At 39.6% G+C, this 212,463-nt stretch overlaps 8 protein-coding genes across 8 annotated transcripts; 5 read left to right on the forward strand and 3 right to left on the reverse strand.

Moving 5' to 3' along the window:
• Positions 1–30,493: 30,493 nt before the first annotated feature.
• pitpnc1a (phosphatidylinositol transfer protein cytoplasmic 1a) lies at positions 30,494–124,949 on the forward strand. Its single transcript, XM_041816810.1, has 9 exons — positions 30,494–31,092; positions 91,706–91,854; positions 96,125–96,213; positions 99,386–99,393; positions 105,253–105,324; positions 106,589–106,684; positions 118,076–118,231; positions 118,794–118,857; positions 121,365–124,949. Exons 1-9 carry the CDS (start codon positions 31,045–31,047, stop codon positions 121,673–121,675), a joined length of 993 nt encoding a protein of 330 aa, XP_041672744.1. The 5' UTR covers positions 30,494–31,044; the 3' UTR covers positions 121,676–124,949.
• An 874-nt stretch (positions 124,950–125,823) lies between these two features.
• On the reverse strand, positions 125,824–131,529 carry slc25a19 (solute carrier family 25 member 19). The gene is made up of 7 exons (XM_041816979.1): positions 131,425–131,529; positions 130,330–130,490; positions 130,008–130,163; positions 129,731–129,901; positions 129,334–129,514; positions 126,707–126,837; positions 125,824–126,622 (listed from the first exon to the last, which is right to left on the reverse strand). The coding sequence occupies exons 2-7, from the start codon at positions 130,459–130,461 to the stop codon at positions 126,404–126,406; spliced, it is 990 nt and encodes a 329-aa protein (XP_041672913.1). The 5' UTR covers positions 130,462–130,490; positions 131,425–131,529; the 3' UTR covers positions 125,824–126,403.
• A 392-nt stretch (positions 131,530–131,921) lies between these two features.
• LOC121503543 (MIF4G domain-containing protein B-like) lies at positions 131,922–140,834 on the forward strand. Its single transcript, XM_041778005.1, has 6 exons — positions 131,922–132,040; positions 132,728–132,840; positions 135,218–135,327; positions 135,602–135,757; positions 137,310–137,402; positions 137,972–140,834. The coding sequence occupies exons 2-6, from the start codon at positions 132,762–132,764 to the stop codon at positions 138,197–138,199; spliced, it is 666 nt and encodes a 221-aa protein (XP_041633939.1). The 5' UTR covers positions 131,922–132,040; positions 132,728–132,761; the 3' UTR covers positions 138,200–140,834.
• Positions 140,827–142,794, reverse strand: mrps7 (mitochondrial ribosomal protein S7). Its single transcript, XM_041778004.1, has 5 exons — positions 142,727–142,794; positions 141,752–141,943; positions 141,607–141,670; positions 141,340–141,507; positions 140,827–141,257 (listed from the first exon to the last, which is right to left on the reverse strand). The coding sequence occupies exons 1-5, from the start codon at positions 142,768–142,770 to the stop codon at positions 141,036–141,038; spliced, it is 690 nt and encodes a 229-aa protein (XP_041633938.1). The 5' UTR covers positions 142,771–142,794; the 3' UTR covers positions 140,827–141,035.
• A 196-nt stretch (positions 142,795–142,990) lies between these two features.
• On the forward strand, positions 142,991–156,493 carry gga3b (golgi associated, gamma adaptin ear containing, ARF binding protein 3b). Its single transcript, XM_041778334.1, has 17 exons — positions 142,991–143,051; positions 146,559–146,643; positions 146,718–146,793; positions 146,865–146,963; positions 147,043–147,166; positions 147,250–147,353; positions 149,101–149,181; positions 150,749–150,886; positions 150,998–151,079; positions 151,165–151,290; positions 151,371–151,616; positions 151,944–152,026; positions 152,110–152,249; positions 152,341–152,627; positions 154,149–154,318; positions 154,534–154,644; positions 154,863–156,493. Exons 1-17 carry the CDS (start codon positions 143,012–143,014, stop codon positions 154,971–154,973), a joined length of 2,103 nt encoding a protein of 700 aa, XP_041634268.1. The 5' UTR covers positions 142,991–143,011; the 3' UTR covers positions 154,974–156,493.
• Positions 156,494–156,578: 85 nt separating this feature from the next.
• Positions 156,579–167,421, reverse strand: nup85 (nucleoporin 85). The gene is made up of 19 exons (XM_041777661.1): positions 167,259–167,421; positions 166,786–166,876; positions 166,512–166,668; positions 165,390–165,460; positions 165,253–165,296; positions 164,549–164,618; positions 164,314–164,435; positions 163,997–164,131; positions 162,230–162,352; positions 161,301–161,432; positions 161,094–161,200; positions 160,905–160,988; positions 160,732–160,797; positions 160,339–160,490; positions 160,124–160,241; positions 159,921–160,021; positions 159,136–159,287; positions 158,363–158,464; positions 156,579–156,747 (listed from the first exon to the last, which is right to left on the reverse strand). The coding sequence occupies exons 1-19, from the start codon at positions 167,289–167,291 to the stop codon at positions 156,649–156,651; spliced, it is 1,959 nt and encodes a 652-aa protein (XP_041633595.1). The 5' UTR covers positions 167,292–167,421; the 3' UTR covers positions 156,579–156,648.
• Positions 167,422–168,106: 685 nt separating this feature from the next.
• Positions 168,107–181,803, forward strand: LOC121503328 (small ubiquitin-related modifier 2-like). Its single transcript, XM_041777662.1, has 4 exons — positions 168,107–168,203; positions 170,455–170,586; positions 176,572–176,643; positions 181,084–181,803. The coding sequence occupies exons 1-4, from the start codon at positions 168,183–168,185 to the stop codon at positions 181,144–181,146; spliced, it is 288 nt and encodes a 95-aa protein (XP_041633596.1). The 5' UTR covers positions 168,107–168,182; the 3' UTR covers positions 181,147–181,803.
• A 2,995-nt stretch (positions 181,804–184,798) lies between these two features.
• On the forward strand, positions 184,799–209,841 carry LOC121529150 (jupiter microtubule associated homolog 1-like). The gene is made up of 5 exons (XM_041816873.1): positions 184,799–184,987; positions 193,830–193,972; positions 204,001–204,149; positions 206,094–206,124; positions 209,271–209,841. Exons 1-5 carry the CDS (start codon positions 184,932–184,934, stop codon positions 209,411–209,413), a joined length of 522 nt encoding a protein of 173 aa, XP_041672807.1. The 5' UTR covers positions 184,799–184,931; the 3' UTR covers positions 209,414–209,841.
• Positions 209,842–212,463: the final 2,622 nt, after the last annotated feature.

Here is a 212,463-nt window from a genome sequence, read left to right on the forward strand (position 1 = left end):
CGGGCTTTTTAACAAAAAAAAAAAAATAAATCTTTTATGTCAAAGTGAAAACAAATTCTTAGAAATTAATGTCAATCAAATAAAAGATATAATATAAAATAATAGGTCTCAATCAAGCTTGCACACCTGTACACTAAAATCTTACTTCATTCTTCTTTGTGAAACTGCTCGAGCTCTGTCAGGTTGCAAAAGGATGAAGCATTAACAGCCCTTTTAAAGTCCAGCCACAAATTCTCTATTGGATTGAGGTCTGGGCACTCCAGAACATTCTCCTTGTCTTTAAACCATTTCTGTATAGCTTTCTCTGTATGCTTCAGGTCAGTGTCTTGAAAATAAATCTCCAAAGCCGTCGTTTTCTTGCAGACTGAATGAGATTGTCCTCCAGGATTTTCCTATTCTTTGCTGAATTTATTTTACCCTCTACATTTCCAAGACTTCCAAGGCCAGTTGCTGAGAAGCATCCCCCCAGCATGATGCTGCCACCACCATGCTTCACAGTGGGGATGTTGGGTTTGGTGTCTTGTCTGATGGCCGAAATGCACCATTTCAGTCCCATCACAACAAAGAACTTTCTTCCTCTTGACCTTGGAGTCTCCCGCATGCCTTTTGGTGAGTTCTAGTCCAGATTGAATCTGAGTTTTCTTCAACAGTGTCTTTCTCTTTGTCACTCTCCCATAAAGCTTTGACTGGTGAAGAACCCAGCCAACAGTTGTTGTCTGCAGAGTCTCTCCCATCTCAGCTGCTGAAGCTTGGAACTCCTTCAGAGTAGTCATAGGTGTTTGGTGGTTTCTCTCACTAGTCTCCTTCTTGCACACTCACTCAGTTTGTGAGGACGGCCTGATATAGGCAGATTTACACATGTGCCATATCCCTGCCATTTCCTGGTGATGGATTAAACTGAACTCCGGGGGATAATCAGTACCTTGGAAATATTTTTGTACCCATCCCCTAACTTAAACTTGTCAATAATCTCTGAGTTGCTTTGAGTGTTTTTTTGTCTTCATGGTGTAATGGTAGCCAGGAACACTGATTAACCAGTGACTGGACCTTCCAGACACAGGTGTTTCATAAAAATAACCTCTGACCTGTTACCACCACAACTTTTGTTGCACCAATCAGACACCTTCAAATGTATTTGCATCTTAAAGAACAGCTTTATTTCACCCTTAAAAAAAAATCTGGTGATAAACTGTATGCACAGTACACACCCACGGCTGTCTGGTTCTCCACAACAACCATTGTTGGTTCCTTAGTCTGACTGTCAGCAATAGTAGCAGAAAAGGAAGTTTAACTGGGAGTTTTCGTCTCCTGGTTGCACCAGAAGCCCAGAAGAGTTGGACAACACTCCCTGAGGCTCTATTAATATGAGATGATAATCAGTGGGTTTGAGTTGACCTTTGTTTGACCATTTGTGGAGAAAGTAAGAAAAAGTGTCTTTACTGTGGAGCCTTGAAAATGTCAAACCGTCTTATTGTAAGGTGCACAGCCACATATGAAGCTGTTTGATGAGAAGGAACATTTCTTCCCACCATGCAGGAGATTTTCCTTGTACATCAAACTCTCAACCATCAGGGATTACAGGAAGTTGTCTAGCAATCCGGGCATCAGCTGTTGTTGACAACACGGCCTCTGACCCATGATGCGCTGCTGTTTGTGCATTTCTTCTCACTGCATTTATGGAGAGAACCAAAGTTGTTTTATCTGCAGCCTGTGAGTTCAGAGGGTTTGAGTTGGTGTAAAATTTACATCTCTAACACAACAACACACTGAAACACACTAAAACACACACTGACAGGCTGGTAGACACACACCACCACACACAGACACAAATATGCTAACACATGCTTTGGTATTGCTGCCTATGGCAACAAGAGCAGTCAAAACTCCCACTGTTTTTTGTGAATTATTAATCCAAGTCTGTTTTCACAATCAATACGGAGGAGAGGAGGGAGAAAAGGTCAGGCTGTAATTGGCTAAAACACACGCAGACACACAACACATACACTCGCACCGGAAACAATTGTTAAAGAATGATGAGCACGGAGGCGTTGGATTCAGTCCGACCCTTGTGGAATAATAGATATGAGCACTGCAATAATGTTTTTTTTTGGATTATATAAGAGAGGAGCAGCGAAAGAAAGAGGGAATAAATAAACACACAGGCAGAGAGAAAACACGTAATCACCGAGATGACAAACTATTTTAGAAAAGTAAGAAAAGTTACAGAATTGGACAAACAGAAATAGAGAGACGGATGTTTCGTTCTTGTTCCTGGATTTTGATGAACTTACTGCCTTGCTGTACTTTTTAAATAAAGCATTTTCATTTTCTATTAGAAGATAAAAAATAAAATAACAGGAACTTAAATCTTCTGTTAAATCTGTGACTTTGATAGTGGGTTTGTGTGGAGGTGGCTTAGCAAGGCTAATCAAAAACAATGCACAGTTTTAAACTACAAAAGATAGCAAGTTTTTTTTAGACAACTTCGAATAAATGTAAAGATAACAATTCATCTAAAGCAGACATGTCTCCTACTAAACAAATGACCTATTTGCATGAGATTAATATCAGGACATTTGGTCATTTGCAAGCTGTTAGCAATGGCTTACACTAGTGTCGCAGTTAGCTCAGATGTAGCTATCAGGTAGCGGCAGTTTTGTCAGAACTGAACCACATTTCTTTGTTAAATAAAGAGCAAAAAAAGCACTCTTCTGACGACCTGCTCGGGCAGATGCCTGTTGCCTTGGAGCTGCGCATGCGTACAACCTCATTTTGTCTTGTCGCTCTGATTGGCCCGTCATGAATGAGACAGAATGAATGTGTGTCCAGTCACCTTCGGAGAATTTTTTTAAATTTCCTGCCCTTCCAAAACGCATTCTATGGGAGTTTAGTTTATGCAGGACATGGTGGTTATATGCCCAGCTGTGATCAGCTGATGGTCAGCTGATTCTAATTATCACCTCCCATCTCCTGCAGCCAATCACAGCTCTTTATCTCAACACAGTGGTGTATTTAAATATGACGTACTTCTCACTTATCCCTGCCTGCATTAATGCTGATGCACCATCCTGCTGCCAGGAAAGCTTAACCTCCTCCACCCCAGCCTCCTCCTTTATAGCATAAAGCTCATTGAACTCTCATTCAGATTCATGCTACTATGGATAAATTGCATTTGAACTGATTTTATTCTATTCTGTACACACTGTAATCAATGCGTCCATCCACATGACGGGTTCTAGCTTTGTGTCATGCATGCTGCTTGACTAACGCAAGAAGCATCTTTTGAGCTGAGCCCTCTCTGGCAAGTTAAACCGTACATCCTTTTTGCAATAAGATAGTTAAATGTATGAGTGTTCTTGACTGAAATGAATCCATGCAACATGTAAATGTAACACTATCTGGCATGTCATGTCAACAATCTAACTTTGAGAACTAAAAGTTACAGTGCTACTTTTCCCTGACTTTTCCTACAAGTGTCTGTATTTTGGTTTAAAATGTTATTTTAAGACATTGCACAAAGGTAAAAAAAAATATTATCACTTCTACTCAGAAAAGACTACAGGCCATCATTCTGCAGTTCCTAAACTGATTCATTTTTCTACAGTGGCAGATGGATTTTAGCCACTTGGCAGCATTTCACAGTAGAAATAAACCAGACTGGGGTTTTAGGCTGTTATTGAGCAGGTTAAATGTGCTGCACTGTGGTGCTGATCAAGGGCTGGTTTGATGACAGTTTCAGGGGGACCATAACAAACTAAATTAAGTTAAATTTTCAAATTAAAGCTAATTATTTTGTTATAGATAAGTCCAATGAAACATGCAAAGTTAGCAATGACAAAAAACAACAAATTGGTTCTGTATAAAAACAACAAAAGTAATCATCAAGACATCAAAATATTAAGAATAAATGGGAATATGCTAATGTTAAAAATAGATATTTAATATGCTATATGTGAACTAATAACATAAACATCTTATTCTAAAAAACTGAGTAAATGTGTCTGTGCTGTTAGAGTGAACATTTTGGTCAAACTGATGACAGAACGGTCACAGCACTGAAGTATTTATCAGAAAAGTCACGCACAAACTTTCTAGTGATCAGGACAATTCCACCCCTATAATAGTTTGTTTATGATACTCATTTAATTATATATGATGTACTGATGACTAATAATATTGAAAATGTCCATATAAATGATTCAAAATGTACTTTTTTATATTACTTTATTGTATTATTGTATATGATAGATGTATAAATAGATATCCAAACACAGAGATAACAGTTTTTGCATTGTAGAAGTCAGAATGACCTTTCATGGTCTTTCCAGTAGGCTCGGCGTTCAGCCCTTTCTGGTGTCAAGAGTTTGATGAAATGAAGTGAAGTTTTAAGTGATCACATAGGCCCAGCTTTTGTGCCTAAATCATTTGAACTCCGTAATCTGCCACCAAGTTGTGAATGAACCATAACCAACATATCCAAATCAGTAACACGCGTAATTTCGAAAAGCACAGTGTGTTAATTGTACCTTTGAGTGACGCCTGCAGAGCGACAGTTTTTCTCACTGGCTCAATAAAAACTCTGGTCTGCATCATGCAGGGCCAGTGACTCACTCATGAGCGACGTGGGAGGAGAAGCACATAAGTACGGCCAAAGTTTTCCAGTCTTAATTCTTATTTTTCTCATTATACAGTATACTCCTGGATTTCAGTCTGGGCTTCGTGGTCACCATGGAGACGGAGGATAAAAGTCAAAACGAGAGGGAGAGAGAGGAGACAGAGACACACAGGAGCAATAGAATGCACAATATTCAGAGCTTCACCCAGTAGAAGGATTGAAAGATGATGGATTTTAACAACTGCATGTCCACATACTAGTACATGAATCTAAGTATGAATTCAAATGTGAAGGTGGATGTTTGATTTTTCTCTGTTTACATCAAGATATTCATGTGCTTATGAATGCTTGTATAAAGGCACACATATACTGATTTAATGCATGTTTATGTAACTATATTGATATGTCTTTAAATGTACGTCTGAAATTTTTGCATATTAAAAAAAAAATCTTTAATCATGTTTACACACTGACTCTGGAACTTTCATTCATTTATCCCTCAATGATTGTCCACAACACTGACATGTTTTATTAGAAAGGACCTTACTGGCAATAGCAAGCATTTTGAAATTTCTCCAAGTACACAGGAAGTTGCCATAACTCTAATATGAAGCACCTGATTTTCCTAAAATTTCACATTTATGATCAAAGTTTGGCCCTCTGTAAATTCAACAGTTAATTTCATCATTTTGCTGTAGCTCCCCCTACTGGTGAAAGGAAGTGATACAATCGGGCCATTTCTTTATTCCTATTATTGATTTGAATATTAAGCTTAGATTTTGACAGAAAAAACTTCTATTTTTGTCCACAACACTAGCACGTCTTTTTAAAGGATTCCCTCCTAGTGATGATGAGCATTTCTCTATCTCGCCAATTTGACAGGAAGTTGGCTTTATTCTGATATGAACTGTCTGATTTGCTTAAAGTTTCACAGGCATGATCAAGGTCTGGTCCTCTACACGTGAATGTTAAATTCATGGTTTTGCTCTAGCGCCACCTACTGTAAGACACCATTAGCACCTCTTATATAATACGTCCCATTTTCTTTGTATTTTACATGAGAAATATTGGTCCTGCCCTGATCCCCTCAACATATCAGCATTTGCCTTAGCAACAATGCCACCTACTGTTGACAGGCAGTACTACCTCATATACAAAGTACACTGTGCTCATTATTTTGAATTTAATAAGTGGCCTGGGAATATCTACATGGTCTCTTTACCGTGCTGCAGCACCCTGCATAGTTTGCTAACGTTTAATTATTCCCATACATAACCTCAGTTGCCACATACCCCAACATGTGCTGGGGTACGAGGGCCCTTAAGTGCTGCTTCTAGCCTTAGTTATCGCCTTGATTTATGTTATGCCTAACACGGGAAACAAGGTTGCTTTATAAAAGTACAGAAAACAAGCAAAACTCAAAGACAAACCTCAAGTTGAGTCTAAGTTCAACATGAGTCAGGTTGGATGTTTGCTAAGTTTAAAGAAATTCCTTCAATGCACTCATGGTATGTCCAAGCAACAAGCAGGGAATAATCACAAATGTGGCCTTGAACTCGTGACCTCCAAAATCCAAACAGTTGATCACTGAGTCAGAGTGGACATTTGTGCAACAGTTGTAGAAAACCTCTAAATGCATTCTTATAATGTTAACAAGATAGGCCCAGGTCCTGAAAACATAATAGCTCTGGATTGCTGGCATGGTGGTGTAATGATCTTCAAAGCAGAGAAAGGTTTACTTCTCATGAAAGTTTACTGAAATCTGCAGAAGTTAAAGGGAAAACCATGGCTGCTATGTTTCCCAGGATTCATCTCAATTGCAAATCCATAAACATTATAAACCATACTTGCAAAAAGACTCATTTTGAGAGTAATTTTTTGCAAATCTCTGTGCACTGTGAACTGAATAAGTGATACTCTCCCCAAACACATGAGTGTTTATGTCAGTCCTCCCACCAAACTAACCTCTCCTTAGGTTCAAACACCTCTCAGCAGCTCATCAGTGCCTGCAGCTGATCAGAGCTGTGTGTTACTGTATCTGACACCGTTTGTCTCTTAATACTTCGCACTGATTCGGTCCGACACGCTCTGATCACGTCCATCAGCCTTCAAACTGCCTCCTCTGCTTCTCTGACCGCTCCACAGCGGCCATGGAGAAACGTTATTTCCTCTTTAACATGCGTATCTGTGTCGGAGCTGACAAAAGTAGTTAGTTGAATGTGATCCAATAAAGAAAAAGAGAATGAGATTAAGTGTGGCTCACTACTCCAGCTCGGTTGTCCGCCCACCTCTGATCAAACCGTTCTGGTTATTTCGTCTGCATCTGCATGGAGTTTGTGCGTCACAGTTGTGAGTACTTCATGTACCCAGCTCTTTTTGTTAAACATGTTTCTCTCCATCCATCTGCCATCTTTTTTTTTTCACTTTTAGTCGTTGCTCTTCAGACACTTCTGAAATATCAACTCTTTAACCTTGAAAACAGACAGCCGTGACATTTTGTGGTTTTAACTGTTGGCTGTGAAAGGAGAGGGAGTTATTTTAAACTGTGGTAATAAAACGGCTTTTTCTGTTTGCAGAGGCATGACATTTACGCACAATGTGCCAAGACGAAAAAACACTAGCTCTGTAGAACATCGACAAGAGACAGTGGTCAAAAATAACTTTGTACATTTCATCAAGTATCAAACTTTTCCACGAGTATGAGCGACTCCAGACACTTATTTCTGCTTTACCCTGTTCTCTTTAATCAGCTTCATTTCTCAGGTAAAACCTCTACTTTTTACTCTGCCAGTGTTCTGACAGCAGTGACTGTTTCTGACATTATCTTTTCTGGAAAACAGATAATTAGGTTATAATATATATAACATTAAATACCTACAAGAGTTTTTCAAGGTCATGAAATTCAACCATCTTTAGTAGAGATTCATGATCTTGGATTTTTGCCAATATTTACTAATTCATTTTGGCCAATTCCAATATCAGTGTTGATATATAAATGTAGTTCAGTCCTCAAACTTTAGTCATTTAAACACAGCAATATTTAAGAAATGAGAATGAACAAAGAAAATAGACTTCAGCTTATGTAGGCCTGTTAATCCTGCTTAAAACTCCAAAAACATATGGTAAATTTCAACAACTACTGTAGGCCAATATTTACAGCCAATATAGGCTAATATTTAAGGTCAATATAGGCTAATATTTACAGTAAATATTGACTAATATTTGAAGTCAACATTGGCCAATTTTCACTCAATATAGGCCAATATGTAAAGTCAATATAGCCCAATATTTACAGTAAATAAAGGCCAATGTCAACGGCCAATACAGGCCAGTATTTAAAGTCAATATAGGCTAATATCTACAGTAAAAAAGCCAATATTAGCAGCCAGTACAGGCCAATATTTAAAGTCAATATAAGCTAATATCTACAGTCAATATAGACTTTTATTTACAGTCAATTTAGACCAGTTTTTACAGTCAATATAGGCCAATATTCATAGTCAATACAGGCCAATATTTACAGTAAATAAAGGCCAATGTTAACAGCCAATATAGGCTAATAAAATAAAGGCTAATACTAAATTTGCAAAGCAGTTGGATACCCCCGTTTCCATTTTTTCACTGGAAAATCCATTTACAAAGCTCACATCTGAACCGTTTGGGTAAGAAAGTGACGGGACCAATCAGCGTCGAGGGGCAGTGCTTTTGGGGGCGGCGAAGTCGTGATGTAAGCAAGCAGCAACAAAAGGCCGGTGCAATTATGGCGGAATGCTGCTAAAGCGCCAGTTTTATCAGAACTTGACGTTTCTTTGTTAAAGAACAAAGAACAGCAGTGAGTTGTTTTCTTTTCAAAAACAACAGAAGTCATGTACTCACATGTCTACAGTCGCCATGGTTCACGTTATGCAGTTCTCTATGGAGTTTACTCGTTGGTAGCTGCTACATCACATGTTTTGTTGCTCTGATTGGCCTGTAAAGATGTGACAGACAGAACGTTCATCCAATCACCCTCCAAGTTTTTTCAAATGCTCTGCCCTTTCCCAAACCCTGTCTATGAGTGTTTTACCAGATGGATGTGTGAAACAAATCCATCTGGAGTGCCAGGTTAGGCTAATATTTAAACCTGATAAATGCCAATATTTACAGACAGTAAAGGAGATATTGAAAGTCAATAATAGCCAAAAAAAAACTGTTGATATTGGCTAAAATTTACACCTGGTAATGAGTTCTTACTTCTGATACACCAAACATTTGTGGCAGATGTTTACAGCCAATAAAGGCAGATATTGACAGCTGATATGAGCCAATATTTACAGCAGATAAAGGCAAATATTTATAGCAAATTATAGAGACATCAATAGCCAATAAAGGCCAATATTTACAGCCAATACAACAACATTTTACAGCCAATAAAGTCAAATATTTACAGCCAATACCAATGATACTCATAGCCAATAAAGGCCAATATTTTCAGCTGATTTAGGCAAAATTTTACAGCCAATATAGGCCAATATTTATGGCTGATAAAAGTCAATATATACAGCAGATAAAGGTTTTATAAATAACATATTTATAGCCAATATAGGGCAAAATCTAGAGTAACTGTTAAACAATATTTACAGATGATATTATTTTTCTATACTGCAGAAAGAGTGCTAGTACTGTTAATTCTTCAGATAAATTTTAACAGACAAAATAGCCATTTATTGGAAAGAAAGAAAGATTTATGGCCAGGACAGCCACAAACATGTCTTATTGATTGTTTCTCTGCTTGTTTTCTCTCTTTCTGCGTCTCGCTCTCTACTTTACAGCATTTTCCTCTTTTCTTTCCCTGCTTCTCTCCTCTTTCTCTTTCTAATCCCAGCAGGCAGATGGATGTTCAGCGTGAGCTTGGCTCTGCTTGACGTTTCTGCCTGGTAAAAAGAATTTTCCTCGCTGCTGTAACATTGCAAAATGTTAGGTGTTAAACTCATGGTGGACAGTTGCTGAATCTTTATAAATAATCTAACAAAGATTATTGTTCTGACCTGCCCTGAAGTCTCTTGGAATAACTGTGGTAATAACTTGTTCTATACAAATAAAGTTTAAATGACTGATTGAAAATTCATATTTTGCATTACAATTTTTTTCAAATGTGCTCTAATTTTGGGGAGAAAACATAGTTGAGCTTCAATACTATACTTTCAAACCCCACAACAGTTTCAATCCTTCAAACAAAGATCGTTTAATGGAAGGGGGTTTATATTTGTGAAGAATAGCTGGAGTATTTTCATGCCGTTTGTGACACTTAATTTTTTCAAATGGTTGAGATTAATTATAAAAAACTGCTGCATAGTAAAACAGACACCCTAAGTGTTAATTTCATTTTCCCTTAATTCAGTGCTGATAAGTATTTTTCAGCTGTTATCTCAAGGCGTTGGTTCATTTATTGTGATATCTTTAGATAACTAGCGTTGTTTTTCCATTATAGAAAACAAAGTGATTAAATGCATGGTTCAATGTCTGCTCCAGGCTTCCATACATTAACATTTTGCAATAGTTGGTTTTCTTTTTTAATATACAGTATCATTTGGACTTCAGGCAAAAGCAGAAATTGGAAATAAATTCTGTACTAAAGCAGACTTAGTTAAGCTCATTACTCTCACCTTTATGATTTGTTGCACTGAATAATTGTTCTCCAGAAAAAGACAGGTTCACGGTTCAAGGTACACTATATTGACAAAAGTATTCACTCACCCATCCAAATAATTGAAGTCAGGTGTTCCAATCACTTCCATGGTCTCAGGTGTATAAAATCAAGCACCTAGGCATGCAGACTGTTTCTACAAACATTTGTGAAAGAATGTGTCACTCTCAGGAGCTCAGTGAATTCCAGCGTGGTACTGTGATAGGATGCCACTTGTGCAACAAGTCCAGTCGTGAAATTTCCTCGCTCCTAAATGTTCCACAGGCAACTGTCAGTGGTATTATAACAAAGTGGAAGCCACTGGGAACAACAGCAACTCAGCCACCAAGTGGTAGGCCATGTAAAATGATGAAGCGGGGTCAGCAGATGCTGAGGCGCATAGTGCATAGAGGTCACCAACTTTCTGCAGAGTCAATCGCTACAGACCTCCAGACTTCATGTGGCCTTCAGATTAGCTCAAGAACAGTGTGTAGAGAGCTTCGTGGAATGGGTTTCCACAGCCAAGCAGCTGCATCAAAGCCATACATCACCAAGTGCAATGCAAAGCGTTGGATGCAGTGGTGTAAAGCACGCCGCCACTGGACTCTAGAGCGGTGGAGACGCGTTCTCTAGACTGACGAATTGCGCTTCTCCATCTGGCAATCTGATGGACGAGTCTGAGTTTGGCTGTTGCAAGGAGAACAGTACTTGTCTGACTGCATTGTGCCAAGTGTAAAGTTTGGTGGAGGGGGGATTATGGCGTAGGCTTGTTTGTCAGGAGCTGGGTTTGGTCCCTTAGTTCCAGTCAAAGGAACTCTGAATGCTCAAGAGATTTTGGACAATTCCATGCTCCCAACTTTGTGGGAACAGTTTGGGGATGGCCCCTTCCTGTTCCAACATGACTGTGCACCAGTGCACAAAGACATGGATGAGACAGTTTGGTGTGGATGAACTTGACTGGCCTGCACAGAGTCCTGACCTCAACCCAACAGAACACCTTTGGGATGAATTAGAGTGGAGAATGAGAGCCACACTCCTAAACTTTGTGGAAAGCCTTTCTTGTGGAATACTTTTGGCAATATAGCATATCACTAATGGCACTTAAAAGTTTTTTATATTTTTGTACAGGCAGGAGTTCTGGCATTTTAAAGATAAAAACAACAAATGACAGCAATACTAAGTCACATGGCACACATGCTCTAGATGCAGGATCAGAAATGTGGCAGCCAGAGCAAGAAAGCTGAAACTCTGGATTTAAAGACTGAGAACAGTCATGGAGAACAGAGTTTACTCATGCAGCAGCTGCAGAAAATGAAGCTCAGCCTAAGTTTAAGCAAGAATTCATTATTTCCATTCCTCCTTTCACTCATTAATAGTCACTTACATGTCTTCCTCTTCCCGCTCTGTTAATAAGCTGGGCGTCTACTCCACTTATATTCTGGGACAATCCCTTTCTGCCACAACTTCTCTCAATCCAATCATCCTGCATCTGTCATTTTCTAAAACAAAACCTACACAGTAAGTAGTTCCAATGCAACTGCTGCAACCTTCCTCCACCCCAGCTACCTCCAGATCGTCTCATCTGAGTCCAGGTCCAGCTCCTCAATCCTGCATCCCTAAATTGCTCCTTCCAAGTTGTACCATGAGTGTCCAGGTCAAGCTCCTCAGTAGTCACTCCTCATCTTATCCTCCTCCTTCCATCACTACCACCAGTGCCTGACTCCATATCATATCCTGCTGTCAACCTCACTACCCCTTGAAGTTCATAAAGAGATCACAGTGGAGTCTAATCTAAAATAATATTGCATTATATATCCTCATCTCTAAGATATGTCACAATGTTGCAGCAGATGAGATTTTTCCTCGCCTGTTCTGATAATTAGTGGAGGATATGTCAGTAGAAGCATGAAGCATGGGGACGCGTGAAAAGAAAACAATCACCTTAAATGATTGGATGCATTATTTCCACAGCACAGACTCATCAGCATGTTCATGAAGAAACAAACCCACAGTGACAGTCACATGTGTTCACTTCCTCGCCTCTGTATCTGCAGATGTGAGATGCATCCATAATCACCTGTATGTATAAATGTATGTGTGCTGTACATTTAATTAGACAGGCACAGAGGGGCGCTGAGACTGATTTCCATCCTTTTCCCAGTTTTCCTTGAAAGAGCGTGGCGCCTACATTATTAATTGGCTGAATTAGAGTCTGGCACAGGTGTGTCTGATTATCAAAGACAACAAACTGTTTATGACGAGGAGGTGGCTGCAGGGAAACATCAACAAAGGTAGAGAGCAGACATCTTTCCTGGAGTCTTCTAAAACGCTTTTTGGATGATGAAACTTGGACTACAAGTTAAAAATCAACATAAATGAAAAATCAGTCACTGATGAAAATTACGGCATGAAAAAAGCACGTTAAAGGCAAGTGATCTTGATCAACAAATTCTTTATATCACAGGTGTCAAACTTAAGGCCCGGGGGCCAAATGCGGCCCATGGTGCAGTTTCACCTGGCCCTCAAGATCATATCTTAATTAGAATTGGCCTGCTGCTATGAGGTCTGCAGATTTCCTCCAGTATAAAAATGTAAATTAAACCTTGAAGATAAAAAAAATCCTTGTTAAATTATAAAAATCTTAAAAAGTAGAGAGTAGAAATAACTAGATAAAAAGTCAGGGACGAGGGAAAGGAGTTAATTTGTGTTTTCATTTCGTATTTTCATTTTGCATCCAAGATTATGACCTAAATTTAGGATTTTGAATTTTTATTTCATATTTTGACCTTTTAAATTTGTAATTTTGACTTTTTTTTCTTATATTGTGACCTTTCAGATTCATAAATTTTCATTTTTAATTAAATCTCAACCTTTTAAACTCCTAACTTTGACTCTTAATCCCATGTTTTGACTTTTTAAACTCCTGATCGAGAATTTTATCACATATTTTGACCTTTAAGAGTCACAATTTTGAATTTTATCTTCTATTTTGACTTTTAAACTCTTGATTTTGTAATTTATTTCATATATTTACTGTTTAAAAACCTTATTTTGACTTTTAATTTTGTATTTTGACCTTTAGGACTTATAAAGTTGGCTTTTTATCTCAGATTTTGAGTTAGTTTTGACTTAGCATTTATTTGACACAGACACACAGTAACATTGATGCTTTGATATTTAATCATTTTGACTTTTTTGTTTTAGAAATCTTAATCATTTATCATCACCGTTTTATTTCCCCCAAAATTCATTACCTGTGAAAACACGGTTGACAGTTTTCAGTTAAATCTTGACCCTGTTAGGCCCTCAGGTTAGACCTAAATTCAGATTTCGGCCCCTGCTGCGATTGAGTTTGACACCCCTGCTTTATATGAAAACAAGACCTGAAGAGAAGAGCTCAGACTTTGGTGCCATAAATAGTTCAGTTTTTGATTCTTGCTGAACATCTTCCTCCATCTGTGTTTGGCAGACTTTCACTGTATCACAAAAACCAGCATTTTTAGAGCAAAAGAGGCCAAACCAAGAGGTTAGACACAAACCAGTAATCCATCATTTCTCCTACCAAAGCTTTACATTTCTAAGGTTGCAGTGGGACTGGGCCTGGAGCCAGGATGAAGTGACTGAAGGGGCTAGTCAGCTCTAATCCTACTCTTCCTGTTTCTGCATTTTTTCATTGTATGGGTGTCAACATGATGTGAGTTTAACCAGTTTTTAATGTCTTTAAAACTAACAAAAGTCAAATTTCTAGTTTGTTCTTGTATATTGGAGACTCAATAACCCAAAGCTTTGAGTTCTGTCTTATAAATACACAAATTAACAAAATCATGAATGTCAAGTTATAGTTGAAGAATTTTAAAACAATAAAACATTAAAAAATTCAAGGTTTTCTCTTTGTAATTTATGACATTTTAAATTCAAAACTTTCACGTTTGTTTCTTGTAAATTTGAAAATGTTCAAACTTGAAAGTTTTGATTATTTTCTCTCAAATTTTACAATTCAATAACCTCAAAAAATATAATTTTATTTTCTCATAAATTTAGGGCTATAATCTCTTCATTCAGGTTCTGGTTATTTTGTCACTTTCAAAAATAAAAAATTAAACCTTTTCTTGTACAGTTTCAGATTTTTTCTAATCAAAATTAAACATTTCTTAAAGGAAACAGAAATATGTCTGAGGCCTAATCTGGGACTGACTGTATGGACCTGTTTTAGAAGCAGTCACACAAAAAGTAGCTCACTTTAGCTTTGTTGACTTAGCCATGCTAGCTAGGTAATTAAAGTTACTTCATAAGCCAGTGTAGCTTGGTTAGCTTCAGCATCATGAGCTTTAGCCAACATAGCTAAAGCTAACATAGCTTAATAACCTTCATAGCTGCTTTGTGAGCCTAGCTTTAGCTGCCTACTTTTGTCTTTTGGTATCCTAACCACCACTCTGACCCTTATCTTAACCCCAAATGGAAACTTAATCTGATTTTATTTTGAAAGTTTTAACAAATGTTCCCGTTCTGAAATGGACGTCGTCAAATGTTTCTTTTCTGCTCAGTCTAAGTAACAAGTAGAATTTGGCTCTCAACTGTAGGACTTGTGAAAGGCAAAAAAAAAAAAAAAAACTTCTTCTGACAGGATTTCCATCAATGAAATAGGCTATTTTCAACTTTATAAACTCAAAAATGTCTTAGTTTTGGTTTTTAAAAAGTAAGAGCTTTTCAAACCCACTAGAATTCATTTTTCTCTTTTTTCTTATTTTGGTAAATTTACAACTTTATAATGCAAAAACTTTAATCTTCCTGTTGTTAATCCATGACTTTATCATGTTACTTCATAAGCCAATGTAGCTTGGTCAGCTTTAGCATCATGAGCTTTAGCCAACATAGCTAAAGCTAACGTTGCTACATAAGCTGCTTTGTGAGCATAGCTTCAACTGTTGACCGTTACTTTGACCCTAACCATAAATGGAAGTTTAGTCTGATTTTATTTTGAAAGTTTAGCGTGTGTTTTCGTTCTGAAATGGACTGCATCATTTCTGCAGCAGCTATACCACTTTCAAGTATAAAAGTATTTATGCTTTTCTTAACCTACGACCTGTGTCCATTGTTTTACAATGCAATACTCATTAATTAACTAGTCAGAGCATGATTTCATTGTTAACTCTGGGCCTTATCATGACCTGAGTTGGACTGAGGACGATGACCAGCGTGTGCTGAATGGCTTTGCAAATTGATTGCATATTAGAATGGACAACAGGTCCAGAAAAATAAGTGTACTTTAATGTTATAGTTTTTCCTCATGTCCCATCTGTTAACATGGAGAAGGCAGGGTTTATTACCAATATTCAGACATGTCAGCAGAGGGAGCTCTAAATCTTTTGACTTCACTCTTGGGTAGCTGCTGCCCTGTCCATTTTAATAGCAGTCTATAGCTACTGTATGCCCCCCAAAGTATTGTATCCCACTATTAACATCAGACACAGCTAACAGAGTACAACCCATGTTTAAACAGAGATTAATTTATTTTCCTTGGTTCCTGTTGAATAAATGAGAGAAGATGTCAAAGAAAGATATAAAGTGAGGGTTGAAGCATGTAATAAAGGGTTAAAGTCATATGTACTCACACTAACGACCACTGAAGGAGGATCTTCCTGTCACACCTGGGTTCAACCTCACCTTATCTCCTCATAGCCAGCAGTGGTTGTCTCTGCAGCTCCCTGAACAGCTGGAGACAAGCTGTTAACATCTGTAATACCCGAGGAAGGATCTCATCAATTCATGCTTTGTCTTTGTTCCCACTCCACAGGTGAGACGAGGGAGGAAGGGTGAGGGGAGGCGTGTGTCTCTGAGTTTCATCACGATGAAGACGGCAGCTTCCAGCTTCTCGGAGGAACTCATTAACCTCCATCTGAAGGATTTATCAACTCACCTCACTCCTGTCCTCTGGAGGTTGTTGCTGATTCACTGTAGATTTCCTTTCAGCTCCTGTCCTCAGGCATTGCCTTAACTGTCACCTAAAAAACAAACATAATCCTCTTAATGGTCAGAAAACTCTGGGTTTGTGTGCTCTTATTTTGGCCAGCTGCCTTTTTCATTGTCATTTAAAAAGTTTCCCGCTGAGTCCTGGGGACAGAAAAACATCACCACACAGCTGGTGTCCATTTTGAAACAGTGTGAGTAGTCAAACCCTCAGAAAAGTTGGTAAAAACTCCAATTAAGAGAGGAAAATATGACAAATGTCCAGCTTAGGCCCGTTGATAAATCCGTTTATGTTAGGCAATTAATCTCCATGAGAGTGTGAGAAAGGTGAGCTCTGTGAACAAGATGACTGGAATAAACTGGATTGGACCTCAACCCCCTATAACCATGGGCAGCTTTACTGTCAGGCAAAGGAAGGCAGTTGTCAGGGGCACCAAGGACCATCAAAGGAACATGGTGATACCTTCACTCCTGTCCTCTGGAGGTTGTTGCTGATGTCACTAACAGTAGATGGTGATACCTTCACTCCTGTCCTCTGGAGGTTGTTGCTGATGTCACTAACAGTAGATGGTGATACCTTCACTCCTGTCCTCTGGAGGTTGTTGCTGATGTCACTAACAGTAGATGGTGATACCTTCACTCCTGTCCTCTGGAGGTTGTTGCTGATGTCACTAACAGTAGATCAGGGATGTCAAACTCAATCACAGCAGGGGTTGGATTCTGGATTTAGGTCTAACCTGAGGGACGAACAGGGTCAACAGAACCTTAAACTGTCAACCTCATTTTCACCTGTGATAAAATATGAAAAAAACAACAGATGAAAAATCGTCTGGAAATTCAAATAGTAAAAAGGATAAATTAAAGGCTCAAATCTGAGATAAAAATTCCAATTTACTAGTTCAAAAAAACAGAACCTACTGTTAAAAATAACAAAATAAGGTTTTTAAAGAGCAAATATATAAGGAGAAAGTTGAAATTATCAGTTTGAAAGGTCAAAATATGAGATCAAATTTGAAATCATGAGTTTTAAAGTCAATTATGTCCTAAAATTTTAAACTGTGAGTTTGATACTTCAAAATGTGGGATTAAAAAGCCAAAATTAGGAGTTGGAAATGTTAAAGTGTGAGCTAGAATTTAAAATAATGACTGAAAAGTTAAACGATTTAAATTCAAATTTGGGAGTGTTAAAGGTCAAAATTTGATCAGAAAAGTAAAAATTGTGAATTTAAAATGTCAAAATATGAGAAAAAAAAATTGAAAACGTGTTTAAAAGTCTAAATTTGGGATTAAAAAGCCAAAGTATGGAGTTGAAAAGGTCAAAATATGACTTAAAATTTAAAATTGGGAATCTAAAAGATAAAAATGTGACATATAAAGTCCAAATTATGATTGAAAAAGGTCAAAGTATGAAATGAAAGGTCAAAATAATAAGTTTGAGTCGTTATCTTGAGATGCAAAATTGAAAATATGAAATAAAACACAAATTAACACCCTCATTCCCCCATTAACATGGGAATGGTCGCTTTTTAAATGAATATATACATATATTTTAGTGCTGAAATTTTTCACAATGTACCTTTAATTATTTTTCTGGAGATGAGTCAGGCAGACAGAAAAAGACCTACAAAAGGAGACAGATTAAATTCCTCAGCATACAAGGAACAACATCCATAATCTTTAGATGGGGAACTTTCTAACATTTTTCTTCTGCTGATGCTCACAGAGTCTCCATAGTGACATGAAAGCCTCCGCCTGGCTGTAAAAAGAGAGGATTAGAAACTCTCAGATGCTTCAGCACTGCTGTGACAAACCAAAACATGAGGAACAGGCACACAGACGGTTTTAGTATGTGCACATAGAAACACACTTGTCGGGCAGACTTAAGCACATATCTGAAAGCTCTCTCCACCCTCCACCAGCACCCTAATAGCTGTGATATTGAGCGGTTGTCGTTTAATCTTGGAGGAGAAATGCAAGCTGAGCCTGGAGATGAAAAAAGATGCCACATCCCTCACAGCAATATCTCTCCTCTGGCAATAAGTTCAGATTTCATTATACATTATGCAAGACACAATCTTCTGCTCTAAATGAAATGTGCTCGACACCTGAATGGTCGTCTGACCCGCCAGATTGGGAACTGGGAGAGCTGAAATTACCTGGATTACAGGGACATTTTGGACCCCTCTTTATGAGCTTTTTTCATGGTAATGGTGGTCCTGATGTTCCACCACTCCCTGTATGTTTGGGTTTTAGACCAGCAATAGGGAAAGCTGAGAAGTGGATTGGATGCCAGCGTATCCATGGAAACAGTCTTGACATGGAAACGTCAATCACGGCTCTAAAAGGTTGCATGTGCATGATTGATAAAGATGGGAGCAGATGTGGTAAAGAAGAGTGTTTGTGTTGGTTAAATGCACGGCTGCCTCTTATCTGTCACAGCTACAATAATTCATCAAAGCTGCCCTTGAGAAGACACTTTAGTTTTATGGAGAAAAACGCTTAATTGTCAGGGTGCACCAATCAAATAGCTGTTTAGATTGCCGCCTTTGATTTAAGACATCCTTTTATCTTTATTTTAATTAGTATTTATCTATTTCCCCATAAAAATGGAGATAAAAGTCTCATCAGACATCTCCAGTCAAGCCCAGAGGAGTTAGAACAAGTGCTCCTGCAGGAAAGAAAGTCACAGTGAAGAAACAGCAATTTATCAGCAGGAAAACTTCGTCATCTCACCTCACGAAATGAATCAGATGTGTGGATGTCACATCTCTCAACTCTCAGCCGACACCTCAAAGTGTGCTTTTGACAGCACACCTTTGGAAGAGAGTGGGGCGTGTTTCTTATTTACATTTTCAGACTGCAATGTTGGGCGCTGATGTCTTCTACGGCGACTTACAGAGTCATGAGCTGCATATGAAACATGACTTTTTGGGGATGCATTATTGCTGTGGGGTCCATGGAGGTCAGCAAAATCATGGTCTTTTGTAAAGTTAATCTGTGATAACCATATTTTTTTTTACCTGAATTATAACCACTCTTATAAAAGCAACAAAAATCTATTTTACCTTTTTTTTATTATGTTGTGATGTTCACAATGTGGATGGGCAAATTTAACTAAACCATTTGGAAGGTAATGTCAGACGTCATAGCCAAGACATAATGTGCAAACACAAGGATGCCAAAAAATCAAGAAGAAACTGGAAAACTCAATGGGAAAATAATTACAAAGAGATGCAAAAATGTAAGAAAAAGTCAAAAATAGAAAACAAAATGGTAAAATGGAGTAAAACAGTGGCAAAAAGTGGCAAAAAAGGGTTACAATTATTTATTAAATTAAGGCAAATACTGTTTCAAAGTGCCAAATTGGTTGAAGTTTGCAAAAAAAGGCAGACATTGGTGGTCAAATAGGTTTAAAATGACAAAAATGGATTTGGAAAGTGGTGAAAATGGATAAAAAGTGAAGAGATTTAGATGGAATGTTCCAAATAGTGATGAAAATGGATTAAAAGAGGCATAAACTGGTTAAATACTGATAAAAGTGAGAAAATGGGTTAAAAGCTGCAGAAAAGTGGCAAATGTTAGTTGACAAATGGCAAAATGGGTTGAAAAGGGCAAAAGTAGGCATAGAAAGAGATGAAAAAGGGGTTTGAGAGTTGCAAAAACTGGCAAAAATTGTTTTATAGTTACAAAAATTGCTAATATTGGTTAAAAGTGAGTTTAAAGTGGCAAAAAAGTGACAAAAAAGGATTGGAAGTGGCAAAAAGTGGTCAAATTTGTGAAACACTGTCAAAACATGGGCAAAAAGGTGAAAATGGGTTAAAAAGTAGCAAGAAAAATTGGTTAAAAGTTACAAAAAGTGTTGAAAATTGTTTGAAAGTGGCAAAAAATAGAGTGGTGAAAATTGGTTAAAGAGTTGCAACATAGAGGAAAAATTGATAAACAGTGGAAAATAAATGTTAAATATTGGTTGGAAGTGGTAAAAATGGTTAACAGTTGCAAATATGGGGCAGAAAAAGAAAAGAAAATAGTTAAAAGGCAAATATGACTAAAAAATGGTAAATATTGGCATAAATGGTTTTAAAAAGTTAACTGTTATGATTAAATGATATTAACATCAGAACTCATTAATGGCTTGACACACTTTCCAGCTCCAAAATGAGGTAACTGTTAGCCAGGATGCTAGCACCAATGCTACTGATCCAACACACATGTATTGATATCATCAGTAAACTGCTACAGGGGAGGGATTTCCTGGGATTGTCAGAGGCCCAGACAAATCTGTGGGCAGACCGCGGCAATGAGTGGAGTACATCTGACCTTTACCTTTACAAGCCTTCCAGGGCGGGCTGCTGAGAAGCATCCCCACAGCATGATGCTGCCACCACTGTGCTTCACAGTGGGGATGGTGTGTTTGTGTTGATGTGCATTGTTCTGTCTTGTCCGATGGCCAAAATGCTCAAACGTTCTTCCACTTGACCACGGAGTCTCCCACATGCCTTTTGGAGAACTCTAGTCCAGGTTGAATCTGAGTTTTCTTCAGCAGTGTCTTTCTCTTTGCCATTCTTCCACAAAGCTTTGACTGGTGAAGAACAGTTGCAGAGTCTCTCCCCTGAGTTGCTTGGAGTGTTCTTTTGTCTTCCTGCTGTAATGGTAGCCAGGAATACTGATTAACCAGTGACTGGACCTTCCAGACACAGGTGTCTTTAAACTACAATCACTTGAGAAACATCCACTGCACTCAGGTGGTCCTTATTTCAATAACTGTGAGACTGTTAGCACCAACTGGCTGGATGTTGAATTAGGTCAGTCACTTTAAATGAGGTGAATGTTTAAAGAGGTTTCTGTAATTTTCAGATAAAAGAGGAAGTGAGAACACAGGGAGGGAAGGAATAGAATAACTAAAAAATCTAAAAACTAAAGACTGCTAAAAGAAGGAAGCTGTCAGAAAGAACACAGGAGACATATCAAACTCAAGAACATGACTTGAGGAAAAACAAGATGATGACAACTCATATTTAAATTATCAAATGAGACGTATTCCAGTGGCTTTGAGTGTGTATTCACAGATTCTCAGGGTTAACAGAGCTCTCTAATGTTTTCTCTGTGAAGCAGAATCAGATGAAAACCAGAACATCCCACGGACTAATCTTCAACAAAGAAAAGAAGGAAGTTCAAAGATGTCTCAACCAAAAACCCTTCCTATTCAAAGCCTTGTTTTGAAAAGCAGCAGCTCCTTGTTGAACTTTTCATGGATTAAATCTTGCCCTACCAGAGTGGCGAGAAATTCAATGTTAACACAAACGAAGCGTAAAAAACACCCACCGCCATCTCCTCCTCCCCCTGGTCCATTCACCTGAGTGTAATACAATCATTAAGCCGGCCTGTGACGCCAATCTAACGCCGGTGTTTTCCTTCCCCAGACGGATGGCTCCAATAAGCTGCTTATTAATTTTGGCTCCAGCCCCCCCCACCCCCAGAGGAAGCGAGCTCCTCAGTACCAGAGGACTGGCCAAGCTGAGGGGTTAGAAATGTGACAGTAAAGGCCGACTAATGATGCTGGGCTCAAAGAGACGAGGAAGCCACGTCTCTTAGCAACAGTTTCTCCTCTGATAGCGGCTGGAATCAACAGAATTATGCTTGTGTGTCTGTGTGAGCAGATGTGTGTGTCTAGTGGCACGTTTCACTAGTTTGACACAACAAACAGCTCAGAAGAATGTCTTGTGGAAACTCTGACCAAATTAGCTTTTGTTTCCTCGTTTGTGCACGCATGTGGGTCGGTATTTTATCTGGGAACGCCATAAAAAAGCTGGAGAAAAATGTGTCTTTTGCTTGTGAGATGCATCAACCATCGATCTTAGTGAACAGTGTCTGCATGTGTGTGTAATGTTGGTAGAAAAGTAAATGTATGCTTGTATAATCACTTATTTCAAGGGCTGGTAAGGAATTTAAAGAAGCAAAAACTATTGTAATTTTACAACATCTTTATACTATTAACTGCTAGTATCCCTCCATTTGGAGGCGCCCAGGAGGCATCCTGATCCGATATCAGAACCACCTGAACTGACTCCTTTCGATGCGAAGCAGCAGCATCTCTACTCAGTTCCCTCCAGATGTCTGAACTCCTCCTCCTATCTCTAAGGCTGAGCCCAGACGCCCTCCAGTGAAAACTCATTTCAGTTGCGTGTATCTGTGATCTCATTCTTTTAGTCATTGCTCAGAGTTCATAACCATAGGTGAGGGGTGGGAGGTAGATCGGCCTTCCATCTCAACTCCTTCCTCACCACAATGGATCAGCTAAACACCCACACTACTACTAACACCGCACCAATCTGTCTGAAATACTTGAACTCCTTCACCTGAGGCAGAGACTCACTCCCCAAAGGAGCAATCCACTGTGGCCCTCTCATCCTGATCGCTTTGCACTCAGCTGCAAACCAACCCTCTGCCTACTGGAGGAAGCCAACAGAACCACATCATCTGCAAAAAGTAGAGCCAGAATTCTGAGGTCCCCGAACCAGAAACCCTCCTCCCTCCCTGACTGCACCTCGAAATTCTGTCCATTAAAATCACAAACAGAATCAAGGATGAGGAGCAGCCCTGACGGAGGCCAACATGCACCGGGAATGTGTCGGAACACAATTGTAAGCCTTTTCCAAGTCCATAAAGCACATGTAGACTGGATAGGCAAACTCCCATGCTTCCTCAAGAAGCCCTACAAGAGGAAGGAGCTAGTCCTCTGTCCCACAGCCGGGACAGAATCAGCATTGTTCCTCCAGCATCTGAGGTCTGACAATCAGCTGGAGTCTCCTTTCCAGCACTCTGCCAGGGAGGCTGTCAACAGATTTCCTTTTTCTGGATTAATTTATTCATCGTAGCTTTTTGTACTATTTTAAACTACAGTCAACTGACTTCCTGTTTGAATAGAGCCCTGCTTTTGTTGTGAAAGAAATAAAGGCCTTTAGGTAGACTGAAGATTATGGAATGAACTTAAAAACAGAAAAAAGAACTTGTTATGGCTATGAAAAATAAGTGAACAGTATAAAGGTAAATGTTTGGTATCGCAGGGTGTAGATGATGTTTGGCTTGTCCACTGAGCAGTCAGGAAGTTATTTAAAGTGAAATGAAACTTTAAGGAGCAGTGGTGGGCTTCTCTAATATAACTGTGACTGTGGAGAGATGCTGACATAAATAAAGCAAAAGGTACTGGAAGAGACAAAAACGCATGTAATTACTGCAATAAAACACAACTGGCACATTTATTATGGACCTTCACCAAACTGCGATAAGTGAATTAAAGCTGACAGCCATGATATGCTCATTATTGGTGCAATATTCAGGGTCTACCTAACTATCAAATGCTTTCAACAAAGACATTTCTTCAGGGGCTTTAAGCTCAGTGTTGGGGCCCTTGGAGCACAAGACCCCTGGAAATTACCTTCCTTTGACTTACAGTAGAAACGCCTGAGTGTAGGACCATTATTTCAGATACGTGTGTGAGTGTATAGCTCCCTCTAGAGGTTAGATGTTAGAACTCCCATTTCTTTTCTCACAACACCGGAAAGTTTTATTTTAACAGTTTAAAACCCTTAAAGGTCATATTCTGACAGAAGCAGCTCCACATAATCATAATTTAGGACCTAAAAGAAAAATTAACCCTTTTTCAAAGGATTAAAAAAACTCCTGAAGCTTTATTTAAAACCTCAAAGTAGTGAAATATCTCACTTTTGTCTTCATGTGTTAAATTTCTATGATAGTCAGCAGGCCTGCTGACAGAATGGACTGGGCTCCTGATAAACACAGAGGAAGACCCCCCTCATTCATGATTTACTGCTGATATTAATGCTTGTGTGTTAGATCAGTAGCACTGGTGCTACCATCCTGGCTAATCAGTACATTTTTGGTGCTGAAAAGTGTGTCAGACTATCAATTCTGCCACTTTTAACCACATTTTCATGCATTTTTGCCACAATTATTTGTCACTTTTCATCAATTTTGTACAATTTTTCGCCCATTATTGCCACTTTAAACCCCTTTTCCACCGTTTTTATCTGCAACTTTTGGATGCTTATCCAACTTTTGCATCTTTGAACCCATTTCCCACCTTTGTTCTGTCACTTTTTCTACTGGTTTAGACACTTTTTTGCCTCTGTTCAACTATTTTGCAACTTTAAACAGATTTTGCCAGTTTTAAACCATTTTATTTTGTTTAATAAATGGGGTTTTCCTTTGTAAAAAAAGGATATAAACTACTCCATGCATGTTTGAATTTTAAAAAACGTTGCTTTGATAAGATTGGTAATTATTCAGGGTAAAAGAATTCACTAAAACATGGTCATCACAGCCTAACTCGACCGTGATTTTGCTGACCTCCATGGGCCCCAGAAAGCTCCTGCCTTTATCCCCTCTAATGGGGGTGACTGACCAGGATTTCAAGTTTTTTGTCTGTCTGAGTCTTTTTTGATCTCAAGAATGCTTTTAGGGATTTTCTTCACAGTATAATCAGTTCATCTTTAGTCAAAGTGAGCATTTGTGCAAAGTTTGAAGGATTTAGGTCAAAGTCAAAGACATGGAGCCTCAAGTCCATCCTTTGCTACTGAACGTAATCTCAAGAATGCTGACTAAAGGATAAACTGAATCCTTTTAGGTGGTCGTCACCCCAGCCCTTCGTCTTGACCCTCCGCTTGACTTCTTTTTATTTTTCCACAGTTTTTAATCTTGTGGTGGAATATGACTGCCAGGCTTAAGTTCTGGTTTGAAACTGTGCAGAGATCTTGTTGGAGAAAGTAAAACCACACAGTCTGAGCACAGTCAGTACAAATTTGTTCCAAACTGGAAAGTTTTAGTAACAGTTTTGATCAAGACTTAGCAGGCCTTAATACATAAACTCAATGATTTTTAACATGTCAAATAAAACTTAAAAAACTGATGACCCATCCTGCAGTCCTGTGTGACTGAAATAACCTCTGACATTCTTGAATACAGTGAAAACAATCTCTCTTACTCTGCTGTATGCCTAAAAAAAATACAGAAAATTACTCCTTGGCCCATTTAAAGTCTGATCCTCTTAAAGTGAAGAAGTTGTAATCTCTCGTGCTCCCTTTCCTTTAAACTGAAATGAAGATCTCTGCTGACATCTGCTGTTTGAATGGAGTGCTACATTTTTAACTTTTCTGCCCCATTGATAAAAGTCTGACAAAATTCAATGTAAAATTTTACTCAGACTTGTAAAAGGGCAAATGATGTATGAAACTGGTTCCCAACCTGAGGTCCTGGTCCAGAAGAACACCAAAAATTTTAGAGGGTGCTACCAGGGAAATAAGGCCTGTTATATTTAACAGCTCCACTATTTTAACATGTCATTCAGACATTTATGTGTACGGTGAAATATAAAAGACATTTCTCTTTTAGAAATATTTTAAAGAGCATCACTTTCAATCTTATTTTACTGAGATTTAGTAACGTACAAAAGGTTGCAAACCATTTGGTATGACATGATTTGTTGATTTGATTACAATTATTAACAACATAACGTAAATCTTTTAAGGGACTACTCATAAAAACGTGAACAAGACTGATTAATACATTAAAAAACCTGAATGAAAACAGTCACAGAGCTGGTCCACCATGGGCCAAATGCTATGGGACAGACTTGGTCTGGATTACAGCAAGTGTTATTCAGTCCAGATGTAGAGGGAACGCCAAGAGCTTGACCTCGGTTGTAGGGTCAGATGTTTCCCGCATGCCATGAGCTCAGCCTGGAACTGAGCTGGAGCCAGATTGGCTTGGGTACCTGTAAGTGTTGTGGGCAAGATGTGGCCCAAATGCCAGGACCCGGAGCTCACAAGGGTTCTGTCCAGTATTGTGTGGACCAGATGCAGGTCGAATGGCAGGAGGCAGACCTCGCTTCTGTCACTGCAAGTGCTGTGGGGGCCAGATGTGGGACAAATACTGTAAGCCAGACCTCGCCCAAAGTTGGCCAAATGTTATAAGACTTTGTTTGGGTAACATAAGGTGTTATGTTGTCCAGATGTGGCCCAAATATCATGATATGGACCATATATAGGTCACAGCAAGTGCTGTGTGGTCCAGATGTAGGGGGAACGCCAGGCCTGGGTAAAGCAAGCATGTTGTGGGCCAGATGTGGCCCAAATGTCATAACTAGACCTGGCTTTTCTTACTGAAAGTGTTTTTGGGGACAGATGTGGCCATGGGTCACAGATGTGGTCCAGATGTGGCTCAAATATCATGGGCCAAACCTAGCTGGTATGACCAGTATGACTTACACAGGACAGATGTTACCCATATGCCATGAGCGGGACCTTTCTCTGGTTACGACAGGAGTTGTGCTGGCCAGAATTTGACAAATGTTTTGTTCCAGATCTGGCTTGAGTTATGGCGAATGTGTGAGTCAGATAGTGCCCAAATGTCATAAGAGAATCTGGCTGGGGCTACAACAAGTTGTGGGGGTCCAATGAAGCCAAAATATCTTAAGCCAGACCTGGCTTAGGTTACAGGAAGTGTTGTTTGGGCCTGATCTGGCCCAAACATTATGGCTGAAAAGTCATGAGCTGGGTCTTGCTTTGGCACCAGTTAGGAACGCAGGGTTGATGTGGCTCAAATGCTATGAGCTGGACCGGTCTTGGGTTATGGCAGGTGTTGCATAATCCAGATTTAGGCTGAATGCCAAGAGCCCGACCTGGCTCAGGGGGAAAGAAAGTGTTTTGCAGGCCAGATGTGGCCCTAATGTCATAATCGGGCCTGGCTTGCAAGCCTGAGCTGCAGGGCAGATATTGCTGAAAAGTCATGTGCCAGACCTGGCATGGGTCAAGGCACAATATGGACCACAGCTGGGATGAGGAGAAAGCTATAAGGTCCTGATGTAGGTGGAATGCCAAGAGCCACATCTGACTTGGGGTAAAGCAAGCATTTTGTGGGCCAGATGTGGTCTAAATGTCATATCAGGCCCTGACCTTTCTTACTGAAAGTGCTGTAAGGGACAGATGTGGCCCAAATGCCACGGGCCAAATCTTGCAGGTGTTATGGCAGGTGTTGTATAGTCCTGATGTGGGCAAAACAACAAGAGCCAGACCTGGCTTGGGGTAAATGTGGCCAAATGTCATTACCAGACCTGGCTTGTCTTACCTAAAGTGTTGTCTGGGACAAATGTGGCCCAGATGTTACAATATAGATCTAAGTTGGATTAAGGCAAGTTTTGTAAGTTCCAAAAGTATGTGGAAGGCTAAGAGCCAGACCTGGTTCAAGGGTGAAGCAAGTGTTTAGCCATAAACCAGGAAAAAAAAGTGATTTGCTTTGTTAACTTCTGCTGTGCATGTAGGAAAATGAATAGACTTATAGTTACTTTTTTGCCCCTTTATTGACACTTTTCATCCATTTAAGCTACCTTTTGTCATTAAATACCACTTTTTTCCCACTTTTTTCAAATTTTTGCCCTTCATCAACATTTCTTTGCCACTTTTAGCCCATTAAAGCATCTTTTTGTCCTTAAACATCATTTTCCCTACTTTTTGCCCATTTTTATCACTCTCGACTGCTTTTTACCCATTTTTTACTCACTATTTTTGCTACTTTGAGCTGTTTTTGCCACTTTTCACCACATAGATTGTGGCTCTTGCAAAGGCATTTTTCATCAGTTTGGCCCTTTGGCTGAGCAGGGTTGAGTAACACTGCTTTAAGGATTATCACGTAGTATTGGCAATAAATTCATTACTAACACCAAATAACTGTTTACCTGGTAGACAGATGTTTAAAAACATTTGCAGACCAAAATATCAAAGATATAAAAATTAGGGCTGTCAAAGTTAACGCATTAATATCGCGTTAACTCAAATTACTTTTAACGCCCCTAAATTTTTTGTCGCACGATAAACGCATGCACGTTCTGTATGACCCTCGACCCATCCCGTAGTTTGTCAGACCAGGAAGTGGCGCCGTCGTGATGCGGTACTAGCGAGCAGAAATGGATGAAGGACAGAGACTTTGAATGACAGGTTCAGCTTTCAGATCATGTCAGATAAGACTGAAGTTATTTTCTCCTACTGTCGACATGAACGGAGTTACAGGAAGTTCGTAGAGTCTTATATAGCCCTCACCACTCGTTAGCCATGCACACGGCTAACGCAGAGAGCCGCCCCCCTCGCCATGCTGGATTTGTTTACAATGGAGACGCTCAGACAACTGGGGATAGACTCGCTATCTGGCATACCGGGCATTTCCCGGTGTAGGGACGCACTTTTGGGCCAGTATGATTTATTTATTTATTTAGGCTTTTATATCTGCCATGAGCTGCACCACAGCTGCGCTATTGACTGCTGACTGGTCCGATCACGTCTCCTAAAGGTCTGCTCTCATCCACACGCAGCTCCTGCTTGAAAGTGAAAGTATTCGGAAAAAACGAAACTTACTTAAACGATCGACTGGAACTGTAAATAAACGCCAAATTTAAATAACAGTCAATCAAGATGCTGCAAAACTGTGAAAGACTCTGCAGTCCCTGTAGGAGATTGTCTGATGCTGGTGAATGTACAGCTGCATCCTGAGGAGGAGGAGGAGACAGAGCAGCAGAGGCTGGTGTGTGACAGGAGAGCAGAGGTTAGTGAATGAGCTCTGTAGAGTATCAGAATATAAGCTGAAAGCATTATTAGACTGTGGGTCTCCTTTATTTAGGAAGAAAAAATGGTTTTAGATTAAATCTGTAGCTCTTCTATGATCTGAAGAATGAAGAGATGGTTAAGTCCTCTTACTTTACCTTAAAAGTTCTCCTCTGAGACTTCTTTTACTTTGTGTGTTCATCAGTTTTGAAAAGAGGCTTCACATGTGTTTATTGACATCATTCCAGTAAATCTACTGGACTGATGTCATTTCTTACTGTCAGCATTTATTTTACATTTGGACTCCATTTTTTAGTTTGAAAGTAAAAATATGATAAATAATAGCAGACATTTTTTAAGTAATTACTTGCTTTTTCTCTTGAGCAGGGCAGACGTGTCCACCTTACTCACATCAGAACAGTGAAACACCATTAGATGTGTCTGTGCCTTACTGCTGAGCTCTCAGCAGAGACTTGACTTCTTTATGTCCATGTGTGATGAGGAGATCTGTTGTTCTGTGTTCAGCTGCTGAGAACAGAGGAGTTAACTTCTAGAAGTCTAAAGTTTGACTCTACATTGTGGTATTAGTCAGTAATGTTACATTAAGGTCAGTATCTCCATCTGTTGTGGCTTTAGTTTACCATGTTATGCTCTCAGCAGATTTGTGCAGCGTTCAGTATCTTTGAGCTCAGACTAGAGAATTTTCTGGACTTTATCTGTTGTTGTTTTGGGTTGTTGACATGAACAAACATTTGCATAAAGAAAGCATTTTTGTCCACTTGTGTTGATAAGGGTATTTAAATCTTGAGAAATAGTACTGTAAGGTACATTTAGAATAGAAAAAAAAGTGTGATTAATTTGCGGTTAATCGCGAGTTAATTATGGAATTTGTGAGATTAATCACGATTAAGATTTGTTATCTATTGACAGCCCTAATAAAAATGTTTTAAGTATTTAAAATTAGACATAAATGTTTGAAAATATGGTTAAGTTTTTTTTTTTTTCCAGTCTGAATCTTTATGTGGGTGTTAGGGGAGGCTCACTGTCACACACTTTGAAAACCCCTGGGGTAGAGCAAGTGTTACGTGGGCCAGATGTCATGGGCTTGACCTGGCAGGGGTTACACTGAGTGATACACAGGTCAGATATTGCTGAAAAGTCATTTGCTACACCAGACGCTAGGTATGGAGTGTTGTCTTGGCCAGATGGGGCCAAAATGTCCTGAGCTGGACATTTATTGGCTAATGTTAAAAGTTCCGTTATGTGCCACACCTGGCTAGGGCTAAGGTGAGTCCAGATGTGGCCCAAATGTCTGGAATTGGCTTTGGTTGAGCATTGTTGCTGCATATTGTTGCTGAATCTCCTCACCTTATTTGTGATATTTAAAGATTGAATTGCTCATTTTGATGCAAAATTGTTAAAGAACTTTTATCAAATCAATCGATCCCAGTCATGCAGACTAATGAGCTCCAACTGACAGCAAAACTAGAAATCATGTTCAATGTTTGGCTGGAAAGCTTTCAGCTGAGGTTTAAGTCCTTCCTGGTGCTCTCTCTCTCTTTCTCTCTCTCTCTTTCTCTCTCTCTCTCTCTCTCGCGCGCGCGCTCTCTCTTGACGCACTTCACTCCACACGGCTGCGCATCTCCGGCATCTCTGTCAGGATTACTCAGAAGAGAAGGAGACACGCTGATAGATTTTGGTGAACGGCACCAAGTGAGCAGTGATAAAGGGAGAGCAGAGGAGACAGAGGACCGCGGGAATCCTTTTGTCCAGGTCACACGTGGCTGAGAGACGCTGCGTAAAGCTGCGGTTGTTGTTGGAGCGACTTGTTTCGGAGTTTGGTGGCGATTTCTCCACACTTTCCACTTCGCTGACAGTGAATTAACGCTGTTGGAGTAGTTCCTCAAACTGGCTGCTGCTGTTTCTCACTGCAGGGCTTTAGTGGCCCGGGAGACCCTCGTGTACTTCGGATGTGGTTGTGTGTGAAGACTCACGTAGACAGACTTATAGCGGAGCCGTTGCAGGAGGTGCTGCTGATGCAGAAGCGTGCAGGGATTTAGTGCAGCTGTGCATCTCTCTGCCCTCATTTCATCGGACAGATCACCTTTTGTTTGAGCGGTTGAGATCGCCTCCAGGACTGAAGTCCGCCCGCCTGCACCTTTCTTTGTTGACACCATTGTGCAAGGACTATGTTGATGAAGGAGTACCGCATCTGCATGCCTCTCACAGTGGAGGAGGTAAGGGGAAGTTTCCCTGTTTTTCCTGTTTGCATCCCTTTTACGCGTCCTGATCGTCCACTCGTGCATCACAGAGCAGTGGCTCACTGCCATGTCGATGATCACCAGAAAGTCTTGTTTGCAGAATGGATTTTATAGATTGCAATCGATGACTGAGAAGTTATCAATGATGCGATTATGTTTTTGCAACAAAGGACACAGTGAGCTCCTCAAGGTGCAGTCAGGCAGTCACCACAGGGTGGAGCTGCTGCTGTCTCCCTGAAGCTCAGAGAGGCCATTTATGAGAGAATATGTATGAATATAGGAGGAGGGGATGCTGGTCAACGGAGGTCATAGGGCTGGGCAATGCTGAGTTTATGAATTAGTCTGTACATTTACAAAAGAGGTGTTTGTATTGCTCTAGTTCATGCTGATTTAGTTAGAAAGACAAATGAGAGGCCTGATGCTCAGTAAAAAGAAAAGACAAGTTATTCTATTTTAAAGGTTGAGTATAAATAGAGATTTTTTTGAATATAAATGAGGTTTAAGGTGCATTTTTATTATCAATAAAATCAAAGGATATCATCATACAGCGTTGATTTTTGTCACTGTGATGCCACACATGGGTGTAAGAGGAAAAACGGCACTGACTACCCAGGCCCACAGTAGGGAGGGGCCCTTGGGAAACCTGCAATGAAAAGCGTATTCTGATTTATTTTTTCTTAGTAATTAGTGACATTATTAAACCAAAGGTGGCTAAAGCAGTGATTCTCAACACCCATTGAAGCTGCCTTGTGCAGTTAAATGCCACTTATTTCCTATATTGCCACTCTGATGCTTTTTGCCCATTTAAGTCACTTTTCACTCATTTTATGCCTGTTTTTGTCACTTTTTTGGTCACTTCCCACCCATTTTTGCCACTTTCTGCCCTTTCATGCACATTTTTCTCCCAGTGTTTGCTGCTTTTAGCCCATTTTTGCCACTTCTTTTAGTCATTTCTAGCCCATTTTTGACACTTTTATCCTGCTTTTTTAAATTTTTTGCCCCTTTGTGCCTTTTTTGATACCTCTCCTATTTAAGCTGCCCTTTGCAATTAAATGCAACTTTTTGCCCATTTTTCTGAACTTTTCTTCTGATTTTTACCCAGTTTAGTCACTTTTCACTCAATTTTTGCTACGTTTTTGTCACTTTGGGACCATTTTTGCCACCATTAATTCATTTTTTGGTCACTTCACACCCATTTTTGCCACTTTTTCTGAGTGAGACCCAACTGCAGTCAAGATGGCTGATGCTATACATCCAATCCATGCCGGAAGTCCCAAGCAGAAGTTTCTTCTTCATTTTGGACTCAGCTGCCAGTGTTTGTTAGTCTTTTTTGCACCTAAGCCTAACGCTTGGTGCTGGATCTCAAATATATTACCTTCCCACTGCCTTACCCTGAACCTAACCACTCGGGTTTAAATGCCTAAGCCTGACCTTAGACGTATGGACTTCTGGTTGAGACTTCCAGTATGGATTGGATGTATGTCGGTCATCTTGTCTGCAGTAAGGTACTCTTGCTTTTTCTTCCCATTTTTGCCACTTTTTCTCTCAGTGTTTGCCTCTATTTTACCATTTTGGCTACCTATCTTAATTGCCACTTTTTACCTCTTAGATTGTGGCTCTTGCAAATGCATTTTTCAACAATTTGGCTCTTTGGTGGAGCAGGGTTTAGTAACTCTGGACTAAATGAATCAGTCAACAGACTGAAATTTGCATGAAATAGAGTAGAATACAACATTGCTCCTCTCTTAAAAATGTCCAAATGATGTAGTACAGCGCTGCGAAATATTGCAAGTAAGTTTAGTTTAACCATAGTAAAATTGTTGTTCATAAATGGGGAAATGTTTCAAAAATGCATTAAAATGCATAGATATTTGTAAAAAAGGCTCAACATATGTTGCTTGTCTCACCAGTTAAGGGGGACCCTGTGTAAATTCTTTCTGGGGCCCAAAATCCCTAGCTATGCCTCTGATGCCACAACAACAAAAATAGAAGCCTTAAACACCCGAGATTGGATAATCAATTGTTTTTAATTTAAAAAAATGCAAGAAAGGTTCTGCTTGTTGTCTAAGTTGTCCAAATTTGTTGGCAACATTCGAAAAAGTAGATAGAACTCAGGTGATTATTAACAGTCCCACACACTTTTCAAAAATGTTGACAGTTCTCTACTTCCTGTGGTTAAAATATGAGTGAAGATTGTTAGCGTCTGAACCTTTTTACCACTGATGATTATATCTACAGTTGGTAGAATTTTTGCACTCATATGTCATATTAGGGCTGTCAAGATTAATCACATTAATTGCAATTAACTAAGATCCATAAATAGCATATTTATCATTTTCAATTGCAGTTAGCCTCATACTTTCAACACACTTTGGTTAAGCCGTGTCAGTGCCACCACTGCTCCTTAATGCCTCGTTTCGCTTGAAAAACTCAGACAGCTCAGTAGACAAGTCAAAAGACATCTACCTTTTTACTAGGGTTGGGAAATTAACTGCGAATAAGATTAAATTGCAATATGGTTGCTGCAACTTTTAAATCACAGACAGTGCAATATTTCCTTAACCGGAAATGTGGAAGAATACTTATTTTTTTGCAGCATAGATTATTTTGCTCTACAGATTCAAGTTTTTTTTTGTTTGTGGTAAATAAGTTTAAAAAAATCCTACTTCTGGGTCTCTGATTCTTGGGGGGATTGTGGACAGGCCAGGGGCACATATTTTTGTTAGAAAAGCCTGAAAAATTGTATTTTACCTGATATTTGACCTTTAAAATTCTTACATCACCTCATATTTTTCCAATAGTTTTTAAATCTGTATAAATTCTTAAATCTTATAATAGTAACACCATGTCTTGTGATGCTTTTCTTCCTGTGACAGATGTGACTTGTTAATGTTGTGGAAATATTCCAATCCAATCCACTTTATTTATATAGCACATTTTACAAAACATTACGTTTACCAAAGTGCTGCACAGCGAGTAAAACAAGTAAAAAAAATAAATAAATAAATAAAAAAAACACAGTGAACATAAAAAACATCATAAAATGCATAAAAATGGAAATATTGTCCGTTACATCAAAGACTGATGCATAATGCAGGAGGAGTTGCTACTACAAGCTGCTGTTCTGTTGCTGTACCTCACTCATGTTTTGTGCTGCCTGTTTGTGGTGGACTAAGATTATTCTCTGCCATTGGTTTTGAGTTTAATCACCCTGAGTCAACCCCTGTAACACGGACCCCTGCTCATCCTCTAAAACTGTGGCCAGACTAGACAGTTCCACATGCCCTGACCAGCACGCTCACCTCTGCAGCTTATGTCTTGTTTTAAACTGAGGACTATGTTCACTGAAAATGAAACTCTGTATGGTGTATTTTCTAAACCAACGTTTTGATTCATGCACCAGCTTCATATAGTGAGGAGAAAAGCTGTTAAAAGTGCCCTTCCTCATTAAGGTGATTTTCACACCTGATAGTTGGTGTGATTAGGGGCTAAATTTACAACATTGCTGCACTTTCATTTGGTTTGGTTCACTTTCATACTGCACTCAGACAAACCAACCATCCATCTCCTTTTTATTATTTCTTTTTCCACAATGAAAAAGACCAAATTTATTCTGTTTTGGTGTAAAAGTGACCTAACAAACAGACTGCTTTGTGAAGAACTCACAGCATGAACCAGTAAAGCCACTTGTAACAGCTTTTCTCCCTCATTTTAAGAAATTAATCAATAAACTTAGCCACATAGTGAATACACTTAATGGAGAGTCATTTTCAGTGAACAGTGTCAGATTCCAAAGGAAGTGAACAGTGGAGATGAGCTGCGGCTCTAGTCTCATCTTTTGTTTACAAGCTGTGCATTTAACAGAATGGAGATTGTATCATGTTGAAACCCAGAGTATGTAAGAGTTTAGAAAACTTTGACAACCTTGAGAAATGAGCGGATGTTTTTGAACAGTGTAGTCGGTGTTTTAGGAGTTTAGGAGTGTCTGCATGTCTCCCTGTGTGTATGTGGAGCTCTCGCTGTGCCGTGCTCTCTCTCTCTTTCCCACAATGCCCAAACCCACAATGAAACTGAGAGATGGGTCTCATAATATCCCGCCGTGACGGTATCAGTATGAATGTCCCACGGCAGCAAAGCTTCATTACAGCGCTATCACAGAAATCTGCTGTGATAACACATTTTGTTGCCATGGTTACGACAACCATTTGTTGTCTATTTAAAAAAAGCTATACATTATATATCATCTTGTAAAAACACTATTCAGATGTGATTTTTACATCTGCATCGCCCAGCCCTACAAGGTCATGAAGGACAAATCTTGCATGTAATTTCCTCTGAGTGTTTAGTGATTGTAGTCTTTCTGAGTGGTTTATAATCATATGCAAATAGCTCAGTGCCTTTTTCTTTCTTCTGCACTTAACATCTCTTTGCAGTTTGTTTATTCTTTTGTCACAAGTCACCAGGATACAATAGCTCCTGCAAGAATTGATGCTTGTGCCACCTCTGCATGCCCTCCATCTCTCTCTCTCACCGAGCTAAACGTCCAAAAATGCAGATTTAACACTCACATTTGATCACATTCTATCTCTGGAGTCACAGTCACGCGCTGTATTTGTGTTTGGATGCGGTAGCGTGAGAGAGAAGAAGAAGATGGAGCAGCGTCTGCAGGCTGAAGTTCCCCTCAGGTCACAGTGACACAGAAACGGCTCCATGACACAGAAATGCTGCTGCGTTGTCAGATTTTAGGATGCAAATACAAATGTGAGATTTCATAATCGTTCAGTGATCATCTCAGTGGAGACGATGTTTCTTAGACATCCTGGTTTTCTTTAAATTCTTTGAAATCCTTCAATAATGCTGTAATCTAAAGGGTTATTGAGGAATCTTAAACGGTTGTTTCAGGCTTTTGAATGGTTGAATATTTTCAGGGCTTTACAGATTTTATGAGGTTATCTAAGAATTTATATAATTTCTGAAAGATTGAAGGATTTTAAAGAGTTGAGGGATTTTGAAGTGTGATTTAAATATTTTGAAAGGGGTACTGAGTGTTTCTGGTTAATTTTTAATGGTTATTTAAGGATTTCAAAAGGGTTATTAAGCAAATTTCAAAGGTAATTGGGATCTAATTGGATTATTTAGATATTTTGAATTGTTATTTCAAAACTTAAAGGGTTTTTGAGAGTCATTGTTGGATCATTTTAAGCATTATTAAGGTCATTTGAAGGATGATTAAGATTTTTGAGGGTTATTGAAGGACTTCAAGGGCTTTGATTTTAAGTGGTTATTGGAATTTAAATGTTTAGTGACGCTGTTTTGTTCTTAAAGGAGCACTTTAGCTTAAAACCACTCACCAAGGGGTCTTCCTGTTTTCACAGTGATGTAAAAACGGCACCAGAGGATATTCAGAGGTCATCTGCTCCTTCTTTTCTCAAACACTTTGCTGTTTTACTGTCTCTTTAGCCATTTTCATTCACTTTTCTACCTGTATTAAGTTATTTTTCTATGTTCAAGCTAATCTAACTAGTCATCGTACACCAGAAGTTCCATATTGCATTTCAAAATTAAAGCAGGGAAGTTTCTCTTAAAATTGTAATTGCCTGACTTGAACCTTAATTGTAGTACTTATGCAGAAAAAGCAACTAAACTTGAACTCCTGAAAAAGGAGTAAATGCTTTCATATTTACCAGGGATCATTGCATGTCAGTGAGTCATTTTGTACATGCACTCCTGATGGTGACATCACCAGCCTGCACATTTGCCCCGCCCAAATTAAACCCAGCCAGGAAAGAGGTGAAAAGCTTTCCAACAGTCTAAATCCAACACTCAGTCACATGTAGATCTCAGTGTTTCCACATGTTTACAGCAACCATATTCTGACATAGCTTGTATGTTAGGACACAAATTTTGGATTTTACTCTACAGGGTCTTTAAAAGTATTTGCAAATTCCTTGAAATTTAGCTCAGGTTTCTCTCATTTCTCTTGATCTTTGCTGAGATCTTTTGCACTTTAATTAGAGTCCAACTGTGGTAAATAAAACTGATTGGACATGATTTGGAAAGGCACACGCTCTTTAGAAGGTCTCACAGCTGACAGTGATATCAGAGCAGAAACCAAAGGAACTGCCTGCAGAACATGGCTTTGTTTTTGCTCTGATATGAATGAATATGGTCTGAATACTTATATTTGTCTGATATCCAAGTGTTTAATTTTTAATAAGTTTGTCAACTTTTTTAAATTCTGTTTTCACTTTGTAATGATGGGATATTGAGTGTAGATTCATGGGAATAAAAAGGCCTTTTTTGACTGCAGCATCAGGCTGCAACATAAGAAAACTGAAAAAACCAAAGGTGGACTGAATACTTTCTGAATGACCTGTATATTCTGCTTTAAAAGTTTATAGAATGAAAGGTCTGTTGCACAATGTTTCAGTACATTTAAAACATTTCTTAAACGGCTCAGTAATAAGCAGAAAAACAAAGATTTTAATCTTCCTCGCCACGCAAGCAGCAGCAAAATGGGGCGGCAATTCTGCTGAAGAAACTGCGAAGTCTCTTCAGCATTTTTTGTGCTCGCCCTGGCTTAACTGAAGCTGCAGGAGGGGAGGATGTCAATTGGACTTCTTCAGAAGTGCAGACATTTTCTTTATCAGAAGGTTCACCGCGGTCTGGGCGGTTGGGAGGTAGAGCTCCTTCTGAAGGCTGAGGAAAGGCGCCGTCATCTGGGAGGGCGTCCCAGTTAGGTGACCTGGGAGGTACCACTTCATTGCAGGAGTTTTCTGCGTTAGCTCCTACTGAAGGCAAATCAAAGTCACCGTCATCTTGGAGGGCGTCCCAGTCAGGTGACCTGGGAGGTACCACTTCATTGCAGGAGTCTTTTGTGTTTGCTCCTACTGAAGAAAGCGAAACATCAATGTCTTCTGGGAATACATCCCAATCAGGTGATGCAGGAGGCAGGTAGTCTTTGCTGTCAGCTAGTTGGGCCATGTCTGTAGGCCATGTAGAAGACGCGTCCTCATCAGGGGAGCCTGAAAGATGTCCTCTCTCTGACAGCCAGGACGAGGAAGACTGCACCCCTGTGCACATGTGAGGCCCTTCTCCTGTCTCATTAACAACAGAGACCAGGACTTTGTCTATGCTGGTAGGAGCCTCATTAGTGGAACCAGCAGGTGAAGTGTGGCATCCAGAGTCCTGCTCAGAGATGTTACCGATGCCAATCACACCCCTGATCAAACAGGAAAAGAAGAACAACAATCAGTCGATCCATCAGTAAACCAACGGTCAATAAGCGTTTATTAATGTTCATGTTACGTACTGCTGTATGCCGTCAGGCTGCTGATTAATTGAAGGCATTCCAAAAAAATGGTGCTGCAGAGCGTCACGGGGCCGGATTCTATCTTTGCCATTGAGATGCAGCAAATGTTTGAGTAAGTCCACGAATGCCAGCCGCTCCTGCCACTCGGCTTCATCCTCTTTTGGGTATACCTGGATTAGGAAACACATTCAGATGAGGTGATTTACCTTAAAACACTCAGAAACCTCAGGTATGTGTAAGACAACTTCAACCACAGACAAACAGGAAGTGCCTGTGCAACAGATCATACATATCCAGACATGCCGCAGATTTAAAGCACAAGCAAACTGAAACTTCAGCACAGCTGCTGTGAGGAGTGCTGGATGTTATTGAACACAGCAGAGAATACCTACATGGACTAGATCGTCCACAGAGTTGGGCAGCTCCCAGAACGTCTTCCTCTCTTTTGCCTCGATATTGTTGGCGGCTTTGAATTCTTGAGGCGTCTAAAAGATCAAAATGAATGGAAACATTTTAAAGGAGTTCAAATCAAATGATATGTCATCTCAGTTAAAGAGGAGAATGTTTACTCTACCATGAGCTTCCATGATGATCCTTTCTCGGTCACCTCCTCTATAAAAAAGTGCCGGGTATATATCCCATCCCGGAGCATCTGGTCACTAGGCTGACCCACCACCTTCACTATGGCGCTCATCTGCACACAAACACAACAATGTCAGCTAATGTTCCTCATCACATCTGATCTAAGTCTGAGGGAATCTACGTACCATCTGATGATCGCAGGAGATGGAAAAGAGGTTGTCAGCGAGGTACAGGAACGCCAGGACGCAGCCCAGCCCCCACACATCAATGCTCCCATTAAAGGGGAGGCCGAGGGCGACTTCTGGAGCCCTGAAGAGGAAGACACAAGTCAGTGGTTAAAAATCTGTGGGATAACTTAAAAGATAAAGACGTAAACAGTGATAAATGATAAATGATCAGCTCCTTCAGTGTAGGATGGACCTACCTGTACCCACGAGGCTGAACTTTCATCCCATGCCTGACGTATTTGGTTTTCATGGCCAAACCAAAGTCGATCAGCTTGACCTGGATGTTTTCGGCGTTTCTGTTGACCACCATGATGTTGTCGGTTTTAATGTCAGTATGCACAATACCGAGGCTCCCCAAGGCATCCAGAGCCACCAGCAGCTGCAGGGACCAAACAAGAGGACACATTTACTCTTACACGCACTCTTAGCTGAAAATATTTAAACTTTTGGGTTGCAAAAAAGAAAATCAATGCATGAAGTCTGTTGATAGACTCAGAGCCGTACTATCTGGCTCCATATATTTCAGTAAAACATACCTGCTGTGCAATGGGCCGGATTTCATGGCTATAAAGTGCTGTCCAGTTATTTTCCTTCATCATGCCGTACAGATGGATGTCCAGCATCTCAAAGGCCAGACACGTCTCTCCCATATAGTCAAACCTTTCGTAGAATTTGACCAGGTTGGTCTGATCGGGGTTCAGGACTGAGATGGCCTCCAGCATGGCCTCCTGGTGAGAAAGAAGAAGATATAACAGCAGGTTATTATCCTGAACATCCTCTGATGGAGGATAGTCACCTTCAGGACATAGAAATCACACAGAGCAGGCCGGCCCAGAAAAACCTGTGATTTATTGATGACATCAGTGTTGGATCAGAAGCGAAGGGGCTGGCATCCCTTTAAACAGTTGCCTCTTTGTTGAGCTGAAAAGCGTTTCAAGCAAATTCACCACTTTTTCTGGACAATTTTTTTACTGTTTTCCTTCGATGTCTCTTTTAACCCATTTCTGCCACTTTTAACCTTTTTGTTGACATATTTTACCCATTTTTGTGTCTTTCAACCACTTTTTCTTTTTGCCGTATTTAACCCATGTTTCCATTTTTTTAACCCATTTTCACCACTTTTTCTGGCAAATTTAGCCTTTTTCCTCTTGTAACCCATTTTAACACTTTTTGCCCTTTTTGCTACATATAACCTTTTTTCTGCTATTTTCCCCCATTTTTGCCCCTTTAACCAATTTTTACCTTTTGCCATTTTCTAACATCTTTTCATGTCTTTTTCCAACCATTTTTTCCTCTTCCCATTTTTGTCCCTTTAACCATTCTTTTTGGCACATTTTAACCCTTTTTCACCAACTTTTAATGTGTTTTCAGCACATTTTCTGCCCATTGTCTGTACCATTCTTGACTATTTTCAACCATTTTTGCCTCCTTGATCCATTTATAACATTTTTTTAAACCCCTTTTCACCACTTTTTTCAGCCAATTTTGTTACTTTTTTGCCAAGTTTTCCCTTTCTTTCCAATTTTTGGACACATTCCTCCCCTTTTCCATTTCTTACTATTTATTGACCATTTACCTTGGCCATTTTTAGCCCTTTTAACCCATTTTTTTCACTTTTTACCCTTGTTTTTGCTTCTTTTAGATCCATTTTCACCATCTTTTAATCTCTTTTCACTTCTATTTCTGCCCATTTTTGCCACTTCTCACAAGTATACATTTATAATTTTACTCTCATGGTTATGTCAGTTTCTTCTACTTTATTTTCTGGCGTCCAGATGTTTGTGGACCTTTAGGCTAAGCTATGAAGTCTGACATTAGACATTAGTAGTCCAAATGGTTTTGTCAATGAGCCCATCCACATTGTGAACATTACCAAAGAGGTAAGTCTGAGGTTTACATTTTGAAAAGTTTATATCGTTCTACAGCATGGAAAGATAATAAAAACAACCCTTTTTGTTGCTTTGGTAAGAGTGGTTATAATTCAGGTTAAAAAGATAAAATATGGATCTCACAGCTTAGCTCTACAATTGACCATGATTTTGCTGACCCCCTCCTTAACGGCGGCCTTGCACAGAGTCAGAACTGTAGCCTACCTCCACATCAGCGTCCTGGATCAGCCCCGGATCATTCTTAAGTATTTTCAGTGCCACCGTCTCTTTGGTGGGCACCTTGACGCACCTGGCCACTTTTCCAAAGCAGCCTTGGCCGATTATCTCCATCACGGAGTAGGCGGACCTTTTGCTGAAGTAAGTTTCAGCTTTGTGAAGCTCAGCTGTGCTGGCGTTGTCTGTGGAGAGACAGGGAGAGGAAATGTGTGAAGACAGTACGTTTACATGCATTACATTTTTTTTTATTTCAATAAATGTAAAAATTAAAATGAGCAACTATCTAACTGAGTGTACGTCAGACTACCAAAACATGAACAATTTTACATCTCTGTACATTTCATACATGTCTTAGATGTTTTTATACTTTGATATAAGTCAGCCAGAGGCTGTAGAGCATGCAGGAAGACTTCTGGTTTGAAATAGTTAAAATGTATACATGCAAATAGTGTGGCACAATTTGGTTATTATGTGGGATTATACTGCACAGTTCTGCGATTTGTAATTACATATTGTATCCTTTAATGTTGCACAGCCTGGCATCAGGATCAGATTAATTTTGCAGCACAAATGTGAGAGTGAAACGATCATCATCATCATCATTATCTCGTCTGTCTGACTGTGAAAATTTCTGTTCACTTTAATCTAAGTCAGACTAGCGTGTTTACTTGTAGATTTTAAAGTTCAGTTACAGTCAGACAAACATTTTCATTTTTTCAGACTCAGTAAAACCAGACTGACAGTGTTCAGTGTACGAGTCTTACCTGCTGACATTTTTACAATCAGCTGATTTCTGTTCAACGACGTAAACGTGGAAATCTGAACCTTTCAGTTTGAAAGTTTTGAAGTTCAGAAAAATCGAAAGTTGCCAACCAAAAAGGTCTCCTCTCTCAAATGCTTGTTCACTCTCTGAGTGGTAAAGGGGAACTGACAGAATCATCCAGAGGTCTTTAATCTCCTCTGTGGAACATTCTAGGATGGAACCGTGATGTCGCAGTCCCTGAAGGTTCCATTCTTTTTAGAAAATAAACGGAACATGAGTTAAAAACACAAACAAACACCTGATGAGACTTGTTTTGGTTTATTGATTTTGTTTTTATGTGAAAGTTAGAGTTAGTATTTTTTTTTGTGTCATGTTATCAAGATAAAAACATATTTTTTCAAATAACACCCCATCGATTAGAAAGAGAGAAAAATCTGCAGAATATGTTACCAAATAAGCAATAATCAGATTATAAATAAACTTTTTCACTGTGACACCTGATAACAAGCAAAGTTTTATTCACTTTTACTTTTACAATAACAGCACAGACAAAGCAAACCCCGGCTTCAAACAGAGCACTTCTATGTTTTCATCCTTGGTGGGTTTTCTGAAGGTCTGCATAGACTAAAAGCTGCATTTCTGCCCAGTGACATTACATCCAAAGTTACTGGTGAAATGGGCCCCAGTTTGGCTCAGTAGTTAAAGCAGGGGCCCATAAATGGAGGCTTTAGTCCTTGAAAGTGGATGAAATTGATTTAAAAAGGGACAGAATGGGAGAAACTAGTCTAAAAAGGCATAATTGGAAAACAGAGTCAAAAATTGGTAGAAGAAAGAGGTGAAAAGAGGTCAATAAAGTGTCAAATATGGGTTAGAAGTGGGAAAAAAAAGGGGAAAAGTGGCAAAAATTGGCCAGTGAAAGTGTCAAAGTGTTATAAATGGGTTGAAGAGGCCAATAGGCTGGAATAGGTTAGAAGAGAGAATAACTGGAAAAAAAAGGGTAAAATTGACCAGAAAAAGTGGTGAAAGGGTGTTAAAAAAGAGGCAAAAATTGGTTGAAAGTGGCAAAAGCGGGATGAAGTAGGATTAGAATTGGTTTAAAAGGGGCACAGTTTTGAGGGAAGTGGCAAAAATGTGATAAAATGTACAAAAAATAAAGTGATGACAATGGGTTTCAAGAGACAAGAATGGATTAAAGGTGGCAAAAATTGTGAGAAAAGGTGATAAAATATGATTATAAAGTGGCAAAAATGGGCTGAAAGAGTGTTTAAAAGAGGATAAAGGTGGTGAAAATGGGCCAGAAAAAGGGAAAAATTGGGTTGAAAGTGAATGAACTTGGTTATTAAGGAACAAAAGGCATAAACAAAGCGAACAGAATAAAGGAGAAAGTTTCAAAAATGGGTGAGAAGAGGAGAACTATCAGCAAAAAATGGAAAAATTGGCTAGTTAAAGTGTTGGACTGTGGCAAAAATGTGTTAAAGATGCCAAAAAGGGCCAAGAGTGTCAAAATAGATGAGAAGAGGAAAGCAGTGGCAAAAATATAGGATTTTTTTTGGGAGGTTGATGACAAATTTTAAGGGATAATGATTGATCCTAAAGTCTCATTGATGATATTGTAAAGGGTTTAAAGAATGTAAATGGTTATCAAAGATTTTAAAGGGTTACTGACACATTTTAAAGGGTTATAGAGGACTTTTAAAGGGTTAATGACACATTTTAAAGGGTTATTGAAGGATTTTAAAGGGTTAATGGCTAATTTTAAAGGTTATTGGAGGATTTCAAAGGGCTTAAATGATTCTAAAGGGTTATAGAGGGATTTCAAAGGTTTAATGACAAATTTTAAAGAGATATTGATTATAATGTATCATGGATGATATTGTCAAGGGTTTGAAGATTGCAAAATGGTTATCAAAGATTTTAAAGGGCTAATGTCACATTTTTAAGTGCTTCAGAGGGAATTTAATGTTAATTAAATATTTTAAAGGGCTTTTGAGTGATTTATTTTGTTAATGAACGATTAAAGCAGGTTTGAAGGATTTTAAAATGTTATTGATGGGATATATTTTTATATATTTTGCAGTACTGTTAGGGATTTAAAATTGTTAAATGCAGATTTTAAAGGTCAGTGGGCATTTTTATGGTCATAAAAACTTTCAGTGGGTTATTGGGAGATGTAAAAGGGTTAATGGCCTGTTTTAAATATTAATGCCAGATTTCCTAGGGTTAAATAATGTAGTGTTGATCTTTTCTGCATGGACGTTTATGTTTTTATGACGGTTTAATGGTGTAATAGTTTCATGTCGCATTGAATCCCTCGTGGAAAATCATACAGTCCTGAGTTTATCCATGCCAGTGTTACCTGAAAAGCAGCAGAGTTTTATTCAACTGTCACACAGCCTTTATGCTCCATTTAACCCGGTTTATGAGCTGCCACTTACAGACAGAAGGAGCTCTGTGTTACTATAGAGCTTCTTAGAATCTCTGCAGAAGAAACAATCCTCTGCAGTCAGGAAAAGCACACTCTGTTCTGAGCTTGGCTGAAACTGAAGTCATCTGTACGTCTAATCAGAGGGACCTTGACTAGACTCCCCTGATTCTTATCTCCCTCTTCTTTGGACCTTTTTCTCTCTGAGTTTTCATGTTTATAATTACCAGGATGGAGCTTCATCACGGCTTGTCCTGAGGCTGATTGGCTCCACTGGTGATAGAGGACGCTGTTTTCCCTCAGTGGCCAATTTAGAGCCATCACATCTGCTGTAGTGATGATAATGATGATGCCTTATCTAATCTATTGATCTGTCATTGACTGGGCAAATGAACATTTGTAATTTATTAATTTCTACAGCGTGAGCACACACATCCTGCACAGACCAGGATGCCATGATTAGCTCAGCTGTGTGAGTTTAAGAGTGGGTCTGATCAGAGAGCGGTTTAAATCAGAGAAATGCAGCTCTCAAGGACTGCTCTTATCATTTATCATTTATTTGGATCTCCATTAGCTGTGACCAAAGAACAGCCATTCAGACTGGAGTCCATTTTTCATCATTTCTACACTCTGCCTTAGATCTAACCGTGATAATGTGAGGAAGACATGAATGAGGAATTATGGGTCTTTGTAGTCTGAGGACAGCGTACTGTGCTGCACATGGATAACAGTAAAGAGACTCAGGGATTTTCACATTAGGATTGTTTTATATCATGGCTGGTCTACTTTCACAGTAGTGACACCGCTCTGTGCCCCGGCACACCTGCAGAGGTATTCTGTCTCACAGGTTGTTTGCAATCATGTGATCCGGAATGCTCTATGGGGGCAGGAAGTGGGGGAAAACTATTAGGAATGAATGGGAGCAGAGAAAAGTTAGTACTTTACAGCTCTAAATTGACCACTATGCTGTATAGCATAGATTTAATTGTTTCACTGATAAAACCCTAAAATAAAGGCCTATGCATACTTTATAATAAAAAGACCTTTGTATAAATAACTTAATAAGTGCTTTTTCATGATTTTAGTCAACATTTGCACATCTAATTTGTACATAAGGGGTTCAAAGATCCAGGTTGGGAACCACCTAGCTAGATGAAGGGAGACAAGAGTCAAGAGCAAGGCAGTGTTAATTTTGGCAGCTATTTTAAATTTAGTCTTAGTTTTAGTCTTTAAATGAAATCCATTTTAATTTTAGTCACATTTTAATCATTTCTATCCTTTTTAGTTTTAGTCCATTTTAGTCTGGTCTAGTTAGTCTAGTTTTAGTCCATAATAAGTCCTCACATTTTAGTCTTTACTTTTAGTCCAAGCATTTATTCTCTCGCCTAAATCTGGCTCCAAATCCCGGTAGTGTGCTCTCTGCATTCTGCTAAACCTGGAGTCCCTGCTTTCTACAGCTGAGAGGCAGATTAGATACAGATGCACTGTTTTTTGACAGATTTACCCACAGAGGAGAAATATCACAGATTTTGAATGTCAGACGAAAACTACATTACATTTTAGTCTGGTTTTAGTCATCTTCACAAAAACTAAACTTAGTTTTTGTCAGTTTTAGTCATCACAGATCTATTTTCTTTAGTTTTAGTCTAGTTTTTGTCATGGGAAAAAAAGGCTGTTAACGAATAGTTTTAGTCTACGAAATTAACACTGGAGTAAGGTTATGATAGTTTTGGATTTTTCATTAGTTTCCATTTTTGTTTCGGTCTCACTTTCTGTGTTCAATTTCAGTTTAGTTTTTATTAGTTTTGACTGCTGGTTTGTTAGTTTAGTTTAGTTTTTATTAGTTTTAGTGTTAGTTTTAGTTTTTATGGATAGATGTCTGGGCTGAGTGAGCATCATATATTTTTTAAAACATTAAAACAGGCTACTCTTCACTTATATTATTTACCTGATGATGTCTGAATCTGAGTTTCCATTAGCCCATTGGCCGATAAAAAGGGCGGAAGTCCGGCAGATAAAAATATAACCGATGCAGTGTCCAGTTAACAGAGCAATGGGGAGTTATGTTTGGATGCTGGTGGAGGATGGTATTTGGCTGTTATAAGATGCAAAGTTATGATGGTCAATGTGCTAACAGGCTAACGGTGCTAATGTGAAGCTACCTGTAGTTGTTGATGAGTTTAGCGTGGGCGTATGTGTAACTGACTGCGTGTGTAAGGAAAAGTGTGCAGCCTTTATTTTGATACTTTACACCACTTACAAACACACAAAAAAGAGAAAGTCTTTGTGTAGTCGGTTCTAGGGTCTAATCACATGTCTGTAATAACAGGGTAATAATTACGCAGGTTTACTGTTGGCTTGGTTTCTGTCTCGGTTTTGGGTCAGGTCTGGAAGTAAAAATGTGTCCTCAGTCCTGTTTAGCGCAGACTTGTGTGTATCGATGTACCACAGAATATCAGATTTATGCGTTTTGCTGCTGTTAATGCAGCAAAATAATGTTAAAGCAAATGTCCGGTAGTTATTCTAAATGGCCAGAATTCTTGAGAACTGCCGGTCATTTTGAGCGGCGACAAAAAAGTCTAGCGGAAACGCTGGTTTGAATACAACTCCAGACGTTAAACTACCACTGTGTCTTAACCAATCAGATTAGGCAATTTTACTCTCCCCAGACTCTGGTGTCAGTGCCAGCTGGTATGGTTGTGTGAAAGACTAAAAGTAAGGATATTTTATCTCCATTTTTATTTTATTTTAGTAAGTTTTGTAAGCGCATTATACAGGTTTAGTTAGTTTTCTTTTTTTTGTAAAGCTTAGTTTTTATTTAATTTCACTGTGACACCGCTCACCTAAGCATGAGAGGGAGAGTTTTTATAATCCATGCCAGCTGACAATTTTTTTGCCAGTTTTTTTTTCTTGCCTGAATATTTTTCTACTTTCAGGACACAAACATAGCTTAAGATTTAAGAATGTGGTAGTCAGCCTAAACATGGCCTCTTTGGTAGAGTCTCTAGTGCAGAAATCACTACTTGCCCCCCAAGGGGATTCGTAGCAGCAACATGACGTTATCTGCAAAGACCTGATATGAAAGCATGGTATGTGGTCGATGTGAGCACTATGTGCTCGAGTACGGGTTACTCTCCAGTGAGCGGTGCTGTAAAGCCAATTCCTAACGACTCCTGCCTTTTTCAAAACGCACACACGAAGCTAACCTTGCAAAGTAGGCAATGCCTCAAATGACAATGATTAGTCACGATGATTGGAAGCGCTTCAGCTTGACGCTTTGCACGATGCCTGATGACAGATGTAGAATCTGGCCAGGCCATCTGCTTTGCAGGGTTAATATCATGCATCTCTGTGGTGGAATGTTTTATCTTTTTGTCCTTTTTTTAGTTATACTCTTAGTGTCACTGAAAATAAGGGCTTTCCCCAATGACTGAGATTGAATAAAGGTTGAATTGAAAAACTATTGACGGCTTTGGTTCTCCAACTGAGTATTCACACTCATGCATTATGAAAATACAAACATGTTTTTAGATTCTTTAAAAAGTAGTTTGAATACTCCAGTATTTGAAAAGCAAACACTCCAGTGCTTTAGCTCAAGTATGAAATCCTATATGCAAATTTCTTTGGGCTGATATTTGATCAAGACTATCTAGACTTAGACTCAAGTCATGAAGTTTGGTTTCCTGTCTGGCTCTGCAGGCTGGATAAGAGTTGGCTGAAAGTCTGCCATTGTTGCCAGATTGTTGTGGTCCTTAATAACAGCATAAAGGGTTTTCTGGTTGTGTAAAGAATAAAGAGAAAATAGGAATATAAAAACATGAATTGTTGCATAAATTCTGGTTGGTTTGCATGGTTATAATTGATGATTTACAAGACTTTCTCTTGCAGTTATCTCTGTATTATTGCACAGAGCCCAATATTCTATAAAGACCCCTGTTCTGATTTATTACTGCATCAGTTAATAAAGGTTTCTGGGAGTTCCCATGTGTGTTAGAGTCCCTGACTGTGACAACCCACACCACTTACAGGTCCAGAATCAGACCCAAGATACTTGTTTATTCTCTGCAGACGTTGGACTCTGACTACCAAAGCTCCTGCTCCTTTGTCGTGTCCTGAAAAGCCTGTCGCTCAGGCGGGAGGTGACCTTGCTCACACGCAACAGATGGAAAGAAACATGCTTACTCAGATGACCTGCCACATGTCTGAGGATGAGCTGTAGAGAGGGGGTGCATGGGAAAGACATGATTGATTTAGTAACTGTGTTAAGATGACTTAACTGTGGAGACTTGAGAAGTTTATGGAGAAGTTATACCTCTGTGAACATTATTTCCTCCTTCCTCTGTTTTCTTACCAAGTTTATTAGACTAGGTGAGCACAGAGAGTTCAGTTACACATGTGCTACTATTTAAGCTGAACTTTTGTACCCTAAAACCTGCAAAGTCTGCCGGTAATGTAACATTTCTTGAACAAAGATGTCCACAGTGAGCAGTCAAGTACTCCTTGATCCAAAAAGAAGCGATGAAACGTCCCATTAGCTTCATAAGTCTGTCAGATTTCAGCAGTCATTTAGATACTTTAATTACAGAAGGCCCTGGGTGTGTTTACAGAGTTCATCTACATGCACAGCTCGTGTTGTTTTTTTTGTGTTTCACAGTCATGGACCCGGTCTCCTTCCCCCAGGATACGATCACTTCTCACCTGTTTGTAAGTCACCCCTCCGTTCCCACAACCTCCAGTCACCTGACCGACCATTTCTGCACGACTGCTCTTAATTTAGCCGTGGGTTCACGGCTAAAAATAGAAAACAGTTGACCCCGAGATGTTTACCACATCATTAAAGTTGCTATTGCAGTCAGGCAATTTGTGTCTGCTGACATGTTTCAGTTTGTGACCTTGAAAGGCTTTCTCACTCGATTTTCTCTACCCACTTTGTTTATAGGAGAAAAAGCTGGGATGGTGCTTTTTTATGTCATGCACTCCACAAAGCTCAGTTTAAACACACAAAGTTTGGTCATGTTCAGAGATGATTATTCTAGTCTTCTTTTTGTTTGCGGGTGTCTGTGGAGCTTCTGTGCGTCCTGTAGAGTCTCTCTGAGAAGACAGAAGGAGAAATTTACAGATGTAGGTTGATCTGGTGTCATCCTCCAGCTTTAAAGACAATTGAAATTCTATTTATTGTGTTTACATCCAACAATTTCTCAGATACACAATTCCATAATTTGGAATATTAGATTAGATTAGATTAAACTTTATTGTCATTGTGCATGTCACTGGTACAAAGCAACGAAATGCAGTTTGCATCCAACCAGAAGTGCATAAGCAGTAATAAATAACATAATACAGTATATATAGAGTGCTAAAGGTATGAATTATATATAATAACATGAATATAATATGTGTCTACATGAATATCTATTATGCCAATAAACCACTTAAATAGCATGAAATTTGAAATGATCAAGGTATGCAGTTTTGGATTACTGACATTTAGCCAGCTTTGACTGACATTATTCAATCGGACAACATTGTTGTGCGTTTTTTTTATCAGCATACAAACATTTTTTTATGAGATTTGATTTAAAAAGATTTGATTTTTATCCTCCTGAGACCTGAGCTTTGTTTTTGGATTTCATTTTTAGTTCCATTTATTTGAGATCAGTAGGACCTGAAAAGTTTAAAAGCTCAGCCTTGTCTCTGAACAGGAATAAGATTTTTACTAAAAATAATGCCCTGGGATGGACCACAAGGACTTGTTTTGCCAAATTTACATTAAATGTTCTACATTTTTTTGGACATTTTTCATTCCAAAATCAGCACATATTATCTGAAAATTTCAAAGAAGTTATTTAAAATTTCAGTGAAAATTCTTACCTATATTTTTAAGTTTACCATTTAAAGTACCCTAAAAAATCTTCAATTATTCCCCAAATAATTCAGTGAAACTTTTGTAGCCAAAACATTCTGATTAAAAAAAAAAAAAAAAAACATTTCGGGGGGATTTGCTTGAAAATCTTTCAAACAAATCCCCCATAATTTTTTTAATGATATCCTGAAAGTGTACACATACCTATTCCCCGAAAATTTCAAGAAAATTCTCCCAAAATGTCAAAGTCCCCCACCCCCCAATTCCCAGTCCATTCCAAAAGATGTACAAACACATTTCTCAACTTTCTATGAAAACAGCAAAAATAGCTGATTTAAAAGCAAATTCCCCAAAATTACATTTCCCAAATTTACATGAAGGTTCCTTGATGTTTTTTTTTTTAATTTCCTCCCAAAATCCAATTAAATTTCCAAAATCCAAGGAAAATGGAAATTAAAAAAGAGATGAAGCAAATTCAACCCCAAATTTCCGTGAAAAAGCTAAAATATAGGACAGGAGAAGGTGAGCTCAACTCAACAAAATGTGGTAATATCGATGCCTGTTCAAAAAACACAGAAAAGTAAAGAAAAAACAAACCGATCAGCACTCATCGTAAAGTTTTACACTGTTTTCATTTAAAGAAAATATAAACAGCAACTGAAAAAAAAAATCTTTAAAATACAGAAGTGTTAAACTTTATGACAAGAGCCAATCAGTTTGGTTTTTTTACTTTAAATTATAGGAAAATTTCCCCAAAATTTCCATGACAATATTTGATTATTTTTAAGCAAAGCCACTGCAAGATTGTAAACAATGACGTCCAGTGAAGATATGAGTGTTGAAGCAACAATAGTGTTGGTTTTATTAAAACATATCCTATAAAAGAACAATGCTGAAAGCTTTTTGGAATGAAACCCATCGTATCCTTGCTAACCATGCAAAGCTCATGATTTCATGTCTGCCATCAGACAGATCCATCTTGCAACGCTCCGATCTTAAACGTCTGATTCCAGTCAGAGAGCGATTGGACCAATCAGGATCATTTCAGGAGAATGAGATGGTAGCTACTGGAGCAGTTTATGCTGCTTTCCATAAACGTTGGGAGCTGGATGTCAGGGCCGGGGATTGCATCAAGCTTGAGCAGATTGCATTCCAGTTGCTAGTTTGCAACTCCTCACCCAGTTTTGGATAATTAGGTATCAAATATTGCAAGCATACTGTCTTAATTGTGCAAAAACAATGGAAAGCGTGCATAATGAAAAAGGGATAGTGAATGTGACTGACAATGTTTTGTGCACATTAGCAGGAGTTTGTCCAGAAGTTTTTAATGATCCACCCTTGTCCTGCACAGCTGTCTGATGAGATGGTGCTGTTTTTAAAGCTTCAGTTCAGACCGTTCCATAGCTCGTGGTCATGACAGTGCATTACACTCCTACACTTCCCATTCACAGAATAAAGCCGAGAGAAAATATTTTTCCTTGTGTCAAAACTTGTCAAGTGAGACGTCTGCAGGTGGAAGAAGAAAGAGAGTGAAGAGACTTATACATTGACCCATATTTCCTTTTTAAAGCGTGTACAGAATTAAGATTGAGACTCAGAGTATGCAGACATAAGAGGAGACGTCAGCCTCAGGATCTAAGTGGTAACTTTCCACTGCTTCACTAATATTGCACCAAAATCTAATCCCTCTCTCCCAAGTCCTCCTCCTATTCAGTGGGTCGATATAAATACAAACAGTGGTGTAGCGAATTAAAATAGTTAGTTAGCAGCCTGGAGAAAGCACGTTCTGCATTAACTGTTTTCAATTGCCCGTTGTCCCCCTCAAGATTAGCTCTGCCGACCGCCATTTAATGAATCGATGAATTAAATGCAAATGATGCAGCCAAACATAATGTGTCACTGAGAAGGCAGAAACAGCAGATTAAAAACCTCTCAGCTGGAGAAGAAAAGACGATTCTCTCTAGAAAAACATTAAAGATTCAGCAAATACAGTAGGATTTAATTTATAGTCATTTTAAAGGGACAAGTGGATTTATGCTAATGTTAGCTCTTATTACATACAGCCCCAATTCTGAAAAAGTTGGGGTGCTGGGCAAAATCTTAAACTTTAAAAAATGTGAATAATTATCACCAGATAACATCACAAAAGGGTTGTGTTGGAGAGTTTGGTGACCTGCACTGTGACACATTCTTCAGACTTATCAGCTTTTAAAATGATTATCATTACTATCATTAATAATAAGGATAAATGTTGTAGTACAAAAACTATGTGGGCCTAAAAATATCATAATAACATAATAAACTAAAACATAAACCATGTCTGACAGTCATGAAAGAACCACAACACAAACTTTACAGACTAAGAAACATTTTATAAATAAAACAAAAGGTCAAAGGTCTAATCTGGGGTTAAATTATGTTTAGACAGTTCTAGAAGTAGTTATATGAATGCTAGTACACTTTAGTTATGCTAGCATTAGCCTAAGCTAACAAAGCTTTGCTGGCTACATAGTTACAGTTGTTACATGAGACAAAGTAGCCAAGTTACATTTAGTAGCATAGCTGCTTTGTGAGCTTAGCTTTAGCTATGCTAGCTACATAGCTATGTTAGCTATAGCTGTGGCCGTCAGGCTGCTAGATAGCAGTCCAGGACACTGCTACGGTACAAATCAGTAGCTCTACTTCTTCACCTCTCTCCTCTAATGCTACTGATCACTGTTTACTGCTGTTATTGTATTTATTTATTTGTTTACATGGGCTGCTTTGCAATACTGCAAATGTGCAACACTCCCACCTTCATAAACACCCCACAGACAACAGTCAGGACATGTTTTTTTCACTTTTGTATATTTTTATAGGTTGAGTATTTTTATATATAATCTACAGTTATTTTCAAAGCCTATTTATTGCAGTTTAACATATCCAAGTTATTATTTTCTTTAATACTATTTTTTTGTTCTCATCATGTGTAACATGCTGTAAAATGACAATAAAGAATCTAGGTTAGCTTTAGCAATGTGAGCTTTAGCAGATGTAGCTAAAGCTAACTTAGCTACGCAGATAATGTAGATATTTAGCTTAAATAGCTGCTTTGTGAATTTAGCTTTGTAGTTCCATTAGCTACATAGCTATGTTAGCTACATTGATCCATTTACGCTGTAGCTCTGTTAGCTATGTAGTTCTGTTAGCTACATTGCTCCATTAGCTCTGTAGTTCCATTAGCTATGTAGTGCTGTTAGCTACATCACTACAGTAGCTCCAGTAGCTATGTAGCTCTGTTAGCTACATTGCTCCATTAGCTCTGTAGTTCCAATAGCTATGTAGCACTGTTAGCTACATTGCTACAGTAGCTCCATTAACTATGTGGTCCTGTTTGATACATCGCTTCATTAGCAATGTAGCTGTGTTAGCTAAATCATTCAGTTGGCTACATAGCTCTGTTAGATCTTCGCAGCTTACGCAGCCAATGTAGCTATGTAAGCTACTAGGTATTATAAAACATTCTGTAATCAGGTTTTGCAGGTCAGGTTTTAAACTTGTGCTATCCTAACCCTTACCCTAACCTTCAACGGATGTTTAAGCCGATATTTTTCTTCTTCTTCTTTTTTTTTTTCCTAAAAATGTGCATGTATTTTTTCCATTCTGAGCTAACGGCATCTTAGATGAACTGATGAAAGTTATGGTGTATGTTGTAATGTTTTGGTATTTCCATATTTCTGTTAGCTAAACTCGGGTGAGGGGTGGTTAAAAAAGGGGCATACTGGTGTTTTATAGATTTTTATCAGGATACAGAGCCTGAAACAGGACCGTCCTGGATAAATCAGGATGCATGGTCACCGTAGTCTAGAAGTTCTATGACTTTGACATGCATTTTGTGAAAATACTATCTTTACATTTAACTACATGAGCTTAAGAGTAGTCTTCAGGTAGGCAGGGTGAGGAGGCAGAAAGACTCGCTTCTACTGCAACACTCCCTGTAGGACAATAAAATTCTGAATCTGAACCCAGATTTGAAATTAGCCACCTTGAAACATCCCTAGTAAGGTTAAGATAAGACATTAATAAGGCGCCCCGTCCTCCTGCAGAACCCCCTTTTTTATGACTCATTCCTCTCATGTAATCCTTCACCTTGACTGACACAGCTAGACTCTTCCATTTCCCAGGAAAATATTATTTTTTCATTTATTTTATAAAATTAATTAGGCTCAGTCAGACTGAGAGGCCACTTTGGTGTCTCCAACATCTCTAATTTAAAAAGAGGAAAGTAGTGATAAAGTTTCAGCCTCAGCAGAGAGTTAAAATTGAATCCTCAGGTGCTCCTAAAGGAGATGGATGAACCAAACTTTATCTGGTTTAAGCTGCACTCAAAATCAAATAAAAGTGGCCTTAATTACCTCAGGCTTTCTCTGTTTCCAGCAGACAAAGAAGATTTTTGATGAAACCATGATGACGAAGCAGTGATACTGACAATGTTTCTCTAATTTAACAAATTATCATTTTAATACAAAACATGACCTTTACCTCATCACGATTGTGTTTTTGTCCCTGAATAAAACAAACCAATACTTCATCAAAGCATGCTCTGCAAGACTATTGAAAAGCATGGACCAATGATGCTGCCATGTTGATTATTTAACATTTATTTATTTATTTCACTCATGCCTTTTTAGCAGAACATGAGGGATGCATTAATAAAAGAAATGTCTGATGCAAGTACGAGTGAGTGGAGGTGATTTGAGTTAAAATCAGCTCGCTTTGCTTGTATGAAGGCATCAATCCGCTGCTGCACATTCATCTAAATTCTGCAAACTAAATAATAAATCAACGCGAGCCACTATTTCCTGGAATCAAAGCAAAATGCCATGTTCTTGGGAAGTGTCGGTATAATTTGTATGCTGGTCTGTGATGTGGATGTCGGCAAAAGGGACCATTAAAAATGTGTCACTGCCTCCTCTAACCCCACGGGGCCTTTCTGAAGCTCGCTGCTGCCATGTGTTGAGTTTTAAACACAGCGCTGGAGGCTGCAGCAACAGGCACGGCAGATGTCAGCCTCTGGTTTGACACGGGCTGGACCGTGTAGAGGAACTGTTGAAGTTTGATATTCACTGCTGAGTAAATAAATCATACATTCATTGGTAAATGATAGGAAAGAGGCTTAGGGATGGTCTTTGTACACTGTGGTGTTAAAGTCTGTGTTAGCACTAGGAAGGGGCATTTGCAGTCATTTCAGTGCTCCATAAACCGAGCCATGAGGTCAAAGGAACTGCCTGCAGAGATCAGAGACAGGAGTGTTGACAGGGACAGATCTGGGGAAAGCTAAGCTAGACCAGGACTATTCCAAGAGGGAGAAGGGCCTTAGTAAGAGAGGTTACCAAGAACCTGATAAGCTCCTGAGATCCTGTGTGGAGATGGGACAAAGTTCCAAAAGGACAACCATCACTGCAGCCCTCCACTGATCTGGGTTTATGACAGAGTGGCTAAATAGAAGCCTTTCAGTGCAAATCACATAAAACCTGCATGGTGTTTGCCAAAAAGCACCCGAAGGACTCTCATAGTGCTTTTAGATGGACACGGTTTCAGTTTTGGCTCCATTCTGGAAGAAAACACAACAGCAGCAATATGGTTAATTGCACTGATTATCTCTTATTGCTATGCTATTATTATATCTATTGTTTATTTATTATTATTATTATTAATAATTTGGTCTGGCTTTAGGGTGAACCCAGCATTCACCATCTTTTCCACAACTTCGGCATATAACTTGCTCTTCCTTGTTCTACTCTCCAGCTTCAGCTGGACTTCTGTTGATGCCCAGATCACAACCAAACATTTTGTCTCCTCAGCAGAACATCTTTTTCTCAATTATCATCTCCTCTTCACAACCTAGAATAGGACAAGTCCACAGATGATGGAAGAAGAACCAACAAGTTTTTTGGTTCCAGCTGAGAACCAACTTTTCAGGTTCCTTTTTTTTTTTTTTTTTTTTTTTTTTTTTTTTCCCTTCGGTTTGAACATGCTGGGTTTTGTAACCAGAACCAGCATGGAGCCCTGCTGGTTTGAAAGGCCTGATCTGATCATGAGAAACCAGATTCTCCGGTCTTATGATACCAAGATTGGACTGTTTGGCCTCAATTTTATCATTATGTCTGGAGAAAACCAGGCCTTGCTTATCACCTGCCTAGGACCATCCCAACAGTGAAGCATAGCGGTGGCAGCGTCATGCTGCTGGGAAGCTTTTTAGGAGCAGGGACAGGGAAACAAGTGATTGAAGGAAGGCTGAATGCAGCAAAGTGCAGTTACCCTCAATGAAAACCTGTTCTGCAGCGCTCAGGACCTCAGACTGGGTCAAATGTTCCCCTTCCAATATGACAATGATCCTAAACACACAGCTAAGACAACACAGGAGTGGCTTAGGGATGACTGCGAGAGTCTTGACTTGAAAGCTGTCGAACATCCCTGGTGAGGACTGAAAATGGCCGTCAATCGACGGTCACAATCCATCCTGAGCTTGAGAGGATCTGCAAAGAAGAATGGCAGAAAATTCACCAATCCAGCTTGTTAAAATATAAAAGAATTGAGGATTTAATTGATGTTAGGCACATCAGGCAGTATCCCTTACACTTTCATGAACACAGCCTTAATCATTGAACTGCATCTGAATAACCTGTGATTGAAGACATGTAAAACAGCCAGAGACAGATAATGAAAGTATATTTCATACACCTATACAGTCTCATCCAAACAAATGCATCTGCTTTTATTGGAACTGTAGTTAGCAGGGCCTTTAATTTGATATAATAAAGCACTGATTTCACTGATAGTCGTGTTGTTCTGCTAAATTTGATCATATTCAGAAAAATGATAGTATCATTAGACCGGTTCTTGGAATCTGAAACCGATAACGATTCAGATTCCATTGAAATGTGATTTAATTCTGGTGTTAGTGATTGCCTTTATGTGTTTGTGTGTCCAAGCAGCGCTTTAATGTGAAGCTAACATCATTCACCCTCTCAGAACAGGAAACACTTAATGACCTCTATTCCTCCATCTCTTCCTGTTCTCCTAAACCACGCTAACTGTCAACATCCTGTCCAAACACGGAGACACAATGGCTGCTGAGAATAGCCGCCGCGCTGACACTTCGTGAATGTGTCAGCAGAGTTATGGGGCAGGTGTTAGGAGAGATGCAGCGCGAGGAGGGGAGCAGCTGGGCGTGCAACACCATAATGTGATCACCGAGAATCAGGACGCATTGTGCACGCTGATTGATGAGTGATTGTAAGTGATCACACTCATTGTATGGTAATAGGAAGTGGCATGATTCTGTCTTCTTGTTTAAGGAAAGAGGCATCTTTTCTGGAGCAGTGGACCAAAAACTCAAAGAAAGAAATCATTCTGACAAATATGGTGCATTCACCTGAATTTAATAGGGAGCAAGGAACAAATCTGCCAAAGGACGGTGTTTTGGGTGACTGCAGGTTGCAGAGGCATCGAGAGAATCAGATACAGCTCTCAGAAACCCGCACTGTTAACTTGAACATCTCTCAAGCTGACTGGTTGACCCAACTCCATAATTGCATGTGTTCTTCTGCTTTTGAATTCTCAAGATTGCTTTTAAGAAGTTTAAAAGATTGTATTCTTTATCAGCTGAAGACTTGAAGGATGAAGTTTTTTAAGTTTTGTGAAATGTCATGGTTGAGGTCACAGGGAAAAAAGTCAGAATCACCTCAGAAATAATCTTTGTTCTTGAATGTTCAGGGATTGATGTAGGCTTTGAAAGAGTTTTCACAGCAGCTGAGTTTTTATAAAGATATGACCCAATAGCGATGCAATTGATGACTATTTTGTTACACCATATTACCAAAAGTATTCGTTCACCTGCCTTCACTCGCATATGAACTTAAGTGACATCCCATTCTTAATCCACAGGGTTTAATATGACGTCGGTCCACCTTTTGCAGCTATAACAGCTGGATGAGAAGGCCTGGCTCTCAGTCTCCGCTCTAATTCATTCCAAAGGTGTTCTATCAGGTTGAGGTCAGGACTCTGTGCAGGCCAGTCAAGTTCATCCACATTTAACTCTCTCATCCGTGTCTTTATGGACCTTGCTTTGTGCACTGGTGCACAGTCATGTTGGAACAGGAGGGGGCCATCCCCAAACCTTTCCCATAAAGTTGGGAGCATGGAGTTGTCCAAAATCTCTTGGTAGGCTGTAGCATTCAGAGTTCCTTTCACTGGAACTAAGGGGCCAAGCCCAGCTCCTGAAAAACAACCCCACACCATACCACCAAACTTTACACTTGGTACAATGCAATCAAACAAGTACCGTTCTCCTGGCAACCACCAAACCCATACTCATCCATCAGATTGCCAGATGGAGAAGCGTGATTCGTCACTCCAGAGAATGCATCTTTACTGCTTCAGAGTCCAGTGGCGGCGTGCTTTACACCACTACATCAGACGCTTTGCATTGCACTCGGTGATGTATGGCTTGGACGCAGCTGCTCGGCCATGGAAACCCATTCCATGAAGCTCTCTACCACTGTTCTTGAGCTAATCTGAAGGCCACATGAAGTTTGGAGGTCTGTAGCGATTGACTCTGCAGAAAGTTGGCGACCTCTGCACATTGTACGCCTCAGTATCTGCTGACCCCGCTTCATCATTTTACGTGGCTGAGTTGCTGTCGTTCCCAATCGCTTCCACTTTGTTATAAAACCACTGATAGTTGACTGGAGTGAGGAAATTTCACCACTGGACTTGTTGCACAGGTGGCATCCTATCACAATACCACACTGGAATTCACTGAGCTCCTGAGAGCGACCCATTCTTTCACAAATGTTTGTAGAAACAGTCTGCATGCCTAGGTGCTTAATTTAATAATTTTTATAAATTTTGGGGGATTTCAATTATTTGGATGGGTGAGTGAATACTGTTGGCAATATAGTGTTTATCTCTCAACAAAGACTGTAAAGAATTAGGATGTCTCACTCCTCATCAATCACTGCTCCAAAAAAACGATGCCTTGTGCATGTAGAGCATGAAAAATATGCACAATGCCAAGAATTGCAGGCAAACTTCTGCACACGACAACATTGCTCTAAACTTTCAAATATTTCAGTTTCAACACATTGCTAATATACAGTACTGTGCAGGGCTTTTAGGCATGTTTGAGCCAAAAATTGAGGTGGAGGTAAGGCGAATTTGTGGTGAGTAAGCTGCACCATCAGGCAGGAAGGAGGATTGACACAACCCTGGTTGCTCTGGATGGTTGCAATAGGATCCAATAAGAGATGGATGTTGTGAGTAAGCACGGCCTAGGGTACCGTCCAGGCAGATAGTAGCGTAACCACAAGCCCCTGGTCACGCTGTGGATGACCCAAGGGCCCAAAAACTGCCAGTGGTCTCAGGGCGTATCACCAGAGGTGAGGAGGCTCAGGAAAAAGAGATGCTGTTGAGTGTGCAGAGTGACAAACACATGTTTTGACTTGCATTGAGCTTGACTCTTGCCTCCCTCTCCCTACTCTCCAGGATGTGGCAGATCAGGCCTTTGGTGAATCCTTGGCACCTTATGCTTAAAATGTATGCTCATGACTGTAATACTGCTAGGTCGGATCAGACTGCACAGATTCAGTCAGATGGATTCATCTGACCACAGAACAGTTTTTCACAGTCCATTTTAAACAAGCTTTAGCCCATTGAAGATGGCTGTTTTTAAAATGTGTTCACATATGAATTCTTCTTTGCCTGAAAAATTCTTTAACTTGCATTTGGGGATGGCACGGCGAAGTGTGTTGGCAGTGGTTTCCAGTTCAGAATCATGTCCGTTTTAATGCACACAGAAATTGGTGAACCTCAGTCCATGTTTACTTCTGAGAGACTCTGCCTCTCTGGCAGGGGTTATGCCTCATGTGTGCATTAAAATAAACTTTTTCATACCCAGCCATGTTACTGACCTGTTGCCAAATAGTTGCAAAATGCTCTTCCAGCTGTCTTTCATTTACATCACTTACTTTTTAGCCTTTTGTCGCACCATAAATAACATTTTAGGTTATGTTGCTGCCATCAAACTTAAAATGAGCTATTCATTTTCATGAAATCGTAAAAATGTCTCAGCTTCAACATCTGATGTGTCTGAGAGTTTCAGATCATTAGATTCTGATTTTATTTATATTTCACACTGCCCAAACTTTAATGGAACTGGGGTTGCATTATGATGCAATTTCACCTGAGGCAGAGCGTTCCCTGCAGAACCCAGATCTCTCAGACCTTATGTATCAGAATGACACTGAAATACAGTCAAATATCAGAGTTTCAAGTATAAAAATGAAGCTACGGGTTACAGTGTTGGCTATTTTCTATCATGTGAAATCAGATGCAGAAACACTGGGGAGCTTTACTCTGATGGGGGTGGGGACCATGTGCATGAACCACCATTCAAAATGTTTGCTTCAGCAAATCAAAGCCAGAGAGTGGACCGATTCAGTCAATGAGCTGCATAATCATCATCTGATCCTCTGAAAGGGTTTGCTTTCAGAGGCTAATTAGACGACTCTCCACTGCTGTACACCCGATCAGCTGTGAACATCACAGAGATGACAACATGGACATAAAGCTCAGCGTGAACGTGCCGTTAACTTTCAGCATGTCAGAGAGCTCCTACAGAAAGAGATGATTATAAGGATTGCGGAGTTAATGAAGGATATCAGGAGGAGAATGTAGAGAAACGTACGTCCTCAGCCGTCAGTATGTGGGTGTTTTCTTCACAGATACTCCGTGTCCATACAGGAATAACAGATACATGTGTCCCTGGTTGCTACAGGAACATCAGCAGCTGATTAGAAAGTGGCCTTCAACGTGTTCACAGTGGGAACACATCTGTCTTGATTTTTATGTCTGTATGTCGTGACCTAACTGACCTCTGCAGCTCTATTATTTACCATGAAACAAAGGAAGCCAGTAGTCAGAATGGCTTAGGGGAGTCAAACCTGAGGCCCGGGGGCCAAATCTGGCCATGGTACAGTTACACCAGGCCCGCAAGATCATATCATATACTTATTATAACTGTCCCTAAAATATGAGGTCTGCAGATTTCCTCTTGTATAAAAAATGTAAACTAAACCTTGATTTTATCAAATATCCTTAAGTCATAAAAATGTGGAAAAAATAGAGTAAAAAGAATTAGAAAAAAAGAATTGTGGGAAAAGAAATTCATTTGTGTTTTCATTTCATACTTTCAATTTTGCATTATTTGTGCTTTTATCTCATATTTTGACCATTTTCAATTTATTATTTTGACTTTTTGTCTCATACTTGAACCTTTTCAATATATAATTTTACTTTATGTAATAATTTTGGCTGTTTCTATTTAAAAGTTTGACTTTTTATGTCATATTTGACTTTGTAAATTTTTTATTTGACTTTTTATCTAACATTTTTAACTTTTCAATTTATTATTTTGAGTTTTTGTGTCATATTTTGACCTTTTAAATTTTTATTTGACTTTTTATCTCATATTTTCAATTTTTCAATTTATCATTTCATCCTTCATTTCATATTTTGACATTTTAGGTGCACTATTTAACTTGTAAGTCATATTTATGCCTTAAAAACATGATTGTGACTTTCTTTTTTATATATTTGCCTTTTTAAAGCATTAATCTAACATCAAATTTTGTGTTTTGACCTTTTGAACTAATAGGTTTGACTTCTTCATCTCAGATTAGGAGCTTTTTAACTTATCATTTTGACTTTAAATCTCAGAACCTTTTTTTCATTGGTGCTAGTTTTTTCCCCCCATAGTTTATTATTGGGGAAAATGAGGTTAACAGTTTGGTTTAATGTGGACCTTGTTCGGCCCTCAGCTTAGACCTTGATTCAGAATCCGGCCCGCTCTGTGATTAAGTTTGGCACCCTTGGCTTAGACTCTATACCGGTAATTGTAATCTTTACTGAAGGTCTTTCAGTTAAAATGTTCATGCAGGTTCTTAAGTGTTTTAAAAACCTTGAAATCTGCTGAACAACCTTTGAAAATAGGGCTTTGTTCAGAAAGCTCTGTGCTGCAGTGAGATCCATCTTTCTCTCTGAGTGTAGTGTTTATCCTGTATAAAGCCCTGCACACACTAAAAGATAGCAGTCAGATTCCCTCTTAGGACCAAAGTCAACAAAGGCCCGAGTGAAGTAGTATCATTACCGCCACCTGTAAAATTCCTCCCACGGGATGGATTTTTGCAAAAGTTAGCATAGCGGAGTGATGCGTAGCAGACAACAGTTCAGTCTGAGACCAGTCAGTAGCATAGTTTGTTTTAGCATTACAAGCGACAGTTAAATAACTGAGCGTCACCTACTCCTGCCGTTGTGGCATAAGTAAACATGTTTCTTTACAGTTTGACGGCTGTAATAACAGCAACATGCAGTGAGTGGGCCCACTTTGCAAAGCGTCACTGTCAGCATGTTTAGATGGGATTATCTCGGTTTGTCTTGACCCCAGCACTGCAATGACTCATGCCAAGTTAAATCAATGATAGGCATGCTATTTCTGTTAAATTATTTACAGTAAAAGTCTGAAGTTGGTAGCAGCATAACTAGCCTGAGCAGGGTAGAGATGAAATGTAAAATAATCATAGTGAGGAAGAAGTGATCACAGGTGGACTAGGAAATCATTTTTACTGTGATCTTCTGCTCGGACTTGAATTCAGTATGTCATCACATGGTTATTTTATCTCTTTATAATGTGTTGATACTGTGATATAATACCGCTACCATAAAGGACAAGAAAAATACCAGGATATGATATTAAGGCCAGATCCCCCAGGACTTCTCAAGAGTGATATTACCCTTCACACCGATGAGATGTAATGGAGGTAGCTGCGGTGGAGGGGTTGCACAATTGCACTGAAAACAACTTAACACCTATTTTAACAATTCTTCATCACTTTTTTGCACCTTTAAACTAATTTTTGCCACATTTTCATCCCACTTTACCACTTTTTCCACCCATTTTAACAAATATGACAGCTGCAGAATGACTGGATCAAATGGGAATGGTTTAGTTGCACTGCAAGCAGGTAAAGAACCAGTTAACACCAACTGGCTCCACCATTGCCTGCCTGTAATGTTAAGTCATTTAATTGCCAGAGCTGCACATACCCACTACATCATTATGTTTTGTAGCTCCGATTGGCGCGTAATGAATGTGACAGACAGAGGCTTTCTTGTAGCCTCAGAGATTTTTTAAAGGTTCTGGCCTTCCTGAGGACTTTGTATGTACTGTTGCCTTAACAGATGTGAACTATATCCATGTGTCGTTTATTTGCACTCTTAAAGTGACTAATGAAGTTCTACAACCATGAATTATCTTCATAAACTAGTTCTGCGATGTTCAAGGATGTTTCTCCTACTGTTGAAATACTAGAGAGGAGAACATGCTGAAGTGACTGTTATCGATTTATCTTGTGCACAACCGTGCTCAGAGATTTTGTGTTGAGTGATTGAAAAAACTTGAGAAATTAATTTTTCAAACTGACCACTCAGAAGGAGTTTGAAAGCCCTTTCATGGTGTTGAACATGAGGTGATTCTTATTCTTCACACTGCCTGTCCTTCTCTTTGTAATCCCACAAACACTGTGTGTATTCCTCTCTCTGTTTTTGTTCGTGCTCCGTTTGTGTGACTCAGCGTTGGACAGACAGCGCGTGCCATGTGTGCAGGTGGCCAGCAGCATGAATCCTCCTCCCTCTCTCTCCGGGGCATCTGTTGCTTTTGTCAACAGACTCTGCTGATTTGTTATTTTATGTTCTCCAAATTGCATTTTAATTGCATTTCTGTGACGGTTTCACAGGCTGTTTTCAGGCTGGTCATAAAGTTCCCTTTTAAGTGACACTCTTATCCTGGACTGTCCCGTTGCACACGCCGACCTTGTGTCCAAAACCATTTTGTTCTTAGAAGGTGAAGGTTGCACACATTGGCACACAGTTTGTTTTCACACGTCACTTCTGGATGCCTCCCATTGACTCGCAGTCTTTGTGAGCGTACCCTTTTCATGTGTGTGACAGCTATTGTTGGTGTAGAGGTCGAGGACGCGGCTCACGCAGTAAAACATCGTTGGCTCACTGAAGATCATGTGAGCCGGTCTGGTCTCATAGCATGTATTTTTAAAGGCTAGTGTAAAATCTCTGCAGCTGTTGTGATGTAAGCCGAACTACTGTACATACAGTCCCTGAATTCTCCCACGTTTTACTGCACTGTTGACAGAGAGTGACCCTGTGGTAGCACACATGGTGGAGCCTTAGGTTTAAAAATGCTTCCTCTTAGTAGAAACTTCACTTTTGAGAGGGAACGAAAATAAAACAAGCACAGAGTGAGCTGTAAAGTCTGTATAACGCCTCTGCTTCACAAAGAAGTTCAGTGAAAACTTGTCTGTAGATTTACTACCAGTGCTGCAGTGCTGCAGCGGAGAGAGATGTTTTGTGATGCGTCTAATTTTCTCTCTCTGCAAATAAAAAAACAGCAACATGCTGCTCAGCCTATAATGCATGGATTAGGTAAGGGAAAGGAAAATATTCTGTTTATGATGGGGAAGTTTGCAGTTAGTCCACTTAATGGTCAAACATTATTACAACAGATATTTTGCACTGAAATGTCGATATTATTTAAAAGAAATGACTACTGCTGTATTATATTTTTTTAGTTCATAAGTAAGAAAATCTGTGTTTGGTAGATTATTTCTTTGTTGTAGCAATACTTCTTGTTTATTTCCTTTTAAACGGTGCCACATTTGTAAGGATCATGCATTTGTGGGATGAGCAGCAGAGCTGAATATGTGGCCTATGCCCATGAAAAATTTGCCAGATCTTCTTTGCCAAAGCCAAACAGCTTATTCTTAGACTGTTGTTTGGTGTTTTTAGGTGGATCGGATGATTGAAGTCTGAAGAAATAAGACACATTGGCGAATTTAACATACAGGAGCTTCAGTAGCGCGTGGAAGAACAGCCATAACAGCCTGGCTCCTTCTCCTCACACACTGCTGTGGGATGGCATCACATTCTTCAACCAGCATTTGTTGCAAATCAGCCAATGTGGCTGTGTTCGTCACTCCGACGTGAACAGTGCTCAATGGGGTTGACGTCAGGACTCTCCAGTCCCAAATTCTGGAGGTAGTCTTTGATACCTCTACCATAAGATGTTACTCTATCGGTGCAGCAATCAGCAAGCAGGCTTCTCCACACTTCGAGTCAATGATCCAACCACTGTAGGTAGAATGTGGACTCATCGCTGAGCATAACACCCTACATGTTCAGGTTCCTGTGTACGTGTTGGCCTGACAGTGAAGGACAATCATGGCAGGCCTCCTGGCAGCCTCATGGGACCAGAGATTGGCTGTGTGGCCTGTTCCAGAGAAAAAGCAGATGTATATGCCTGTTTCCATGTTTCTCACTGGTGAATCCATCTTGAAAAAGCTCCCATCTGAACCATTTTGGCCCAGTTAGAAAGTCACAGGACTAATCAGTGTTGAGGGGCAGTACTTTCAGGCGTGGCGTTGTCTTGACGTAAGCAAGCAGCAACAAGAGGCCAGTGCAATTATGGTGGAAGACATTAGCGTGGATGCCGCTAAAGCGCAGTTTTATTAGATCTTGACAACATTTCTTCATTAAAAGAAGAACAAAGAACAGCAGTGAGTTTGTTTTTTTTTTTTTTCAAAAATGACAAAAGTCGTGTACTGACATGTCTACAGTTGCCATGATTCACGTTATGCAGCTCTAATGGAGTTTACTCCTTCGGTAGGGGCGCAGCTCGCTGGTGACTACGTCACGTATTTTGTTGCTCTGATTGGCCCATAAAGATGTGACAGACAGACTGTCATCCAATCACCCTCCAATTTTTTTTTCAAAGGCCCTGCCCTTTCCCAAAGGCTGTGTATGAGCACACATCCATCTGACGTGCCAGGTTACCACTGTGCTGCTCATCCCACAAATGCATGACACTTACAAATGTGGCATCATCTTAAAGGGAAATAAACATGCTTTCCAGAAGTATGAGATTTATTGGCAAGAACCATTGTTACAAAAAATAATCCACCAAACACTGATTTCCTTGCTTTTTGTGCTGATTACATATATGCATATAAATATACCACATAATAGAATCAGAGTGGGCAAAAATGTGCAAACAGAAAGTGCAATAAAGTGCGCAAAAAGTGCAATCTGTAGGTAGAATTCAGATATGGTGTATTTAACAGTGTTTTCATCATAATATTATCTGTGAAAGTTGAAACTCTTTCTTGGACAAATACATCATGATAAAAGGGTGAAATACAAGACTGATTCACCATTATGACCCAAAAAAAGGAAATTTGAGTACTGTAATGCCTTGGGTGGGTGGTAAGTAAATAAGAGTCAAAGATGTGCTTTTATTTTGAAGGATATGTCTCCATCTATTCGTTATATTTTTGATCCATCTCGAGTCCAAACTGCCCAATTTTTTGAAATACGAAATGTAAGAAATCTGAGCCATGATTTTCATTAAGCAGGTGGTGAGTCCTGACTCCAGGTCAGTTAATAAGCTCTGCTCTAATGGATAACTTTGTAGTGCCTTACCCTAAAAACTAATATATTGCAGTGATGCATAGGTTCAGTCACAACCCAACTCTGAAGAAATCTGCAGCTCTGACTTTATTTTTGGGGGGTGGGGGTGGTCGGGTCAGCTTAGATGCTGCGAAAAGTTTACTTTCAGCTCTCTGAATACCTAACCCCCCCCCCCCCCAAAAACAAATCCTGTAAAAAAGCATTGTGTAAAATGAAGGTATAGTTACGTTTCTTTACATTCAGGCCTGAGACGCACTGACAGACTGGATGCATACTGGTTGCAGTCATTTCACATAAAGCACACAGTGGTTTCCAACTTCCTGAGCATGAACGGTCTTCTCATTCATGACTTTAATAATTAAATAGTTCAGTTCAACATTAACCTAAATGCATTTAGGTACAACAACACATAAGTGCCTGCTACTGAGAAATAGTCTTTTTCACATTTTCATCAAGAGTCTCCTTGTGGTAGAATTTGTTTAGCTTAAAATGCAGTTTTATTTTTTATTTAACTGATTCTTCCTCATGTTATAGCCCTTGAAATCCATGCGCTTCTTCTATTTTAAGATTTCTTAACTCATGTCTAAGACTCTTCTACACATGCAAAGAAAAAAATCCTAAAACTTTGAATTTCCCCGTCAGCTTTCTTTGTATTTCTTCCACGTTGATGCCCTACACCAGCCCTGAAATCTGCCCTTTGCTCAGCCTAAGCCTCCCTGCCCTTATTACTTCTGCTGCTGCTGCTATAATGGTGGACTCTGGGTTAGAACCAAAGCTGCTTCCTCACACAAGAGCTGCTGGAACAGATCTTTATTTATAGTTTTCATAAGGCCAACCTTCCAGGGTTTTTATAAGTCGGGTATGCAGCTTTCCCAGGTAACAAAAACTATAGTATGCTGTGAGGCTGATATTGCATGCAAGAATGAGATAACAGATGTGGTCAATGCTTTCTCTCTCTCATTCATTATCCCTTTCGTGCAAGCTTTTCCTATCTCGCTCTATCGCAGACGTACACTGTGCTCCCTCTATGCATAATAAATGACTCGATTTTCCTGAGAAACCTCAAATTTAAGTTGCACCAGAAGATTTCAGAGTGCAGCAGACAGACATTAAGGCTTATGTTACATGGAGGAAGTCGTGCATATCAAGCAACTGAACTGGAGAAAAATCACCTAGTTTTTCATCAAGGTTCTTTAAAAGAGCGAGAAATAACAGCAGGATGGCGTCACAGCCTCGTCCACTTATTTTACCCAATCTACGGCGCCCAAACATGCAAATTATGATTATGAAAGCCCTGACATCAATCCTAAATCTGCATCACTTCTGAAGTAAATCACACTTCAGTATCCTGCTGAGAGCTTTGCTTCCCCACAGGCTGACTGATTGATCTCTACATGCTCCGGCTTTTTACTGACTTTAAATCAAGCTTTTCTGGTGCGTGGACTCTCAGAACATTTGTACTTCATCAGACTAGACTGTTTGATGTGTGAGATGTCTACAGAATGTTTATCCTGAAGCTGTCGTCTGGACATCACAACTGTTGTTGATGAACGGTATAAATAATCCAGAATCAAGATTTGAGCAGGAACCAAACTCTTTGGCAGCGTTCAGTCAGTCCGTCATTGGAAACATGAATCTGTCTCTGATTGCCTCTTTGAGTCTGCTCTCTCTTCCCACAGTAGTTCCACTGTTAGTCGCCTGCAAATCTGTGATGTTTGAAATTCTTCACATGAAAAGAGATCCAATCTTTTAGGATCTGCTCATCAGAAGAAAACAAAGCAAAGCGGATATCCACGTTGTCCATCAGTGCAGTGTTCCATCTGCAGCATGCACTCCAGAGCAAACTGCTCTCTTTCCAGTCAGTCTTTCAAGTGCGGCCTCACTGAAGGCACCCGTGCCACACTATGACAGACTGGCTGATTCCTCGACTTCACCTGCTGCCATTGCTAATTGAATTGAGGAGTCCTTCATGCAAAGCATTTCCAGAGTGTGCAGAAGCAGCTACTCCCTTAATATTTGAAATAAGCAGAACTTGGTGGCCTGTGCCAGGGGCAATGGGGGATTTCAGGTCTTTCAACTTCATACCTCTATCTCCCTTGCAACCCAACTGGGATTGTTCAATCCCCTGCCTGTGTCCGATTGGCTTTAGACCATAGATTGTCCCTTCTGATCTACAGGAGCTTCCTCTTTGCCCCCTGAGGCCTTTCTCATGGCTCATCTTCTTCATCCCTAATGCCTTGGAGGCAAAGCCCCTAACCCCCACTTCAATGGGCTTTCACCGAGCACGCCATATTCTCCACCAGCTCTGCATACCTCCTCTTTTTCTGCTCCCTATCTTCCTCCAGTCGTTCCTCCCAGGGCACTGTGAGCTCCAGCAGGACTGCTTGTTTTGATGCTTCAAAGAGCAGCACAATAGTATGGACTTTGCAATGTTCCCTGGGAATCTGAGTTGTTCCACTAGATCTGCAAGTCGGTTGCTGTTCCCAGGAGGCCTGTCAAAAAGAAAGTAAGGAATGGAGGTCGGTGGAGCTGAGGGTCTATCATTACTTTGCTTGGATGCTTTCAGAGAAGCCATACTGTTTGGGGTTTCCACTGCAAAGGTTGTGGTCTTTTTCTGGATCGGTTTCCAAAGTGGTGCTTAAGGTGCAAGCTGGAGATGCACGGCAAGTCTGTTTGCCTGCTGCATGTCAATTCACACGGTGCAGGAAATACCAGTTTCAAAATAAAACACCAGGTACACTAGGCTTGGACTTCCAGAGGGACCTCAAAGTTGAGCTGCTGCTACTTCTCACTGAAAGAAGCCAGTAGAGGTATCTGGCATCTGATCAGGATGGAGGTCTCTCAGGCATGTCCAACTAGGAGGAGTCACGACAATCACGACTTTGATCCATTTTTTTTCCTCTTTCTTTTTTCCAAACAGGCTGTAAAGTAAGGACATAGGGATGGTTGGCTGCTCAGTGTGGCTAAAGCGGGAGAATTGTTAAATAAAGAAGGGGGCTCTTGGTCTTGGTCTTCTTAAGCCAACATGGCGTACAGGGTCAAATACATGTTGGCTTTTTCAAAGATTTGGCCATTCTCACTAAGGCTTTAGAAGTGTTTCCTTCCTCATTTTTTGGCTTACTGCTGGGGTCAGCCCTCCACATGGCTCTGTATGTGACCGCCTTCCTAACTGACGGAGTGACTTTACTAATAGAGCTGTAAAGGAGTAGTAGCAACATTTAATGGCAATTGGAGCATAGTGGACCTCCGCTGATGCCATGCTCTGTCATTTGAGGAGGCAGTCGCTCTGGGTGGGGTTTAGTTATTCTAGCTGATTGCAATGGCTGCCTCCTGTATGGTGATTAGCTGGGATGTAGCTACAACATAACGTCAGTTTTACTAGAACTGGACCACTGTTCTGTAGAAAATAAAGAATAAAACAACACTTAAAGCTTTTCATGTGGAAAAGAAGTGTTTCGCTCTTCTTGGTATGACTTTGTGAGAGTTACGGGGGGAAAGAGTTAGTTTTACTGTAAGTGGTCGTCTACAATGGCTGCTAGTGGAGTGATTAGCTCAGATGAAGCCACAGTTACAGTCTTGTCAGAACTGGACAGCATTATTTTGTTAAAACAAGAGAAAAGAGCCTCAGCAACACCGGGACCCCTCAAAAGGAGCAAGTTGAGGTGGTTCGGGCACCTGATCAGGATGCCTCCTTGGCGCCTCACAGGTATTCTCAGCACATCTGATTGGGAGGAGACCTTGGGGAAGACCCAGAAAGTGAGGGATTACATATCTTGTCTGGTCTGGGAGCACCTTGGAAGAAAGAGCTGGAAAGTGTCGCTGGGAAAAGGGACCTCTGGGTGGACTTGCTTAACCCGCTACCCCCACAACCTGGCCCTGGTAAAGCGGAAGTAGATGGATGGATGGATGGAAAAGAGCCACACTGAAAGCTTTTCATAATGGACAAGAGGTTTTCACTCTCCTTCAGCATGGGTTTTCGATCGTTACAGGTGGAGTCAGCCGGTGGGGTCAGCTGTTGTATCCAATGGCTGCTACAGTAGCTTTTAGCTCGGATGTAACTGTAGGAAAGCAGCGGTTTAATCGGGACTGGACCACATTTTCTTTTGAAACAAGAATTAAGAGTCACAGTGAAAGCTTGTCTTGGCAGAGAAGATGTTTTTTGCACATCTATCAACTGGCCTTGGCATGAATTTATTCACCGTAAAGCTCCACCATCCAACACTACGTCAGCGGTAGCCTGTCTGCTCAGGAGAACTGCATGTGTACAACCTTATTTTGTCTTGCCACTCTGATTGGCTGTCGCAAATGTGACAGAACATTCTTCCAATCATCTTCTGAAATTTTTTTTCAAGTCCTGCCCTTCCCAAATGCTTTCTATTGGAGCTTCCCCAGATGAATGTGAAATACATGCAGTAGGTATATGGAACAGTCTATCTGGCAGGGCGGGTTAAAGCCCCGTTTATCTACCTTATTCATATCCCCCATGATTCTCTGGATGAAACATGGGCGCAACTTCCACTCCGTTCTATCTAAACGGGACTTTACATAGAAACAAGACGCTGAACTTGGATACAAAAATATGTAAACTTCAACTGCTTCACCTCAAACAGTATAATGTTATTATTTCTCCGCCCTCTACTAGAGAGTACAAAGTGACAACATTACCTCAGATAGCCTAGACAAGCATATTTAGCTAGCTTTATTAGCTTCATATTAGTATAGAAAGAGACAATCACGTTTTGTTTAAAGGAGTTTGGACACCACCTTCAGATGAATTTCTAGTTTGTGTGCTAAAATGTTAATTTCACAAACTAATACCTCTTAAAATGTGGGAATTATATTCATAAAATCAAACAATCCAAATATTTAACCTTGTCACGTTATTGGTACCACGAACGAAGCAACAGGTACTGAGCATTACAGAAAATATTATTTAAAACCTTCAGTTCATATTGATTAAACAAAACTGAAGCAGTATTTATTGCAGCAAATATTTATTTATTTCAGAACAACCACTGTTGACGCTAAATCACTTTGGTAAGCCCTTGGAAGAATCGCGTTTTTCCTATTATTGTTACTGTACGGGAAGTTCCACCCACATTCATAGCTACAGTAGACTTCCCAGGAATAATGTGGTATCCATATTTACAGCTTACAATACAAACAATGTGAACATGTGATTACAAAAATAAATTTACAAATTCGAGGTCAGTTCCTATCGAAACAACTGTCGTTCTTTGTTAGCATCTATTGTTAGCTGCTGTATTAGAATAGATGTATTTAATGTACTTCGGCTTTAGCACCAGAAGTTTTGCCCATATTCAGATTTACAGTAGCGGCCCTAGAAATAAGGGCCCTAGGTTTTAACCGGTCATTTTCCATGCATCTTTGTTTTGCTGTGGTTTTACTGGATTGTTGTAGATTTTTTGAAAAATAAAATCAAATGAATAAATAAATCTTGCCAGGAAGTAAAGTAACCTTGGAAAAATGTCGACGATTGGGTCGGCTTGTCCTAGTTGCAGATTGTTGCATTTATTGACAATTAAAGGGATGAGATGTGATTGGTTTTCCTTCACCGTGATGAAGTGATTTCCACTAAATTTACTACTAAAAAAAAAAAAGAAAAAACTCTTTATCAAGGCAATTAGTGCAAAATCTGAAGCGATTATTAAGTTAGACACTTAACGTTAAAGACCAGCCTGGCTGCTCTGCCTCCTGCATCAGTTAGAATAGAAGTTATTTTACTATCAAAGCATCCACTCAGAGCTTATCTTTGTGTAACTGTGTATCCAAAGCACTCATCGCAGTAAAGAAGAATAAAACAAGGACACAGGTGTGGAAGTAATTCTGCAGAAAGGTCTTGCTTATAAAAACAGATACGAAAACATACTTCTGTTTGTGATTTCATGCAGGAATTTTGTCCTACAACAAGAAAGCAACATGGCTTTGGGCTGCTGCATCTGCAAGCCCTGATGTTGTCTTTTGTATTCTAAAGATATTTTTCAAGGTTTGACACAAGGAATTCTGTTCTTGTGAAAAATGGTGCAATGCTTTCAGTCAGTGTAGCATCAGAGGAATAGTTCACATAATGATGCTCTCAAAGAGGCAGAGGGAGGCAAAGAGACGTAGAGAGGTGAGGAGGGAAAGCAAGGACTGACGGCAGAGAAAAGGTTGAAGGAGAAAGTGACATATATCACATTAATGGTTAAAGGAAAAGAAGGCAGAAGTCTTCAATCAAGTCCTCTTATGTAATGGCTCAGCAGTCTGTCATTTTCCTGAACACCTTTCTCCTACAGCTCTGCCTTCTTTTCTCTGTTTTATCCCTGCTCATAAGCTCCTCTACAACCCAATCCTCCCTCCTTCCTCTCCTGTTTTATGCATGCATATAAACACGTCTCTTCAGCCGGCCGCCCAGCGTGCTGCCAGGCGGGGAGTAAAGATGATGCACAGTGTAGTGAGCCGTAGTGAGTGATCCTGATGTTACGTAATCCTTGGTTCAGTGACCTCGGACACTGCAGAGACCCACGATGAGGAGACAGCTGGAGAGGATGAGAGGGGGAGAAACGGGTGCAGAGGGATGCATAACGGGAGAGTGATCTCTCCCACCTGCAGCGAGCGGCATTAACGAGTTACACCGCTCCACACGGGGCTGACATACTTTATGTAACGGTGCTCTTTCACTCCCAGCAAGTGGTTTTAAAGAAATCTCTCTGTGTGCTAAAGCCCTCCTGTCATCTCTACTGCACATAATATTTAGACAGCACATTTTATTTATTACTTCAACTGGAGTGCAATTGAACTTTACCCAGCAGAGCAAATGAGATTCCTTTCAAAGTGATTTAACGGAGTCGTAGGCAAAGACCTTTACTCGAATCAAAGAGGGGATTCATGAAGCGGATTTCAGATGCAGGTGAAGGCAGGGGATGGTTTTAAGACACTTTGGAGCAAGTTTACACTAAAGTGGTCTTCTGACAACTAGAATTCTTTGTTTTAAAGAAGCTGAATTCAGTCAAAGAGGTTCGCGTTATTCCTTGGTAGCTGCACACGCACACCTCGGTCATGGCTACGTCACGTGTTTTGTTGCTCTGATTGGCCCATAAAGATGTGACAGACAGAACGTTCATCCAGTCACCCCGAGTTTTTTTCAAATCCTCTGCCCTTTCCTGAATGCTTAGTATTGAAAGTTTCCCAGATGGATGTGTTTCACACATCCATCTGGCGTGTCAGGTAAAGGGAGCTTATATTTCAAATTAAGAAACAAAAGAGCCACATGTGGCTCGAGCCACACGTTGAGTAAGGCTGGCCACAAGCTAGATGATTTTTTAATCTGAAATGATTTTAAAACCATGAGAGACCACAGACTTCAGGACAATTTACAAAGATTTTTCATCTTTAACCCTCTGAATGCACACACTAGACGACTCAGCCAGACTGTCAGATCACTGGAGACCACACACCTGCTGACCTGCCAATGACCTCACATGATCATGTGACTACAGATACCACCTTGCTGTCTCTCCACAACAAGCTGTCCTGGTGTGTGTTACAGGTCCAGCAACAATCATAAAACAGGGAAAAGACTCAGGACGAAATCCTGGCTGGAATTAAGGTACAGTTGTGTTTATGGTTGTGAGCGGTTAAAGTACGTGTGATTCGTCTGGTGACGCTACCTGGTGTGCTCGCTCTCATTTGTTGTTGTGGGTACTCTGTCAGCGGCAGTACGACCTAGAATTTTAAATATCAAACATGTTTGATATTTACGATTCAGGGTCTGGGAGGCTACGATGCGATTAGGAGCAGTAAATTAATCGTGTTGACACCACACACATGCAGACTACTCACACAAATAATGAAGCTCCAGTCGGTATGCACCCCCACGATCGTGGGGGGAGTCAAATCTTGACCAAAATCGGGCTTAAAATCCAGTAGTGTGTGGCCGGCCTAACACTGCTGTTAAGTCGTGCAAACTCATGCCAAAGCTTCTCTGCAGAAGAGCACCTTTTCCATCTTTAAAAGCTTTCAGTGCTCTTCTTTACTCTTTTGTCATAAAGAAATTTGGTGCCGGGATGCAGGAGGCCTAGTGGTTTGCAGAGCTCCCCACACACACAGTCAGCCCGAGTTCGAATCTGGCCTGTGGTACTTTCCCGCAAGTCTGTCCGCAGCTCTCTCATCCCTATTCCAATTCCGTCCACTGTCCTCCTTTGTCAATAAAGGCATAAAAAGCCCAAAAATAAATCTTTGAAAAAAAGAAAGAAGTGTTGTGCCGTTCTTCTAACCTGCTGCTATGCTATAGCTACATCCTGAGCTAACTGCTACAGTACTGTCAGCCATGGCCAACGGCTCAACAACTAAACCCCACCTGTGTCTACCTCATTCTCCTAAAAATGCTGCTGATTAGTCTGACTGTTTTGATTCGATTGGAGCTTTGCAGGATAGATTTGCCTGATGACAGACATGTGCAGAGTCTGGCAAATCCATCTGCTCTGCAATGATACCCTTCAGGAGAAAATCAACTGGGAGTGAGCAGCAAAAACAGATCTCAGGAGTCTATAATTGTTGCTGTTGCCCACATTTGCACAAAGCTACTGACTGGAACTTAAATGTGCATGCACGACAGGAGTTTTCAGAAATATGCACGCTTTCAAAACTGTCTGTCATCAGTATAGATCAAGCACTGGCTGCAGGCCTGCCTGGGGAAAAGGGATCTTTGACGTAACAACCAGCGTTGATGATGCAGAGAAAGACCGGTGCCTAAACATGTTCATTGTGGCCTATACACTGCCAGAGCCAAGTAATGAAATAAATATTTGTGATTAATTGGACATTTTACAGCGAAAAATTCCCCCTACTGAACCATTAAAGTTCAAGAGACAAGCTGTGATTCTGTGAAAGACTCTGACCCGTCTGTTCCTCCAGATAAAGCGCTCTAATGTTGGGTTATCTCACTCCAGACCGTCACACTCTCCTGCTCTTTGCCGCAGCGCTGACCGAGGCCGTTAAATGAGTAAAAGCTGTCGTCCGCCCGTGCGGCACGGCTCACTCTCGTGTTGTGCAACCTCGAGATACTGCTTCCACGAAACAGCTGCCAACCTCGGCGTCCTCCTACGACGCTTCTGCGACCGCTGCTGCTCCGGCGTGTGAATTTATCAAACCCATTACAGGGAGCGAACACCCACCTCCATTGTGCTGAATCAGCATGAATGCAGCAGGAGCAGTCAGTCATGTTCACTCGCTCTCAACAGCATGCTTACAGTTCTGCTGAAGCAGCACAGCATGGTGTGTGTCCTTGTGATGAAAAGTCGGTTTTAGAGGCAGAGCTGGAGGATTTCTGCAAACAGAGGCAAGTTAAGGTGAGAAGTATCAGTGCTGTGATTAAAGCTGTGATGGTTAGAGAGATGGAGGGACAGGAAGAACAACATTGTGGGCTTTTGTGTCCCTCTGGCTCACGGATTTGTCCTGGTTAAAATTCACCTTGTGGTTTTAATGATGTGTTGGTTCATAATTACAATAAGGATTCAGAGACTTCAAAGAAAACCTCTTAACATGCCTGAAAGCTTCTCCTCATCATTATTTTTGAATATCAATGATCTGAAGTGACCCGGCCATGAAGCAGACCGCTGCTGTTAAAAAGAACATTTTCTTTTATTTTGGCCTTTTGTGGATGTGCAAACAGAGTTAGATCACTAAAAACAGAAACGGTTTACAACATTCTCTATGGTCAATTTACTTCGCAAAAAAATACTACTCATCAGTTTTGGAAATATCGACAAAACTTTCAGTAATGCAGAATTTGTCTTTAAATATGTGGAGCACATTTGTGCAGAGAGCATCACCTGAATAAACCAACACTGTTTTTCATTTGCATGATCCATGGTTCCTGATTGGCTTGTTTAAATGTCACTCAAAGGTCTAATTAGAAGATTAGTACTTAATAAAGCCTTTCTGTGATGCATTTCTAGCTGTGTAAATTACTACAAATACATCATTAGTGTATTATTAATGGTTAATGGTTAGTGGTGGAGGTAGGCTCTTAATTTATCTCCCATATTTTTAAGCAGACACTCTTTGCCCCAAGTAAAGGAATTCAGGTACCTTGGGGTCTCGAAGTAGAGCCGCTGCTCCTTGGCGTTGAAAGGAGCCAGTTGAGGAGGCATCTGATTAGGATACCTCCTGGTTGCCTCCCTGTGTTTTTCCAGGCACGTCCAACTGGAAGGAGACCCCAGGGTAGACCTAGAACTCACTGGAGGGATTATATATCCCATCTGGCCTGGCAATGCCTTGGAATCCCCCAGGAGGAGCCGGAACATTTTGCTGGGTAGAGCGATGTCTGGGTTGACTTGCTTAGCCTGCTGCCACCGAGACCCAACCCGAAGAAAATGGATGGATGGATTTAATTTTAAGTGGTCCACACTGTGCTATAAACAGACACTGAGTATGCAGTTCAACTAAAAAGGCCTCCCGTAATGGTATATTTTCAAGGATCATTATGGAATTACCAGCAAAAGAAGAGTAGATTTTATGGCCACGACTGGCCCACCGACTACAGACTGACACTAACTTGCTTTGCTTTTTGAGCACATTTTCCATACTCCTCTGCAGTGTTAGGGGGAATGCATGACAAATCAATGCAGTAATGTACTCAGATTACTTTTTGTTGCCTTTGCAATTCTGGGAGAGGGGAGATTGATCCTTTCTATCCCTGCTCAGAAGAATTAACTGCATGGCAAATTCACTGTACGGAATTCAGCTTTTAACCCTCTGAGCCCTCAGCTTTTTTTTACACATTGTCTCTCACCTGGACTTTTTGTCTTAAAAAGCTTGTAAAACATCAACCCAGATGGTCAGTCAAGCTCCAAACATTCTTTTCTTCAGGACAACCTGGGCTTTGAGAATATATGTGCTGCAGTAATGTCACTTTCATTTAAAAAATATCTATATATAGCTATAAAGACAAAAGAAAAAACTAATCGGAAATAAAAATTCAACGATTTTTGTGCGTAAACCTGTTCTCCCATCTCTTTGAGACTTAAGAATGAAAATTATAATAATTCTGTGACAAAAAGACTTCAGAACATTCACATTTTTACAAATAAAAGTCCTTGGGGATTTGTGTCATTATTTAAAGTGCAGTGACACTGAGGGACACGTCACGGCTTCTCTGTGTGTTTTTCTCTGTGTTATAAGTCATTTAGGCTCTCTTCTACAGTTTCTAAATCTGTGCACATGTGCTGTTAGACTAAAGCATGACTTGACGACGGATCAGTGCCCAATCAGTTTACTTTAACACACGTGGACTCCAATCAAGATGAAGAAACATCTCGGCAATGATCCAGAGAAATGTGAGGAACCTGAGCTAAATTTACAGTGTTTCTTAAAAGGGTCTGAAAAGGTTTCCACAGCCACCTGTGCGCTTACTGGGTGGACGGGGGTGTAATCTTGATGGTGAAGCCACGTCAGCTTCATAATAGCCTGAGGTCACTGTTTTTTACTGCCACATGGATGCTTATCCATGTCTAGACAATAAAAGAGCCTTCTCTTCTCTGTCTTTAGCGTCCTCTACTTTCTCTGCTCTGCATACTAAACTAACAGCATCATTACATTGGCTCCCACTGCAACATTAACTAAATAACACTCTCAAGTCTTTGGATTCCCGCTGTTACCACATTTTCTTTACAGCGCCGGTTCTGTGTGAGACTCTACCCAGGAGCTCTATGGCGTTTACGGCTCCGTGTGACCTCCAGGCTCCTGGTTGTGTTTTTAATGGAGTTCAGTGATGTATGATGTTCAGCAGCCCTCTGTTTATCATGATGCAGGTCAGTTTCATCAAGTCTGAGAGATGAGGGAGTAAATGGAGGTTTCTCTCTCACTCTGCCTGGAGGCACGGTGCAGAGCTGCAGAACAGGGATCTGGTTTTGTTTTTTTGTTTCAGCTGGGAGATTTTCAGTCAGTCTGGTGCAGCTGAATTTGCAGCTGCAGATCCATATGGTACTTTTTAAAAGCCTAATCATTTCAGAGAGATCTAATTTTTTTCTGCTCTGTTATTCATTTATTTTTAGACACGTTTTGATGTATTAGCACCAAATGATGCCACAGAAAATAGATATTTCTCTGTTTCTTTGTTTGAATTTTCCTTTGACCTCTGTTAGCATGCCTCTGCTGGGAGGCAGAGTGGTTTTGTGTGTGTGTGTGTGTGCTCCTTCTATGTTGATATAATTCACCCAGCATATGGACAGATAAGATAAAAAATATGAATGGATCTCACCGTAGCTTAGAACAAACGGTGGTGGGTGGAGGAAAGGACCAGATGACTTGTGTTGTAAATGCTCCTGTCGATTCAAGGCATTTTTACTGTAAACCAAATTTCTGTGAAGAAATAAATAAATAGCTTTTTCTCTTATGCACTCCTTGACATCTTAGTAATGTTGTTACTAAATGTTAGTAATGCTCCTGAAATCTGTCTGCTTTGGTGACCGTTTCTGTAAAAGGATGCATTGAAACTGGCAATCGAAACAACAGAGTCTGCCGTTTTTGCGTTTATGTGAATGTCACTCACTTTATCCACAAGTAAGTTGAAAAGAGTTTTTCTTGATTTTTATATCTGCCATGTTCACACATAAATATACCTGCCAACACTCTCATTTTTCCTGGTTTCTCCTGTATCTCTAGGTCACCTCCTGCCCATCTCCTGATTTCTCATTTCTTCCAGGAAGCAGCCCTAATCTTCACAGCCCCACAATAGACAGGCTACACTGTATGAACACAGTTTCTTACCTTGTGTGTCTCTGTCTGGGGATACTCAAGTTTTCAGATTGTGTATGAATCTCATTACTCACACATAATGCAGAAGTACATAGAAATGCATTTCCCTGCATCCTGGTTCAAGTGGTGCAACTCTGCAGGAGTGAATTCTGATTCTGATTCTCTTTATCATCCCACAAAGGGACGCTAGTTTTGCAGCAGGAGCCAAGAGTACCTGAGGACTTTAACTTTATACCAGAAGTCAGATGATAGTTGCCATATCTTGTCTTCTAATACCTGCAGTCACTTGAATCGAAGGTCTTCTTCACTGTTTTCTTCATGCGTCACTGACATATAGAAAAAAGCGGGTCCACCACAAAAGGAAACACAAGTAGACGAAAATATGCAAGTTTCCAGACAGACAAGCGCAGTAATACCATTAGATTAATTTTAATGAATCAATTTATGATCCAAATCCACGTACCACTGAGCACAGACTTAATATTCAACGGGAGATTGGCTGGCTGGCCAGATGTCAACGTGGCCACCATGTTGCCAGGCAGGTTCGCTACGTAGTGCAATACAAGTAGACAAGGAATGTGAAAGATTTTGGAAAAAAAATCTCAAACGATGAGATTACATTGATTTTAATGAATTATTTTAAATCAATGTATGTATGTATGCTCAAAAGTATCTGGCACACTTCAAGATTTGATTGCACTACTGTAAATAGTTTATTTTTACGAACATGCTGCCTATTTGCAAATTGAGCACAATTTCATTTTATATTTATTTTTGCCTTTTATGGTAGGTCATAAAGGGTTAAAAACCACGACATACCAAATTATAAATCTTGTCAAAACGAAATTGCATTTGGCAGTCTCCTCTGTTGTAGCAAACACAGTCGTCCAGTGGTGGTTAGAAATCTGCATCCTCACGTCGTCCATACCGCTGGTGAGGTAGCGGGCACCCGGGAGAAAGAAGCTTGGTATGACAGGTTTGTGCGAGGTCGCTCTTAGCCTAGCCTGCAGCCTGGCTTGTTTGCCCCGCTTCCACCTTCTCGCACAACGCCTTCTCTTCCTCCTCCCCACTGGCTGTAAAATATATATATATATATATATATATATATATATATGTGTGTGTGTGTGTGTGTGTGTGTAATATTTAAAAAAGTGCACATATATGCAGTCTTGCAGGAAAATGCAAGATAATGCATCCCTACAGCATGATGCTGCCACCACCTTGCTTCACAGTGGGGATGGTGTGTTTGGCATCTTGTCTGAGGGCCAAAAAGCTCCATTTTGGTCTCATCAGACCAAAGAACTTTCTTCCACTTGACCATGGAGTCTCCCACATGCCTTTTGGTGAACTCTAGTCCAGATTTAATCTGAGCTGTTGTATGCAGAGTCTGTCCCATCTCAGCTGCTGAAGTTTGGAACTCTTCAGAGTAGTCATAGGTGTCATGGTGTCCTCTCTCACTAGTCTCCGTCTTGTATGGTTGCTCAGTTTATGAGGACAGATTTACACATGTGCCATATTCCTTCCACTTCTTGATGATAGATTTAACTGAACTCTTGGGGATGTCTAGAGCCTTGGAAATATTTTTGTATCCATCCCCTGACTTCTACTTTTCAATGACCTTTTCTCTGGGTTGCTTGGAGTGTTCTTTTGTCTTCATGGTGTAATGGTAGCCAGGAATACTAATGAACCAGTGACTGTATCTTCCAGACACAGGTGTCTTTATACTACAGCCACAGATGATCCCCTTTTCACCATTTGTGAGACTACTTGCAGCGGTTGGCTGGTTTGTGGTCTTACATTCTGGACATCCAGTGTCAGCGTATGAAAACCAATAAATCACATCTTTCTGTCTGTGGTTTTTAAAATGAGTCAAGGTTTAAGAACCATCTGTTTAGCAAGCCTTAAGCTACATATATGAATGGAGAGATTAGAGAAAAAGTAATCCAGGAAAAGATAAACAGGCCTACAACAGTAAATGAAATAAATAACTAAACAGGGATATTCTGTGGCAGTGGAGGCAGAATGAGGCAGGTTAATTCACTGCACTGATAATAGCAGACTTTATTGATCCTCATTGTTTACTGGGTTATATTAAGGATGATCTGCCAGCACAGATCGTACTCACATATGGACACACAAAGCCCAACAATGGACATGAAGACAGAGGAGGTATTTATCTGAACCGAAGCTAATGATTCATCCAAGAATACGGATCGCCCAGAGCAGTAATTACTCTGTCTGTGGTGGAATTTTAATTACACGTTAGCATTGTGACAGTGATTGTCTTATGTGCCGAAGTGTCGGTGTGCTCTGTGAGGGTTTCTTATCTTCCACTCACACTAACACACTCTGTGTCTGCAGCACAATGAGCTCAGCTCCTCACCACCTGCTGCTGTGAGAACAGAGACACAGTTTGATCAGAGAGCAGCCTCCATGCTTTCATCTTTAGTTAGAGTTTTGGTTCAATCAGAGGGGTTTTAAAAATGCCTGCTAACTTTGATCTTCCTGTTGATTCCTCTCCCTCTTTTCTTGTTGTGATTGTTCAATTTTTAATGATTTTTAAAAAAAATTTGTTCCCAAATGTCAGGATGTGCTTCATTTATATTTTTGTGAAGACAAAAACAGTTATGCTAGTTTTCTTTCTGGCAGTGTAAAGGATGGATCCAGCTCCTCTAGGTCACCTTTGATTGGAGCTGTTTGTTTTTACTGCTTGTGTAGGTACTGTAGGGGCGACTTTGGCTTTCGTAACCAGAGGGTCGTGGGTTTGAGTTGCTACAGTCACATGTTGATGTGTCTTTGGGCAAAACATTTAACCCTAAATTGTTTCCACTGGTGTGTGGTTGTGGTGTGAATGTGGCTTTAAAAGTGTAAAAGCACTATACAAGCTCAAGTCCATTTATCATACCCATACTCATTTTGAGTTTTAGACCCAGTCTTCTGCACATGCCATCAGCACTAATGCAACCCTGCACCATCAGAGATGCAGGCTTTTGGCTAACTGTGCTTTCATGGATTCCAAAAAGAATTTCAAATGTTGATTCCTCTGACCACAGAACAGTTTTCCATTTTGCCTCAGTCTATTTAGATGAGCTTTATCCAGGGTGCAGGTGGCCTAGTGGTTAAAGGCATGCTCCATGTATGCGGACAACCCAGGTTCGAATCCGGCCTGAGGCCCTTTACCGCATGTCTCTCCCCCGCTCTCGTCCCTGTTTCCGACTCTCACTGTTCTCCTCTATCAAATACAGTAAATGCCCAAAAATGAATCTTAAAAAAAATAAAAATAAAAAAAGAGCTTTATCCCAAAAAAGACAGCAGTGTTTCTAGATCCTGTCCACTAATGGCTTCTTCTCTCCATGATCCAGCTTTTACTGTCATTTGTGGATGGCACAGCCAACTGTGTTGACAGACAATGATTTCTGGAAGCTGTTCAGAATCATGCCTGTTTTTAATGCAGTGGTCCCTGAGGCCCCTAAGATCTCAGCATCCAATACTGACCTTTAGCCTTGTCCCTTGCTCATGAGGTTGTGTACTGTAGATCAGTGGTTCTAAACTGGTGGGTCAGGATGCAAAATTGGGTCACGAGAAGTTTTCAGTGGGTCGCAAATTCATCCAAGAGCCTTTTGAGTGCTTTTTTTTCCACTGTTAAAATGTAATTCCCAATAGGAAGTTAAATGAAACTTACTTTGCTGATTTTTCCCCTTGAACTGTTCAAGAAAGGATTTCCCTATGATTCCTTGAAAGGAACTTTAGGTAATTTTCGAAAAAAGGTTAGAGAATTTTTAAGAGCTTTCTTTTGGCATTTCCCCTGAGACTTTTGAAACTCTTCTCTGGGACTTTTCCTCTAAATCTAAAAAAATTTTTCAAGGAACAAGAGATTTTCAGGACTTTACCCAGAAACATGCAAAAATCTTTTCCAGTAAAACTTCTGCAATTTTCAACAGAAATGCCTGAGAATTTGTTCTGGAAAGAGTTTGGATTTTATCTGGGAACTTTCAGAAATCTTCTTTTCTGTAAATTGTATTCTTTATATATTTTTTTGTACTTGTCTAAGTATTTATTCTGCCCAATTTCTATCTGTGGTCCAAACAGCGCCATGTTTTATCTAATAAAATTGATTTATTGACAATAAATTGGGTTTACAGTTTGTCATTATGGAACCTGTTGTGGGTCCCAAGGCTAGACCAGTTGAGAACCGCTGCTAAAGATTGTGGATATTCAAAGTCTTCACAGTTTTCTTCAATTAAAATTTTCTGAAAATGTCCAGCAATTTTTTACTTAACTTTCTTTTAGTTTTAAAGATATATTTTTTAGAGAGGGGGGCAGTGGATGGAGTTTGAATCAGGGATGAGAGATTAGGCGATAGACATGCAGGAAAGGAGGTATGGGGTGCATCCTAACCTAAAGACCGATGCCCCTGTCCCATAATTTTTAGAAGCCATTTTTTTCAGATTGTTGAACATCTGCTTATCTTTATTTCTGAGAGACTCTGCCTCTCTAAAAAGCTTCTTTTATACCTAGTCATGCAACTGACATGTTGCCAGTTAACCTAACTAGCTGCAAAAAGCTCCTCCAGTCATTTGTATTAGTACCACTTAGTTTTCAAGCCTTTTGCTGCCCTGCCCCAATTTTTTTGAGATGTATTGCTACCATTAAATTAGAATGATCTAGTTTTATTCATGAAATGATAAAATCTCTCAGTTTCAACATCTGATATGTGTTTATGTTCTATTCTGAGTAAAATGTGAGTTTATAAGATCTCAGAGAATTGGGGTTCTATTTTTATCACAGGAATCTGACAAAAGGCATCAGTCCAAGTAGAGCAGATCAACCAAAATGGGGAAAAAAGTTGAAAGCATCTATAAATTTCAAGAAGCACCACACTGCAAAAACTCCTGATAGTGAATCTCATCACTACATCAACATTTGTCCCACCCTGGAGCACAAGGTAAAGGTCAGAGGTAACACAGTGCCACGGACAAAGAAGAGTTAACTTTTGAGATGGGAAACCTCACACTCTTTCTAGAAAACATAAGCCTTTATTACGGCAAAATCTATGGTAGAAGCAGAATAATCACAAAATGATACGGAAGTGAACAGCAAACAAACAGAATGGAGAAGTCAGCCTTTGCACAAACTCCTGCAGTCGTGTGATCTCTGGTCTGCAGCATCACTCCAGAAACCCATCCAGTGGACAAGGGTGTGCGCCGTCAGTCGGTACAAACTGATGCACACCTGGAACACAGTGCAGGCAGAGTATGTGGAATTAGAGGGTTGGACTCGTGTTTAATTCCTATGCTAAGGGGCTTTGATGCACGAGGCCCCAGGTGATTGCCCGCCCTTGCTAAAGGTAAAATTGAGATTTTCATCCCCATCATTGAGACCTATTCTCCAGACATGTATTTTAAGTTAAGCTAACCAACTGTTTGCGCTGAAGCTTCATGTTTACAGTGGGATAGTTGAGCATTTGCATGGGAATTATGTCTGAAAAGGAATCGTGCTTGTAGGAATTTTTGTGGAGATTAAGATTTGACCTTTGTTTTCTGCATGATTGTAAAGACTGCAAATCTCAGGTGGGTCTGTTCCACTCATCTCCTCTTCAGAGTGGTCTTAAATCTCCTAAACTCCTGTAAAAACACAGTATGAGAGCTTCATGGTTAGTGATCTATTTCAGGTTATTCATAGACTGCAAGTTAAGTTTTGTAGGGGAATGCCGGAGCATTGAAATTAGGGATTTGTGCATCAACATGTGCAGAATCCAAAAAAGTGAGAGCAGTTAACAAAAGTCTGAAACCAAGCAGAAGAGCACAGTGAAGGATAAACAAAATCAAACACAAAGGAAGAGGAGGGAAATTAAGTGATTAGGGGGGTAATTAAATCAGCTTTAAGTGGAAGGAAGAAGAGAAAGAAACGAAACATTAGCTGTACATTTCCTGCAGCTTTGTATCCTGCTAATGGAGCCACTTTCTATAGGGACTAAAACAAGTTACAAGATTTTCAAGGCTGCATTAACCCAACCAAGAGGCTCCTCTCTCTCTGTCATTAGAGCGAGGTTTACGCAGAAAACAGCCCATCATTCATCAAACAAAGCCCTCGGGTCGCCAGCACAGGCTGAGTACAAAGACAGGTAGGAAGACATCACAACAGCTGTCCTGTTTACACAATGAGTCCGAGCCCTGAACGAGCCGAGGGTCACGGAAAACACGGCGCTTTATGTTGGTACATTAATGCTGCTTGCCATCAGCGTGATCAGAGAGATGCTGAGAGGGCTGCTGGAGTGGGTACTCTACCATGATGCTTTTCATTCAGCAGTTTGTATTCGCCATTGAGTCTTTGTTTGACCAAACATGAGTGTCTTCATGCTGTATTAGTTACTGATACGTGCTGTAACCTCCAGGTTTGGTCTTTACATCTAATCTGCAGCTCTCAAATAACCATCCAAAACCATCTATGAAAGACAGAATCTACACAAGATTAAACAGCTGCTGTAGCCATTCTCCTCCAGCATTACTCTAAGGTTAGGAAGTAAAAGGCTGCTGTGATTCCAAACTGCTGTTACTTTTATTGTAGAACCTGAATTTTCAGCTTGAAAAGTGGCCCAGCTTTTTCAGCCGACTTTGGTGTATGCAGAAAGTTCATGTGGACTACAATAAACAGGTGGTGCATTATCCTCTCTTATGGCATGGGACAATGTTTTTAAAAGTGAACCCTAGAAGGAAGATGTGAGAAAATATTGGGGAAAAACAACTTAAGACATTGATATTGGCAATAATATGTGCACAACTGCAAAAATCTTCAAAATCTACATATCCTGTTTCTACTACCCTTACTCAGACTGTACATGTGAGATACACATCTTGGCTACTATGCATGCTGCATGGTAACAAGTCAGGGCTTTCAGACCACCTGCGTGAGCATCGTGACTCTCACACCTAATATGGACGTCACATGCTCAGAGAATCTGGAGAATAGAGGGCTCTTTTTTCTGAGTGCCGTGTTGAAAAACAACAGCTGCATTGCGATCTGGCCATGAATTACACTTTGGAGCAAATCACTCACTCTAGACAGCCGGAGCAGTCCCACTACATGCGCTTAAGTGCGGCTCTGGCGTGTCCCTGAAGCGCTGCTCCATTCTGCTTTATTGGAGATGCGCTGCAGTTCTCTTTTCGGTTCTTGCTGCTGCCAAGCCGCATCAATCCACGTAGAACAGATCGATCCAGATAGCCAGAAAATGTGCAAAGTATCCAGTCAACTTCAAAATACAACAATGCACAGACTCCTGACTGCAAACCATCACTACATCAACATCATGCCTCATCCTGCAGCACAAGCAAGAGGTCATCGGTAGGTCAGTGGGTCACAGAGCTACAACTGCAGCATTGATGACTAGGGATGAGTATCAAAAACTGGTACCAACTGGGGCACGCAGATGGTTGAGCGGTCTAAGACACGTCCCATGTATGTGGGTGGCCTGGGTTTGAATCTGGCTTGTGGCCCTTTGCCTCATGTCTCTCCCCACTCTTGTCCCTGTTTCCGAATCCCCCTCTTTCAAATAAATCACATCAAATCAAATCAAATTTTATTCATATAGCAATAAAGGCACAAATTAAGGCACAAATTGCCCAAAAATAAATCTTAAACAAAAAAAACTGGTACTGACATTAAAATGCATTATGGAATTTGTGTGATTTATGTCTTAAATTAAATCGCTTTCCACCAGTTTGACACCTCATAAAAAAATGATTACAAATCATTTATGATACCCAGACAGCTTGATTCTCCTGCCCTCATCACACATTTCAAAATTATCGACCCAGGCACTGTTTGGTACTGGTACCGATTTAGCACAGGTATCAGAAAAAACCCTAACAATACCCAACCCCATTGACGAGGAATAGTTAACATCTAAGGGGAAAAAAACACAGGTTCTTTGTAGCAAACGTTAATCCTTTAACTTCATAATGTACTCACACATGGCGGAGGCAATAAAATCAAGGAATCATGTTAAAATCAACAGCAAATCAACCCTAAAGAGGCGGAATAATCCACTGTTGATGTGCTATTACTGCTATTACTATTGCCTTTAGTTGGGCAAAATCACAGTGCTGCAGAGCACGGTGCAGCCGCTGTATGTGGAAATTTCAGGTTAGAGAGCCATATCTACCTTCTTGTAGCAAAAATGCATGTCCACATTGATAGATAAATATAGATAAGGCATCTTTAATTTGTACCATGTTAATTGTTTAATGCCCTTTTCTATGGTATGATTTCTGTAGTGATTGCTTTCATTGCAGCAGAAGAATAAAACCAACAGCTGCTCAGTCACAAACATCCACATTCCTGCTGGGAATACTCTGACTCAACACCTTTTTTTTTATTCCTGCAGATGGAAAACTGTGATATAAGAAGGTAGAGCCTGAGCTGGTTAACAGTGGCTCTGCTTCTCCCCATTGCACCGTCACATTTCTCCTCTCTTCATTCCTTCCTTTATGTGACGTGATGTGCAGTCACAGTCAAGTCCGTGCCTTTTTCCGTTAGCTTAACACGGCTATCCTTGGTGGACCTCTGTGAGTGGGTGGGAGAGGCTGAGTCCTTCATAAACCCTTTGCATTCTTGCACAGTGGCAGAAGTCTCCATCAGGGTCAGATTGATTTCCCCCGGCCCTGGAAATAGTCCTTCAAGCAGTCAGAAACCTCTGTGCTGGAGCTCCCTCGCTCCAAAGAATGTAGTTTTCCAAATGTATGGAAAATAGTTTCCATGTGCCGCTCCTGCCCGGCCTGTCAGAGCGACTGAGAGTGACGTTGTCGTTCAGCCAAGTGGGTCAGTCAGCGGTGAGTGAGTGATGTCTGCGTTGACGGACGTTGACACCAGGGGCCGTGGGATAGAGTCCCCTCTACGCCGCTGTTAATATTGTTGTACTGCCGGGACCCGCTCTGATGTGAGGCCTTTGTCACTCTGCTGCAGACAGATCCTAAGCCCCCCAGCTTTCCTCTGCCATGGGGACTTTCCCCCAGATGTCAGGACTGTGGAGTGAGAGCTGGTATTTTCCTCTCTGCGTCTATTTTTATTGCTGCTATAAAAATATACTGTTGAGTCAGTTGTTGGACCACAAACAGGAGCATAGTGAAGCAGCCTCTTCAAAGGGGTGTCTTATTTTAAAGCTCCTCAAAAATGACATGAAGGGCATTTTCATACCAGATCTGTTTGGTTCAGATAGAACAAACTGGAGTCTGTTTGCTGATGCAGTGTCTGTACAAGGCCGCCCTTGACTGGGGGCTCATGGAGGTCAGCAAAATCATGGCCCATTATAAAGTAAAGCTGTGATAATAATATTGTATTTTTAATGTGAACAATAACCACCCTAATCAAAGCAATAAAAATTGATTTTAGCTATTTATGCTTCGGTACAATAAAGCCTTCTACAAAATGTAAACCCCTTAAAATAGAATTAACCTTTTCATTGGTAATGTTAACTGTAGCTGGGTTTCCATTACAGTTTTTCGCAAAATAAAAGTGATATTCCTTACATTTTGATTAAGTACAATTGAACTTTGAATGCATTTCCATTGAAGGGAGTTTTGGGCATAGGCCTTGCAATTCTTGTAAAATCTCATCTCGCGCGAATCCGCTGCAGGGGAGCTTGACGCTCAAAACCTGTTGCATGTTGGTACGGTTTTGGTTACATCTACGGCGGTTGCCTTGATAATTTTGAACAAAAGATGAAGGCAACGGATGATAGTTCAGAGGTAAAGTCCGTATGTATGGCAAAAGCCACACATAAGGGTAGAAGCATGATGTGAAGAAAAGTCTCGTCTCTTCTTCTGTCTACGCTTACTGCGCCATGTTGTCTCGGAGTGACTGATCACGTGACACTGTACATCACGTCATGTGACTTGTAAATGCGGAAAAAGTGTTTCCATTGCACTTTTGCAATATATTTCTATATCGAAACACCTGAAAAACCTCCTCATGAAAGCGTAAAAACTTTTTAGCAATATTTTAGGGTTTTTTCGAAATTCAGTTTTTTATTGCGCTATTTCGATTTTGTGCATTTCTAAGTGTAATGGAAACCCAGCTACTGTGGGTGGGCACACTGAACTAAAGGACTTTATAGCTAGGACATAATGTGCACAAACATCAGGACGCAGGAAAATAAAGTAGAAGAAAGTGTGACAACTTTGATAGTAAAGAACTGAGAAATTGTGAAAGACAAAAAAAATGGTGAGAATTGGCTAAAATGGATTAAAGGGTAAAGATGTGGCAAAAATGGACAAGAAGCAACATAAATTTGTTTAAAATGGAAATAAAAGGGTTAGAAGATAGCTTTCTTTGGGCCACAATCGGCAAAAAATGGCTAAAATGAAAAAGGGCTGGAAAAATGTGTGGCAAGTGGAAAAAATAGAGTTAAAAAATTGGTTAAAAGTGGCAAAGAGAAGTGGCAAAAAAGTGGAAAAAATGGGGGAGAAAGTAGTAAAGTATGGGTTTGAACTGGCAAAAGAGGGTAAAAAAATTGGGTAGTTAAATTCTGCCACAATTGGTAGAAAAAGTGGCAAAAAAATGGGGAAAAAGAGGCCAAAATGGGTAGAAAATAATCAAATAGGTTAAAAGTGACAAAGAGAAGTGGCAAAATGGGATTCAAGGTGGTAAAAAAGTGGTAAAAAAAAAAAGTTGCAAAATGGGCTAAAGTAAAAGGGCTAAAAGAGGCAAAGTAGGCTATAAAATGGGTTAAACGTGGCAATATGGGTATCAATTTGGGAAAAAAGTGGCAAATATGGAGAAAAGACAGCAAAAACATTGGGTTAAGTGGTAAAATAGGGTTAAACATGGCTTGAAAATGGCAAAAGGAAGTTGCAAAATTGGGCCACAATTGCCAAAAATTGGTTAAAAGTCGTTAAAAAATGGCAAAAATGGGAAACAATCAACTAAAAGGATTTTGAGGGTATAAAATGGCTTAAATGTTGCAAATTTGTTCCACAATTTGAAAAAAAAGTGGCACGAAGGGGCAAAAAGCAGCAAAAAAATGGTAGAAGTGTCAAGAAGAAGTGGCAAAAATGGGTAGAAAATGTGGTAAAACAGAACTAAAAATAGCACTGACAAATAACTTCAACATTAGAACGCGTCAGAGATGCAGGCTTTTGAACTGTGCACTCATGAGCTGGATGGTCCCGCTCCTCTTTAGTCCACAGGACACAGTGTCTTTGGGTTCCCAAAGGAATTTCAAATTCTGATTCCTCTGGCCACAGAACAGTTTTCCATTTTGCTTCAGTCCATTTTAAACGAGCTTTAGCCCAGAGAAGACATCTGTGGTACGGGAATGTGTTCACATATAGCTTCGTCTTTGCATGATCCAGTGTTAGCTGTCATTTGTGGCACGGTAAACTATGACAGACAGTGATTTCTGGAAGCTTCCTGAGCCCATACAGTGATTTCCAGAACAGAATCATGCCTGTTTCTAATGCACTGGCCCCTGAGGAAAGGAAAATCACAGGCATCCATGACCGACTCTTCCTTTTCCTTTGCACAGAGATTTCTCCAGATTCTCTGAATCTTTGATTATATTATGGACTTTACAATGAGGAACATTTTCTTGAATTTGTTCCACAACTTTCAGACACAGTTTTTCACAGATTGGTGAACCTCTGCCCTTCTTTAACTCTGAGAGCCTCTACCTTTCTAAAATGCTCCCTTTATAACCAGTCATGTTTCTGACCTGTTGCCAATTAACCTAATTAGCTGCAAAATGCTCCTGCAGCAGATTTTCATTTGCACCACTTACTTTTTCAGTCTTTTGTCCAATTCAAAATGAGCTGTTTCTTAGTTTCAACAACACATACGTTAATGAGATTTGCAAACCATTTTTGTTTTCATTTTCACAGCGCCCCAACTTTCTGGGAATTTTGCTTGTGTCTGTTAAAAATCTGGACATTCATTTGTTTGATTGCATTGATATCTTCTCTGTTTGTCCCTCCTCTGTCCGTCAGTACCGGATTGGTCAGCTCTACATGATCAGCAAACACAGCCATGAGCAGAGCGAGCGTGGGGAGGGGGTGGAGGTGGTCCAGAACGAGCCCTATGAAGACCCCGAACACGGATCGGGACAGTTCACAGAGAAAAGGATCTACCTCAACAAGTGAGTGCCTTATCAGCCCAACAGTTAACGCTGTTTCTAATGAATTATTTACTGTGCACACAGAGGAGTGCTTATTCCCTGCTATCTGAATCAAAAACAGGATCCTGTCATTGATTGTCTGGCTGCAAAGAAAAATCAAAGCTCAACTTTTTCCTCTCTATTCCTTTATAGCTAATCCCTCGCTAGTAACCTGCAGCATCTCACTGTACACCTAAAGCCCAGTTCAGACTAACGATTCATTCAAAAACAGGAAAAATATAGCGTTGGTGTCTCTTTTCATCTCTTTTCTGGTCTGTTTTTCTGCTCAGAGACGCGCCACGCTTTCGATTCACTGCTGTGAGGAAAACAATAAGATTTATTTTGTGCGCACAGTTTAAAGCGCGGTCTTCTCACTGTCATATTTAAATTTCCTCTAAATAAGACCTATCATTACACAGCACTCGTGCGTTTTACTGGAAAATGACTCACTTAAGCAAAAACAGGACGCCACTTTGACCTTTCATTGATTATTCTGATGAGGTGTATCCAGCTAAAGCCGGGTTAAAGCCTGACTCAGCACTTCAGTGAACATCATGTAATCTGACATCTCTGCACCATGACCTTGGAGAAACATGACTTCAGCCTTTTTCTCACTGAAAATTTCTTAAAAGTTTCAGGACCGACACACAGTATATACTGTTAAGTATTTATTTTAGACTCTCAGAGGTTTTGTTTTTTCATGTGTTTTAATCTAAGAATGTTTTCACTGCATGTATGCATGATTTACTCCTGCAGCAGTAGATCATATTCTCCTGGCCTTTCACATACTGTAGGTCTATCGTCACTCAGTCAATGACTTCAATAAATCCACACCAAACACTCGCCCCTGGCACACATCCATAAATTCTGCCAACTCCTATCAAAGTAATGAAATCTAACTATTGATTTCCATACATATATCAGAGCAGAGGTCAGCCGCCATGCACTTGAGCCGGTATTGATTTACTGTCTCTCCTGAGCACATGTGTATGTATGTGGACTTTAAATGTAGCTCTGCTCACAGCTTTGTTTTCAGTCATTTTATAGACTAGAGCCCGGCTTCCTGTCAGTTAGATAGTGCTATGTTTATCAGGATACGTGTAAACATGCATGCTGTTGCCACAAATCAACAAGTTACTCCTCTTTTTCTGACGTCTTAACTTTACTCTTCGCATTCAATGTTGTACCCATGGCTGTGTTTGTTGTACTTCCTCCTTCAGTCAGCTCGCTTCCTGATTGGCTATTGTTCATGCCTGTCCTCGGTGATCCACCACACAACAGGATTATAAATACTGAACATGCAGCAAGAAGAAGGCACAGTAGGACAGCTCTGGCAACAGTTGCTCCAGTATATCATATGATTGCTTCAACAGTGTTGTACTGAGGTATTACAGAATTGTGAAGATAACTTAAATGCATTATCCCGTTAAACAGCTGTTGAATATGTTATAAAACAAATCACTGCAGCACAAGAATAAAGACAAACCATGCAGCACAGACATGTTAAAGCTGCAGACACCCTGCGGAATGAGCACTCGCTGTATGTTGCTGTTACTGCTGTTACTTTTTATCAATTTTGTGTAATTTTTGCCTCTTTAAAGTAATTTCTACCACATTTGAACCCTTGTTATCCCAATTCCTGCAAATTTATGACACTCTTAACCAATATATGATACTTTTTAATTGCATTTCATTCACCTTTACCGCCCATTTCTGCCACCTTAAAGCCATTTTTGCCACTTTTAAACACTTTCCACTGCTTTGTCTGCAGGTTTTGGCCACTTTTAACCCATTTTGACATTCTCTATCTATTGTTGACCCATTTTTGGTACTATTAACACCTTTCCACCATTTTTATGCCAATTTTTGCCCATTTTGCCTCTTTAAAGTAATTTCTACTGCATGTGTTCCCTTGTTATCCCTTTTTCCTGCAAATTTATGCCACTCTTAACCAATATATTGTATTTTTTAATTGCATTTCATTCACTTTTTTCCAACCATTTCTGCCTCTTTTAACCCATTTTTCCAATTTCCATTGATTGTTGTCTCTGTTGATTCATTATTGGCACCATAAACCCATTTTCACCACGTTTTATGCCCATTTTTTATTTATTCCACCACTTTCCCTGCTAATTTTTCCACTTTAACCCTTTGTTTGCCACCTTCCACCTGTTATCTCTTCTGTTGGCCAGTATTTGCCACTTCTTAACCCTTTCCAACACTTTTTGGCCCATTTTAACCTCTTTAAACCCATTTCTGCCACTTTTAGCCTTTTTTTGCCTCTGTTGACCCATTTTTTCCACAACAAAACTCTTTACACAACTTTTTATACCTATTTTTTCCAGATGTCAGCCATTTTTGCCACTTGCAACCCCTTTTCCACTATTTCTTTCCTGCTATTTTATGCCATTCTTACCCATTTTTACCACTTAACCCATACTATGTGCATCTGTTAACCCATTTTTTTCACTTTACACATTTTTTTGCAACTTTTGACCCATTTCTGCATCTATTAACCTCTTTTCTCAACATTTTATGCCAATTTGTTTCCCATTTCCAACCCACTTTTTTACTTTTAAGTCTTTCTGCTGGTGATGAAATCCAATTTCACCATATTGCTGTCCATTTTGCCACTTTCTGCCTATTTTTTGGCCTCTGTTAACCCATTTTTGCCCCTTTTGACTCATTCATTCATCTTACCCAGTCATTCCACATTCACACACCGATGGTGAAGGCTGCTAATGCTAAAAAAAGAACCATTAGATAGCCCAGGTTTAAAATGATAACTGGTGAGTTTTAGCTCAAATTAGCTGACACCAGGACACTCGCTAAAAGTAAGACGAGTGAAACCCTGCTCAGAGAATATCAAACTGAGAGAGAGGAGTCTGTGGTCAGTGACAGGGAAGAGGGCCTCTGGGAAATCTGAAGTGTCACTGACCGTCTAAGAAGAGAGGAGGGTTTGGACGGCTTTGTGTCTGGATGTGTTTGTCCTGGTGTGACAGTGAGAGTGGGCAGGCAGAGATGAGGTCTCTGTAAATGATGGATAATTTGAGCAGTCGCTGCTGGACGCCGCGCCTGCCTCTCTCCACCCACAAACCACCTGTTCCCATGTGAAATGTGCAGCCTGTGCATGTCTGCGTGTTTGTGTGGCTCTTGTTAAGGCAGTGTGAGGACATGTGACAAGCGTGGACGCTCCCCTGGTGGTTTGACGGCCCGTCGGAGAGAGACGAGAGCGAGCCGTCTGGTTCCTGTCTTGGCGCTTTGCTTTTATTTTTATTTAACCTTTATTTAACCAGGATTTATTCTTTAAAGTGAACATTCAATTCCAGCCGCTGAATCCCGAATCAGAAGAAAGTGTGATGACTTAAACATCAATGGCTGCTTTAAAGTAAAATTGTCATGAACGTGAAGACTGGTACAACTTAATCAGGGTTCTGGGCTCAATTATGGAGCTGGTGGGAGGTTTGTGATTGGCTGGTGTTCTGTTTACAACAAGCAGGACTGAAACCATTTAGATTAAAGTGAACGAAAGCATAGAAGTATTTCACCTTGTGTGTGTTGACTCCACAAAAATGATTTTTTTCATTGATGATTTCAAACAAAAGGTTCAAGGTTGCAAGCCAAACTCCCAGAGGTTTTAAAGTCTGATGCTTTATTGTTATTGCTGGTGTATTTGCTCATAAAGATCATAACAGTAAAAGTGTTCACCCTGAAATATAATCTGTTGAATACAGAGACATCAAAAACGTAAATGCAGTAATGAAGCATTTAGACTCACTAACTCCTCCTTTAGAAAAATCTGCTTCATTCATCCCTCAGATCTTTGGCTCTGCAATTTCCTCTTCGCTCACAAAGGTTTCCCTCTCCCAGGAATCATTTGCATTTTGATTTGAGACCCCAAAAGCTTCTCACCAACCCGTCTGCAACTTTTAAGAATGGGTTTGTGCTGAGTAATACCCTCATCTATGAACTCTGTCTGTATCCATGGGTGTGGAGGAACTCCATGGCTCTGATCATTGCTATCATCTTCCTCCGGAGCCGTCGTGACCGCCGTCAGGCCTCCATTATGGCTCCTCACAGCTAGATGTTTGTCATTATTTCTCCGGGGGCCGAAGAGGAGAGCCATGAAAAGACTATTTTAGCTGCACAGCACAAAAGCTTTTGTCCTGTCAGCGCCGAACTTTTTGTCCTTTTCTTGTTCCTCTATTTCTTCAGTTCTTAGTCCTTGAACTTTTCTTTCTCTGCGTTTCAGCAAACTGCCGAGCTGGGCGAGAGCAGTGGTGCCCAAGATTTTCTATGTCACAGAGAAGGCTTGGAACTATTACCCATACACCATCACAGGTAAAGCCTTAGATACACATCCATGTGCTTTTATGCAGTATTTAGATCAATGACATTCTACACCTGCATAGTATAACACCTTAAAACAAAATACTGTGTACTGGATTTTAGAATAAAGTAGACTTTGTCTTTACTGTGTTAGAAGAAGCCCCATATGTAACTTCAGCTGCTCGCTGCTTAAAGCAAACTACAACTTAGCTCAGACCTTGATCCTAGTCCACCAGATGATTCCTCAGCTGCTGGCAGCCATTGTTAGGCATCAATAGCAGGGTCAAAACACCTTTAAGATTTGCTTTTTCTTGGTAGTTTTGGCTACCACTTTTTCTGCTAAGAAATTCATCCCTGTTTCAGGCTGACATTTCAAAAGGTAACACTTTTTCTTCACCTGTTTTTGCCACTTTAAACACACTTTTGTACAAGCACACTTCTGCTGCTCCCAAAATCCCATTTCACCAACTTTTCAGCCAATTTTTGCTACTTTAAATCAAATTTTGCCACTTTTAAATAATGTTTCACCCCCTTTTCCACTTATTTGTGCATCTTTAAAGCCATTTTTGCCACTTTTGCTGCTCCTGAAATTCCATTTCACCATCTTTTCAGCCAATTTTTGTTACTTTAAAACCATTTATTGCCACCTTTGAATGAAATCACACCGACTTTTCCACCTATGTCTGCATTTTCAAAGCCATTTTTGCCACTTTTTAACCCCTTCCACCACTTTCATGCACATTTTTCCCACATTTAAACCTTTTCCACCACTTATTCTGCCAGTATAAACACACTGAAGTAATTTGAATTGTGCAATTTGAAAATACCCCTAAGTATTGTGTTTTGTTGGTAGTTTTGGCCATATTGCTACTTTATCTGCTAAGAAATTCATCCCTGTTTTACTCTGTTTCCAAAAATAAACCTTTTCTTCTTTGCCTTTTTTGCCATTTCAAACACACTTTTGTAGCTTTAAGCCCACTTTTGCTGCTCCTAGAATCCCATTTCATCATCTCTTCAACCAATTTTTGCTAACTTTAGATCACATTTCACCACCTTTTACACCTATTTTGGCATCTGAAAAGCCATTTTTTCTACTTTCTGACAAGTTTTTGCCATATTTAACCCTTTTTTCCTCTTGAAACCCTTTCCATTGTTTTTTCTGCCCATTTTTGCCACATTTAAACCCTTTTCAACACTTTCTCTGCCTGTAAAAAAAAAAATATATATAGCAATCTGAATTATGCAATTTGAAAAAAAAATCAAAGTTTTGCTGTTTTGGCAATATTTTCACTTTTTCTGTTCAGAAATCTATCCCTGTTTCACTCTGACATTTCCAAAGAAAACACTTTTTTTTTGCCCATTTTTGCCACTTTAAACACACTTTTGCAGCTTTAAACCCATGTTTGTTACTTCTAAAATCTCATTTCACCATTTTTTAGCCATTTTTTCCACTTTAAAATCACATTTCACCACCTTTTACACCTATTTTTCATCTTTAAATCCATTTTGCTACTCTTTAATCCTCTCCACCAATCTTCAGCTTATTTTTCCACATTTAAAGGTTTTTCACTACTTTCTCTAGCCGTAGAAAAACATTCAAGCAATTTGAATCATGCAGTTTCAAAATGTCCTTAAGTTTTGCATTTTGATGGTAGTTTTGGCAATGTTTTCACTTTTTCTGTAAAGAAATCTTTCCCTGTTTCACTTTGACATTCCCAAAGGAAACACCTTTGTTGCCCATTTTTGCCACTTTAAACACATTTTTGCAGCTTTAAACCCATGTTTGTTACTTCTAAAATCCTTTTTCACCATTTTCTTTAGCCAATTTTTGCCACTTTTAAATCACATTTCACCACCTTTTACACCCTGTTCTACATCTGTAAAGTCATTTTTGCCACTTTTAACCCCTTTTCACCAGTTTCTCTGGCTGTGACAACCCATTAAAGCAATTTAAATTATGTGATTTCAAAAAACCCTCAAGTTTTGTGCTTTGTCTGTGGTTTTGAGCATGTTTTTACTTTTTCTGTTAAGAAATTTTACCCTGTGTCACTCCGACATTTACAAAGGTAACACTTTCTGGAAAAATTCCAGAGTTTCTGGCCTGAAAATCTGCCAGACTGGGTTATTCACAGTATGAAGAGTACAACTTCCATGATTTTTAAAAGCTGCTGCAGAAATCCAAGACAGCAGACACAGCAACAGAATGAATGTGGTGATAAATGACAGGTTTCACCTTTATATCTTGTTAAATTGGACTTATGTTGACAGTATCAACAAACAAGTAGGAGATAACAAACAGCCGAGCTTAACAGCCATTTAAGGAAATTTCCCCTAAAATTTCCCCTGGACTGACCATGAAAACTTCCTGAGCTGGCCAGGAGCATGCATCACTACAGAACATGGAGCACTAATCCTGTCAGACAGGAGAACGTCCCAGAGGGCAAGACTTGACTTAAAAAAGTGGTGCAAAAAGCAGCAGACTCTGATGGTCATAGCTTTTCACTGGCATTCAAATCCCTCACCATACCCCCGACCCCCCTGGTGGGCAAGAGCCACTTCCTGCTGAACTGTTTTCAACTAAAGGTGCAACGGGCATGGAGACAAACTCAGCAGAAGCATTTAGGGCACTCTGATTTTAGTGATTAAAATCAAGTCCCCGGTGCTGTAAAAGGCCAAAAGTGACACAAACTTGCAGTTTGAACTAATATCTGTTTTTCTGCACGTCAGCTGATGTAAACTGTCCAGTCTTAGCTGTTTTTGCCCTCCAGGCCCCTGCACAGTCACATGACTGAAAACCACGAATACAGCACTATAATGACAGTTTGGTCTGCCATGTGTAGTTTAAATTATTCATGATGTAAACAAAATAACTGAGAAGAGTGATTATAGAACAGGAGCAACAACACTCAGACTGTTAGAGCTGAGGTTACCTGTGGGGCTACATTATGGAATGGGAATATCCACAGTAAGACTGTGCATAAACTAAAGTAAACCTCTGAGTCACACAACTGATCGCCTGAAGGGATTTTCCTGTGGTCTCACAGTCCTTTGTACATTTGAATTTGTTAAATTGTTAAATAATTTTTCCTTCTTTTGTCCTCATTTTCCTCTCCATGTCCTCCTCCATCAAACACCTCCTTCTTTTGCCCTCTACAATCATGATGTCTGCTGGAAATTCGGTCAGAATACACGGTGAGTACCTTTACAAACTCTGATATTAAAGAGTATAAATGTAAATTGTTGTAGCTGGGAAATCTTGAGTGGCTAATTCATGATTTCTGCTGGCAAATGATGGAGAGAGGAAAATTTCATGATAAAATCCACTCCAAAGAGGAACTCATGATTGCATGAGCATGCATACGCCTCATTTAGCCATCTGTCACATCTGTATGTGCACCAGCTGCAGCTATCAGCTCTCTTATATTAGAATGGTGCTCTTACGTTTGCATGCAGTTTGGTGTGGTACAACATGGGAGTCAGGATGCATTTATATAGACTATATCTAGTCTCTCTGCAGCCACAGGTGCTTTAAGCCACATATTAATGGCTGAGACTCACTGATCTGTCTAGATCCAAACTCACTGACTAGCTGCTCAACTTACTGATGCAGTGCAATGCAGTGCATCTGTTGCACAAATGCTGTGATTTTCTGCAAAGATGTCCCCGCATTTTTCACCAGAGATGATCTGCTCCAACTTTTTAAATCATGAGACAACGTGTGATTCACAGCCCTACTGTCTGAGGATGTGCGTTACATGGAGAGAGACAGAGAGGGTTTGTGTTTTCTGAGGTTCTGCTTTTGTTGTTCTGACCTTCATTGATCAGATTGTACCCAGAGTGAAATTAATTCAATCAAACAGGACTAACATCTTGTCTCAGATTTTTGCATTTTCCTCACGGTGACATTTTCCTGCAGCCATCTTTGAAACACGTCCAGTTTCACATCAGTCAGAGAGAGAGTGATCAGGGAGCGTGATTATACATTGACTCAATCTTTTACTATTTATTTCTCCTCCTCCTTTTGACTCTGTAATTATTTTGTCTAATATATAATTAGATTTAGCCAATCAGAAGAGAGTATTCATTGACTCCAAGTATTGTCTGAGTTATTCCCATGTACAGTGAATTTTCTCTGGATATGGATGTCACAGAATTATAAACTTTGATTTGATTGTAATAAAATTAAACCATATTGAAACCTGTTTGATACCACAGTGGCAAATATAGAAAGTCCTAGAGACAAATGAGACAGTTTTCTGTTTTCTGTGTTACTCTTTCCACTGTACTGTCTTACACGTGAATGTAGAAAATTCCCCAAATGAAAAAAATGCAGATAAACTCCTGCAAACTGTCCAGAACATACAACATCATTGGCAACATTTCTGTGCACTGAGGTTAACTAAATTACAATATCACAAAACACTGGTGCAAAGAAAGGAGTTCTTATACAGAATTGTCAGTCGTCTGTTAAATTGTGCTCATTTATTCCTTTGGTAGACTTCGGCACATTCTTTGCATTCTGTTTTGGAATTCTTGAACCAGTTTTCATTTCCTGTCTTTCATAATCAGTGGTATCAAAAAAGTAAAGACACTTAAAATCTTCAATCTCATCTTTAACCGAAAGAGTGAGTGTCTAAATTGAACATATGTTGGCAAAACTGGGACAAGTAGATGGAACTGGCATCACCAAAATGTTGCCAGCATAATTGTGCAATCTAGACAGCATGCAGGAGTGTGCTTGCTATTGTGAATGGTTAAAACGATAAACTGTCCAGTATTGGTTGGCCAGGATGTCTTTTTCCTGTTAAACAAGTAGCAATGTCATTTGGCTATTGCTATTGATATAAACACTCCTAAATTAAATTAATAAAAGATAAATCCCCAGTATCAACATGCTCATTTACATATAAACAACACTGCTTTAATCTAAATCTCATTGGAAATAAATAAATGTATTTCAAAAAGTCACCCTGGGTTGTCTATGCCAAATAAATCCTGATCTGAATCTTGACCAGGTGTCTCTTTTTTTATGCAAACTAGCACCTGTTCCTCTCTCCTCCTCCTCATCACGTCCCAGAGGGTGAACACAGACGCCCCGTGAAGAAATCTCATTTCTGCTTCTTTCATCTGAAATCAGATTTTCTTTTCATCCCGGAGCTCCTTAACATGCAGAGGGTTGAAGTGTAAAATCAACCTGTCACCTTCAGGCCCTGATTTCTCTCACCTATTGTCTGCCACTTCACCAATCCCTGCTGCATCAAACCAGCGATCAATATCTACTAATCAAGCAAATTTCCCTTTAAGTCATTAAGAAAGCCTGCAGCTCCTCCTGAATTGACTGTCGCTGAGAAAGAGCACTAATGATTAACTCAGGGAAATCAGAGGAACATCAGCCGGCCCTCCGTCTGTCTACTGCAGAGAGGAAACATCGATGGAGCAAAAATCAAATCAGCCGCGGGCCGATCCTCCTCCAGAGAGAGAGGAGAGTGAGGCAAACATCTGGATGTTGGACAGAGGTCATGATGACGCCTCATGTGAGAGGGATTGAGACATTTTTATGACTCAACACAAACAACATGAGATCCAGTCACTGTTTAAACACTAAAAAAACACCTGCTCCAGTCTCTTTATAAACACTGAAAAACATCAGCTCCAGTCTCTTTTAATAACTAAAAACATCTGCTCCAGTCTCTTTTAATAACTAAAAACATCTGCTCCAGTCTCTTTTAATAACTAAAAACATCAGCTCCAGTCTCTTTTAAAACTAAAAACATCTGCTCCAGTCTCTTTTAAAACTAAAAACATCAGCTCCAGTCTCTTTTAATAACTAAAAACATCTGCTCCAGTCTCTTTTAATAACTAAATACATCAGCTCCAGTCTCTTCTAATAACTAAAAACATCAGCTCCAGTCTCTTTTAATAACTAAATACATCAGCTCCAGTCTCTTTTAATAACTAAAAACATCAGCTCCAGTCTCTTTTAATAACTAAATACATCAGCTCCAGTCTCTTTTAATAACTAAAAACATCAGCTCCAGTCTCTTTTAATAACTAAAAACATCAGCTCCAGTCTCTTTTAATAACTAAAAACATCAGCTCCAGTCTCTTTTAATAACTAAAAACATCAGCTCCAGTCTCTTTTTAATAACTAAAAACAGCAGCACCAGTCTCTTCTAATAACTAAAAACATCAGCTCCAGTCTCTTTTTAATAATTTCTCCCAGAAATTGTTGCAATTACAAATGTTTTTGGTATACACGTTGATTGCCTCTATGTGCATTGGAACAACACAAAAAATCCAAAGAAAAAAGACAAAATTGACATAATTTTACACAAAACTCAAAAAATGAGCCGGACAAAATGATTGGCACTCTTTTAAAACTGTGGGTCAATCATTTTATTTCAAGCATGTGATGCTAAAGGAAATAAACACGTGTGTACCAAAAACATTTGTGATTGCAACAATCTCTGGGAGAAATGGTGTATTTTCTGGAAAATTCCAGGGGTGCCAATACTTTTGTCTATGACTGTAAGTCCACTGTTCAGTAAAGAAGAGGATTGTTTTTCTATTTTAATAGTGCTGTGTTTTCTCACTGCTTCATGGTGCTGATTCATACTGGGAATGCTGGGTTTGGTGGAGCAGTGTGGGTGGTGATGATGAACAGTGATTAGTAATAAAACACCCTGACTGTGTTATTTAAAGTAGGTTGTCAATTAAATCTTTGAAAATCACATTACAGGTTTTATTTTTGGTCCAGAAAGAAAATTAATGAGCCAGTAAAGTCAAATGTATGGAAGCCCATATCTGTCAATTAAAAAACAATGTGAACAATAAATCAAAATTGTATAAATTAAAAACTCAAGTCAAAATTAAAGGATAGTATTAAGAAAGTTGCACATAATAATTTTGACTCTCTGTAGTAGCTGTGACTTTTTCATTTCAACTAACCTCATCAGTTAGACTTATCTATTCTATTTTTTCATTGTAAGAATTGTGACTTTTAGCTAATTATTTTTTGTTTTCAACTCAGTAACCCTAACACAAGGTATTTGATGTTTTATATGATAAAGATGACATTTATCACAATTTTTAACTTTATATCATAATATGACTTTCTAAATTGACTTTAAATGCCATTATTTTAATTTTTAAGATCTTTATTCTGTCTTTTTAGTCCTTTATTTTAAATTTTCAGATCGTAATTCATTTTTTGCTTTTTATCTCATTATTTATTTATTTATTTTTAAAAGATTTTAAAGGACAGTGGATAGAGTCGGAAACAGGGAAGAGAGCGAGGAGAGACCTGCAGGAAATAGTGCCACGGGCCAGATTCGAACCTGGGTCGCCTATGTATATGGCACGCCTTGACCACTTGACTACCGGCGCGCCTTTATCTCATTATTTTGACTTTTTATCTTATTATTTTGACTTCAAGCTCATTATTTTGTCTTTTTAAATCATTATTTTTAACTTTTTAAGGTCATAATTATGATGTTTTATGTCATTAAGTTGACTTTTTGTCTTATAATTTCCACTTTATACCTCAATATTTTAAATAAATATTAATTTCACTTTAAGCAAAAACAAAATTCTCACAATTTTAACTTTTATCTCATTATGTTACATTTTCTCCTGCTATTTCAGCTTTGTATGTCTTATTTTTTTGTCTTTTTATCTCATTAATTTGTCTTTTCATTTCATAATTCCTTTTTATTGAATTATTTGAACCTCTTATTTCATTAATTTGACTTTTTATCTTTTAATTTGGACTTTTGTATTATCTTGACTTTTTAAATCATCATTTTTTTAAAACTTTTTAATCATTATTTGGATGTTTTATATCATTAAGTAGCCTTTTATCTTGCAATTTCAACTTTATTGCTACTGGCATTAAGAATGAATGGGTTTGAATTAACCACAAACTACAAACAACAGAGTCATGACAAACTGGTTCTAAGAATTGGATCCTTCCTGAGTGACGGCACTGGCTCTGTTTGAAAGACGGTTCCCTATTTTTTTATTTTAGTTGCTTTAAAAACTTAAAGAAGGACGAAATGAGGAGCCACTGGGGAGCCTTAAGATCAGTTCGTATTACTGAGCTGAGACAATCTCTAAAATGAGCAGCAATTCCCATCTGAGCGAGGCTGGATGAGCATGAATAAAGCCTTTTTTTGTTTACTAGCAGAATCCAGCAGATTAGGTCAGTTAATGAGGCAATCTTCAATGCATACCAGTACGTGTTGCATCTACATAACAAATCCAGTCAGGATGAAGGCGTCCCAGAGCACGTCTCTGTGCATGTTCATAAAGGTGCATCCACACAATGCATTAAAGGTTACCACTTGGTATCCAGATGCTTTAAACAGATGTTAATGCATGGTCTCCAACATTTTTAAATCTCTCCTCCACCTCCCTGAACGTATATATAAGAATGAATCTGCATCCTGGTAATAGATCACATCTGGTTTCAGGTAGTAACATCTGTAAAAGATGCACTATTACTCAAACAACCTCTGAAAGTTTGTAATTACAGCAAAAGTGACTAAATTAAGTTTAAGCTCAGACGTAGAAAGAAACCCTCGCCTTCCTTATGATCCCTCAGTTTGAAGCCTTTCAGCTCTTCTTCATCTGTGTGCAAATACACACAAAGACACACACACTTGTGCATCAATAGCTTATGTAACCCATATTCTGCTCTTTGGTTGTATAATAATTTTGAAAGTGTTAGGCTTTAATCTAATCAAACAGCGATGTTTAAGAGCTAATGCACGGCAGTCAACGCAGCCCGGGGCAGTAAAAGTGTCTCTGCTTGTGCACGAGTGTGTGTGTGAGCGTGAAAGGGAGCGTGTGCAGCTGTAAATTTACACAGCGAGAGAATAATCATTACTGCTCCTCTGGTTTGGTTCATAAAGCTCAGACACACACATCGTCTCCTCTCTCGTCCTGGGAATCTGCTGACAGAAATCTTCCTCACATTTTAAAAATCATCGAATGATGTTTTTATCATACATTTTTATATCTCACAGTTTGCTCTTTTTCTGCCTCTTTTAGTGCTCCTTCCTGCCCAAGTTTTCCATCCACATCGAGACCAAATACGAGGACAACAAAGGGTGCAACGATAATGTGAGTACAGTGGATAGAAATGACCACAAAAGGAGAACTAAGGTGTGCATTTTCTGTTAGTTTATTAAGTTTTTGCACCTTACTTTACCTCTACCATCCTCACCTTGCACACTTCCCTTTCTTATACCCTTAATTTTTTCCTCCTATGTATAATATCCTACATCTTCTTATGTTTAAAGTGTCCAAATCAGACAAGAGGAACCATCACGTTCAGAGCTATTGCATCATGGTTGCATCATTTAATGCTGTTATCATAAAGCCATGGGTATGAAGAGGATGTTCAATCATGCTGCTTAATCCTTAAGATTATTTAGTTGTGCATTCACAGTTGTTAAGACTTTCTATGAAGTTGCTATTATATTTCCACCCTAAATAATCCTGTTTCACCCTCATGCATCCTGTATTTTACAAGACTGCTTCATGTCTCTTTATTGAATAATTCCTGTGTCCTGAGCTGCAAAAAATTCTGAACATTTAAAGCAAAAACATGAAGAAATCATAAGCACTACACCTCCTGTTCTGGCTGCCTAAGTACACAATCACATCTAAGAACATTTTATTCATTTTCTTTAATTTTATGCATTTCAAACAGCCTGCAGGTGCAGCACAAATGCATTTTGATATTCCCATAATGACTGCATATACCTGCATTTTAAAAAGTTAAGCATAAGCATGCAGAAACATGAACGTCTCCTCTTGGTTTTGTTGTTTTTTTCATCAGTAGGAAACTTCTTCATCTCTCATTTTAAGCAAATCTTAATGTTACACAATCCCGCCTCAATCCATGCTGTTACTGGAAACAAAAGGCCGCAGCTCCACCTAGTGGCAGCTTGTGGGAGTTGCAAATCCATTGTCAAAGCTGCACAGACGTCATGGTTTCATTTTTAAGAATGGATGGTAACAAGTGGGGGTGTTTGAGGAGTTGAACAGGAGTGTTTGCTTCTTCTGCTCTGCAGTTTATTGTTTCCTCAGCTGCTTTCACCACAAATCAACAGCTCCCTCTTTTTTTTAGTAACTTTGTCCTTTTTTTTTCAGCACAAAGCAAATCTTGCAAAACTTCGCACATTCTCAAACAGGAGTCATGCAAAATTTTACCAGTTAAACAGAATGCATTGATAAGCATTGCAAGCTTATTAAATGCCTCAGTTTGGTGTAAAAAAACATAATCTCAAGGTATGCAGTAGAGTAAAAAAACAAAAAATATGAGTAGAAAGCTAATGCAAAGGTGAACAGTTCTGATACAGCTTCTCTCTCTGTTCCTCAGATCTTCGGCAGCGAGCCCAGAGAGGAGGAAACAGAGGTGTGTTTAGTGGACATCGCCTACGATGAAATCCCAGAACGCCATTACAAAGAGTCAGAGGTGAGGAGAGTCAAATGGCTGACCTGCAATGTTTGTGTTTAAAATTGCATTTGATCTGCAGAAAGATGCGTGCAAAGATTAAATACACACATGGCAGGGACTAAGGTTTGTTATTTCTTTAATACCACACCCTTAAAATGAAACAATCTCTTGTATTTATTCTTCAAAAAGCAATAAAAGTCCCTGTAAAGTGATTAAAAAACACACACATATATATGTATATATACATCTCTAAGTTAAAAAAATAAAGCTTCAAAATCATGAGGCATGGGGCAGTAATATTTGCCCTTGGATGGTGTGGGTGTGTCTGTTGCCTGGACTCATCTAAGTTATTCTGGTTTTTATTCTGTCTTTACCTTTGTTCTGGAATCTTACATATCTGGGTTTTTATGATGTCTTTCTAACATGTCATGTTTTTGGTGTTTTATAGGATGTCGGGGTTACAATGCTGGCTGAGTTTTTTATGGTTCTTCTGTGGGGTTTTGTCTTTCTTGTTGTGTTTTGCTGCTTGTGTTATGATGCTTTGTCATACTTGTGATTCTGCTTATTGTCAAAGCACTTTGTAAACTTCTGTTTTTAAAGGTGCTATACAAATGAAGTTTATTATATTATCATTACTATTTACTAAACTTTAGCATTGCGACACTAACAGACTGAAGATTAAACTGTGGCTGCTTCGAGAGAGACAAAGCCACACTCTGTGTCTTTGTAATCATCCAGGACTAAAGAATTGGAAATATAAGCTAGTAGTTTGTTCCTGCTGCATCTGGTTTAGATGAAAACTGACAAGCACTCCCGCTATTAGCCTGCCCTTTGACCTTACATTGATCTGATCAGCTGCCTGGCTCCATGCCAGAGCAGAGAGACAGAAGTTGGGGATTAAATTTACAGCTTTCTGACACAAATCTCTCTTTTATGATACTTTTAATGACCTGTGGGCCACCGTAGCTGATAGGTTTGGGAGATTTACCTCACAGTGAATAAAAACAGAGCATGTAGCTGGCTGTTAACTTTCAATGAAGGCAGTGACATCAGCTAACAGTAGAGTGTAATTCCCCATAGGGCCGGTGACGATAACCTTATTCACACATCTAGTGTAGCAGACACAAATTTTGGATTCCACTTTAGAGGGACTTTAAGTTATAGCTTAAGCTTGTGCTGGAACCATATCAGCTGGTGCAACACCTTAAATGTTAGTGGGGTATAAACTCTGTGTTAAAGGTCACATACAAGTTTATATCAGTCTCAGAGGTCCCAGAAACATGCCTGTGAGGTTTGTTGCTGAAAAAAACTCAGTATTTGATTTTTGCATGTCTAAAAACCCCTCTGTTTCAACCCTGCTCAGAACAAGCTGTTTCTTTATCTGTAGCTTTAAATGTTAATGAGCTGTCTGACTCCGCCCCTGATTCCACCCCTCTCAGGAAATGGATGTGGCTCTCCTGTTCCTCCTCTCAGCTGGCAGCTGAGAGGAGGAACAGGAGAGGAGGGCGGAACTTTTTTCCAAGAGGGGAGGGCCAGCTGAACCTGGGGACGGGGCTAACTCCCCACATGACATCATGAAGGGAAAATCTGAGAACAGCTTGTTTTGGCACACATTTTCTGAAAAGTGTAGAAAGAGTGGGGGAGAGAATGAATTTTTCTGATTCTTTGGGGGATTGTGAACAGGCCAGGGGCACATAATTTTGTTAGAAAAGCTAAAAAAGTGTATTTTGCATAATATGTGACCTTTAAGTAAGAACTTAGGCTCAGTTAAGGTCTGAACTTTTGCATAGCTGGTGTCAGATTTGTGCCCTCATCATTGATATTGTGATTTAATGACTAAGACTACTAATGTTTCAGACACTGTAGAAGAAAAAGAAGTGTAGAAGTTTGCCTGCATTTTTAGATCATATTGGATGCCTAGGACTTTTGTTTTTGTTGCTGTAGTATTGAAACAAATCGGCATTGTTGTACTTTTTTATGTGTCATATTGAAGTTTAAAATTCTGGTTTTCTGACAGCCTCAGCAGTGACAAAGAACAGTGTAAGAGAACAAATGATGCTTGGAGACAAAGGATGGTGTGAGCAGACAGAGAGAAAAGCGTGTTATCTTTCTCAGCTCATGTTTTGACCACCCGCTGCCCATCTGCCTCCTCACAGTGATGGAGACGTGTGTTTACGAGTGAGAGGACACGGAGACGGACAGTCGCTCCAGTGATAAGACATTTGTATGCCTGCGTACGTCCGTCTTTCAGGGTTCGATGGTAATCAAAAACTGGGCTATTTATAATCACGAGGGGTCATGATGTCGCTGCAGTGTGTTATTATTGACACCCTCCTCACATAGAAGCACACACCTCCCACAGGGGTTTATGCTTTCCTCTCAGAGCTAAAAATAGCACCGAGCTGCCGACCTGAGCTAAATTTGGATGTCACGTGTGGAGGTAAATACTGTCTGAATTCAAAGACAGATGGGTTTTGGAAAGTCACACCTGTCGATGCAGGGCTGACAGAGCCTGCTGCATAATTTAGGTTTCAACAGGGACTAAAGCAAACACATCAGAACACCTACAGCAGGTGTGTTTCAGCATGAGGAGAGATCGTCAGATTCTCTCTGTCAGCTCAACAAACATGCCTGCTTCATTTCTGACCTTGACTTTATGAAATAGGAAGAGACCGATAACGATAGTAGCATGTTTACTATGTAAGGATGCTCATTCCTATAACACTGTCTGACACCGATCCAGCAGTAAAAGGATTTAAAGGGACAATTCGGTGTTTTTGAGGTAATTCTAGTCAACTGTACATACCGTATGTTAGCCAAAGGAGATCAGGGATGTACTGGTACAACACTTTTTATGGGCTAAGTACAAGTAGTTACCATCCAAAATCCAAAAAAGTTGGGACAAATGGAAATAAAAACAGAATGCTTTGATTGTCAGATCTCATAAACCTTTATTTTATTCACAATAGCACATAAACAACATATCAAAGCTGAAGCTGAGACATTTTACCTTTTACTGAAATATATTAGCTCATTTAGAGGTAAAATGCAGCAACACATCTCAAAAAAGTAGGGACAGGGCAACAAAAGGCTGGAAAAGTAAGTGCAATCAAAAACCAATCAGGCTAAGTGGCAACAGGCCAATTGCATGAATGGGTGTAAAAGGAGCATTTGCTGCAAGATTTGCTGCCACTTTCATGCCCCAGATTTATTATGGTAATGTTTTACATAGATATGCATGCATCCTCTCAATGCACAAGATCTGTAGATACTGTGAACATGAGGCACTGAGGTTTATAACTGATCTTAAGTCATTGTATTCTGTATGATCGAGTCTGGTGGCCCTCATTATCAAAGCAGAGGCTATATCCTCATTTATAATACTGTATTTACTCCTCATACTTGTGTGATTTTATTCACATGAAAAGTGCTGGAAGCTACTAGGGGTGACCTGGAATAGTCAGCGATTCATTTTTAAGAATTCTTGAGGGCTGCCGGTCCTGGGACAAAAAAGTCTAGCAGAACGCTGTTCGACTATTAGTCGACTAAAGGCAAAATCTGAAGAATCAGATTTGACTATGAAAAACCTTAGTCGTTGACACCCCTAGAAGCTACAGTCATCGTTCTGTTACTCAGTCACAAATTTTACTTTTGCTATCTGTGCCTGAAGTCGGTCTTCAGATCGATAAAATGAGTTTCAGGTAAGCTGCTCCTGCCAGTGTTAATTTTGGCAGCTATTTTTAATTTTAGTTTTAGTCTTTAAATGAAATGCATTTTAGTTGTAGTCACATTTTTGTCATTTCTATCCTTTTTTAGTTTTAGTCTTGTTTTAGTCAATGAAAATGCCAAAACATTTTCAGTCTAGTTTTAGTCCATAAAAAGTCCTCACATTTTAGTCTTTACATTTAGTCCAAGCATTTATTCTCTTGCCTAAATCTGGCACAAAATCATGGTAGTGTGTTCCTGCACTCTGTCTAATCTGGGGTCCCTGCTTTCTACAGCTGAGAGGCAGAATAGATATAGATGCATTGTTTTTTGACAGATTTACCTACGGTGGAAGAATATCACAGGTTTTGAATGTCCAACGAAAACTACATTACATTTTAGCCTGGTTTCAGTCATCTTGACGAAAACTAAACTTACTTTTTATCAGTTTTAGTCATCACAGATCTATTTTTGTTAGTTTTAGTCATCACAGATCTATTTTTGTTAGCTTTAGTCTAGTTTTTGTCATGGGAAAAAATGTCTGTTGACGAATAGTTTTAGTCAACAAAATTAACACTGGCTCCTGCAGCCTGGAACCTGCTACAGGAGACTCTACGTCATGGGGAGCTGGTCTCAACAGGTTGGTAGCACCACTGGGTATAAAAGGAGCATTTTAGAGAGACAGAGTCTCCCAGAAGTCAAGATAGGCAGAGGTTCACCATTCGGCGAAAAACTGCATCTAAAAATTGTGAAACAATTTCAGAAAAACGTTCCTTAACGTAAAATTGCAAAGACTTTGAATCTCTCACCATCTACAGACCATAATATCATCAGAAGATTCGGAGAAGCTGGAGAAATCTCTGTGCTCAAGTGACAAGGCTGAAGGTTATTGATTCTGTATTGGGAATCACTGCATGGTTTCAGGAGTAGAGGTCACCAATAATCAGCCAGGCAGATTATTGGTATTGGCATTTTATTTTACCAATTGATTACCCAAAAAGTGCATTACTTTGGCTCCACTGCTAAGTGTGTCTTTATTTCCTCTCTCCACAGTCTCACCAAACGTCCAGTATACTATATGATCTGACTGGCTAGATGTCACATGAGTACTAGCCAATCAAATTTACTTCACAGCCAGCAATACCATACAAACCATTCCTCAAACCATAAGAATGAATAGAAAAACAGTCTAGATACATAAGGAACCATGACAGTAAATAAATAAATCATAGAACATTTTACACTGAGCTGTTCAAGCGCTAAAGGCATTCAGGATAGAGGAATTTTCAGTCTGTTTGTCTCCGACTAAAGAACTCCTTAAAAAGGGGATGGTCTAGTTTATCCAGGATAAACTGGGCTTTTTATAGTTCCAGGTGCCACTGACAAATCGAGCGTATGGCATTACTTTAAAAAGTTTCTTCTTCTTCTTTGTTTTTAATTGTGCAATTTTACTCTTGCCTTGATCCAGAACTTCCGCATCTCCTCTGGGCCAAAGCTCATGGAAAACTGTTCTGTGGTCAGGTGAATCAATATTTGAAATTCATTTTGGAAACCAAGTCCTGTGAAAGAGGAGAGGGACCAACCAGCTTGTGATCAGTTCTAATGCCTGCATCTCTGATGGGACGGGGTTGCATTAGTGCCAATGGCATGGGCAGCTTTATGTGGAAAGGAACTATCAATGCTGAAAAGTAGAAAGAGGTTTTAGAGCAACATAAGCTCTCTTTCTGGGAAGGCTGTGACTATTTCAGCAAGATGCTAATGCTAAACCAAATCCATCACAACAGCATGGCTTCACAATAGAGGAGAGCGGCGCTGTCCTGGGACAGCTGTTGAGCAGCTAGAATCCTACATCAGGCAAGAATGGGACAACATTCCTCATCCAAAACTCCACTAACTGGTCTGCTCACTTCCCAAAGGTTAAAATCTGGTACGCTAGCATTTACACCTGTCAAATAAACCACACCAGGAACCCAGATCAAAGCCTGGGACTTGATGTGGAACTCCCTGCCCTGCGGGAGTATACTTTACAGCCCAGCCCTCAGATCAAAACTATGTACAGGTGTGCTGGGGGGATTTCAAAATAAAAGCATAGCCTAAAGGTGACAGTTTAGATCAATGTTTTGACTTTCTATCAATCTAATTGGATGACTGGATAGTTACACCCCTAACCAGGAGGTCTGCAGGACAGAGGAAATTGTGATATTGATTGCCTCAATGCCAGGTGAATCTGTGATGCTTTAAAAAAATTATAGTTTTGTTGAGAAATCAAAACTAATGAAAAACCCAAAACTATTTTAACCTTGTAGACATTTTCTGATGGTAATTGTAGAGTAAGGTCCACTTTGAGCTTAGTGCTAACTTTCCTACATTCCCATTCATTCTTAAGGCTGTCTGTCACTTCCTGACCCCCAGTGGACATTCAGGGTTGCAAACAACCTATTGGAACATTTCTGCTATTTACTGCATTTTAATTTGAAAATCAACATGGATACTTCCTGTCTGGCGGAATGTTGGGCCCACTTTTTTTTTTTGGAATGTTAGCGACATTCCGTGTCCATTGATGACTGATCATGTGACATCACAGAACATTCCCAGAAACCCTAAGTAGGCTGCCAAACAGCCGTCCTCTTTTGTCCTGTTAGTGACGCCAGTCTGACAGCACGTGTTTTTATCCTGCTATCACAGCGAGATATTCAAACATTTCCACGGTTTTTTGGATCGAACCAGAAATGGAAAGAAAGGTGCCAACAACTGCACATTTTGGTAGAAACAAACAAACTTTTTCAGCAGAAAAGACGCCTGAAACCATGGCGTCTCAGACATCTGCAGAAACCCATGAGGAGTCATGGTCAGATGACGAGAACGAGTCATTTGTTTTGAATATTAAAAAGCCAGAGCCAGCAAAAAAGAAGAATAGAAAAAAGAAGAAGAAGAGCAACAGTGGGGAGGAAGAAGACAACCCCTGGAATCAGATCCAGTGTAGCTTTGGGTTTCCTTCAGGTCTGGAAGATGAAATCGATTGTGAAGACTATTCAGGATTCACGTTTTCGCTCAGACCTAGAGAGAAGCCGCAGCTCGGGGAGTCTGTGCTGGCTCAGCAGGTTACCAGAGAAGAACCTGTAGAGAAACCACCATCTGAGAAGACTCCTGTGGCTGCAGACGTCAGGTTTCAGGAGACCGACCAGGCCCCAGTTCAACAGCAGCCAGAGGGTCAGGCAGCTAACGTCTCCTCAGAGACACTTCTGCTCCCTGCTGAGGTCCCCAAAAAAATGGCCAAAGCATGGGCAGAAGTGGTGAAAATGGGGACAGAGGAGCGTGAGCAGCAGCCAGTGGGTCAGGCAGCCAAAGTCACCGCAGATCTGCGTCTGCTCCGTGCTGAGGTCCCGACAAAACAGGCCACAGCATCGGCAGAAGTAGTGAAGGAGGGGACAGAGGACTGCCTTGCAAAGCTCAGAAACGAGAACCTTAGACTGAAGGGTTCTCTGTCCCGGGCTAACATGGCCCTGCAGAGCCAAAGGCAGAGGTCTGAGCGCAATAAGACGAGGCTGGTGGGAAAAATAGATGCACTGACAGCTGCAAACCACCAGGCAAACGTCCAGCACGAGGACCTGAGGAGACAGTGGGCGGAGGAGAAGTCCCGCCTTCTGGCTGGGTCCATCGTGTCCCTACCAAACCAGGACCAGGAAAATGAAAAGTTGGGCAAAGAGAACTGTGCTCTAAAGAGTGAGCTGAAGCAGGCCCATGAAGACCTGGAGAAAATGAGGAGAGAACTAGAGATGGAGAGGTCCCGTCGGATGGAGGAGTCTGCAGAAAACTCCAAACTGAAGGTGGAGCTCAGCCATGCCAAAGAAGACTTGGCCCAAAAGGAGAAATTGCATGTCCTGGCAGGGATCAATACGGCTGCTCCAAATCAGGAACACCTGAGGAAGGACGAGGTCTCCAGGGAAGTCACCACCCTTAAGGCGGCCCTCAGCCAGGCCAAAGAAGACCTGGCGACGAAGGAGGAGGAGACGTCCCGGATTAAGGCCTCCATGGAGCAGGCCAAAGCAGACCAGAAGAAGCAACGTCTGGTTTGGAAGGAGGAGCGATCCTGCCTCATCAAAAGCCACCAGGAGGCCACCTGCAGGTTAGAGAGGGAACTCAAAGACGCCCAAAATGAGCTGACAAACAGCCAGAGCTCATGGGAGAAGCAACAATTTGAGTTCCTTCTCTCTCAGATGGACGAAAGGGCCAAAGCTAAAGCAGCCATGGTCCAGGTCCAAGACAGGCTAGAGATCCTCAGAAGCCAGTATGACAAGGAGCGATCCCGTCTCCTGGCAGAACACGAGGAGGACTCTTTAAGGATGAAGGCTGCTCTTTGTAAGGCCAGGGAGGACCAGGAAAGAATGGAACAACAGTGGGAGGAAGAATCGTCAAGGCTCCTTGGTGAACAAAGCAAGAAAACGATTAAATTGGAGGAGGACCTGGCAAAAGCCACAAAGGATCTGGTCAACCAGAAATCCAAGTGGGAGGAGGAAAGATCAGGACTCCTCAGAGAAAGAGCCAGCCTGAAAGACTCTCTGCAGCAGATGGAGACAGAGAAGCAGGACTGGCTGAGAGAAAAGGCCTCTCTTCTGGAGTCCGTGACCGTCCTCACGCAGACTCTGGAGGAGAAGGAAGACGAGAGAGCCAGGATGTCAGAAAGTCTGCTGCAGAGGATGGACCGACTGGAGCTCCAGCTGGAGGAGGAGAAGAAGAAAAAGGAGAAGAAGAGGTGGGGGTTTCTGAGTTGTTTTAGAAGACGTTCAGGAGCCTCAACCTCTGACTCCTGAGTCCAAACCCTCCTTCCTGTCCCCTGTAAACTGTCATTTTTACAAAAATAAAAAAAATAAACATTAGCTTCAATAGTATGATTCTTTAAGCACAGTGAGAAAAAACATACATTAAATTAAGTTACTGATGCAATGTAAACTCATTTTACTGATTTATTTTCACATGTTGATAGATTTGTTGTAGAAGTGCACACAGATGTCTGTGCCGTGTTAAGTTGCTCAATACAGACTCCTCTAAACATAAATCTGAGTTTAAATTTGCATAAAGATATTGAGAAGGGTGTGGTGTTTTCAGAAATGTTGGGATAAAGATGTCAGACATGCTTTACTAAGAATGGTTCATTTTAAAATGCAGTACTGTGCAGAACTTTTGGGCATGTTTGGGTCAAAAATTTAGGCTGAAGGAGGGCGTAGATGTGGCAGGTAAACCCACCTGAGTGCACCATCAGGCAAGACCAGCACATCAGGAGGGATAAAGGGGAGAGTTTCTGGGGCCCTGCTAAACGGGGGTCCATGGAGGTCAGCAAAATCATGATCCAAGTCAAGCTGTGTTAACCTTATTTTATTTTAACCTAAATAATAATCACTCAAAGCAATGTTTGTTTTAGCATCAGGATGCTAAAAACAAAGTAGACTGAACTGTGACATCTTTAGTAGAAAATAATCAAATATTTGCAAAATGATGCAAAAATGAGTGATAAGTAGTGCTAATGAGTTAAAGTGGTAAAAAAATAAAAAAGTGCCATTGGTGCATTAAAAGTTGCTTAAAAAGTAGCACAAAGAGGTTGAAAGTGACCAAAAAAGTGGTAAAAATGGGTTTAAAGTTTGTAAAAAGTAGAAAAGGGTGTTGAAAGGGGCAAAAAAAAAAAAAAAAAAACGCCAACAGTGGAAGAAAAAGTGGCTAAAATTGGTTAAAAGTGACATAAAAAGAGGTTGAGAGAGGAAAAATGTTTCAAAAAAGTGACATAAATAGGCTAATCATGGGAATAAAAAACAAGCAAACTGGACCAGAAGGGTTCAAAAAGTCAAAATTTGGTCTGTTGATAGAAAGTAGCAATAAGGTGTAAAAGGGGAAAAGGGGAGAAAATTTGCCAATAGTGGCAGAAAAAAAAGTGGCAGGAAGTGTTGAACATGGATTTAAAGTGACAGAAATGGATTTAAATTTGCTGAAAATAGTGACAAAAAAAGCTGCAAACTGGGTTGAAAATGGCAAAAAAATAGCTAAAGTGGCATAAAAAATGACATAACTAGTGGAAGAAAAAAGGAAAAACTGGCAAAAAAGTGGCATAACTTGGCTTATTATGTTGAAGGTGCCAAAGAGGGGAGAACAGTTGAATAAAAGTAGCAAAAATGTGTTAAAGGGGGCAAAAAGAGGAGAAAATGGGCAAATAGTGGCAGAGAAATGGCAAAAATTGGTTGAAAATGGCAGAAAAGCAACTAAAATGTGTTGAATATAGATGTAAAGTGGCTGAAACTGGTTATCAGTGGCTATAAAAAGTGGTTTAAATGGGTTGAACAAAGCATAAAGTGGTGAAGATGGGTTTAAAGTGGCAAAAAGATGTCACCAAAAAATGAAATCAATGGGCTTAGTGGCAAAAATGGTGAAACTGGATGAAAAGTGGCAAAAAAGGTTAAATGTTACAAAAAAACTTGGTCAAAATGTATTCAAAGTGGCAATAAAGCTGCAAAATGGGTTGAAAGGCCAAAAGCTGTGTTAATTGGTTAAAAATGGCTAAAAAAGTGCCAATTTTGAAAAAAGCAGAAATGTGTTAAAGTGGCAAAACAAAGTGGTGAAAACAGGTTAGATATATAGTTAAGTGATTAAAAAAAGATTTAAAGTGGCAGAGAGTGGCAGAATGGGTTGAATGTGGTGGAAAGGGTTCAAAGTTGCAAATGTATTATCAGTGGCAAAATGTGTTGAAAATGGGTTAAAAGTGGAAAAAAAAATTGTAAAAAAGGGAATAAGTGGCGAAAACGGGGTGAAAAGATGCTAAAATGTAGCATGATCAAACAATTTCAGAACTAATTAAAGCTCGATACACTTTTAAGCTCTAAAATGAGGAAAGTGTTAGCCAGGATGCTAACACTAATGCTACTAGTCTAACACACACATGCATGGACATTGTAAATACATAACAATCTGGGGGGCCCATTTTCTGGGTTTTTCAGGGGCCCAGCCAACTCCATGGGCAGGCCTACCATCGGGTAGGGCGGAGTATTCACACAACCCCGGCTCTGAAACTGCTCTTCATTTGTGACCACTTGTGTACCCACCCTGAGTTGACATGGTATTTTGAAGCCTAAATGTCATATTTAATTCTGGCTCTCATTAGCATTTCTCATCTGTCCTGCTACATTAAAACACGTTTAATGCAGCGCAAACACAGCCCACTTCTCCCTCCTACTCTGTGCTCTCTTCGCTCACACTCACAGCCACATGCATGACCCCAAGACAAATTAGTACCACAGCATAATGAGTCCATAGGGAGCTGTGATTAATGCCTATAAAGCCTGTGATTAGGGACTCACGCCGTGCAGCCTGGCTGCTCTCTGCAGGAGGCTCGTAATAAATGCAGGTGATCCTGTCCTATAGGCAGGGAGGAGGAAATGTGTGCAGAGATTAATGATGGGGAGCACGGTTAATAAGGTAAACAGTTAGCCATTTGTGTAAGAGGATTATGGCTGAAAGCAGGAGATATAGGTGATCACACAGAGGCAATTTACACCTGGAAATAGGGGTGCATCCTGGCACAAGTAGACAGCTGGAGGCACGGCCAGATGCATCACTGACACAGTCATATTTGGATGTTACTTAATATGCAAACTATCCGACTTTTGTGCCGCACAGAGGGGGGATTATTTTATGTTTCTGAACTGTTTTCTGTCCCTGTAGGACCTGCGGTATTTTCAGTCAAAGAAGACAAACCGAGGCCTCCTGCAGGAAGGCTGGATCGACAACCAAGACCCCATCATGTGCTCCTACAAGCTGGTCACCGTGAAGTTTGAAGTCTGGGGGCTGCAAACACGCGTGGAACAATTTGTCCACAAGGTCAGGGCTTTATAAAATGTAATGTGATATTTTTTTCTGTGAGTACATTCTGCAGATGCCTTTCAGAATTACTTTTATAAACTTTTCGACCCCTCGGTCTCAGCTGCAGAGGCATTTCATTTCCTGCTCTGATAGCATGTGACTCACAGCCACTTGGCCATGAACCAAATCTGATTTTCATTATTTCCTCCACAATATCTGCCCTCTTTAAATCCTAATACCTCCACCACCTCCGTTCACCTCTGCTGTACAGTTTGAACTTCATATCTCCCGTTTTCCAAATCCTTGTCCCCTCTCTTGTCGCAGCGTCCGTCCCTCCGGTGAACTGTCCCTGTGCTCTCCTTGCCACAGGCCCGCACTGTTGGAGCCATTACTCATCCAGTGACTCATATTAATCACACCCCTCTAGGGGTGAAACATTTACTACTTTAAAAGCTATACAGCAGTCACAGTTAGCATATCCTGATTCAAACCGTCTCCTTGAATTTCTCTTCCTCACTTTTGTGCCTCCATATCTCTCCACTTCCACCTCACCTTCATTTTTCTCTCTCTTTTTTATCAGGTGATTCGGGACATCCTGCTTTTAGGACACAGGCAGGCGTTTGCCTGGGTGGATGAATGGATTGGTGAGTAGCTGACTGGTGGATGGTCATGCATAGATAAATGCTGCCTGGGTAGCCTCTGTTCTCAGGAGCAATGCTTCAACATGGGTGCCGTTTTCAGATCCATAACTGTGGTTCAAAATTAGTGTAGGTCTTTTCCAGCGGGAGGTCCGGTCATTAATAAAATATTCATGTCGTTATGTGAATAAATTTCAAAACCTTTTGTTTTGTCACAAATTGTAGGCTTGTATCTATGGTTCTGGATACCTGGGTGAAATAAAATATAGTGGATTTGATACTGAAATGTTTTATCATATTTAAGAATACTACAGTATCATCTGTGTTTTAAATCAGTGGTTCTCAATGTGGGGGTCGAGACCCCTATGGGGGCACGAGGCACTGAGAGGGGGGTCTCTAAAAAAATATGAATACTTTTAAAATCATACATTTGCCATTTTACACCAATGTTGCCAAATTTTTATCCATTTTAAACCCTTTCCACCACTTTTTTCTGCCTGTTTTTTCCAATTTCTAAACCAATTCTAGCCACTTTTGGCCTATTTTTTCTTATTGTCTCTATAAACCACTACTTATGCCAATTTTTGCCCATTTTAACCACATTCCACCATTTACTATGCCTATTTATGCCAGTTTGATCCCTTTTGCCATTCTCAGCCCATTTTCTGCCTCAGTTTACCCATTTTTGCCACTTCAAACCAATTTTTCATTATGTTTCACCAAATTTTCCACCTGTTTATGCTACTTTAAACACATTTTTGCCACTTTTTAATCCCCTTTTACTGTTTTTTATGCCCATTTTGCCAATTTACCCCCTTTTTTCTTTTTTTTTTTACCACTTTTATCTAATTTTAAAAAATTTCCACCACTTTTCTGCCTGCATTTCCCACTTTCAACCAATTTTTGCCACTTCTCACCAATTTCTGCCTCTTTTACCCATTTTTGCATCCATCAACCTCTTTTCATGACATCTTATGCCCATTTTTACTAATACAAACCAATAATTCACTATTTGTCACCCTCATTTTGCCATTTAAAACTAATTTTTGGCACTTTTCACTGATTTTTTTTGGCACTTGACCCCCTTTTCTCCTGCTTTTGACACATCTTTGCCTCTGTTGACCCATTTTTGCCTTTTTTAAGCCTTTCTGCTACTTTTGAAATCCATTTCACCATCTGTTTTTGCCCATTTTGTCACTTTCTGCCTATTTTCTGCCTTTGTTAACCCCTTTTTGCCACTTTTGAACAATTTTTCTGCTACTAACCCATTTTCCACCACTATTTAAATGAATTGTTTAAACTTGTAACCTGTTTTCCATTCTCTATTTGTGTTTTCCAGTCATTGCCACTTTTTAACCAATTTTTTTGCCTCCGTTTTCAAATTTTTGCCACTTTGAACATATTTTTGTCAATTCTAATCCATTTCTGCTACTTTCAAAAACCAATTTCACCACCTTTTCCACAAATTTTTGCCATTTTTAACTAATTTTTGTCATTTTTGACCCATTTCATTTCAGTTTTTAGACAAAAGGGAATTGCATTTTTAAGAAGGCTGTAAACTACAGTACAAAAGAATAAACATATATTTTTTTATTGTAAATGGAGTGGTTATTATTCAAGTTAAATATAAATACGGATATCACAGCTTAACTTTACAATGGATCATGCCTTTGCTGACCTCCATGGGCCCCAGAAATCTTCCCCCTTTGTCTGCACATGACTGTTCTTGACTGTGCATGACTGTGTTAAACCACCTTCAGGTACAGTGGGGGTCCCCAGTCTCTAGGAACCTTTATTTTTTGGGTCGCGGGCTGAAAACATTGAGAACCACTGTTTTAAATGACACTATACAACCCACAATTCCAGAAAAATTGGGACACTGTGTTAAATGTGAATCAAAGGAAAATTTGCAAATATTTTTCAACTTTTATTCAAATAAATACAGCACAACGATGAAGTGATAAACTTGAATGTTTTCAGAAATGTACACACTCTGAATTTGCTGACTGTAACACATTCCAAAAAAGCTGGGACAGGATTAGTTTACTTCTGCATTGTCGCCTTGTCCTTTAACAACACTCTCTAAGAAATAGACGACATACTCTATATAAACTACAATGATACAATAACTGTTCAAGTATTTACAGGGGAAGTCTTTTCCATTCTTGCTTGATTTACAACTCAAGTTGCTGTTTTCATTGCTGTGTTTTGTGTTTCATAATGTGTCTTGTACACTCTTTTATTGTGAAGCCATGCTGTTGTAACTCGTTCAGAATGTGTCTTCAACAATCTAAGTCCTCTACAATATGACGCCCACATGGAAGTATATCTCCTGTGAACAGAAACGGCTCAGATGGCATGTATGTGTAAATATCTGTGTGCATTACTTTTTCTTTTTTAGATAACGGGCTTTTATGGAGTGAAAGTTTTGCCAGTGTCCAGTGGTTAACCAGCCTATTTATATGTATCTTAAAGCAAACTGGTGAAAGTGTAACTCTCCTTTTTCCTAACAGACATGACCATGGAGGAGGTCCGAGAATACGAGCGCGCCACACAAGAAGCCACCAACCTGAAGATCGGCACGTTCCCCCCGACCATCTCCATCACAGAGACCCCGCTACCGTCCTGCACTCGCAGCGGCCCCAACAGCGCCCCGTCCACTCCCCTCTCCACAGAGGCCCCCGAGTTTCTTACAGTGCCAAAGGAGCGTCCCAGGAAGAAGTCGGCCCCGGAGACCCTGACCCTCCCCGACCCGGGCCGCAGGGATTCGCTCTTCAAACTGCCGAGTTTTTTCTCCTGGAACTCCAGCCCGCAGCCTGAATGAGAGCGACGGTTCACACAGAGCTGAACCCCCCCCGCCTCCATCAGCAGAGGATGCCTGCCCAGCACATCCCACAATGCCCCTCAGCCAGCGGAAGTGAAGGAGACGTTTTCACGGTCCTGGTGATCCCAGCCTCTACAGACCCGCCTGTGTTACTGCAAAGCCCTCAGACTACCTGTACAGGTGTACATGGGCCGACTGAACTCAAAACTCTGAGAGGGAAAAGGTAAAAGTCCCACTGAGAGTCAAACTGAAGCAGACAGAGGCTCCAGCTTCTCTTTTACCAAAACCGCCAGGAACATGCGTCATATAAAGGCCTGTTTCCAAAAAAGTTGGGACTTAAGGTTGTGTAAAATGTAAATAGAAACATTTTGTTGCTAGTTTAGGTCAAGAGAAATGATTGTGGCACTTTTTTCCAAGCACAGACTTGACATCCTCTCACTTAAGTTTTCATTTTCTAGAAACAAAGTTTTAACTGAGGCAGGCCTTAAGCCTCAGGGCCCAAAGCTTCAACACACACACCTGTCAGACAACTCAGCCATGTCTATAATTATGCAAATGCGTGTACAAATCGTAGGCTCAATAAATCAAAACATATGAGTTATGAAAAAAATCAGTGCATGTAGAGTTTAAGAAATTTAAAAAATGAGCTAATCAGACCAAAAACATTTTTTGTACCAGGAGGTAAACTGGTTTATTTCTGCTGTAAAAATGTGAATTTAAGTTGAGAGTCCTTTGTTTTTGGAGCCAACCTTAAATGGACACAACTAGAGACATCTTTTTCATTTGTCGACACTCGGTGTTGCCTCTTGCTTCCACCAAATGTTTGTTATTTTGTCGCCACTGTCCCAACTTTTTTGGAAACATCTTACTAGTTAAAAATTAATTTTCCAGAAACATTGCATAGGTTTCTTTGTACTATTTTCAAAATGGGGATTCACTGTTTTGCAAGCCATCAAATTTGGTTTAGATTTACATGTTACACAGCGTCCCAACTTTTCTGAAACCTGGAGGGTGTACCAGGAAGCGAGATCAAAGGGTAAGCCTGTTCTGTTGAGTCAGAGTTTTCTGTGCCATGAAGCTGGATCTCTTTAACCCTGTTAGTCTAAATAGTTACACTCAGTGTGTCCGTGACCAAAATGGCCCCATACATAAATAACAATAAAAAATAATATACCTTCATATTTTCCAACTTCTTTTGTGTCAGGTTTTTAAACAATATCAGACAATATCAAATATAAATACATTTTGGGGAAATTTAACCTTTTAAATGCCAGTTTAAGTGCAAATCCCTGTTGTTTGAACTGTAAAAAACATTAAAAAAAGAAATATTTTTCATATTACATGCAAATCAGATTTTCCTTAAAGGGGAATATCAATGGCTTGAATATAATATTAATAGGAATCAACTTTGATTTTTATGCATTATTTTTTTCTCCAAAATTTAAGATTTTCATCGATTTTAGCGAGCTGGGTGTAAGTGGCAAAAAATTTATTAAAAGCAGAAAAAAAAAACTTTTTTTGCATTATTTTTTAACGAGGACACATGATCATAAATATGAAATATTTATTAATTTTTAGGAATTTAAACTTTCATGGCCAGTTAAAATTTTAAAAAATTTATTTTTGGGATGTAAAAAAGGACATATTTTTCATAAACCAAATGCAAACTGGATTTCCTTCAAGGGGATAATAACACCCTGGCATATGTTAATTATGAACAACATCTTTAATAGTTATGCTTTTTTTATTCTAAGATTTTAATTAGCTTTTACAGTCATGTCCTTATAGGAAACCAGGAGTAAAAGGTGTTTTAAATGGGTTTCAATGGGGCATTTTTGGTCACCAACAGCCTGAGTGTGTACAAAAAGTCTACAGCTCTTATTTCTAAACACAAACTCTTCAAAGATAAAGAAACCAAAAATTTACTTTGAGACTAAGATGATTGCAGTTGTTTTCTCCCAAATATTTCTCCTTCTTTGTCAAAGATTCCATTTGATTTTATGCATTGTATTGTGCAGGTACTTTTAAAATTTACTAAAAAAAAAAACTCCAAAATGTATGTTGTTAGCGCTTACACAGTCAAAACAATCAAAAAAAGAAAACAAAAAAATGACCTTAAAAGCTGCAAAATGGCCTCAACACCCTCTAAGGGTTAAACCTGGTTAGATTTCCATGACAACCAACTTTAAACTCATAATATGCTTAGCACCCGGTTATACTGAGATTCACAGCTTAAAATTGGCTGGAAAGAGTCGTCACTTTCATTGATTATTACTTAGAAATGTTTCCCCTTGGCCTTAAAATCCTAATGCTAATCATAATGCTAAAGTTTTAATACCTAAGGTGCTTCTTACCAGCAGGGACTCTTTCCAGGAACTGGTAACCTTTGGAGGAACTGTGCTTTTTCAACCAAAGGAACCAGGGTCTAGATTTAGTTCTGGGGTTAAAAATATCCATTTTCAAATGCCCAGACACCTGTAAGATTGATGAAGAAAGTCTAAGCTAACAGTGAAAGTTCATAACTGATAACCCTGACTGAGGCTTAAACCTTTATCAAGCCCACCTCCCCTGAGAAACTCTGAGTATGTTAAGCTCTCTTCATGGTACACCCTGTCTGGAGTTACAGTAACTTAGTCTGATAGATTGTACTGTAGCGTACATTCCTGTAAAATTTTAAACCCTACAAAGCATCACCTTAATTTACTCCAAACTCAGGGTGCGTCGACACGATCAACTCACTCACATGTACAGACTTTTATTTTTATTTCTGCTTTTCTGTCAAACAAAGGAGCCTCTCGCTTTGGAGCTTGTTGTATTTCTGTGGTTGGGACTTTTTCGACAGATCCTCGTGGGCCACCGTATCAGTTACGTATTAAGGTTTTCACAGTCATATGTAAGGTGATTGTGTATTCTTGTATATACTGTATGAACATGGTTAAATCAGAAAATATCAACTTTAAAAGATGACATATCCAGTGATGATGCTGCTATTATAAATGGCCTTTTGTGTATTGAAAAAGGAAAATGCTGTCCAGCTTTTTATGCTTTAATTGTAGTGATTTCTGTCTGCCACAGTGACTTCTGTACCTGCATGATTGAAATCAAGAGGCTGAATCTTTGTGACTTTAATGTTTGTTTCTCTGCCTCGCTCTCGATGTTGTGTTTCAGTTGAGTTTTTACAGACTGGTGAGTTTCTTCTGCTTTGTTGATTAACTGTGTTCATTTTGCAGTTATAATTGATGGTTTTTGTATTTATTAAATTAAAAGAAATAAAATCCTGTTGTAAATATAATTCAGAGTGAAGTCTTTGTTATAAATTTGAAAATAATTTAACCTTACATTTAAATTACAACTTTTTTGATGATTAACAAATTGGACAGGCCAAACTTAAGGGTGACAACTTTTCTGAAGGTATTTCTACCCAAGATAACAAAATACTTAAGTCAAGATCTGAAAAATCAACCAAAACCAACTTCCTGTCCAGCAAAACAGAGTAAAATAAAGTATAGGGACACATTTCAGCTGAACACTTCTAAATATTTTGACTTTCTTATTGCCAGGAACCATTTTGTGACCCACTGAAAACAGCCCCACGATCCACTTTTGGGTCCTGACCCACCAGTTGAGAACCACTGATTTAAACAATACATTAACCATGATTTATATGCTCTTTTATACACACTGTTTGAGATCTGATGACTATGAGGCTTAATTTTTTTTATGTTTTTTTCAAATGAAATTTGACCTGGGGGTTCATAACACAGTGACCCATCATACAAAAAAAACCTAAATGCAGATTCATTATCACTTTACAGGGTCTTTAACCATGGTCAACCTTGGCCCTGTGCTCCTTTAGCCACCTGATGGCCATCATCCAGACATGTGCCAGGCCCATGCCCCATCTCTTTAGGTATCCTCCCAGCTCCCTGAGACCTCGCCTAACCCACTGGGCCCAGGGCACCCAGTATGTGCTGAGCTAGATCAGGCCCGGGAAGCACACGAGGTGCTCTTAAAAGCACAGCTACTGCTCCTGTTTCTAGCAGCTAACCCTTCCCATTTCCACTCTCCTACCTAAATTGTTGACAACCTTATTACAAATGTGCATGCATCTTCTTGTTTAAGTATGAGACAGATATTATAGTCTTTATAAAACATTTTTATTAAAAAAAGATGACCTGAAGGTTAAAGTGTTGGACCGACATGTAGGCACGACCACAGCCTCCGTCTTTCAGCAGGATAAACATTAAACTCTTCTCAAGCAGTGCATTTGTAGACCAGACCCTTTCTGTCCAACATAATATAAAGTAGAATAAATAAAACACATTTATGTCTAGACACAAACAACTCTGCTTAACTTTCCCCTGTAATTTATTTTATGAAGTCAATAACTGCAACTCCAGCATAAGAAGTCTGAGCTTTCATTGGCAAAGTTCAGTTTGGACGTTTAGCATCTATGATATTTATCGCTCAAAAACCAGGCAAAGAAACCTCAGAAACCAAGAGTAAAATATTAAATATACTTTTAAAACATTCAATGCATAAATGGCACAACACACTGTAATGGCAGCACAAAAACAGTAAAAAAAAAAAGAGGTCATGTTTTCCCACCTTTGTGTGTAAACAAACAGGAACAACTACGGACGTTGACCATGTTGATATGTTTGAAAAATAAAGAGTGAGTCTGTTCAGATGTGCGTTGTCGAGTCAGTATAACTTTGTTTTCCTTCGTTATCTTTCCTGCGAGTCTTTGACGAGTCTTCCTTTCGTGTTCTGTTGCTCCTTGTAGTTACGCATGGCATTTAGAAAAAACTCATACCAGAAAAAGGTGAAGCCTGTGGACAGGGCGGCTTTAACGAGGCTCGGCGAGAGGCCTTTAAAGAAACCGCGGAGACCCTCCTCTTTGGCTATCTGAAGCACGCAGTCTACCAGACCTCTGTAAGTCCGCACCTACATGAGATAAGGGGAGGTAATTACTCATAAGATTCAGAGTAGCAGATCCCAATATATGAAGCTTGTTTGAGAAAATCTCACCTGCCCAAAGTGAACTCTGGCCGCCTCAAAGCCGCCAACCTGCAGCCGCTTCTTGAAGAGGTCGAAGGGATACGTGATGGTTTTGCTGATCATTCCGGCTCCACTGCCACAGATCAGACTTCTCAGGTTTCCTTGAAGCAGGGGATATTCAGGCACATTTTACTTCTTTTATTTTGTTAGTGGTGTCATGATTCAAAGAGCTAAACTGATACCCACCAAGGTAAATCTGATGGTGGTGTATGTGGTCAGCTTTGCAGCCACTGAATCTTGATGCAGAGTTGCAGATAAAAACATAAAGCAATGTTGTGCTTTAAGTATAATGGATGTTGTATGTGATATGTGCAGTTTGCTTTCTGAAGTTTTGAAGTTAAAACACAACATATTTCTTGTAAAGACAGACAACCTTGTTGTGGTTAATCCCAGAAACCCTGTGATACAGAGTGGTTCATGTTTGTCTGTAATTGTTTTTTTTTAAGCTTATTTATTGCTTTTTACATTTAAATAGGACGGCTTAAGAGAGACAGGAATTATTGGAAAAGAGAGTGGGAGTTGATCCTGCGACATTGCATTTAGGACTGAAGCCTCGTACATACAGTAGGCACCTGCTCTACCAACTTAAAAACATAAATATGGCAATATATCATCACATAATCCTTGCTGGAACATGTATGGATTCAAATGTTACAGAGCTGATATGGCTGTAAAATCTGTGACAGTCGTTTTACCCCTATGGTGCAATTCACAAAAAAAAAAGCCAGTAGATGGCAGCAGGCCCTAAACTGAATGATAAAGCCAATGCTTCACTTCAAAACAAGTTAGAGGTGTAATCACACCAGTAGCTAGAATCATATTTCTATCTACTGACTTCAAGCAAAGATACTGGATTATTTGGGTTTTTCAAACACTAGAAAGCCAGGAGGTAGACATGAGTAATGCAGGCTGTGCAATAAACAAGGTAAAACCCTGCAGCAGCACCAATCTTCATTGACACAACACCAGGGTGGTTAGCAGCTAAGCTCACCAGGCTAATCTGTGTCATCCCAACAAGCACCGAGTGATGCTGTGGAGTTAAAATTTCCCTCTACTTCTAAACTGGATCAGGAGATCATAAGCGGCTTTTTATGCTTTATTTGTAAAGACGTAAGCTGAACAGCCAAGCTGATAACAGAGGCTTCAGACAGCTGTTTAAGGAGTTTGAGAAAGACTCCCTTCTGGTTGCTCCATCACAGAGAAGCTTGTTCTGTTTTATGTAGAATTAAAGCAAAAAATCCTTTAAAATGCAAATGGGCTTTGTAAAAATACTGTGCAGTTCAATAATACTGCATTTTCATTTATCAACAGCTTTTTGACTTATAAACAGTCATTTTTTAAGTTCCTTGAGGATCTAAATTTAAGTGTTTTAAGGTCCACCATCCCTGAAACTACACCTTTTCTAGTGTCTTCCACAATAAAGGGCAGCAGCTGTAGTGAGTTCTGTCCTGTACATGATTTTTGAGACATGTTTATCAACCTAAATCAAATGTACCTCAAAATGATTCATACTGTGGTTTCAGTATAATGACACGTAACGTATCATAAGGCTGTAGGAAATACCCAGCTAAACAGCGCCTGTGTTTGTAATTCCTAAAGTGGACTGAGACAGAAAAATTACAGATGCTTTGACTACAATAATGCAGTTAATTCTATTATTCTTTGTAGTCAAAATTTTAAAAATGCAGTCAGTGTAAAGAAGAAGAGGCAGCAATGCACAGCAATGCAAAAAACTGAGGATGTGACAACACTTGGGCTTGTAATATGACAGTGTGTGCCGGTTTCTCCTCAGTTTAGAGTCACTGGTTTGTGACATCAGAAGTAGCCAACCTTATACTGGACTTTGAACATGTTTGAACATAAAAACACAGTTGCTCTCCCTCTATGTTGATTGACAGAGACGTCTAAATGAACCACAGAGGTCACTGCTGCTTCATGCAAATGAAATGCCATGCTCTTTAGAGCACAGCAGTGCATTTTTGTGTTTTTATTTGGATTAGGAGAGTTATAGAGACATAGTTTGAAACAGCTTGCAGGAGGGAAACCTCTATTTTCACAAATTCCCGCCTAATAGGGAATCAAGCCTTAGGGTAGTGACCCTGTTACATGCTGAAGGATGCTTGCCTCCCCTTCCCCCACTGGCCTGCACTCAGATTGCTCCAAGCCCAACCAGGCCCGAGCATGAGTACATCATCACGCCCAGTCTTAATGCAAGAAAACACAGACAACACCACAGTAACTTTACAGCTTATTTTGAGTCGTTTAGGTCAAATACAGCCCTCTAACACTCCCCTATTGTTTATAACTATTGTTGAAAGAAAAGGTTGCATCGGCTTGGGGCCACAAGCACATTGCCCACCAGAGCTTGTGTGCAATCATAACTGACCATATCCTGCCAAATCACACTTTTTCCATCTGTGCCAAGGCCAAGGAAGTGTACTCGGCCTGAGTGCAGTACAAAGCACTCACACTAGTAAAACATGAAGAATCCAGTACATGCATTAAAAGGTGAAAGTTTTTAAGTGGATATGATTCAATTGGTAATTTCAGTGCAGCTCTTTGCATGTGCATAATGTGGCATGAGTTTGATCACTGACCTCCAGACTTCCCAGCGTCAGATGATGGAGCTAAAAGTTTTTTAAAGATGTTGTAGGTGAAAAACTGCAGCCCTGCGTATGGAAACACAGCCATCAGAGTCGGAGACAGACCGCGGAAAAAAGTGAGTACACCTTCTGAGCGGCACATCGTAGACACAGCATGTCGCAGATTTCTGTATACCTATAAAGACAGGTTAGAAAACAAATGACATACCAGTGTTTTCAGTGCTTCTGTGCAGTACATAATGATAGTTTTTTATGATAGGATTCCGATATTTCTCTGTACTTTAAAGTTAAATGAGGAATGGAGAGGGAAACTGACTCTGAAAATCCTTGGCTGCTATTAAAGGGTATCTCGACATGACAGCTGCAGTACATCAGCAGAGACAGCTCTCACCTTGGGTTCCCCCTGAGCAGCAAAGCGTGTCCGCAGCGTGTCCAGAGGCTGGCAGACCACCGTGGCAGAGCAGGCAGCCAGACCGCCGCACACAAAGTGAACTCCAGCTGTCCGGCTGTCGTACTGCGTTGTTTTGTGCACGACCTCGGTCAGGAACTCAAAACTGGCAAACTGAAGAACACGAAATACACTTATTTCAATCTCTCTTTTACATTTAATCACAGAATCACTAAGATTTATCTTTTTATGTGCGGATGAAAGCTCACAGGCTCCATACCTGGACAGCTCCGAAGCTGATGGAGAGCAGCTGTGCTGGGATGTGGCCCTTCCAGAAAGCAGAGAGTCCCTCCTCTGAATAAATGCAGCGGGAAGCCTGAAATAAACTCCAATACTTCCCCTCAGGCTTCTGTCTGGACACTCGCTCAATCTGCAGCTGCAAGGACAAGAAATACTTATAAACATGTAAGAAGGAAGCCCATTTAGAAATTCTAAGAGTGAAAAAGTTGAAGAAGTGGCTGATAATGACTATAATTTAAATCTAAAAGATCAACCAAACATTTCCGTAAAAGTTCTGGTGCAGCATATCTCCTCATCTTTACCTGGAATCTGATTTTAATTACGTCAAAGGGGCTGATGAGAGCTCGGGTCACCATCCCTGCAGCTGACCCAGCCAGGGCGGCCTCTTCTGGGGTGAGGGCAGCACCCTGAGCTGAGGGGTCATAGCCCACCATGTCTCCACCACTTCAGAGTCTTATCAGTGCTGTAGGGAGAAGTTATAAAATAAAAATCAGCTCTGTAATACTAGTGCCAATGCAAGATTTTTGATAAGTGTAAAGTGAGAGGCTTTTTAAATGGCCCTGAATCATATTATATCCTGCTTTCCCACATGTTAGAAACCTTCAGGCTGTTTTTCTTTACAAGATTTTGTTCTGAGGTAAGGAGTTTCTAAAATAGTGGTTGAAATAAGTCTAGACACCCCTGTTAAATGACACAGTTTTGTGGTGTATAAATTAGACCAAGATATATCATTGCAGAACATTTTTTTCCATTAATGTAACCTAAAATATATTTAATTACATAGGAAAAAAAAACTAAAATGTTTCAAGAGAAACTGATAAATACATAGCAAAACCTCGGTTGCATAAATATGCAAACCATCTTCTGATTACATTACAGCATTCATTCTTTTTGCTTAAGACGCTAACGGATTAATCTGTCTTGACTTTGCAAAATTTGCCCATTATTCCTTACAAAACTCATCCCACGTATGATTTTTATCAGGACACTGGGTTCAAATAGTGCAATATCTTCCTATGGCATTAAGAACAACCGCAGCAGTAAATTTAAACTTTAGAATTGCGCAGTTGACACGAAGGTTTACATTTATGACGATCTAATGTGCTCAAAATATGCTTGATTATTTTTTCCACATTTATTTCTTAACTTCCTTTTTAAAATGAAGCATCATTAGTTCACAAAAGTCACATCTGTGATAATCTAGACAAAAAAAATCTTACGATTAACGACTAATTATGTTTTATTTTATTACGTGATAATAACCTGTCATCACAGAGCATGGGGAGCAGAAATAATTACAACATGTAAAGGGCAAACAGTGGGACCTTGGGACTAGCTAGGCTAAGCTAACAAATAAGAAGCGGATATGTACTCTATACCAATGTAAAGACACTTACCTTATTATGTAAATCCTTCATAAATACAACTACTGCAGCTGTTCTGAACACAATGTACATTACAACATGCACAGGGGAGCAACCGCTTACTAGAGCACGCCCGAAATACTGCTAGTTTTACTTCCGGGCCAGAAAGAGCCCGGTATTTTTGTGATGTTATGATAATCGGAAAAATAAGCTCTCCACTTGAAGAGAAACGCACCCTCATGTCGAAATAGTTTAAAACTCGTGATGAAATTGTATAACTTAGTTTATGTTGCACAGAAAGGATATTTAATGCATCTTTTTAGGAAGAAAAACTCGTTTATCAATCAGATATACTTTAAAAATTAGATTCTCCGAGCATGTGAAGAGTTCGTGAATGCAGCGTTCCTCTACGTTCCAAAGCTGAAAGATGTAGCAAGATTATTCCCTGCCTCACGGCAGCAAACCGGAAATTAGGTACAAACAGCCATACGTCGACGTTGACTTTACAGGGATATCTCTTTCCTAATTACTTCAGCTCTGATTATCTGTGCAGGGAAACGTCCGCTTACATTTACTCAAGTGTCTACCAGCGCCTGTTTAAACGAATTTTCTCACCTTTTAGACAATTTCGCCTCACTACTTTCGAAATGTAAGTTGTAAGCTTACTCTGGATTATCCTTTAACTTGTTATGGTTGTCATTTGCTTGTTTTATAAGGTAAAAGTAGGTTAGGTGTTAAACTTGGCGCTAACGTTAAGTCGTCTTATCATTAACGTTCACGTTTGGTTTCAGTGATTGAGACGAAGCACGCCAACCTGCGAACTCAGTGATACTTAAGGTTAATCATCAGTATGCATACTGTGTAACCTCTAATATTATATTTAGATGTGTTAGACCAGAGGTAAATGGAAAAGTGACCCTTTACATGAGTGCACGTTAAGCTAACGGTCGTTTAACAGTAACGCTTTTGTTTACGTCCGTTAAGGGACCTATAGAAGGTGTTTTCTTCATATTTTACCATTTTAATCGCATTTGTCGAAGTAATTTCGTGTCATTTTGTGGTAAATCTATTGATTTGCGAACATGGTTAACCTCCTGGTCGACCTGAGTGCTCACATGTAATCCCTCAATGAATGAGCAGCCAGTTTGATGACCGCACAGGATTTTCTGCTTATTGTTGTCACACAGATTGTCCTGAGCTCTCTGTCTGTGTATTTTGTGCCGAGGCTTGAAGCAGAACCATGACTTTGAAAAGCTTGCATTACTGTTAAAACCCCGTTGTATTGTAACTAAACCAATGTAAGATACAGTAATATGTATTTTCTTGTCTTTTACAGTGTGACTGCTCCTTGGAGTCATCTGTCATCTATAATGGAGAACTCCTCTGAAGACTACAGGATCCAGGCTTTTGACATGGACACGCAGATTTTGCTGAAAACAGCCTTGAAAGGTGTGCAGGTTTCTGAAAATGAGAGTACATATGATGATCTTGGAGAGGCATATGCCCAAATATGGGCAATTGTCGTTTAAATCAAACAATCATAGTTCAGTATTTGGAGTGTTAGGGCGATTTTAGGACAGCACTTTATGATAAAAAAGTTATGCACAATACTAAATGTTGATATTTTGATAATGATATGAAGTGTGATAAATGGACTTAAGATAAAGAACCTGTACAAGCTTTAACTTGAGCTGTGAGTGACTGTTGTAGGGCTGCAGCACATACATTTATTGAACCCTTATCAATTTAACAGTTTTCACACTGTGAAAAATAAGTGACTTATCAAAATATATCATAATTTACATATTTATATTTTGACTTATTTTGATTTTTCACTTGTTTTGCCCAGTGAAGGCAGTTAAATTCTAATGATCTACAAATAAATGAACTATTTTCAATTCAATTCAACTACTTTATTAAGCTCTCAAGGGGCAATTGGTTCAGAGCAGCTTGTACAAAAAAAACAGACAAAAGACATTCTGCTGTAAGAATTCAGATCTCTCTTTTTCACACCAAAATCTTTTAACAGATTTTAACATTACTGTTCAATTTCTGTCGTGAAAGGCTGTAAAACCAGCTGATTAAAGAAAAACAAAGTAGTGTTGATGTGAAGTGATCTTGCATCCTTGTAGCCAAAAAATAACTGTAACCCTAAAACATTTACCTCTATGGACAGAAGGCACATCATGCATCATAGTAATCGTTTAATGTTGATTTTCTTGAAAACAAAACAGGAAATGAAATTTAAATTTTACTTATTGTGTGGCACTATTTGCAACATGCATTATTTATGTTGCAAGGATGGATGAATGAAAAATTAATCAAGCACTTTTTATCACTGGACTTACCCTGCAGATAGGTGCTGGCTGACTAGCTTGAGTTTCAAATTACCGCGTGAAAATTGTGTGAGATGTGAAATGCACACAAACTGAATGAGAAAGCATCTTGTTTGCCTAAAATAATCAGATTTACTGCAGTTAATTCAATCTTTTGCAGTGTAATTATTGACAAAGCTCATTTTACAATAATGATAAAGATGTGATTTATTGTGCAGCCTCACTACTTATCAAATTAAAATATATACAGATGCACTTGTGAAAATAAGAGCAAATCCTGATGTTTGAATAGCATTAAACAGATTACCCTTGACCGCTTGGACTTTCTTTCATTACATCCCATTTTGCCAACATTTTCTCTCATGTTTGACCATGAATAAAGATCAGATTTTGTCCAAATGATGACTTTTTCCCAGTTAAAAACTTCCTCTTTGATTCAGCAGTTAGGTATACCAAATGCCATCATTAATCAGATCAATGACATCTGTTTATGCCACATTATTTGCCCGTGTTTGTCAGAGGAATCGATTTTGGCCAATGCTGTTGTTAAACCAATGCGTCAATGCATTTGTTTTATGTACAGTAGATGCCAGATTGCACTGCTCCTGTTTGGAAAGGCTGTCTGGGGTTGAACAAGAAAGTCATCCTGCAATCAGACAGTCCTTTCCTTTGGCATTATATTTTTGCGTTTGTATTTAAAATAAACTAGAAAAGCCTTCGGAGAGCGCAGACCTCCGCCATTAGCCCTATCTCACAATAGTACAGAATCCTTTTAAAAATTCCTGGATCCAGACGGTGATCCAGATCACTCCCAAAATCGAACTGGTTCTTCCTTATGCCATTCCTGACATGTCCTGAAAATTTCATCAAAATCCACCCATAACTTTTTAAGTTATGTTGCTAACAAAATAACAAACAAGCTAACAAACCCTGCCAAGCACATAACCTCCTTGGCGGAGGTAAGAAAATATACCTGTGCCCTAATGGGAGGATACACGCTTAATGAAGAGGCCTTTAAGCTCATCTGTGCCCTGTGTTTGCCCCTCACATCTCACCCATGTAGACTGAGGAGCAGCAAAACCAGCACATTATTAATTTGTTAAGTTCTATGTTCCTGTAGGTATGCAATGCATCATGTCACACTGTAGATCTGCTGTGAAAATGTGCAAAAATAAGCTTATACTTCAAGCGATATAAAGCTTTTATAGAAATAACTTTTCTCTTTTTTATGTTCGGCTCCAAGCATAGCTTATTTTTCGTGTGAATGCTGCTGCTAGCTTTTATGGACAGGGGCTGTGCTGATCACCATCTCTTGTTAGTGGTACTCTTTATATTAATAAGTACATCACACCTCGTGATTACCCCTGTATTGTTCTTGCTGTATGAATATCTTAGACATGTTGATGCTGCAAGCACCCCCTTTAAAACCTTAAGATGTTACACTTAAACATTAAATTATTAATCAAACATTACATTTGTTCTTCTCCCAGATCCAAGCTCAGTCAACCTGGAGAAGGTGTCCAACATCATCATGGATCAGTCTCTAAAGGACCAGGTGTTCAGCAAAGAGGCCGGGCGTATCTGCTACACCATCGTTCAGGTCTGTTCTGGTAACTTCTAGTGGAGCTTCCTGTTGGTTTGGTTCAGACTCTGAGCCCCACCAGGACAGAAGGATTTATCAAACCAGAACGGAACCTAAATATCTAATTTAAGGCTGTTTAACCAAATTCTTAATCCTCTTACCTTATCAAAGACCAATTGGAAGTTTACACTCGAGCCACAGGAGGCTCTTAAGCCAGCTTACTCGTGCCGCTTTGTTTCCTGACTTTTAGTCCATGCTTCACCTTCACCCTGACCTCTCTCTCTCTCTGCAGGCTGAGGCCAAGCAGAACAACGGGAATGTGTTCAGGAGAAACCTGCTGAACCGGCTCCAGCAGGAGTTCAAGGACCGTGAGGAGACAAGGGGGCGCTCGCTGCAGGAGTGGGTGTGCTACGTCACGTTTATCTGTAACATCTTCGACTACCTCAAAGTAAGTCACAAACTTCTGTGTGTTTTGATATTGAGTTAATATTATCAGTATTTTATCTACAGCAGGTACGTTTACATCCAGAGTTTGGTAGCACATCAGCTATGGTGCAATTACAGTCTTCAACCGGAAGACTGTTCTTTTCCCAGTATACAAACACTGGGGGAGAATTCTGACTCTGCTACACTAGGTGGCGATATGTCCCCTTTTAGTTTGGTACTAATGGATATAGTTACAGCTGATCTTGCTTGCAAGCAAGCATTTAAGAAGTTTTGTGTTAAATTGCAGAAACACAAACAACTTTGCAGCTCTGTAGATTTTGTACATATTCTGTTATTTACTTTTTCTTTAAATAGAATGAGCTTTTTCCCCTCTGTTGTAGTATACAAAAGCAGACGGCAATGAAATTTAGGAAAAATAAAACACTGAAATATAGAATTGACATAAATATTCAGGCCCTTTGCAAAAACCCTGAAATTTAGATCGGATCCCTCCCATTTCTCTTGATCATTGCTGAAATGTTTCTACTCCTTGATTGGAGTCCACCTGTGGTAAATTAAATTGATTGGGCACGATATATCAGAGCAAAAACAAAGCCATGAGGTCAAAGGATCTGCCTGCAGAACTCAGAGACAGGATTGTTGACAGGCACAGGTCCAGGGAAGGCTACAACAACATTTCTGCTAGACAGAAGGTTCCCAAGAGCATAGTGGCCTCCAGAATTCTCAGGTGACCAAGAACCTGGTGGTCACTCAGACTTAGCTCCAGAGATGGGCCAAAGTCCCAGAAGGACAACCATCACTGCAGCCCTCCACTGAACTTTATGCCAGAGTGGCTAGACCGAAGACTCTCCTCAGTGCAAAACACATATAATTTTTGCATAAAGTTTTGCATAAAAGCCCCCCGTAGGACTCTCAGACTGTGAGAAATAAGATTCAAAAAGTGACGTCTGTAGGAGGAAACCAGGAACCGCTCATCACTTTTCCAACAGTAAAGCATGGTGGTGGCAGCATCATGCTGTGGGGGTGTTTTTCAGCAGTAGGGCCTGGGAGACTGGTAGGGGTTGACGTAAAGGTGAATTGAGCAAAGTGCACTGAGGAGAGACCTCCACCTTCCCTCTCTGCCGTAAAGCCCAGATAAGTAGAGAGCTGCTGCCTTGCAAGAATGCTGTTCTGCAGAGCATGCACATGCACCCTCTCCTGTTGGGGTGCATCTGAGGTACACACATGCAAGAGAAAATCACTATCCAACTATAATATGTAGGCGTGTTATTTTAGTCGGACTAACTAAATGATTTAACTTTTCTAACTGCATGTAAACACACTGAATAATTTGCCTAAATTTCCACACGTCATTTGTAGAGTTTTTAGAGTTTGGTAAAATGAGTGTAAGATGTATCAGTGCTGAAGTCAGATATCTAGCTTAGAAATTTGAAATAGCAGCAGTGTAGTTTCAGCTTCATCCTTGGAAATGACAGGTTGACTTTCTTATGTTGACAGTCATTGTTGAAACTGTTAAACTTACAGTTTTGGTCTTCTCTCTGTGTTCCATTCAGGTGAACAACATGCCGATGGTGGCTCTGGTCCATCCTGTGTATGACTGTCTGATGAGACTAGCTCAACCAGATGCTTTAATGAATGAAGAGGAGGTGAGGAAGACTGCAATTTTTGTCTTTTTTTTCAGTTTGGTTGATTAGATTCATGTTTGCTAAAATACTTTCTCTTTAAGATTCTTATTTTGTCCTTTATTGTGTTAATAACAACATCAGTGTGATTGATCATGAATGCTGCACCACCAACAGCTGTGTTACTAAAGTTTCACCAAAAACGAAAATGTTGTTTTTCTTAAAGTTACATTTGACCGCATCATTATGATGTTTTGTTTACTTTTACCCAATAGTCACCAGCCACTCGATGATGAGCGATCAATCAGGGTCTCTCTAATCCATTGAGTATGTGCAATTTCCAGACTTATTTTTAAGTTTTGATTTTTTTTATACTATCAATGATTGAAATAAGCCATTGCGTCCTTTTTAAAGCAAGTGGTATCAAAACAATCAGGGTATCAAATATTTTGACCACTGTTGTCTCCATACCATATTTAGCATTCATCTCAGCTAAACTGTGCATGAGTATTTAAAAATGTACTTGTGTAAGACATGAAGATCACCAGACCAGACAATACTCAAGACTTATCTTAAGTCCTCCTTCTCTGTAGGTGGACTGTCTTGTCCTGCAGCTGCATCGTATCGGAGAGCAGCTGGAGAAGATGAACACCCAGCGCATGGACGAGCTGTTCTTCCTGCTGCGGGACGGCTTCCTGCTCCAGGAGGGCCTCACCTCCATGGCCCGTCTGCTGCTGCTGGAGATCCTGGAGTTCAGAGCCGGAGGCTGGATGCTCAGCAGCACTGCCCACAAATACTACTACAGCGAAATCGCAGACTAAGATGCCCTGAGTGGCTGATCTGCAGGTGCATTAGCCGACCTTGAAGCACCTTGGATACCTCCTCTTCTGATTGTAAAACCAGCAATTTAATGACAGAGCTCCTCCAGATAATCAGCGAGGGGTTTGGTGAAGATGGCGGTTGAGAAACTGAACAAAAAGACTGCTGGATGTTTCTGCGTTACATCAGTTCACTGAGATGGTGCCGTGGATGTGGAATGTGCAATAGTTCACAGTTATGTTTACAAGGTTTAGCCACGTTCAGGTATACTTTGTTTAAAAGTTTGAGAACAGTTATAGAAGCTGAGGATATTTTTATGTTTTATATTATCTTTTAGGCATTCCTGTTTAAGACAAAACATTTCAAAACTTATTTTTTAACCAAATCCAAAGAGATTGGAGCAAACATTCCGGTCAGAAAACACGCTGATTTGGGTTTTTGCTTTACTTTGTATTGTTGTGTGACCAACTTTTAATTTAATTCCAGATTTTACTTGTTTGATATACTAGACTAGATTTCGAGTTTTAGAGAAATATCTGCCAAGTTTCTCGAGTAGGATTCCTGTGTTACTGGGTTTAGACAGAAAAAGCATTTTGTCCTGATTCAGGGATCTTTTTATATTGTTTGAGTTTTGTTGCAGATCTTCTTATAAATAAAGCAGCAAGAGACTTGTCAAAGTTAAAATCAAAATTCTATTTCTCCTGATAAATAAGCCTGATTAACTGTTTTGTTTTTTTACTAGAGGTTCTAGATGGTGTTTCTCACAGAATGGCTCTATACTGGGTGGTAGGGATGGCCGTCCTGCCCTGCATCATTCTTCATGATTTGTGCTCTTTTGGCCATATTCATCAGCTGGACGTTGTATAGAAACACTTAAATAGCATCACTCACCTTTTTAAATGCTTTACTTATTCCTTAATCACAGCAGGCAAGGTGAGCTGAGTGCATGGAGGCTTATTGTTGATAAGGTAGAGCAGTGCTTTCCATAGTGTTGAGAGGGCTGTGAGACTGAATTTTGAGGTTGTAAAATACTTGATTAAATGACTAAATTCTTCTAAAGTGTCCCAGAACTAACAAAATACAACCAGAACATTTACCGTAGAGGTAACCTTGACAAACCAAATGTACTTAATGTGGCAAACGTGAAAGTGCATGCTTAAAAAAATAAGGAAAATAAACAATTTAGCACTAGCTCTGTCAACATGAGAAACGGCACAGTAGCAGCAGGAAACAGGAAGTGATGTCGTACATGTCCTGTGTCAGTGCCACCCAGGCGTCAGTGGTTATTGGTTGGTAGTTTTGTGACATCAAGCAAGCCAGACAGTGTTGTGAGCTGGACTTTGGATGAGAATGTAGAGTGAAAACAAAGCCAGAGACTACAAGCCTTGCAGTGGAGCCAAGTACATTTAAAGAGCTGAATATTAGAAAACTGGGTGACCATGCAGATGTTGGATCAAAACTACATAAATGGTCTTTACTTTGTGACTGCACAGATGCTTTCCTTGCAGCATTAATGTCTATGAAAACTCTATGTGCACGTTGAAATTCTCTGTTAGGAGGTAAAAATCTGGACTTTGTGGGCAACTGTGGCCCAGTAGGTAGAGACGGTATTTGATCCCCAGCTCCTACAGTCACATGTCAACACCCCAATTTGCTCCCACTGCTTTGTCGGTGGCATGTAAATGGGTATGGATGTGTATGACTCTGACTAGCTAATACTGAGGGCTATTCTCTCTGAGTAGCTGTGAGCTGTGGCGCTATACAAGCTACCATCTGACTTTGAGTCTCATGTCATGGTAGTCTGATGGGTTTGGTGGGCTCCAGATGATTTTCAGGTTTTAAAATGAGCCACGTCATTCTGAAGTCTTGGGAAAGGCTGAGGCAGAGCATGGTTGGAGGTTGCAAGAAGCTGCAGAGAAATGCTGAAATAACAGCGCAACTTTATGTGTCATCAGTTCAATATTGCATTTACAGGACGGATCTTCAAGTTGATATCTCTGAAATTTAAATAAAAGGCAGGCAAATATGCCTGGGTGGCCCACCCAAGTATAGTCTATATGTGGGAAACACTAATAAGAGCAGGACACGTGATCTTTGTGATTTACTTTCCACAGTCACTAGAGGACACAGACTTAAGATTACACCAGCACTGACATTTCCATGTAGCTGATGTCTGACTCTTTGAGTCAGCGTTTCCCTCTTTAGCCCGAGCAGAATCAGATGAAATACTCCCACAGAAATGTGTTTTTGAATGCTTGCATCTGCTGAAAGTAAATATGCTAGACTTCCATTGCAGTCGGACAAATCAACCTCTATTTCAAAAGAAAAACATCTAAAAGATGAGAATTGATTTTAAACCCAGCCATGTTCAGAAGTTATATTTTGTACTGCAACTCCAACAATCTGTTTATTTTTAACTTTTGTAATTGTCACCAAATTCAGTCCCAGTTTGGCTTATTGATTTGAATAACTTGGTTAGGATGCTGTAGATACTAATGCTTCCTAAAGAGAACTGACTACTACATATTTATGAAGCTGTTACAACATTTTTACATGATTCAGTTCCATTTTTTTATGGTTGGGTTGTACATTTGCTGCAAAAGTATCTGTTCTAATAAATTTTGGAAGGTTTCCTTATTTCAGTTTTCTGTTTTTATTGTGTGACTGAACAATGATTGTACATGATACAGTTTCTCGGTATAAAAAGTCCATTCTTGTTAGCCTCACTCTCTTTCTTGAGCTCTTACAGCGCAGTCCTTCCACCACAGGATATCACTGCTCTCTATTTACAAGCGTGCCACTGAATGACCGACACGATACCAGTCCAAACGAGTCTTTCTACCACCAGCGGTAGTGAGCGTACGCCCTGTTGGCTTCAGCCATCTTGTGCATCTCATGCTTCTTCTTCATAACGTTGCCCTCCTTCGTGTAAGCTGCCAAAAGCTCCTGGGAGAGTTTTTCATACATTTGCGTGCGTCTGTGCTTGTTCTCCCTGCACTCTGTGATCATCCACTTCATGGCGAGGAAGCGCCGCCTGTTTTCTGAAAGAGGGATGGGCACCTGGGACAACACAGGAGGGGGTTAGAGTTCTTCATTGGCACAAGATCTACATAAAAAAGCTCTGGTCTGCTTCTTCACTGACCTGGTAATACTTTCCACCCTTCTGAATACTCGCCAGACCAACGACTGGCTTACAGTTGTCGATAGCTTGGTGGAAAATGGCGTAGGGGCTACACTCGATCTCCTCCTTCTTCCCCTGTGGAGCCTTGTGGTATTTCTCCACCTGCTTTCTCTTTATGTCCTCCAGAGTCTAGAGAGATGAAGACAAATCCAGTGAGTTATTCTTACAATGAAGTGAAAATATCAACATCTGAGATGGTGCACAGTGTCTGCTTTCTTTCTTTCTTACTTCTCTCAAGATCTCTTGGGCCAAAACCTTGTCTCCGTGTTTCATCATCATGTTGGTGAATTTACTGCAAAGAGAAGAGGAAAATAAGATCATGCAGTGAATGCAAGAAAAAAAGCATGGATGCAACCTTGTGTCTGTCCTCTACCTGATGACCGGGTCGTCAAAAACAGAGCTGGTGACACTGTTAGTCGCAGCCTTGATGGGTCGGAGTGCTTTGAGCTGCCGCCCCTCTTTCTCTTCAGCTGTCAGCTCTGATTCTGGCCTGGTGTACACCTCTTTCCTGACCTCTGGCTCCAGATAGTAAGGGTCGTATCTGCTCCATCTCACCAGGATTACTCTGCAAACAAAATACAAACCAGAATGGAGTTTTCAGAAAACCAGAATTTTAATCTTTCATATGATTCAAGTTAATGTGATACAATAAAGATACCTATTTCAACCCCTAAGGCAAGAAAAAAGAAGACTTCAGCACCCAATATTCAATAGTCTTTTTAAAATTACTTTTCATGCTTTCCACACAAACAAATGAAGATGCTCTGATCTCCATGTTCTATTTTGTTGGAAGATTCCCCACACGCTTTGGCATTTATCAACAATTTCACAATAAAGCGTGATTTTCGTTGAAATCACAATGATTGTATTTAGAAATGTTTATTTTTAATCGTTTTAGTTCTTCCTTTTTACGTTTTTTTCTGATATTTAATGACATCAGAATTATTATTTTTCAAAATAATCACACAGATAAATTAATCAACAATAAAGTCAATAATGACAAAAAAACAATAAAATGTTTTAAATTAATGATAGTTGCAGTTTGCTCCGTTCTGTCAGCATGTGGCCGTAATACGTGTTTAATTCAGACATTTTTAAGACAAAACAACAAACCAGAATTGAAAGAAATCAACAGGATATAAAGAGTTTAACAACGGAAAATATAGAAACGACAGCCTCCTTCATCTAGATTCTTGTTAGCATATTTAGGCTTATTTACTTCCTGATGATGGTCATTATATTTCCCATTTTAGTTAGATTTCCGTTAATTGCACAGCTGAAAAGTAATATAATATACACAGAAAAAACACGGACACACAACCTGTAATCTAATAAAAATTAAAGTTACCTTGGTGTCCAAGGTTTTAATAATCCTGCGATGGTAGCAGCCATCTTGAAAATGTGAGTGTCAGTCAGGACCCCGGATTAGTACCTCCTGTAGATGCCTTAAGAGAAATACATTAATTCAAATTTGGTTCCTAATATTTTACCTGAAAACTACAGAGTAATTAGCCATATTTTTAGAAGTATAGATAATGTGTTTCTTTGTCATTTGTAATATTTTAATATTCTGATAAAAAAAAATCGGATTCTCGCGCATACGCTGGTGACATCACGCGATGTTTTCAGTGCTATGGCGTACCAGGAAGGGGAGTCGCTTGAATCCTGGCTCAGTGAGTGATTAATCCTGTTTTATGAATTAAATAGCACGGATAATTAGCTAGAGGTATTTCTCAGGACGGCGGGGCGGTGTATTAATGAGCACAGAGGCTGTCAATGCGTTTTTAAACTGATTTAGAGCTGACAGAGAGAACTGGTGACAGTTCAGTGTCTGCATCATTATAACAGGATGGGTGGAGAGGTGTAGTTAACACTGAGAGGTTTTATTTACATCTGACAGCTCTGTATGTGAGGGGATGGATGAAGATTTACTCACAGGGACCCTCTGTAGAGATGGGTTAATTCAGCTGGTTAACTAAACAGACTGAGTCATGATGGAAAAGCAATAAAATGTTCGATACTTTATACTATCATGTCTTTCTCAACGATTAGATCTTTGTTATTTAATTTTCCCACAAAGTCAAAGATTACCAAAGCTTCACAAACTCAGTTTATCTTCCCTCAGACATTCGCAGGAGAAGAATGAGTTCAAGAAATTGTAAGCCAACTCCTGCACCCTGTCTGGAAACATTGCTATACTGAAAGATTGCCAATGTTGTTGGTTGATTGCAATTTCTGCAATAAAACTAGAATTTGTGGAACAGGGGCAATTTCAGATTCAGAACTTTAGGATTGCTCAGCTCATAAAGACATTGAGGCATGTAAACCTCTTTATTACCAACAAAATAACCAAGAAGAACCAAGTTTACCCTACAATATAATGTGCTGTATTTCTATATTAAAATTTGACGACATCATCCTTATCATGTTTAGGGTTTTCACCAGTGTTTGCCAGTCTCCTGTCTTCACTAACTTATAAAATTATACAGTGCATTCAGAAAGTATTCAGACGTGCTCCATTGAAAGCCAGCTTGGATTTCTTTGCAAACTCCAAGCGAGCTGTCACGTGTTTCGCTCTGAGGAGAGGCCTCCGTCTAGACACTCTGCCACAAAGCCTTGATCAGTGTAGGGCCGCAGTGATGGCTGTCCTGGGATTCTGTCCCGTCTCCACACAGGATCTCTGGAGCTCAGTCAGAGTGATCATCAGGTCCTTGGTCACCCCTCTTACTAAGACCCTTCTCCCCTAATTGCTCAGTTTGGCCAGGCGACCAGCTCTTGGAAGAGTCCTGGTTGTGCAAAACCTCTTCATTTGAGAATTCTGGAGAATTCTTGGGAACCTTCTGTGCAGCCTTTCCCTGATCTGTGTCTTGTAACAATCCTGTCTCTGAGCTCTGCAGTTCCTTTGACTTCATGGCTGGGTTTTTGTTTAATTTAGTACAGGTAGGCTCCTATAAAGGTGTAGAAACATCTCAGCAAAGATCAGAGAACTGGAAGGAACCTGAGCTAAATTTACAGGGTTTTTACAAAGGGTCAGAAAACTAAGGTGAATATGATAATTCATTTTTTATTTTTACTAAATTTGCAACAAAATATCAACTGTTGCATCAGGCTGCAACATAGAGTGAAGTGAAAAAGTGAAGTACTTTCTGAGTGCACTGTAAGTCCAGTCTTTTACATCAGTAAGATCTTTGTTTTTCCTTTGACATAGAAGTCCTACTGATGATTACAGCTATCCTTTATTCTGAATAATAAAGGAGAAATTGTCAAATTTTTCAAATCTGGTTGGGTAACGTCCTTGTTATTTTTCAGAGGTGCTAAATGAGATTCAGGGATGCAGCAGCCTTTAAAATCCCCTGTGTTGTGCAATGTTGGGTGCCCAGGACTTCTGTTATTTTGTTGCTGTGGAATCAAAACAGTAATCAGTCCAGTTTTATTAATAGTGACATATCTAAGCTGAGCATCAGGGTATTGGGACAGCCCTACCGAAAGCACCTAGGTGGGCCTAAATTTATATATTTCAGTGTTTTTTCCTATAACATGCTTGTAATTGTTACAATCTGTATGTAAAAAATATTTTAAAATATGTTTAAAAACAGTATTAGTATATCTGTTACTAAAGGTGCATAGGAGAAAAATGTATAAGACAAAAATTGCAAGCAAACACTTGAATGCTGTTTAATTTGCACTTGAACACTGCTTCCACATCGTCATTGTTTTAGTGCAGTTTGGACAATTCAAATGAGTTTGGTAGCATTTTTTTTTTCTTTTTGCAACGTAAATTTAGAAATCTAAGTTTTGTCATCTTGTATTGGAAGAGCAGTGGTTCTCAACTGGTGGGTCGGGACACAAAAGTGGGCCATGGAGACATCTACTTTTGGCTACTTTTCCCATAATAATGAAGTAATTTCACAAGTTCTGTGGAAAATTGGCAAAAATTGACAACAACAGTGATGGGGAAAGAGGGTATAAAATTGGTCAGTTTTGTCCCCTTTCTTTTTTTTATCAGGTATTTTGGTCCAGTCATGTTCCAAACTGCAACATATTCAATTTACTTAACATGCATTGTTGAAATTTTTTCGGAAACTTGGGTCACATCCTGTCGTAAGACAGACTGATGGGTCCTGACGCCAGACCAATTAAGAACATTTAGAGGTATCCCTACTAGGGCTGAACAATTTGGGAAATCAATCTGATTGCCATTTTTTACCCCAATATTGGGATTGCGATTTAGTATGTGATTATTTTTTAACTTCCTTATCTTTTATATTTTTAAACAAACACAAGCAATAAATCCTTCTGCATTATAACCAACACAATAGATTGAACTAGGGTTAAGCAAGTTTGAAAAATATCTAATTGTGATTATGCTGACTCCTATTGCAAATTCAGTATGATTTGTTGTAAGGAAGAGACGGATGATTTTTATGTTATTCTCATTTTGATTAAGACAATCGTGCAAAAATGAGGAAAGCAGGATTTTTGTAAATTATTGCGAAAAATGACTCTTAATGATTGCATGATTTGTTGTGCAAAAGTGTTTTAAACTGGTATTTTGACACACATTTCATTGCACTTTAATCTATTATTATACTATAATCTATTATTCAATCTAAATTTCGATTAATTGCCCAGCCCTAATCCCTTCTGAGTATCTCTAAGGCCGTAAGTTTTGATGACTGAAAACTTGAAATTTCACAATAATGTTTTCCTAGATTTTCTTTGTTGTTGTTGCAGGGGCATAAAAAGTGTTAGTATGGTTAGAGTTTTCTAATAGCAAATTGAAATTTTGATTTGTGTTATCCCAAAGGCAGCACTGCCAAGGGAATGGACACGAGCGAGAGGAAGAATGCCACAATCGCTGCATTGTTTAGGCACAATGGGAGCCAAATTCCCAACAGGATGTGTTGAGCATTAACATATGGAGGGACAGAAGGCAATCAGAACAAAAGAGGACTGTAACATCTCAAATTTCACCAATCACAAAAAAGATTTGACCATGAAACTGCCAAATTCCTCTGCTAAAGTACAATCTATTTATCACTTTTATTGATTTAATTTCCACCCTTGAAGTCGAAGAGGTTTTTGCACAGTTAGATCAAAACCAGTTTTCACAGCTGCTCCAGCTCTCTGCATGTTACCACCATCCGTTTACATTTAATGTGAATGTTTGTCTACTGCAGATAAAGCCACCCATCCAACAAACCGACAGGAGGACTGGGAGTACATCATAGGCTTCTGTGATCAGATCAACAAGGAGTTAGAGGGGTACGTTCTCTAAATGTGTGCCGATATTCTCCACAAATGTTGACAGCTCTTCAATCAGGATTTTTCTCTTGCAGTCCTCAGATCGCTGTCACGCTACTCGTTCATAAAATCCACTCTCCTCAAGAATGGGAGGCTCTCCAGGCTCTGACGGTCGGTAAAACTCACACAAGCATGTCTGGTCTTATTAGCTGACGGTCTAATCTTAACGATGTTGTGTGCAGGTTTTGGAGGCATGTATGAAAAACTGCGGGAGAAGGTTTCATAATGAAGTGGGAAAATACAGATTTTTAAATGAGCTGATTAAAGTGGTGTCTCCAAAGGTGAGCAGTCTTTATTTTATGTGTCACACCCTGTTTACTGATCTGCACAGCCTTATATTGAACCACTTCCTGTTTACAGTACATGGGTGAGAGTGCACCTGAGAAGGTGAAGTTGAAGATCGTGGAGATGATGTACAGCTGGACTGTCGCTTTTCCAAATGAAGTGAAGATCGGTGAAGCCTACCAGACACTGAGGAGACAGGGTGTGTTTGGGTGGTTGAAATAACACATGATGAGTAAAATCTCCCCTTAAAAAGAGATCATTAATCTTCGTTTTCTTCTTTAGGCCTCATAACAAGTGATCCTGAGCTACCGCTGGACAGGACGCTGATTCCCTCTCCACCAACTCGACCCAAACACCCAGTGTTTGACAACGAGGACATGGGCAAGGTGAGGGTGAAAACGACTGTTGTGACCATTATTTTGGTTGTTAAATAATCTGCATACTGTTATTTAAATTATGAATCTTTAACATATGTGCAGTGTGAAATAGGCTTGCCAAATTGTCTCAATCTTGTGTCTATCTAACTGTCCAGAATCTAAAACCTCTTATTTACCTCAAAAATCGACCAAGGAAAGTAGTTTGTGGTGAAAAAAATGAGGAGTTTAATTTTTTTTTCATTAAAGTTATTTTTTATAATCTCTCAAATCCGTATTTGAAACTTATTGAAAAGCGAACCCAGGTTGCCTGAGTGACAGTCACCTGTGCTACCGCTGAGCTAATGAATTGACTGATGTTGTAAGTCCAGCTTTTGTGCAAACCAAAGAAAGTGGCTCAAAAAAAAAAAAACTACACATAAAATATCTTGTACTGCTCTGACCAATAAACATGTTTAATCAATAGTTAGATTAATGAAGCATAAACGATTCAGTCAAACTGATGCAAAAACGATAGTGTGCTGATTCCCTTTTCTAAAATTTCCCAGATGGGAGCTGAACAACTCCTGGAGCATCTGGAGTGACTGAGCTGTCACTCAAAAACTCATTGGCCAGTAGGGATACACTCCAGAAAAGCCCGCCCACACGCGACATTTGTGTCAGAACTGAAAGCAAAAACTGAAAAAATGAAAGAATCAGACAGCACATATGCAAAACTGAGGAGCAAGAGCAAAAGTCTGATCACTGAGAGAGAAAAAAATAGGAACTGTAAACAAAAAGATAGATGTCCAACACTTAAAGACTAACAAACTTTGCAAACATTTTTATGCTTGGATCACATTTTTTTGCACTCAAATTCTTATTTTAAAGTTCATTCCATAGTTGTTGGTTAAAAAATTTACCCAAAAACACTGAAAAATAAATAATAATGTAAGATATTTTTACAGCCTGATGTATGAAATGAGCCATTTTGTTCCAAAGGGACACAAACGGGTGTAAAATTAAAGGGTTGCATGAAGGTTAAAGGGGCATCCCTGAAATCTCTGGAGGCTGATGCCCCTGTTACTAGCAAGTACCGGACCTACCACTTCCCTATGTGGAATCAACACCCAAATTCTCCCAAATTTTCAAGGACTTAAATTAATTTAATGAAAAATGTAACAGAGAATAAATGGAACAAAAGACAGAACAAAAGATACATGTTTAAAAAAGCACATCATTGCAGAAATACATGTATATCTATGCATTTTTACTGATTTTTTTCCAAAGACAGTTTTTCCCAAGGAATTATGGAAATTTTTTGAGGAATTTCATAATTATCTTGGGAAAACCAGCATTGCTATCCAGGAAAAGGAGAAAAGTTGAAAATTTGAGGAAAAGACCAACATTTACTTTACGTCACATGAAAACCTGAAAAAAATGTAGATTGTCCACTCAGGGCTTTCACACATCATAAACTTTTGGCAGCGTTTTTTTTTCCTGGCACACATTTGTGACCCAATGGAAACAGTTTCACGCCCCACCAGTTGAGAACCACTGCCTTATTCAACCCAACCTAAAAAATAATGGAATATCCCTGCAGAAAGAGTCACAGAATTATTTGTTCCAAATAAAACATGGGATAGCATTTGCAATGAATTGGTCTAATTTAAATAAACTGTATGAATTGTTGATTAGTGATACCTTCTTTAATTACAAGGCAAACTGGTGTTTTAGAGTACATTTATATCCTTCTGTATGTTTTTTTGTGTGTTTTTAGCTGCTTGCTGAGCTTCTGAGGAGTAAAAATCCTGAGGATCTACAAGAAGCCAACAGACTAATCAAAAACATGGTGAAAGAGGTAATGCTGTGCTTTGTTTAGGACAAAGGGGGGCCAAATCCGGCCCGTGGAACAGTTAAATCCGGCCTGCAAGATGATCTCATATTTCTGTTATAACTGGCCCATCAGTCTGAGGTCTGCAGATTTCCTCAAGTATAAAAATGTGAACTTATCCTTGATGATTTTAGATATCATTGTTAAGTTACAAATTCTGAAAAAATAAGGAGTAAAAATATTTAGATAAGAAGTCAGGAATGTGGGAAAAGAAATTAATTTGTGTTTTAATTTCACATTTTCAATTTAGCATCTCACAATGAGGACTCAAACTTAAGATTTTGACTTTTAATTTTATACTTTAAGCATTTCAACTCGTAATTTTGACTTCTTTTATAATATTTTAGCTTTAAGATTCATAATTCTAATCTTTAAGTGATATTTTAACCTTTTTAACTAATTATTTTTTGTTTTACCTTATATTTTCAACTCCAAACTTTGAAGTCATAATCCTGTAGTTTGACCTTTTAGACTCATAATTTAAAGTTTTGAATCATATTTTGACTTTAAATTTCATGATTACAAAAAATATTTAATGTTTTGACTGTTTAAACCCATGATTTTGACTTCTTTCTAATATACACTGCCTGGCCAAAAGAAAAGTCGCCACCAAAAAAAGGTCACACACTCTAATATTTTGTCAGACCGCCTTTAGCTTTGATTACAGCACACATTCGCTGTGGCATTGTTTCGATAAGCTTCTGCAATGTCACAAGATTTATTTCCATCCAGTGTTGCATTAATTTTAATATTGATGATGGGAGAGTCTGACCACTGCGCAAAGCCTTCTCCAGCACATCCCAAAGATTCTCAATGGGGTTAAGGTCTGGACTCTGTGGTGGCCAATCCATGTGTGAAAATGATGTCTCATGCTCCCTGAACCACTCTTTCACAATTTGAGCCAGATGAATCCTGGCATTGTCATCTTGGAATATGCCTGTGCCATTAGGGTAGAAAAAACCTATTGTTTAAGAAATGAGAAGTTACTCATTGCATCAGCTGGGGTTAAATAACTTGTTGCCAGCTGAAAGATAATCGCCCATGCAGTAATTATCCAATAGGAGGCTCGTACCTATTTGCTTAGTTAAATCCAGGTGGCGACTTTTTTTTGTCCAGGCAGTGTATTTGCCATTAAAAAAACATTATTTTTCAATTTCAGTTTCATGTTTTGACCTTTTTGAAATAATAACTTTACTTTTCTCAGATTGTGAGACTTTAAACTTATCTTTTTAACTTTTAAAATGTCAAAATCGTTTATCATAAGTGCTCTTTTTTTTTTCATATTTTATTAATGGTGAAACAAGGCTGACAGTTTAGGGTTGAAAAGGTGGCCCTGTTAGGGCCTCAGGTTAGTCCTGAATTTGGAATCCGGCCCCTGCTGTGATTGAGTTTGACACCCCTGGTTTAGGACATTTCTCACAGATTCTTTAGGTTTTTTGGCTGAGATATTCTGTCATTGGGCAGCTGTTAGATTTCCATGTTAGATATGACCATTTTTATGTTTGGTATGAAGCACGTTGTTTCTCTTTTTTAGGACGAAGCTCGGGTGCAGAAGGCAACGAAACGAATAAACACTCTGGAGGAGGTGAACATCAACGTGAAGCTGCTGACGGAGATGCTGACACACTATAACAAAGACAGCTCCACAGACTCAGACAAGGAGATCATTAAGGTGTTGATTCACTCACACAACCACCAATTAGACGGTACACCTAAATCATGTCTTTAATTTAAAGGAACACACAGATTTGAATCTAACACCTCCATTTATTTCTCCTGGAAGGAGCTGTATGAGCGCTGTGACAAACTGAGGCGAGCTGCTTATAAAATGGCCACAGAGTCAGAGGATAACGACACCAGTCTAGGTTTGCTGGTTTTCTTTATCTAAAGAGGATCTGTGTCTGTGCTGGGTGTGTTTTATTGAGTAACCCAAGCCTGTTGAACCCTCAGGTGACATCCTGCAGGCCAGCGATGACCTCTCCAGGGTCATCAACTCTTATAAGAAGATAGTGGAAGGTCAGCTGATCAGTGGCGACAGTGAAGAGGCTCCGTCTACGGCGGGGCAGAGTGAGAGTGGTGAGAGATGTTTGAGCCTCTTGTTGTATTTTACTTTTAAAGGACGTGTCTTTAATTGATCTGATGTTGTCCCACCGCAGACACCACAGATACGCTCATTGACCTCGCTGGCCTTGACACTCCGAGCCCTCCTCAGCCTGTCCCCCCTCCCTCCTTCTCTAACCCCTTCCCCACCAATCCCACAGTGTCCCCCATCCCGGTCCTTCCTCCCCCTCCTAAACGTCTGCTGGGCTCTGTCGGCAGTCAGAACAGCAGTCCGAGTCATCCTCCGCTCGACAAGGCCTCCACCTCTCTGTCTCTGCTCGATGATGAGCTGCTGTCTCTGGGTACTACACTCTCTTTATACCTCATAACTAGGGATGCATAATATCATCATGATATTAGAAATGCCAGACATTAAAATCTCAATAATTAGTTTCAACATCTGATGTGTTGTTTATGTTCTATTGTGAGGAAAATATGGGTTTATGAGATTTAAATCATTGTATTCTGTGCCCCAACCTTTTTGGAATTTGGTTTGTAGAAGAGACAAACAAACACAAAAGAACAACAAATAAAATAAATTTATAGCTAAGATATTAGAGATAATGGTAAAAGTGTTTGCCATATTTTTTGTATTGGATAAAGATAAAAATGCATGTTCCTCTCTTCAGGACTGAACGACCCTCCTACCTCTACAAGCAGCCAATCAAAACCTAAGCTGAGTGAGCTGTCCAATCAGTGGACTTCATTACAGGTACAGTTTAAATACTTCTCAAACCAAACTACATCTAATCAGTCAGTCTGTATCTAAATGACCTCCCCATGCCTCCTCTGCAGGCTCCATCTTCAGGTGTGGACCTTTTTGGTGGAGTATCCTATTCAGGTCCAGCAGTGCCTGCAGCTGAACCAGCTGCTGCTACACACAGTCTGCAGAACCTGCAGGATCTCGCTATGATGGGCTTTTCAGACCACAAGAGGTACACAATCTCCTACTGTGGTTTTTTTGCTAGATCACATAAAACATAATGCATTTCAGTAGCATTTCATTGGATTTATTTTTTTTTTTAGTTTGCCTAGTCAGATGACAGCCAGAGGAAGCAGCTTTGGATCGCCTGTAGCAGTGCCTCCCCTTGTACCCGGGCATGGATCTCCCTCCTCCTCCTCTCTCCTCCAGGGCATGATGCCTGGCTCTCCCGCTTTGTCCCACACAAAGGCTCAGAGTCTAGGTTCAGCCCCGGGCAGCCCGCTGTTCCGCTCTCTGTCCCCCTGCCACCCTCCGCTACAGGGCAGCCCAGCCAGAGTCACCGAAGTCTCCCTGAGCGGCGTGCACGTCCCTCTGGAAGCAATCAGACCAAGTAAGACGAGAGAGGGTACAAGTTAGAAACAGGCTTGAGGGGTCATTGGATCAAAGATGGGCGCTAGTTTAACTCAGCTGATAAGGCAGGGGTCCATATAAAGAAGCTAAAGTCCTTAATGCACTGATAGCAGGATCAAGTCCTGATCCAGTGCTGTGTGGTTCATGTTCTCCCCCCCGGTTGCCTTCCCAGTATTTACTGTCTCTCTTCAGCAAGGCTGGCCATAAGGGGGTTTAAACAGGTGGAAAGTGGCAAATATTGGCAGAAAAAGAATGGGTAAAAGAGGTTTCAAGTGGCAAAAATGGGTGTATCAAATAGTGAATTGCATTTAAATTGACAAAATTGATGTGAAAAGCTGTGAAAAGTGGTTAATAGTGTTAAAAATGGGTCAACAGTAGTATCAATAGTTGGAAAGCAGCAAAAATCAGTAAATCGGGCAGAAAAAAGTGGTGGAAATGGTTCAAAGGGGGAAAAAGTGCTTAAGAGTGGCAGAAGTGGGAAGAAAAGGTGGTGGAATGGTATTAAAAGTGTCAAAAATGGGCTAGAAATGTCAAAAATAGGCCTATCAAGTAGTGAATGTGTTTAAAATTGGCAAAAATGGACATAAAAAGTTGTGAAAAAGGGTTACAAAATTACAAAAATGGCTTTAAAGTAGCAGAAATGGGCAGAAAAGGTGGTGAAATGTTATGAAAAGTAACTTAAATTAGTAATAGGAGGCAAAAGTTGACATTAAAAGTTGTGGAAAGGGTTATTAGTGGAAAGATTTTGATTTTATCTGGCAAAAAGAGCAGAAGAAGGGTTAGAAAGGTTCAAAGATGAAAAAATGGCTTTAAACCGGCAGAAATCGTCAGAAAAGGTGGTAAAACTGTCTGAAAATGTAGCAAAAAATGGTAGAAAATTGGCAAAAACATATGAAAACTGGCAGTGGCAAAATGGGCTGAAAAAGTGTTTAAAATGTGTTAAAAAGTGGCACAAAAAATAATTTCAATATCAGAACCCAGTAATAGCTTGACTCTTTTTTCAGCTCTAAAATGAAGTAACTGTTAGCCAGGATGCTAGCATCAATGCTACTGATCCAGCACACTTACACTGAAACTATCAATGAATCAAAACTCAGGAGGGCCCTTTCTGGGTTTGTCAGGCGCTGAACCAAATCTGTGGGCAGGCCTGCTCTCCAGCGGTTCATCAAAATCAAAAAGCCTCAAAATGGTTGAAAAATTGTTATAAACTCCCTTTTTAACACAATACATCTAGCCCAATTCATTGTCTTAACTGTATTTATAATCATCAAAGGTAAACACAGAGCTTAATGATAATATAAAGTAATGAAGATGAAAAAAAGAAGGGAGTCGAGAACTGAGCCCTGAGGTACCCCAAAGCGGGTTTTCACCGGAGTGAGTAAATTAATCAAACTCTTTAACAAAAAAAAAAAAAAAAAAAAGAAAACAAAGCTGATTTTTGGACTCTTTCTAAGGCTCATCTTTCCCTCTTCCTGATTGGCTGTTCCTCATTCTTCCTCAGGCAAAGTGCTTCCTGTGACGGCCTACGATAAGGATGGCGTTCGAATGCTCCTGAACTTTGCCTCCGACTGCCCCCCTGGCCGGCCTGACGTGTTGGTGATGGTGGTGTCCATGCTCAATACAGCGCCACAGACTGTCCATAACGTGGTACTGCAGGCAGCTGTCCCTAAGGTAAACATATTTAACGCTCTTTTGTTTTTATTACAGCAGTGGGAAGTCCTCCACCTGCAGAAGTTTCTATTTGGTAATTCTCCAGGTCTCACAATCATGCTTTTTAGTTTTCTTATTAATCATCGTAGAAGAATGAGACTTCAGCAAAATAAATTGTGACTCAGATTTTAATCAAAGCATAAACACGCCATGCTGTCTGTTTAATCCTCCTTCAGTCGATGAAGGTGAAGCTGCAGCCTCCATCAGGAACTGAACTGGCTCCTTTTAACCCCATCCTCCCTCCAGCCTCCATCACACAGATCATGCTGCTGGCAAATCCAACCAAGGTATGAGGCAAAAGCTCTTATCTTATTTTACATAAAAGATTCATTTCACTTTAACAGTTTGCAAAAAAATGCAAGTTGCATCAGTGTTCTGTTGCAGGATGTTTGATTGGCAACTAACCTGAAAACACTGCCTTGAATTTATTCTACCATTGTGTCTTCTTTCATTCAAAGAAAACCATATTTTGATTGGATGTTGATAAAGTTGTGCATTTTCACAGGACAAGGTGCGTCTACGCTACAAGCTAGCTTTCTCACTTGGAGATCGACAGTGCAACGAGGTCGGGGAGGTGGACCAGTTCCCCCCTCAGGACATGTGGGGTCGTCTATAGCAGCGTGCTGGCGTGCGATCGCTCAGCAAGGACGGAGACATTCATACTTCATGAAGGGGTGCGTTTGTTTACATTCACCCCTGAGAGAAACGAGGTGAAGGTCGGGGAATCAAGCTGCAGCTCCACATTCCTTATAGATGTTTGTTTTACCAGCCGTTCCTTTAACTGGAAGTGAGAAGCTTCTTTTATTTATTTATGCAGCGCTTGTATTATAATCTGCAGAGAGCTAACGCACTAAAGATAAACACTGAAGACTACGACAGAGGAGATGTTTACAGGGCAGTGCTACTGAGATAAATATTCCAAAGGATTTTACCCAAATAAAAGGAACAAATTTAAATATACTATAGATATTTAATGCTTTAGAGAAGCATTACAGAGATAAATCAACCTCTAATCAAAATCTGTTACTAACAGAGTAAAGAGAGAACAGCTGTGCTTTTATTTACCTTGTAGTTGGAATATCATGTAGAAAAATACTTGAATTTATCTAGAATTTTAAAAGGGATCTTAGACAGGAGCGTATGAGTCGAAGTTAAAGGTTATTTACAGATAAATGCCAGAGTCATTACTGCAGAACAATATTTGACTTTTCTTTGTTTGTTACTTTAATAATTCAGCTTTTTGACATTGTTCAAGCCTGTTTTCCGTGAGTTAACAAGTGTTAAATTGTGTTGTAATGTACGGAAGCCCGAAGTGGACACACATTTGTAAATTTTACTTATGTTTTCCTGTGTAATTTCTGCTTTTTTTCCTGATATCTTGGCTTATATCTGTCTACATATTAAGATAGGACAGCTGATTTTCCTTTGCCACTTTATTTTCCAGAGATCTTGAGAAATTGACCCAGTATCATGGGTAATCCAGTGTTATCCTGAAGAAATAAGATAAATAAGATCATGTTTACACATGAATTCCAGCTAAAAACAAACCTGTCAGAGAGGAGAACAAAGGCAGTAAAATCTACTTCATGTGTCCTCTTTGGGCTTCCATAGTAAAGGCAACCAACTGCACTTTAAAAATTCTTTTTTGAAGTTATCATATGCCATTCTAATCTCTACTTATATTATGTGATTATCTTCTCTTTATGAAGGCAGATTTTTCACCATAAAACAGTTGGTGTCCATGTTTTCGGTTCATATTTCAGATGTTAACTTGTCTACCGGTGTCAGTATTTGTATTTTATTTATTTCTGTTAGTATTTCAGTGCATCACTGAACCTTAAAAATGTGAACTAAAAGTTTAGATCAGTCGCTCTAAAGGGAAAACTGAGCAGATTTATAACTACAGAGCAGAAGAGCTGAGAGGAGTTTATCATGAAATCAGTCCTCCTGATCCTCCGTTAAACCCTCCTAGACTCGTCGTGATGTGGGACGTACACACGTCTGTGTTAAATGTACATAGTTTCAAATGTAATGTACCTTTTGTTTGTTGTATGATGAGTTATGTGAAGTTGTGACGTTCAGGTTCTGGGAGAGTGTACATACTGTATGATGTGCCACGTGTTCGCTGCATGACAATAAACGGTTCTGTAAAAAGGATGCCTGATGTTTGAATTATTCTAACTTTTAAAATGACCAGGAGGCAAAGTCAGAAAAAAACACATTAAGAAAAGAGATTTATTACTCAGGGTTTATATACAGTACAAAAATGCAAAAGAAGAGTTTGGTTTTCTTTAGGCTTCCACAGTTCCCTCTTTGACAATCGCCATCGCCAGATTCCTCGCCAGGGCGAGTCTCAGGAGCTCCACCTTCGTCACCTCAATGTCTTCATCCTGAAGTTCAGAAAGGGGAAAACTGGGTTTTCATGAAAAGTGACAGGTTTCAAGTCCCAGAAAGCACTTTAAAAGAGACTAAAAGAAGACAAGAGAGCTTTCTGTGTACAAAACTCAAAGGTCGTTGCCATGGCGGCCCTTCAAACTCGACGTACTTAAATAGCACAGAAACAGGTTTCGTCTCACATAATCAAAAGTAGTTCCTGAAAAGCTGAACAAATCTGCCACAAGATTAGTGTGAAACATCCCCTGTGTTCCCATGGTATAATATGTCCAAGCTCACAGGTATGACAGTGAAGCTGTTGTCATGGTAACCCATTAGTCGCCATGAAAGAGGAAGTAGTCTTGTGAAGGGATTTAAAGGGCTTGTGCTGCCATGAAAATTGGTTGGGACAGGCACAGTGAAAAATGTAAAAGATGCATATGGGTTTAGCTGGTGGGCGTGGCTTAATGGCTCAGTGGCGCCCCCTATAAAATTTCAAAAAAATCAGCCCTTGCACCACATGCAACCTAGAAATTTGCAATTTGGGACACATATTCAGCATAACAGGACCTACAAAAAAGCCTCTTGACTCTATGATTTTTTAAGTTTTACTTTAAAGTTTGAATGTAATTTCCGGGGAATCTTCTAGAATTAACTTTTCTAATGGAGTCTTCTGATCCTCTTGAAATTTGATCTGCAGCTATAAGATTTGCTGCTGCTGTGTTAGTGCAGAAAACAACCCCAGCCGTTACACAGGGCATGGCTGCAAACTGACTCAGTGCCGTCATTACTGGAAATACTGCATATTTCACTGGGCCACCTTTATCAACACAAAGCAATATTTTTATGGCACGCTTTAGTCAGCTACACTGTGTACTTTCATTTCATGCATGCAAATCAGCAGCTGTGCCACAAGCCTATGTTGCACCAAACCCCGATGTGTGAAGGTGCGAGGGCCCACTCACGCTGCCTGCAGCCCTAGTTTTAATTTAGTTATTACTAAAATTGTAAGTGCACTGTCTTTATTCCACAAGGAAGTCCAAACTGAGGGTCTGTTAGAAAAGTCTAAAATTACTCCCAGTCCTTTCCTATTCACTTTTCTTTAACCCTAATGACAAGGAAAGGAAAGGGTCAAGGAAAGGTGGAAGTGATGCCCGTTTTAAGCTTGACGCATCTGCAGTGTCCATGTCAAACGAAATGTAAAATCTTAAGACACGCCTCTTTGAGGAGGTCCTGTGCGGCGATTTTTCACCTGGCCACGCACATCTTCAAAACTGTAACAGACGCAGCAGACAATTTTGTAAGTATTAGATCAGTCTCTTTTTGTCCCTTTTTACATAGAAACTTCAGCCGATACACACTCCAGTTTCCTCCAACAGCTGTGCATGTAAGCAGGAACCACGTGAGCTTATAGATGAGATATTTAGGGCTGCAGGAGCTACATTTGTCTGTGGAAATCTAATAATTCTCAGCTGATGTCTTAGTTGTAACGCCACTGAGCTAGCAAAGTGTTTTTGTGTTTATATTTGCAGGGAAATTACTCTGCAACCCCATCATGGCGATGGAAAGAGGAATTCAGAGATGAATCTTTGGTGCAACCTTATATTATAGCTTTGTCAAAGGTTTGCATACCTGCATGGGTTTGTCTGTGCCGGCAGCCGTGGTGTTCAGAGACGAGGTGAGCTCCTCTAAACAAAACATCAGCTCATAGGTTTGGTCTGCAGAGAAGATCACCTAAAAAATATGACAAATCAAATGTAGTTCAAGCAGCTCATATGATCTAAGTCTGAAAAAGCTGAAAAAAATAATTTATTATGCATCTAAAATGCAGTCACAGTTAATGCAGCTTTTTCAAATTTATCCAAGTTTTGAAAATTTAAAATAAACTTCCAAGAATTAGGGCAAACTTTATTCTAAAGCTGCAAAATATATATTGATTGATCATCTGTAAATTAATCTTATGACAAAATATTCTCTGGTTGGTTTTCAAACTCTATAAATATGAACATTTACTTGTTTTCTTTATCTTAAATGACAGTAAACAAAATATCTTCAGATTTTTCATCTAAAGGACACTATCTGCAATTTGACAATTACATATGATGACAAAAATCTGTATGGAATTTGAGAGCAAGGGCAGACAAATTTACAAAGGATAAAAACTGTCAGTTGCAGCCAATGTTTTTGCAATAAAGTTTAAAATATGATCAATTGTTTAAACAAAACAAAAAAATACAAATTAAAAATAAAGCACAATGTATTAAAAAAGTCCCTTTTCCTCTGAAATCAGTGATATACATCTATGTAACTAGATAATGCCTGTTTACTGATCATTATGTCATGATAATACTGGTTTCCTTTTTGCTCATTCCCTCAGTAAACTGAACATTTTTACACTGATTAACCTCCTTCTGCTCCAGCAGCGGCAGAGCGTCGGTCAGCAGAGTCATCCAGAAGCTTCTCGGGGCGATCTTTGCCGTCATGAGGGAGAGGAGCAGCTTCGCCGCCTCACTGAAGCGCTTCTCCCCGTACAGCTTGTGAAACTCCCGGTACTTCCCTAGATATAAAAACAGAGCTCACATTTCATACTGGAACACTGACCTGTGCTGAAACGTTTTAACCTGGAGGGCACCGACTTTGAATTTTTTATAAAATATATCTCCTCCAGTTTAAAGATTGTACCACAGGTAGAACATGAATTTCTGTACAACACGTTTGTGAGACTGCATCTTTTTTCCACTGATATTCCAGCAGAAAACACACTGTCACATGCTGCCTGCATTAAGCAGAGCAGTACAAACCTTTATTTATATCTCAGCATGAACACACGTCTCTGTGTCTGAGTCTCATGTCTAACAGAGTCTTTAAGGGGAAGACGTGCAGAGGCGATTCGGTCTGACTGAATGCTCCTTTACTTGATGTGTGAATTTAATTTGTGAAACACGACAGCGGTCGAGTCACAAGTTTAGCAGAGCTGCTAATGAGAGCCGCATGATACTGGATAAAAATGAGGGCTGTCACTAAACCAGACTTTTAATCTTTGATATGACACCAGTAAAAATTATGTCATTATTTATTTATTTTTAGATTTTAGAGTATTTACAACCTTAGTATATGTCAATATTTATGAAACAAACAGAAAACTTCACTCAGATATGTATGCATGTTTGCCTGAGTTTGTTTTTCTTACCTAGGAATGTGAGCCTGTCACTGAGCAGCATTGCTGGACCCAAATTGTCAATCAGGTCCAAATCTGAGAAGGTTCCTTTGGAGCAGTAGTCCTGCAAGAACCTGAACCACAAATACAGATACATATGACTGGACAATTAGGAAAATGCTCAAGTCCATTTCACATTTAGAAACATCTTAAAGATCACTGTGAAGAGAACGTACCTCTCTGAAATGAGGGTGGCGAATGCTGCATCTTTGGCCCTGATGCTCCACGAGAGAGCTGAGCCCAGTCTGTTGTTCCTCAGAGCCCGCATAGCCATGATTTTGCAGATACTCCGCACTGAATCAGGACAAAAAACATTAGTTTAAAGTCTGTTTGTGCGTATACGAGGGCAGGTTTCTACTAAAGAAGTGGCATCGAGGAGAGAAAGTTGTACCTTGTTCTGACATTTGCCTCTGCTCACAGATTCGAAGCACTTTCAGGGCTTTGCGCTCTGTTTCTAAAGGAACCCGCTCGATCTGCAGCTCCAGGTAGACTCGACCAAACTCAGGGCAGTGATCAAAGTAATCCACGGCCAGCTGCCACAGACTTAGCACAAATAACACAGAAAACATGCTGCAAAATCAGGTATTATGCTCATAATATCAAAAATGACAGATAATTCTTCAAATAATTATAAATACATAATATTTAAGGCTCCACAGTGCTCCTCTAATGGTGCAAAAAACTTAAATACCTCATATGTGCCTTTAGATAACTCAAAATCTTACGAAGACTATTAATTTTCATCACAGTCATTTTTCTCATATCAAACTTAAGTGCATTATACCTGTGATGAGTGAAAAGACCAGAAGCGTACTCTAACAGGAGAAACTCCCTCAAGTTGGAGCCAAAACTGCAAACAAACACACCACAAATACGTGTTAAATCTTCTCTGAATTAGGGTTTTAATCTCGTTATCCACAGATTAGAAGTGCAAAAGCAGCCAAACTAAGTCCTTACTGTAGATTATGAGACTGGAGGAGTTTGCAATGATCCAACAGATCTGTCAAATGGGCCACAAACCACCAGTTGTTGAGAGCTATGCTGATAAGACGGAGAAGAAAAAAAAGGGTTGGAGGAGTTGCAGACTGTAGTCACAGGCATGTCTGTGGCTTGCAGAAACTGTAAACCTTAAATCTAAGGTGTTACCTGCAGTCCTTGATGACCTGATGGATATCAAACTCAAAGGCAGCCAGTAAGATGCTGTCAAGGGGCTCTGGGACGCTCCTCGGGTCCAGGAACATCGTCATACAGGACTGCAGCAAGAATGCAAAGCAAATAAACACTGAATAAGAGGAATCTTAGTGGCAATGACTATGATATCTAAGTTTTTCAGCAGTTTATATTGTAGTATACCTGTGCATAGAAGTGCAACTCTGTAGGTTTGACTGTTGGGTGGCAGAAGAGCAGTCTGGTGACCAGGAAGTGATACCAAGTGCTTAATAGGCCTTTATGCTCCAGCATAGTGTCTTCATCCCCCACTAGGATCTAAAATTATGGAAAAAAAGCCCAGTAGGTCATTAGTAGGAACCTTCTTTTTTAAGATATATTTTTGGCCTTTTTATGCCTTTATTTAGAGAGGAGGACAGTGGATAGAGCCAGAAACAGGGACAAAAGTGTAGGGGAGAGACATGCAGGAAAGAAGCTGCAGGCTGGACTTGAACCTGGGCCACCCACCTCATGTAGGACTTCAGAGGTGGGCCTTCCCTACCAGGAACCTTTTTGTTGTGAGGGCACAGGACTAACTTCAGAAGCACTGCAACCCAGAACTACTTCTGGATTGCACATTGACTCATCACTAAACAGAGTGACAGTGCAATTTCACAGCTCATATAAATACAAAAATGCTCTACAAGCTCATTCATGTTAAAACAAGGATCTCTGCTGAGAATACATAATCTAGCACAGATTAATTTAATTCCTACAGCCTTGAATTTCTCATGTATTGGCTCATATAGCGCAGTGTGTCCTGCTTACATGCATAGCTGCTGGAGGAGTTTATGTGCTGAGGTTAAAAAGGACAGATAAAATCATTCCCAAAATTCACAGCATTAATATGAATATTCAACAAGACTTCCATTTCACATTTATCTGCTTGCCACACTCTTAAACCAGCTGCCTGTGACTTGCCGAGCTGAATTGCAGGCAACATCATTAAACGGCCTGATTTGAGCTGCAACCACTAAGTTCAGACAGCTACCACTGTCGCCAGCAATGTTCGAGAACCGTCTTGTTGCACAGTGAATCTTTGGTCTGGACTGGGCTTGAAGCAAAACGTCACTGACCTTGCAGATAAGCTCCAGATGTTTATTACTAGCGAATGAATTGTCCTGCAGGCAGCGGTCCACCTCCTCGTGCCAGATCCTCCACTTCACATCAAACTCTGTCAGTGTCTGAGTGCCACCAGGCTGAAGGAACACAACAATTACAGTGATGAAGGGACTTTTCTGAAACTACATGTTATGTAGGCTCAGCAAACAAGGCTGAAGCACATGCTTCATAAGGGAATGCAGCTAAAAATGCTTTAAATGTCTACGTTTATAAAAGGTGTTGCACGTGGGCGATTTCTACACTAACTCTGCCCTCACTGTGTCAGAGAAATAAAGTTTTCTTTTAACTTGTAAACAGCTTACACTAATAAGCCAGGCACTCTTATACACATTTTTAAGCAGTAATATTCATAGCTAGCATCAATTCATGTGCAAAAAAACAGATGAAATAAAATAATCCCCAAGCAATTTTGTTTTATGTTGCATTTATGTGCAATGTTACTCTTTGGAGTTGCACAACATGCTACTTGATGTATCAAACGTGAATCTGGTGCATATATGCTGTTATGCAATTGTATGAAATATGTAATTCTGCTGATGGCCTAGAGCTTAGATTGCACAAGAGTTGTATGTGCAGGGCCTAATTTAAAGTCCACTCTTAATTAAGGCATAGATATGGAAACATTTCTGCCACTTCCAAAGAAAATGTGGAAGTAGGGCAATTATTTTAAAAAACGATACATAAGTCATAATTATGAGATAAAATGTCATCATTTTTATCTCTTCATTTTGGTTTTTATCTCGGAATTTTGACATTTTACTCATAATTATGACTTTTTCACTCTTAATTATGACTTTTTATCCAATCATTTCAACTTTTTATCTCTGCATTTCAACTTTTCACTCAGAATTTCAACTTTTTATCTCATAATGACTTTTTCCTCACAATTTCTACTTTGTATCTGATAATTTTTTTTTTCTCTAATTTTTTTTAAAATTTTATCCCATAATTTCTACTTGTTCTCATAATTATTACTTTTTATCCCATAATTTCAACTTTTTATCTCATAATTATTACTTTTTTATCTCATAATTATTACTTTTTATCTCATAATTTCAACTTTTTATTTCATAATTATGACTTAGGATTTTTTTTTTCAAGAATTACCTTGCCTTTACATTTTTTCTTTTTCATTTGGCAAAAATGGGCTTCTATAAATACATTTTTTTGTTTTGTTTTTTAAAGAAATATTTAACTTGTTTTTTAGATGTTTTAATTACTTTATTTAGACAATATCTAACAGGGGAAACAGACAAAATAGTTAATGGTCCTAATCTTGCAGCTTTATACTGTATAGTCCTACACTTGTATTGTTCATTAATATGGACTGTCCCTGCTTAAATAAACATTTCTATATTATTATCATTAGCTAAGGAGCAGCTAATATACTTCATTAATCCATGAGAGGAGAGTCATTATGCTGTTTAGACAAGCTTCAAACATACAGAAGTAAAAAATATATGCACATGCACAGAAAGGACTCTATAAGGACATCAGCTTATGAAGAGATGTGTCAGAGAGGGGGGCTGCAGATCCAAGCAGCTGGGGCCGTCTAGGGCAGTGGTTCTGAACCGTGGGGTCGCAGTGCATGGATGAAGGCGAAACAAAGCAGGGATGTAAATATTACAGCTTTAAAAAGCACTGTGAACTGGACTTGGGATACCGTCACCCTTTCAACTGACTAAAGCTACAGCAAGACAAACATTAAAGGATGATCTTACATTGTAGAACGGCATCTTGCTAAGCAAAGTGTCCATCAGCTTGTACATGTTCCTGGCAGCAGGCTGCAGGGTGGCCTGCTTCACCAGCATCTGTCTGGCCTCTTCCAACCTGCCCTGCAGCACATAACTCACCACCTGCAAGGACATTTGAGAACTAATATTTTAATCTGTATCAGACAAACACAAAGGAGGGGTTAAATGCAGGGGATCAGTCTGTGTTGTGGCTTTGTAAAAAAGAAAACTTCAGTTTTAAGTCGGGCTGTGCAGCTAAGATAGTTTCATTATATGAACATTTGTGTGTGCATGTGCTGCCTTACCACATCCCAGTAGTCATGGTGCTCAGCAGGACTCTCACTCTGCAGCACCTCTCTGGCCTTTTCATCCACATCTGCCTTGTGTAACCTCACCCAGTCCAGGAGATGGAGCAACAGGGACCCAGCTGAGGACACAACAACATAGACTCACTACTGGCTTCTTTTGTTTTAGCTCTTATCTAGGACTCACGGTCTAGTAATAAAATGTATAAAGAGAGTAAATATATGAGACTCTAACCTGGAGCAGCATCGATGAACAGCACTTCACACAGATTCCAGATCAGCTCAATGGCCAACAAAATTGAAACCTGTCAGATCAAAACAGAAGCAAAAGTTGGCACTATGTCTGTGAAGAAGTTGTATCTTCTACTAAAGCACTCTAGCTGAAATTCTATAACTGTGCAAGCATGCAAGTTTTCTTATTGTCATATGCATGTTCAAAGTGAGAGAACATTTTTTTACTTCCAGGACTGTCAGACATTAGACATTGGAGAACAAAAAGTTGACAAAATCATATGCTGCAAAGAAGCCGCTTAAGTGACTTAAAAGTGAAAGAATGTTTACATATAGAAACAAATCCAATAAAAAGAACTGTAAATTATATATATATATATTTAATGCAAACTGGACAGTGATTTTAAATTCTAAAAATATTCTTTATGAATTTTCAAGAATCTGCCAAAACTTTGGCTCCTGACTACAATACCACAGAAGAAGAAAAACCTAGAATTATTTTTAAGCTGCAGCACCAAACCTGTGTACCATCAAAATGACTGCATTACTGTGAACTCCAACATTTAATTTAATGCAAATTGTGCATTACTATGCAGCACTGAACCTTTTATAAGCTCTTCTTAAAAACTAATGGGGGGGGGGGTCATTTGTTAGTCTACATTTAAAGTAAAAACACTAAAGAAGAGATGCACAAGTAGTAGGACATACCTGGTTTCCATATTGTGTTGCCACATCTGCAACTTTTGTAGAAACTGCAGAAAAAATAGTCGGTCAATTTGATTAGACATCCAATGGAAAATGTTTAAAATCATTGAAATAATTATGAAAATTATAAATAGTCTTACCGGCAGCTTGCTGAAGCTCCTCCATGCAGGCTCGTATGACAGATCTGTAGTTTTTACTGATGCTGACAAATCTAAAAAGCAAGATAGAGATAATTTCTGATAAGAGGTCATTTTGCAAAGTTTGAACCAGTCTTTTAAATGTTTCTGCTTGGGATACATCATTTTATTTGGCTCTCTTTGCAAATATCATCCATCAACTATCTGTTATGTCCAATAAAGTTTATGTTGTCATCTGGTACAGAATCAAATTGGATTTTTTTTTACTTGGTAGAGGTAGACCAATTAGACAAACTCTGCCCTGTTTTTATGGTCAAACAGAGAAAATTTTGCATACAAGGACTTACAACAAAAGAAGTGGTGGAAAAACATCATTACAGGAATTGACTAAATTGTTATGTTAAACATGAGTATCAACAATTATCAAAGTCCAGTACTGGGGGGCAGATGGCCTAGTGGTTTAAGACGCGCCCCATGTAAGTGGGCAGCCCAGGCCCATCTGGCCTGTGCCCTATCTTGCATGTCTCTCCCTAACTCTCTCAACCCTGTTTCAGATTCTGCCCACTGTCCTCCTCTATCATTAAAGGCACTAAAAGCCCAAAAATAATTAAAAAAAAACATCTAGTACCAACACACACCAACGTCATAGAATTACAACGCTGATTTCAGTGCTTCATTTCAGCATCTCACCATCCTAATGTGATCCCCCACCACTCCAAAGGAAAAGCCCTAAACCTGTTATGAGATTTAAGTGGAATTGTTTTATTTCAGCAGAGCATGAGCATCTTTAAAATGATGTGTGGTCTCTGTTTTCCCTACTATAACTCCGGTGCCTGTATTTTGATTGACCCTCTTCCATGAAGAAGTTCTACCTGTTTCCTTTGCATATGGGTCTGATTGGCATCTTTTTAAACATATCTCTGAATCTTTAACACCCTTCTTACCTCTTAAAAGAACTGATTTAGGCACCAGTACAATTTAAAAAGTATAAATTTGATCTGTATTAGAAAAATAAAACAAATGAGATTCAACCCTAGGTTTTCACACTCAGCTCGTCACTGGTTTAAGTTACAGATAAGCATTACAAGCAAAGGAAAAGAGGACATATCCGTCATGCAGTCTTACTGGGGTTTTTTGTTCTTGCTGGGGAGGTCTTCTCGTATCGTCTGCAGGCCGACAAAGATGTGATGCGACTCGTTGAAGAGCTTGCGTAAAATAGGGGAATAAATGTCCTCATCTTTTCTGACTTCATGGATGAAGGAGCTCGCTGATCCAGTCCCACCTAAAATTATAACAAAAAGAGGAGATGACACTGTCAGTAAGTCAGAAGGTGTGGGAATTCAGAGGCATTAATATCTGCACCATGAAAGGTATACCCCACAATTTAATCTGCACATACCTGAAGATTTGTAGATGGTCTCATAGGTAAGGATGTCACCTGGACCCCATGCAAATCCCAAATGCTTTCCATCACTGGCTGCAGGGATGTTCTGCGTCAGAAGAGAAGAAGACAGCTCATTACACTAATATAGGAGATTAAATCCAGTTATATCTTATTTTTTTCTCATTTAAGATTTTCAGACTCCAGTTTTATCAATCAATGAGACTTCAGTGAAGTGAGTCCTGACTTTCATTGACAAGTTTTGACAAGTTGAAAGACACACATTTTCTTTGGTAGCCTTTATTGAGTGTAAACACAGTTTTTGAAACACACTATGGGACTTAACAGAACTTAATTAGCCGTTAATATAAGTAACAGTCACGACTATGTAGCTATTTTAATGTTAAACCGCATTTCTGTTGTAGTTAGCTTCAATGCTAAGCTTTCAGTGGTCGAAAATGCAATAAAGCTTGAATGCAGCGGTTACTTACGGTGACTGCCGGCTCAACGTCCACCTCCTCCATCAGGGAAAATTATTTCAAATACAATAAAATATTTATTTGATGGCTTTTCAGACAGAAACACCTAACGCCATATACTACAGGTGTGATACTACATACGCGCCTCAGTCATTCAAGCCCTCTCGACGCATGCGTGATGACGTCAAGGAAAGAGGTGCCTTTCTTGCTGCCTGTTTTTCCATTTAGTGTGTTCAGTTTTTTTCTTGACATTTTGTCCTTTAAAGCAGACACCAGCAGATTATTAAAAAAGCAGATTTTGCAAAACACATACACTCTGAAACTCTGAGGCTTTTAGGATATTCACATAGATTTAGACTTTTTTTTCTTGTTTTCAGCTGAATAGTAAGGTTTCACTTGTTTTCAGTGATATTTGTCAATAAGTAGTGTTTTATTTGACCTACTGCTGTGATAATACGCACTTTTAACGCGTACACGTTTTGTTTTGTTGTAATTTTTAAGTGCTTCTTTATCTAACTGAAAAAACAAGATGGCCGCTGGGATTTACAGGGTTAAAAAGAGAAAAACAGAGGGTGCTATTCTAACCACCGTTGTGTGATGTAGTAAGGATAACTGGACTATAAAATGTTAAGTTAGATTAACAAGGAGATGTAGTGGATGGTGTTTAATAATAGTACATCTATATTTATGTCAAAAAAGGAGAACATTGCTTTGCGCATGCATGTGAGCTCTGTCACGCGCATATGGCTCTCCCGCCCATGCCCAGCCCGCGCTTTCACCCACGTGCCGACGAGTAGCCATTCAACGCAAGTTGCTGTGGACGCGCACTGTCTCGTGGCCGCGCACGTTCGCTTCTGATATTTTAAACTTGAGCGCGTACGTGCGCGTCCTCGTATTCTTTGTGTGGTAGCGTAGAGAAGCGCCAAAAGATTGACCATGGCTGATGAGAAACCGAAGGTAAGTGTTTACTCCTGCTATCAATGAACCTGATTAATTTGACCAGCTTTCTAAGACAGGGGCTCAGTCAAAAACGGAAATTATCAGTGGTCTGGCCCATCTTATTAAAGTTGAGAGCTAAATTTTAACTACCAGCTGTACCTACTTTGATAGACCGGAAGGTTTGTGCACGCGCATCCATCGGCGCGCGGATTGCTTTCTGCTTGATCACACACAGCTGGAGACATCCTCAGTGGAGGCTTTGGTTTACCATCGTCAGAGAGCTAGTCATTGATTACTGCTCATAGATCTCTGTCTGTTTTCATTACTGTTAGCGGGATTAAAGTTCTGCCCTCAGCAGTGGTGTACCACTAATGTTGTTATGCCACGAGCCTTTATTTTACTTTTATCTTGGTTTATCTGTGTTTACATTACCTTATTGCCAATTTAATTAGCAATGAAAGAGAACGAGAACGAAGGGAAACCGTGCACGTGGAAAGGTTTTAAAGTTTAAGACATCTATTAAAGGAATTGAACCATTAAACTGCTAAAGATGATGGCAGCTACAGGTAGGAAAACGAGCTGTACGGTGTTACGGTTCAGCGTGTGACCGTGTTAACTGACGCCTTTCGACTGAATCCATAGAACAGAAGAAAACTCCATGAATTGTTCTTCTCTTTTAGCCTTTATTGTGATGTCAAGACATACATGACATGTATTCATTTCATGGATCATTTTGATTAAGAACTAAACAAGATCAAGTTTTCAACGTCTGTTGTGGCTGTGACAACAGAAAACACAACTTGGCATGGTCACTAGTTAAACCATAACACCAAGTTACCTGGTGAATCTTGCGATACGAGGATCCTACAATTTAGCCACATCTGGATTGCACAATTCAAATTTAAGTTAATTTGTAATGTTTTAGTAGTGCTGTCAGTAGATTTAAATATCTAATTTCATGCTATATAATGGCATAGGTCGATAATTTGAGAAATATTGCATTATTAGTAGATTTGATATTATTTCATAAAAAAGAAAGGACATGTTTCTGCATGGCATTGAGCTGAAATCAAGGGCAGGTCGTCCACTTACCAGTCAATCTGGGTAATCTGTGTATTATGGCTTTTATCCATAAAATTATTATTTTTTTAAAAGTCAAGAGCATAGACCTTTTACAAATGTCCCGGTAGAAATTACAAATTTACTTTGTCTGGTTGAATGAAGGTATCACAGTGTGATTAATCAGCATTAATTTAACCACATTTTCACCCCCTTTGATTGTATAATCAACATTACTCCAAAATTTTGACAGCACTATTTTTTACTCTCTTGCATGTTATCAGTTTGGCTATTAACTGCAATGCAAGAACTTCAACAGAATAATCCATTCACTCATCTTTGCTAAAATCCTGAAATAAAGTATCTCTGTGAAGTTTAAACCTTTTAAATCTTCCATGCATGAAGAATAAACTCTTACTCATCTCAAACTTTGTTGATATCTGTGTTTTTCCTTCCTTATAATGCAGAAAATCTGCAGTTAATCAGTGGACATTGACTGTTTTAATGGGAACATGCCTATAAATGTTTGCTTGAAATTAAAGGTGTCTGATTACTATTCTTATTGTTAAAATAATGCATCCTAGAAATCATGATTTTTTTTTTGCAAGAGATGCGTGCAGAGTCTGAAAAGATAGAAAAAAAAATCTCTGGATGCATTTTAATAAATGAAAGAATTAATAAAACATCACATATAGGGAAATTGCATTGCTTGTGCTTATTAAAAGTGAAGAAGTCAAGTGCAAACACTATGCAATCTCCCTTTTTGACCTTCATTCCCTCACACAATGGTTTAAATAATAGTACAACAACACAACAGATGCAAATAAAAAAGATGAAGACGTTCAGACCAGGAAGGGTCACATTTGTGGTACAATTAACACGTAACATAATATCACAAGCTTTACAGAATATTACCTTTTATTTGTTAAAATATTAAAACTTTAATATTTCTGCTTCATTGAACAGATAATTTCTCGTGTATAAATTGTATGAGCAATCATTTTTCATGTGCATCTATTTATACATCAGCTACAGATGCTTGTTCCCCTGAGCACAAAAACTCTATTTTAAAAACTGTTTATATTATCATCCTGCACTTGTTTCCTTTTTGGTATTCTGGTTCATCCACTCAGTAGTCAGCTGATTATCCCACCTCTGTTTTGCTCTACGCCTGCATTAACCATCCCTTCTCTCTGACTTTATCCCGCAGGAGGGAGTCAAAACAGAAAACAATGAACACATAAACCTGAAGGTGGCGGGTCAGGATGGATCTGTTGTGCAGTTCAAGATCAAAAGGCACACACCGCTCGTCAAACTCATGAAAGCCTACTGCGAGAGACAGGTAGGTGTAGTGTTGGATCTGAACACATTAGGATTCACCAACTGATTAGGGAGATAAAAAGATGCTATTTTTAAAATGAGGAATTCCCAAACTGGAGGCTTTATGTAGTGCTGAGTCTTCACTAATGTATTTGAAATTAAATTACTTGGAAAAGAAGAGGGTGAGTCTCAGAAGGATTGCTCTGATTTTAAATGTTACTACCATTTATGGTTTGTGTTGATCAGAAGAAAATATTAAATCAGAAGCTAAATGAGTAAAATAATGACTACAGTTCCTATTGGGACTTGTTCATAAAACCTGCTGTCATTTAACAGTCCAAATTAGCACATTAAGAATCCAAATGGAAGTGTATTTGATAACAGTAAATGCTTAAATTTTGCTCCTGTCATGTATGAAAATAGATCTGTACATTATGAATGATATAACATCACTACCTGTATACTTAAGGGCATCTGTTCCATTAGAGAGGAAGTTAAAACTAATTTCCTAGAAGTCTCAGTCTCACTAAGTGACACCCTCTGTGGTTGCAAAATGAAGGCCATGATAATTAAAAGAGCACAAGCGACTTTCTGAGGGAATATTGCAGAATTTTGTGTGCAGTGCAGGAGTTATGAAGTTCCGTGTGAGACGGTGACTTTTCTTTTTGCCAGTGTCAATTTTGGCAGCTATTTTTAATTTTGGTCTTAGTTTTAGTCTTTAAATGAAATGCGTTTTAGTTTTACTCACATTTTAGTCATTTCTCCCCTTTTTAGTTTTAGTCTAGTTTTAGTCGATGAAAAGTCAAAACATTTTAGTCTAGTTTTAGTCCATAAAAAGTCCTCGCATTTTAGTCTTTACTTTTAGTCCAAGCATTTTCTTGCCTAAATTTGGTACCAAGTAATGGCAGAGTGTTTTCTGCACCCTGCCAAACCTGAGGTCCCTGTTTTCTACGGCTGAGAGGAAGAATAGCTACAGATGCATTGCATTTTTACAGATTTACCCACAGTGGAGAAATATCACAGATTTTGAATGTCCGACAAAAACTAAATTACATTTTAGTCTAGTTTTAGTCATTTTGACAAAAACTAAACTTAGTTTTTGTCATTTTTGGTCATCACAGATCTATTTTTGTTAGTCTTAGTCTAGTTTTTGTCATGGAAAAAAAGGCTGTCGACGAACATTTTTAGTCATAGTTTAAATTGACGAAATTAACACTGCTTCTAGCAGATTCGTATTTTTAAAGTCCAGCCCAAAGAGACGTGCATGAGAAAACATGAGATACTGTATGTGTGTGCATAAAGGGGGCATAACTAAGTCCAGAGATGTGCAGAAACAGGTTTAGGATAAACTGAGAGTACTGACAGAAGGCTCCATCTGTATCTATGCAGATCAAATGTATTTTACAAATCACTTTTTTTTCCTTTCAGTATAGAATAGTAAAAACTTGGTCTGCTTTTACATGCAAAAGCAGAAAGTTGTCTGTGTTCAAAAAATCCTAATTCATCCAAACATATATATATATATAGCATATATATATATATATATATATCATACCCAAAACTCTTAAAAATACATCATATACACAACAATAACAGAGACAATTAAAGCAAGGCAGCAGAGGCATCCATTATGATAATAATATGAAGTTTTATCTGCAGTATGAGGTACCCTGCATCCTTTCAGGATGAGAAATTTATGGGAATTGGATCAAATTACTGTCTTAAACTAAAACTTTGTCCTCAGGGTAAAAGTGTTGATTTAACTGATGACCGTGGTCCTGTAAAATTTCCCATTTAGCCGTTGGACTATCACTATCTCTGCAGCAAAGCAGCTGCCAAATCTGTTGTTCCTCTGGCCTTGAGTCTTATCTGTTGGTCATTTAAGAACTACACACACTTGTCAGCCTCTGTTTAGTGTCGGACTCTGTTGAAAAACTAAGATATGAACAACAAAAACATGAAAAAAGATTTCAGTGCAGAGAAAGTGATGGACAAGGAGAGATTTTCCAACTTTATATGCAGTCTTTTTTTATTTCAGCCATAGTTTGGTGATGCAGAAATGCAGTGAAGCGAGGCTGAGCTGCAGAAGCTCATGCACAATGCATCATGGTACATGTAGGCTGCTCGCAGGAAGCTCTTCTCTCCAATCCTGCATTACACTCAGAGAGGATTGCATTCCTTCAGGTGAATACGTTTTCCTATTTACACTGGTTTGACATCCATACCAGTGTTAGTGACAGCTTCTTTCAACCATCAGTTTATTCCCTGAACTGGCATACCTTGTTAAGAGTAATAGAACCATTGAATGCTGTGCTTTTCCTGCTGTAACTTGTCAAAATGTTTGTCATTGAAAAAATCCTTTCAAAATGGAATATATTTTCCATTTCAGAGCAAACAGAGGCCTGAATATTTTCCAGTTTGCTGAAGAAGTTTTCATTCAACAGCCGTAGAAGAAGTGTGCTGCCAGATTTATGCTGCATTTACATCACATGAAAATCACTACTGTAATTACTTCATGGTTTAATGCAGCATTTTTTAAGTTTGCACATGTTTATTCTTGATTGGAGACAAAAAGTTTTTAATGAGAGTAATTTCAGTCCTTTGTGCTCATGAAACATGCACTTACTCGCTGGTTATTTGAGATTTTGTGGTACACTGTTCCAGATAAGGGCAAGCAAACAGGGAGTTATTGAAGAATAGCTGATAAAGTCTTGCAGTAAAGGCAATTTTGTCTGACAATAAGACAATAGTTGACTCAAGTTTATCAAATTTTGACACCTTTTCAATACCTAATGTGTCAAAGTGATGCAATCTCTGTTATTATAATGATCAGGAGGATTAAAAAGTACCAAAATGTAAAAATAACAGCTGTTTGAAAAGATGGCTTCATAGAGAAGAAAAAAAACCCTGCACATTTTACTCCTATTCCAAAAAAGTTGGGATGCTCAGTAAAATGTAAATAAAAACTGAATGCAATGATTTTCATCACAGTACAACATAAACATCACATATTGAAACTGAGACATTTTACCATTTCATGAAAGTATTAGCACATTTTGAATTTGATGGCAGCAAAACGTCTCAAAAAAGTAGGGACAGGGCCATGTTTACCATTGTGAAGAAGCTTCTTTCAACAACAGTCTGTTAATGTCTGGGAGGTAAGGAGACTAGTTGCTGGAGTTTTGGGGAAGGAATGTTGTCCCATTCTTGAGACATTGTCTGGATGGGAGCCTATGATCCTTTATCTACTTCCCAGCATTGATGGTTCCTTTCCAGATGTGTAAGCTGTCCACGCCATAGGCACTAATGCAACTCCGTACCATCAGAGATGCAGGCTTTAGAACTGAGAACCAGGAGAACAAGCTGGGTGGTCCCTCTCTTCTTTAGCCCACGGGACACGGCGTCTGTGGTTTTCAAAAATAATTTTGATTCTTCTGACCACAGAACAGTTTTCCATTTAGCTTTTAAGGGAGCTTTGGCCCAGGGAAGATGGTGGTGTTTCTGGATCCTGTTCACATATGGATTCTTCTTTGCATCATATAATTTTAAGATGCATTTGTTGATGGCATGGCCAACTTTGTTGACCAACAGTGATTTCTGGAAGTGTTCCTGAGCCCATGTAGTGATTTCCAGTTCAGAATCATGCCTGTTTTTAATGCAGTGGCCCCTGAGGGCCTGCAGATCACAAGCATCCAGCACTGACCTTTAACCTTGTCCCTTGCTCAGAGAGATTCCTCCAGATTCTCTGAATCTTTTGATGATATGGACTGATGGGGAGATGTGCAAAGTCTATGCAACTTTACAATGAGGAACATTTTTCTAAAATTGTTGTTGTTAGACAGTTTCTTTCAGATTGGTGAACCTCTGCCTATCTTTACTTTTTTCAAATGCTCTTTTTTTTACCCAGTCATGTTACTGACCTGTTGCCAATTAACCTACTTAGTTGCAAAATCCTTTAGTCCTCTAGTTGTTTTTTTATTGGTACCAGTTATTAGGGCTGGGCAATTAAATTAAATTGCAATATGGCATGCTGCAATTTACATATCGCAAAAGTTGCAATAATTCTCTAACTTGAAATGTGTCAAAATGCCAGTTTAATACTTTTTTTGCAGCAGAGATTTTATGCACACAATGAAAACATTCACATTTTGACTGAAAATTCCTGATTTATTAATGTATATGTTTTGTTGTTTAAAATGAGATTGACATAAAAATTATTAGCCCCTTCAATATAGCAATTCATATCAAATTTGTAATATGAGCAGAAATAATTGCAATTATATACTTGTTTTAAATTGTTTTTCCCTAGTATATAATATCTAATATTGTGTATATTGTACTTTATATAGGATGAGGAACCTAAACATAATCGCAAATTTTCGCTGCAGCTGCAATAATAGGGGGAAAAAAAATCCCAGTCAGATTATTTTTGCAAATCGCTCATCTCTACCAATTACTTTTCCAGCTTTTTTCTTTGCCCTGTCCCTACTTTTTTGAGATCTGCTGCTGCCATCGAATTCAAAATGAGATAATATTTTTCATTAAAGGGTTAAATGTCTCAGTTTCAACATCGTATATGTTATTTGTGTTATGTTGTGAATAAAATATGAGTTGAGGAGATTTAAAAACCACCTCATTCTGGTTTTATTTACATTTTACACAGCGCCTCAGATTTTTTAGAACTGGGGATGCACAAGTTGCATTTAAAATGTAAAAGTTGACAGTGTTTCTGGGCAGCTTAGACAGCGTGCACAAGTTTGTCTGCTTTGAAAACAAGAAATAACCCCAAAAGAAGGTGCCTGATTTTGTTGCATTGGTATGGAAACATAAATCATTATTTGATTTTCTCTAGTATCCTATTTAAGTTTAAAATGTTGGAAACATTAAAGTTAAATGACTGCAGGTTTTATTTAAACATGTAGGTACAACTCAATATGCTGTGGAAGTTAAAGTTGTATCCAAAATAGGGGTGGGAGTTGCTGGGTATCTATACATGGTTCATAGTAATGCATGATATTGCATGCATTTAAATAATAATGTTGCTTAAAATGATCCCTAATCCAGGCAACCTTGCACATTTAAGACATTTACAGACTTTAGAAAAAGGCCAAAAGTTCAATCATTACATAAAAGCCATATGATGCTTTTCTAACAGTTTTGGTTCCTAGTATTCTGGCTGTTATCCATCTCTGCGCTGTAGCTCTCTTCTCCTTGCTTGAATGCATTTAGAGCTCCAGCGTGGATGTAAATCTACCACAGAACACTGCTTGCATCTCTTATCACCCAAAACCAAACTAACTTATCTACTCGTCTTTGATTCCTCATTTTAATCACAAACCACATCTCATCTTTTCCATCAGCGGTTTTGAGCCAAATCACGTCTGAAGTCGTCCTTCGCTGCGCTCTTTCCTATAACAGGATGCAGGAAAGCTGACTTATCCTTTTGACTCATTCTGATGAGTTTACAGCGGGGCGAGTGCCAGTTGTGTTCTCAAAGCCATGCTGTTAAAACAATCCTGAGGTTTGACAATAACGTCGAAATTCTGAAGTATCTGTATCCAACATAAGAGAATATCTGAGAAACTCAACCTCTGACATTCCTCCGCATCTGAAAGTCAAATGAGCGTAGAACTCTCTGGAAGAAAGGAAGCCAGAGCGAGGCAGGCCAAAACAGACATGTTTGTTATGCAGCTCATTTTAAACTACAGCTAGGAGCAGATGGTTTTCATTACTGCTGTGCTCCTGTTTCACTGCAACATATGGTTTACCTTTTTCTATGACCTACGAACATCAGACTTAAAAAGCTTTAGAAAAAATAAAAGTACGTAAGACATCACAACTAACAGGAAAGGCTAAACAAGGTTATTTGGATGCTTTACATGAAGAGGAAAACAAGCAGTAGACATGTGACTTAGCAGCTCTTTGTACCTTTAATAATGAGGGTTTCAGAGTTGGAACACAAGGTGTTTTGAGCTTTGTTTATTTAAAAAAATGTCTGTCTCTACAGGGACTTCAAATGAGGCAAATCCGGTTCAGATTTGACGGACAGCCAATAAATGAGACAGACACGCCATCACAGGTAAGTCTGAAGAATTCAAAGAAGGTTTCAACCTCCAAAAACCAACCAAAATGATTTTTCTAAGCAGTTTATTTAAAAGAAAAAGGAAAAAAATGTAAAAAGCAACGGCAAAAAAGCCTGCATGTGGGATATGCTACTCGCTCATACATGCTTTATGTGTTCCCAAATGCCGGATGGCTTCTTATGATGTATTTATACCAGTGTATTCCTATGAGCCAAAGCTGCATATTTCAAACTTTGTTTGACAGGGAGACTACTCTTTGAGACCCTTTTCCTTTATCTAAAAAGATAGCTGCGTCATATATACTTGTGCCACTTCAAAATTCAAAGAGGGGCATTTTTATGGTGCCATGCTCCATCTGAGGCTTCATCATGTTCATAATAAATAATGGGGATGGCTACACATGACCACAAGTTGTTGACCTAGTGTTATTGAAATAAGTCCTCATTCATTGTGTGTGCAAACAGCACGCTGTGCAAAGACACAAACCAGGCTGTTGTCAGTTTTTCTCCTTTGTCAGCTCATATTTCTGTCTTTAAAGAACATGACTGTAAAATTTGAACATGGCTACGCCCAAAACCTCTAAAGCAGGGATTCCCAAACTTTTCAGCCCTGGATCCTCAAAATAATGATGCCCAAGACTTGGAACATTGTCTTGCTGGAAAATAAATTTTATCCCAAGTTACAGTTCTCTTGCAGACTGAAGAAGATTGTCCTACAGAGTTTTTCCTTTATTTTGCCGCTCTCATTTTACCAGCTACCCGGCCCTAGCTTTCCAGGGCCGGCTGCCCTTTGCCCATATTATGGAAGCCCATTTCCACCACTTAAGAAAGGAAAATGTGGAAGTTGGGCAATTAAAAAGAAATTAAAAATCCTAAGTCATAATTATGAGATAAAAAGTCAAAATAATGAGGTAAAAAGACATAATTATGAGATAAACGCAAAAATTATGAGCTAAGACAAGATTATGAGATAAAACCCCATAATTACGAGGTACAAAACCATAATTATGAGATAAAAATCATAATTCTGAGATACAGAATCAAAATTATGAGATGAAAGTCGTAACTATGAGATAAAAAGCCAAAATCGTGAGATATAGAAAGCATTTTGTGATAAACAGTCATAATTATGAGATACTATGTCAAACTTATTGGATACAAAGTCAAAACTATCAGATAAAGGTCATAATAATTACAAAAAGTCAAAATTACAACTTTTTATCTCATAATTATGACTTACAATCCCATAATGTTTACCTCTTAATTATGAATTATTATCTCATAATTTTATCTCATAACTATGACTTTTTATCATATAATTATGACTTTTTATCTCACAATTTTTATCTTGTAATTATTAAATTTTATGTCATAATTTTTATCTCATTATTATGAGTTTTTATCTCACAATTTATCTCATAAATGTGACTTTTTATCTCATAATTTTTTATCTCATAATTTTGAATTTTTAATCGCAATTTTTTTCTCATAATTTTATTTTTTTATCTCCTAATCTCAACTTTTCATCTCAAAATTAGATTTTTTAAATCTCATTATTATTCTGACTTTTTTCATAATTATGACTTAAGTTTTTTTTTTTTTTTTACAGGAATTGCCTTACTTTCACATTTTTTCATTTTTTATTTGGCAGGAAGGGGCTTCCATACCATATAGCTCACTATATGACATTTTAATCTAAGGATTAAGACTAGACTTTCATTTTAAATATCTGCAAAAATGGGTGATAATCCCAACATTTAAGCATATACTGTTGCATGCATTCATCAGGCCTGTAACACTGACATAAGAACAGTGTTAAAGAACGTAGCAGCGTGTGTCCTCTGCAATCATTTGGGTCTTCTTTGTTTTTGGAAAGCATCTCGTGCCCCCTCCCTTGGTTATTTGTGACCCTCACTTTGGGAACCACTGCTTTCAAGTATTGTTTGAAAACAACCTCCAAAAACCTGAGGGGATCTCTGAAAAACTGCACAGAATTACAGAGCATAAAAACTAAAATTCCCCCCAGTGATATACCAAGTCTTGATGTGTGCAATTGTAGGGCATAAAGTACTCAAAGTCTAAACAGAGCTGCAGTAAATACAGACATCAGCACACAGTGAGGAGAGAAGGTAGGAAAATCCATGCACTGAAATTAGGATGTGACAAACTCCAGTTAAAACCTGAAATATTTAAAATTTCATTAATAGATGTAAACTGGAGGGTCAAACCAGTACCTGTAAGTACTCCTATTAGAGTCATAACATCCAGAATGCAGCTGCATTGTTCACTTCTAAAAAAAAAAAAAAAAGGCAGCATGTACATGTCAAGAAGAATTAGACGAATCAGATACTCACTGATAACCATTTAAAGCAGAACAGTCATTTTAAACACCTTTAATCCAGCCCCTGGGACTCTGTATGCTCCTAAACCCCTCAAAACCCAGAGATCTGAGTCCAGAAAAGTTTCCCCTGTGTCTGTCTGTGCTGAAGCTAATTACCTCTTCTGAGACTCACTCTGACAAACCTCACAACAGCTAAACTGCAAACATCACAATGAAACGAGGGTGTGACTTCAAAGAAACAGAACACAGGAAAGAAGAAATGAAAGTGTAAACACATGTAGGGACAATGAATTAGCATTATTTCATAATATCTCAGTTTCAAACACCTGCACATCACATGGAAATCAAAGCAGGAAGAAATAAGATAATCCAAATCATTAATAGAAATGCTTCAAATTTGACATTTCCCAGGTTACAAAGAGCGTAATAACCTTTTGAAAATACTAAAAAGCCTTTTCACTCATGCACTATTGATGGGCCTTTAGATGAGCTGAATACGGTATCTATGAAAAGTATTCACCCCTTTTGATGTTTTACCTTTTTTTAGTTTTTATAAATCAATCATGGTCAATAGAATTTGACTTTTTTGACATAAAATACCCCAAAGAACCTCTTTACTGTCAAAGTGAAAACAGATTTCTACAAAGTAATGTCGATCAAATAAAAAATTGTCATGTAAAATAAGTGACTGTATAAATATTCACCCCCTTCAAGTCAGTATTTTGCATCACACCACTGAGTCTGTGTGGATCGGTCTCTATCAGGCTCAAACATCTGGACACTGCAATTTTACTCCATTCTTTTCTGCAAAACTGCTCAAGCTCTGTCAGGTTGCACGCCACAAATTCTCTATTGGATTGAGGTCTGGGCTTTGACTCGGCCACACCAGAACATTCCCCTTGTTGTCTTTAAACCTGTATGCGTCGGCTCATTGTCTTTCTGGAAGATAAATCTTCTCTCAAGCCTTAGTTCTCTTGCAGTCTGAACATGATTGTCCTCCAGGATTTTCCTAAATTTTGCTGCAATCATTTTACCCCCCTTCCTTCACAAGCCCTCCGGGGTTGGCTGCTGAGAAGCATCCCCCACAGCATGATGCTGCCACCACCATGCATCACAGTGAGGATGGTGTGTTTGGTGTCTTGTCCGAAGGCCAAAAAGCTCCATTTTGGTCTCATCTTGACCATGGAGTTTCCCACATGCCTTTTGGTGAACTCTAGTGTTAATCTGAGTTTTCTTCAACAGTGGATTTCTCTTTGTCACTCTCCCATAAAGCTCTGACTGGTGAAGAACCCGGCCAACAGTTGTTGTCTGCAGAGTCTCTCCCATCTCAGCTGCTGAAGCTTGGAACTCCTTCAGAGTAGTCATAGGTGTCTTGGTGGCCTCTCTCACTAGTCTCCTTTTTGCACAGTCACTCAGTCTGTGAGGATGGTCTGATCTAGGCAGATTCACACATGTGCCATATTCCTTCCATTTCTTGATGATGGATTTAACAGAACTCGGGGGGGATTTTCAGAGCCTTGGAATGTTTTTGTTCCCATCCCCTGACATATACTTTTGAATAACCTTTTCTCTGAGCTGCTTAGAGTGTCCTTTTGTCTGCATGGTGTAATAGTAGCCATGAATACTGATTAACCAGTGACTGGATCTTCCAGACACAGGTGTCTTTATACTTGAGACACATTCACTGTACTCAGGTGATCCAGGCTAGTTGGCTAGACCGCTGTTGAAGTAGGTCAGTCACTTTGAATATTTAGGCAGTGACTTATTTTACATTACAGATTTTTATTTAACTGGCATTCCTTTGTAGAAACCTGTTTTCACCTTGTCATTAAATAAGTATTTTTCTTTTTTTTTGGTCAAAAAAGCCAAATTATATTGACCACGGTTGATTTATTAAATCATTTAAAGGGTAAAACGTCCACAAAGGTGAATACTTTTCATAGGCACTGTATATAAAGTGTTTTGTAAATTGTGTGTTTTTGCTTAAAATGTCATGTTGTTTAAAGATATTGGAATATATGTACACCAGAACAGACAGTAGCACTCCAGCCTTACCTAAAGATTTATACTAAATGATTTCTTTTGTGTGTTGACAGTTGGAAATGGAAGACGAAGATACAATTGACGTGTTTCAGCAGCAGACGGGCGGTCTGATTTAATCAGCCATGTGCATCACAGTTTTCCTCCTTCACACAGCAAACCAGTTCCCAGTCGGTCACTCAGCTGCTTCTTTGAATCTCGTCCTGATGTCTCAACAGAATCTCATGCAGAAGAAGTTTTCATTTCTCTGCTCTGCTTAACTGCTGTAAACTATTTTCATTCTTATCCTCTTGATTTTTTTTTGTACAGAAACATCCCAAATCACCATGCATTCAGGGTTGGTTTTCATGCTGAGCTGTGGCAAATGTTAAGGACCTTTCTTCCAAATTAGTTGGTGTTTTTCTGCCATTGCAGACAGAAAGGAAAAGGAGATGGAGGGACAATGCATAAAACTGAATTTACTGATCAAACTTTAAGCTAGGCTTGTTCAGTATCCAGCCAATCTGTTCTTACGGTGTACTATTTTGAAACTGGCCATGACTTTGTGAGCGCAAGAACCAGTTAGGAAATGGGCCTGGAATGTCATTTGTTTTATGTTATCATTAAGAAATTTGATTTTATACATTTTTATATTGTAATGGATGTGTAGGGAAATGTTTTTGACCAGGCCAAGCTTCAGATTTCAGGAAGCCTGATGAGACGTTCCAGTCAAATGAACACCTGTAATATCTATGGAGATGCCTGTTAAATAAAGCTATTGTCTTTTTCCAAACTTCCACTAACTGTGTGTGGCTTTCTGATGGGGTAATTTGACATCCTTATGGCCAGAAATACAAATGGTTGCAACAAGAACGCAGATATTACCCTTGTTTTGATGATTTAAGGTTACCATCCAAAGATTTTTCAGCTGATATTCAATAAAAGAACATATTTATTTTCGTCCCTTGCACAAATGCTTGGGATATTATTTAGTAGATTTGTTATAGGATTTTACGTGATTACCTACCTTGTGTTTTTGGGAAAAACTTCCCTTATTTAATGATCAGTACTGTCAAAAAGCCCTGAAGCTTTAAAACAAATACATACATATACATGGACGAAAGTATTGGCACCCCTGGAATATTTCCAGAAAATACACCATTTCTCCCAGAAATGATTGCAATTACAAATGTTTTTGGTATACAAATGTTTATTTCATTAGTGTTCATTGGAACAACACAAAAATAACAGAAGAAAAAAGCCAAAATTTACATAATTTTACACAAAACTCAAAAAATGGGCCGGACATGTTTTTGGCTACATTCACATCTGGCGATGTCTCTCTTCAGAGCCTCAAAAATCTGTTGTATGAACTCCACATGGGGCTTCAAGTCCTTGACCTTGTTTGTCACTCCGGCCAGCACCATGGGCAGAACCATGACCAGATAGAAGTCCAGGGTGCTGTTCATGGCGGGACAGGCGAACTCATTCTGAAAGAGGAAAGATGAAACCGTTCAGGGTTCGTGATTTGTGTTGTGGTTGTTGCTCAAGGCTCATTTAAGTTGAGGAGAAGTGCATGTCTAAAGTAGGCTACGTACTTTGAAATAGTTTTCCCTACTCTGCTCCAGCAGCTCTGCGTCTACCCCATTGTTTACTTTCTGTATCAGAAAACTGAGAATGAACTGAGAGATGGAGGAATCATGACGTTCATTATCATACATGTTCATACTCTCTGTGAATATACTTGCAGAGGCATATACTCACATAAAAGTCCTGGGTCTGTGAGTACTTTTGTCTCAGCCGGACAGGAAGGTCCTCCGTGAAACTGCAGCAGTGGTCGTTACACACTGGAGTATCAACAGTACTGAAGAGAGAGCAGAGGATGAGGATTCATGGCTGCAGGTTCCAGAGGAGAGTGCAGATGCTGCTGGTTCAGTAGATGGAGAGACTCCTGGGGTCTTTGCAGGATAAATCTGCAGGACTTATCAGGGAGAGGCAGGTGCCCATATGGCCTCATGTTGTTTCTCTTTTTATACCAAAAATCAGGAATGTTACCTAAGGGGGAGGCACTGACTGGAAGAGAAGTGTTTGCTTCATATATTTGTATTCAGCTTATTCTTTTTTTAATGATTGTTTTCCTTTGTTTTCCCCCTTTTTACCCCCATTTACCCATTTTTGCTTATTTTTGCCTATTGTTGCAAATTCTTTTTGCTACTTTTAATACCTTTAATTTTTATTTTTGTGCTTGTTTACCAGCTTTATGCCTATTTTAAACTATTTGTGTTGCTTTTCACCCATTCGTTGCCACTGCTTTGCCAATTGTGGCCCATTTTTACCACTTTTAACCAATTTTGGTCACTTTTTGACCTTGTTTTCCACCCTTTTTGCCACCGTTGACCCATTTTAACTTTGCCCATTTTTGCCACTTCTCTTTGTCACTTTTAATCCATTTTTGGTAAAATTTTGACCCTGATTCCCACCTTTTGCCAATTTTTGCCACTTTTAAAGGGGACATATTATGCAAAAAAAAACTTTTTCAGGTTTTTCTAACAATATGTACCCCTGGCCTGTCCACAATACCCCCCACATACCAGAAAAATCCACTCCCTTCCACCCTCCCTTTCTCCACCTTTCAGAAAATGTGTGCTGAAACAAGCTGTTCTCAGATTTTCCCCTCATGATGTCATGTAGGGAGTAAGCACTGCCCCCAGGTTTGGTTGGACCTCCCGGCTTGGAAGAGAGTTCCGCCCTCCCTCCTCTCCTGGTCTTCCTCTAAGCTGCCAGCTGAGATGCTGGATAGCTCAGAGGCTTACCCTGCTGACTTTGGTCTGTGATATTGATGGTTATTATTATTATCATTAATATAATTTTTGATTATTATTATTATTATCATTATTGCCACTTTCACCCATTTTTTTGTATCTTTTCATGATTATTCAGGGTTTTTCTATTAAAGTTTTCAGTGTTTCTTATGTCCTTGCTATGAAGTCTGACATTATTTTCCTAATCATTAAGTTCAGTGTGTCGATCCATATTTGTTGGCATTACTAATAAAAAGGTAGTTCTGTTTTTTTTTTAAAGAAAGCTACATTGTACCAGAGCATAAATAAAACTCATTTTATGTTGGTTTGATAAGAGTGGTTATTATTTTGTTTAAAATAAAATACTGTTATCATGACCGTAATTTTGTTGAACTCCATGGACCCCAGTTTAGCTGGGCCCCAGAAAGCTCTCCCCTTATCCCCCTCTTATGGCTGACCTAGATAGTGCAATAAAATGGCATAAAATAAATAATCAATACATGACTTGGGGCAGAAGATCTGCAAGTTACTATTTTAACCTAGTGTGAATATATAGTCTGTTTCTATGTGTTACACCTTGCCTTAGGACATGTCAGAATATTGAAATGTTATACTGTGACTCAAGTGAGAAAGATCTGCTGGCTCACATTTGAGTTTGCCCTGTAGTTATGAAGTTCAGCGGCTAATTTAAAAGTAATTCTCCCCTTATTAGCTATGACTGCTCTACGCTAAAAGGAGTAGGGTCTCTCATTTTTCCATGCCTGGGGCCTCTAAATGACTCAAACCGCCCCTGTGTGATCACTGACATGAAGCCAAAGACCTGCCATCAACAAGAGAGCCGGTCTCAGAGGTTCTGTCCAATGAGAAGCGCGTTCTGTGACATCCCGTCCAATGAGAGGGGCGTTCTGTGACGTACCGTCCAATCAGAGCGGGCCGAACGCTGGTGGGCTGGGTCTGGTGGGCTGGCACCGCAGAACCAGCAGATCTGCTCCTCGTTATGTTTTTCAGTGTCGGGTGGAGTCTGCATCCTGTCGCATCTCTGCGGGGGAAGGAGGAGGATTTTTTTCTATTACTTTCTCATTGACTATTTGTTCCTGCCAATACATCGAAATTAGTCCCTAAAGATGACGACGACGACCACTTTCCAAGGAATGGACCCTGGTGCTAAGAGCAGTTCCAGGTAAAAGGAGCTGAAAACGCCTATCGGAGGAACAAAGAAGTGCCTCAGATAGCAAACGCCTCTTTTTCTGCTTCAAGGCTGCCTGCTGCCCGACGTTAGCCCGCTGCTGGCTGGATTTAGCTCAACTGGCACATCTTGCTAATTAAGTTAATCTTATTGGGTGACTGATGCTCCATATAAGTTCGTTGTTTGGCCTGTGTTGGCTTTGTTGATCAATGAGGTGTTAAAAATAGAAATTAAGAGGAGCAACCTGGAGGGGAAGGGATGTTTTTCACCTTTTTGTAGGTAGGGCTGGGCGATACGTCTAGTTTTTAAGCTATGCTGCTATGTACTCGGACGAGATTCAGAGTTAGGAAGCAGTCATTTTGATTCAGAGAGCATAGATGTTAGGCCTAATGCTCAGTAAAAGGAATTTCAGAGGTAGCCCATTGACAGAAATATGCATATTTAACCTCAAGAAAGCCAAGTAGAAATGTTTAGTAGACTTAGGAAATTTACTCTGTAGTTATTTTATCTCATTTCAGGGACATAAATGAGTAAAATAACAGGGAATTGATGCCACATCAGCAAAAATAGAAATCTTAAACATTGTATACAGGGTAATTTGTTGTTTTTAACTATCGAAATGGCAGTAAAACTCCTACAAACTTGTCCAAATTTTGCAATCTTGTTGGCAACACTCAAAAATAGGCTTGAACTGGAAAGGAGAAAAGATTTCCACCTAGTTTTTACACTTTTGGCAACATATTTGTGCAATCTTGGCAGCAATTTCTCCCTTTTTGTCCCAAAAATATGGGTGGAATTTGAAAAGAGCAGAGGTTTCCACCAACTTAATATTTAGTGCAATTTAGACTGCAGTATCTCAAATTTTACCAAAAAATATGCTTGGAGCTGGAAAGAAGTTTTCCTAGTTTTGGTTACATATTTGTGCAATTTTGAGAGCAATTTCTCCCTTTTCATCCAAAACTATGTGTGAAATTGGTTTCCACCCACTGGGAAGGAGTTGCCAACTTATTTGTGCAATTAAGGCCGCAATTTCTCAATTTTTTTTAAAATAAAAAATATGCTTGGAGCTGGAAAGGAGAAAAGGTTTCTACTCACTTTTCAAAATGTTGCGAACATAATCGAGCAATTCAGACAGCAATGTCCTCCTTTTTATCCAGAAACATGCATGAAACTGGTAAGGAGAGTTCCCACCCACTTTTCCTGAAGTTGCAAACATAATTGTGCAGTTTAGACAATTTGTAGGACTTTTGACTGCAGTTTTATACATTCAGAGTGATAAATTAACCATTATCTGGTGTTAAAGACTTCTATTTTTCAACATGTTTGTGCAATTAAGTCATCAGTTTCTCCCTTTCTGTCAAAAATTTTCACTGACCCGCTAAGAAGAAAGGGTTTCAAACCACTTTTCCAATTATTGCCAACATAATTGTGCAATTTAGACAGTTTTATTATGTTAAAATAATAAAGCAATGTTAAAATTATGAGTTTTTGTCATTTTGGGACCTGTTATTTAAGAATATTTAAAAATTAGAGAACTTGAATATACAGGTGTATGTGTTCAGTGAATAATCATTATTGCCCAGCCCTATTCAAAGGTTACAGCCAACTGTCTTAACGGTTTCTCTTGGCTGCAGGAACTTTTCTAGTAGTTTCCAGTCACAATGATCTGTAGATGTGTGGGCTGCTCTTTGGAGTCGTGGATGAGTCTAATCTAGTCCTGATTGTGGATTTTATTCCTCTTTTCCTACAGTTTTACCTGAAGATTAATGCTGCAGATGTTGATTTGAGGAAGGATCCCAGACTAGACATTTTGCGTCTGCTCGTGTCATTAAGGTCATGAAGGATATAGCTCATCACTGATGGTCTGAGTGAAGTGAAGGTTCTCTGTTGTAAAATATATATAGGGTTTTTATCTTTATATAAATGGAAAAAGAGCTAAATAGGGCCACTCATCCTCCAGGCATGCAGTCATATCTTTCCTGTAAGTGATGCGTCTCGTCTGGATGCATTCCTGCCACTTAGCAGGGAAAACAATGTGAGGAAAATGACTGAAATTATGGATTCTTAACAGATTCCAGGGCTTTTCTTTGAGGAAACCTGTGCTATTAGCCTTTTAAGAGTCAGCAAGTCAAATCTCGGTCAGTCATTAAGCGTTTTGAAGCCGCGTGCTGTTTTCTGATGATGTGGGGGCTTGGGTGGGGGCTTTGAGCCAGCTAAGCCGGTAAATCTTTCCTTAGCTCTTTGCTTTTGCTCCTTAAAGCCGTTTTGACGAGCTGCTGTTCATTTCTGCTCCTGGCTGACCAAAAGTGATCCTTTCAGGAGCAACTCGAGCAGAATTAGGCGGAAATCTTAGTAGGCCATCAGAAAGCCTCCCACCCTGCCTTATCAGACGTGCCATCTTCGGCTCTGTCTGCCCCAGCTCCACCTGCCTCGAGCTAGCCCCTCAGCTACTGAGCATGGGCGCTGTTTTATTGATATTATTTGCAGTTTCATTCTAGGGTGGGGTCCAGTGCCAGGGAGCTTAAAGCTTTTCCCCCATTGCAATCCGCGTGGAAAGCATGAGCTCATCCCCTCTGGCCAGGAGGTGAAGTCTGGTTTAAGCATTACTGTCACAGCCAAGTGTGACAGACACTCGCGTGCTGTAGGGCTGGGCAACGTATAGAGATTTAAAGATAAATCAATAGATTTTCAGACAGTGTAACAGGTAAGACAATGTTGAGTATATTAATATAGATTATGTTGCATTGAAATGATACTAGACACAATGCTTAGTAAAAATGGTGCATATTGACCACAACATAACCTATTTAAGATCTTTAGTCTAAATTTAGTGTAAATTTTATTTTTTCTAAGGAGTGCTAATATTATTAGTAATTCTGAGTAAATAAAAATATAAAGATTATCAAGTTTATGTTTGTTTTGATACCACCAGTCATTAAAATTATGGAGGTTTTATCATTTAAAACACAAAAACATATTAAAGCATATAGACCTTTTGCACCTGGCAACACAGTGTTTTCCCTTCCTATCCCAGATGGCAAAAACAACCTGTTACTTACTGGATGCCAATGCTAAATGAATTTTCTCATCTATAAATCCCTGTGGTAATCTAAAAAGTGCAGCTGGTTGGGAATCAGGACCACAACCCAATTTTTAAAAATGTTCAACCAGTCAAATTTATTTAATGAAAATGATGCACCCTAATCTTGCGCCTTGACAGGAACAAAACATGATTTAACAAAGAGACAGGGTAAAACAATCACATCATTACTAAAGGATATGCATGCCGAGATTTTATTTTACTTCATTTTCCTGAGACAGCATGGAAATTCTACAGGATATTCTGTTATCTTAAAAGCTTAGTTATTCAGGGAGAGGGACATAAGTTGTAAATCTTGAACAAAAGGCAGAAATTGACTGTTTATCACAGGAAAACCTAAAAAAATGTGCTGTATGTCCACTTGTGGCTTTCATACGTCATAGACCTTTTACCACATATTTTTCTAGCACACAATCGCAACCCACTGGAAGCAGCCTCACAACCCACTTTTGGGTCCTGACCCACCAGTTGAGACCCTCTGGTGTAGTGCACATTTTCTACAAGGAAAGAGCACTCAGAAAACTCGGCCTCTTATAATGCATAACTAGAAACGACTTGGCAAGCTTTAGAGTCACCACTCAGAAATGTCCTTTTGGAGGTTTTTAATTTATGGGCATAGGGAGCAGACAGACCACGATGAATGTTTTTATACCAAGAACCACAGCATTAACACTTTTACAAGAGTGAATCACTTGCTTCAAGTACAACAAGAGACTGCAAAACAAACATAGTTGAAGACGCTGGTGTGTAAGCAGTTTCTCTGTCACACACACTGCATATTATAAAAGGCATCTAAACCCTTCATCCTGCACAGGTACAAAAATAAGTAAATAACAGTGATCATAAAGACATAGTGTCAATGACACAAAACACTAACCAGGACAGGGTTGATAGCAATAGACTATAGACAAATGACTAAAATGTTTGTCGACAGCCCTTTTTTCATGAGAAAGACTCAACTAAGACTAGCCAAAATAGATCTTTGGTAACTAAAACTGACTAAAACAAGTTTAGTTTTTGTCAGACCTTCAAAATCCGTGATATTTCTCCACTGTGGGTAAATCTATCCAAATACAATACATTGCAGCTATACTGCAGTAGAAAGCAGGGACCCCAGGTTTGGCAGGGTGCAAAGAAAACGCTGCCACAATTTGGTACCAGCTAAAGGCAAGAGAATAAATGCTTGGACTAAAAGTGAAGACTAAAATTTTAGAACTTTTTATGGACTAAAATGTTCTTGAGTTTTCGTCGACTTAAATTATAACAGGTAGAAATGGCTTAAATGTGACCTAATCTAAAATGCATTTAAAGACCAAGACTGAGACTAAAACTAAAATTGCTGTCAAAATTAACACTGCTACAGAGGTAGCTAGAGTAGCTATTAGATAGCTGCAATGAAATTTACAAAGCGTGCCGTAAAAGCCAGAATACAAGTCACCTTTGTATATAAGCAACAGTCTGTTTTTGAAATTTTTGAAAAGAAGAAGAAGGTTCAAACTCTTTTCCTGTGCAGTGATTTCCATTTAGTTTAGCAGAGACAACGTGCAGTTTCTGTGCAGTTGTGTTGCTCTTTTAGTACAATCTGCTTTTGCTAAGCAGAGTTTCCGCATCTACAAGCCAGAATACGGTAGATGAGCTCTCAGTGATGAGACAGACTTGCAAGTCTCTCTGTGTCTGCCACCTTTTGTCCTTACTGAGAAGTATTCTGTGTCAAACCAGCACTCCTAAAGAGTTTATTTACTTAGCAGTATACTTCCTGTCTTTTTTTACATGCACGGTTATGACCTAACAGGGGGAAAAGCGGTTAAAAAGTGTCATGTATTCCGGCTCAGCAGCGTAGCAGCCAGCCTGCTTGGAGGACACAGGGAATTGGGATGAATTTTTAATCATGTTAAGCCTCTTGTAGTCTGTGATGGTGGCAGCAGGTACACACTTTCAGTAAAGACGCTGCGCCTTTGCACTTTATACTGGTATACGAGTCGTCATGGTATGTAAGCCACAGGCGACTTTTTAGGGGGAAAAAGTATTAAAAGTGTGGGTTATATGGTTTATTTTACTGTAAATATGAGAATATTTCTTGCCATATCCCATGGCAATATCTCATTTACAATAGAAGCGCTAAGTGGGCTTATACTAACACTAGCAAACGCTGGTGTTATGGTTTAAAATGTGACCTTGTTTACTGGTGACCTTTGACATAATGAGGTGTTAAAAACGACATAATTTTGCATGCCCTTTTTCGTGGTTTTCTTTTAAATACACGTCTAATGAGCGTGGTTTTGGTTTGGTTTAATGTAAACAGGAGGTTTTTATGATGACAGCTAAGTAGGCAGGCTTCTCTGTACAGTTTTAGCCAGTTTCTTTGTTAGTTAGCACCCTCAGGGTGACTCAGCTCATTTGACTTAATCATTGACCTCTGTGTTAGGTTGGCTCAGCCTATAATGTTAGTTTCTGTTAATGTTATGGCTCACAAATACACCATGAATGTAATTATTCACTAAAATGCACAGAAGCCTCAAATAGATTCCAGTAGTTCCACCATTCACTGTGGTGAGTGACACCGTGGTTGTCACATGTCTGCAACTGGTCAGTTTCTTTTCAGAAAAGATACATTTCACCAGTTAAAAACTTGGGATATGATCCATGTTCCCAGCCTTACTGCGTAGATATTAGCCTTGGTAGAGAAAATCTATGTCACTACAGTCGATGCAGAGTGGACTTCCCTGGTCTATTTCTTTCTTTTAAGAGCTGGGTTGTTTTTTGGCCTCCATCTGCCTGCCTGGCCCTCAGACAGCTGCTCGGTGTGTCAGCTGGTGGCTTCTGGGACTCTGAGGAGAAGGAGACTCTGCTGGGGAAAAAAAGAGGGAGGGGTCCAGCAGGGGCTCTGCAAACACATCAGTTTTTGTCCGTCCTTCAGCCCAGCTAGGAAAAAGAGTTTCCCTACTCATTATCGTTCCACTTTTGTTCAGCTTGTGGCCGAAGGAATGTCGGAGCAAAGTGGGCTTTGTTTGCCGTGCATGCCGGTCTCCTTTATTGTTCTGGAAAAGTCCATTTATTAGGTGACCTACATTAGCTGTGGACCTCAGGCTTCTCACCTCTTTTGTCTTTCTTTTGACCCAAAGGGGCTATCAAATTTAATTTACTCATTTAATAATTGTACAACAAAGCTTCCAGGAACTGACACCATTCCCTTGTGTCATTGCAAAGGAATCTGTATGAGTGGAGGCAGCAGCTAGCCAGCTAACTCTGTGATTATGTGCGAGGGGAGTCAGCTGCCGGGCAGAGATTGTGGCTGTCTGTCTGACAGGCTGACAGCCGGGGCTTAGAGAGCAGAGACCTTGCTGCTAGCCTGTGTGATTTTGAGAGACTGGTATGTTTATAAAAGGTTTAGGGTGGAGTTGCAAGAAGGCCGTAAGTCGCTCAAGGCGTCCTCGTGGTATATTTGACCATTGTTTTTTTTTCTTTGCTTTAAAAGCCTACTAAATTACTTACTTGTCAAAGATGGCCAGGAAGAAGTATTGAATTAAGTCAGAGTGATGTTCATCACAACTATTTTGATTAAAATTGAGAGTACAGTTGCTATTATCCCCTTTTCTGCATGAATTTCAAATGATTCAATAGATTTGTTGTGACGATTTCAAGGGGGATTGGTACCAAATACCAACACGAATACAGAATCGATACTAATGCATCCAATACCCACCGAACCAAATAATAACCCAGATATCTACTTTTTTAGGTACCACTCATCAAATGTCTGAGCCAAATGCCTATTATTGCCCTAAACTCTGCTTTACTTTTGGTACAAGCAAGACATGTCTTACCTCTTACTTGCAAGGACTGAAACTTCATGCTGTTAAACTACAAGGTCACAGCCTGGCACAAAGGAGTTGTTATTCCCACTTAGAAGTATGAATTCAGGCATCGTTTAGGCCCCTGCGCCAGTTTGAAAGCATCAATTTGGCACCAGTATTGGAAAAACCAACCAATACCCAACCCCAGTTTTCATACCAGGCACAACTGATTCATGTTCCTGGGTTTAGTCGCTCCTCCCTTCCCTCTCCCCCTTGGTCTTCTTCACATTATTACCATATCTCCATACCAAAGCACACTTTCATACATACACAGAAGATACGCATTTATTTGGTTTGCAGATCCGCCACGAAGAAGGACAAAGAAGAAGCTATTATGGTACCCAATTGTGTTATCAACTGGGTGACATACATTTATTTTCTGAGCTGACAGTAAAGTCCAGTCTCCTCCTTTTGTTGGTCTTAAGATGCCAACAGAGACCCTCTTTCCACTTCCAGAGCCAGTGTTCAGTCTGAAGGATAGAATGGATAGTATGTAGATATCATGAATTTTGAAGAGACAGGAGACATTTAGATATTCTTCTACAGCTTTACTGACTGATGAGTACCCTGTACTCGAGCATGGTTTTACATCTCTCAGACAATGCTCAAGCGCATGTGAAACATTTCCAAGATGGTCTCTTTAAGCAGACTTTGTCATGGATCCTGAGTGTGGTAGGCTCGTAATCTCACCCCCAAACTTTGGGGTTAGATGAACTTGGATCTGGCCCCGGGTCTCTAATGGCAAACCACCCAAAGTGGTTCCATTTTACTGAAGTAGTTGACCTTTCTAGTTAGACAACAGCTGCCTTTCTGTCATCTTAAGTTGCTGTCTTGCTTGTGACAATATGGTACTCAAGTAAAAATAATGTTACTTTGGTAGAAATTTACGTAAGGAAAAAGTAAAGTTTAGGGATACACAGGTGCATCATGGCATGCAACGTGGGCATGAACTGATATCAGTTACAGATGTTTATTTCGAAGTGGGATACACCCTAGACTGGTCATCTGTCGATTGCAGGGATGATATATAGACAGACAACCAGGCATGCTCACACCTACGGTTAATTTAGAGTCACCAGTTAACCTAACGAGCATGTCATTGGTTGCCAGAGGAAGCCGGAGTACCTGGGAAGAACCCAAGCATGCACAAGGAGAACATGCAAACTTACAAAAAGACCCTGACTGGGAAGCAAACCAGGAACCTTCTTGCTATGCTAACTGCTGCACCACCCAAAACATCCTCTGGTTAAATAAAATAAACAGTTTTGAAAATACTTCAAAAAGGGAGCAGGCACCTAGTGGTTTAAGGCGTGTCCCATGTACATGGTCAGCCTGTGTACAAAAATAAACCTTAAAGAAATATAAGAAGTACTTTAAAACGCACATTAAAATGTTTCTCTATGACAGTAAAGTGAATAAAAGTAGTTTCTTTCCAGCTCTGCTTGCTTAGGCTCTCTCTGCTCCTCACTTAAATTGAAGTGAGAGCTGTTTAGGTGGGAGGGGCTAAGCACATGCTAAAGGAAGGGAGAGTTTGCTGCAGGAAAAACCCTGTAGACTAAAATTGCACAACAAGTCTTGCACCAAAATAACTTCTTAATTTTTATGATCAGAGAAAGCCAAATCATGCCTGAAAGTGAAACTTGATCAACTGCCCAGCATTTAGTGAAGTCACGCCATTTCATAGCGCTCGCCATACTGACAACACCCTCTCTAACTTTCAGTCAGCCTAGAAACAGACAAAGAGGTGGACCTGATCGTCTCCTCTCTCAGCTGACAACAACACACTAGCTTGCAGTAAACATGTTTGCAGCCTGCTTCTTTTAATGTTTGCCTGAGCAGGATGTCATTAAACTATCATAATGTGCCATTTCTTGCTCTTCAGGGTACTACGACCGCCAGGTGGGGACTCCAGCTTCTCCCTCGGCTCAGATGAAAACACCACCCCCCAGCGTAAGAACAAGATGGCCTCCAGCATCTTTGCAGAACCTGATGACCCTCACGCTCATCGAAGGAACAATCCACCAAGTAATTAAATCTAACACCTACTTTAGCTCAGTTTCCATGAAGAGCAACAAAGGGGTGAATTTAATACCCAGGCAGTGGTTTGTACCAATGGGGCATAATTGCTCGTATATGGGCATGTTTAATCCTGCCAAACAGGACACAGCTACCAGAATCATCAAGTAAGCAGAAAACAGCAGGGAAACACTCTGTTATTTAGTATTTTTCCATTTAGGCTGTCAGAAAGAACATCCCACAAGTATGATAGCCAAAAAGCCCCGGAGTACGTGGATAAGGGTAATTTGAATCCAGGCTTTATTAAATGGAGCTGAGGAGCAGCTCTCAGTGGAAAGAAATAGGTCAGTTAAAAATGTGTCAATTGGTGAAACGTGTGGCCTTGTAGAGACACCAGGGAAGTTTTACAGCACAAGGAGAGGGAGAGAAACGCAGCAGCGGATATGGGACCTTTAAATGGCTCTGAGTCGTCAAGGTCACTGGAAACACAAAGCCACAAAGGCTTGAATTAAAAATGCATGTTGTCCAGCTTTATTGCATGTTCCAGTGTGTTTAGAAAAGCACAGATAAAGCTTCAGCCAAACAGAATTCTCTCTTAGGAGCATTTTATTTATTGCTTGTACTTAAATATGGATTCTTTTGTGCCCTTCTGGGCAGTGTTTAGTCAAATCCCCATGCAATTTCAGATTGATGCACATAGTACAATGCAGCTAGCACTAGAAATCTGTTTCAATCCATTAAAATTAAATGGAGTCCACTATTCCTCTGTTAATGGGTTTTATTTAGGTTAAGTTAAGGTATCAGTTTGAAAATTACTAATCCTGCAAGAGACTACTCAAGGGAAAACTCACAAGGCCACTATTTAGCATGTGTGTCCTCCTTTGTTCCAGTATAAATCACATCAGATGATATTTAGTGAACTGTAGAAAAAGAGCAAGCCTTAGGTTCATGCAGCCCTGAATCTATGAAGGAGTCTATGCACAAAGCCTGACCTACATCTCTAATTTAAATTCACATCAAAACTCTGCCCTGTGATTGGTCAGCTGGGTTGCATCGGGTGACTCTAAGGCTAAAGTCTGCAGGCTTATTGTGTTCACTGTGAGGTGAAATAAATGCCTGCAGACAATGAACCAATTCATTAAAACCTATTCATGTCTCTTCCCCCCTGTTCTTTGCTTCAAATAACTCAGTGACTGTGCAACCCTTATCCTTAATTGTTTCCTTCCTTTTCTGCTTTGCAGTAACTGCAGTAAAATCAGCTGATTCTCAATATTCACCAGCCACAGCTCCAACAGAACAAGCTTGTTTTCTGTCACCATGGGTTCACGTACACAAACAAGCAAAGAATGTGCCTGTAGGACTGAGAACTGGTGGTATAACTAGCATGGAAATCTCACTGCCCATAAGCATTCTGGTGAAACACTGGAGAGAGGCATGAACATATTAATACATAAGTATAATAGTGCTCACCAAAACAAATGGTGGTGTCTCAGCTTATGTTGCATGCATTTGCCTTCTGCTAACAATGACAAAGGAGTTGTATGTAAAGGACCATCAAGGGCTAAATTTAAATTAACATTAGCTACTGCAGTGCTTTGCTTTTTCCCTCAATCTTGGACGCCTACATCAACATACTAGGGTTGTCACAATATCAGGTGTTATGTCCCCGTCCTAGAAGAAGCTGGACATAACAGAATGTGTGGCCACACTCCTTCCGCTCCCAAGAAAACCAGTGATAAAAGTAAAATCAAAATTAGGCAGCAGTTTAAATGGTTTGAAGCGAGTAATGCAAAAGAGAACAACAAAAGTGTCTACTCACTGCTGCTAAGAGCTTAAAGTTAAAACACAAATATTTTCACAGTTGTTTCTAACAATCACAAACTAAGCACTAAGGTACCAAATCTTGCTCCAAAGTCTACATAATCAGATTTAAAACTCGCAAAAGCTAAAGGTTCAAGTCACACAGAGCTGTTGGCTTCTTTTGAAGTGGCTGGTGAAGGGGAGAGTAGTCTGGAGAATTTAGCAGTGCAAGAGCCCACAACTGTAGCCAAACCCTGCATTGCAAAATAGTGACAAAAACATAGAGGCTTTCTGTGTAAAAAATAAAATGCTTCAAAAGATTTTAATAATGCTTAGTTTGAGTCAACATTGTTTTGTGGCCCATTTTACAGAAAACTTTATAAATTCCAGGGAGAAACTGTACCCATCTGTCACACTGTATAGCCTAGTTTCCTGGACAGTACAACCAGCGAGTTTCTCTTCCCAACTTCAACAATACTGAAATATCCCTTTGAGCTCTGAACTACATTTAAATATTGGTATTGGCTAAATGTAAAACCTCGCAGGCAACCTGGCATGCCAGATAGGCTCTTTCACCTCTTTTTAGCATAGGATTTATTTAGGATGATTGGCCAAATGTTCTGTCACATTCATTACAGGCCAATCAGAGCAGCACTTCTTATGGCGTAGTTGTCTTGTGCGGACCTGGAGCATAATCTACCTAATGTAAGCTCGACAGACAGCCGTTATTATTGTTAACTATCAGTGGAGCCAGTTGGCAAATCAAACTCTTACCGTACTTTGCTGTTCTTTTAATAAAACTGCAGCTGTAGCTGTATCCACACTGGTTTCTCCTCCTGTTACCATTGCAGTACAACTAAACCACACCCTTAGCTCCCTACCCTGTCACCTTGCATGACTCTGACTGATCCATTCATTCTCAGACTGGGCACACATGTTTCAGCTTGAAGCTTTGCAAGATGAATCTGTCTGGAGACAGATATGGAATCTGACCAACCCATCAGCTTTAAAAGGTTCTGCAAGGGCAAACTCCTGCACTCTCTCTTAATTTCACAAATGCATTGGCAACGTTTTGTTTTGGAACAACCTAGATGCATCTTAAGGTTAAAAAGATGGCTGAAGATCAGTTTTCTTTAAATCAGTGAAACTTTTCAACACTGTGCATCATTAAAATAACAGAGATTATAATTTATTATTTTATTATTAATTGTATGTGGTATTGAAAAATACCAAATTATCAACACATTCAACACCGTTAAACTGCATCAGGCTGCAAAACACAGCTGTTGTGGAAGCAGCACAGCAGCTGTAGATCAATCCATGCACAGTCTTGAGAAATCATCTGAACAGCTAAATTAAGTTCCTCTCATGATTAAGAAGAACTTCTTTTTTAAATCCAGATAATCATGGATTCTTAACAAGACTTTTAACTTTGACATTATGCATGCATTTTTTCCTATTTCAAGCCAACTCTCCAGGGGCTTTAAGTCTGAAATATTTAAAAGTACAGCACAAAGAGGAGAGTTCAACCCCTGCAGCAGACGGATTGCTTTCCAGCTTGCCGCCGTGAAGTTACTCACAAGCCAGGCATCACATGTTTTCACACTGGCCTCTGTAGAAAACCAGTAACATGGTGGATCAAATGTCCTGAGTGTGTGGACGATGAAGAATCTACCTTAAAATCGTCTCTGCAGCCGGTGACCTCTGCAGCCAGCAGCTGCTCACAGGGCAGCGTCTTCCTGTTTGCTTTGTTTCTCTTGGCTCTGGGTCAAGTTTTTGGGAAGTTGTCTCATAGTTGTCCCACTTTAATGGACACAGCTGGGTAGAGTATTTGTTTGTGCCTGAATGAGTGGTGTTTATTACTATAGCAGGCTTTATAAGCATTGTGCGATCTGTTAGACCTTGGAGTGAACTCAAGTTGTAATTGAACAGGTTTGTTTACTTTGGAGTGCCATTTTGTGCAGATCCTTTTCAAACACCTTTTATGTGCTCAGTATGTGCCTCATTCAGCTGAAATGATGTGCACTTTGCTGCACATATTTATGCTCTTACATGCCAAAGCCTTCAGCCTTTTCAGCCTTGTGCACTAACAAGAAATTATCTTTGCATTCCCCTTTTATGGAAACCGAAGTCAAAGGAAACATGGAAAAGATATTAATGGCACAGATGTCTTATTTGAACTTTGCAGATATAGGAAATAGGGCTTGTTTTGTATTTTAGACATCTAATTCAGAGCTCAAAAAGTGTGCAGCATTGCATGCTCACTGTCCAGACTGCATCAGTTAAATATTTAATCTCTGCCGTGTGAATTTCAGTCTCCCTTTGCAAAAAAAAAACAACAAACATCTAGAGATTTAATTTTGAATGTAGAGAAACTGTGGAGCTTTGTGCTGACAAACCTTTTACAGCCTCCATGTTGATACAACTCAGAGCATGACATTTCAAACACTGATATGAATATTATTAATGTGCTATTAACTATCACCACTTTGTAAAACAAGCTACTAAGCTCTGCTGAGTAAAAGAAAAGTGAAAGAAAATCAGGAAAATCTTCCTTTCAGACACTCCTGGGGCATTGTCATCTCCTTAATTCCTTGTTCCTTGTTTAGGTTGCAGCGATTCATGAAATCAACATTGTGATCAGCAATATAAGCCCTGTTAACAGACATCAGCACATCAGTAAATAATGTGACATCAGCAGAAATCAGTGGCAGATTTTATCTGTTGTGTAGTATCGATTTAATGCTGGAATGAAGCACACATGCCTGCTGATTTACAGAAGAGGGTTTTTTTTGTGGCAGAAGACAAACTCACTTTTTTCAAGAGGAAACGGCATTCTTGGAGTGTTACACAGAAGGAAGGGATCTAATCTTCAGCGTCAGTGCATTGGTAATGCCAGCAGAGAGAACAATAGGAACAGAGCGATGGGGGAAAGCCAGACGCTGTGTCTCTTGCAAGGACACTACAAAAAGGCTCAGTAAAATCTAGCTGACTATCCCTGACGCTCACTTCACATGCGGTTAGGACGTACTGTCAGAAAATGTGAACACAGTCTCATGTTTAGTCAGTGGTGTTAACTTCTATGATTTCACAGGGACTTTCCTCTAAAAGAAAAAACAAAACATTTATAAGTGTTTGAAGTCTTCTCTGGGGATTGCCAAGAGTTATGAGTACATTAGATCTGGAAAGGCGTGTGTTTTATTTAACAGAAGGGGTTATCTTTCAGAGCTGTGAAAAATGAAACCTACTTCTATGTGAAGCACGTTTGAGTGGGTGTATCCTTGATTCACCCGATATGAAAGATCTGTACCTTTTTTTTGTTATTTGGAAAGGGATAATGCAAAAACGGGGTCTTTTGATTAGGGATGCATAATGTTATCGGCATGATAATAGTCTTGTTTAAAAAGTTTAGAATCGTTATGGGCAGATATTAAAATTTCTGCCAGGATTTACTGCATATCATATCAGCATTGAGGGTCGAATATTAAAACAAAAAATTAAAGTCACATTAACAAATGTTTTTAAGATTCTAAGAGATGGACTGGAGTCACATGATTTTTACCTCCGCCAAAGAGGTTATGTGATCGGCAGGGTTTGTTAGTTTGTTAGCAACATAACTCAAAAAGTTATGCACGGATTTTGATGACATTTTCGGGAAATGTCAGAAATGGCATAAGGAAGAACTGATTAGATTTTGGGAGTGATCCGGATCACCGTCTGGATCCAGGAATTTTTTTAAGGATTCTTTACTATTGGGAGATAGGGCTAATGGTGGAGGTCTGCGCTCTCTGAGTGCTTTTCTAGTTTTTGTATTTGTGGTAAAAATACCTTCCCTTGCTTCTCTGTAGATTTTTAGGCTGAACCTTTTATGTAATGGTATCAACATTAGCATCAGCTAAAATGAGTTTGTATGCAGCAAAAATCCAGTTTTGTACACCCCAGCATTTGATGTGAGTAACTTCTACTCTTGTGTTTTAGGGTGGATTAACCACACAGTGTCCTGTATCAGCACCTATCCTTCTTTTGTTTGTAAATTTAGTAATTCACCTTTATTTGACAGTCAAAAGAAGAAATTCATCAACAAGTTTAGAAATGTTTTTCTGTCTGCTTCTCTCAGGGCATAAATTAGAAACCCCTGCAAAAGCGTCAGTCAGTCCTTTGCTTTTTTCTGCCTTTGTCATAGAGGATAAGACTGCAGATAGAATTTAAAAACTGGGATTAGAGAATAGGGAATTAAATGCAGCAAAGTGCTGGCAGTCAGAGAGGAACCTTGGCTGCACACCTCAGGGACTATAGCGACTGTACATGAGGCGAGATGTAAGTAAAAGCCAATCCTCACTGTCAGTTTAAACTCTCCTCGGCTGTATCTGTATCTGCTCCTCCACAGATTCACACATGATGAAGCAAACACACCCTGACAGTTGGATGATAGGTAGCTAGATAAGACTGCACTCCTAGCTCATGTTTTCAGTATAGATTCGCTGGAAAATCAGTTCTTGCAGAATAAAAAAACCATATATGTAGAGGTTTTGGCACTGGTTTTCTAGTAGTAGTGCAGCTGGCATTGTTGTACTACATAAAGCATGTGTTCATGGTCAGGATTTCAGATTCCAGAGTTGTTGGTTTGTCAAAGCGTCTTCAGTGTGTGCCCACATGATGAGGACTCTGTAATCTGAAAGGAAGCTAAAACTACCAGCAGCAGCCTGATTGCTGTTCCTGTCTCCAGGCCCGTTTGTGTTATTATAGACACTGTAAACATCATGCACCCATGAGGGCTATAAGGTTAAGTAGACGGCTATATATTGGAGTGATGATAATGTAATGCATCAGTCTGGCTCATGAATCTGCTTTAATCCTCTTCCGTTTTCTCTTTGCTGCTCCCTACCCAGAGAATTGATCAGCCTCAGAAATGTGGAACCGGTAATGAAGGAGCTTTTGTTGCATGATCGAAGCTCTCAACTGTGCTGATTCACTCCACTCCATTAAAAACAATGGACACTCCACTCCTCATGACAAAGACGGCCTGTCCACTCCCCTCCCCAGTCCTCTGAGCCGGAGCTGGAGCTGGAGCTGGGCTGTTACCTTATGTGGCTTTGCTGAGCCTGCCTTCTCTCTGTTGGCCAAACGCTGTTTTAATGCTCTTTCTGCTGAAGGAGAAAGCAGCGCTACGGCGTTATGTGAGTTTTGGCACCAGAGATGTCTGCCTGGAAGTATTCCACTGTGTTTCTGGGTCTGCAGCAGACGCCCAAGCGGATTTGATGATGTCTCCTGTTGTTTCTCAGTCATTCTGTGTCGTGTTATTCCAGGCGAATTTCCTCATAAATCTGATGTTTTGTCAAATCTGAGGGGATGAATCTTGTGGTTAGCACAGTTGCCTCGTGGTTTGAAACATTTGGGCCTGGGGTGACTAATTGGATTAGCGTCCATATGGCATGACTCCATGAGCTGAAGACTGAGTCATGTTTTGTCATATGTCTCCTGTGTTTCCTGTCTAACTTCAGTGTAATCTATTGGCTGAGAAGGAAATAATAAAGTAGTCATGACAGCTAGTGTTAAAAAACAACCTCTGTAGGGGTTACATGACCCGGTTTAAATCGATTTGGAACCGAACTGTTCGAGCTAGAAACTTCAGTCTTTGGCATCTTAAAGCTAAAAATCGACATTTTCAAACATCATGGCGTGTTACGTCACATGTGGTGTAAAATAAAGATGCTCCGGTCACGGTTTTCTGCCATTATCAATCACCCATGGGTGTTTTTTCCCTTACTCTGTCGGTTTCAATGTTGATTTCAATACTGGATGAATATTTTCAACTAAAGGGACTTACTACAAAATTTGGAGGCTCTTACCTCAACTCCTTTTATTGAAGGAGGATGACTGACCTGTAGTAGCAGATTAGTTATAAATTCAGTTAGCCTGTGCTACACCATATGCAGTCCTTCTCTTAGCCACAGAAAATAGACTGGCCTTCAAAATAAAAGCCCCATAATCACCAAATCTTACAGTAAAAACAAATTATATTTTTAGTAAATTTTGGTGCTAATAAAAGCGGTCCCGTTGCGTTAATCGTGGTTAAGGTCCACAATTAGTGCATTTTTTTTTTAATGCCATTAATCGCATGCTTATTATCCCTTTCAACACAGCTCGGTGGACAAGTTTAACATCATCCGAACCTTTTTAATGTTGTCTTATTTAATTTTCAGTCCATGCCAAGTTCCTTTTTCTGCAGTTAAGTTCATGTTAGAATCTTAGATCTGCCTCAAAAAGTGGGTCTGCATCCAAACAGGAAGTCAGTAACTCTTTGTTTAAGAATCTAACAAAATTCACAATGACACCAAACCAATTTAATCATTGCATCAAAAGAGTGGGATTAATCGCAGTTAAAATTTTAAATCTTTTTAAAGCACTCATAACCCAGAATAAGATCACGTTACAGTACTGTGCAGAAGCTTTAGGCATGTTTGGGCCAAAAATTGAGGTTGAAGTAAGGCGTAGATGTGAGGAGCAAGCCCACCCTAGGGCACCATCAGGCAGGGAGGAGGATTGACACAACCCCAGTCATGCTCTGGATGTCCTTGCATAGTAATCTGTTGAAAAAATAACACACTCCACACCTTTCAGGGATGAGTAAGGGGTGGATGTGACAAGTAAGAGGGGTCAGGACCCCAGGACAGTGAAGGGGGTCAAGGGATGCTTTCAAAAAAATCAAATCGAAATATGAAATGGTTTATTATATCCAATTTTGTAAAAATATACTTAAAATTGGTTCAATTTAAAATCAAACAGTATCTGTTAAGTGAGATTTGAGCTTAAATGTAAGTAATTTGTACAAAAACTCCCTGAAATTTTACCTTATACTTTGTGCTGCAGTGTACACTTTAACCACCTCTAGTGAGGATTGGGCTCCTCGGTCTCTGGCGCTCTTATTCTTGGGATCATGGGCTGAGAACGTAGGGAACCCCTGGCCTAGGGTAGTAGGGTTGTTACAAACCCGTGGTCATGCTGTGGATGTCCAAAGAACCTGAAAACTGCTGTTGGTCTCCACGCCTATCACCAGGGGTGAAAAGACCCAGACAAAAGAGTTGCTGTCAAGCCTGACCTTGGCTGCTGAGCAACACGTGTGCCGACATCTGTCAGGCTTGACTCGACCCCCTACCCACTTACCTCCTCTCCAGCCCAGGGTTGTGGCACGTGGGACCCCATGAAGAATCCTTAGCGCCCTACATGCCTAAAATGTATGTGCATGACTGTATGTGATACATGGTCATGCAAAGATGTAGTAACCTTTTTTATTTTGTTAGTAATCAGATTTATTTTTATTCAGAAAGGGAAAATATGGATGGACATTATGGATGTAAATAAATGCATGGAAATCAATGATTATACTGTTTAAAACATTGTTGATAAAGATCAATGTCCAGACCCTGCAGATATCACCGTCTCCTCTAAAAAAACGATGATTAAAAAGTTGAACTTATACCTGGACATATAATCCTGCTGTAGAGAGGTGGAGATGCTTGTTAGAATCCCTGCTAAAACAGTAAAAAAAAGCAGAATTATGCCGGCACTAATGATTAAAATAACAGAATAACATCTGCCTCTGCGTCACTCCTACCTCTGCTGACTGCGGTGTGGCTTATCTCTGCTCCACTCTCAGATGTTCTTAAAGATCATTGAGAAAGTTTGCAATCTGTGTAAATTGTGCAAATAACTTTTTTTGTATGCTATAAAACCACAAAGCAGTTTCATACAAAATAAAGTTATTTTGGACTCAATCTTAAATTTCATTTTCATCTGAAGGAATTAATCACAGCACAGTTATCTTGTTTGTACCCTGTCAGGGAGCATTTTCTCACTAGTCATCTGATTAAACTAGTGTTTCTGGTGTTCAGAATAACTCAGAATTTTAGTATTTGGCAGCAGGAACTTAAAAAGTATTGCACAAGTCTGGACAACTATATGAATCTGAGTGGACATTCGTCTAACTCCCACCCATGATGAAAATACTGATTAGTTCTGCTTTTGTATATTTACCTATGAATAAATTTCATGACTTTGTTTATTCAGTTTTAATAGTTTATTTGCTTCATAACCTTCCAGGCTGTGTTTTACAAATTCCAGGACTGTGAATCATTTAAAGATCCACTCGTCACAATAAGAAAACCTATCAGTTACCCGCTGACTTGTTCCCCCAGTCTCTAATCTGTGTTTTTCTCCCTCCCTTTGTCTCTCCCCAGCTGGAGCACCAACAGGAACCCTGTGCGGGGAGCCCTCTGCCCCCCTGAGGCGCTGCCAGCAGCCTCTCCTCTTCCCCAAAAACCCCCAGCCCGAGCTGACCACCATCCACAACTCTGGAGCGGCCTTGGTGTGGACCCAGAGACAAGAGGTACGTGTCATTTGGAGCCTGTTTCCAAAACAGAGCTGCAGAGCACACGGTCGTAGATTAAGTTTAATTCCAAACAGTTCAGTGGAAAAATCATGGGGGGATGGATGACTTTATCCATCTATTTGAATCAGGCCCAGGAGGTTGTTTCGGTGGATATTCTCCACAGTGATCCATGTGGAGGTTTAATTTTTACCCCAGGGATCTGCCAGCCCACACTGTCTGACACGGTTGGAATTTATTTCACTGCTTGATTTATCCGTGGAGACGGAAAGGCACGAAGAAACAGGATATCTTTGACAATATTTAATGAGAAAGCAAGCCTGGAAAATAAAGACACAGCTCACCCACTAATAATGCATGATTCAAAGGGTATGGGATCTTCTTTTTAAGCGAGGGCTGCCACTATTCTAAACTTACATACTACCTAACATTTGAATAACATTGATACCTATTTGAACATAAAAATACCAAGTTGTAGGTGCCTGATATTGTGCAGTTTCTTGTTTCAGTCACCAGAAATTGTAATCAAAATCCTGCACACTGAATAGAATATTCAAAAATCAGTACATTTACATGCACAGTGAAGTTGAGCTGCAGTTATCGCTCAATTAGGACATTCAAGTGGTCACTGTCCTTGTCCCAGTATTCAAGCACAGAGGGAAAATTGATTTCTCGACAGGAGTGTGTCCACACTGTCTATGCAAGGTAGTGATTTTCCCCGTTCTAGCTTGTTACTGTTAGACCTGGTTCTGTTTGACCTTGCTAACAAATTAGCATGCTGCAAACTGCCTGTAAGTCAAACAGCAAGACCATGAACAGTTTCACAACTGCACATTTTCTCTCAGCTTGTGATGATATCTGAAGGGAGACCACAAAGCAACTTCTGCTTAATACGACTGTTTGATCCGGTCAGGTCAAGCACAGGGGTTGAAGAGTATGTGCAGGACTACTAGTCCCATTTGGGTCCAATGCAAGTGTAGATATAAGCAGCAGTTTATCCATTACCATCCACATTCTCGATGTGTGTTAGACCAACTTTGAGATATTCGATTTAGTACAGTTCTCTGTGTTTTTAAGTTTGTGTGCCAAAGGAACTTGAAATAAGTCATGAAATAACCTTTGCATTTGAATGGGCCCCCACTGCTCTCACTCTTGCTCTCTGCAGCTTTGATAAAAAAAAGACGAGGCAGCCATAGGCTTCAGTGCTTTCCTGTATCAGTACAAACTGGAGATTGTGTTGCATATTGTAAAGAAACATAAAAGTTAAAAAAAAATGACAGCCTTATTCAGAACTGTTCACATTTGCATCCTTATTCCAGTTAAGACAACTTTATTGATCCCATAAAGGGCAGTTAATTTGCAGTTCACCTGTGCCTACAATAATCAACACACAGATCAACAGAGATCATTGAAGGACCCCAGGGAACAAATGGTTAAAATACATGAACAGCATATCAGTAAATACACAGATATATGTCCCAGGAGTTAAAAACGTCAGCTGAAATGACTGCTATCTGAGTTCAGCAAATGTTTTATTAATGGTTAGTTTTAATCAGAGGTACCTATTATGTTTATAAGCTTTATGGTACAAACAAAAATTCTTTCTGAAGAAATGATCCATTGCCATTGTTGTCGACGAAGCTGGTATCATAAGACCCCCCTCCTCTCAATTTTGACTGGCCAGTGAGGGGAAAGGGAAATTGACTAGTGCAGTACTGTTTCAAAAGTTTAGCTTTTTTCAACCAAGAGTAGTGTGAGCACTGAGGAGTGTTTTTTTGATGCTGAGTGCTGACAACACTGGATTTGAATTTAAAATGAGCACTGCCAGTGAATTTAAATGACAGCTGTGGACACAAACCCTAATAGGACTTCAAAAGCAGGAAGACATATCTGTAAAGTTTTAAAGGTCTAAAGATCTAATCTGTTTGTCTTTTGTCATTGTAGGTTCCAAATGGCCAAGAAGCAGCAAACGAAGGTGAGCATCAATAGCTCTTCAGTTGTTCATAAAGAGTCTCTTTAAAGTCCTCGTCCTACTTTCACTATGTCTAAACAGCTGTGCATGACTTCCATTATCAGTGAATCGCTCCATGGTTCACTCTTCCTCTCTCTCTGTCTAAAAAAATCTGATTCTGGCCACTTTCATCGTCCCACTTTCTACCGACATACCAGAACTAATTTTTTTAAGATACAGTACACATGTTCTCCTTCTGAGTCAACATCACATGATCCCTTTGATGTGGGTTCTCCCTGTCATAGCGGTTCCATGTCTGTAGCGGAGCAGCTGTTCTCTGATGGCAGGTTTCTCTTGGTATGAAAAGCTTTTTATTACCAGGTGCATGTTTGTGTGAGAGCAGCTGGCTCCTCGTATAATGGAGGGTTCCACCGTTTCTCTCTCTATGAACATTGGAGCTCACTTATTCGCCCTGTCATTGAATGTGGAATGTATAAGTGTTTGAAATTACATTTAAAGAAACAGAACTCTCAGGGTAACAGGGTGGGCAAAACAAACATGCACCCTGTGCCAAAGATGGAGGTGAAAGAGGCCAAATACTAAGAAAGCTGGGTTTGCAAAGAGATGAGTGTGTTTAGTGTGTGATTTACAAAGAGAACAGCTGATTGTTTGTTAGCTGCTAAAATGAAAATACCCAAGACTCTTGTGCCTTTCTGAGAGGATAAGTGAGCTCTCAATAGCGTCTCCAAGCAGTCGTGACATTGCACATCTCAGCACTTTATTCTGTTATTTTGGTCAAATTTGCAGCCAACTTTTAGATGCAAATATAGGAGTTAAAAGTGCAGCTTATTTACCAGATTTTACAGTTGTATCCCACACATGCACAGCCCCAATTCCAAAAAAGTTGGGGCGCTGTGTTGAAAGTAAATAAAAAGGTAATGCAATAATTCATTAATCTCATAAACCCACATTTTATTAACAGTAGAACATAAAAAACATGTCAGATGTTAAAACAGAGACGTTTTATCGTTGGGGTTGTAGATCTTCAGTGTTAAAGAAAACCCTCTCTGGACTTTACTACATTTAAACCTTAGGCATATGTGGTCACATCAGTTTAGTTTGGACACCTAGAGTCCTTCATCGTAGTTACTCTGGTCTAATAGAATCACAGCTGCAGCAGAGGGCTCTTCTTCTCCGTTAGAGGCTGAACTCCTGCAGGATTCACAGAGTTAAGGAGACCTTCTGACTTAAATGTCACAGATAAGAGCAGCACTGCTGGGTTTTTTTTTCACATATTTTGAACATTTTTGTCAGCAGAAAGGACACTCAACCATCCAGAACTGGACTAGATGAGCTGCTGCTTTGAATGTTGTATTAGATCTAGGTTTATAACAGCAGAAATTCAGGCTACAGAGCCTCCTGCTCATCCACTGTCATATTAAACTCTCAGGCTTAGATTTACTAAAGCTTTAGTGTCTGTTTTCCAGGTGTGACTGTCCTCATTGTGCAAACATTTAATGGAGAGCTTTGCAAATAACAGGAGGAGAAATGTTAACTGAGAGCGTTTATGTATTCAGCTGGATTTACTGAGGTCACGCCATTTGTGACTTACAGTGATGAAGGGAAAATTCTCCGCCTCTGAACGGAGCACTGATGGGAGCTACAATACCCTCATTAAAGGCTGTAATAAGAGAAATAAAGTGCATTTAAAGCAGGCTTTTATACAAATAAAGCACAATGAAATAAAAGGCTTTTTATGAGAGAAAGAAAGTATGGTTGGATGTTTTGGTTTGTAGTCGAGCATCAGTCAGTGAGCTCTAAAGTCCTTTCAAATTACCAAACTCTTTTCAGCTTTCTGTGAAAATGTTAAAAGCACTCAGCTTAAGTGCTATTGAATACGTTTCATAATAACAAGAGTTTTCCAGGGGCCAGCATAAAAATCTGACTCAGGTTAGCTCCTTTAGTCCATGTAAAGTAAATTCAGAAATCAAAGGGAGAAAGAAGTTGCTGTAAACATGTGAAGACAGAACTACAGGTGCATCTTGAAAACTGAAACATCATGAAAAAGTTTTTTTTCCTGTAATCTAATTCAAAAAGTTAACCCTACTTGGGGCGCAAGTGGCCTAGTGGTGAAGGTGCATGTACACGAATGGCCTGGGTTTGAATCTGGCCTGAGGCCCTTTACCGCATGTCTCTCCCCCACTCTCGCCCCTGTTTCTGACTCTATCCACTGTCCTCATCTATCAAATAAAGGCACAAAAATGCCCAAAAATAAATCTTAAGAAAGAGAAGGTTAAACCTACATCTGTTCCAGATCCAGCACACACAAAGTGAAATATTTCAACACTTTTTCTTGTTTTATTTTTGCTGATTACGGCTTACAGCTCATGGAAACCACAAATCCACTCTCTCAGAGTATTATTTTGTCAAAAAGTTACATTTCTTGTCAGTTATTTCAGCCCTGTAAAGCTCTAATCAGCTGATCAACTCAAAACACCTGCCAAGGTTTCTGAGCCTTTATTCTCTCACTCTGGTAAAGTACACACAGCCATAATCATGAGGAAGACTGCTGATGTGACATTAGTGCAGGGTAAGTCAGAAAAGGTCACTGCTGGAAGGACAGAGTTCTCAGAGACTGTTTGAAGCTTATTCAAGGAGGATAAGCCACCAAAGGTCACTCCTGAAAGGGCAGAATGCTATTAGAGTGCTATGTCAAAGCATATACATGGAGGGTAAGCTACAGAGGGTCACTTCTGAACAGTCAGGAGGTTCTCAGAGCCTTTTTTAAGCTTATTTATGGAGGGTAAGCCACGGAGGTCACTGTTGTAAGGGGAAGATGTTCTCAGAATGCTGTATCGAAGCATATTTATGGAGGGTAAGCCACAGAAGGTCATTGCAGAATGTACAGAGGTTTCTTTTTTTATATTGACTCATGGGAAAATCTGAACTTTTTCATTACCTCCTGTGTTTTTCAGATGCACCTGTATGTTTATCTGAATTGTAGATTTAGACCCTTGAAAGTTTTTATGCATTAAGGTTCAGGGTTTTCTTGCATAATCCCAGCCCCTAATACAAAAACACTGAATGTCCTCCTCAGTTTAATAATAATTGAATGAAATGGGGCTATTTCTTTCGTTGTTTTAATGGCTTGTCTTTCGTTGATCCTGCAGAGTGTCCTGAAGACGGAGAACAGGAGGAGCATGAGGAGCAGAAGGAGACGTCACAGCCCTCCGCCCCGTCGGGAGTTGCCAACGCCACCGCAGGGGGCCGAAGAAACCCCCCTGGTGGAAAGTCCAGCCTCATCCTGGGTTGAGACCACTCGTTTTGTTTTGTTTTTTTTTTTTCATTCGAACGCTTTTTTATTTTTTAAAGATAAATACCCCCACCACTCTTTCCCTCCTCATCAAGCTGTCACCTTCCTCCCTCCTTCACCTTCCTCACATGTCGTCACATCCATGGACCTGCGTGTCCCCGTCCCTCCACCCTCAGACCTTTTGTTTTGATCCTATTTTCTATTAAAAAAAGAAAACTGTTGACAAAAGCACTTTATGTATCTCTCTCTCTCTCTCTGCTCCCCACCTTTCCATTTCAGCCCATCCTGTAGTGCATCGCGCCTGCTGGGAAAGGCATGACGTTTAGCTTGTCCCTCATTCTCCCCTGTTGTAAATGGTAAAGGAAAAAATACTAAAAAAGATTTGATGCGTGGATTTCTAAATACAATAAAGATTGATATGAATTTGCTGTGGCTGATTCTTTTCCCTTATTTCTCAAGGACAAGTCTTTTTAAATGGGGCTGAATATTATTCATGAAGTGGAGCCTAAAAACTGGGAGCACAATCAGGCTCTCTGACTGGAAACCAGCCGAGCTAAAATAATCACAAAAGCTGCTTCTAATTCTGCCAAATACTCAAAGTGCTCATGACATCACTCACAGGATATTTGGCTCCTCTTACCCTGTGTCTGAAGTCAGATAGGCGTTGCTTTTTGTTGAGAGTTTTCATGAAGGAGTTTCCAACAAAAGTGGAGTTCGGAGGGTGAAAACATTTCTACAAGATGTAATACTACCTATGAAACAAGAGCACTCGCATCCACAGAGGTCTTTATATGGAAAAGTTTGTCTTTGAGCTCATTTTCCTCTGAAAGCACTAGCAGAAAAAACATAAAGAGGATTGAGATTCATTCAGAGAAGCACTGACTGTGAAAATTAAGGCCAGTACTGGTACAGGTTACTCAGAAACACCCATGCAGATTTCTTCTAATACCAAAGTGAAAACAGATTTCTACTAAGTAATTTTAATTGAATAAATATATATAATGTAAAATAAGTGACTTCTCAAGGTCTGTCAGGTTGCACAGGGATCAGGTGTGAACAGCCCTTTTCAAATCCAGCCACAAATTCTCTGTTGGATTGACGTCTGGGCTTTGACTTGACCGCTCCAGAACATTCACCTTGTTGTCTTTAAACCATTTCTGTGTAGCTTTCTCTGTGTGCTTCAGGTCATTGTCTTGCTGGAAATTAATCTTCTCCATTCCTACATTTTGCCATAATCATTTTACCTTCTACCTTTTTGAGCCTTCCAGGGCCGGCTGCTAAGAGGCTTCCCCACAGCACGATGCTGCCTCCACCGTGCTTCACAGTGGGGATGGTGGGTTTGGTGTTTTGTCTGATGGCCAAAATTTTTGGTCTCATCAGACCAAATAACTTGCCTTTTGGTGAACTCTAGTCCAGATTGAATCAGAGTTTTCTTCAACAGTGTCTTTCTCTTTGCCACTCTCCCATAAAGCTCTGACTGGTGAAGAACTCGGCCAACAGTTGTCTGCAGAGTCTCTCTCATCTCAGCTGCTGAAGCTTGGAACTCCTTCAGAGTAGTCATAGGTGTCTTGGTGGCCTCTCTCACTAGTCTCCTTCTTGCACAGTCACTCAGTCTGTGAGGATGGTCTGATCTAGGCAGGTTTACACATGTGCTTCCATTTCTTGATGATGGATTTAACTGAACTCTGGGACATGTTCAGAGCCTTGGAATTTTTTTGTATCCATCCCATGACTTAAACTTTTCAATAACCTTTTCTCTAAGTGGTTTTGAGGTTTCTTTTTTCTTCATGGTGTAATGGTAGCCATGAATACTGGTTAACCAGTGACTAGGCCTTCCAGACACAGGTGTCTTTATGCTCCAAACACTGATGCCACATTCACTGCACTCAGGTGATCTCCATTTCACTAGACTAGACCTCTGTTGATTCAGGTCACTTTAAAAGTACTGAATATTGATGCAATCACTTATTTTACCTTACTTTTTTGTTTAACTGGCATTTTTTGTAGAAATCTGTTTTTACTTTGACATTAAAGAGGGTTTTTTTGTCTTTTTTTCTGGTCAAAAAAGCCAAATTATATTGACCATGATTGATTTATAAATTCACAAAAAGGGTAAAACATTCAAGGGGGTGAATACTTTTTTATAGGCGATGTATAGTTACTATCGATATTTGAGTGGAAAGTCTTTAAAGAGTAACTGAATCCCAGAGCTCCTGCTGGGGTGTGTCTACCCTGGATTTCAAAAACTACCTCCAGATCATCATGGGCAGGGCTTGGAGGGAGGGGGATTAGACACGCCCACTTCTTTCCTACTGTCCCTTATCAGCCACAACATCAGTCATCAGTTTATGCTGCACAAGCTTGTACATTAAATATATATGTTAAAATAGAAATTCTAAACCTAAACTAATCCTTCAGCCTCCGCTCACTTTGGAGCTCACCAGAGAAACACTACTCTCACATTCTAGGTCTGTATTCCTGTCACGTGTGAATAAATCAGAGCCAGACCAGAATAAAAATCCCTGTCAGGATATTCTTAGTGAATTTTCCCTATTCCTCTCTCAGCTCTGAGTCAAGAACGAACCTGGAGCTGCCTCAGAAAAGCGTTGAGGCACAGCGGTGTGTTGAAGCTCCTGTCTGCTGTGAAAGGCATGCAGAGGTCAGTGAAGATCAGGAAAAGAACTTCCTGCCCTGGAGAAATGCCAGGATGTTGGAGAGCAGTCAATGAAGGCTTGTTCTCAGTCAGAGCTGCCTGCAGGAGAAAGTGCTCTGCTTTTTATTTTACCTAGAAACAAAGAGGCAGCCTGGATCACTCTAGATTTTCCCAAATATATCATTAAAACAGCGTTAACAGTGATGTCTAGTTCTGTTTTTAGTAATGGGAGCAACCAGAAGCTTTGTAGCGTGTCAGTTTTAACCAATCTGGAATAAAATAATACACCTGGTCTGCAATGATCCCTTATTTCCTGCTTAAAGATCCGTCTGTGGCCCAGTATTGATACCCTAGTTCTTGGTTTTCTTTGTTGTCTCCAGGCAGCAGGCAGCCTGAG

The sequence above is a fragment of the Cheilinus undulatus genome, linkage group 21 (assembly GCF_018320785.1).
Source record: "Cheilinus undulatus linkage group 21, ASM1832078v1, whole genome shotgun sequence".
NCBI classification, from domain to species: domain Eukaryota; kingdom Metazoa; phylum Chordata; class Actinopteri; order Labriformes; family Labridae; genus Cheilinus; species Cheilinus undulatus.

Coding starts and splice junctions, on each gene's coding strand:
- pitpnc1a (XM_041816810.1), top strand. CDS start 31,045: ATGTTGATGAAGGAGTACCGCATCTGCATGCCTCTCACAGTGGAGGAG. Junction 91,855..96,124: donor AAAAGGATCTACCTCAACAA/GTGAGTGCCTTA, acceptor TCTGCGTTTCAG/CAAACTGCCGAGCTGGGCGA. Junction 105,325..106,588: donor ACAAAGGGTGCAACGATAAT/GTGAGTACAGTG, acceptor TCTGTTCCTCAG/ATCTTCGGCAGCGAGCCCAG.
- slc25a19 (XM_041816979.1), bottom strand. CDS start 130,461: ATGGTGGGCTATGACCCCTCAGCTCAGGGTGCTGCCCTCACCCCAGAA. Junction 130,164..130,329: donor TAATTAAAATCAGATTCCAG/GTAAAGATGAGG, acceptor TTGTCCTTGCAG/CTGCAGATTGAGCGAGTGTC. Junction 129,902..130,007: donor TCAGCTTCGGAGCTGTCCAG/GTATGGAGCCTG, acceptor CGTGTTCTTCAG/TTTGCCAGTTTTGAGTTCCT.
- LOC121503543 (XM_041778005.1), top strand. CDS start 132,762: ATGGAGAACTCCTCTGAAGACTACAGGATCCAGGCTTTTGACATGGAC. Junction 132,841..135,217: donor GCTGAAAACAGCCTTGAAAG/GTGTGCAGGTTT, acceptor TTCTTCTCCCAG/ATCCAAGCTCAGTCAACCTG. Junction 135,328..135,601: donor TCTGCTACACCATCGTTCAG/GTCTGTTCTGGT, acceptor CTCTCTCTGCAG/GCTGAGGCCAAGCAGAACAA.
- mrps7 (XM_041778004.1), bottom strand. CDS start 142,770: ATGGCTGCTACCATCGCAGGATTATTAAAACCTTGGACACCAAG. Junction 141,508..141,606: donor CCCAAGAGATCTTGAGAGAA/GTAAGAAAGAAA, acceptor TCATCTCTCTAG/ACTCTGGAGGACATAAAGAG. Junction 141,258..141,339: donor AGGGTGGAAAGTATTACCAG/GTCAGTGAAGAA, acceptor GTGTTGTCCCAG/GTGCCCATCCCTCTTTCAGA.
- gga3b (XM_041778334.1), top strand. CDS start 143,012: ATGGCGTACCAGGAAGGGGAGTCGCTTGAATCCTGGCTCA. Junction 151,080..151,164: donor GGATAACGACACCAGTCTAG/GTTTGCTGGTTT, acceptor TTGAACCCTCAG/GTGACATCCTGCAGGCCAGC. Junction 151,617..151,943: donor TGATGAGCTGCTGTCTCTGG/GTACTACACTCT, acceptor TCCTCTCTTCAG/GACTGAACGACCCTCCTACC.
- nup85 (XM_041777661.1), bottom strand. CDS start 167,291: ATGGAGGAGGTGGACGTTGAGCCGGCAGTCACC. Junction 158,465..159,135: donor CGCTGCTGGAGCAGAAGGAG/GTTAATCAGTGT, acceptor CATATTTTTTAG/GTGATCTTCTCTGCAGACCA. Junction 156,748..158,362: donor GCACAGACAAACCCATGCAG/GTATGCAAACCT, acceptor TCTGAACTTCAG/GATGAAGACATTGAGGTGAC.
- LOC121503328 (XM_041777662.1), top strand. CDS start 168,183: ATGGCTGATGAGAAACCGAAG. Junction 170,587..176,571: donor AAGCCTACTGCGAGAGACAG/GTAGGTGTAGTG, acceptor CTGTCTCTACAG/GGACTTCAAATGAGGCAAAT. Junction 176,644..181,083: donor AGACAGACACGCCATCACAG/GTAAGTCTGAAG, acceptor GTGTGTTGACAG/TTGGAAATGGAAGACGAAGA.
- LOC121529150 (XM_041816873.1), top strand. CDS start 184,932: ATGACGACGACGACCACTTTCCAAGGAATGGACCCTGGTGCTAAGAGC. Junction 193,973..204,000: donor TCGAAGGAACAATCCACCAA/GTAATTAAATCT, acceptor GTCTCTCCCCAG/CTGGAGCACCAACAGGAACC. Junction 206,125..209,270: donor CCAAGAAGCAGCAAACGAAG/GTGAGCATCAAT, acceptor TTGATCCTGCAG/AGTGTCCTGAAGACGGAGAA.